At 43.9% G+C, this 288,358-nt stretch overlaps 1 protein-coding gene across 1 annotated transcript; it reads left to right on the forward strand.

The window, feature by feature from the left end:
- Positions 1-58,258: 58,258 nt before the first annotated feature.
- On the forward strand, positions 58,259-173,801 carry LOC121432472 (CYFIP-related Rac1 interactor A). Its single transcript, XM_041630463.1, has 12 exons — positions 58,259-58,389; positions 101,545-101,686; positions 135,470-135,549; positions 151,641-151,762; positions 152,917-153,022; positions 158,014-158,150; positions 158,604-158,681; positions 158,845-158,961; positions 159,057-159,136; positions 161,525-161,651; positions 166,536-166,606; positions 169,620-173,801. Exons 3-12 carry the CDS (start codon positions 135,480-135,482, stop codon positions 169,681-169,683), a joined length of 972 nt encoding a protein of 323 aa, XP_041486397.1. The 5' UTR covers positions 58,259-58,389; positions 101,545-101,686; positions 135,470-135,479; the 3' UTR covers positions 169,684-173,801.
- Positions 173,802-288,358: the final 114,557 nt, after the last annotated feature.

The raw sequence follows: 288,358 nt of genomic DNA on the forward strand, positions 1-288,358 counted from the left end.
GATTTCTTTGCTTAAGAGTAGCCTTATGTGAGACGTGTCTCTAAGTCTATTGTCACTTTCTTCACAATAGGCAAGTTACAGAATTAGCTTAGGCGTCTGCCAACTGGTGAGTTGGGGGAAGTGAGGTGTATATACATGGTGAGGTTTATTTGACCGGAAAGGAGGATGAAATGACATTATAGGCAGGGATAAAAGGATGCGATGTGAGGTCGTGATACTCTGACTCAGGAAAACAAATATTGGCTTTCTCTCGCTCGTGGACCTTCCATTTCATAGAGATACAGAAAATGATTTGTGCGTGTGTGGCAAGAAAGAAGGAGAAGGCTTGTCTGAGGGAAGGAAGGGGACTGGCTGGAGGGGAGGGTGAGAAACAGGATTGTAGAGGGGTAAATGTGATCAAAGTGCTTGATGTAGTTAAATAAAAATGGCTTTATGAATCCTGTCACTATGCAGAAATAATATACACCAATTGAAAAGAAAAGAATAGCCCGAATACCAGTCTCATGCTTTGTGCTGGTTCTGATCCTGGGGATAAGTTTTAATACAGTCTCTGTCCTCAAGGACCAGCCCTTGTAGACAGACCCAGCCATATTCATAGTAAGTGCCTAAAGAAGAAAGAACTGTGCCTTGCTAGAGCTGTGGCCCCAGAGTACCAAGGAGCATGATGCTCCTAGAAGGCATCTGAGTTTCTTCATATGAGGTGCGCATGTGCTCAGCACGCAAGCCCAGAGCAGGAAGGAAACAGTACGGACAGTGGGAACAGCATGCAGTGTGATTTTGTGGGGACACAGAGCAGCAGAGACAGTTCAGAGAAGCGTGTGGTTTGAAGTAGAATTTGAAAGGAGATCGCTCTATAAAATTGTTCCTTCTACTCTCTTTAGAATGGTAGCAAGCACATCTACATATGCTATCAGAGGGGAAAAAACCTTTAACTGTGTGCCTTTTGCATAGGAGTTTAAAGACAAACTGTTCAGCCTCTGCTCTTCAAACTGACTTAGTCAGAAACTGAGCCTTTCAGATCTGTGGAGCGTCTGGACCAAAGGCCACTAGCCAGCCTTCCAGGAGGCCTCAGTTAAACAGAACATCCCGGCTCTCTCCACCTGGCATGATGCTAAGCACCCACATTCCTACTTCCAACCTTATGCGTGGTTGAATTTACATATGTATTTCGGTTCAGATAGCATGCCATTCTCCCCTCTCCACACTTTTCCCTCAAGAAGGATGCTTGAGACCCCTGAGACTCTCAAGGGAGGATGAAAATGTTGCCATCACTTAACATCAGAAGGCAAACTAAACATAGCTGCTATGTATATGCAGTCATGAATCCAGCCCAGACTGACTCCATCTTGATACTAATGCAGTCAGTAGAATATAAGTTCCCATTTTACATATCTCTTATAACAAAAAAAAAGAAAGAAAGAAAGAAAGAAAGAAAAGCGCCCACACACTTCCCAGCCACATAGCAGCCTCCTGTGAAACATGAAACTGTGAACCATGAACCCCCTTCGGACTAGCCCTTGTGTTTCCCAAGCGGCTGCTCCAATGGCTCCTTCCATCACTGCCCAGTTCAGCACCTGCTATGCTCCTTGGAGAAATACTGGCGACACAGTGCTACTTGGGCAGAGAAGTAGCTGTCACTATCCCTGTAAGAAAGTGGTCCTCAACCTTCCTAATGTGACCCTTTAACACGGTTTCTCATGTTATAGTGACCTCCAGCCTAAAATTACTTTTGCTGCTGCTCCATAACTGTAATTTTGCCACTGTTATGAATCATCATGCAAATTCTGTTTTCTGATGATCTCAGGTGAGTCCCCTGAAAGAGTCGTTCAACCCCCAAAGGGTCATAACCCACAGGTTGACAACCAGAACACCGAGTCCTGGGAAATCCATCCATGACTCCAACACTAGTGATATGGTTGAGAAAGGGGAATTTTGAATAATTGGGAATATTGGGGAAAGTAGAAATACAACAGGGGTCCAGGACAACTGTGTTCTTGCATTTCAGAGATAATTAGAGGGATATATATTTGTGGCTATGTGAAAGGATTCGCTCTGGCAGAGTCTCTCAGAATCCTGTGAAAAATAAGAGTCCCATGGATCAAATGAGACAGGCCTGTCAAACCCAGGAAAATGAGCAGCAGGCGACATGTTTTCCCTTGATGTGATCTTCAATACACGGCTCCTGGAATCAAAACATCATTGTTGACCCAAGTTTTGACACCTGCTGATAAACTGCTTACTTACGTAGTTAAAAAGCATCCATGTTATTTTAATGACTGATTTGAGATTCTGACTATTTTTGCTGAAAACATTTTACACTTTCCTAAGTAAGAAGTAAATCAGGGCCAATAATAAAAACCAGGAAGTAAAGAACTCTCAGTCTCGGAATCTTAGGTTTGCTCAACCAGCAAATGATACAGAGAGTATACCAGGCCTCCTCCCACTGTACAGACACAAACACCGAGGTTATCAGTGGGGCCTAAGATACCCAATGTCATCTATTAAGGTTCCCAGTAATGACAGACTGAGTGTGACTTAAGTCCCTGAGCTCTGGCCTAGGGATCACCTAGCCAAGTTGCATATCCATGCAACAAGAATAAAGAAGACATTGTGCGAATATGCATTTCCCTTTTGAAGTTTCAAGGCATTTAGAATTCTTACGTTAAGAACCAGGAGAAGCTGTTGGAGTATTGAAAGCTGTTTCTGATCGCTACAATTGTTAAAGCAGATGTACCGTGCTTCTGGCTACACTGGGGTCATTTTCTGTCCACTGGCCCTTGCTTTGGTCCTGCCTGTCTGAAAAGTCTCTGCCAGAATCTTTCTACAGCTGTCAAGTCAGTGTTCCGGCTTCCTGTCACAGGGTTGTTAGACAAAGGGTAAGAGAGGATGCAGAAGACTAAGCTGCACCCCTCAGCTCAAGTCAGCACCCACAGTAGAGACAGGGTGCGCTCAGCGGTCCCCGCTGGGCTCCAGTGTAGTCTCACAGAGAGGCGCATCATAGCACGCTGAAAGGCACCTACTCAGGGGAGCTTCGCACTTCACTTTGCTGCCTGGGTCAGGGAGGATGGGGGGGAGATAGAGTCCGGGAGGTCATCATTCTTACTTTCTGCCCTGAGCCCTTGATAATTCATTCACAACCGTTTCTGTTCCGGTAAGTTCACTAGCAGACTTGGATTTTTTTTTTTTTTTAAGAAAAGAACTGTATTGCTTTGCTTATCTGAATCTCAGTGAATCAACCGGGAATATCAGAGCAGCGGAGCTTAATAAACTGGCTGCGGGAAGTGAAGGGGAAGTCCCTAGTTACTGCGCTCTTAGTTGGAAAATGTCTTGTTTTATTCCCGCACGCTTTGAGCCTGCACTCTGTGTCAGGCCTGCAATGGGAAGAAGGAGCAGGACCCTTTGTTTTTAAGAAGCTCCAGGAGTAGTCATACGACTGACTGTGACCCCTGTGGTCGGTGTTCAGGCTGAAGAATTGTCAGAGTGCAAATTCTTTTTTTTTTCTGGTAGCTTGTAATTTTTTAATTTCTTTTTTTATTACTTTATAAATAATACCAATCAACATTTCCACTTCCTCCCCTCCTCCCACTACCCTCCCACTCCCCCACATACCCTCCCTCTAGCCTCCTCCAGTCCTAAGAAAGGGCAAGGTATCCTGTCCAAGGCCCTCCTCCTTACATCCAGGCTTAGGAAGGTATGCATCCAAACAGAATAGGATCCCCAAAAACCAGTACATACAGTACAGACAAACCCCAGTGCCATTATCATTGGCTTCTCAGTCCGCCCCAATTGTCAGCCACATTCAGAGGGTCCAGTTTGATCCCATGCTCATTCAGTCCCAGTCCAGCTGGATTTGGTGAGCTTCCATGAGCTCAGGCACACTGTCTCAGTGGGTGGACCAACCCCTCATGGTCCTGAATTCCTTGTTCATATTCTCCCTCGTTCTGCTTTAGTCCCCAAGATTCCATTCCTGCACCCCACAACACAAACAAAAGAGTTAAAGAACTCGGAGGTTTGAGTGAAGGTGGATATGTTACAAAACTGATATTTTGAAGAAGTTCCATTTAACATATATCAACTGTTTGATTTGAACACGATCATGAAATTTAAGTAAAATATGTATAAAATGGGACTATGTGATAAATTTGTGTGGATGCATGTATAGCTCTTGCAATAGTTGAAGAAAGCTGACATACTTGAAAGTAGCCAGGGTAGAAAACACACATGACAGGAAACCTGGTTCTAGAGCCTAGATCTACATTTACCCCAAGGTCATCTGTACTGGAGCCTTGGTGCCTAGCTGTGGTGCCAACAGGAGATGGTGGCTCCTTTAAGAAGCAGTACCTAGTTGAAGTTAAGTCATTAGGGTGGCCTCGAAGGGGATTTTAGAACTCTAGGCCATTTCTCCCTCCCTTGGTTCACTGTTGCGAGAAGGTAAACAGGGCTCCTCTACTACACACACACACACACACACACACACACACACACACACACGAGAGTGGCCTTGAAGAGGGAAGAAGGAGTTGAATTAGCGAAAGGCTGGCAGAGATTCCAAAGAGCAGGAGAGTAAAGCAGAGAATGGGTATCTAGATGTTTATTTCATTATCATTTTCTTAAAGTATTCAGATACAATATATGTGCTTATTTGCAAGTTTTAAGGAGGTTTTCAAAATACTGAAGTACAGTAAAGATGAAAAAAATTAATGTTAAGACAGCCAGGAGATGGGGGGGGGGGGGACAACAATGGCCATTGCACGCTTAAAGCAGCCACATATTGTCTAGGTTCCTCAGAGGAGAGATGTCATTTCTGGAGAGTGAATAGAAGCAGGCCTCCCATGAGCTAGTGCCAGCACACACAGCCTCGGGGGGAGCTCAGAACACGAAGTGTGGAAAAGTACAAGTGATTACGCTAATCCACAGCATGTGCACCCAGGACCTGGGGGAAATGGGGCTGGAACTGGGGCAGGAGCTGGGCTTATTGGAGTCTTGTTTGTGCTCTGGCATCATGAGCAGGAAGGCCATTTGCAGGCTTGGAATTTCCTCTTGGTAATGGCCTGAGATGTAATATCTTCTGTGGGTGACAGGGATGAGATTCGTTTGAAGTGAAGCACGCATAAATCTTTATTCTGAACAGCCTCACCAAAGCCAGGCCGGAGGAGGAAGAACTGCAAACTTCATCCCAGAGGTGACAGGAAACATCTCTTCAGTAGAAAGGAGACAGCTATCTCTATAGACGCGGACTGCCAGCATTTCAGCAAAAGCTCGCCAGCAAAACTTTTCCCTGGGGTTGGAAAAGCATGGTAGCTATATTAAATCCTTTAGCTCCAAATGCATTTTGTACTTTCAAGTACAGGAGCCTGTTTGAAGTTTAACGTGAGATGTAGAATAGTTGGCCAGGAGACAAGGAAATGGCCTGGGATCAGTCAAAGACACCAGCGCCACAGCAGTGATTCCAACCCGCAGAAATGAGAAACCTGGAGCACATTCAGGCTGTTCCCCTCTGCCCTGGGGCTACAGGTAGGAAGGCAGCGTGCTCCTGCGATCTCTAGAGCCTGTGAGCCATGGAATCTGTGAGAGCGATAGAATGTAATTCTCAGTGGAATATGAACCCCACACACACTCTTTTGAGGGGGTCTGTGGCACCAACTACTTCACCAAGAGCTAGGAGATTACTGCCCAGAGAATATGGAGACTGGCCCCTCTGAAAATGCTGTGATTCCCAATTTCATCAACCCTTGTCCACATCTCACCTATTCATCACCGTAAAACTGAGGGGAGCAAAGATTCGGCTGCACGTATTTTTCTTTGAGCCATTCTTCCCTGGGATCACACTTCTCCTCCAACTGAGAATGAACCGACCTGCCCTCTCCTCTCATGTGTTGTCTCAGATCTATCAAGGCTTTGATGTTTACAGCCCAGTGAAGTAAGGAGAAAGGCGGAGCGGCGCATATGAGACACCCGCCCTCTGTGGTGAGATAAGACAAGTTGGTCGCTGCATCATTTGGCTGCCATGGGTCCTCATGTGGAACAGAGACAATGTAGGACTTTTCAGAAAGAGAAGCTGCTCCTAGTAAAAATTCTGATGAGTCATAGTCAGAGGGAGTGGAAGGAATCCCAGACAATGAACAGAACATTAAATGCAGAAGCCACAGAAGGAACAGTGCCTCCACTACTTCAGGCATCTCAAGATCGTGGCCAGGGAACACCTGCTTCTCCACTGTGATCAAAAGACAGACCAATCTGAGCCTAGATGGGAAGTTACCCTGATGCTTATGGGAAGCGCTGGCAGACTTCGCCGAGTGTGAAAATCACGGGCCTCGCCTGCTTTTTGTTTATGTTGTTCTTTCTTCCTGTTGTAGAAGGAGAAGTAATACAAGACACATTCTAAGGCTGGGGATATGGACAGGCTGGTAGTGTGCTTGCTGGGTGCTCATGTTTGGTCTCTAGAACTACACAGAACCAAAAACGGTGGCACATTCCTGTCTCCCGGCACAGAGAATGGAAAGCAGGCAGGCATGAAGTTCAAAGTTACCTCCAACTATATAGCAAGTTTGGGGACAGCCTTGGATATGTCTCATCATGTCTCACAGGTAGTAAAAAAAAAAAAGAAAGAAAGAAAGAAATACTTTGAAAAGATGAGAACAGGTCTGAGTTGTTGAAGTTCCCCTAAATCCTTGTCTGAAGATCGAAGTGGACATTTTATATCATAAGGCCATTGTAAGGGGAAAGCATGTGTAAGCTGGTGGACAAGCAGCTGCTTAGCCCCAAGAAAATTGTTGCTGGGAGAGTCCGAGAATATATTAAACTTCAGACGGGCCGGGCGGTGGTGGCGCATGCCTTTAATTTCAGCACTCGGGAGGCAGAGGCAGGCGGATCTCTGTGAGTTCGAGACCAGCCTGGTCTACAAGAGCTAGTTCCAGGACAGGCTCCAAAACCACAGAGAAACCCTGTCTCGAAAAACCAAAAAAAAAAAAAAAAAAAAAAAAAAACTTCAGACGGCTGAGAATCTGGGTCCTGAACACAGACCACGTTCTTATACAAATGCTATTGCTTGTATTATCTTGGAAATCAATTTAATGTTGCAATTTGTCCCTAAAAAGAGCATCATCTATGAAGTATCCTCAAAGAGTACACTCTAGTCTTCTCTTTTTCTGGGCAAGAACCTTTCCTGTCTGCCTCCTGCCCAGCCTTCTAAGTTGAGCCCTCTCCTAGGACTCATTAGTGATATTCTTGTGCTTTTCAACAACTGAGCACAATTGCCTTCTCCATAATGTCTTGGTCACACTTACATTAGTCATGAGAGGTTGCTCTTTTCTCTTCCCTACTTCCATAATTATTTCCCAGTCTTCCTCTAGATGACACTCCAAATTCTGGGTGTCCATTAATGTCCACCTGAACATGTCTCCATACTCACGTTTTGGTTTTCTGGTGGTTTATAGCCTATCCCATGGCCATGTTGATAAGAAGTCAACTCTGAGTCAAGCAGATCTTAGTGCACTTCTGTTTTCCAGAAGATGGATACTTTTTGAATCCTCCAAAGCCCAGCCTCCAACCTTCACTGTCCTCTGCCCTCCTGAATTTAGAAAGGACCTACATAGAGGCAACGTCCCTTATGCTACTCAATGAGGCAGAAAATCTCTTGATGCCCAGCAGTGCCATACAGTGGTGCTCAGGTCCTGATGTCTGACTGTGTGTTGAGAATTAGACCAGAGAATTGGCTGCATGTTATGTGGTTACATCCAGATCCTGGAAGTACACCACCTATGCTCCACGGTTTTATCACATCTTCCCTTTTTTGCTCCCCGCAACTCTCTGGCTTCCATTTTGAACCATGTGAGCACACAAACACACCATCCTGATTATCACCTACCTTCTGCCCCTCTACCCGGTGCTTTCATTCCCAAAGCACCAAGGGAAGCATCAGAGGAAGGCTTTTCAGCATCTCTTCTGTGGGGTCCGTCACTTCCCATCCTTTCTCTGGCATTCCGTATTTTCTGTATTCACTCAGCATCTGATGGAAACCTTACGGAGCCTTGAGAATCCTTTTCACTGGACATCAACCTGCTGGTGGTTCAGCTTGGTATATAAGGCGATTATGAAAACAAACAGCTGAAAATGCAGCAGGGCCAATGAGAGAACTGAAAAGGACCCTGAATTCTCTGAAGTCACAATGCTTGTGACTGGGAAAGGAGGATGAGAATCCAGGTTTTCAGCAGCAGGCTAGAAGTGGAGTTTTAGATATCAGTAGAAGACAACCCCGACTCTGGAGGTGCAAATGTACTTACTTAAGACACTAACAAAGTTATCCAGAAAAAGAAAATATAATAATTTCTCATTGTGAGAGATCATAAGAGGCTTAGTGAGTTAACTTGGTTACCCATATCTATGAAGCATTTTTAAATGATTCAATGAGAAAACAGTCAAGATGGAGATGGAGGAGAAGGAAGAGGGAAAGAAAAAGGATGAGGAAGGAAGGAGGAGAGGAAGAGGAGAGGAAAGAAAAAGGAAGAGAAAAAAAAAGGGCAAACTGAAGCATCAACAACAATTACACTAGCTAGCTAGCGCTCTACTTTAAGGAGATGAAGAAAAAGCACCACTGGCCAGTGGAACTTTCTCCAAACTTCAGAAAGAGGCTCCAAAGTCCTCTGGGGTCAGCATGACTTCCAGAAAAGGGTTGAGAAACCCTGTCACATTACAGATCAGTCTTTGGGTCTCTGCAAATAACGACTTTTTTTAGGTCTTTTTTTTCTCCTTCCAATTAAGGAAAGTGGATTGATTTCCTTTTGGGTTTTTCAGACAACATGGACAGATTCCAGAAGATATCAGGAAAAGCAGAGGTCGGGAATTCATTGTAGTGTTCTTGACCTGGCTCTCATGGAAGAAATATTGAACAAATCCCAAGAGGCAGCAGAAGAATATAAACAGAACGCAAAAGACAAAATGTAAGGAAATGGAAAAAACCAAATCTGGAGTCCACGTACTTGTGTTCTTGAGCTGCTTCCTCCATCCAGTGTGTACACAGCAGTTGCTGTGGCTTGTGTACACCAGGGGAATAATGTGATTGATTGCTGGGATGGCAGAATGGTTAGGGAAAGATCATGGAAGTGACAGCAATGTTGAGATATTCAAAACTTGGTAAAGTAATGGAAAAACTGGCAAGGTGTGTATACTAGCTGGTCTTGTATGTCACCTTGACACAAGCTAGAGTCATCAGAGAGGAAAAAGCCTCCATGAGATCCATCTGTAAGGCATTTTCTCAATTAGTTATCAATGGGGTAGGGCCCTGTTCATGGTGGATGGTGTCATTCCTGGGCTGGTGGTCCTGGGTTCTATAAGAAAGCAGGCTGAGCAAGTCATGGAGAGCAAGCCAGGAAGTAGCACTCCCCCAAGGCCTCTGCATCAGCTCCAGCATCCAGGATCCTGCCCTGTTTAGTTTCCTGCCCTGACTTCCTTCAGCGGTGAACAACAATGTGGAAGTGTAAACTGAATAAACCCTTTCTTCCCCAACTAGTGTTATGGTCCTGCTGTACTGTTAGAGCAATAGAAACCTTAACTAAGACAGTGTGTGATAACTCCAGTTCATAGAATCACATGCCATTGCATCCTTCCATCCTACTTATAAATACCAGCCAAGCCCTGTTCTAAAAGAGGAAGTTCAAATAGTAACACAACATGGCCTCTTCTTCAAAGGCACCGTCAAGATAGTGGGTGAAGACATTCTAATAGGTAGCCAAATATAGACAGCAAAAGGCAGGAGTATATAATGATGAGATTAAATGCTTCAATTCTTGGAGACAAGGGTTGTCTCTCAGATGAAAGAAACCACAATTGTCTCTTGAAGGTGTGTAAAAATTTGAAGCTGGGTTTAGGATTAGAAGGGCAGAAAATACAGTTCAGTCAGGGAAATGAGCCAACACTGCTTGAGCGAGAAGACGAGTCCCGTGAACTACCTGTCCTTAGTCCCAGCTAGATAACTCCTTCTTCCTTCCCTGGATTCTGACTCGGGTGCCCAGAGCATGTGGTATCCTCTTTACTCACTGACATCAGAATCATGGGATCAAGAGGTACCAAGCCTTTCAGTAGTCTTTGGATGGTGAATCTATTCTAAGAGACACTCTGTGTACATAATTATTATCAATGTATCCATGAATGTGTTTCTGCTTCATTATGTGGCTGAATTTTTGTGTTGGTGCAAAATTCAGGAATGGCACCTACAAAAACCAGTGTAGAAACTGTGTGGTCATGCATTGCAAATCAAAGCCGCCAGTTCCAGGCCCCAAGCATGAGCTCTGTTTGTAATTATAAGGATAATGGAAGGGCTACTTAGATGGATGCTTTGAAGCACAGTGCTATTCTTCAGGAACAGGCACAGGATTTCCATGATGCATTATAGATGCTCTGGGAAGGCCTGTGTGTGCTCCAAGCAATAAGTATGCCTAAATCCAAGCTGTGCTGAATCCTACCTCTGACTGCCTTTAAGTTCTTCCTGCTTCAATTTCCTCTGATCACAGAAAAGCTCTGTACCACTGACCATGCACCCCATTCACAGACTTGCAATGAGTCTTACCACTTTGACTCAATTTCCTCTTCTAGTCTTCATGCCACCATTTTTCCAGTTAAGAACCAAGCCTTGAAGTTCTCATGATAATGCATCGGTGCTCTTTTGGGAGGAAGGGTCTGGGTGACAGGGCCTTGTTATGTAATCCAGTCCCACCTAAAATTTTTGGCCTTCTGCCTTCGACAAACCAAAGGCTAAGATCACCAGGCTTGCATCAACACCCCCTGTTGGGGGAGGCTGCTCGTTCATTCCCAGCCCCCCAGATTTAAAATAACCACATAGAAACTGTATTAATTAAATCACTGCTTGGTCTATTAGCTCTAGCTTCTTATTGGCTAGCTCTTATATCTTAAACTAACCCATTTCTATTAATCTGTGTATCACCAAATGGCTGTGGCTTACCGGAGCATCTGTCTCCTGCGGATGGCTACCTGGCTTATCCCTGACTCTGCCTTCTTTCTCCCAGCATTCAGTTTAGTTTTCCCACCTAGCTCTATTCTGCTAAACCACTGGCTGAAACCGCTTTATTCATTGATCAATAAGAGCAACACATATACAGAAAGACTTCCCACACCACTGACCCAGTGTCCTCTGCCCTTCTTGCTATGGAGACTGACATTCCACAGATCAGATTGTGCATGCTGCTTGTCTTTTTATTTTGTCTTGCCTCTAGCACAGTTGTCCTGAAAGATCTCACTGGAGCATACTCCTGATTACTGTCGGCTGTGGCTTTAATGTGAGCAATTCTCCCAGCCATTCTTGTGTGAAGTGTTAGAGGTGTGGTCTCCAGTGTGGTGCTATTGGGAAACTGCACATTTTTAGATCGTTGAGATATTCCCTTTAAGAAGATGATGGGACCCAGACCCTTCCTGTCTCACTTTGTTTTCTGGTTCATGAGGTGAGTCATTAGCTCTGTACAAGCACTGCCACTATGCAGTGCCATCACCAGGGCCCCAAAGCAAGGGGTCACTCAATCTGAGCTAAAATCTATAGAACCATGAGCTAGAAAAGGCCTTTTCTTGGTGGCCTTGGGTGTTTCATTACAACAATGGGAAGCTGTCAGTCACCTCTGAGCCTCTTAGCCTTCTTGGACAACCTTTCGTCTACAGCCAGTCTCTCTTCTACACAGTTGGCACACTGATTTCCTCCAACACAAACTTCTAAATGACTCAAAAGTCCCTAGCTCTCTATTGAGTGGATCATAAATCATATTGGTAAACTCATAAGTTCTCCCGAGTCTGTACCCTTCCAACTATATTTCCAATTCTGCCCCAGCACAGTGGGCTGTTTCAGAGAGATTTGTCAACTTCGTCTCCCTCATCCGTGTGGCTTGCTCGCTCTGCACTGTGGTAATTCCATATGTTCTCCTGTTATCGTTCGATATATCACTCTCCTTTCTCCAAGACAGTGCCAGAGCCTTGTGCCCTTAAAACGTTGTCCTAAATCACGGTGAATTTTGCCAAGGCATAAATTGTTACTGGTTTTCCAAGTGACTGGATTTTTTTTTATTTTAGAGGGTTTTTTTTTCTGAGTGTGGCATGTCAACTTCTTAGCTGGATAATAAATATTTCTAGGGTAGGAATAATAAATTACAGGTGTGATCCACTGGGCTTGACACATAGAAGATATTTAGTAAGCTCTTTGAGTCAAAGATTGATTTTTTGGGGCAAATGGTCAGAAACAGACTGTGTGTCATATGATATATGCATACATGTAAGCTCACATTTGCAATTATGTTTTAAGTAAAAGAAAAAGTTTCCTAATATCCTTCTAATTGTATTATTATACTATAAATATAATTCCTAGCAATTATAAGAGTGTCACAGTTTTAAGCCTAGAAGAGAATTACCAAAATTTTGTTTTACTGATAATAGAGTGACATACAGAAAGGGGTTAATTTCTTTTAAGGATTATAATAAACTGCTTGCAAGGTAAGATGTTGGGATAATTTCTCCAGTTCTTTGTTTAGAGTTGAGGCCCCACGAGCTTTTCCTCTTCCATGTTATCATGTCTGTTGGTATCATCATTATGCAGGTCTTGTTTAGGCAGCCGTGTTGATGAGACTCTATGGATGTAGCCTCTCTGACATTGCTATGACAATGTCACAATCATACAGCAAACTTCCCGTTTCTCTGTCTCTTACAATCTTTCTTCCCCTTCTTCCACAATTATCCTCCAAACTCAGATGCAGGAATTGGGCTGTAGGTGTATCAATTCAGACTGGAAACCAGACAATCTCTTGTGCTCTCTGCATTTTGATCAGTTGTGGGGTTTTGTTGATCTGTTGTAAAAAGAAGCTGCTTCAATGAAAGGTGAGCACTGCACTTATCTGTTGGTATAAGGATAAATATCAAGGATGTAGTTAGGAATTGCACTGGTTTAGCAAAGTGGTTGCAGCAAGCTTACCTCCAAGGCCCTTAACTTCACTGTCCCTGCATAGTTGGCTAGGTTTCCACTACCAGATTTGGTTTTCCTCTTATTGACCAGGCCTTAGGCGTGATTAATGAGCTGTTCGTCACCACAAATGTAAGCATGGCACTGTTGCAATCTTAGGGATGTTGTGCCACGTTGGTCATTATCATCACTGCAGTTTGTAGGCATTCTAGCTGGGTAGGACTGTTGCTTCCTTTCCTTGGAAGCTTGCATGGAAGCTAGATGCCATTGGGGAAGCATTCAGGCCAGGTCTAGGCTCAAGTCCTCTTAGTCTTGTGTCTGAAACACACGCTGTCTTCAGCAATGGGGATTTATCTTCTACCTCTGAGTGGTAACCAAGGGAAACAGCAAAAACTTGTGATGTTTTAGGAGAATCTTGGAGAACCTTGACCAAGAACTCAGAAGGGGGCTTCTTGTGCTTGCTGCTGGGGTTTCTGTTCGATAGTCTGCGGACTGACTATATACAGAGTGGAGCATAGTCAGTGCAGATGGGGTATTTCTCTTTCAGTTCTATATGCATATTTATACACAGGTTTATACATAGTATACAAATTTTATATGGCTAGAAAATGATATGGTATGCTATAACCTTTTGAAAATCCTTACTGTTTTTCACCCTCCTCCCTCCATTATCTGTATCTTTCTTTCTCCCACTCCCCCCACCCCCATTGAAGTTTCTCCACTTCCATTTTCCCCCTCAGATCACCTGTTCCCTCCTAGTCCTCTTTCTTTGGCTCCTCCCCTGACCACGGTCCCCTTTTACTTCCCTGGTTTCTGAAGCTGTGCACCTACATCTGAAGCCATGAAGCTATGACCTTGATGAGAAGAGAACATACTGTATTTTTCTTTCTGGGTTTGGGTTGCCTCACTTGATATGGTCTCTCCTACTTCTGTCCACTTACCTGCAAATTTTTTGATGTCGCTTATCTTCGCCGATGAATAACAATCCATAGTGTCTATGGGCCACATTTTCATGATTCATCAATCAGTCGAAGGGCATTTAGGTTGTTGTCACTTTCTAGCTATTGTGGATAGAGCAGTCTTGCTGTCTGTGGAATAGGATGTCAATTCCTTTAGGCACATCCTGAGGAACGGTGTAGCTGGGTCCTATGGTAGATTTATTTTTAGCTTTGTAGGAGTTCTCTACACTAATTTCCAAAGTGGCTGAATCAGTTCGTAATGCCTCCACCAGTGGATGAATGTTCTCTTCTCCCACATCCTCTCCAGTATTTGTGACCAGTTGTTTTGTTGATCTTTGCCATTCTGATTGAAGTAAGATGAAATCCCAAAGTTGTTTTGATTTGCATCTTCCTAATTGCTAGGAATGATGAACATTTTTTTGAGATATTATTTCTTCATCATGTTTATTTTCTTGGTTGAGAACTCCCAGTTCAGATTCCAAGTCAATTTCTCAAGTGAGTCTTTTTTTTTCCCTTTTTATTTTGTTATTTACATATTCTTGATCTTAATCCTGTCAGATGTATAACTGAGATATTCTTTCCCATTCTTTGGGCTTCTGCTTAATTAGATTAATTGTTTCTTTAAGAGTCATTTACTATTCTTGTGGGGGACTCAAGATTAGTTCCCAGCACTCACGAGGCAGTTCAACCATCTGTAACTCCAGTCCAAGGGGATCCAAGGCTCTCTTCTAACCTCTGCAGGCTCCTCCTTGCAGATGGCAGGCATCAACTCACCCAAGAACACATATATCCATAAATAAATGTGAATACCTCTTAAGAAGAGGAAGAGAAGGGAAGAAATACCAATTAGGAATTTGTGAACCAAACTGGGGGCAAATTTGAAGATGGTCCTACAAGGGGCCTGACACACCTGAAATCTGACCCTTGGCCTGTGGAGCTAAAGATGTTTGCCTTTCCTATGGATGCTGATTTATATTTTCAAATGGTGGTCCACCCACTTCTACTGGAACCTCTAATTGCAGAATTACACATTTTTCCCAGGAGAAGATGCTGCCACCCTGCTGACTCACGGCCAGTTACTGAATAACATCCTCTCCCATGCAGAAGGAGAACCTTTTTAGCCTCTTTCTGGGTCTCCCATGCTGGTGTTTCTTGTGTCCCTCTCAGAGAGCTCAAGCATCTTGGTCTATTAGGAAAGCTTCTACCTGGGGCTGGGGGACTTGTTTCTGATCCCAACTCTGTCTGTTACTGGTCCTCTCTGAACGTCATTGTTCTCATGAGGAAAAGCAGTACAAAATCTTTAAAGAGGCTGCTGTGTATGAAAGACCTAGTTAATTGTTCTGGATGCTTGCTGCTGGCACAAACTGTATACAGTTGTGCCTTCCTTCCATTTCTAGCCTCATCAAGAAGTTAGCTGGGCTAGTTAAGCCTGGAAGGGAGTTGTTGAGAAATGCTGTTCTCTGGGCATGACATAACAGGCTTTTACCCTCTTGAACTTACAGCAGTTGTAATTACCTTTGAAAGAACTGTCCAAGATTTGACACCTAAACATTCGCCTAAGGGAGGGGGCCCTTATGAGGCCCTTCCCTCTTCTCAGCGGGTGTACAGACAGGTAACCTCACTGGAGGAGAGGGTGATCTTCTTCAGTGGTAGAGCCATTCATGAGTTGCCCAGGCTTTTGTGAGTAACTTGAATTCAACTCTACTTGGGTGGAATTACTTCTTTGGTGTGTTATTAGGCTTGGGTGGGATGGGCGGATGCTAATTTAGGTTCCCAGGAAAAGTTTGCAGAACATGGACTGATCTGCTGATTAAGGAGATTTCTTAGACAAACACAACCCAGCAGCAAACTAGCTCACTCCACACCCACTCTTGTCTGTCTCAGTGCCCGCTGTAAGTCTAGAGTGCTGCGACCAATCTTGTCGGTTAAAGAACAAGGTCTTGGGTGGATGAATGAAGAAAGCTAACTGTGAGCTGCAGCTCCAGCCTGATCGATGATTGAGGAAGACAAGGATGAAGGAAAGGATGTGTGTCGGCGGTGATGTCTCTGTGACACATTCCAGAATACTCAGGAGTGTCAGAGATATCCAGTGTCCCAGCCAGGGCCCTATGGGAACTGATTCTGAGAGGAGAGGAAACAGGCTTCTCTGGCCAGCCTCTGAGACCTGCCACTCATCTGAATACTGGAATTCAAGATAACAAAGCCCTTTAGCATGAAAGGCACCCAAGAGAACAAACTACAGATCGGAGATCGTAGTTCAGGATCTCCTTCGAGAAACACTTGCAGACAACTCTGAATTCTCTGAACCCTCATGTCCTCAATTCCTTACACCTCACCTTCTAGCCTTGTATCTGGTGCTTGTCATTTGGACACAGTCCCTTTCACTCAGTGTAGGGGTATGACAGAGTACCATGACAGACATAGCACTAACAGGCCCTGGGCACAGATTGCTATTAACAGTACAATGTCCAGTGTCATTTGAGACACTCAAAGAATCTGCTAGTCTTGTAATAAAAATGCTTTCACGATGCCCAGTTACTGATGACACAGATGTGTACCTAAGGTCACGCATTATTTGGGACAGATGATGAGTTGAACCTAATTCCTCCCTGAATCTGCCTCCTAACAAGAGTCTCAAGCTCTGGGAAACCCAAATCCGGGGTCCAAATAAGCCTCCTAGCACACACTAACAGCCTAGCAATGTCTCTTTTTGTGATCGAGTGTCTCGCCTGAAGCCCTAGAAGCCTCTCCAGTGGCCCCACCATAACATACAATAGCATATAAGCTAAATATACCAGACGCTGCCTCTAATTGATGCAGAGATGCTGTAACAAGCGACCAAGCGACCTAAACAGATACTGACAGCCTTCCAGGGCCCTTACTCGCTGCTTGAGAAATTGGCATCTTTGACAGAAACGTATCTAGAAAAATTATATATACATGTGCATGCATACAAACCTGCCCTCACAGATAAGTATGCACCGATACTCACATATCCATGCATATATGTATACATGCACTGACATACACACACATACACACTCTCACACACACGACATTCTCTCTCTGTCTCTCTCTCTCTTTCTCTCTCTCTCACACACACACACGACATTCTCTCTCTCTCTCTGTCTCTCTCTCTCTCTCTCTCTCTCTCTCTCTCTCTCTCTCTCACACACACACACACACACACACACACACCTCCTTCCCAGGAGTGTACTTGTCTTGTGACAGACGGAATCTATATCTGTTCCCAAGAACACGAGGCACAGTCAGCAAGAAAGCAGAGAGCGGCAGAGTCTGCTCAGCCTGGCCTGGCCCCACATCACTGAGCAGGTTTTGGGGATGGGCTTGGAAGCTCCTGGTTGCCAGTCATTTGTGATGAGCTGACACTTCACAAATGCTATTTCTTTCTGATTCTGGGAAGTCTGCATAGCTACACATGTCGTTATGGCAAGATGACAGTGAGGGAGTGTATGGGTTTATTTTTGTTGTTGTTAAAAATAGATCCATAGAGGGTCACAATTTAAAGTCACTGTTCAGTTTCTGATTTCACAAAGGGAGACACAGAGAAGGCAAGTGGCTAGCCAAAGGGCACACAGCAAGTTCTCCGAGCACCTGGAAAACAAGGAAGCCAATGACCCCACCCTGGTATGTTCCCTCTACTGAAGCTACCCCACAGTTTTCTTTATGAAAGACAAGTATGAGCATCTGTCAAAGAATCAAGTGTCCTGACTGCCTCTTCCCTCTATGCTGCACTATGAGGTTCTGATTCTGGGTAGGAAAAAAAACAAACAATGAATCCAACGAAGCAAAATCAACTTTTATTGTTAAAGAACACAACATCTTTGAGCTGTTCTTTATGCATATTCCTTGACTTGTTCATCCTCTTCTCCTCTGAAGCTTTCAAAGTGACTTTGGTTTTTTTCTATTATTGCTTTGAACTATCTTAGCTAATATTGATCTCCTCTGTGCCAAGGACTACAGATTACAACTTAATCCCCAGGAGACTGCAACATTAGAGGGAGCCCAACTCCAGTGGGGAAGTCCCCGGCGTGCCTGGGACAAAAGACGTGTTTGTAGAGCTCCTGTCCCTCACCCTAAGCCCAATCAGAGATGCCAACCGCTCAGGAAAGCATTTCTTCCTGCACAACGGGGGCATCCAAGCTCTATTTCTGAGTCACCCTCATCTTAAAGATCCCTGGACCAAGCACACTCAGAAGAAGCATTGCTGTAAGCTCAGAGGAAAGCACATTGTTATGGTTTGTGATCAATGCCAGGTCCACGATGAACTAAGACACATAGCATTGTTCTCTCCATTTGTCCTTCTAAAGGTCACATGCCAGCCAGACTGGCATGGTGTTGACAAACCAATCAGCTTCAAAATGCTACACTTGACCCTGCTTTTAGCCTCTGGTTTTGACCCACTCCATGGCGTTCTCCGTCTTCACACCTCATACCTTGTCACCCTATGGCAACTCATTGCCAAGAATGCAGCTCTCAAGGAGGAGGACCCCTTAAGTGTGGCACCCCTATTTACTTTAGGTGGCATTCTCAGCCTGGGCCATCCTTGAAAGACACTGTCATCTTATAAAATGGACTCTGATATCAACTTTCAGAAATCTCACAGCAAAATCTCGGAGCGGAGCTAGAGAGATGGCTCTGTTATTGAGACTACTAACTGCTCTTACAGAAGACCAGGGTTGGTCCCCAGGACCTACATAATGGCTCACAACCACCTGAAACTCCAGTTCTAGATTTGATGCTTCTTCTGGACTCCCTTGGCATTATTTGTAAGTGGGACACATACATGTACACATGCATGCATGCATACGAACACACACACACATACACACACAAAACAAATATTTTTAGATCTAGGAAGCAAGAATGTGGAAAGGTGTGGAAAATGGGGGTCATGCCAGTTTTCTGGAATCCCTGAGATCACACAACTCATGGTCACCTGCTTCCTGTGGAGCCGAGCGGCCTCATCATGTAAGGCTGCCTCAAAGAGGGGCCAAATTCCACAGAGTTGCAGTCTAACTCTGGCTTGGAGCCCCAGACTTCTGCTTGAAAACATACCATGCCAGCAAGATAAACTCTTAGTGAAAGATCTTCCACACCAGGCCCCGATGCATGACTTCTGCAAGATGGGAGAAGTCTGTCCAACGGATCTCCATCAGAATGGGTGTCCCACTCCCTGGGCTAGCTCATCAAGGCCCACAGATTCTGAGTTCAGAAGCTCAAGGAGCATCCTACTAACCTCACCATGGCTTGACCATTGACCCCTCAGTGGATAATAGAACCAGTGTTCCAGAACAGGCCGGGGTTTCAGCCTCTACCCTCGGAATCCCTGAATGCCAGAGCAGTCCTCCTCTGTGAGGCCCTCCCTCGGGTCTTGACCCTGCTAAGTCTGAAGTCATGCTCCCACTGGGTGGGGCCCTACTTCGTCTGTGTACTGGGCAGGCTCCCAAGGTCAAGTGTGGATCCCAGACAGGCTCGAGAGCATAGAAAGAGAGCAGAGCTGGGGCTCAGATGTTCTCAGCTTCACAGCTGTGCAGAGAGGAAGCCGGGTAGCTAGGGAAAATGGACTCGCTAACTGACAAACCAGCACAGCACTAAGAGGATGGACATGTTCACAAAGGACAGGTCTGAGTCCCCATATGCTGAAACACATGCCTATATATGTGTGCATGTGTGAATGTATAAGCAGATACACACAAAGGTCCTGCCCTTGTGTGAAGAACACAACCACAATAGGAAGCAGGATGTAGAGGGTAGCAGTGTCCAAAGATCTAAGGCTACTGGATGATGAGAACCCAAGGTGGCAGTTGATTGTCAAAACAGGGAAGCCTGCTGTAGAGGAAACTCAATTTCATAACCCGATCATATAGTTCTGCTGTGTGTCACCCAGATTTCCCATGCTGGGATGAGTCATTCAGAGCCAAGCTGCCAAAAGCATTGGCAGCAAAGGACTCCAAGTTCCTCTGAACCCAAATTAGGTCCTTTCACTGGGTTCTTGTTTTGTACTTTCTTAAAGATAGGCATAATTTGGAATATCAGTCTGTAACCCCAGCAGTTGGGAGAATCAGGAGTTCAAGGCCAGGCTGAGCTTCATAAAATCCTGTCACAGAAAGAAAGGAGAGAATGCCTTCCCTGAGGTCACATCCTTAGAGATATCTACCATCCAAAGGTTACTCAATGGCAAGTAAGAGGTTCTGAATCTCTGTGTTAGTCAACTTCTCATGATAATGAAATACCAGGGGTAATAACGGACAAAAAGCAAAGGTTCACTGTTTGGGAGGCTCCCATCCAAGAGAGAGTAACTCATTGCCTTAGGTCTCTGAGTTGTGCTGGAGAGCAATGACGGGTTAGTTCGGAAGAGCAAACTGAGGGACTCATGAGGGAGGATGCAAAAACGAGAGATGAAGGGGCCAGAGTTCCATGCTCGCTGCTAAATGAAGATCCTCATGGACCTCCAGACTTCTGCTAGTCCCCCCCCTCCTAAAGCTTCCAGTGCTTTCGAATAGTGTCAACCTGGGGATCAGTCCTTTAGAACATGGCCTTGTGGAAGGAAGACACTTATCCAAACCACAGAGTCAGCCTTTTGCGTCAGAAAATTCTCAAGACTGCCTACCTTCAGATCTGCCTTGCTTACTGTGTAAGTATGAAGACCCAAGCTTGGGAACCCCGGCAGCTTCGTAAAGCCAGGTGTGGCCATTTGGTCATGTAACTCTAACACATGAAGGAGGTGGACATGGGTACAACCCAGAGTACCTTGCTAGTCAGCCAGCCTAGTCAAATTAATGAGCTCTGGGGACAATGAGAGATCCTGTCGCAATGAATGAATGAATGAATGAAATGTGGAAAGTGATTTCTGGCCTCCACACAGATACTGCATATGTACATGCCCACTCTTACACACACACACACAAACCACCAAAGTTACATGTCATCATGATGGCAGAGGAAGAAGGAAGACCATAAGAGCATGTCCTTCCAAACCAATGCCCTTCCCAGCTCTCTAAAAGCGCTAGCCGTTCATTTGCAACGCCTTTGTGATCAATGACAAGCATCCAAAGTGATGCTCAGTTAGCTTGCTTTCATCCCCCTAATTAATATCTATCGAGGCATCGTAGGATAACCCATAGATCTGTAACAAACATGTAAGTAACAATGAGCCAAAGTCATAAAACACATGGAAAGGTTTTATTTAACACAATTTCACAAGCAAGACATTTAACGCAGTGAATGGCTGTCCCGAGTTTCTAGAGCACACCGGCCGGAGGTGGCAGGGAACCACCCTTGTCACACTATGAAAGTGTGATTCTTTACACAAGCAGCACACAGTTTCTCCCACACCTCAGGTCACTTATAACAGGAGTAACAGTCAACTAAGACTGGTGAGTAAGCAGGAGCAATGAATGTTTTAAAATTATTTCATCTGGAGCCACGCTGATGGGGACCAGTGACAGGAAGTCAGGCTGCTGGAGCTGGCTGCCGACATGGAGGCCCTCACACACGTGCACTGGTCACGTTGAATTCTGTCACCAGATTCCGGGTGCATCCATGGGCTTCATTTGCATTAAATGAAAGGGTGTCCAAAAATACACACTGTTGCTAAGGTTACATCTTGCTGTATGCAAATGAAGATGTGTTTGTTCAGACCAGTTAAAAATATCTTGGCACTGGATAATTTCCCCATTGGCGTAACGGCACTGATCAGAGGCCTGTTAAACAGAGGGCTCAGGTTTACCTGACTCAGCATGAGGGGTCTGGAGACAGCATTATTTATGAGTAATATTTTTAGAACGTATAGCAACGACTTTGCATGCATTCAAATGATGCCTGCTTTCCAGAAGGTTATAAATATCCTCTAATACCAGCACCCACCATCGCCAATGTAGAGATATCTCTTTCCTGTTTGCAAAAGGAACCATTTGCATGGCTGGTTTTGGAACGTGGTAGAAAATGGAATAGGCAGGGGTGGGGCCAGCAGTCCAGCAGGGCAGGTGAGCAAAGGTGACATCATTTTTCACCTTGCTGAGCCTCAAGAGAATGTTCTTTAGCTTTATTCTCATACTACTGATACAAGGCAGCTGTTCTGATGTCTCACTAAAATGAGAAATCGGGGACTAGGAGGCATTCCACTGCTCTATATAAGGACGGAAGACAGCATTTAGAATCCATTCTTAATTTTGATCCTTTCTCTGTATCATACTGTCTCTATAACCAACAGATGAATTATTGGATAAAAAATTTAAAATCCAAATAGGAAATGGGAGCCAGAAAAGCAGCTGAAGTTTTGACATTAAAACATTTAACAGACATTATTTAAAATTGAAATCATTTTGGTTTTTTAACCTAATTTTCTACCTCTTCCGAAACTTAGCCCAACCAGTCAAGGACAAATGCTCTTGTTCCCCCTTCATTCTGGAAGATGGCCCATCCTTAAAACAATTGGGTCTCCCTATTGATCAAATAACAAAGTGTCAGAACCAGAAGGGACCCAAAAAGTCATCCCACCCACCATTTTGAGACAGAAGTCCCTGGCACCACAACCCGGAAGGGAGGCCATGCAGCCATCTGCTTAGAATTCTGCGTACAAATAGCAGCTCAGTTGCTGAATGCTTACCCACTTGAACACATGGTACAAGCCTTTGTGCTTCTCCCATTTTAATTTTTAATTTATGTAACCCGTAGATCTGCCCACTGAGATAGGTACCGTTACCTCATTGTACCAACGAATAAACTGACACGGAAAATTGAAGCAAATTGCCCAAACCAATATTGCTTCTAAACTGTGGAGATGGAATTAAATTCCATATAATTTAATCTTCTGAGTTCTGAGCCTCTGCATTGTAAATTCTCAAAGAAGGATCCTACTACACAAAATAAACCACAAGGTTGCATTTAAAGGAAGACACTGTGTATGAAGTACTCTCCGTGGCTTTAGCATTCTTTGACTCTGGAAACTAGCCAGTTGTTAGAGGAGTGGAAGGGAAAGAAGAAGGAAATGATGAAAGAAAAATGCTTGCACAGAAACCCGGAACTCCCAGTGTGGTGTGGAAGTAACTGCCAGCTTCTTCAGGAGAACCAGCTGCTTCCCACCTCCACAAAACTTTACCCTCTCACCTTAGAGACAAGGGAAATGAAGGTCTCGGGCCTCACTTGTCCAGTCCCAGAAAGGTAATGGCCAGGCATTCGAACAAGGCCAATGTGTGCTTTCCACAGAAACCTTCTGCCAATATGCACACCCTTGGGCCTTTTGTCTATGTTTTCCATAATTAAGAACTGAGACCAAGTTCTTAGAGATGGCTCAGAGGTTAAGAGCACTGGCTCCTCTTCCAAAGGACCCGGGTTCAATTTCCAGCACTCACATGCAACACATCAGTGTAACTCCAGTTCCAGGGATCCTACACTGTCACAAAGATGTCCATGCAGCCAATACACCAAAGCTTTTAAAATTAAAGAAGGAAGGAAGGAAGAGGGAGGAAGGAAGGAAGGAAGGAAGGAAAGAAGGAAGGAAGGAAGGAAAGAAAGAAGGAAGGGAGAAAAGAAGGAGACCATATATAGAAATTATAATATGAAGACATATTTAATTTTATTTGTGAGAGTTTCCAAATACTGTAATTTACTCTCTCTCTATATATATATATATATATGTGTGTGTGTGTGTGTGTGTGTGCATACATATATATATGTATATGTATGTATATATGTATATGTATGTATACATATATATAACACATATCCTCTCATGACAACATGCTGTGTTGTCTTTCTCAGCCTCCATGTCTCGTGTCCTCATTCCTCGCTTACCTTCCTTTGTCCTCCATGCATTCACGTGTGCTGTGAACTTCCTAGAGATCACTGTCCTCACTCTTTCCATGACCTCTCTCTTCTAATCACATGACTTTCTGCACTTAGATATTAGCTCAGATTTTTATTTAATAGCCCCACCCTGATGATTCACTTACCCAACTCAACATCTTTACTTTAATTTCTAACAAACATTTAAAATAAAAGACATGAACAGACCCTGTGATTCTTACGTCCTTCCAGATAGCCAGTCATCCCAGAACCTCAGACCTCCTGAAATGGAGCTCAGAGTCAAATTCAACAGCAATGCCATTCATACCACAAGCTACTAAAAGTCAGAGATTTTAAAATTAGCTCCCACTTTTGTAACTGTCTTCTCCTTCCTCAAATCTGGCCTCTCAGTAGCTCTGATGATTTCACCTGTGAACTAGAATTTTCTATGTCTCTCTCCTTGTGGTATAGGCCATGACAATAAGTGATGCACTCACAGACACAGGCCATCCTTCTTCCTTTCTCTGCTCTTTCTCTGAAGAGCGAGCAGAGAGAGGTCTCTAAAACATAAATCGCATGGTATCATTGCTTTTTTTTCAAAAGTTCCAGTGGCTTCGAACTGAAATTAGAATGAATTTCTTACTCTACCTTTGGCTTCTCCATATAACTTCATTTAAAGTGCAATCTGTGCCATTCACCCATGTCCAACAATACAGACTTCTGTCCATTCTTGTAGCACTGCAAGGGAATTTTACCTTGCTATCTCTCTGGATTCTAAAACCATTCTCTCTTATCTCAACATAGATGGGTCTTGCTTATCTCTCAGGTCTCAACCTAGATGTCCTCTCAAAGAATATTCCCTGTAACACTCTATCATATCTCCCTATCTTCTTCCATAATATTTAGAGGAAACTCTGTATTTTGTTTATTATATGTGACAATTAGTGATACTTGTGAACTTGACGGGATCGAGGATTCCAGGAGCTATCAAGCTCTGGACATGTCTGTAGGAGGTTATCTTGATTAAATTAACAGATGTGATGAACATGGGAAGACCCACCTAGTATTATTGACACTGTTCCCTGAGCTGGGATGCTGGAGTTCATAATGAGAAAGTGAGCTGAGTCTCTATGTCTCTTGCTCTCTCACTCTTGACTGTGAATGCTACATATCAAACCCCTCAAAATACTTCCTCTGTGAGTTCCCCCCACTATAGAATGCCATCTGGAACCACTGGCCAAGAAAATTATTTCTCCCCACAGCTGTGTTTTACCACAACAGCAGAAAGGAATTAACATACGGCACTGTGTATTGCCACCCGTCATCTATACAGCCCCATGGTACCCACCAAGTGGTACAGTACTGACCTTCAAGGCACATAGAACTTACTCAGTATTAACCTCTTGGATGGATGGATGGATGGATGGATGGATGGATGGATGGATGGATGATGAGCTTGCCATCTCAATCAGACACTAAATGAAGATTAGTATTAAAGGGGGTCCTGGAGCCTATGAATTAAACTTATCTGTTCATGTATGAAATTCCAACTCATAAGCCATGGATACTGTAAGACATGATTAGAACAAAGGATGTAGGTCATGTGTTTTCAATATCTGCTCCAGAAAATGTCAAAAGAAGGAATTAGCTCCATGGCTAAAAGGCAGGGCCTTGAGCCTGGGGATTCTTTCCAGGCCTTGAAACCTAGTGGAATTTCCTCTAGTGGATTCTTAAATTATTTAGTGTCAGCGCTCCCTTTTTCTTTCCAGTTTCTCTTCTTTGCAATGTGGATATCTCTTACTGTTAGCCTAGTCCTGTGATCCCACCTGTAGCCCTTATAGGCCTGCAGAGAGAAACCAAATGGACTCCATGCTGGGTCACACTCAAGAGTCTTCTGTCTGTCTGATCTATTTGGTGGAGATAGGCTGAGCTGGAGGTTTTGAGCTGATTCTGTTGGGCTTTAGATTAATGCTGCATTGGGTTGAGACTTCTGGAGACACTGGAATGAGGCCCATGGGTTTTGCCTAAGGGAAGATGTGACTCACTGGGTACCAGTGTCAATTATAGCAGACTAGATGAGGACCAATTAAAAACATGAGCTTCTAACTCACAGAAACTGCAAATATTGCCTTACATGGCAAAAACACTGCAGGTGTGATTGAGAAACAAATCTTAATTTGTGTGTGTCTGAGTGTGTGTGTTCACATAATAAATAATCACAAGCAGAGGGAAATTTAGCACAAACAGAAATCAGAAAGCAACAGGTCCTGGAGAAAGGGACTTAATTGACATATACACCAGAGGCAGGAGGAAGTGAGGTATGGCCTCTCCTCTGGGTCCTCTGAAGCAAGCAAGACCCTGCCCAAAACTTCCTATTGGCCCAGGGATACGAATTTTAAATTTCTGGATCCCTGAGATAGGTCAAAATGCCTTTCTGCTATTTAAAGGCAGCAAATTTGTAATGGTTCACTAGAGTAGCCAATGGGAAATAGCAACACCCTGTCTGTTTGCCAAAGCGCCTGCTTTTCCATAGAGTTTTTGTTATCTGTTGCAAGCAACCCTTCTTTGTCCACACTCATTACCAAACAAACTGCACCCAGTCCCATCTCTGCCCATCAAATTCACTTAAATGTTGAAAGAATTTCCTCTTTCTACCTGAATATTGAAAGCAATGAGGTGATGTGGGAATGCATCCTGGCACACATTTGTAACTATTGCCCAATGAAAAATTGAATTAGCATCTGGTGCGAGGTGCATGATGGGATATGCACTTCTTTCTCACTTCCTGAATCCCTACCAAAATAGATGACAAATGGAGCTTCTTGAAAAGGATGACTGGTGCAATCTAAAAGACCATTCATTCAGATACGGAGGTGATGCTTGCTTCTGATGGAAGGCTCAGCTCTTCTCCCTCTTCTTGACTACTTTGTTGTAACATGAATTCTAATTTTTCTTAATAAAAATCCAGGGCCTGGTATTAGGGGATGAAGGCTGAGAGATCAGAGAAGCAGAGCAACCAGATGCTAGAGAGACCTTTTACCTCTACCAATGCTTGGACCAAAGGGGCGATCTTGTCCTCAGACTGCCTCCTCAGACTTTCTTCTCTAACTGACTGCATTAGACTGCACCTCAGACTACATCTGAGCTCCTGTCTCCTCCCACCTTATATTCTTCTCTGTCCAGCCATATCCCTTCCTGTCTCCACATGCCTAGTGCTTGGATTAAAGGTGTGGGACTCTTAAATACTGGGATTAAAGGTGTGAGCCACCCCCACTTGACTCTAGTGGTTTATCTCTGCACTCTAATCTTCAAGCAAGCTTTTTTGGTTGAAACACAAACCAAATATACCTACTAAAATGAGTAGGTTTTCAGGGAAAGTTGTTCCTGAGGAAGAACAGGAGGGAGAAAGGTCCAGCTCGTATTGCCTCTATTGGTTACTTTTCTCATACCGTGACAGACTTTCTGGCAGAGGCAACCAGAGGGCACAATACATGAAAGCCAGGAATATAGGACCTCTGGCTCCTTTAATGGCTGGGGCTGTTCGCAAGAGCAGTCACATTGTGACTTCAGAGAAGAAGGAGAGCTTGGGCAGGGAACTAGAGAAGTGCTTCACTTTATTAACCTAGGTCCGGTGTCCAAATGGTTCGTCAACATCTCAAAATAGGGCTACCAGCTGGGGGGCGGGGGAGTATTCCAACTGCTGAGCCTGTGAGGTTTGCTTCACATTTAAACTTCTGAGTTTTCTGAGATGGCCTCAAATGTTCCACAATGTCACTTTACAATGTCACTTTGGCCATACTCTCTTCTGTAGGGTGTTGTGAAAGTCCTGGAAAATTTCATGAGAGGAGAAAATAGATGCTGCATCTTGCCAAGGAGTGGGAAGATTCTAGAAGCTCATATGGAAAGTGTCTAGCACTGGAGTTATCAGATGATTCCAACCTCAGCCCCCAATCCTCAGGAAAAGTCCTGTAAATGGTCCCTCGAAGACACCAAGTCTGCGACAACTTATTCACATCCTTTAGTAACTGGAACATTGATGTGGGCTGAATTGTGCCCTCTGGAACTTCATGACTTTCACCCCAGTACCACAGAACCTGTGACCTGGAGGTTGGGTGGTCTATTAGCTTCTTTTCATATTACTAAGATAAAATACGCCAACAAAAGCGGGTGGAAGGAAAAAGCTTCCCGTAGGTCCAGTCTGCAAGGCAGAAACCTGAAGCAGCCAGTTGTATCATTTCTACAGTCAGAAAGCAGAAACTGATGGGTGTTGCACTGGTGCTCACTTCTTTGTCATTTTATGCAGTGGTTCCACCCACAAGTAAGATGAGTCTTCCCATATCCATGGGTAGAACCCTGCTAGTCCCCACAGGACCGTCAAGTCTAGACTCTGTCAGATTAGTAAGTAATACAAACCATCACAGGCAGTCCTCTCTAAGCCAAACTGAGAGGCCTTATTGGAAATCCAACTCAACTAGCACGTTTATGGACCTTTTAGCTTCAGAAAGTGTGAGAAAAATAACTGCTATATTAAGTCACGTGCACAACGTTATTTTGTTGTTGTAGAAGCTATAGGAAGCTAAAGCTAGCAGTATGCTAAAGGGAACAAAAACATCATTGCACAAAGAAGTATATATGCCCTTTAACAACTTTTTTATAATGTGGAAATTCCACTAATAGATATAATTTTAATTAAAGGAGAAAGTAACTAAACATTTAGTGATAGTTCTCTACGATGGACTAGAAAGTTAATATTTGAAAATATTTACTTTTGGAACCAGTGAGATAGCTCAAGTTGGTAAAGGCACTTGCTATGCTGACCTGAGCCCCAGAACCCATGTTAAGAAACTTGATGTAGTAACATACATCAGTAAATCAAAGCACTCAGACAGGGAGAAGGGAGGCAGAGAGAAGAGCCTCTCCCAGAAGCTTCCATGACAGCTAACCTTGAATATGCAGCGTAGCACAACAAGAAAGACCAGTCTCAAAGACTTGATAGTGAGAAACAATGCCCCCAGGTTGTTTCTTGAACCACGCCTCCACATGGATGTCATGATGTCCCTGGATGTTTTCTATTGCTGTGATAAAACATTCCAACCAAAAGCAACTTGGGAAGAAAAGGGTTTATTTTGCGTAAATTTCCAGATCACAGTCCATCATGGGCAGGAACTCAAGACAGGAATCAGAAGGCAGAAACTCATATAGAAGATGTAAAGGAACACTGCTTACTGGCTTATTCTCCGTGGTTTTCTGAACCTGTTTGGTGTGGGACTCCCCTCTGTACCATTGGCTTATAAAGAAACTGCTTCAGCCTATAATAGGGCAGAATATAGCCAGGCTGGAAAAGATATATAGAGTAGGCAGAATCAAAGAGACACCATGTAGCTGCTAAAGGAAAAGGAACCGGAATCTCTCCTGTAAGCCACAGCCTCGTGGCAATACACAGATTAATAGAAATGGGTTAATTTAAGATGTAAGGGTTATTTAATAAGAAGCCAAGCTACTAGCTGGGCGGTGGTGGAGCACGCCTTTAATCCCAGCACTCAGGAGGCGGAGGCAGGTGGATCTCTGTGAGTTCGAGGCCAGCCTGGTCTACAAGAGCCAGTTCCAGGACAGGAACCAAAAGCTACGGAGAAACCCTGTCTCGAAAAATCCAAAAAAAAAAAAAAAGAAGCCAAGCTACTAAGCCAAACAGTGTTGTAATTAATACAGTTTCTGTGTGATTATTTTGGTCTGAGAGGTCGAGAAATATCAGAGCAGTCTCTGCTTACACCTGCTCCCTTATACACATGGGATCATCCGACCAAGAATAACACTACCCACAGTGAGCAGGATCCTCCCACATCAATCGTTAACCAAGAAAATGTCCCCACAGAAATACCCACAGGCCAATCTGATGGAAATCATTTTCTCAGTTGAGGTTCCCTCTTCCAAGATGACCCTAGATTTTGACAAATTGACAAAAAAAACTAATATACACATGGCATTGTGTGTGTGCATGCTCACACACATACATAGCTGAAGTCCTAGAAATACACCCTGTCTTCCTTTCCTACTGTTGCAACAAAACACCATGACCAAGGCAACTTATGAAAGAATGCATTTAACTGGGCTTAACGGTTTCAGAAATTTAAGTCCATGCTGTCAGAACCAAGGCATGGTGACAAGGGCAGCTAAGAGCTCACATCTTGAGGCAGAGCATAAACTTAAAAGGTTAAGAGTCTTGTAAAACCTCAAACCATACCCAGTGACATACCTCTTCCAATATGGCCACATCTCCCAATCCTCCTCCAGCAGTTCTACCAGCTGGGGACCAAGTATTCCAATACATGTGTCTATGGGAACCATGCCTAGCGTGAGAAACTCTATTCTCCAGAGTAAACCTGCTTCAGTTCTGTACACATCTACTTTGTTGAGATTTGAACAGTAACTAAGCACTCCCGTACTAGTAACGACTTGATGATGGTAATATTCCTGTACAACTAAAGTTGTTTCCTCAATTAAATCCTTCTCCGTCAATTAACCTATTATAATGCCAATTTCCAGTGTATATAGATCAAGATTGCTGCATGGCCTTGCAATGACCTAATCCCATAACATCTAGCCCCCTCCATCATATGGGAAGAACAGCTTAGTTTCGGAAAGCTTTAGTATGACCCAAAGCATTCGTGCTGAAAGAGGAAGAAAAAGGAAATTTCATCAGTGAGTTGACTTAGCAGAGCAAGGGCTGCTAGAGTTGAAAGCTGTATGAGAACATCCATCCATACTTGTGGCTGGGAACATTGTATCAGGGGCTATAGCTGTCATACTTGCTTCTATTTTAGAACCCTCCCCAGACAAAGGAAGGTCATGGACTAACTTGAGAAACGAGTTATTTGAATAAATATTTTTTAGCTGAGTACCTGCTGTGTGTCAGACCAGTGCTAGAAAACATGTGTGCCTAGACCATTTAATGCTCCCACAAAGTCAAAACGATTGCCCCAGTTGTACAGAATGTGAGTGTGGCTGAGTGTTTACTTTTAATCGAATGCCTCTGAAATCCTGCCTAACGCACTGTGTTCTCTTAGGGGGAAATGGTGAAAAGAAAATGTACATTCCCCCATTCCCTGATTTCCCTGACACTTCATTAATGTCCTTCGTGTCCTGCCTTTGTCATTGACCCCTGGACCCATCCCTAAGCATAGCTGATGAAGTAACAAAGGAAGGACTTGGAGGTCTTGGTCAGTTTTATCCTATGTACGTTCTCCTGAGTTGTTCCTTCCTTTCTCCCCCACTCAGGAGCCCATTCTGTCAGCCCTAGGAATAGAGGGGATGCCCTAGAGGGGAGAAAGGCACTAGAGGCAGATGTGAGGTTTCGGGCCTCCTAGATAACAAGTCAGCGGGGTTCTCTTAGGCTTCCTATTGCTGTGGCAGCCATGACCGTGACCAAAAAACTAGTTGGGGGAGAAAAGGGTTTATTCAGCTTTCACTTCCATATTGTTGTTCAACCTCAAGGGAAATCAGGACAGGAATTCAAGCAGGGCAGGAACCTAGAGTCAGGAGCGGATGCAGAGGCCATGGAGGGGTTGCTGCTTACTGGCTTGTTCTGCATGGCTTGCTCAGCCCGCTTTCTTATAGGACCCAGGACCACCAGTCCAGAGATGGTACCACCCACCTCTCCAACTAATCACCAATTGAGAAAATGCCTTACAGCTAGATCTCAGAGGTATTTCCTCAACTGTGGCCCCTTCTTCCTTGATAACTCTAACTGTGTCAAGTTCATACAAAACCAGCCAGTATAGGGAGGGAATGGCAAAGTCGCAGTGGCTCTCTTCAGAATAAAAAGCAAGGAGCTAAGAGAGTAGGGACAAGGATGAGGAGAGCTAGTTACTTATCCTTATCCTCCTCCTGCCCCAAGGATGAGTAGAGCTATTTATTTATTCTCCCAACCCTTACCCTGGGGGTCCTTGATTTCTAGATTTTTTTTTTTTTGGTTTTTCAAGACAGGGTTTTTATGTGGCTTTGGAGCCTGTCCTGGAACTAGCTCTTGTAGACCAGGTTGGCCTCAAACTCACAGAGATCCACCTGCCTCTGCCTCCCAAGTCCTGGGAAGGTGTGCACCATGGCCCTGCGATTTCTAGAATCTTGTACCTAAATTACTACAGAGAGACTGTCCCTCACTGGCAAGCTAGTATTTAGATAGCCAATGAAACCCCAGGGAGAACAATTCACATTTGCAAACAGCCAGTGCAGAGCCCATGCTGTCAACTCTTCTACCTGACTCACACTCTGGGAGTGACAGGAAGTCATCTGTCCTGCTCATCCTAGGGCCAGTACCGGAAAAGAGCAGGACAGATGGCTTCTATGCCCCAGAACTTACTGGAATTATTCAGAGAAGCTTTTGTTCTCTCCCTCAACAGGGAGAACAGAATTAACTGGGTGAGACACAGAGATGCATTACCACACAGACAGAAGCCTGTAAATGCTCGTGTGCCCCTCCCACAACACCACACACAGACACACACACACACACACACACACACACACACACACACACACACCGCTAAAGAGAAAAGCTGGTTGATTTATTGATTCTGGTTTCTCTTCATTAAAAGGCAATCCTTCAGACTCCAGAGAGTCTTCAGACGGTGGCATCCAATGGTTCCCCAGACACTGATCAGATCCCTTAATTACCAGGAGAGCAAGCCCACACCCTCAGTAACGCAGGAAGGACATGCTTACTCCACAAAGAACAAAGACTTGCACTGAAGATCCTTAGAGCCCAGGAGCAGGCACATCCCAGAAGCACAAGGCCCAGCAAGAAGATGTCTTTCCCCTCCTTCAACGTCAGGCACCTCACTTGGAACAGGGATTTTCAACGCAGAGACCCAAACATGTACTGGAAATTGTCACTCCAAAGGCTTTCTCTATGACCTCAAAGCAAACAAACAGGGGAGACAGTGAGTGCAGAATTTAATGTGATATTTTAATATGTCGAAATCTTGTTGCTTGTAAATATTAAGACAAACTTAAATATAAAAATGCATATGAAATTGGGTACCACCAAATTGTGTTTAAATAATTCATGGGCTGAAGAGAAAATCACAATTGAATATTTATAAGTGAATAGATTTGCAATTAAAATTGGGAGAAGTTAGGGCAGTACATAGACTATGGGGGGCAACTGTATGAACTAGAAAACCAGGAAAAGTGAAACCAAATGAGCTCCCAATAAAGAAGAAAATAATAACAGGAGAAAATAATAGGACCAGGTAAATGTGATGCCAGTAGAGTTGCATAGAATGTATAGGTTGCTATGAATTGAAGTTATGTCCTAATATTGGGTCTTTTCCATTCAAGGTTGTTTTAATGTCTTAATAGTTTTCTAACTTATGCATAGGTTATATATATTTTGCTAGGATTTTCATTATATGCTTTTAATTCGCTTTTGCAGCAATGGAATTGCATGTTTTCCCATTAATTTCCAAAAAAAGAACTACATTATGCTAGACCTCATTAAGACTTTTTGTTGGTCTTGAGTCCAAACACATAGCGAAGTTATTTCTTTGTGAACAATATTACTGTCTAAATAATTAAGTGTTCAGTGAATACTATTTTTTAGTACTTATACATCTTATTCTTTAAGTCAATTATTTTATTGATTGAATTGTGTTGTCTACATAGATTCGCTATATGATGGAGGCGCATTTCCTTATATTTTTACAATGCAGGCGTGCATTTTCATGTGATTAGGATTTCTATGAAATCTAGTGAGATGAACTCATAACTTGCTATGTGTTGCATAGTGAGTTTGCTTAGAAGTTTACCTAAGAAACTACCATTTCATATGTCAAAGTTTAGAGTAGAAGAACCCTAAGAAATTTAAAATTTGTTATGCTTTTAGTTCACTGCAAAATTCAGTCTTATTAATATGGAATTTTCAAAGTCTTGTATATGAATATAAGCCACGTTTAGTAAGGTGTGTGTGTGTGTGTGTGTGTGTGTATTTGTACACTTCTTCAGACATCATTAAGGTAACTCTGGAGTACCAATCTTCTCTGTGCTCCTGATCAGTTCTTATAAAAATAGAAATTGTCTCATTTCAAAAGCAAAAGGTTGTGGCTGCCTTTCCCACTTATTCCCCTTTAATAGATAAAATATGCTACATTTTATTGATTCCATTTTGCTAAATCCTCCATGCTTTCTAGCACTTTGTGTATCATTCCTTTATGATTCTGAAACATTTTTATTATTTCTAGTCTTTCTTGTTTCTAATTCTTTATATCTGAAGAATTGGTGTGTCTTAGCCTTTTTTTGTTTATTCTCCCAAACCCTATCACTTTAATTATAATTGCATCCTTTGTTACATTCTACATTTGCTTGTTTCCTCTCTCTTGTCCATCATTAAATACTCTTTTCTTACAATATTGTTTAATAGTCTCCAAACCTTCTCTACCTACTAATTCTCTCATTCTCAAGCATTTTTCTTTTGAATGAACTTAGCCCTGGAGATACTACCCAGTATTCTATGGCTTTTAAAAGTGTATTTGACTCATTGTCATTTATTTCCAAATGAATTTAATTTAAATATTTAATTTAAAAAATAAATATTAATTTTTTCTATTTTTATAAGTCTAACAAACTTCATCAAAGAGAATCAAAAGACTTTATATTTATAAATCTTTACATTAAAAAATCAATAGTTTTTAGATAAGCTACTTTGGAAATATTTCTTTATTTTGTTACATTATTGTATAAAAATTCTTTATATATTACATTCTATTCTTTTGCATACCTTGGGTCTTACCTTCCTATTTATATTTTTTATTAGTTTTGGGCTATCATGCAAGATAATGTTTTATCATGGCCTCTTCATACACAACCACCACTGTACTTAGTTCTCATTCATTCCAGTCCCCAGCAAGATTTTCTTAAATATTGATATTTCAGAAAGAAATGTATTCTGCCTCTTTATCAGTACAGAATTCACAGAAATCTGTGTAAATACATATAGTGTAATTAAAAGTATATTATTTGATTATGTATAGCATGTATCTTGTAAGAAATCATTTGGAAAGTCTTTGTTATTCCAAATTTGTCCAGTTCAAAGCACATCCCCCATGAATATTTGTTTGGATATCCCCTCAGGAAGTGAACAACCCTGTCGGAAGCCAGAAGCAATTGGCCATTGGCTGAGGCAGCTACAGGCCCCCACAGACCACTACATGGCCACATGGATCTATAGCTCATCATTTCCGGGACCCATCTTGGCCTACTGCTGTGGGAAGGGATGACAAGCTCAGCGCAAGTCCTTCCTGATGGTTTGCCTAGCCTGCTGATTTTAGGGAAACAAATATTAAAACGTTCTGAGGGATGTGGACTCATCTTTCTTTTATCATCTGTCATTTTTTCTCTATGTAATTTGAAGCCAGATTGTTAGAAGTCTAAAAAAAACCAACCATGATATATTTGGACTCCTTATCTCTTAAAAGTTGTAATTTTTACTGATATTCTGTTTCTGAGGTTTTCACTTAGAATTCGCTGTTCTGTAAAGTAACTTTTCTAGTTTGGCTTCTGTGGTGCTATAACTTACCTGGTACAGATAAACCTTCAGTTAAATGTAACCCTTGTGCTGTGTGCTGTTTGGGTAAGTAGCACAGAATGTCTGCTCCATGTGAGGCTCCTTTCCCTTTTTACCCATCTCGTCTATGGGTCAGACTTGCTTTTTACAGTTATATTTTCTGTTTTATAAACCATCTCGGTCCTTAATTGTGTTTCCTCTTTTTATCTTAAGTAAATTTTCTATATTAATTTCTTTCCTCTGGTCTGCTAATGTTTGCATGCCCTATATAAATATTGCCAGTGATAGCTCTTCAGTCATTGTCCCATGTATCAATTCTCTAAAACCCATAAGCCTTTATTTTAATGAGATTAAAAATATTAGTTGCCAGGCTTGGTGGGACAGAGATGAAATCACAGTTACTAGAGAGACTGAACCAGGAGAATAACAAGAAAAGAGCAAGGAACAAGACAGGGTGGAGTCTTCATTATGGTTTCTGATGTTCAAACCAGATGAATGATACTGGGCGCTATGAATAATCTCAGTGGGTTCTAGGGCATAGAGGCCATCTGTTTTGCCCTCTGGTACTGGCCCTGGGATGAACAAGACAGAGGACTTCCTGTCGATCCCGAGTGTGAGAGCTGACAGCCTGGGCTCCGTAATGACTATTTCCAAGTGTTAAGTATTACTCTCCCTGGGTATTCTCTCACTGTCTAAATATTAGCTAGCTAGTGAGGGACAGTCTCTCTCCAATATGTTAGGTCCAAGATCCTAGACATCAATTATTCAGAAACTGACAAAATTTAAGAAATGAGCCAACACAACTTCTGGCCAAGTGAAACTATGTAGCAATAACTAGATAGATAGATAGATAGATAGATAGATAGATAGAGAACACATTTTATTTCTGAAACAGTAATATTTATTTTATTTTATTTTTGGTTTTTCGAGACAGGGTTTCAGTGTAACATCGCTAGCTGTCCTGGAACCTGTAGACCAGCCTGGCCTCAAACTCACAGAAATCCACCTGCCTCTCCCTCCCGAGTGCTGGGATTAAAGCCTTGCACCACCACTGCCCAGCCTGAAACATCAATATTTAAGACAGGGCAAAATCTTAATTCTACACAGAGTCTTCAAAGCCAGCTAGCTTGGGTAACAGAGAGATCCTGTAGTAAGTGTAGGAATATTTAGACTGTAGCTCAGCAGTGGACCAATTTACTTGTTTGTGTGAAGTCTCAGGCTCAGTACTTAGTACCAAAACTAGAAAAGGAAATGCCATAAAATTTTCTTTCTTTCTCTCTGTCACTGCAGCTTCCTTCTGTATTTACATTCAAACTGATACTAATAACCAAATAACTCTAACTGACCATCTCAGTGGGATTTCTCGGTGATGCTGAGGCTCACATGATGTGATTTTAATTGTTTTAGGGAGAAAAGTTTTGAAGCATGCTCACGTCTTTCTCTTCCTTGGCTTTGTTACCTATTTTGGCTGAATGTGTGCTCAAGCAAGTCTTTTGAAAGCTTCCCTGCATGGTAGATTTTATGAGCCTGTGTACTAGAAAGAACAGATTACTGCCTCCTCTCATTTGAGTGTTAGCTTGGGTCAGATCTAAGGTAGTTCTATAGATAGCAGAAAGAAACTCAGCCCATTGTCTTCAGCATCAGAATTACCCAAGGAGGTCCATGGAGTCATGGATTTCTAGACTGCAACAATGTAACTTTCAACTTTCTGTACTTACCTTGATTGCTTTCTGTCTCTGCAGACTTTGAAGTGTTTTCTCCTCTCTCATCCTGAGATTAAACCAGCGTGTATCTGCATGTATTCCTTCCTTCTTTACCCCTTTCCTGCCTTCATTTCTTCTCTTTCCCCTCTTTTATTAGCTTCTTCTCCCTGACCCCATTTGTCTATTTCCAGCTCTGTATTAGCTTCTACCTTCTTGAGTTTTTAGGTTTTGGACTTCTTTCTTCTGTGGCTTCTAGAAAGTAAAACATAATCTGTTTCTTCTGAAAAGAGGGGTATTCCTGTGACCATCATCTGAAGAAAAGTCAGGTGTGGTGGTTTGAGCAATAGCCCCCATAGACTCATGTGTTTGGCCCATATGTAAGAAGTGGCACTATTAGGAGGTATGGCTTTGTTGAAGGAAGTCTGTCATTGTGAGACCGGGCTTTGAGGTCTCCTGTGCTCAAGCTATACCCAGTGTGGCATACGCCTGTTGCCTGTGGATCCTGATGTGGCATCTCAGCTACCTCTCCAGCACCATGTCTTCCTGAATGCCAGTATGCTTTCCACCATGACAGTAATGGACTAAACCTCTGAAACTGTAAGTCAGCCCCAATCAAATGTTTTTCTTTATAAGAGTTGTCATGGCCATAGTGTCTCTTCACAGCAATAGAAATCTTAACTAAGACAGAAAAAAAAACCACCAAGACCTAATAAATGTATAGTAGGTATATCCGTGTTCTTAAGCTGCCCCATCCCAATCCCAGAATCTGTGACTCTTCTGTAATCTCACTGCCACAATCATGTTCTATAATACTTCACAATTTTAACATCAAGAATTATCTAGCTGGGTCTGGTGAAATCTAATGAGCGTTTCACAACAGAGTAGTTTCCTTGGCTGGAGGTTGAGGCAAACTCATTTATGGTGGTTTGAGCAAGACTGATCCTCATAAGACCATGTATTTAAATGCTTAGTGGTCAGGGAGTGGCACTACTTGAGAAGGATTAGGAGGTGCGGCCTGGTTGGGGTAGGTGTGGCCTTGTTGGAGGAAATATGTCATGAGGATGGGCCTTGAGGTTTCAATAGCCTAAGTCAAGCCCAGTATCTCTCTTCCTGCTGCCCGTAGATCTGGATGTAGAGCTCTCAGCTACTTCCTGCATCCTGCCTTGCTTCTCATCATGATGATAATGGACTAACTCTCTGAAACTGTAAGCAAGCCCCAATTAAATGATTTTTTCATAAGAGTTGTGGTTGTCTTAGTGTCTCTTCATAGTACTAGAACAGTGGCTAAGACATCTGTTGGGTTTGGAGCATGATGTCTAAGATGGGGAGCAAGTGTCCTCTGCAAAGCATTATCCAGGTCTCAGGAGCCTGAACACAATGCGAGTAACTTTCAGCAAGAAAATGCACTTCAGACCCACAAACACACGGACCCATATCCTGCTGACACCTGAATGAACTTGGAAGTGGATTCTTCTGAGACTCCAGATGAAAGGCCAGCCAGTGACTGCCTTGATTTTGACCTTTCCTTTTGAGACTGAGACAAAGAATCCAGACAAACATGCCCAGACTAATGAACTGAGAGATAATGAATGGGTTTGGTTGTAGGCTTGGTGTGTAGTGATTTGTCATGCAGCAATAGAAAGCCACAGAAGGCAGACATTCATCAACCAGAAAAAAATTGGCTGTTATAGGTGGTCAGTGGTTGCCTACTGGAAGGGACTGGTGGTGAGAGCCAGCTAATCCCCCTTCCTTAGGTACACCTTTGCTCACTCACAAAAAGAAAACAATTTAAACACCCCATTTTAAATGTCAGAACTACAGAGAACACAAATCATCTAGTAGATCATTTTATTAATTCTTTTAAAGCAATAAAAGTGGCATTATGGACCAGACCTCAGGAGGGCACAGGCACTGACCTATGCCTCTGGTTTCTCAACATTGAACGGAAATGTTCAAAGTCAACTTCTGGGACCTTAGAAATGAGCATTAAAACTTTATGGTAGGGATCTGGAAATTCATATGTGCCTGTGCTGTCTCATTTGCTTAGCCTAGGTGGAGCATTTCCCGCATATCCATAATGTAATAGGCAGGAGGGACTCTGAACAGGGTTAATTCTGTTATCTTCAAGGAGTTTGTGTCTGACTCCATGAAATTTGGGGAAAGAGTGGTCAAGGCAAGCCTGAGAGCTTACAACACTGACAGCCTTCTCTCAGTCAAGGGGAAGGGTGGACTTGATGGGGAAATTAGGGAAGAACTCAGGGAGATAAATAATACTGCATCCAGCTATAGGAGATAAGTAGGAAGATTGGAATGGTCCAGACCAAAAGAGAAAGAGCATTTTCAAGAACAACTCTGAGCTATAAAAAACATCATTATGATCAGTGCTGCTATCACAGTTCCTACCCCTGCTGATGGGCGCCAACACTTTCCACCCTGTTACAGGCCACTGGTGCCAGATTGCATCCTTACCGCTGAAGGCAGTTCTTTAGTGCTGGGCTTCGAAGTCGAATTTCTCACACATTGTCTCACAAACGCTTTTTTTTTTTCTTTCCTATGGACTCTATTAGGATCCAACCTCCCCCATTCTTTACCATTCCCTCTCCCTCAGGCCATTCTAGGGTGCTTTGCATCACTCACAGACCCATGGCCTCCCCTAAAGCCACTCCTTTCTTCTCTTCCCTTTCTTCCCCGTGATTTCAAAGGCACTAATCATTAAGGCACTTTAACCTTACCCTGTAAAGCGTACTTCCCCCCTAAATCCATCAATCTCACCTTCTCAGTGCCAGCCCCGGGCTGAGTCCTGAACCCCTCAGAGGGACTTCAGGCTCTGCCCTGGTTTCCTGGCCTCTCTCCTTGTCTTCAGTGTCCCCACACATTCCAGATCATTTCATTTCCCTGGCAGCTTACTTCTGGTGCTACTTCCACCCCAGCAGTCCAGTGGAGCACAGTCTGAAGCTCCTTTACGTGGTCCAAGAGTCTAATGAGACAGTGTCAGCCAGGAGTTGGGCTCTGGGAAGTGGAGAAAGTGATGTTTGGCTTGTTCCTTACCAGTTACTATAACTTTAATATCCTCAAGGGACTGTGGGATGTGGATGTGGTATGGTAAAAAGAGAGAAACCAATTGGGCAGGAGGTTCAGATTCCCAATGAGAACACAATTATGAAGCAAGACAGTGGTTCCCAATATCATCATCCTCAGAGAAACTTTCAGTACATGTTCTTCTTTCTTGTTTGCTTATGAAAAAGAAACTCGCATACCTACATTCATGGATTTTCTTCAACCTGCAGAGGTAACACTTGCTACCCGTACAGTCCTCTAACGTCAGAAAGATGGCGAGTATGACAAAGAGGGAGGGGAACACGAGCTCCACCCAGGTTAATGTTCCCAGGGCGATCCCTGTTCTGGGCAGCTGATGGCTTCAAACCCAACAACAACATTTTTGTGGAAGAAAAATTAAACTGCAGAATGATCTGGTAAAGTGAAAGGTCAGGGGCTGGAGAGAGGAAGGGAGAGCGCCACGGTCCACTGCTGTGAGAGCTAGTCCTGCAGAGAAGGATGACAGCACTGCTGAAGGTCAAATCTGCACAGCCCATCAGTGGCCGTGACACTGTGGAGGCCATCAGAGTCCCTGGAAGATGTGCAGAGAACAGGCATGGGTCTGATAATGAAGTGTAACCTGGTACAATTATAAGGACAAGAATAACATCAATGGCCTCTGTCCCCACTCCCCCCGGGTCTTGAAGGCTAGAGTGACATCTCTACACTCCAGCAGAGGATGTGGAATGATGAATGAGTCTACAATGCAGTAGCTTTTGCCCACTGAGAAACCAAATGAGGCCTCAGAGTCAAGTATGAAGATCAGGCTAAGTTTTATACTAGGTCAACAAGTAGGTTTGGATGTTGTTTTACATGGTGAGTCTTAATGTGTGCCTTTAAAGTGTCTAAGTAGGATTTGTGTGTCTATAAATGTTTGAGATCTATGTAGGTCAGAGTGGTAGAAGAGGTAGAAATGGTAGAGGTGGAAGTGGTAGTGGAGGTGGTGGTGGAGGTGGTGGTGGCGGAGGTAGTGGTGGTGGTGGTGGTGATGGTGGTGATGGTGGTGGAGGTGGTGGTGATGGTGGTGGAGGTGGTGATGGTGGAGGTGGTGGTGGAGGTGTTGGTGATGGCGGTGGTGGAGATGGTGGAGGAGGTGGTGGTGATGGTGGTGGCGGAGATAGTGGTGGTGGTGGCGGAGGTGGTGGTGATGGTGGTGGTGGTGGTTGTGATGGTGGTGGAGGTGGTGGTAATGGTGGTGGAGGTGGTGATGGTGGAGGTGGTGGTGGAGGTGTTGGTGATGGCGGTGGTAGAGATGGTGGAGGAGGTGGTGGTGATGGTGGTGGCGGAGATGCTGGTGGCAGAGGTGGTAGTGATGGTGGTAGTGGAGGTGATGGTGATGGTGGTGGTGGTGGTGGAGGTGATGGTGATGGTGGTGGTGGTGAAGGTGGTGGTGATGGTGGCGGAGATGCTGGTGGCAGAGGTGGTGTTGGTGATGGTGGTGGTGATGGTGGAGGTGATGGTATTATGTTACCACTTTCTAGCTGACTAGCACATATACATTTAGAAGCAAAGTCACTGAATTACATACAATTTTAAAAGTAGTCACCACTTTCTCTGTAAGTTTGGAGAGTTAATTCTGTCACGTCTTCTCTCAGTCACCTTTCAAGATATTTCAGGAGGAAGATGGGAAGGGAAAAAAAGAAGACAGGGTCATAGTCCTGAGGAATGGCATAACTTTCACTTGTCTGTCCCAGCATTCCTGCAGTCATTATCTCTTATATAGTCCTTCAATGTACTCAATCCTCCCAATGCCGGTTGCCTCTGACTTCCCCCCTGTGCAAATGTGATACAGCTTTATAATTAGAAAACTGCCCTACCCTGGAAGCATTAGCTTCCCCTTCCCCAGCCTGTCTTCATTCCTTCTGAAACCATTTTCCCTTTCATTGTTTACGCTCTCTGGGCATCAAAGGCTGAGTCTCGGCGGGCACAAAGAATGAGAATTGATAGAGAAGATGAAGAGAAACAGGAGAACCAGCCTGGCAGAAACATGGGATCAGATAAGGATGGGAGCAGAAACAACAGAAAGGGCTCCCTTTACGGAACACAAAAATGGCTTTTGTGCGGAGCAGTCACTACCGGGGGTTCAGGAAGTAGCCTGGCTGGCCTGTTTTCAGGAATTTCAGACCGTGCCATCGAGTGCTCTTCAGCCTAGTTTTCTACTCAGCTGTCTTTCTCCCTGGGCATCGGGCTGCACGGTGGCACAAGCTGGGGCCTCCGCAGCAGGTGTCTGTGAGAGAAGGAGGACATATGGCCATCAAACAAGTTTCACCATTAACTCAGGTAGCTTCCGCTGATTGTTGGCTGTCATGTGCCTGATGCTGCCTAGGAGTCAGGTTTCATCAGGGGCCCCTGTGCCAGTGTCACGTGTATAAAGAGACAGGGGAAGCATTCATTTGCTCAGGAGATAATCATCCGGCAGTGGTGTAGGTACCAAGAACCTTTAGTTTACAGATGAACTTCCACCAAACTTCGAGCAACTTTTCATTAAAATAATGTATCTAGGCTCATGTTAGCTGACAATGCTCAGATTCTACTTCCATCCCTTTCTTTGCACTGTATCTGTATGGAACTCTGTCTATTTCTCTACAAGGGCTGTTTTGTTTTGTCACGAGGATTAGGAGGCAATTCTTGAGATGTTTAGGAGTATTAATCTGGTTACTTTAACAGCTATTTTAAAAACCATATAAACTAAAGTTGTTTTTCTCCCAGAATAATGAGAGATGAAATACCTCCACACATACTTCACTCTGATGTCTCTTTTGTTGATCTCCTTTCATGAGTTTCCAAGGGACATTTAGTTGGCCCCAAAGTCAAGGTATGCATTTTTAGGCCTGTGGGTCCGTGGGACACACTGTAATTGGCTACATCAAGATATCCAGCTTTGATCTGTAGTGTTGTCCTGGTTTCTAGGGGCTAGTCTTCTAGCTCTGAGTATATGATTTGGTTCTGCAGCTGAGCTGAGCTCTGGGTGACAGGGTGGGGTAGGCTGTCTCTCTGCCTCCCATTTATTTGCATGGGAGATCATCATCACGGAACCGGAGGTTTTGTGGTCTCCACAGTGCGACCAATACCACTGTCAGCTGATTATCTCCTGTGCAAATAAATGCCTTGAACAATTTTCACAACTTCTCCAAAGAAATATGCAGTGGGATTCTAGACAAGAAGTTCCATCTCAGCACCCAGGGGATTTGGCAAAGACAACACCGCGCGCATCTTTCCTGTATCATATTCTCCCACTTGGAATCCTCCTATTCCCAGAACAGCCTGCAATCCTTTCTCATTCCTTCTGCATGTGAGTTCTCAGACAGCTGGCTATGCCCTTCCAACACAGTCTCACTATCGCCTGCTTTCCTCTGCCCTTCATCCTTAACCAGTCAGGATTCCAGAGGTCAAAGCTATGTGTAAGGATGCTGCAGTTGCCTGGTTATGTAAATGCATGTAACAAGCCAGAGGGCATGTAGGGTTAGGCCAGCCAGACTCTCCTCAGTCTCTGAATGTGCCATGACACACAGCACCTCCTTGGTATAGTCAATTTACTTGTAATGTTTATGTTTGTCTTGTTGCTGTCCTCTGCGGTTACAGGGAATTTTGTGTAGCTATTGTCCCTGAGTTTCTAGCACCTTCTCTGCCTCCATTTCAGTGCCTTGTAGTGGTCCATGATTTGACATCTCTTAGAAGTTTTATATGTACTCACATCCCCCTGGATTTCACGTTCTGCTTTTTGGTTTTCTTTTGTTTTCTAGCCAGCTCTTCTTTCCAGACATATCTTCCATTGCCACCCCTCGGAGTCACATGTGATAACCCACTTTTACCACTCTGCCTTGACCTGTAACAGTCACCAAAAGTCAGCTATCTTCTTCCTGCTGTTGCCCTTGTCCTGGTTGTGGTGCTTGAAGCTGTTCTGTAGTTTTGTTTTGCTTTACTTGAGTGCTTTGCCAGTTGTAAAAGGAGAGGCTCCATTTTATAGCCTCTATGCAAAGCAACCTTATTTGAATTTTTCCTCAATAACTGTGGCCTATCTTCCTAGTCATCTCTAACTTCTCTGAAGAAACCAAAACCCATAGGGAAATTAGGTGATTCCCAAGATCCCTTAGTGAGAGCACCCTAGTCCTCTGACTCCCATTCCATGGGTTTTTTTCCCTAACACTTCCTGTTGGCCTATTAAAAAGAAAAAAAAATTATACTGCAGTCATTTATGTTAATTATTCACTTGTTCAGGTGTCTGTCTATCCCCCGAGTAACATGATCACCTTCATCTGCCTTTAACAACATCAACAAATGCATACATTATCTCTAATGATGCCTTCGTGGGGTTTCCCATTTGTCAAAACCGTGCACAGGGATCCCTTGATGTCTTTTTGGAAGAAAGCAGTGAGTTTTAACCAAAGCTTTGACTTCGGGTCATGTTCAGCTCCTGTGAACAAGGCTCCAGTTCTCGCCTTCCCACACTTGCCACCCCAACTTCAAAGAAGTTCTGCAGATGGGCCAGTGCCACCACAGGGCCGGTCAGGCTTTCTGTCATCATTTCTCTGAAGCTCACAGTTTCAATTCCCCAAATAGAGAAATGAACTGAATAAGCATTAACAATCTAATCTCTCCACTTCTTTGAAAATTGTAAACTAGCTGGATTTTTCTCTCATGACTGGTAATAGCCACGAAGAAACCAATCAGGATTCTTTCTCTTCAACCTTGGCAGTGTGCATCATCTGGGAAAGCTTGCCTTATTGGAAAATAAAATGGAGAGAAAAGTCATATTAGAGACTAATGAAGTCACACAGCGTTACTTTCATTGCTTAGTAACCTCCTCCGGGAAAGGACAGTTTTCTTTAAACAAATCTTTAGGATGTACACTAAGGGAAATACATTTTTTTAAGGCCTCGAGTTATGAAATCCTAGTGATAACTTTACTTTTTAAAAAATCTTACAAATTTTAAAATGGAAAGACAGTCTCATGCCTCATTCTCCCGATTACCTGTAGCTTCACTCATAAGCCCATGGACTGACCAAGATTGAGAAAAAGAAAGAGGCCATCATCTGCAAACACATGTGCATAGACATGGGCATTTCTAAAAACATCAAGATAACAGTTATAGCCACAGTGCCCAATGGGCAACATGGTCTCCTGCAGAGATAATTTCACACAGTGACTATGCACCCAGTCCAGATTGCCACTCCAACTGGGCACTGTAGTAATAGGAGCGGCGGGGCTGCGTCCCCAGCACCCCGGCCGCCCGCACAGCTAGCTTTACCTGAAATAATTACAAGGACACTGTATTCTTTTAAACACTGCTTGGCCCTTTAGCTCTAGCCCTTACTGGCTAATTCTGATATCCCGATCAACCCATCTCTAATAATCTGTGAGCACCGGTCTTACCGGGAAGATTCTAGTCTACGTCCATCATGGGTCAGAGCTTCATCGCGTGTGTCTGCCCGGGAGCTGGGAGCATGGCGTCTCTCTGAGGCATCTGCTCCCGAGAGGAGAGCTGTCGAGTTTGAGCTCACTTCCTCTTCCTCCCAGCATTCTGTTCTGTTTACTCCTCCCACCTATGTTTTAACCTATGAGGGCCAGCCAAGCAGTTTCTTTATTTTTTTAACCAATGACCTTCCTCCATCAGGGCACCACACAAAGTAGGCATGAGTGAGCCAGGCTGGTCTCAGAAAAACAGGCACAGCTTGTGGTGACCTCAACAGTCCCCAAAGAGTTGTCATAGAAGGACTTGTGTGTGTGTGTGTGTGTGTGCGCGCGCGTGCGTGCGTGCGTGTGTGTGTGTAACCAGGCAAAAATGGCCATTACTAAACATGTAATATAATTTAAGAACTAAAAAAAGCCCACTTCAACCCAGTCATTTTTTTTTTTATGGACTTACCAGAGTGTGTGACCACACCAAAAGAGAACCTTCCTGTGTGCTGTTTACCACATGCACACATCCTTGGGTCTTCTGGCAAGTAAGTAAAATTAAACTGATGCAGAAAACAATTCCCTCAATCAAAGACCCAGAGAACTGGTGAATTTGAAAGGAAAGATAAATCAACTAGCAACTTTACATTCATAGCCTAATTCGAGATGGAGACTATCAAGGGGGAATCTCGGAAACAGGAAGTGATAATTATAACTAGAAAGTATTGAGGGGAAATTGGAAGATTGGACAAAGCTTAGCAGCTGGGACTAAGGATTATTGTCATGCGGGGTGCGGAGGGGGGAGGGCGTTCACCCAGCAACTACAAATGGGTGTGCAATGGGGACTGAGCTTCCTAAGCTGATTCTGCACTCAGAAGCAACCACAGTAAAGCGCAATAAAATTTCCATCCTTCCAAGAGGGAGATGGGGCAGAGTTGGGGGAGATACACATACCAGCAAGAAATCATAACACAGGACAAAGGTCCAAGTTTAAGCCACTCAAATAGTTCTGTATGCTAAAGAAAGAGATTAATGTAAATATTTGCACAGTGTGCTTAAATGTGAAAAATTCCAGCAGATGTACACAAAGCTGAGAAGTAAAGTAAGTCGCATGGGCTTCTCGTGGAAAAATATTCTTTTTTCATACTCAAAAGCAAAGTTACAGACCATATAAGAAAATGAATGACCAGGAAATACAATCGAAAGGCATAATGAACACCACTAAATCATAGCACAATCTTAAGTATGTAAAGTAAATGTTTAGAATGTTTTTGAGAGTACGGGAAGAAATGGAATTCTAGTGCAAGAAATTCCACTATGAACAAAGGAAAATGTATTCTAGAAATGCCAGAAGAAAACTCCTATCTCCTAAAATATGGAGACTGTGTGTTCCTTCGTCATATGTAAGAGCCATTTATGTTTCCAAAGCACTAGTATTAGGATATAAAGTAGAATGTGCTCTTTAATTGATAAAGACAAGCTTTAGTGTTGTAAATATTAGGTCCAGAGAATTTAAGTTTCCAGTGTAAAATTTGATCCTTCTTCAGTAGCATACATCCTTTCAACCAACAACAGAACAAAAAAAGCTGGGCAAACTGGGAATAGTAGCCCTTCCTAGATCTGTCAGAAAGTGAGGTCCATGTGCCATCAAGCCTGGAGGTGTAGGTGGCTTACCAAAAGCATAAACAATGCATGCAAACATGAACTTAGTCCATTTTAGAAGTACAGGCAACCCAAAGAAAGGCATGAAGATAAAGGGCTTTTAGTGTAGCAAATCAGGATCCCTTTTCCTACTGTTCTTCAAAGTTTACCTCCTATGCATCAGAGTGAAGTATAGACTATAACACTAATAAATGAAATCACTGGAAAATATGTTTCCCAAAATTACACTAGGAGATTCTTTCCTAACAATAAAATTTAGAAAGAAAAAATATAAAAAAATAATGACAATGATTTAAAAATTATTCTAAAAGGCAACAGATGTCACAAATAAGTTAAAAGGCAAACTGCTGGCTTTATACAGCAATATGTATAGAAGATGGATTGCTATTCCAAATTTAATTTCCTATGTCTTATAAATAATGAACGGACTCTTTAATTTTAAGTTATAGATGCAGGTCAGATAACAGATAGAATTGTAGGGTTTAGGTGATTTTTTTTTTTTTACAGAAGAGAAAGCTCGAAAGATCAATGAAACTATGAAAAGATAGGCAATCTTTGTTAAGCCTTGAACATGCCTCCCTCTATAGCTCATATGGTGGGAACCGAGCCCACAGTGCACCAGTTGGAAGGTGGGGCTTGAGTGAGAGGGTTCTGCATTCACGTATGGATTAGTGCCAAGGGTGCCCCTATGAGGGAGTTATTTTAGTATTGGCCTTCCCTCTCTTGACCTTTGGCATTCCACCATGAGAGGCTGCAGCAGGAAGGGCCATGCCTGATACTGCATCGTACTGGCAGACTTTCCAGCCTCCAGGACTGTAAACTACACAAAGCTCTCTTCTTTATAAGTTACCCAGTCTGTAGTATTCTGCTAAGCAATGGACAGCAGGCCAAGACACGATCACTCAAATTCAAGAAAATGCCAATGAGAACAAACTCACAACTTACAAATATATCAAAAAAGTTTGACAATAGAAATTTGGGAGAGATGTGTCAGCTCACTTGCTTGTGAAGTATTAAAATAATGGGGCCATCTGGGAGACACAATGTGTGAATATTTGATAAAATAGAGCATGTATATAGCCAGAGAACTGCACAGTTAGCATAATGGATAGTTCTAAAAAAAAATACATGCTACTCAGTGGGGCTGTGGAGATGGCTTAGTGGTTAAGAGCACTGGCTGCTCTTCTAGAAGATGCTGGGTTCAGTTCCCAGCATCGACATGGTGACTCACCACAGTCTGTAACTCCAGTCACAAGGGCTCTGACACCCTCTTCTAGGCTCCTGGGGCACTGCACACATGTGGTACACAGACATACATTCAGAAAAAACATCCACACATATAAAAATAAATAAAATCTCAAAACAGAAATACAGACATGCTAGTGTGGACACAGGGAGGCAGAAGAGGAATACGGTGATGGAGAGCGACAGAAATCAAATTCTATTTTAGAATGCATGACAAAACCGAATACATGGAATGCTAATTAGATTAAAAAATAAATAAATAAAATTAAAATCCGTACTTGTAAGTAAAGAATCATAAGGAGCAAGAATATAGAGCATTTACATAAATATTTGAACCATGCGAAGTTACTCTATGGTAAGCATCTATCCATGTTTATTTAGGAACACTTACAAAACGCAAATGGAAAGACTACCAGCAGCTTCATGATACCCACTGTCTCTCTGGGGTGAGAAGCAGGAAAGGAGGGGGTTGGGGGCTCAATTGCTTAGTAAGATCGGTTGTGATAACAGCTTTGAAGAAGTGGGGGGTACATTAGCGTTCCGACCTAAAGGCAAATTTCAACTGCCCACAGATCATTGATCAGAGATTGTCACATGACCCCGCAAAAGTGGCAGAGAGATAAAGTCCTCCCATGGCCATGTGGAAGAGAGCTGGAGATTAAGCACCAGAAGTCTCTAAGTCCCCATGTGGGAGCATCAGGGTTGTCGGTGGATCATTAATATCCCTTCATTTAATGGGAAACTGCAGCACAAGCTACACAATGTTAATATTCTTGGTGATAGGATCATGGATGTCTGTTAGATTCATCTCTGTCTAAATATTCCTTGGAAGGGGGAAAACACCTCTCATCCATTACTCCTTAGCACGAGTTGACGATCAATCTCTCAGACTGAGACAAAGAGAGAAAATGGGATGTATGTTGAAATCAAGCCACGGTAACTGAAAAATGTTGTGTCTTTTTCAAAAAAAATTACAATAAGCCTATTAAAATATGCCGAAAATGTTCTCTATGATGGCCACTATCTAAACCTACTCCCCCGCCCCCACCTCCATCGCTTCAATCAAATGAAAAGCATTTCTAAAGTACTCTGTAAACAGACATCCCGGTGTATTCGACACTTCCCCCAACTTTGTTCCTTCTATCAGTCTTGCTTACCTTACATGTGCAAAAACTGTAAAGCTTGTTCCAAACATCGGTGATAGTTTGGCAAGAAAAAAAAAGGCTAAAGAAAATCTAACCTCCTGCGGGACATTAGCACCAAGTGATTATGTGTACCGCGTTAACGGTAAATAAAGACACGGCATAAATAAAGACACGGCATTCTGTGTTTCTGCAGCCATAGGAAAAGATTTTTTCATCATTTTTCATGTGATCTTTCTCAGTCTTCCATGGCTGTCGTATCGTTTGATTCGCTGTGTGCTCCTGTACGGCGAGCAGGGCACCATGTAGCATCTGTGGTAAATAAATGAGAATTTCAAAATAGAGGAGGGTCTCTGACATGCCCCGACTCATACAAGATCAAAGCTGAGCTGCTCCCTGTCTAGATTTTAGGAGCTGGTCTCTTCTTGCTATGGCATCCTGCCTGGTTGGAACTGGTGAGATAGAGTTCATCATGCCTGTTTACCCCCTTTTGGGAGACAAGACTTAATTCAGGCCCATGCCATAGTTTAGGAGTTCTGGGAGAAGTGTGGAGGAAATTTGATACCTCGCCAATAGAAAACTGGCATGCTAGATATACCACAGGCTGTAGACCTGCGAATCAGAATCGGAGAGGATATTCCTTCAGCATCAGAAGGATAAAAATACCATAGTTTGTGCTCCAGCTCTGTAGTTCACTTGCCTAGAGGAGGCCTCGAAACAGTCTTCTCTCTCCGGGCCTCAGTTTTCCCAATGTGTCTAATGAAGAGATTAAATGAGACCACCTTCTATTCTGTTTCTAATCTCAAAGATGGCAAAATAACTAAATACATGTAATAAAAGATTGTGTCCCCTTTCTGTCTGGGACCTCCCCTCCCCCTCCACACACATTAAATAAATGCACTGAAACCTGGGTATGAACGAAATGCAAATCAGAAATCTGCATTTATGTATGAAAATACGAAAATCACCAGATTTTCTAAAAATCTTCCATCTCGTCTTGTATTAACAGATGGGACACAGTTTGATGGAGCCGATCAGATGAAGCAGCTGCCATCTTCGCCGCCACGCCACATGAGTGACAGTAATGAGACAGGTGAACATCCACGAGCCCAAGACGTGTGCCTCAAGAAACCACTGCTGCTCTGCCAGGGTCCTAGTGGGCCTGTTGGTGGGTTTGTCATCAGCTCTAAAAATAGACCATGTGGGTAATATTTCCCCTAATGATGATGATGATTATTTATAGTCTGCCCAGCCCAGCAGGCTAGTGTCCCGGGAAGAACAAAGGATGCTCGATATAATTAAAACAAAGAAAATCTCGAGGTGATGGCATATGAGAAAAGGGGGTGTTTCAACATCAGAAGTAGGGACGGCTCTGTTAGATTTGATGAATTATCAATAATTGGGAGTTTATTTTAGGGTCACACAACATTTGTAGGTGTATGTTTTGATGCACCCACAAAAAATGCATCTTAACACTTCTTTTCTGGTGGAAAAAAAAGTTTGCATCACTCTTCTAGATTTGCATGTTTCATATCCTCATAAATAATTTGAAAGGGAAAGTCTCCTAATCTGTGAGTCTTGAACATAGAGCAACTCAGATGAATTCTGAGGATGGTTATTAGGTATACATCATTTTTCTAGCGTTGGGGATGCAGATGGGGTGTGTGTGTGTGTGTGTGTGTGTGTGTGTGTGTGTGATATTTCTAAATTAAAATTCTGATGTGTGCTATGGATTAGAGTTCAGGAAAGACCTTATTACATTTCGTATGAAAGGGTGGGGGGATGCCTCACAAAGTTCAAAGGCAAAGAGGTGTGATGTAGCATTTTACTTTTAAGATGATAAAGACACTAGCAGGAAGAGCAACCAAGGACAGACAATAGATGAGCTCTGTCCTGGTGTGATTGGGAGCCATTGGAGGGTTTCAGTGAAGGAGCTTCCACATCCAAGTTTCCTTTAAGATCGCCCGGGCTGCAGCGGGACAGCGGATAGAATGGAATAAGAATATCATTGGGGAACCATTCCGAAGCCATTACAACTCAAGTGAGAGCTGATGGATGGTTTCTAGTAGGTAATAGAAAGAAAGCAGAAGGCAGTGATTGTGGAGACTGCTCAGTGCATAAGGCTCACTGCACACGGGTCAGGACTGAGAGTTGCAACACCCAGAAAAAGGTGGCTAGTTGGACTAGCCTAACATGTGAGGTCTGGATTTATGCGAGAGGCCCTGCCTCAAAATAAGGTGGAGAGTAATAGAGGAAGAAAACTAATAAGCATTTGGTGTAAACACACACGCATCCACACATGCATGCACACATACAGAAGATAACTGAAAAATTGTTAATATGTAGAGTTCCCTGTAAAATTCAATAACCGAAGGCATTTCTCAAAGAGTTAAAGACTTTTTGAAAAATGTTCAAATGGCCACTTACATGGCGATCGTTACATATATTCGTATACACGTAGCATGACATATTCACATGTTAGCATGGCCTGCCAAGAAGCTCCATGGAGTCAGCCTCATTGTCTGTGGTAAGACTCCAAATTCTGTTTTCAGACCTGGACTCTTGTTTTCCAGATGCTTAAATTTGACAAAATCTCTAGTAGGAAGAGAAAGCACCTTAAACTATGTCTGAAATAAGTCTGTTCACTTGCTCATTAATATGTTTCTTGGGAATAAAAAACACATGAATGAAGAAGGAGGAGGAGAAAAAAAGAAGAAAGAAGGAGAAGAAGATGAAGAAAAGAAGAGGAGGGGGAGGAGGAAGAAAAGGTGACCGATTCAAGACCTGGTCCTCAACTGTGAGTCATAACACCTTTGTTTGGCTTTCATGACTATGATTCAGCTTGAAGACTTGAATAATTTACACCAAGCCTTAATTTTCTGAACTATAAAATGGGTACAGTCATAAGTGACCCCTACTTACCTGTTTGTGATGCCACGGAGATGACTAGGATATGCCTTTAAAAATGCTTTAAGCCTTTGCTCAAAGCTCCCTTAAGGTGTCATTACTCCGTTGGTAGTGATTTTGGAGATCATGTAAGCTTTAAGGGTGGCAAGGTTGGGTCTCCTAAAGTAGGTGACTCATTGGTCAAAGGCACCAAAATTGATACCATCAGCAAATTTGGATTTAACTAGTCAGCCGAGGATTGAGGTCAACCAACCTATTGAAAGTACCAGAGGATTTGTATTTAGAAGAGAGAAGCTGTACTCTGAAGTCTTGAGAGTAGACACCAAAAGAATCAAAATAAATTTAGAATTGAAAATAAATACAATTACATTTCAAATCTGGTAGCTTGAGTGGCATCAGACTCCATGCTGGTCCTCATTACTTCTGTGGACTTTTCTTTTGTTCAAACTTCTGTTCAGCATATCATAAACACTCATTAAATGTCAGTTGCATATACAATGTTATGATGAACACTTTCCCAGGTTTGGTTCAAGACTATGGGAAAAGAGAAGCATGCTAATGTCTTAGTGCTGTCGGAGGAAGAAGAAAGCCTAGATCTACACACTAACCCAGTCTTTCAAGCTTCTGTAGTTTTCTTGACTTCCTGGCTTACAAGTGTTCCCTCTCTTTTTTTTTAAACAACTCTGCTGGCCTTGCCCCTTTCGGTCCCTGGGCTGTATAATTTTCCTTCTCCCTGACCACTATTTTACTCTGCTTATACAAAAACTTGTTTATTGTCCCATTTTTTGGATGAATGGATGAATGGATGGATGGATGGATGGATGGATGGATAGAAGGATGGATGGTGTAGGAGGTCATTCTGTTTATGTGTTGCTTTCATTGATTAATGAATAAAGAAACTGTCTTGACCTTTTGATGGGGCAGAACTTAGGTAGGCAGAGAAGACAGAACTGAATTCTGGAAGGAAGAAAACAGAGTGAGGGAGAGATACCATGGATCCTCTGCCTGAGACGGACGCTGGTTAGAATCTTGCCAGTAAGCCACAGCATTACACAGATTAATAGAAATGCGTTAAATTAAGATATAAGAATTAGCCAATAAGAAAATAGAGTCAATGGGCCAAGCAGTGTTTTAATGAATACAGTTTCTATATGATTATTTTGGGGCTTAGCTAGCTGGTCGGCCAAGACAAACCAGCAGTCTTACAAGCAGCTCAGAGGCACAAGCAGACCCCCCTTTCCTTGTGAGAGATGGATGGATGGATGGATGGATGGATGAGTGGGTAGATAGATGATGTCTATATCTGCATGACTGGCTGTGACAGATGAAGTGTTTACTCCAGAGCTCCTTATATTCAGAGTTCAGGGCTCTTGTCAAATAATTGATAAGAACCAAACTGAGTCTTCTATTCCTCTGAAACAGTCAGACATATTTTCCCAACTTCATTAATAGATGTCTTCAATTTTAACAAATATCTAAAAAAAAATAGACTGCTTTGAATGGTCCACTCTTTTAACTAGCTTCACTGAGCGTTAACTTTTATTGGATGTTTTCAGGGGTGCTTGGAAGTTATAAATACTGATAAAACATAAACCTTGGCCTCCTAAGGTCATGATCTAATTGAGAGTCATGTTTAGGATGCTCATTGTTTATGAACTTCATAACTGTGAATTTGTTTCCTTGTTAAAACTTATTTTTAGAGACTGGAGAGATGGCTCAACGGTTTAAAGCACTTGATATTGTTACAAAGGACCTGGATTTGATTCCAGCACCCACATGAGCAGCTTATAATTGTCTCTAATGCCACCTCCAGGTACTCATTGCCCTCTTCTGGCCCCTGTGGGCACTGCACACACATGATACACATAAGACGAATAATATATATTAAAGTATGATTTTTTTAACACCAAAACTAATATGCTCAATATTTTTGAGACATTTTTTTTTTACTGTCTTGCCTCAACCAAAAAAAAACCTTGTTATCCTAATATCAGTACACGTTCCCAGTGACTGAGATCATGGACATTGTCTTTTCAGCTCTCATATTGTGTCCATCTTGTGGGTTATTCCTTACTGCACTGAACTCATTCTATGCTTCTATTGACAGTTTCAGTGTCTAAAGTGGTCCTGAAACACAAAGCCTCATTCTGTACAATGGGTCCTCAACACAAGGGGGCAATGATGCTCAGTAAAGTGAAAACATGCACATTAGGTCTGCTCTGCACAGTTACAGGGGACAGTACTGTTGGCGATGGAGTCAATGTCAGTGAACCAACAATACAGATTAAATGGGATGTCTCTAAATAGAAACCACGACTGTTTGCTGATGTGTGAATGAAACAACTAGAGGCTTATAGGCACCTAATCCCATGTCTCCCCTAGACGCTATGGTACAGTTTGGGCCACAAGCTCAAATGTGGTGACTTGATAGAACACGGTTATTGTGAATAGGGAGAAATGACAGTTTGATCAACTGGTGCCCCAAGCACAGCTAAATGGGGGTGACTATGAGGGTATGAGGGCAACATTATGGAAAAAGTCATTACAGAGGGGTCGCTTTTGAACACAGTCTTTAAACATATGAGCAGAATGTCAATAGATGATCCTGGATGGCAGGTCATTCAAGGATGGGAGAGCTGTGTGTAAAGAAACAGGGATATGAAAGACCTGACCAATGGAGCGGCTGAAAGAGTGACATGTCAGTAAGCTAAGGTACAGGCAGGGGCTTTTAGCCACTACAGTTTCTTTGCATACTTTAAGCTATAGTTTTTGTATTAGGGAAATATGGAGGATGTCAGCTGTGAAAATTGGCTCAAGATGCATAATCAAATCTATTATGCTCCCGCTGAAGCCTGGCCCATGTTTCCGTAGAAACCCCTAGTTACACAAAGGGACCCTAGCCAGCCATTGGCAAGACAACTCAGCTGTCCTGGAGGTCACTAGAGTAATGTCAGAGGGGAAAGTACGACTGCCTAGTGACAGCAATGATCTGGGACAGCAAAAGTGCTGTTAGCTTGTAGCATATAGGACAGAGAAGAGAGAGCACCCTGGGGAAAGGACACGGAGTTCTTGAGTCTCCACCTATGGAAGACCCTGCCTACCAGTAAGTCCGAACCTAGAACTCACTTGACATCCAGTACAATTCAGAGCACACAAGAGGACGCCATTCTAAAAAAGTTTCTCTTAGCCTGGTAGTGGTGGTGCCTTGGATTCCAGCACTCAGGAAGCAGGAGCAGTCCAGAACTCTCTCTGTAGGTTCAAAGCCAGCCTGGCTACACAGTGAAACCCTGCCTCAAAAAAAAGTAATTATTAATTAATTAATGAAAATAAAATAAATAAAAATAAAAAAGCTTTTCTTTCATAGTTCCAAAGCAATTGATATATGCCCACATATCAGCCTCCTAAAAAGGGGGCTTCCTAAATCCCACCTTGTAGAAAACAATTCAAATGACAGATTAGCCTATTTTAAGTTTACACTGCTTGTCCCAAGGACCCTTAAGGAATCATTAGTTTCTCTACTAAGGCATGGAGGTGGGGAACTCTCCTCAGTTCGCCCTTCTGGGTCTCCACTTGGCTTCCGTTTGCATAGCGCACTGTCCTGTGGCATCTACCTTGTTCCTCTGTGTGAACTGTTCTTGGCCTATTCGCTGCCTGTTGAAAGCTAGGTCATCTCCTTTTAGCAAGACTCCCCAGAAGTTTCTTCTCCCACGATAAATCCCTTCTATTCTGGGTCTAGATGGGCAACATCTTCATTCTAACCTCTTTCCTGTTCTGACTCGTCCTGGCCTGGGCTGGCAGCTTTTCTATGTCATCCAAGGCCTGTGACAAGTTCTCATTCCATCTTTTGGTAAAGTTCCTAGCATTCGGTTGGTGTGGTCCAGCAAAACAAAACTTCACCACCCAAAGAGGATGTCCTTGAAGTTAATTGAATTGAGATAGTAAGGTTCACGTAAACAAGCATGCGCTGTAAATGAATACCATCGGGAATACAATCTGAACTTACCTGCCCCTAATTGACAGTTTAATTTCACTGTAATCTTTATTATGATAACTTCTGAACTTGTCATTAGTGTTACTGATAAAGTTGAAAGACTATTTCATCTGATTATTGTGTCTTAGGAAACACTTAATTATTAAATTCCATACCAATAATTAGAAAACCCTATTATTTCATAATGGGCTCAGCAATACTTACACAGGTACCCCTCAGTGACCGAGACAGAAACCACCACCAAACACGCTGAAGTGAAATCTCAAACATCCAGTCATCTCTGCTCACCAACATGAGATGCACTACTAGAGACAGAGGGTGTAAACTAAAAAGTCTACTCAGCTTAGAAAATTCTAGTGCTCCGGGTATGAGTGACAGCTGGGTCTGATTCATTCATGACCTTCCCTATGACAGCTGGCCAAAGTTGAAGGTAGAATAAGTAAAAGAAAAAAGAAGCTGGGATAGAGGGGTGTGTGTGTGTGTGTGTGTGTGTGTGTGTGTGTGTGTACGTGCGTGCGCGCGCGTGTGTGTGTGTGTGTACGTGCGTGTGTGTGTTTGTGTATGTGCATGTGTATATGCGTGCATGTACGTGTCTGGGAGAAACAAGCCAAGGCTAAGGTCATAGCTAGGAAAATATATCTAATAGAACCATACCAAAATAAATTGTTGGATTAACAATAGAGGTTAGTGTAGGACAGGGGACGTTGGGAGACTGGTAACCCAAGGACCATTTCCAACTGAGAGAGTCTATTATTCTAGCTAGACTGTGCCTGCCCAGACCCTGTCTGAATTCTTGCCAAAACTGACCCCTAAACTCTAAGAAGCAGTCCCTGGAGTCTGTCAGAGACACTTGCTGTCAGAGCCTCAGGGAGACTTAGGCAGAGCAAATTTCTTCTTGGGGACTCATACTGGCCTCAGGAAGATGACAGTGCCTGAGGACACTCTCCCTGAAGCTGCTTGGTGGGCCCCAGGCTTTTTCTCCTGTCCACAGCCCACAAACCCACTATCTGAAGAAGCTATGGCGGACAGCACAGAGCCTGACACACTGTGAAGGTTTAATATTTCATGAATTTTAGAACGGTCTTCCCTGGTTGACTGAAAAGAGCAGGGGGGGGGGATCTGCAAGGCACAGACACTACCAACAGGGGCTCTGACTCACAACCTGTTCAGCATGGCTCTGTCCTCTGGGCTTCCGGAAGTTCCCTCTCCTTACTGCACAGAGCCTCCGTTGGTTTTGAAACAATAATCCCATAATTATTAATATAGCATAATAGTTTAAGCTACTTTCTCCTTTCGCCCAGAGAATTTTAGACTGACTGTTTAGAAGACTGTTGCATCTCAAAGGCCAAGCATTTGGGAAGACATTTTAGGAGATCCCATCCAATAACAGCGGCCCTTGAGGCTGGGTCCGTGTCACTAGGATAGATGGGGAAGTGGAAGGTAACGCCAGGTTCATAATCCAAAGTGATTTGAGAGCGGGGACTAGAGCTTTGGGGTCTGGCGTGGGCACTAGTTTCAGTGTGAGTGTATGTCTGTAACTTGTGGGGATCGTGTCTTTGGGGAATCTTTTTGTTTGAAGTGGAAAGGTGGGTATGGAGGAATTCAAGCTTTCTAGTGAGTAACAAGGCAAGTGAAGTGGCCCAGGCCGAGGGGACGGCAGGGTTACTATGAGCCTAGGGACAATGCTAGCTCCTGAGTTCAACTCCTAGTTAGTGCTTAGCCTGCCTAGTAGGGAATCCGCCTGCCTGGTGACAGCGGGGTGGGATTCTCGGGCCAGGGATGGGCGGGGCGGGGGCGGAGCGGGGGCGGGGCAGGGCGGGGCGGGGCTGGAAGCAGACTCTCGGGCTGCGGCTGCCGCGGGAGAGGCTTCCACAGCTGCGGAGCGAGCGGAGCGGCCGAGGGCGAGCAACGCTGCGGCGGCCGTGGGGACAGCGGCGACAGCGGAGGCGGCAGCGGAGGCGGCGACTCCGGTGAGCGTGGGGCGGACGCGGCTGGGGCGCGGCAGGGAGCGCGAGTGGGGACCCGCCGGGAAAGGCACTGTGGGGGCGCAGGGGCCTCCCGGGCTTGGGGCATGGTGGAGCGGGGCGACCATGGCCCTCTTCGCCTAGCTCGGAATGCCCTACAGCCCTGGGCAAGGGAGGCAGGCAGCTCAGACTCGGTCTTGAACCCTTCATCTTGATTCCCGAGCCAAAGGTCTGTGGGTCCGTTGCTCGCGATCGCCGGGACTCTCTCCCGATTTTATTCCTTTTCCTGACGACTCCCTTCACCCCCCAACCACTCCCACCCCCAAGAACCTTCATCCCCCAGAGCTATTCTTCAGGAGATTCCAATCTTACCCCCTTGGGGTTCCCTTGCGAGGGCCCCTGCTCCCCATCTTTTTGCAGACCCAAGGCGTGGATGAAGCCCGCCCCGAGCCCATGTATACCTGGCCCCTTCTGCTGCCACCTGCCACACAAGTGCTTAGCCAGCACACAAACTGCTGTGCCCAGGACCTCGCCTCCGCTGCATTCACTCCTCCTCACACCAGAACTCCTACCTGGAGTCCAACAGGAGGAGACTTTTCCAAGCTGGAGCTTTGGGAACAATTTGACCCACTTCCCAAGGCGCTGGTCTCAGGCCAGCCGTGCTTTTTGGTAGACACACCTATCTTTTTTGCCAGCTGAGGGACTGACAGGAACACCTCCTGTCAAAATGTACCAGCCCATCCTGAGCCCTTCTCTAAGCTGCTAAACTTTCTGGCCTCTGGCCTCAGAGACAAGATCCAGGGCCTTTGCCATTGAAATCTGCTAAAGCTCCAACCCCCTTCCCTGTAAAGATCGCAGAATTCTGTCAGCCATCCTTGGAAAGGAAGGGTCCAGTGTTGTTAGGGCCACCATTCTGGGTTCTGGGCAGATTTCTTCTCCTCTGTGGGTGATTCCCTGCCTGCTCCGTAGAGAACCCCAGTTACAGGCACAGGCTCCCACAAGCCCAGTGGTTTCCCGATTAGAAACTTTCCCTATGGGCAGCAGTCACCACCTCCTCTGGATTGGCCCAGGCCATCTGCACAGTGTTGAGTCCCTGGGGCATGGAAAGCTGGGCTGGGACCATGCAGGGCTAGGACCCATGCTGGGCAGCAAGAGGAGGGTGTCGCCTGGCCAGGCCTCTACTTGAGAAGACCAGCCTGTTTGGGTTGTTCGCAGTTGGACTGAATTTCACGTAGCTCCTAGAGGGTTTGAGGGTTTCTTGTCAAGAGAGGAGGCAGAACAGGGGCTGTTTTCCCTGCCTGTTTCTGACTGTCTTGTGTTGCTATGGTGACACTTTTGCCTCTTCCTCCCCCTGACTCTTCTGGGAGCTGGTTTTTATTGGTCTGTTGTCCTGTCTTTTATGGCTCTAATTTCTTCTTTCTACTTGCTCTGAAATAAACAGTCATAAACATGGGCACTGGGCCCAGGCTGGGGGCTGGCAGAACTTTACCTCCTGCAGGCCCCAAGCTCCTGTAAGGAGAGAAGACTGAATGGGGAAGAATGGGATGGAACTACCATGCTCCTTCTGGCTCTCAGCTCTGGCGAGGAGACAGTAGCATCCCAGGTCGGATACATAGTTGGTAGCACACTCCTGGGGATGCCAAACACTTGTGGTAGCTCACTGGGGGTACCATTCATGTTAGGATAGTGTTCTAGGGGAGGGAGAGCCCCCACCCCCCCTTTGCAGATGTAGAAACAAAGCCCAGAGCAAGTTGTTTCCCATGGGCTCCTGGTGCTGGGAGCACACAGTCAGCCCTCAGGGCTGATGAATGAAGAGATGTTATGGAGCTGACATATGGGTCTCCTACCTCCCTTTCTGTCGTACCCCCTGCTCTGTCTCCTGGAGGACTTCTGTGCATCAGGAAGTTAATTAGAAAGGGTTCCAGTCCCTTAACCCTGCTTGAGCCACTACACCCCCTGGGGACTCAAGCTGCCTTCCATGCCCTTTGTGCATCCTGAACCCTAAGTGCTGGAGACGCAAGTTGACAGCAGAGTGAAGCCACTTGTGACTTCCTGTTTTTACTCAGCATTGAGAAGAATTCAATTTGCTTGTGTTCCCAGAGCCTAGATGCAACCGGATGAGCCAAGGACACAGAGCCAGCCCCGAGTGAGGAGTTCCCAGAGAGCTAACCCACCCGGGGCCAGAGTATCACCCACTGTCTCCTGTCAGTGACACTCCTGGTTCCTTTTCTCTTCCTTGCATTTTCTCTGTCTCCCCTTTTCTATGGCAATGCTCTGGGCTTGTTGTGTTAGGGCAGCATGGGAAGACAAGGGCATGAATGGCCTGCCTGGCTGCTGTTGGCCGTTGAGCCAGAGGAAGTCCGTTCACTCACACGGACCTCATTCAGTCTTTAAAGTGGACTTGACAGCATCTTTATCTTCCCTGCTTGATATTGCTTCTTCTTTCATGATGGCATGGATTAGCCTATCAGGTACGTTTTGATTGGTTGGAAGGCCTTTACTTCCCTAGTTTATGTCGGGAGATCTCAGATTATAGAGATGCCTTGAGCCACTATTGGCAGGTTGAAAAATTTAGGATTTTAAGTCATAATCTCTCAAGGCTAGTGGCATTTTCCCAAGTTATTTTGTGGCATGTTCATGGAATGCACGTCTTCATTTCTCCACCTTATGTTTATATGCCAAATACAGTGCAGGTGTCTTGGAGCCACTACTCCCATTTGTAAACAATGTGGTCAGTAGAAGAGGGAGACCTCAGGATAGAGTCTTGTCATGCAGTAGGAGGAACGATTTGACAAAGGGGACAGGTGATGTGGGATCTAGAGATTGCTCTTGGTCAGGTAATTCCTTAGGGTTGACTCAGGCAGTCTGGGCTTTGTGGCTGAAGAGCAGCTTCTGTTCTCCTGGGAAGCCCTCACTTAGCCTTCACAGAATGGGATTATTGTCGAAGAGAGCACCTCCTTTAGTTCTGGTGAGCACACATCTAAAAGCCTGCCCTGCATACCTCCGGGACTTTTGTCTTGTTCATAGTCGCCTGTGGTTCCTACTTCATCTTAGTTAAAAACAAATATCCTGGCTGTGGTGTCACAAGAATTCCAAGATTAGGTCTTAGGGTGGTCAGAAATAGGGAGGATGTTGGCAGTCAGACGTGAGTTGACGCTCCCTTCTGGTATGCTCTGGCTGTGGAATCCTACAAGCCTACCTGACCTCACCGAGCCGCCATTCCTGTGACAGTTAAACTCCAATACTAACACTTGCCTTCTTTGGGATCCAGTGGTCTTTTGTGTTTACAGGGCCTGGCGTGGTGCCAATCTAACAATAAACTAGCTGTTATGTAGTTGTATTGATTAGAAAGGAGTTCTCTCATTACTAGGCCTCTGGGACCTCTGAAAATCCCAGGAGGTGGCTGTCTGGATGGGTTCAGGCCCTTGGACATCTATCTATTCATTATCTAGAAAGTTAACGATTGCCCACCCTCAGACTCCTGGCATTGCCAGTTAATCGAGTTGTATGTCCCCAGATAAGCCATGTCCTCCACCACCAGGGCAAGTGCCAGTCTCTAACAGTTTTTGAAAGGCGAACAAACTTCCAGAGTTGCAGGAATGCGTTTTTATCTATGAGAATCCTTTAAAATAAATATTTGCAAAAAAAAAAAATCCTGGACCTCTCTAGCTTCCCCCTTATTTGTTTTTTAAAGGGAGAATATGTTTATGTATTTGATTGTCTTTATTCTGCAGTTAAAGAAATGGGGGCAGGGAGGCAGAATCGCTTGCATGGTGTTGTCAGCTAGTAAGAGGCAGGGCCAGAATTTAAAACTAAGTTCCGCTTACTCTTGGTGCCATGGCATACAATTTTGTCATTTTCTTGGCTGGCATGTCAGTGACCTAAAATAAGTGTGTTTGGAGACTGTGAGTGGATTTTAGTGCGGGTGGAACTTGTCTGTGCCCTAACTCAGACTCATAGTAAATATTTAGAGAGTTTATTAGGGTTTCGCTCTCAGTGCAGCATTAACGAGGCTTTCTGCTGCTGGCTGCGGGCTGCTTTCTACACATGGTGAACGGAAGAGGAGGTGGACATGTCTTAGTTAAAAAAGAAAGGTTGATGGAATTCAAAGTAGTTTTGTTCGCACAAGAATGGATCGTCAGTTTGTTATTAAAATAGCCCAAATCATTGGGCAGGCCAGGATTTTATCACCAGATATATGAATGGAAAACCTTACAAGTGTTTCCCTGGAATGTAGATCTAGGGACAGATTATCCAACAGAGTTCGAGTAGTTGATGGCAAGCATGGAGACAGGGAGCTTTTCAAAGGCGAAGGTGATGTGGATGTAGTCTGCTGGTACAGCTCATGTCTAGGAAGAGAAGAGTGAGAAGTAGTTTGGGAATTGCTATCTAGCCTTCCCTAGGTGAGATAGAAGCCAGCATTTCCTTAGGACCCCTGCTGCCCCCAGCTGCCCCAAGTGCTGAAGACAGGGACCACATTTCCAGTGCTTACCAGGTCCAGCTGAGCACTGTAGACAGATGCGTTTCTATTTGCAATTATCTCAGGGCCTGAGCCTGGTGTCTGCTTCTTTAATGACTTCACTTTCTAATAAAAATTCTGTATGGCATAGATAATTAGATTTTTAAAATGAAACTGGGAAATAGAGTGCCCCAAAGAGTTTAATTGCAGTTTTATGATGGATCAAGCATAAAAATGGGACCATTCATTCCTATAACAAATGCATACCATATGAGTCCTTGCCCTTTGCTTGCACAGGGTTGAGAGCATACAGATCAGTATGGTATCATCCCTGCCCTCATGTAGCCCTCTCTCCAAAGGCAAAAGCCCCTGCGTATGCATGGCCAGAGTCAAAAAAACAGTTATCTAGAGGAAGAGGGAAAATGACGCAACAGAGCCCATTCTCCTCTGCCAGTTAGGTGCCATCTGAGGGCATACCAGTTCTCTCTTGAATGCTGAAACTCAAAAGCATGTGCCTAGGAATAACAGCTGGGTTCAGCAGTCAGCATCTAGTCTAACATCCAGGATAAGGGAGGAGCAAGCCCCTGGGCTTCTATAAAACAGGAAGGATTTGATGGCTTGAAAGGACTTTTCCACATCTCGTCTGATGGTCTTCAAAACCCTTGTTTGTTTTGCCCGGTGACCAGTGAGGAAGGGAGACCTAGAAGCCTTAGTGAGCCCCCTTTGTTGAGAGAGATCTGGAACTGGGGAGAGTCAAGAGTACTCCCAGGGAGTACTCTGCCACCAAGGAAACCTGCTCCTTGCAAGGAAGGGAGCCATTTCTAATGGAGCATTGCCCCTACCAAGCGATTGAAAGTCAAAGCTGATGACAGCAGAATATCAAGGGTGGTCACTGGAGTAGAGCCGAGCTAATACCATATTCCATAGCTTCCATTACAGTGAGTGGAGAAGGGAGTGGGTCTCACAGATGCCTTACCTCCTAGAGTTGTTTTCTATTATAGTTAATGCCCTTAAAACCTTTGGCAAGGAAGCTCAATGAGTCTCACCTTTTTAACAAAATTAGAAGGCACATGAGGAGCAATGGTCAATATACTTACCCCAGGGCCTTCAACTTCTTTAAGGTCATTGGCAACTAGGTCTTGGTCCATGCAGGAGCAGTGATACCGCTGATTCCTAGCCAGCCAAATGGGAGAGGCAGGGGACAGGGGCATCAATAGAGAGTCAGAAAATAACAAGAATCTTATGTCTGCACCTCTATTCATTCAGGGCAACCTGGGCTTTGACAAGTTGTGCCCCTCCCACAGTCTTCTGTTGCCTTTGGTACTATGTGGGCAGCAGCATTTACGAAGCAGTAGAAGATCTTGTTAGCAAGATAATACCAAGCATTTGATAACCATCTGTGCAAAGTTCTGAAGAACATACACAGAAGATATTAGCTCTGTCTCGTGGCTGGGGAAGCTGACATCCAGTGGTATCTATGGGAGCTTCCATAATGTTGCCTCACTAGGAAGATGACTTATTTCAGAGCCATTTTCTTACCATCACCCACATGGTAAATAAGGAACACATATGTGTGAGGAATATGGTACTTGTAAGGAAGTGTCTTGATAAAATACTTACCTCACAAAAGTAGCAATTCCATGCTAGCCAGAAATGTAGCCATGCTTTAAAACTGCAGTACATCTAATCAAGCTTATGTTTTAAGTATTTCCCTGGGACTGACTGGTATCTTTCAGGGTATCCCTTGCTCAGCCTGCCTTGTCAAAGGATGTGATCTGATAGCAACGAGCTGAGCCCGAACTCAGCCTTGCTGAGTGGCGGGGGCGCCTCCCCTCTGGGGCAGGTGCGGTGCGATGGAGTTCTTCATCCTCTTCTGGGGACAGCTGGCGACCCTGGGAATACAAGAGAACCATGTTCTCAGCTTACAGAATGACAGGGTCAGATGTGCATGAATACCTCTGGTGTCTTTCTTTATTCTGGTTTGAGGTGGGTATGGATGGATGATGGATGAATGGATGGATGATGGGTGGATGGATAGATGGATGGGTAGGAGATATTAGAATAGGGGAGATACAGAGTAGAAAGAAAGTAGTGAGAGCTGAAAAAGGAGATGGGGGAGAGGGAGGGAGAGGCGGCAGGACACTCAACAGTTCTGAAATCCAGAGTCATGCCGTGTGCATGTACCTGGGAGTCCTTGAGCAGCTTCTTCTTCTTCTTCTTCTTCTTCTTCTTCTTCTTCTTCTTCTTCTTCTTCTTCTTCTTCTTCTTCTTCCTTTTAGCAAACAGATATGATTTGGAATCTCAGCATTTCCCTTGGTCAGATTCCTTAAGTCTGTAACGTTTTCCACCTTATGAATGGCAGCTGATGATGTTTGTGTCTCATGGATGGTATGAGGAATACGTGGATTAAATATTTATCAGGTTCTCTTTTTGCTCGGGCTTTGAATAGAATTTGTTTGAAAAGTTTTGGCAGCTCTTGTAGGTTCCTCTTCAGAGCTCTGATGCGACCAGCAGCCACAAAACTCCCCAGGCCACAACCCATCAGTGAATGTCCCTTGAAAAGTCCCTTCAGACCGGCTCATCATATCTGTAGCCTGTGAGCCTTCATTCCCTAGCACACACGCAATAATAATAATAACTTTGTGTACTGATGAATCCTAACAAGGAAAACTAAGATTTGGTCTATGCACATTTTATTACCACCCTCCTTGCTCATTTCTTTGTTTCTCAAACATGTCCCTCCCACTCCTGCCCCCCCCCCCGTGTATTGAGATTTCAAACCCATGTTCTTGAATACTTTTCACAAGTAATAAAAAGGGTCAAAAGCTTTTTTTTTCCGAAATATTCACATCCTCTTATTATTGAGTCCAAAAATCTAAAACTAGGGTTATTTTTCCATCATTCTTTTGGAAGTAAAAGCTAGTCCAATTTTACATGAGACTATTTATAACTCTTATTAGTCTTTCTTGGGATAAATGAGTTTTTTTAATGCAAAGATGAGTGCTATAGACTGTCCTGGGGGGTGCAGATCATAGGTAGTTATGTACTTTGTTCCTTTCTCAAGTATAGAGAACTCGGAAGTCAGAGGCACCTCTGGTCTAAGAAAAGCATGTTAATGAGGACTGGTGGGTCTCTATCACAAAATGCCAACAGGAGCTCACAGTATAGTCAAATGTCCACCTCGGGGAGAGTGTGGTGTGCATCTTGACACAAGCGAGTGTTGCGGCAAGATCATTGTCCAGGAATAGGGACCCTCGGTTGAGAAAATGCTTCTGTCAGATGGACAGGTAGGCAATTCTATAGGGCAATTTCTTGATTAACGATTGGTGTTGGAAGTACTATTCACTGTGGGCACTGCTACCCCAGGGTTGGTGGCCTGGGGTGGTATAAGGAAGCAGGTTGAACCATCTAGTACGCGGTGTTCTTCAATGGCTTTAGCATCAGTTCCTGACTCCAGGTTCAGGCCTGAGTTCCTGCTTCTGACTTTCCTCAATGATTGGCTGTGATCGGGACATGTAAGCCGAACAAACCCTCTCTTCCCCACATTGCTTTAGGTCATGGTGTTGGTCACAGCAATAGAAAGCAAATTAGAATAGATAGAATGATGGCCATGTAGTTCATTTCATTCTAATCCAAAACATCGATGGCCATTTTCATTTTTTTCCCACTTTAAATAATTAGAAATGCGTATATGAATTTACCATCAGGAATAAAGGAGTAATGACGATTTGTTCAAACATGGCTTCCAAAAGTTTCAAAAGGACTCAGTAGTTTTCAAGGAGAACTTTCTTAGAAGTATAAATAAGTTGGAATTTTGTTGTTGTTTTCTTACCAAGTGTGGCATTAGGGGAAGATAGAAGGGACTTTTTCCGTCTGACTCATCACTTTAGCCTTGTGAGGAGGAACAAGACTTGAGAAGGAGCATGAGGAAGTGAAAAGCCCCAAGCCGAGCGTGAGAAGGCCTTGGCTCTCACTTTAGGCTAGCTCTTAACTTACTGAGTGACCTTGGCCTTGTTACTTCCCTCCTCTGCCTCCTAGGAACCAAGTTGAAGTAAATCCCCATTATCTCCTTGAGCCTGGGTGTGGGTGTCAGGGTCCCAAAGGATAGGGATAGAAGATGTATGTCCTAACTGCCTGCCATTTGTCTCCTGTGGCCTCCATTCAGATAGAGGGACACAAGGCAGAATTCCAGAGTGTTGTCTCAGTATCTTCTGGAACTTTCCTTTTCTCTTAACAGTGATCATTCCATGTTTTTCTAATACAGTTTGTCCCCAGAGCCGCCATTGTCATTCACATAGGGACAGTACTATCAAGGTCTTGCTGGCTGGTGGACCAAGGAAACAGTGACCATAGCCCCAATGTGGCCATTGTCAGTCTTGCCTGGTTCTCTATAATAACAAGTTAAAACACACGGGGCACTGGGGTGCCAAAGAGGGTTGCAACAGTTCCCTGTTACAGAATGGAGCTAGGTCTGCTCAGGAAAGTGAAAAGCTGTAGAGTCTATGTTTGTAATTCACATCTGTGTGGGGGACAGTTAGGCAAAGAGATTGTGTAACTGATGCCCAGGGAATCTCTCAGCCTCTCTCTTTGTCTTTGGAGTTTATGCTTACTGTGTATCATAATTCTGACCTTTGCCCTGTTGGAAGTTGAACCTTATTCCAGGGTCCACAAGGTGTGACAAGCTGTAGTTTTCCATTCTTGGGGGGCCTCACCTGATCATCTGGAGGGGATTGTTCCCCAGCAGGAATTGTGACAGGATCTAGGGCTACAATATAGCAGAGTGTTTTCACGGGACAGAAATGACAGTAGGGTCAGGGGTCTTCGAAGTCTTTGACTGGTACAGACTATGGAGTCTCAGGGAGGGCTATAAACAAGGCCCATTTCGGAGCACAATTCTAGCGTTTTAGACTTTATGTGTCACAGAAGCCTGTGTGTATGAGTGTGTGCGTGTATGTGTGTGTTATTATATACAAGTGTGTTTACTTCTTTAGAGTGTGAGCTGTGTGTGTTACTCATATATAAGTGTATTTATTGTTTGCTTATTTTGTGTGTGTGTTACTTGTATATAAGTTGATGTCTACTTATTTACTTTATGAGTATGTGTGTCTTACTTATATACAATTAGTATAAATTTACTTATTTAGTGTGTGAGTGTATGTGTGTGGCGGGGGGAGAGACAGAGAGTGATATGTGTATGTGTCTGCCATGACAATTGGGTGGTGGAATTGACAGGAGACCCTGTGGGAATCGATTGTAAACCATGTGGTTTACAGGGATCAAGCTTAGGGCACTGGGCTCAGCAGCAAGAGCCTTCCTTAGCCTACTGAGTCCTCTCACCAATCCTGTTACGCTCAAGTAATGTGGTATATGTGGGAGGTGGGTAAGTGTTTAGTGAGTGTGTGTTTAAGGGTGGTTACTCGAGTGTGTCGATTACATAATTGTTTACAATGTGTGCTCACATTCAATTAATGGCTGTCCTGTAATGGGTGTGTGCAGGCTGGGAGCACACATGCCTTGTGATGGGTGTGTGAAGGTATGAGAGATGAGAGCATGGATGCACTGCACGGGTGTGCTTTATGTTTGCTGGGTGTGAACATAGGTGTGCACGGGCACGTGTGTGTTCATTCATATCTATGGCAGTCCTGCTTCAGGCAGGGTCCTCCTAGGTTTTATAGGCGTGACTTTGGCTCAAGCCAAACTCTTGCTTCTGTGTGGCTGATGAATGGAACTGACTTCTCAAGAGCTCCTGCAGCTGAAGCGGAGAGACCTTCTGGGACCTTTCAGGCCCCAGTGACCACAGCAAAAGGCAAATGAAGTGGCAGAGTGTAGTTAAATCAAACTTCCTGGGAGACATTTCTAAATCCTTCTGCGAAAGAGACAGAAAAATTCATTCTAAATGTATTTAAAAATTCAAAGCATTTTGAGTATTGCTTTAAAAAATCAAGAAACTCGAACACAGGTTTGCAAAGAATAGGGGACTAAGTTTCTATTCCATTTCGGGGAACATAGACTATTGGCAGACGTGGGAACGAAGGGGGTAAGGGGCACGCAGAGGAGAAACTGTTGAGTTGTCTCTGCCCTATGGAGTTCTGACTAACTCTGTCTTTGCCTGCTGCATGTTCTCACAGGTCAAACCAGCCAGGGCGGGGTGGGGGAGCTTAGCAGAGTCTGTGGACCAGCTGTGATCGAGAGGGAACAGACAATGATAAACCCTAGCTACACAGTTCTGCTCACTGAGCTGGTGGTGATAGGGAGGGGTTGTGGGCAAAGAAAGGCCTGTGTGGATATTGACCCAGAATGCTGAGCCTGGTTCTGCTGCTGGTCTGGCCCCGCCTCGTGTGGTCCACTTCCCTCTTTGAACCTCAGCTCTTCCTCCTCTAATGAGAGAGTTTGATACTCTGTCTCTTGAAGCTGGACAAGCCTAGCCCTGCCCACCAGTCCCAGAGGCTCCTGAGATAGGGGTGGAGGATGGGGTGCTGGAGGCAGATCTGTCTCTAGCCTGAAGCTATTCTTCTAGAGAGTCTCTTTGTGTGGGGGTAGAAATTGGGGTTCCCTTTGAATGTGAATGTGGGGATGAATGTCAACATTCCAGTATGGATACCACATTATATGTTATCTCCTTCTTGCTTCCCACTTTAACCGATTGTGTGCTAGAGCCTTCTCCTCTCTTCCCCTCCCCTCCCCTCCTCTTCCCTCCCCTTCCCTCCCTTTCCTTCTTTTTCCTTCCCTCACTGTACTTTCTGTAACTTTCCAGTAAGGTAGTAAGTTTTGTAACTTTATCTGTTAACCTCAAATTCAGCAGCTAGTTTGATTAACCCATATAAACTAAGATAGCTACCATGTGCTCACTGTTATGTGGTGTATACACGTGAGTTACTTATTTTTCTTCTGAGCTAGTAATTTTCAGGTTATCCATACCGAAGCTGGCCCCTAAGTTTTCAAAGAACTCTTAAATCTCCTATTGTATTAATTAAGTCATGTTCTTCAGCAACCATTAGTGACTGTTAATTGTCCTGTGGGCAGTCGTTTGTATGTTCCTCTCAAGCAGCAGATACTTGCAAGGCATGTCTCTATCTGTTTTTTAAAAACCAAGACCCTGAACCTTAGAATGCATTTTTTCCCCTGAAATCTCATAAGGACGTAAGACCCAAAGTGAGCAGCATGATTGAGGTACAATCTATCTGTCTCTGAAAATTGTCCGCATTGCCATGCCCCACAGTTCACAATGGTTCTAGGTCACAGAATTTTTTCCTTCTCAACAAAAGAAAATCCTGTTTGCCATCCATGACTAGTCCCTTAAGCTTCAGAAAAATCCATCCACAGCTTGATTTCCTTGCCTTTCTTCCAAATGGAGTTTCATGGTCCCCCCTACCTTAATGTATGTAAATTTCATGCAAATAGTATCTTCTGTTTGCCATGTGCTTCCCAAGTGCCAGACGCTGCTCTGAAAACTTTCACATGTGTCGAGTACTGGGAGGAGATGCTGGGCGCTCATTATATAGAGAGCAGAGCTTAGATGCAGAGTGTTGCCCTTGCTTTAGATGCAGAGGGTTGCGCCGACTTACTGGAAGGCGGATTGCATAGCAAAGACTTGGCTTGTTTTATGCAGGGGTCGTTCACAGAGCTCTGTTTAGAGAACAGTTGATATTTTGCTCTGACCTGGAGTCCAGGGACCCTTATTAAATCCTGGAATCAGGTCCTGATGACTCTTCAGTTCTCAATCTCACAATACTGGGCTTCTCCAGCTTCTTTCTGTGGTCAAAACTGAGGCCCCAGATGTGGAGAAAGGATGATTCCCTTTTGGCTTTCCCCATGTTTCTTCAGCCCACATGGTGGTTGGCACTTCTTTTTTGCTGGCCAGAACTCCTCTTTTTAGTTTTTGGCTCATCATAGACTTGCATATATTTTCTCTTAGGTTCATCTTACAGAAGAAAAAGATGGAATATGATTTGCCTCAAATTACACAGGAGTTGCATCCTCTTACCAAGGTTCTGTCTTTACCTCCACACATCCTTGGGGGTTCACTTCTTATAGACTTTTCTTCTGACAACCTTCCCGTTCTCCACCATAGTCATTTACCCATTTATCGATCCACTTGTTTAATAGATATTCATTGAGTATATATAACCAGGTGTATTCTGGGGATTAAACTGTGAGTCAGACAGATGCAGTACCCTGGCCTCCCAGATAACTATATTCTGATGGGGAAAGATAGACTGTGACACATAAGGAAGTAAAATAAGGGTACTAAGTTCCGGGAAGAAAAGTAAAGCTGAGATGGATGTAGACCAGTGGATCTCAACCTTCCTAATGCTGCGCCCCTTTAATACAGTTCCTCATGTTGTGGTGACCCCAACCATAAAATTATTTTCATGACTACTTCATAACTGTAACATTGCTACTTTTATGAATCTTAATGTAAATTTTGTGCTTTCTGGTGGTCTTAGGTGACCCCTCTGAAAGGGTCATTCAGCCCCAGAGGAGACACAACCTACAAGTTGAGATGCTGGTGTCAAGGGTGAGACTTGGCTGGGAGGAAGTGTAGTCACTATTTTGAGCAAGATGGTCAGGGAAGGTCTCACCAGAAGGTGGGAACTGTGTGAAGACCTGAAGGAAGTGAGAAAGTGAACTTCATGTGGAGAGTCATGGGAAACTATTCTCTATATCGAACCTCAGAGACCCTGGCCTGAAGGTAACCATAACTGAGTGAACAGGGCAGTTTCAAGGTTATGAGGTTGCCAGCCAGCCTGTGATTTCAGTACCTCCTGACTCCCTCTGACCGAGAACATAGACTTCACATTTACCGTCTTCACTGGCACGTCTGACACTAGACTATGCACCCAGAGGGCAAGCCTGGGCTGGCTTGTAATCACATCTCTAGCACACCACGGAGGCCTGGGGCTGGGGGAGAGTTCAGCTTTTGTGACTACCTCTGCTTCTTTCTTTTTTCAAAGCCCAACGTCTCAGTTAAAGATGATTTGAAGCCTGAGTGTTTTGGTGGTGTGCTGGCTGCATACCCCACTTGTCTAGAGTTTTGCTTAAAAAAAAGAAAAGAAAAGAAAGAAAAGAAAAAGAAAGAGAAGCCATCATTACGCAGTATTGCGGAGAGTCTGGGAGTGACAGTATGGCGGGGAGAGTGTTAACTGGAGTCCCGAGGATGGGGAGGAGCCCCCAGGGATGCACAGCACAGGAGGTCCCTGCTGGGGACTGCTGTTTATAAAGTGTGACCAGAGGGCTGGACAGAGAAAGTTCTCCAGAAATGCTCAAGTGTGTTTGGATTTCATCCAGGACTCCCATTCAACATTGGGGTGATCAGAGCGTAGCCGGGGAGACCTTTTTTGAAAGAAAGTAACCTTCGCTGATGGTGGGACCCTTCTTCTCCCAAGCGGAGCACTGGTATTGGAGAGGCCTGGCTTTATTGTTGGGTGGGAAGCAACTGGGAATGCAGGTGAGCTGGCGGGAGAGAAGAGGGCTATGCACAACATCATGGGGAGGGGCCGTGCTGCTTTGCTGTCTTTTCCACCTCCTTGTGCCTCCCATCTGACCCTGCATCCTTAGGGCAGAAAGCTGGGTTAGAAACTCTTGCCAGTGCGAGCCAGTTAGAAGGTAGTGATGAGGTGAAATCGAAGAGAAAGGACATCAGGAAGTGCCAGGGAGGCCATTATGGTGTTTGTACAAGGGGATGATGAGCTTGGGGTTTCAGCCAAAGTGTGTGTGTGTGTATGTGTGTGTGTCTGTGTGTGTGCACATGCACATATATGAACATGTATACATGTTTGTGTATCAGTTATTACATTGCTGGAACATAGACAAGCGAGGAAAGATTTCTTCTGGCTCATGTGCCAGAGAGTTCCAGTGTGTCATGGGGGAAGCTCGTGGTGGCAGTGAGAGCACCTGACTAAGGCATCACACAAGGTGTTCATACACTGAAGGACTCGTCCCCAGTGACCCATCTTCTCCAAACAGGCCATAGCTTCTACAGTTTCCCTCCCCGAGTAGTACCATCTGTTGGGGACCAAGCTTTGGGGAAACAAGCTTACGTGGGGCATACTTCAGATCCAATTAACAGCGGTGTGTATGCCGTGAGTGTAAAACGGTAGTGTATTCTCTCATGCATGTTAAGGAGAAAGTAGTTCTTTTTTAACTGGTGGAAGTCTGACTTAAATAAAACAGAAAGGGAAAAGGCAAAGCGTTCCTTTTTAGCTAAATAGCTGTCTTTGAGGGATGAACTGACTCTACAGGCACCTTAAGAAGCCTGGGGGCGTGGCGAGACTGGAGGCAAGGTTCCCTGGTTCAAAGCATACACTGTTCTCACAGAGGATCCAAGCTCGGTTCCTAGCGAACACATTGGCACCTCACAACTGCCTGGTGCTCCACATCCTGGGGGTCTGGAGTCATCTCCTGTCCTTTGTGGTCACATGCAGTCAGTTACACATACCTCCCCCAGACACAGACACACACGCACAGACTTGCACACATTTGCACGGACACACACAGACGCACACACCCACAACTCACACACACACCTCATACACACACCTGCCCACACACACTCACACACACACCTGCCCCCACACTGCATACATACATTGCACACACTCACACAGACACACAGACACACACATACTTGCATGACATACACAGACATGGATACATCTCCACATACTTACACAGACACACACACACACTCACACACACTTCTGCACACACCTGCACTCAAACACACACCTGCACACACACACTCACACACCTGCACACACTCACACACCTGCACACCCACACTCACACACACCTGCACACACCCACATTCACACACACACACCTGCACTCACACACACCTGCACACACCCACACTCACACACACCTGCACACACCCACACTCACACACACATCTGCACTCACACACACACCTGCACTCACACCCACACTCACACACACCTGCACTCACACCCACATTCACACACACCTGCACTCACACCCACACTCACACACACCTGCACTCACAGCCACACTCACACCCACACCTGCACACACACACTCACACGCACACCTGCACTCACACACACTCCTGCACACACCTGCACTCACACACACACCTGCACTCAAACACACACCTGCACACACACACACACTCACACACACACACCTGCACTCACACACACTCCTGCACACACCTGCACTCACACACACTCCTGCACTCAAACACACACCTGCACACACACACACTCACACACACACTCACACACACACCTGCACTCACGCACACTCCTGCACACACCTGCACTCACACACACACCTGCACACACACACACTCACACACACACCTGCACACACCCACACTCACACACACACACCTGCACACACACACACTCACACACACACACCTGTACACACACACACAGATGCAGACACACACACACACCCTGGCACATACACACACACATTAAAAATAAAATAGATCTCGAAGAAGCCTGGGTAGGTTGCATAAGCCCTGGCCTCAGGGAGACTGGATTCTTCTGGACTCCAACACTTATGATAAATAGTTTCAATTTTCTGATTCAAATGCACCTTTCAAGTCTTTGAAGTGAAGATGTTATAAAAAAAAAACAAGAAACTATTTCTGGTACCTGATATTAAAGAAGGCAGAGTTAATTCTGGGTCTGCTGGTGATGTTCCGTGGGCTTCCTCCCCTCATGCTCCAGTGGGGTTGATCTATCCTGCTTTCCTCCCTCTCTAGGGCACTTTACAGTTACAAACAAGCTTTGACGTAGGTCAATGTTACGCACAAATGGCGGTCTGTGAGTCGCATGCCTGTCAGGGACCTCTGTTCACCATGTGATGCCTGGCTTCAGATGAAGTCTCCACATTTGTTCTGAACTCAATTTGTGTCAACTTTGCTCCTCTCGGTATGTCTCCAGCTGCCTGCTTGGGCTTTCTTCCAGCCTTCAGAATGACTTCTTGTGATTTATATTAGTATTTGGTCTCTGTAGTTGAATGTAATGCTTTAATAACACACACATGGACACACTTAGCTGATTACCAGGAGGTGACTGTTTGATTGTTTTTTTTCTTCAGTTGCTATTACAGTAATGAGGGGGGTGGGGAAAGCTCAGAGGAGGTGGGCCTGGTACTGCATGGAAACATCATCTGTGGGCAGAAGGGGAGGGCGGTGTCAAAACTCAGCCCAGCCTGGGTTAGCATTGGAAACCAGTGATGTGAACTGTGGTAGGAAACCACATGCAAGGTGCCAGTGCCCCTAGAAATGTCTGCTGAGAACCAAGTTTGCACGCAGAGAGCTGAACTGCTGCAGAATGCCTTCCCTGGCTGCTAGCAGGCTCCATTGGGAAGCCGGGGGGGGGGGGGGGGGGGGGGGGGGTGAAGGGTGTCTAAACTGAACAAACTGACTCACCCCTGTTGAATAGGTTGTCTGTGTGTGTGTGTGTGTTTTTTTTTTAATCGAAAGTAAAAGGGAAAGGAGAATTAAGAAAGAAAAAAGGACAGTGAGTTTTGAATCAGCAGCAGGAACAAGAGAACCCAGTGTGAGTCACTGGAGTCAGGCAGGGTCTGCGAACTTCTGTCCTGACTGAATGTCAATGCTCTTCACATCCTGCTGAAATCACACGCTCTACTACCGTTCTCCATCCTCACTCCAGGCATGTGGTAGGCATTCTGGGAACTTTTGTCAAGGAGTCATAGAGCACTCCCGTCCTGAGCTCAGGGAGCTTTTCCAGGGCGTCAGAGGAGCAACACAAGTCTTCCCTCCTCTCAGTGTGGCCACATCAGCCTCAGAGTGAGAGCGGCGGAGCTGGCTCCGAGTGATAAGTGGGACGAGGAGCTCTGCACTTTGACTTTGGTCTCGTTAGTTGCAGGCTTCTTACTCTCTTGCTAGATCACCTGATGCTGGGAAATATCACAAAAGCCAACTAAAACTATGGGTTTGCTGGAGCTTTAGTTATCTGCAGTTTGTACAGGATTTACTTAAATACAGGCAGAACAGTCTTTTCCTTGCACTTGGCTCTTAAAATGAGCATGGGTTTGTTTATCCTGCTTTTAAATCCTTCCTGTTTGATTTATCTTCCAGTTGGGCTTTGCCTACTGACTCTCAGATCTTAGAGACCTTACCCCTAAAGTGGATATTGTTCTCTTACCTATTCCATTATAACGGCTGTAAACACAAAATGATCTGGGAAAATGGAGTGTATCAGTCAGTTTTGCTGAGGTAAGAAATAAGACCCTCGTCGCAATAGTTTATAGCAGCAAATATCCCCATTATGGCACATTTCAGAGGCTGTGATTGGGTTTCTATGGATCTTCCCACATGTTTTGTTATAGCTGGGTCCTGAGCACAGGGACCAGATGCTTTTTGGAATATGTCAGGCTCACTGCAGGGAGAAGAGGGTGAGGAAAGCATCACAAATTTGAGAGGCCCACACAGGCTTCTGCTGGGTTGCAACCTTCTCTGTGCTATTCAACTTCTATCTGTTAAACAAGGCATATGGCATAGTATCCTATCAACTGATCCCCTCCCATGGAAGAGTAGATGCTCCATGCAAGGCACATGGCAGCCAGTAAAGCTGTGTGCTCTTTTGGTGTCAGGAAAATAGTATGGACTAACCCCCACAGGGTAAACCTGTGATATAATATGTTCTTGGTAAGACAGTATTTAATGGCATCCAAAGAATGGAGTGCAGTCTGATGTCAGTATTTTTTGAGGGAAATACCTAGACTGTTGAAGTTCCATGATAGAGGAAACTGTGTTATTTACCCTTAAGTCTTAGGAGGTAAATCACATATACACATATACAAGTTGTTCTGAATAAATCCATGAGATCACAGCTGCTCCAGTATCCCGGAAGCTCAGGAAACTCAGACACAGTAGGTCGTCTATATCTACAGATTCACCGTCTGCAGATCCCGCTTGTCAAGTGTAAAACATTTGAAAAGAGGTTGCACTCTGGCTGGTGTATCCCTCATCAGCGTGCCCGGGAGGCCTAGAGGGTTGCCGTGCGGAAGGGGCGCTCGTGTTTTTCTTTGTCATTGTTTCCTAAGCAATGCATTACGCAGTGGCTAATATAGCATTTGCATCATGTTAGGTATTATCAGGGTGATTTAAAGTAACAGAAAGCATATGAGTAGGCTATATATAAATATTAAGCCATTTTGTAGAAGGATTTGAACATCTGTGAATTTGGGTGTCCGGGGAAAACACATCCCCAGTAGATGCTGAAATATGACTATATAATTATGCCTGCTGCAATCTACTTATGATTAGAAAATTTGACAGGGCATGTATGTCAGCTGCACGATAGAAAGATACACATGTTTATCAACTTATTCCTTAAATTAAAGGGTAATCCAATTTCTGAAGCATTTTGCCCTGTGCTAGAAATTCATCATCCTGTCCAAGAATATCAGTGCTGTAAACTTAACTCAGTGTCTCAGCGTCTTCATGGCCAATGTCCTTAGCAGGGGCAGCATCCGCATAGTGCTTTTGATCATCATCTCGTCTTTTGCTGACCAGGATTAATAGGTATGAGCAAGACCTAAGAATGCCTGTTTTAAATGGTGTGCCCCCTGCCTCTCTAAAAGGAGAAGCAGAAAAGAAAGCTGACATGTGCGCAGTAAGCAGTTAGCAGTAAGGAGCTAGAGGCCTTATTTGTACATCGGCTCTTTTTAACTTCTGCTAATGTTAATGAGGAAGCACTCAATGCCCTGCTCCGAAGATATGTGATGTGCTGAGAACCCTACATTGCTACCCTTGATCTTCTTGGAAATTCATCTCATTATCATTACTGTCCCCATTTAATGCAAGAGAGCAAAGGAACTCATGTATGTACATATGTGGCCCAGGTCACACAGCTGGTAACTGGAGGGTACAGGATTTGAACCCTTAGTGCTGAGTGTGTCCAGTCCATAGTATATGTTCTTGTCTTTGCTTAGGACAGTGGTCAGTGGCCTGATGTCCTCTGCATGGTACTGAGGAATTTCATCTCCCCAGCTGCATGGGCCAATGTGACTGAGCAATTATGCTGGCAAAAAACTTCATAATATAGCTTGAGGAGATTGTCAAGAGGGTCCTGGTTACCAGGAGAGGACCCCTCTAGATTCTTCTGCCCTATCCCAGTTACCTGTTGGTATAAGGAACAAGGAATGTTCTAACCTGGCCTCCCAGAGGATGACTTCTTCCCATGAACGCCTTGCTATCTTCTACCCACAGCTGAATACCTTCCGCGATGCTTCTGGGCATATGCAGTTGCATCAGGACCGTGGCACTGGGCCTAGTTCAATCATGCATGTATCTTCTCATTCAGTGAACAGATATTTATTGAGTGCATACTATGTTACTGGCAACTCGAGTAAAGTAAAAACCCTGACAGATCATCTATTTGTCTGTCTGTCTGTCCATCTATTCCAATATCTGCATGGCGTTAGGCAGTGATAGGCGCGATGGAAAGATAGAGAAACGTTGGAGGGAGGGAAAAACACTTATGGGTTATTCAGGGAAGACAACTGAATGACTGCATACATGAAAGAAGTTGGCTAGATTGAACGGTGTGAATATCTCAAGGGACAGTGTAGAGCATACGTGGTAGAAGGAAAAGAAATTAGGGAGACTCTCCCCCATCCAAGGAGAATGTGGTTTGTAAATTCAGAGCTGTAGTGAAGGGCAGAGTATCTGGGACAGAATTAATGCAACCATCCGAGGTCGTGGGCAAGGCAGAGGCTGGAGCCCATCTGGAGAACCTCATAGGATGTGTATTGAACAAGAGAAAGCAACCCAACACAGAGAACACATTGTTCACTCAGCTCTGGGCTGGGTCAAATCCTTTTTAATGATTTTTCAAGAGAATCTGCTATGGGTAGTATATCTGAGGAAGCAGGACTGAAGGGCTTGTCTGTTATCGGATAGCTCACCACTGGCAAAGCCAGGGTGTAGACAGCCTTGGCTTCAAAGACTAGTCTAGACCTACCTCAAAGTTACAAAACATATTTTCAGAACAGAGAGTGTGGCCAACGTACTTCATTGCTTAAAATACTACCAGCACATTCTGTGTTACCTGGTCTATGTATTTAACTAGATCCAGGTATAGTTGTAAATCTAGATACAGATTAAATAGATGGCAGATAGATAAATAGGTGATAGATGACGATGACAGGAGGGGGCGGCTCTTACGGAACTAACTCATACAGTTATAGGAGCTCAGAAGTTCCAAGATCTGCAGTTGGCACACTGGAAAGCCAGGAGAGCTGATGGTCTGGCTCTGGCCTGGATCTGCAAGGAGAGCTCACAGTGTAATTTCCAGTTCTATTCTAAGTCCAAATGCATTAGCCCCATGTCCTAATTTAAAGGCAGAGAGTACTTGCTACTCAGGCCTTCAATAGACTGGAGCAGACCCACCCATTTGTGGGAGGCCAGTCTGCTTTACTTCATCTATGGATTCAAAGATCTCTCTCTCTCTCTCTCTCTCTCTCTCTCTCTCTCTCTCTCTCTCTGTGTGTGTGTGTGTGTGTGTGTGTGTATGTGTCTCTCTCTTTCTCTCTCTCTGTGTGTCTGTCTCTTTCTATCTTTCTCTCTCTCTCTCTCTCTCTCTGTGTGTGTATGTGTCTCTCTCTCTCCCTCTCTCTCTGTGTGTGTCTCTTTCTCTCTCTCTCTTTCTCTCTCTCTCTCTCTCTCTCTCTCTCTCTCTCTCTCACACACACACACACACACACACACACACACACACACACACACACACACCATAACGATTTCTAATCAACATATGGGCATCCTTGTGGCCTAGGCAAGTGGATACGTACAGTTAACCATGATGGAAAGCATTTTAAGAAGTATAACAGGATTCAAGAAGGCAGAAATAAGATTCATCATTTTTTTTTCTCAGGCTACTTTGACCATGCAGGGATGCCTGAGCTTGTTTGCCCCACAGCCCCTTGAACTCTTAGTACTGACTGGCTCCTCTAGATTCCTAACATTCTTTGTTTCGCTTATGTGAGCATGCGCCATGTTCAAGGCACCCCTCAAGCTGGAGCCGAGACCTCTGCTACAGCACCTTTGCGCACACTGGGGACACTTCTCTGCTTACCTCAAAATATGTTTGTGGGATAGCTATGCAAACCAAGAAGAGGTGGCTGTGTCCATTTAGAGGCTACCAAATGCCAAACCTAAGTCATTTGTAGTTTTTGTTGGTGGTTATGAAATTGCTGGCCAAAAAATAAATAATAAAAAGCAGTGGAAGTGCCGGTTCTCATGGATCAGTTCTGCTCGCCTGCCAGCTCCCCTGGAACGTCTGCAAGCTCGATTGAAATACGACTTTCAGATGAACAAAGAATGTGATCATGCTCCAAGTATTCCTTCTCCCTCGATTTCTACCACACTGAAAAATAAGAATTAATCCTGTTTCACTTTAATGTCGATTGCTTTGCTGGATAAATCTTTAGGAGCTAGATTCCTAATGAGCTCCCGATCTCTCAGAAGCTGAGTCGTGTTGGTGCGCGTGCCTGCATGCGCCTGTATAATATGCACATCCTGCTTTGTGTTTCCGCTCTACTTTCTTCTTATTTCCCATAGCAATAATTGACCGCCTTCCATATTAAAGACCCCCCCCCCCAAAGGTAGAAAAAAGCACACGCAGTGATGCCGGAATCATCTTCCATGTGATTATCTATGTGTGGCCTCCAAGGACGTTCCTTCTGGAGCCCCGTTAATTCTTGACTTTAATCAGAGCCCAACAGCCCCTAATCATGCTTCTGCACTTGGTAATGGCAAGCCTTTTTACAAACATCTGGGAAGAAAGCATCGTTAGGAACACTTTTGATGGACAGTGGTAGTTAAGCACAGCAGCCGTTGGACAGCTGCCTCTGGAACATGGTGTGCTTCAACTCCCGGAAGACAGAACAGGGACAGTTCACAGAAGAAGTGGTCATCTGAGGCCAGGACATGGGCTCTGGTTCAGAAAGCCTTAAAAATCCTGTCAGTGAAGATAGATTCTTCCATGACCCATTCCACTGCAAGAACCGACTTAGAAGAGGGACTTTATGACTTGCCTTGTAACCTCCAAATGTTAGAAGTAGACACCGTAATTGCCACGAGGTTGACTTGACTTTGCATCAGCCACTAGGACCCAGTAAGCTGCAAGGATAAGAGAGTTAAGATGTTAAGATGTTCTCTTGACCACGTTCAGGTCATTCAGTCATCATATGTTGGTCAAGTAATTGCTGGTAGTCAGGCACTGTGCCGGGCACATGGGGTAGAGGAGGGGGATGCATTTCATGGCTTGTGTGTTTTAAAGGCGAGCCTTGTGATGAACTGTCTCTCAGAGCATGCGGGTCCATCATGGAACTGGTCCTGGCAGGAGATAGGTTGCAAGCGTCACACACCTCTTTATCCTTCCTTTATCCACAGAAGACTTTTAAGAACACTGTTTAGTTGAGCACTGGAGGCGTGATGATGAACGAGAGCTACATGGTTGGAAAATGCCTGGAAAGTGTGCTTACTGGAGTTCCAATTGTGGGAGAGTAGAGAGGAAGGAAGGATATTGTTATCTTTGTGATCTATGGAGAGATGTGTTGTGGTAGGAGGAGCGGTGGGCTACGTTCCGGCACCCGGCCGCCCACACGCACGGCTAGCTTTACCCGAAATAATTACACTTTTAAACACCGCTTGGCTCATTTCTATCTAGCCTCTTCTAGGCTAGCTCTCGCACCTGGACTAGCCCTTTCTAATAATCTGCTGTAGCCCATGAGCTGGCTTACCAGGAATGATCTTAACCTGCGTCTGTCTGGAGTGGGAGAATCATGGTGACTCTCTGACTCAGCTTCTTTCTCCCAGCATTCTGTTCTGTTTACTCCTCCCACCTATGTTTTAACCTATGAGGGCCAAGCAGTTTCTATATTGCTTAACCAATGAAATCAACAGACACTCCCACATCAATGTGTGACATGAGCATCGAGGGAGTGTTTATGCACAATTGTTTATCAGCTTTAGTGTGTTTCATTCACATTTTGATTGAGCATGTTTAGGAGACAAAACGTAAGTCTGCACAAGAGTCCCTTGAAACTGCACTCCGTTGGACTGCGTAAGTCTGAGGCCACTTAACAGTGCTTTTTTGTGGCATCCAGTAATCAAAATATTGTTGCATGTTAAGGTGATGGAGAAGTTTATGCCTTTACTACCTTATTTCCAAAGATCTGATGTCTACGAGGCCACTTAACTGCCTCTCACTGTACCTAAATGCTATGAATTGTCCAAGCTACAGTTCAGATGCAAAAAAATAATAAAAAACAATAACTTTAGCTACAGCAACAGCATCAATATAGTAATAAATAAAGATAATTTGTGTTGCTTATTATGTATAAAATAATAATGGAGTAATAATAACTTTAGCACAAAGTTAGAAAGTAATATTTAAAAATGGTGAGGGTGTAAGCATGTCCTTAGGTATAGGAAATGTGTTCCGGGTAGGAAGAAGATATATTTGAGAATCAGCAAGGAATCAATGATAGAGCACCCTCCCATCCTGCCTCACCCCAACCAAAAAAAAAGCGGGGGGGGGGGAAGGAAAGCAGGGGTGACGTCAGAGAATCTTGGAGGAGGCATGAACTTTTAAGTTTGAGCAAAGGGGGACCTACTAGAGATCCTGGACCAGAGGAGGACCCTGATGGCATCTTGATGTTACCATGGCTCAGGCTGCTGTATGAAAAGCACACCAGCAGGGAATGAAGGTAGGACTCCAAAGGTCTGGTGAGTGGATATTCTAGCTAGACCGAGAATCGCGGAATGGAATTTCCAGAATGGTTGGATGTGGGTCATGAAATAAGTAGGCTAGATGACTCAGTGTTTGTCCCGGGATCCTGAATGTCTGGAATTGCTGTTAGCTGAAATGAGTGCATCCACGGATGAGGAGGTAGGAGGAAGGATAAAGACTTCTAGCCATTGGAGCAAGAGCCGCACATTGGAGTACAGAGTTCACAGAGCCTGTTGATTATGACAAACAAGGGTCAGGTCAAAGCTGGAAGTATAAATTTGGAATTTATCAAACTATAGATAGTAGTTAAAGCCCTAAAACTACAAAAAAAAAATACCCCCAAGAGGGCATGTCCTGGTGAAGCTCATGAAGGCTGGAGGTTCCAGAGAATGCCGTCATTCAGAATTGGGAAGAAGAGAAGGAGTCGCTGACCCCAGTAAACTGATGAGGAGCAGCCATTAGCTACTGGATAATAAGAGACTTGGGTCACTTAGAAACCAAAGAGATGAAGCCCTTGTAGAAATGGTGATGACCCACATGTGTCTCACATTGGTGGTACTGTGGGGTTAGTGGAGATGAAGATCAAGAGCTGGTCTTGCCCTTTGGTTTCCTGGAGCTCACCGCATCCTCCTCCAGAACTCCTCCTTGCCTCCTCTACCGGCTAATGTGACTTCAGTTTATATAGCTGTGCCTCCCCCAGTCTCACAGACTGTCACTGGCTCACTCACGCATTCACAACTGATGTGCATGCTAAGTGTCTCCTGGGTATCAGAAAGAGTGCTTGCTAGAGTGGCCACAGAAAAATAAACCAACAATTTGGGTGTCTTACTGTCTAGGGCAATGGTTCTCAGCCTGCCTATTGTTTTAAATACAGTTCCTCAAGTTGTGGTGACCGCCAACCATAAAATTATTTCATTGCTACTTCGTAACTGTAATTTTGCTACTGTTATAAATAATAATGTAAATATCTAATATGTCTTGACCCACAGGTTGAATAGAACAGGTGAATAGAATCCATGGCAGCAGAAACGAAAGGGATTGAGATGCAGTAACATGATGAGAGCTCAAAGGGAAATATATTTTCTCTGGAGGTCACGATCTAGTTCATGGCTGAAGCGGCCTAAGTTTGGTCTTGAGGGATGAATAGCGCTGGGAACTTAGGAGGCAGAGAGGAACGAAGAATATTTGACACAGAGAGAAGTTGTGGCCGAAAGCATTGTACAGATGAGAGTTGCCAGAGGGCTCTTTTCCTTCAGGAGCAGATTCTGGGGAGGAGAACTAGGACTGGAGGTTGAGGATAGAATTTTGATCAGGGACCTAAGGAGACGATCCTTGGGAATGAGAGGCTGAGCCCTATTTCCAGTCAGTCAGGGCATCATTGAAAGGTTTGGACCATGGAGATATGCTTTGAAGGTAGCTGAGTACTCTTTGTTCCTTCTTAAAGCCTCAGAAGAACAATGGGAAAAAAAGATAGTTCTCACCCAAAAGGTGACATTTTAGATGAGGGTATGAAAATTCCTTATCTAGAGGAGATAATATGTTCCAGGAAGGTGGGAGGGAGGGTCCATGTGACTGATAGATTTGAGGAACCCAGAGAACAAAAGGTGAGCATAGGGTGGCTTCAGGGACTCGGGGAAGAAGAGAACTATTGCTCCTAATTTTGGACCAGAGGAGGGTCACAATGGCTTCTAAATATTAGTGATGCTACTCTAGCGCCGTAGGGGAAGTAGATTGGTCACTGGGTAACGAGGAGTGAATGATGTCCTGAATCCGGGCTGGAGAAAGATGACAGGGACACGCCACAGAGCCATGAGGTAGAGCCAGGGCTCTGAGACTCCCTGGGAAGCCACCCAAACATTCTGAATGTAGTATACTTGGCTTCTGCCACTAAAGGCTCTTGTCCCCTTACTGCCTCCCCATCTCCTACCCAGCCTGCTTTTCAGACTCTATCTCATTGATGGCAGGAAGGAAGCCTGTTTATGTGAGGGAACTCTGTGATTAACACCATTTCACTATTAAAGAAACAAAGGAGCCCTATGACTGACTCTCCACCTGTACTCCGCCCACTTTAACAAGGCAAGCCTGGAGCCTGAGAGGCTGGCCATGTGATCCCATCAGGCCCGACCTCTCTGGGCTTCTCTCACATCTGGCCTGATCAAGTGCTGGCAGGGAGGGGTCAAGAATTCTTGCGCAAAACACCTCCCGAACCCCAGGGAGGGCAACGTGCAGCACCCGCAACCAACAGACAGTGCCATTACAAAAATGATGGCCAACCAACCAGATGGGGCCCTCCACTCTGCCTCTGTTTATAACTCAGCCCAGGCAACCTGCCTGCTCATTCTGCCTAGAAAACCAGACCCAGGAGAACGGCCTGCATGCCAGAGAATGGAACCTACTCGGTCCTTGGCCAGCAGTGAATAGTGGGACATGGTGGGTAGTGGCCCACAGGGGCATCATCAAGGATTTCTGGAGGTTGGAACCCCAGCATCGCGGGGGAAGGGCCTGGCCTGCAGCCAGCCCCCAGCATCCCCATTCCTGTGGCAGCTCAGGGAAAGAGCCCTTTGTGGCAGGCAGGCAGGCAGGCTGGCTTCCTCCTGAATCTGCCCATAAAAGGATAAAAGTGCTGTTATCTGGTCGGCATTGGGTACGGTGGCTAATAATACATTTTTCCAAAGTGTGACTCTTTCCCCCTTTGTGTGAAGACGTGTGCTCATGTGTGTGCGGGTGAGCCTGCTCCCGCACAGTTTGCCGTCTCTATGTGCTAACAGATGGATCCAGCCTCATCTTTTATCCGGTGTTACAGAAGATAAAACTGAAACTGAGTGGCTGGCTCTCTCTTCAATTTAAAGGAGGAGGGGGAAAAAAAAACTAAAATAAAAAAGCTTTTCAAGGGAAGCCCTTATGCTACAAAAGAGTGATCCAAAATCTCGCCTGGCTTTGCTTGAACAGCAAAAACGCAGTAGAACCATTTCAAAGTGTCTTTCTTCCCTCCCCCTTCTCGACTGCTCCAAAATATATGATCTCTTGTCAGAAGTAGGCCAAGCTTGAAGGCGGTCATGAATTATATATCAAGGGACATCATTACCCTGGAGCCTTGAACAAATGCCCGACGGTTTAAATTTTACAGATTTTTTTTTTCCTACCTAGCAGCAGCAATTTTTGCCCGAGATGGACTCGGAAAGTGTTTTTACAAAATGCACAATGAGACGTTATGCTAATAAAGGTGATTGTGCAATGGCTGGGAACTATTTCTTCCTGAAAAAAGGCTTTTCTCCCACACGCACCGCCTGCACTCCAGGTACTTAGGCCAGCATCCTCCACTTGTCTTGCCTTTATTTCCCGCGGGAGTCAAAGACTTCCAGAATGAAGGCGATTGAGAGAGGGAAGCTGGAATCAGCTGGCTATTCTGGGCCCACCCTCTGTAGCAAAGACGTTGTCATTTCATTTGAATATCAAATACGCTTCATCCACCTATTTAGCCACGAAGATTCAAAGAGGCTTTCTGAGAATCCTCTTTCCATCCTAACCTGGAAACACTCATGTGGGTAAATAAGAAAGGAGGATTGGGGGATGTTGGCGCTGCTCCCTCCTTGCTGTGCAGGTGTTGGAGAATGAGCCCCCCCACACAGGCAGGTATAAGCAGTGGTTGGAGGACCCAGTGCTTCTCGACCGAAGCTGCGTCTACTGTCACCTCTACGGTTGTAGAACTGGATATGGGGGTCCTGAAAAACTTGGAGACACTGAATGATCTGTGAATTTGTAGCAACCAAAAGGTACACCTGAGTCAGATGAATCCTGCAGATGAGGTGTTTCAGTTGGCATGAGCCCATGGCACACTATGAGACCTGATGGTATGCTCGGTTTCCAGCATGTCCCTGAGATGCCAAGGCAAGCTGCTTAGATTGGAATTGCAGTGTTCATCCTGTCCATGCAAAGTTTTCTCATCTTACAGAAGCAAGGGTTCAATTAGGAAAAGCATAGACCTTTAATATTTTCCTACCATTGTCTTTTAGCATGTATCAAATTAGTATATCTTTGGATTGGATTATTTTAGAAAAACAGGTATATCCACCTTTCTAGTGTGTATATTTGCTTTCATCTTTAATAAATGATAAGATTGTATATGTAATAAGATTATGTGTCCATATAAATCAAGGACTTGCTTTTAAAGTTATTTTTATGATTTATTATTGGTAAATATTTGATTTGTATAATTATTGGATAACCCTATGTCCCTGGAGCCACATGGTAAAGGGACTGTGAGTAGAAGAAGCTCCAGAGCCCCTGATTTAGACAGAGCCATAACTGCAGAAGTGGCCTTCTCCTTCTGGGAATCAGGGTCTCTTTCCAGTTTGTTCTCTCTCTCTCTCTCTCTCTCTCTCTCTCTCTCTCTCTCTCTCTCTCTCTCTGTGTGTGTGTGTGTGTGTGTGTGTGTGTGTGTGTGTATGTGCATGTGTGCATGCATGCGTTATATGCTCATGAATACGGAGGCCAGAGAAGGAGGACATCAGTGGTCTACCACTCTCCACCTTACTGATTTGAGCCCAGGTCTCTCACTGACCCTAGAGCTCACCATTCAGCTAGACTGTGTGGATAACAAGTTTCCAGGACCTGGCTGCCTCAGCTCCCTAATCTCAGCTGACAGACACCACCCATGTCTGGCATTTTTTTTTTTTAACTTGGATGCTGGGAGGTTTGAACTATGGTGTCTTCTTGTTTTCCCAGCAAGCACTCTTACCTGTTCTCTGTCTCTCCCGCCCCTAGTTTCTCACGTTGTTTTATTCAAACACTGGGGATATGGAGGGTGTTTGATGTTTTCCCATTTTAGAGACAGAAGTATTGCTAGAGCAGGGATGTAAATAATAACAAGATAAAACACGTATATAAAGTGAAATATAAACCAGGAAGACTTGTCCCATCTAACCTAAAGAAAAGTAAAACCGTGTGTCAGAGTGTAGATTCCTCAAGCTTTCCTAGGGCCCTGTGGTCTCAGTGCCTGTGCCATGCTGCAACCCCGACCTCTCTCACATCTAAGTATTTTCTCTTACTCCTGTGAGTTCCATTGTTTGTATTCATTGCTAAAACTTAAAAAAAATAAATTACGTATATTACGTATATGGGGGCAACAGGAGGTATGTGTACACAGGAGGACAAAGGTGCTGGATCCCTCTGAACCTGGAATTAGAGCGGCATAACTTTTAACCACCGAGCCGCCTCTCCAGCCCACTTTTGCCTAGGCATCCTCCTCACATCCTTCATCAGCCTGGCAGAAGACTATGTGGCTCAGCTTAGGTTCCTCTAAGAAATCTTTCCCGCCGAGACTCACCACCATGCAGGTGGAGTTCCAAGCACATCATCTGCCTCTCACCTGCTCTGCGTCCCACCATGATGGCTGCCATGCCGCGCCATGTATTCTTTTCCAGTAGCCTATCAACTATTAGCAAAAGAAGGCGGTGTTGCCACATTTTGTTCTCAGAATCTTTCTGCGAGAGATAGAAGAAGCATAGGAAGTTACAGTCTGAAGGTATCTCTCAATGAGATTCATCCTCCTAAACCCCAATGCCTCTGTCTAGACATATCCCAGAGAAAGGCTTCATGTACTAATGGGACTCCATGATTATCCTATGTGGCAATACCCAGAACCAGAGATAAGGTCATTGTCACCTTGTGTATCCCCCATGACTCTGGTTCTCGTTACCATGTTCAGCTGACATCCTAAAGGGGGCAACCTTCCAGAGTCCATGGCTTGCAGTCTACCACCAAGTTAATACAATCCCTGGTGAGGAAGGAGGTCCCACTATGAGAATGAACCCAGGATGCTGATTCAGACCCCTTCTGCCACTTGCTGGCTGTTCACGCACTGAAATTTGCCTATTGGCTCTGGGTCTTCATCTCTGCCTCAATAAAAGAAAACCGAAAGATGCTATAAGAGGCTACTTTGATAAGGAGGGAACATTATTTTGTAAAGTGCTCAGTTGCACATAGATATTGGCCAACATGAAGATGAAGAAATCACAGCTTCCAATTGAGTAAATCGTGGTATTAACATACAGCCAGCCAAGTGATTCTCACTGGGACCCATTGTCTTAGTTCGGGATGCTGGAACAGAAGGCACAGCCTGTGGCTTAGACAACAGAAATGTAGTCTTCATAGTTCTGGGAGCTAGAGTCCAAGCAAGATTTGGTGTCTGGTGAGGACCCAATTCCTAATGTTCAGATGGTGATTTCATATGAGGAATGGGGAGTCCAACCCTTCCGAGTCACCCAGTCACAGAGTTCCGGCCTTGTGGCCCAGTTCCTCCTAAGGCCTTATCTCCACAAACAAGGCATTGGGAATTTAGTGTTCAACACGTGGATTTTAGGAGATGTGATCATTAGTTCCTAGTGCTTCTTCTTTTGTTGCTTTAGTTATTACAACTTTAAATTAGAGAGAGAGAGAGAGAGAGAGAGAGAGAAAGAGAGAGAGAGAGGGAGAGGGAGAGAGAGAGAGAGAGAGAGAGAGAGAGAGAGAGAGAGAGAGAGAGAGAGAGGCCTGAGCAGTCAAATCAAAGACATCCATTTGCTGTTTGGCCAGGATATGCTTGTATTTCTCTTAGCCTGGCTATAATAACACCCACCTTGCTGGAATGTAAGCTTGGAAGACGAGTGAGAGACTTGTGATGTTTGGAAACTGCTCTCTCTGAAGCTTTTACATCTCCATTCTGCGGTCCCAAGTCCTGCCTGGGTTACAGCCTGCTCATTCTGAGCTGTAGGGAAACCTTAGGGAGGGAAGGAGGGAGGGAGGGAGGGAGGGAGGGTAGAGAATTTAAAAGCCACTCTCTCTGGCAAAGTGTGGTAATCAGGGTTGAATGCACTGAAGCCTGTGTTTAAGAGCCAGCAGGGAAGGCAGCCAAGTCTGCCAGGCCTGGGGCATCTGCACCCTCTCCCACCCCCACCTTGATCAAGCCACAGGCCTCATCCACAAGGGAAAGGGAGGGAAAGGTCCTTGCTCAGGTGACTTCCAGCTCTCGCATTCAGGAAGTGTGTTTTATAGCTGAGACCAGGAAGGGCAAAATCCTCTTCATTACCTCGCTCGCAGTGCTAGTGCCTGCTAAGCCACTGGATCCTACCCGGTCTAGAATTAGCTCTGAGCCCTTGGACTTTTAATGAAAGGGCTGCGAGAGTCGGGTGGTTTATGGTTGTCCTTAACATCTTCAGGGAGACACGGAGGGAGGTCCTTGTTCTGTCGTCTTCCCCTTTAGAAATCTACTGCCTCTCAGAGTGAGGATGTGGATGAGGAGTGTCCCAGAGACTTCCAGGAAGGACCTGTGGCTAGGCTTCTCCCCTAGCTCTGCAGACGCCAAGCCCTGGAGGCTCGGTGACAGTAGGTTTGTAGCCTGCTATTGGTCTTTTCCTTGGGAGGGCCAGAGTTGAGCCAGCCCCAGGGGATTCTCTTGTGGTTCCTTGGGCTCGCTCAGCTTGTTAGTGTTTCTTAACCTAACACTGTGCTCCACTTTGGGTGGTTTGTGCTAAATTCGTTTTTTTTTTTTTCAATCCTCAGCGGTGCCGAGAATAAAAGGATTGTCTTTTAAAACGTGGTTTTGAATGTGTTGAAAAGAAGCCTGCCTGCTGAGTGTCTCTGACAATTGCCTCCCTGGAGGAGGGCTGGGAAACCTTATCTTCCCAGATATCTCAGCTCCTGTTTGAAAGGGGCTTAAATAAAATTGCCTTTCTGGCCAACCCTGACAGGGTCAGCTGGGTGGTGATTTTTTATCTAAGCTGGGTCTCAGGCTGCAACTTTATATCATGCTTCCCACTTCCCGACGCCTTCCAGAGGAAGAGACAATCTGATCGTACTGGATGGAGAGTTGTTCAGTGCGAGGGTGTGTGCCCTGACTCGATTGGACCCATTCACCCTTTCCATAAGCATCTGTGGTGGGCCCGGCACTGTGGACACAGTGAGAGCTCTGCCTTCCATGGGCATTCTCTATCCCTGGCCCACATCCCCACTCTGCCCTTTTGGCTTACCTTCCAGGACTCCTGCCAAGAGACCTGGATCCTTTATTTTCATTCTAGAGGCCAATGCATGCGCAGACTTGCTTTAGCTCCTGAGTGTGAATATCCTCACACCGAGATGAGAGAAATACCCCCCAGAGGTTACATATTTGAACACACGGTCCTTGGTTGATATTTGGGAAGTTTGCAGAACTTCAAGCCTTGCTAGAGGAAGTGTGTCGCTGGGGCCGGGCTCTGAGAGTTTACAGCGCTCACTGTTGGTTCTCTGCTTTCTAAGTGTGGTTGGGGGATGGGGTTTCTCAGTTTCCTGCTCCGGCTGCCTGTGGCTATGCTTTCCCACCCTTATAGACTCAATCCCTCTGGAACTGTAAGGCAAAATAAATTCTTCCATAAGTCACTTTTGGCCTTGGTGTGCTATCGCAGCAACAAAATATGTTATTAATATACTCAGCCTTTGCATTGCTGGCATTCGGTGCAAAATATGCCCTTCATTGTAGGGCACTTAGCAGTTTTATAGCCAGTAGCACCACACACACACACACTTCAATTTTGATGACCAAATATGTTTGTAAACATTGATTAATGTCTGGTCTGTATTTATTGTTACCAAAGTACCTTTCTATTCTTTTCTTATAAAAAAAAAGGAAACTTATGGCCAGAAGGGTTAATTTCAAATGGTTAATTGGGGAATAGATGTAGCTGTAATTAAAATGGCTTATGTTTGGGCTGGAGTGATGGATGGTTCAGTGGTTAAGTGCACTTGTTGATCTTCCAGAGGATGCAGGTTATGTTCCCAGCATCCCACATGGTGGCTAACAACTGTCTGTAACTCTAGGTACATTTGTTATGCAGACGTACATGTAGGCAAAGCAGCCCGCATGTGCATATAAAATAAAAATAAATAAGTTTAAAAGCAAAGAGAGAGAGAGAGAATAAGAAACAGCCCATCATCTCATGAACCTATTCTGCACCATGATGAGTCAATGTTTCATTAATTTTGTGGGATAATGAAAATAAAATTGATGAGGGCGTATGTCCATTTCTATGGTGGGAACACTCGTATCATGGCTGATTTCTGGGTGCTTGTATGACCTCACTGAACATAAAGTTGGGAAGAGATACAATTGACTTTGGTGACCTAGTCCTAGAGCTTCAGAGTGCCATAGTCATATATGCTGCCATATGGTGACCAGCACTGTGCTCTTGATTCTCTCTTGTACCTTCTTCTTCTCTCCCAAAGGCAGGCTCTTCACTATTGTGATGCTCTGTGATGAACACGCCTGTCATTTGGCTTTGGTCACCTCTCTGCTAAGTATGAAACATCTAGGCTGGGCTGTTCTCCTTTGCCTATAAAGTGACTGTCTCATTCTAATCCTTGTAGCAGTATGATGGCCCTGGTCATGGACAGCAGCCTTGGAATGTTCCCCCCAGGGCAAGAGCTCCTAAAAAGAATGCACTCTGGTCAGGGACATGGGTGGTGTTTCTCGGTAGTCACTGTGCTGGGTGTAAGGTACTTGGGAGGGACCGTGTGGAATCTGTGACAGACAAGAAAGACAGCAACCGCTTTCACTATTATAAAGTACACTCTTATACCTAAACTGCAGATGCCTCTTGCCCCCTTGTTCCTTGGTGGACGTGGTTGGTTGTCACATAAAGGTAAGCTAACTGATCCCGAAGGCATAGCTGGTTTTAGCTTTTTCACCGGGACCATGGCCCAGTGCCAAGTGCTCCCTGGGAACCTCTGTGCTTTGTTAACTAGGAGAATGAGAAGAGTCATAGTTGGCCATCCAGAAATGGCTGGTGTCCCCCTGTCTTTGATGTCATGCCAAGTTGTAACCTTTGGGAGTAGCCTGTGACTGGAATGAGGATAGTGTTGGAGGAGATAGGTGCCCTGCGCATTGGGATTTTATCCCGAAGGTGGCGAGAGATCCTTGAAAAGGGCCTAAGTCAGGAAGACACATCACCAGATCCGTGCTTTGCCAGTTCCCTTTACGGGATCACAGCCCAGGAGGGACAAAACAGGTCATGAGCTTGGAGGGAAGGGCTCGTGGAAAATTGATGAGGCACTCATGAACACTAAATGCCAAGGGTTCAAAAGGGTAGAGACCAGTGTGAGCTGCAGTGTCAGTGGGAATCAGAGAAGACTTCCTGGAGGAAGTGACCACTGCCTGCTGCCTTTCAAAGGTGACCACCTAGCCTGAGAGAAGGCAAAGTCTTGCTGATCTTTCGGGCTGACTGTTCATGAGCCACACTCTGTATGGGCTCCTTTATGGAGGGATGCGAACGATTGGCTGAGGAAGATGGATTCTGCTAGAAGATGATGAGTCTGGAGAAACGGTAAGAATGGAAGGTGTGTTTGGCTCTTGTCACGAGACTTTATACCTGTCTCTTCTCTTATCTCTCTGCTTCCTCTTTCTTTCTCTCTACGACAAGGTGTGAGCTGCCAAGGGTCCTGATATAAAGGGATCTTGTTCCCTGTTCTTCAGGAACAGAATACTCCCTTGGCTTCTTGGGGTGAGTGAAAGCCTGGATGCTGATCACTTGACTCAGGATTTTCCTCACAGCTGGAAGCCCAGGGCCCAGAGCAGCTGTGCTTTTGTCTCCAGCAAGAGCCAGTTTTGTCTGGGAGGCCAGGGCTGGTTTTGTCAGAACCACAGGAAAACTGGCTCCCAGCTGTTCTAGATAGGTGAGGCCTCTCTCTGTCTGCCCTTACCAGGAGTGATGCGATGGCCCTGTGTCCTGGTGCCTCCTTTGGGGCAAGCCCATACTGCCACACCTGCATGGACCCTAAACTGGACCCATGCTACAGAAGAGATTGACACAAAGTACCGAGCACAGCTTCCAGATGCCATTTTTTTGTAGTGACACTGAGGCCAGGGCCTTGGCAGTTCCAGCATGGCTTATAGGATTCAAGTGGTGGTGTTTGCCGTGTGGGACCCATGTGGTTTGGGGTTCCTGAGTGCTGGAACCTCTGCAAGAGATGCTGGAACTTCGAGTCGCTGGTCTAGCTGGACCTTCACTAGCAGATGCCTCTTACCACACAGCTATCAGCTGTATAACACAATCATGTGCTCTCTCTGACTTCTGCGCTTGACAGTGGCACTGCCTTGAAATGCCCAAAACCTTTGTTTATACCAAATGGCCCAAGGTAGCTTTGCCTCAATAATCTAGGCCAATCCTGAAGTTTGCTGAAGTTCAATTGGTCACTTGTTAAATGCCCTAATAACCCTGGAATGGAGCTAGTAGTTCTATTGTGGAAAAAAGGCCAACAAGGCTCAAAGGATATATATTTGCATGGAGCTAGGGTTGATGTCTACAACTGTTTGCCCTGCCTGTATTGCATATAGTAGCTTCCCACTCTGTTACCTTTAAGTTTTCTCCAGGAGTCATTGAATGCTCCTTTCCCTCAGTGAAACTGTGTTTCATGAATGAAGACATCCACACTCCTCTTTTGTATAGACCTGTTGATCAGTCACAGTAAAGAGGTGTAGGAAGCCGAATCTTTAAGTAAGAACTGTTTATCTATCCCACGATGGGTGTAAAGAATGAACATAGATGGCTGTGAATTTTGGAAAAGAAAACTCACTGGATTTTCAAAGTTACCCAAAGAGGCTTGCTGGTATGCCATTGCTCTGTGAACTGCATTCAGCTGGGGTTTTATTTTACTATCAGAAAATAATAACTAAGTACTCTCCGGTCAAGGCCATGTTCAGGCATAGACCCAAGTCTCCAGTAATATAATCATATCATCATCTGGGCTCGTATGTCTAGGAAGTAGTCAAGTATAGATGATTCTAGACTGTTCTTCTCTGTCTAACTGTTTACCTTCCCTGTGGAGACAGGATAGGATATCATCTGTTGACATCTCTGACTTACTGAAGTGGTACCTCTTACTGTTTCCGAAAGTTGACACTCCTGGAGTTGCTTCCCTAGGGAAAAAAGGGGCAGGCAAAAAATGTCTGATACCTGGCATTTAATTGTCTTATTACTCAGAGCTGCCAGAGAAGGAAACCAGCTGCTTTGTCATGTGCCTCCCTTCCCCCTAAAACACCTGGAATAAAGAACACTCTAGAAACTGGCCTTTTGTTCGGGGAATGAGTTGTGGCCTTTTGACTCACTGAAAGGTCGAGTGGAGATTTCTGAAGGTTCCAGCCTCTACAATAGGGACATTCACTTTAATGGCAGCATAGAGGTGACACAGATCACGGGCCACTTCAGAGCCTAAAATCAAACATGTGGTTCTTGTTCTGTTACCACAGGCCAGTAGCCTCTTCTTCCCTGAGACTTGGATGACGAACCATGAGCAACTCTTGGCTTGGCCTCCTCTTTCTGGAGCCCAGGGACAGGTACTCCAAATGCACACTTCTCTACTCCAATATTAACACAGAATATCAGTCTCAGTCTTTCTCAGCTGCTCCCATCTGTATGGTGTGGTGGTATAGATAATAAATGCGCCACTATTGCCAGGAAGGTCGATCTGAGTCTTGGGGAAGGACCCAGAGAAATAGTCATGAGGTTCCCACCATAGAGCAGTAATGACAGCTGATGAGTTTTGGTAAATAGGACAGACTTCTCCGCTGAATTAGGGAGTGTGCACCTAGTATGTCCCTTTGCAAGTAGGGAAGAGTCACACTGTGTGGTATCTTGATATCTCAGGTGGAACCTGGAGCCCTATATAGAGATGGGGGCTGATCAGAGCTACAGACTTTCCTTGGGTCTCAGCCAATCCCTGTCTGTAATATCCCCTGAATGTGTACTAGAAACTCGAGTCCCTTCAGAGCATGCACGGATGGCTGTTGTTCCTTAGTTTCACCTGTATTGATATGTGGGTTGAATTCATGACTGACTTCCTGGTATCAGAAGAAAAACAGATGTCTTTCTCCTCTTGGCCTAAGATCTTTAGAAAGGAGGGTTCTTGGGGAAGATGTGAAAACAGAATTGCTCCTTAAGTGATGGCTCCTTCCTCCACTGGCCCAGAGTGGGCAGGAAAACTACAGTTTCTCGCCCTCCAGGCATGGTTGGACACTGTTTGTGGAGGGGAAAGGCTAGGATTTGTGGAGTTATATCCTGATCTCAAACGAAGCTCGGATCCACATCCCTATGTAGGCTCCACTCTATCTAGTGGTCTTAGGCAGCATAGCCACGTCTACTATCCCTGCAACTCATCCAGTGGCCAAGTCTGTTTGATGTCGTAGAGCCACTACCAGGCCCCACTTCTAGAGGAATAGTTTATCAAGGAACACAAAACAAAACAAGCAGTGGTTCAATTTGTGGATAGCTGGGATACAAGGAACCAACCAGCCCTCCTTGGGTAGCTTGCCAAATCTAGTCCCATCTTCTCCAATCACACGGCTACCTTGAGCTCATGCTACATACATGGCCTTATCAACTCAAGAAACAAAGAGAGGAACAATTGTTACAGAGGAAGGTTTGTGTGGATTGGGGAGTGGAGTTGTCCAGCAGAATTCATGTAACTGGACATGAGAATGACCAGCCCATTGCAAGTATGAATTGCATGTGGGGGTCCATGTGTCCTCATGTGTCTGGGTCAGTTCTGGCTTCTGTCATTTGTCCCAGCTGTGTTACTAGCAAGACTACCTTTTGTTCTCAGAAACCTCAAAGTTTTGATGACAGATCGTAAGCACACCTTAATTCCATGTGACCTATCTATGCAGAAGTGGTTAATAGGACCATAGCACAAAGCGTAGTTGTGCAGGGTGGGCCACAGACTTCAGTGAAGTCCTGGGCAGCGTCTCTTAACAGCTAAGAAGTGGGTTATAGTTTATCACATGGGCAGTTATCACATCACAGTTACTAATGTGGCTTCAAAGTGAGCCAGTACGCTGAAATGTCACACGAACAGTGGCTCCCCACCTTTCTCACAGCCTGCTACCTTTGACCTTTATTATTTAGTTACCTCAACTGCGAAGTAGGGCTATGCATACAGACCTTCAAGAGTTTAAATCGTGATCTCCTTAAAAGCATCTGGCTTGCCTCCTGATGTAGGACAGACCGCCAACTAACGGCAGCTGCTGTTACTGTCATTATGACTGTTAGTTGTCCCAGGGTTGGCAGTGTTTGGGCTTTATTCTCAGCATCTGTGAAACGGTAAGAGATGACTTCTGTCCTGCCTTGTCCCTTCTTTCTTGTGAGATTGAAACCAGGCAGCCAGGAATCCTTGGGAGAATATGTGCCATTAGCCTGGGGACTGCGAGCAGAGAGTTGCTCACCTGCCAGCCCCAGCTGCTCCATTCTCTGGGCCTTGGGAACTGATTTCCTAAGACATCGTCATCACCTCTTCCACCCACCCAGATGATCTCTCTCAGGCCTCCAAGGTCCAGCCACTTCCTTCTCCTATGAGTGGGGCCATGTAAACATCGAGACCAGGATGCCATTTCCTGGTGGTGGCTGACCCCAGCGGGCTGCTGGCCAAAAGGGATCAGGGACTAAATCCTCCAGTCAGCTGTGAGCACTTCATGCCATTCCCTGCCCGGAGAGCTTTACTGCCTCCTTCTCTGCTGAATGAAGAGTCCTCTGTTCCTAGGGGATTTGTTTTTATTCAGCTCTTTCCAGTGTCTTGCCCTTTAATATAGCTGCTTTGAGAGAGAGTTTTAGGAAGTGCTTAACAGCAAGAATTCCAGTCAGAGTGGCCGAGTTCATAAACTGACTCTTCTCTCTCAAACGCCGAATCTCTTAGACCAGAGGCTAAGCCCTGATGTATCTCGGTTTTCTTAACTGTGAAAGGGACAGCAGCTGTGCCAAGCCGACAGGATTTCTGTAAGACTTTAGGGGGTGACAAGATGTACAACTGACGCTTGATTCACAGTTAGTCCCTGCTCTGATGCTGTTTTGTCCCCACTCCTGCTGCTGTGGGGAAAATGTCACATGAAGCGCTTTGCTCTCAAGGCCTCACTCTGCTGCGGAGAATGGGGAATTTTGAAGGAGCCCACTCCTGGATTGGCCTTTGGCTTCCCTATCTGTCCGGTGTGGAGTCACAAACGTGTTTTCTCGGGCCTTTGATCTTACCCTCTTTCTCCCTTTTGCTTCTGTTGGTCCCTACTCTGCCCCTCTGCCACAGACTCTGGGAGTGGAAGACCCATAGCTTTCAGCAGCTCCTTCTCTGGCTAGGAGGGGGAGGGATGTTGTGAGAAGGTCACTGCACTGGATGTCACCAGTTAGATGCTGCCTGTCACGCCTTAATTCTGTCCCATGGCCCTGGCCGAAATTTTCCCCCTGGCTGAAATTTTCCCCATTTCTGGATTTTGGCTTCTCCAGTTTGTTCAACAGTCTTTGTAGCTCTTTGCAAGCTGAGCAAAGGCTATGGTACTGAAAACCACATTCCCGGTCACCATGTGTTATGGAGGGCTAGCCCTCCTGCTGATCACAGCACCATAGGCTGTGGTGGCATCCTAGAAGAACGGGCCTCAGAAGCAGATCAGGACAGTGGGATGCTAGGTTGTGTCGTTGTGGAGACAGAGACGGGCTGATGTTGCTTTCCTCGTTTCATCCCTGCTCTCCCTTAGATATGTGGTTCTCACAGTCAGCTATGAGCTACTACCTGAAAGAGCTTGGATTCTCCACAAAGATAAGCTTACGCAGGCTTATCCCATGTTTGGATATTAAGAAAATGATTTACAGAATCTGGGATGGATCCCCAGAAGGACATTTAATGTCAGACCTTGAGAAAATCCTCTCTGGGGGCTTTGTGATCCTGTCTAGGAAACAAGAGGAGGTGGGACCACCATGAGAGCCAAACCAATTCCCCTTGTGACCCAAATACTAGCCCAGGGAGCCAAGCCAGGTTGATGCCAACAAAAGCCGCCTGGACGCCAGCTTACCACTTCCTTCTCTGGGTTTGAACTATACTTTCTATTAGCTTCTTTGATATGCAGTTTTGGGGAACCACTGGAGTGGTGGACTTGTGGACTAGTTAAGGATTCTACATTCTCTGCTCCTTCTTCGTGCCTGTGGGAGCATGAAGAGTAGTGCTAAGTACTATTGGGTCTCCCCTCCCCCCCTCCCCCTCTCTCTGGTCAAACAGTGATAGTGTTAATAATCTTCCCACAAATGTCTCATCATTAAACCTTCACATTCAATTCTTCTGTTTTTCTTTTCTGACAGTTTCATATATGTGTATGGTGAACCCTGGTAACTTTCTACCCCACCCCCTGTTACTTTCTCTCCTCTTCCTTGGTCTTCCATGGAAATCCTCTTCCCAATAAGCCCCTCCCACACTTTCATGTATTTCTGTGTGTGAGAGAGAGGCAGAGACATTCTGGGACAGGGAGATCCGCTGATTGGAATTCAGGTTCCTTATAAAGAGCATGGGTGAGTGTTTATTGACTAAGTCCTGGACCACTTGACCAATGACTAGACTCCACAAGAAAATGATGCTCGCTCAGCAATAACCATTAACTGCCAACAGTGGCTGAGGGAGCAGAGGGTCCCACTGACCCTCTCCTTGGAGTAAGACTATTTCTGTGAGGTTGTTGAGCTCACCAGGAGATGTCGTGCTAAATGATGTGTATTTGAAGATGGGGAACTTCTGGAAGCATCTCTGGGCGAACAAAATAGACGGAAAGCATCAGGGCAGGATCTTAGCCATGCCATGAAGGCTTAGTGTTCTGAACCTCTGTGTTATACGGTTGAAGGTAGCTGGGCCAGTTTCTGTAAATGAGATTCATGTATGCCTCCCAAACCACGAACAATCTGAAAGTGGCTGAGAGAGAAAGCAGATGGCGGGGGCCTGGGAAAGCTCTCCAGATGTCTAGTCACCTCAAGAGTTCCATCACCTCAAGAGTTCCTCTCTTATTTCTAGAACCTTCGTGGCTCACCTGCTCTCTCAGGCTTTGCCAAGAGGTGTGGGGGAAGGGCCTTCCCCCACCGGTCCTTTGGAAATTTATTTTCTTTAGTGCTTACACCCAGCCTTGTATTGGACAGACCAGGCTCTAGGGCTGGAAATAGAATTTATGGGTACCCACCCACAGGACCCTCTTCCTCATCTGCGCCACACCCTATTTTCCAAAAACACAGCTCCACAGTTTGCTCAGAGAACACTCTCTGGTGGAGGACGGTCCAAAGCGGCTGTTTTCTCTAGTGTTTCCTCCCCCACTTCACTTCCTGTTTTTTTTTTCTTCCTCTTTCTCCGCCCCCGCCCCATCTCTCCTGGCATGTCCAGGCTGTCTGAGAACAGGAACAAAGCCCGGAGCATTGATAATCATGATTTCCTGTGGTGCCCTCTGTCTGCAGCTGCAAAGAGCCCAGGCCAGTCCAACCTCCCAGAGGCAAGCAGAGAGCTGGGCAGTAAGCTCTGGCTTTCAAAGGCCTTCTCCACCCTGCCCTAGGACCTAGGAAGAATACCCCTTCCTGTCTCTCCAACACTGACAGCTTCCAAAGCACTTTGTCCTGCATTTGAGGAGGACAATGGATGCATAGACAACTTCTGATTTTTGACCCCAATAAATGTAACCCAACTGATACGCACAGAAAGTTCTGAGAGTCAGATGTGGCCCTGTTTCTTTTTCTGTTTTATATTTTCACTTTTGACAGTTTTATCTGGTTACTTTCTCTTAGCCCCTCCCTCTGCTGGTGAACTCCCTTTTCTCTTTCCAATTAGTCTACCGCCTCTTTCTTTGAGTGCATGCACACGTGTGTGTGTGTGTGTGTGTGTGTGTGTGTGTGTGTGCAAGGAAGCTCTGTGCAGGTTGGGCTCGTCAGTGCACTTTCTTCACGCCTCTGCAAACAGTCTAGCTGTATGAAGTTCGGGGTTCTAGTTGTGGGGAAAATTGAAATTAGCGGTGCCTGATAAGACAAAGCTTAGGCCAAGTTGGGGAAATATGGGCACAGAGGTCACATGATGAGCCTGGGAGCTATGATTTGGTTAAGCAATGTTAGATACGTGTGTTTCTTCTCTCAGTTTGTTTTCTGTGTTGAAGTGTGGTTGTTCAAATACACAGGGGAGCCAGAAAATCCCTGTAAGAGTTAGTACTCACCAGAAGAGTCTATATCTTTTCCTATTTTTCTGCAACAGGGAGAAAGAGAAGGAGGGAGAGAGAGAGGGGACAGAGGGGTTGAGGGGGTTGGAGAAAGAGAGAAAGACTTGTTGCCACTAAAAAGCAAAGCCCACCTATGCTGTGTCCGTGGTTCACAGTCTTCCATAACAATGTTTTTATAATGAGGGACACCATCCGAGTCACATGTCTGAGATGGACTGTTTTACCAATTTAGTTCCCTCGTGGCAAACCCATAAAAACTACAAAAACAGAAGCGTGGGGAAAATTTCACCTCTCTGTGAAATGTTTTTAAAAGGGAGGGAAGCTGGGACATGCCTCGGTGTGTGAAGTGCCTGCTGGGCAATTTCGTAAGGACCTACATTCCGATCTCCAGTACCCATATCCATGCTGCACACACGTGGTGACCTGCTGAATCCCAGTGCTCAGGAGGCAAAGATGGACAGATCCCTGGGGCAAGCTGACTAGTGAGCTCTGGGCTCGGTGACAAATCCTGCCTTACTGTATCAAGGGGAGACTGATGGAAAGATTCCCCTTGTCAACCTCTGGCCTCCACGCACATATACACACACACCCGTGCGCACAGGGCCCATACGTATATGAACACATGTACATGTATATATGCACACATACAGAAGAAGCCTTTCCATTCAGGGTCAGCAGCCACACTTCGGTCAGCCTGACCACGAGGCTGCATTCTAAAGTTCAGAGAGTCCAAAGCCAATCTGGACCACCTCCCAAAAGGATGGTCTCAAGGATGCTGTTTTCTTTTTCAAGCCTTAGTTTCCCCAACTACGGGATGAATGAATTAGACAAGTTTATCTCCTGGAAGTCTTTCTCTATTGGTGGTCCCTGATCCTGTACTTGTCTGCACATGGCTTAGAAACTGCCATGTGGTAGAAGGCCTAGAGATTGCCTGTCATAGTAACATGACTTTCGTTTCCTTTCCACAGGGTACCACTCCCGTAAGGACAGGGACTCTCGAGGACCACAGACCTGATTTGGGGAGCTCCTTCCTGTGGCCTCATTGCTGCGCCCACTGGTTTGTCCCTTCAGCCTGGATTGGTGACACACAACCAGTGGAGATATTTCCAGGTAACGACCTGCTGAGTTTGAGGACGGCGGAAGTCGGTAACTAGCATTTTGGTAGGAAGGGTGTAATGTGCACGTTCGGAGACCACACGGAAGCACAGGGCTCACTCATCTCCCTAGGTCTGTCGTCTTTCATTAGAAGCTCTGCTTCCCAATGCTATGTCTAAGGAAAGACTCAATGAAAGAGGACACAAATGAGAACTGTCGCACGTATTCCAGGAAAACTATGGTTAGGAGGTAGGCCAAGGCCCCTGGGCATGTTTAGCTGTATTCTCAAAGGTGTCTGGGTCGCTCTGAGTGTCTGGAATATTTAGGCCTGAAGCAGTAGATTAGCATGACACATGGGGGAGGAATAGGTTAGAGCTGGTGTTTGGTCACAGTTGAAGTCCCTCCTGCCTTTTCTAGCTAAGCATATTTAGACCAGCAGAAGTCCTCTGGTAGGCAGCCCCCCCGAGGTGGGGTTTAGGCGTCCTGGAAGAGGCCTGGTTTGCATCCCGTTTGCAGTATCTTCAGGGAGAAACACAGTTTACTGTCATCCAAGGGCTCGTGTGTACCTTTCTCATCGCCCCTTTCCAGACTGCACATCTGTTTCTCTCACACCTCCTCCCTTCCTGGGTCCCATTGACATTGGACAGCGGTTCTTTTCCTATGGGCAGTGCATGGCCACATCTATTTGAATTTCTTCCTTGAATTTGCATATGATGCAGGCTGACAAACCTCCCCATTTGACTAAAGGTCAACAGGGCTTCAGCTTCCTGGGCTCGCACTTATGAGTACATTTCCCTTAGGCTGACCTGGGACACAGCAGGACAAGGTTAGGGAGGACGGAAGTAGCATTCCTTACCCTGAAATGATCACCCATGTCACTCTCAATGGTCAGTGGAGTTACCCGTCTCTACCTCCTACGCTCAGGGTCTTCTTCATAGAGCTTATCTTCATTCCCTTAAGAGCTAACGCCAGAAGTGCTTCATGAGCATACGGCAGCTGATAGAGCCCAGCTGGGGGACCGCTAAGGTATTTACCTACCTCGGTTCCCAGAATCTTCAGCCCCACACTTTCTCATTTGTTCTTTTGGTGGATAGCCTAGCCTGGGATGTCCTTCCTTTCTTCTTCCTGTCTTTTTCTTCTAGCGTGCTCCCTGAGCTGTGTGACCATCCAGAGAAGGGAGAAAAATACCGTGAATTATAATGACCCCAGGGTGTATTTGGCTTTTTGTACTGACTCTGCTAAGGTCATTGCTAAATTGCTGAGCCTGTGTCTCTACCTGTCACATGGGGACAGTGATTATTTCCAAAGCTGCCTGTGAGACCTGAAAGACTTAATCCATTGACATAGTTTCTTACTCCCAGTGAGCCATAGCAAATTTAGCTCCTTTCCCCACCCAACGTTTGTAGAGCTACTTAATCACAGCTCTAGCCCCATAATGGATTCCATGAACTGTGTGACTATAATCTGTGGGCAGACACTGTCCCCGACACCAGCAAGTCCCCAGCAGTTAAAGAAGGAGAGGCTGTCATCAGGCTTTATAGCCCAACGCTTTGGCTTCGGCCAGGGCGCCCTCCCCAGTCTAGCCTTTGGAAGGTTTGCTCTCTCCACTGCCATAAGCAACTTCAGGACCCGTCCCTCTCCCAACCCCTTGACCAGATCGCCGGGTCCCTGAACTATCAATGATAAATTCTCTTCCTTCCAGAAGCTTCTTCCCTTCAGATCAGCACATGCTTGGGGTCTAGAAGTAGGTTCGTGTGATTTGGGGCAGGCATTCAGATCTGAGACTCAGAGAAAAAGTTCAGTTCCAACTACAGTCTCCTCCAGACAGTCTCCCTTGATTTAGCTGGTAGGGGCATTTGCCAATCCTCTCCCCTCCTCCCCCTGCCTTGGCTGTCCATTCCTTCAGCAAATATTTGTAGTGCTTGTGTTATGTGGCATGCAGCAGGTGTTTCTCAGTGCTACACTAGCAGTGCAGAAGGAAACAAAGTCTCCATTTTCAGGGAGTTGCCATCTGGGTAAGGCCAGGGGTCAGGAACTGTTAGCGCATGTGCAAGTATTAGAGGGCGCATTCAGCACAATGGGGAAAATACAGCAAACAAAAATCACTAAATAAATCTGAGTAAGAGGGCCTGACTGTCCGGGAACTGGTATTGCTACAACAAGGGCTGGACTGGAGACTCCTGATGGTTATCTCAGGCGGAAAATGAGGGACAGCGAAGTGAGAAGGAATTGCTGAGACAAAGCTCCAGGGGACTGGGCTGGGCCTTCAGGGAGCTAAAAGTAGCCAGTGGGCTCTGAGCAGAGGAATGCAGGGAGAGCAGGAGGAGGTCAAAGCAGGAAAGTGTGGGAAGGGAATAGGATCCTTGAAGGCCACTGTCAGGAGGCCACTGGTGTTTCTGTCCTGGCTAACTTTCCCTGGTTCGTTACTATCCCTCTCTCCTCTCCAGTACTTCCCAAAAACCTCATCTCGAAAACATCCCCACATAGGCAGAAAGGTAAGTGCACTTACCCAATAGAGTGTCAATCATTCATTCAAAGAACCTTTTCTGGGCTCTGGCTCCTAAGACTGAAGTCTCCCTGGTGCTTGTTCAAGGCTCTGTGGGAAACCTCAGTGAGCCAGTGAGCGGTTAGGTGGAAATGAAAAGTTGCCCTACTATGATCAGAGTAGAACCAACTTGCTAGAGTAAGGATTTTTTTTTTTTTTCTCCCAGAACCACCCAAAGGTCAATTCCACTCACACATCTGGAGTTCATTTGCATAATAGGCTTTTGCCAGGACTTGCCTTCAGGCTAAGCGGAGGAGGGGGGGGGATCAATTTCATTCCTTAAATGTTTGGATCTTCTCATCAGCACTGACACTTTGTCCTGGCAGAAGTGCTGATTAGAGTCCCCGCCCACGCTGAGGTTGTTTATGGTTTTATCAGACCCTGTAGCCTGCAACAGGTAGTTACCAGCAGTAAGGCCCAACCTAAGGGGAGGTCACTGACTCAGACCCAGTGCAGCCAAAGGCCAGAGTAAAGGAACTCCCTGGGGGTGTTTTTCCTCTCAGACCCAGCCAGGAAGTCTCCAGGTAAAATTGAGGGTAGGCCGAGAAACTTCAGGGCAGGGTGTGAGGAATCTCCGTGAAGCCGCTGAGGCAGAGGCCTTGGCTGCTGGTGTGGACTCAACCTTCCTGGTGGCTGTGACTGGAATCTGAGAGATGCTAAGCTGAGGTGTCGGCATAGAGTCTCAGATACGGAGCTAGGTGGTTGGAGCTTACAGGACTGTGAAGCACTCTTGACAGATGTTAACTAAATATGGCTTCCCAGGGCTGAGGAGGTGTGTCTCAGCTGCGAAAGTGCTGGTCATGCAAATACAAGGGCTTGAGTTTGACCCTCAGAACCTGGGTGAAGCAGATTCAGGTGTGGTGACCCACATTTAATAACCCCAGTGCTATGGCGTCAGAGACAGATAGCCCATAGACCCAGGTGTGGTGGCCCACATTTAATAACCCCAGTGCTATGGCGTCAGAGACAGATAGCCCATAGACCCAGGTGTGGTGGCCCACATTTAATAACCCCAGCACTATGGGGTCAGAGACAGATAGCCCATAGACCCAGGTGTGGTGGCCCACACTTAATCTGAACACTGCAGGGTCAGAGACACATAGTCTGTAGGGCTTGCTGACCGGGAAGCTTCATCTACTTGGTGAGTTCCAGGCCAGGGGTAAATCCTGCCTCAGGAAAGTAAAAACAGAAAAATAGGGTGGTCATTTATTGAGGAGTAGAACCCTCTGTCCTACACAGACCACCCCCCAGACACACACATCACACACACTCATACACACACAGAGGCTCATGTGTACACATCCATAAATATGTGTACTCAAATGTGTGTGAACGTGAATATACACACAGACATACACACACAAACACAAATATATGTGCACCCAAATATACATGACCATCCACATATTCATTCTCTCTCTCTCACACACACATACACACATACACTCACACACACACACTTAGAGACACACATGCACACACCCATAAATATGTGCACCCAAATATACATGACCATCCACATATTCATTCTCTCTCTATCTCCCTATCTCCCTTTCTCTCTCACACACATACACACAGACACAAACACACTCATACACACTTAGAAGCACACATACACACACAAATTTGTATACCCAGGTATGCATGAATGCAAATATACACATACTCACACACACAGGCATATACATACAAACACAAATATATGTGCATCCAAACACCCAAATATACATGAACATCCACACACGTTTTCTGTCTGTCTCTCTCTCTCTCTCTCTCTCTCTCTCTCTCTCTCTCTCTGTCTCTCTCTCTCTCACACAAAGAGTCACACACTGGATGTCCTGATAGGATTGGAGTTTCAGAAAAGAAAGGCCTGCTTTCCTCTGTGTCCCTCTCCCCACCACCACCACCCAGTTCCTTTGACTGCCGACTGCTCCTCTTTCTGTTACTGGGAGACACAGTCTTCTCAGCTCTAAAGATGATTCTCTTGTGAGCCCCACACAGGCATCACAGTGGTCAATGGTCACAAGGGCCCCTCCACCCCCTGTGTGTAGGTAGTGCTGCAATAAGGTTTTATACACTGTCTTGGTGTGCCACTTATAGGCAGGCTGCCTGGCTAAGCAGAGACTAGAACTCCGGTCCTTTACATTTCCTTCAGTTAGAAAGCAAATGGATTGTTTCCACCTCTTAACCCTTTATGCACTCACGCTAAAATAGAAGTTTCCTTTTTATCAGATGGGCGTTCGTGAAAAATGTACTGTGTTTTTAACTTTGGCAATGTCCTGAGCTCAGCCTGTGAGTGCCAATAACTGGACCCATTCTAGGAGTTTGCAGGTGATTAACAGAGACAACACAGCCAATAGTGTGAAGAGCAACTCATAGACAGGAGCCCGGCCGTGGACCAAGTGATGCGGGCAGGATGAGAAGTCTGCTGTCTTCCTCCCTAGATATCAGGGAAGGGATTAGAGGGTCTGTATGAGTCGGGCATTGAAGAAGGAGCTGGAAGAGATGTTCTCTCGGTACAGAAGCACCTATAAACCGGGACTGACTCTCAGAGCTCTATGCTAGGAGTCGGGAAAGCAGCAAGAGAGCTTGTCATATACAGATCATGCCTCGACTTGCTTTTTAAAAATCCATTAGGAGCTGCCTCCTCGTCCTCCCACCTGTTCCCAACAGTGACTAACAAGCAGCAAACTGAATAATTTGCCTTGATGTCCTCTCTGACCCTATGGAGGCATCGGTGAGCATAATGAGATAAGAGGCACCAAGAAGTAGAAAGTGGATGAGGAAAAGGAGGAGGGGAAGAGAAGAACGAGGAGGAGAAGGAAGAAGAGGGAGTGGCAGCAGCTGCATTGGCCATCTCTGTCTTTCAGGTTGCACTGTAGTTCCCTGGTGGTAAAACGCAGCTTCCCAGAGGGAGGAATCTGCTGTTGCCTTGTGAGTGCACAAAGCAATCCTTCTCCCTTTCTCTAGGAGAGAGACAGGCAGGCAGAGACAGAGAGAAACAGAGAGAGACAGAAACAGACTGAACCAGACAGACAGAGGCAGAGACTGAGAGAGACATACATATGTCTATATGTGCGTGTACATGAGAGGTGTGTGCATGTCCATTCTATATACATGTGTATATATGAGTATATATGGGTGTTTATACACATTGTATTAAATAAATTCTAGAACCTAGCTCAGAGCCTGGTTTAATCAACCTTCCACTGCCTTTGCTGGCTGGAAGATGAATAGGTGGGTGAGAATTAACCTTGCCACGCACATCCTTGTTTAACTGCACCAAGGTCAGTGCACTTTGTGCTATTTTTACACCTAGAGAGAGCATTAGGGTGGGACCTGAAAAAGCTGAAGTTCAGAATGTTGACATGGCTCGCCGAAGGTCTACAGCTCTTAGGACGTCAGCATCCGAACCCTGGAATCATCTCCTCTTGTGCTGTGTGTCCTCCTTTCTATAACAGTAAGAGTTTCTCAGCAAATGAGGGCTTTTTGTGTCCTTGGGCCTGCCCCACCTCATGCTCGCAAATGCAGAACTGAATAGAGTAATGGCAGGTGGAAAGCAACACCTTGCTCTGCAGGTGTCCGCTGAGGTACTTCCGGCCCAGGGAATTCCCTGCCTTACAAGGAGACTGGATCTAGTTCCAGAAGCCCCGCAGCCTCCTATTGTAGAGTCATGCTAAACCCAGCCGGGCCTCAGTCCTCAGGACCATAAACAGCTCACCAGTGAGGCTCTGAAGGCTGCCTATGTTGCTGCCCTCATCGAGTTTCTTGGAAGACCCGTTTCCCTCCCTGTAACCGGGACATGTCTGGCTCTTGCTTCTTGGTGTCCAAGTTGTCCTGGTGGGCTGAGGTTGGAGACAGAATACATGGCGTTGTGAATTTTCTTCTCTCAAGGGAAGACTTCAGACCAAACTTTCTCTCACCCGCTGCTCCAGGGGGAGGGAGGACTTCCCTTGACAAAAGGATTTTGACAAAGAGAAAGAGAAGATGCCAGTAGGAAGGAGTGACCAGGAGAAAGGAGGGGCCAGTGCTCTCATTGGGATTTCCTATGGAGACCTAGGGGAGACACCCCGCCTCCACCTCCAACCTCCCCACCCCCATCACCTCCACACACCATGATTCCACACAGGCTCCTACTGATCTGCCCTGTCTTGGTCCTTTAATTCCCTAAATCCACCCCAGATAGCATACCCCAAGTAACCCTTTCTTGATGACCCAGCTGCAAAGGGCTTCTTTTTTTAATTTTTTTTCTAACGGTGCTGTCTCCTCGTGGTGCTTCTCAGTATTACAGGACACAGGTAGAAAAGAAATTGGAGGTCCCTGTCTTTTAGGGCTCCCAGACATATTGAGGCTCCAGGTTTGTTCCGTCTCTGGGGTGGGAACTGGGAGAGGCAGATGGGGGCATTTGGCTAAGATCTGAAGCTGAGTCAGTGTCTCTATTGGGTTACCTAAGATGCTAACACTCTGGCCCTAGGATGGAGATGTTACCTGACTTGGAATATAAAAAAAATATACTCGGGGGTTAAGAAAGGGGGCAAGCTGGCAGAGATGCCACCTAGAATGGCTGCAGCATCTCAACTAAGGACTCTTGCTTGGCCATCATGGCCTCTCACAGGAGCGCCCTGTGAGCACCCCAGCTCTTTCTTCCAGGTGTGGAGCCTGAGTATGATGTTCGTCTAGGAAGCAAGGGCGTGGCTGTCTAGCACCCATCTGTGGTTGCAGTCACACACGATACAGACAGCATGGAAACGGGATCGTGTTAACCCGGTCATTTGCGCCTACTTTCCTGGAGTCCCATATTCCAAATAGTGTGCTTCCTAGAGGCTAGGTAGAATTGGTTCAAATGTCAACCATTAAATAATTCATATGTAACGTGGCCTTCTGAGGAGCCCTCTTGAGTACGTTCTCCAACCTCTTGAATCCTGAGCTTCTTAAGAGGTCCAATGAGAAAACGGTACTAGCCACACATGTGCGTGCACACAGGCTCTCGTCCTTGAATGAGTTAATACCTGCAGATACTCCCAGTGATTACGGTAAGTACTCCTCTAGCACTTGTTTGGGTTTTGACCTGGAGCCGCTGAGATTTCCTTCCAGAAGTAGGCTTCTGGGCCGCAGAGCCATTCAGCTTTTGAACGCCTGCTCATTTGGCAGCTCTTGGGTCTAGGAAACAGAAGTCCTAGGTAGTGAACTCACAGAGATGAAGTCGGCAACAGTGATGAGCCGGCCCCGGCAGTTCTCAGTAGCCCGTGACATCCAACCAAGGGAGGACATTAGGCCACCACAGGCAGAAGTGTTCTTGAATGTAGTGATATTTCATTTGTATTTTAATAAATAAAGCTTGCCTGGAGATCAGAGAGTAAAACAGATGCCCTGGTCATTGTTACAGACCAGGCAGTGGTGACACACCTTTAGTCCCGGTAGCCACACTAGTTTGACATAGAAACTGGGCAGTAGTGGGTCATACCTCACATCCCAGCACTAGAGAGGAATATAAGCCAGGAGGAGACAGCTCTTGCTCACAGTCTCATTCTGAGGATTCCTGGAGGCAGAATCACCATTTCGCACTAAGGTGGGGTAAGAGCCAGTGGCTGGCTGCTTTGCTTTCCTGACCTTCAGGTTGAATCCCAATATCTGTCTCTGGGTTTTTATTAGTCATGCTACACTTGAACAAGGAAGTTCTCAGAGAGCAGGGCTAGAGGTTGAGGGTCAGGACAGAATCAGAAGGCCGAGGGAAGGGTGGATGAAGGGGGGTGGGCTAAGGGTGACTCAGGCATAGGGTGCTGTTGTGAACGGGAAATATCAGCTAGGAGGAGAAACTATTCAGTGGAAAATTTTTGTTTCTCTGTGGTTGGTAGGGCAGTTGCCCTGGCTGTGAATCCCCCTTTACCAGGGGAGGAGAACATAGCATGTAAAAGTGTAAGGAGAGGGAGTCTCCAGCAGGAGGGACTGCCCCAGAACGGGCCCTGCACAGGCGCCTCTTCTGTGTACAGCCTGAGCCTGGCTGGCCTGGTCCCCTTGCAGGGCTCAACAAAGACTTGCCTGTCCCTTCCTGACATCAGATCTTACCCTCAGGATTTCTCTGTCCTACCAGGGCAGATCTCACACAGTGATTATAGAAGGAACGGGAAGCGATGAATCAAGCAAAGACTGTCACAGACATCACCATGCCAACATGCTGGGCCTGCAGGGGGGAGGAAGATGGTGCCTGCTGGGGGCAGTGGACCAGCTCATGCCCGGGCCAGGTTCCAGGGGCTAGGCCACTGGTCTCAGTTCAGATTTTTTCTAGCTGCATGGTCAGGGAGTAGAAGATGCTCGGGTAGGATGAAATGATTCTTCGTACAATGGGCTGAGTCTTCTCTGCTTTCTTAATTTGTTTTTAAAGTATTGCACTGAACAAATGTACTTGTTTCTTTTGGCTCCCCACCCCCACCTCTGGGGGCACATGATCAAAGCTGGTAGCCCTGACTAGCCTAAAACTTGATTTCTTTCGAGGCGTGTGCCTCCTAAGCGATGTGGTGACGGGCATGTGTCCCCCAGGACAGGCTGAATTTTCTCATATAGGAAAGATTTCACTAGGGAGCTTTGTCTTGAAAAAATCTCATAAAAGTATACTGTGTAGAGGACTGTGGGAGATCACCTAGTGCCACTTCTATCTGATGCATGCGTGAGTGTGTGTGCATGCGTGTGTGTGCATGTGTGTGTGCATGCGTGTGTGTGCATGTGTGTGTGCACACGTGTGTGCATGCGTGTGTGTGCATGCGCATGTGTGTGCATGTGTGTGTGCATGTGTGTGCACGCGTGTGTGTGCATGTGTGTGTGTGTGCGTGTGTGTGTGTGTGTGTGTAGACACGAGAGTCATCAGCAGTGTTGGTAATGGAACGGGTGCCGACTGTAGCCGTACAAGGCGCAGCCCGGAGTGCCCACTCACGGATCTTATCCCCGTGCACATTTTAATCCATGCAAAGCGAGATTAATCAATGAGCTTACTTATAAGGCCAGATGCAAACACAGCCAGCATGGGAGCCGCTCCTCTGCAGTCCAGGGAGACAAGGATAACAAGGCAATTTGATGCTGGATTTCAAGTCCTTAATGGGGTGTAGTGGTCCCTGACCGTGAAGCACCTGCGGACAAACAGAGGCAGGGCTTGTTGTTCCGCTGTGTGGTAAGTCTGACAGTGGCTGTTGAGGCTGCTACCAGAGGCTCTACAGCAGCAAGAATCCAGAAAATTCTTAGGAAAAGAGTTTTGTGTGCATGGTTGGAAACACGTTATAGTGAATTTCTGTTCTAGAATTCTTTGTGGACAACAAAAACTGGTTGTGAGCTTGAGGAACTGAGTTTGGAACCCAGAACCCACATGGACATTCTGGGTGTGGTGCTGTGAGCATGGAATCCAGTGGCAAGGGAGGTCCTTGGGGTTCATCAGTCAGCCATTCTAGCCCAGTTGGTGGACTAAAGACGTACTCTGGGGGATGACGCATGACAAGAGTCCTCTAGCCTATACTCTCTCTCTTACATACATGAACACCCACACTCATGTACACATACACGTACATACATGTGCACAAAACTTTTTAAAAATCGACTTTTCAGATGGACTTGAGGACTCAGAGTCAGAAGAGAGGTCTGTATCCAGCCAGCTGTCAGGTAAAGATGGCCAGAAAGAAAAATGAGAGATGCCATGTGGTTCCTGGCCATGGCTCTGTGGTGGTAACTGGTAGACATCCCGGACCTTTATTGTCACCTCAGGCTACATGTAAGTCCCTGTCTGAAAATAATGAGAGAGAGAGGGAGAGAGACAGCTTTAACAGGAAAGCATCGACGCCGCTCTTGGGTCCATAGGAAGCAGCAAGGTGCCCCAGGTAGGACAGACACCCCCAAGATGAGAGCATCTGCATATGACAGAGCGGTACACTGTGGCGATGGCAGTGGTCGGGGTGATGGTCCCTGGCCTCCTTACAGGACAGCAGCGGAAGGAGTGGCGGCCGTGATGCCACCTCTGCCAGGACTGCTCGGCTGTGCGTATTTCTTGTCACTGCTTCCCCCACACCCCTTCTTCCTCTGTTTAGGCCTAGGGCTCCTCTCTGTACCCGAAGAGGAATGGCAGTCATCGGCCTGGTGTAGCTTGGGTCTGCTGCAGCCAGAGCTTTGCTCCAGAACTCTGGTTACCAGGACGTTCCACCGAGCTGCACTCTCAGATAGGAAGGGCCCAGGGCCAGCTCCACGTTTGGGGCTAGGATAAAGAATAGGCCAGACAGCGACCCATCTGTCTGTGCAGCCCAGAGGCCCTGTGGAGAGTGGAAGGCAATATATTCCATTCGGACTGACTGAGGGCCCAGTGTGACCCACAGACACCACCCAGAGAAGCCGCGCGCGCGGCTGGGGGTGTTTGTGAAGATGGAGTGTGGCCAGCAAGTCCTCAATAGCTGGGCGGGGCCTGAACAGAAATCCGGACATAAACTTTAAGGGTTTGTTTGTGGGTTTCCGTCATGGTCTTGGTTCAGTCATCTAAACAGGGAAGTTCCATGTGGACTATGTTGTTTCTCTTGCGTGTATGGTAAGCTTTCCTGCCGAGCCGGCTTGTGGGGAAGCCCCTGGACTTCTGACCACCCTTCAATGCAGACTTGGGATAGACCACAAATGCAAAAGTCTCCTCTTCTTCCTCATGGTGTTTCCCAGCAGATATTTTAAGTATCAATATTGTGTCTGTGTGTTGTATGCATCTGTGATTACATGTGTGTGCTCGGGGGAGGGGTTCACATACCCTATGTTGAAGAGGACAGAGATGGATAGCCTGTGTCCTCCTCCATCACTATCCGTCCACCTTACTCTCAGGTAGCCAGGGCATCTAGCAAGCCTGCAGTCGGCTCCAGCCAGCCACCTGTGGCTACAGGCTTCTGTGACCATGCTGGCCTTTCTGTGGTGCTAGGGATTCGATCTCAGGCCCTCATGATTGCACAGCAAGGGTTCTCATCACTAAGCCAATCTCCCCAGCACCGGATCCCAGTATTTCTCTCGTGGGTTGTGGAAACAGACTTTGGGGCCGTAAGACAGATGTTTTCCTACTTGGAAACACGATTTCAAAAATGTATCAAGAAGGCTGAAGAAAGTAGTCACTAGCCCTAATGGCTATTTCCCCTCTCAAAAGTCCTGACTCCATTTCTCAAACTAGTCTTCAAGACTCCTAATTCTGAAATCACCTAGGAGCAGGAATCGAGTCTCCACACCAAGTATTGGGTATTATAGCTCTGAGTTCAAACACTTCACTTTAGAAGGAAATGCTTTTTAGGAGAATATTGCAGGTGTTGACGGGAATCCTGCTTTGTTCTCTTGGAAAAGGGCTTTTGTGAGCAAAAACCGGAACTGTCATTTCTCATGTGAGGCAATGCCTCCCTCTAGTGGACACCGTCTATAATTGCAAGCTCCATCATCTAAGGTCCTCATTGTAGCAGAACTATCGGGTATAGCCACGCCCACTTGCCTTGGAGGTGATGAGAAAATTAAGTGAGAAGCTTTGTGTGATGAACCTCACGAAATATTGAGCACAGTGCTGGCAATCTGTGACTGGCCGTCTGATCGGGGGCACCTGGATTTGGTGCAGGCCTGGGCGAAAGTAGGAAAATGAAAGAAGGCCCTTTGGGCCTCTGGGATTTCAATGGCAAGACTCCCGCTGTCATCTCGGATATGATTTGGGAAGGGACTGGAGAGTATGTGTCCTTACCTGGAACGGAGCTATGAGCACTGCCCACTCACCCGAGGGGAGAGGCGGTCAGGACCATTCCTGAAGTGCCCTGGAGTCTCAGCCCGATGCTACCTCCCAGCACAGCTGGAGTGTGGCACCTGTTGTCATGGTGGCATGGGGCTGTCATCTACGGAACGTTCAGTTGATCTAGTCTGCGTGCAGGGCTGGTGTTGCAGGGACCTCGTCTTTCGCCTTTCCTTCCGCTCTTTTGAAATGGTAGTCAGAGCTGAGTGAGCCCTACCCACGTCAAGCAACTCACCAGACACATGAGGATTATCTTTGTTTAAAGGCGAGCATTAAAGTCTGGGTCTCAATGCTGAATTTGTGTAAAGGAGGAGGTTAGCCCTGTCATGGAGACAACCGATAAGGATGAGGAGGGGATTGAAGTTACTGAGTGGAGGTGAGGGGTGGGTGGAGTTAAATGTGAGCTGAAAGGTGTGTAGATCAATTTCAATTATGCTTACAATTTCTACACATTTGGGGAGAGATTGTGACTTCTTCCCAGCTAGATGCTGCCACCCCTTGGCAATGTAAGAAGCTTCAAAGTCTCTGAGTCACCATTAAGAATGCTGTGGATGTCGTGGCTTTGATACTGAGAAAGCCCACCCAAGTTAGTGCCTTGATGTTACAGTTTACTCTTCATGTAAAACGGGAAGGCATGATTTGAGGTCCGGGGGCTGGGACTGTGGTATGTCCTCAATTTCCAGAATCCCAAAGGGAGTGTGAGTTAGCCCTTCTCTCAGCATCGCTTAACCTGGGGGTCGAACAACCCTTCCACAGGGGTCACCCATCAGATACCCTGCAAAACATATATTCACATTACAATTCCTAACAGTAGCCAAATTGCAGTTACGGAGTAGCAATGAAATAATTTTATGGTTGGGGGTCACCATAACGCAAGGCCTTAAAGGGTTGCAGCCTTAGATGAAGCTGCCGGGTAGTGGAGCCTGCTTTATAGAGTCCATGCAGATGACTTGTGGTTAGCATATCGGTACCTTTTGTGTTGTGTGAGTTCTTCTTCTTCTTCTTCTTCTTCTTCTTCTTCTTCTTCTTCTTCTTCTTCCTCCTCCTCCTCCTCCTCCTCTCCCTCCTCTTCCTCCTTCTTCTTCTCCTCCTCCTTCTCTTTTTTATTCTTTCTCCTCATCCTCATTGGGTAAAGAATGTTGGCACAGGGAAGTGTTTCTGTGGCCACTTGGCCACAAGGTTATAAATGATAAAGATTGAGACTCCATGCAAGAAAATGACCTCCCCCAGCATCCACTTGGCTAACAAATAACTGCAGTGAGATTTTTGGCACAGCTGAACTTTCTGACTTGGCAGCTGCTTAATTGCTGATGTCTTCCCAGTCCCCAAGAGCTGAGCCACATTTCTGCCCTGCTCACTGGCTGAGATTTTCTATGCAACCAATCCCTGGTCATCTCTCCCTGACTCTCCTTAGCCACCCAAGAATGGAATTTCTGTTTTTATGGTGATGTATTTATTACCCTCATGAATACCAGGCTCACAAATGACTTCTCTCTCAAATGAGCCTCATGTTACTCTTATGAAATCCATATCCTAGTCTGGCATCCTGGGAGTTTGGCCACCACCCTTACATAGGTTTTAATAAGGAACTGTGCTCACTGTCATACAGTTCAGCACACAATTGTTTTGGGCATGGCTTCTGCAACCTGACCCTCACCAGAAGCAACAAGCCAGGTGTGAAAGCTGGTTTCTGTTTCTCTAAACACTGAGTTGTAGTTCTGGGGTGTCAGATGAGTGGGCTAACACAGGGGCTTAAAATGTGAGTTTTCTGGAATGCCCTGTACATAAAGCCTGGCTTTGCTGGTTGCTGGCTATAACTATACGAGCTACTACTCAACACGTGTCAGCCTTCCTGCTTGTAAGTCAGACAAGAGCAGTGCCTAGCCCTGTGGATGCCATTTGACAATATCTGTGAAGTATCACAGAATATATGCAGCGTGTGGGGCTGGGATCACTAACAAGATCCCCATGTAAGAATAAGTATTCAGTTTCATGTTTTCTTGGCTATAACTCAAGACGCATGAGCCATGCACTCTGACTGCCAAAACTTCCCAGTACCATCCTGGCCTCATCAGTGGAAATGGAGCACCCATATGGAGGAAAGATGAGGCCTGCAGCTTGGACCACACCTGAGGGCCTGCACACTGTTCTGGATACTATAGTGGCACAATTTTGCTTTGATATAAGAAAGTGTGTGTGTGTGTGTGTGTGTGTGTGTGTGTGTGTGTGTGTGTACGGGGGCAGTGAACCTCAGGAAGACTTGAGAATTTCTCCTTCCCTGTGATATGAAGGAAAGACCTGTTTTTTTAAAGGAGGCATTACAGCAGAATAATGGGTGGTATTTTATTTATTTCATGCTATGTGTGTATATAGCATATAGATAGAGATAGATGATAGATTATAATAGATAGATAGATAGATAGATAGATAGATAGACAGACAGGTAGGTAGATAGGTTAGGTAGATAGATGTGTATACATGCATATAGACGGACAGAGGTATCTACAGACAGATACAGACACACATGCTGACAGAAGATAGGTAGGTAGATAGATATAGATAGATTTCCTACTATGTCAAGGCTCTATCTGAGAAATTTAAGGGCATATAAATTAGTAGAGATAGGTATAAAAATTAAAAAAAAAGAACCCAGGTAGTGGTATATGGCAAGGGACTATTGTAGACATGACAGTTAGGCTGGGCTTCACAGAAAAGCAAACTGAACAGAGACCTGGAGTAAAGCATTTCAAACAGAAAGACCAGCAAGGGCAAAGGAGAGTTGGGACTGGAGGCATGAACTTGAACAAACAGAAGGAATAACATTGAAGACATTAAATTACCTAAAGCAGAATAGAGAAGCTTTAGAAGGCGAGCAAGCTACGTAGATCTCCTGACTGGGACAAAATCACAGTCCCTTAAGTGGAGGTCACTGAAGGGACATAAGCTGAGGAGTGACTGGGTGTAATTTTTAATGCAAGGCTGTAGTAGCTAGATGGACAGCTAGCTGAGCGGTTGGGACTGGGCAAGAAGAGGTCTTGGGGACCTGTCAAGGAAGACACTGGGGATGTCCTAGCAAGGGATGGTCCATTCAGCTTGGTCTAGAACACTGTTGATGGATACAAAGGATTAAACTCAAGACCTGTCTCAAAGCTGAGCTATAGGATGTGTTGGCTTGAACATGGGGTGTGAGAAAGGGCCAAGTCAGCTCAGCAGCAGCCTTCATACAGAGCGGATGGAAGCTCATTCAGTTGCTACCTTCTGAGCTAGGGAGCACCTTGCAGGAGCTGATTTCCAAAGGAGAAATGAGTCTTTGAATTCTGGATTTGTTGAGGTTGAGATCCCCCTGAGAAGCTGAGCATCACCGCTCTGTATGGGCTCTAGGAGATGGGTGCACAGTGAATTATAAACTGGGGTGGCCGCAGCTCTTGTCCTTTGAGATCTCAGAGTCCTAGTAGCTACCAGCCGTGAGGAGACGAGAAGCTCCCCCCTTAACCAGGACAGAACTCAGACTCGCCATTCCTAAGGGAGTGGCAATTGTGGCAAGGGTCACTCATGTGTTTGGCAGCAGTTAAAAGTCTGGAATCCTGAGAATCAGTCTTCCAAGAGCTACAGGGTCTCAATGTTCCTGGCCTGCAGTTCCAGGCATGGCCAGCAGAGGGTCGCATGCACCGGCTTTCTAGGTCTCACTGCCTGAAGCCATGTTGAATGAGCCAATGTCTGCTCCTTGGACCCTGAGATCTAAACGTCTCCTTGGCAGGAAATCCTCTCGGAGCAGGACGGGGTTGTGCAAACACCCTTACAATGTCCGTTTGTGTGTGAGCACATGGCTTCTCCTGTGTCTCCCACAATGCTCTGTTTTGGGGGAGGATAATGGGCCTCTGTGGACCCCTCCGCCTTGTCATGCAAAGGGAGTGACCTGTGTTTGTCATAAATGGGCTCTTGAATGATTAATAGCCCTGTGAATGAGCCCAGTGCAGCCGTTCAGCGCCCGCCGTCCTCTGGCGGTGGTCTGCATCGTCTTTCTTCCCTTGGCTGAAGCAGCTGCTGCGGATTTTCTTAAATAAAAAAGAAAATGAGTTGCTTTCTCCGCGGCTGCAGTTCCACAGATGCAAGGCAGGGGGCGCACATAACTAGTGTTTGCTCTGGGGATGAGCAGGGGTCCAAAGGTAATCCTTTACCAACATTCTGTGTGTCAGTACCGAAAGGGGGGTATAATGGTTTGCTTTTTATGGACAAGGAAAACCCAAAACTCTAGAGTAGGATGACACGGTCTCCGAAGCTCACAGTGTTTCCAAGAAGTGATTTTCCTTTTTTTAAAGGCAGCTGAGATCACAGGTTCTCTTTCACGCAACCTGTCCATCCCTCTATAAGTTCCGTTTCCCCGTTTTAACATAAATGAGGGATTCCATTCCTGGGCTTCAGTGTAGTTACTGCACATCTTGGAAATGTGTCTTTTTATACATGTATACATATTTAGTAGAAGGCTGGTTTTCATCAGATTTTCAAAATAGCCTCCTGAGCTCCCAAAAGGTTCAAGCACTCCCCCAAATGTTGAGATCTGGGGGAATGCTGATTTTTTTCACCCATTCATAACAATGACTGTTGGATCTGTTTGTAGTCAATGCTATTGCCTTTATTATCCAGTGACTACTTAGCCAGTACTTGCGGTCCCTCTCAGAAAACACCAGGAAAGAGAAATTGTCTGTCTGGACCTGAGCGTGATGCAAGGGCGGAGGTGTAGACAGGGTGCTATTGGAATGAGAAGTGCACCTACAAATGAATAAGAAACGGCCCCTTAAAAATGCATGACAACCAAGATAGCTAGTTCTGCCCCGGGGATCTTTGAAGGTGCTTTGAGATCTGGTCCTCAGGTCAGACCTTCCCAGGCATGAGGGTGTCCTTGGCAAAGGAAGCACAGAGGGAAAAGAAGCAAAAACAGGGCAGAATTCTGTGCCAAGTCCATATTCCCATGAGGTTCTCTGGGTCTGGAATTTGGAAGAAAACTCTGAGCTAATTTTATGGGCTTTCGGGACACCAGAAAAGTCTTGGGGCATTTGTGCTGAAGTAGCCATCTATGGGTTCTGCTGATTTCTGATCCCTCTGGCCTCATGGGGGTCTCACTCAGGAAGTAGGCTCAGGTGCCAGACTCACATCTGCCAACTCTGCTCCCACTCCCTCTTCCTCCCCCAGGGTTGGGTTGCTGTCCCCACAGCATGCTTGGGGCTCAGCCAGGGTTTTTACTCTAAGGAGTTAGTTTTGTTTGTGGGAAGGAGCGGTTTCAAAATCAATGAGATTACTCCTTTCAAGAATAAAGACATTAATCTTTCTTGGCTCTGAAATCTCAAGTGAAATTTCAATACTTTGGGCATTCTTTTTTTTTTCTTTTTTAAATTATTTTTTAAAATAATAAAAAAATAAAATCTGTCTTTTTTATTTTACATACCAATCCCAGTTCCCACTCCCTCCTCTCCTTCCATTCTCTGCACCCCTCCACCCCACATCCATTCCTCAGAAAGGGTAAAGTACATTGTTTTGGGGGAAGGTCCAAGGCCCTCCCTACTGTATGTAGGCTGAACAAGATATCCATGCAACGAGACTAGGTTCCAAAAAGCCAGTACATGCAGTAGAGATAAATCCTGCTGCTACTGCCAGTGGCCCCAGCCATGCAACTGTCAACCACACTCAGTGGGATTAGTTTGAACCTATGCTGTTTTCTGCCCTGCCTTCCTGGAGTTGGTGAGCTCCCATTAGCTCAGGTAGACTGTTTCAGTGGGTGTACCTATCATGGTCTTGACCTCTTTGCACATATTCTCACTTCTCCCATTCAGCATCTGGACTTTGGGAGCTCAGTCCAGTGCTCTGGTGCAGGTCTCTGCCTCTGTTTCCAACAGTTGCTGGATGAAGGTTCTATGGTGATATTCGTCAGTCTGATTATAGGGCAAGGCCAGTTCGGGCCCCCTCTCCTCTATTGCTTAGGGTCTTAGCTGGAGTCATCCTTGTGGTTTCCTGGGAATTTCTCTACTGCCAGGTTTCTTGCTAACCCCATACTGGCTCCCTCAATAAAAATATCTCTTTCCTTGCTCTCATCTCTCCCTTCTTCATCTCAACTATCTCATTTCCTCAAGTTCTCCTCATCCTGTTTCCTTCTCCCCTCGTCTTTTCCTTCCACCCCCCAACTCCTCCCACCCCCATGCTCCCATTTTGTCAAGTGATCTTGTCTATTTCCCCTTTCCAGGTGGATCTATGTATGTTTTTCTTAGGGTTCACCTTGTTACTTAGCTTCTCTAGGATCATGAACTATAGGCTCAATATCTTTTATTTATAGCTACAATCCTCTTATGAATGAGTACATACCATATTCATCTTTTTTGGTCTGGGTTACCTCACTCAGGATAGGGTTTTCTCGTCCCATCCATTTGCATGCAAAATTCAAGATGTCATTTTTTTTTTTCTGCTGAGTAGTACTCTCATGTGTAAATGTGCTACATTTTCTTTTTTCATTTTTCGGTTGAGGGGCATCTAGGTTGTTTCCAGGTTCTGGCTGTTACAAATAATGTTGCTATAAACATAGCTGAACAAATGTCTTTGTAGTATGATTGAGCATCTTTTACGTATATGCCCAAGAGTGGCATTACTGGATCCTGAGGTAAGTTGATTGACTGAGAAACCGCCATACTGATTTCCAAAGTAGTTGTACAAGTTTGCATTCACACCAGCAATGGATGAGTGTTCCCCTTACTCCACATCCTTTCCAGCATAAGCTATCATTGGTGTTTTTAATATTAGCCATTCTGACAGGTGTAAGATAGTATCTCAAAGTTGTTTTGATTTGCATTTCCCTGATGGCTAAAGATGTTGAGCATTTCCTTAAGTTTCTTTAAGCCATTTGAGATTCTTCTGTTGAGAATTCTCTCTTTAGTTCTGTGCCCCATTTTTAATTGGGTTATTTAGAATTTTGATGTCTATTTTCTTGAGTTCTTTATATATTTTGTAGATCACTCTTTTGTCTGATGTGGGGTTAGTGAAAATCTTTTCCGATTCAGTAGGCTGCCTTTTTGTCTTATTGACTGTGTTTTTTGCTTTATGGAAGCTTCTCAGTTTCAGGAGGTCCCATTTATTTATTGTTGCTCTCAGTGTCTGTGCTACTGGGGTTATATTTAGGAAATGGTCTCCTATGTCCATCATTAAAAGCTACTTCCCACTTTCTCTTCTGTCTGGTTCAGTGTGGTCGGATTTATATTGAGGTCTTTAATCCATTTGGACTTGAGTTTTGTGCATGGCAATAGATATGGATATATTTTCACTTTTCTACATGTTGATATCCAGTTATTCCAGCACCATTTATTGAAGATGCTTTCTTTTTCCATTATATAATTTTAGATTCTTTGTCAAAAATCAGGTGTTCATAGATGTGTGGATTAATATCTGGGTCTTCGATTTGATTCCACTGGTCAACCTCTCTGTTTTTATGCCAATTCCAATCTGTCTTCATTACTGTAGCTCTGTAATAGATTTTGATGTCAGGGATGGTGATGCCTCCAGAAGTTCTTTTATTGTACAGGATTGTTTTCACTATTCTGGGTTTTTTTTTTCCATATGAAGTTTTATGCATCTATGTTCTTGAGTGAGATTGGTTTGTAATTCTTTTTCTTGGTTGAGTCTTTGTGTGGTTTTGGTTTTAGGGTTACTGTAGCCTTATAAAGAGTTTGGCAGTGCCTCTTCTGTTTCTATTATGTGGAACACTTTGAGCAGAATAGCTCTTCTTTGGTGTTCTGGTAGAATTCTGCACTGAAACCATCTGGTCCTAGGCATTTTTTTGGTTGGGAGGCTTTTGATGACAACTTCTATTTCTTTGCAGGTGATAAGTCTGTTTAAATTATCCACCTGGTGTTTATTAATTTTGGTATGTGATCCCTATCCAGAAAATTGTCCATTTCTTTTACATTACATTTTCCAATTTTGTGAAGTACAGGTTTTTGTAGTATGACCTAATGATTCTCTGGATTTCCTTAGTGTCTGTTGTTATGTCCCCCATTTCATTTCTGGTTTTGTTCATTTGGATGTTCTCTCTCTGCCTTTTGATTAGCATGGATAAGGGTTTGTCTGTCTTGTTGAAAACCAGCTCTTTGTTTCATTGGTTGGTGCGGGAGAATTGTCTGTATTTCTGTCAATCATGTTTTAAATAAATGCTGATTGGCCAGGTAGGAAGTATAGTTGGGAAAACCAGACAGGAAGTAGAAATGATGTAATGAGAATAGGAGAATTCTGGGAAGTAGGATGTTTATTCCTCCCACTCTTGCCCAGATCACCGAAGCAGCAGAATGTGATCTGCCCCACTGAAAAAAAAGGTACTAAGCCACAGGGCTAACATAGATCAGAAAAATGGGTTAACCAAGATGTGAGAGATAGCCAGTGAGAGGCTAGAGCTAATTGGCCAATCAGCTTTAATTTATGGAGACTTATGTGTGATTTTTTTTGGGGGGGCTAAACGTTGTGGGGTACCAGGCGAAACAAAAACCCAACAAACAAGCCAGCCCTCCATGTTACAGTTGTTTCTTTATATTGTGTGTGTGTGTGTGTATGTGTGTGTGTGTGTGTGTTTCCATTTTGTTGATTTCAGTCCTCACTTTGATCATTTCCTGTCTTCTACTCCTGGGTGGGTCTGCTTCTTTTTGTTCTAGAGCTTTCAGGTGTGCTGTTAAGTCACTAGTGTGAACTTTCTTCACTTCCTTTATGTAGGCACTTCGTGCTATGAACTTGCCTCTTAGCACTGCTTTCATAGTATCCCATAGGTTTGGGTATGTTGTGCCTTCATTTTCATTGAATTTTAGGAAGTTTTTAATTTCTTTCTTTATTTCTTCCTTGACCCAGGGGTGTTTCAATAGAGCACTGTTTAATTCCATGTGTTTGTAGGCTTTTTGAAATTAATGTTGCTGTTGAATTCTAATTGTAAACCATGGTGATCCGATAAGATACAAGGGGGTTACTTCAGTTATTTTGTATCTGTTGAGATTTGCCTTGTCACCGAGTATGTGATCAGTTTTAGAGACGGTTCCATGAGGTGCTAAGAATAAGGTATATTCTTTTGTGTTTGGGTGGAATGTTCTGTAGATGTCTGTTAAGTTCATTTGATTCATAACATCTGTTAGTTACCTAATTTCTCTGTTAATTTTCTGTCGGACAGACCTGTCCACTGGTGATAGAGGAGCATAGGGTTTTGCCCCAGTATGGAGGGTCTAGAGAGTGGGGTGTCCCACCAGTGGCTGGTCACTTTCCTCTTGGTCCTCTCCTGTAGTAGCAGGCTGTGTTTCCTACTTTGGACATTCTTAAAACTAAATAAAGCTCTAGTGCTTCTGTGATTTTAGTATATGCAATGACTTTTGATTAAGTTTTTGATGCTTATGTGATGTTTGGGATCTTGGGGACTCTTTCCTGTAGCGCTTTCCTTCCTGGTCCTTGACTTACTATTTCATGTTTACTTCCTGACGGAAAACTAGAAACTTCAAGAAGAGGTGTGTGTGTGTGTGTGTGTGTGTGTGTGTGTCTGTGTGTGTGTTCTCTGTGTGTGTGTGTGTGTCTGTGCAGGGAGTGGTGAAGATAAATAGATCAATTAGTAAAGTGCTTGCTTTGCAAGCATGAGAACCTGAGTTTGCTTCTTACACCCCATTTGGAAAAGCTAGACATGGTAAATGCTTGTAATCCCCATGTGAGGGAGGCAGCCACAGTTGGATTCTGGGATGAGTTGGCCAGCCAACCTAACCTGCAGGTCATTCAGAAACCCTGTCTCATAAAACAAGGTGGGTAGAGCCCGAGGAATGGCATATAGAGCTCATCTGTACACACGTGCATAGGTTTATGCACTAATACATATACACACACATGCTGTTCACATACATAGACACAGTGTACATACACACTTGTACACTCGTACACAGATATATCCCATACATGAACACACACATGCTGCTCATTCATACATAGACACACCACACACACACACACACACACACACACACACACACACACACACGATACAGCTAACCTTGGATTGAAACCAGAAATGATAGGGATTTAACTCATTAACTTTCATTTTGCTCATACCATGACATCTCCCGTGATGTGCTCAGAAACCGGTGACTGCTCTGAGGAGCCTTCGCTATCTCATGGGTGAAGCTAGGGAAATGGCGCTGCTACTGGGGCTGATAAAACAAACAAACAAGCAAACAAACAAAAAACCACTGTACAGAGGGAGAGGAAGAGAGAGCAGGGAGCAGTATGGAGGGTAGCCGAGGGAAAATGCAGAGAGAATGGTCCAAGGGATGCGGTGGATTAGAGATAGTTTATGGCTGATGTAATCAGGTAGATGCCGGAGCTTTAAATACACCAAACACGGGGGTAGGAAACACAGGAAGTGAGTGTATTATTGCCACACCAAGTTGCTATGCCTGCGGGAAGTCCACCCAGATGTTTGGGCCTATGACTGAGGACCAGAATTGAGATGACATTGGTGTATGGATGGAAACTGGAATCAGAGATATCTTGGCAGAAAGGGTGGGGGAATGTGAAGAAAGATTGCTTGGCGGTGTGGATCCTGCCAGAGAACCCTTCCTAGAGATGAATAAGGATAGACAGGACAGATACTGCTGAATCTTTTGAGGAATAGTGTAAGCGAAACCCTCCCCATGCCAGAGCAGAGCTGTTACAGAAGGATGGCCAGCAGGACATGTGGTACTCAGCCCCTCGTACAGCCCCTCTCTCCCAGTAGGGACCCTCTGTTCTTTGAGGGAAAGAACTTTGGACAACAGTGTGCTAACCTAGAGGACTAGGGGGGGTCTGTGCTGTCTCGTTAACTGACTATTGGAGCAGCCTAGGTGGCAGGTAACTTCTAGGTGGTCATTTCATTTTCTAGACTGAAGCTGAAGCCAACCAAGGACAGTGGAAACAGCATCCCCAGCACAGCAGTGATAGTCAAAGGCTTTGTGAGACTCGGGCCTCTGGGGCTCCTTGCACCACCCACGGTGTCTCTTTCCACATGAGATTCAGCATGTCCAACCTGGGTGGGCCGACTCTCTCAGCTTTCTTCGGAAAGGAACGAACCCTTCAAAACGTTTCCCCCTATCCCTGTTCTGGAATCTATGAGAAGACTGAGCAAATGCACTAATACTTTCACAGCGCTGGGTCAGTCCAAAGCCAGGCCCCTCTTTGATTGCTTCCGTCCTCACGAGAATTTGAAATGCAGGGAGAGGCACGTTGATTCTCATTCCCTAAACAGTGTCTAATTTTGCCCTCATTTCTTGGCCATTTTTTCCCTGCTGTAATATTGGTGTTTATGGGAGAATTAGCCGTGATGAGGTAAAAGTCTATTTTAGAAAGCTGAACTCAGATACTGAAGGAGATATTTTAGCCTGCACTTAATTGCTCAGCTCCATTATGGGCTCTTGGTGTGGAGAGTGTGTGTGTGTGTGTGTGTGTGTGTGTGTGTGTGTGTGTTGTGTTGTGAATTCCTGTGGGTTGGCTTTGAACTGGACTTCAGGAGCTCAGATTCCCCAGAGGATGTCAAAACCTTCAGAGGGACAACTCGGTATTAACGATCATGAGAATATTCAACACATTTTCCCATTTGAGTGACATTACTTGTAGTGTTAAAACGTTTTCAAAACACATTTAAGCCATTAACTCATTTTTATGGTCAGATGAAAGTGCCTAATAGAGTCAGTTCTGCTTTGTTCCTCCTTCGTCTTGGAATGAAATTGTCTGTTGGATTCTTGGCAACTCATTCCGCGGCGGAACTAAAAACGTTATGACTTCATCCCCAAGATGGCAAATTGGTGAAGACTCACCACCCAGCCCAACTAATTTACACTACTAAACGGCCTGGCAGATTCAGTTTCCTAGAGTTAATAAGCTAAAATACTTCATTCTGTTGATGCAATCCCCCCCAGAAGTATTTGTGGTGTGTGTGTGTGTGTGTGTGTGTGTGTGTGTGTGTGTGAGAGAGAGAGAGAGAGAGAGAGAGAGAGAGAGAGAGAGAGAGAGAGACAACCTCTGGTGCCACCGTGCTTTTATGAGACAGTCTCTTTCATTGGCCTGTAGCTCACCAAGTATGCTAGGCTGATTGGCCAGCATTGGCACTACAAATGCATGCCACCCTGCCCAGATTTTTCTATGTGCATTCTGGGGCATCATTCTCGAGTCTCCATGCTTGCAAGGTGTCTTAGCCAGTATTCTATTGCTATGAAGAGATAACATGACCATGGCAACTCTTACGCATTTGATTGGGGCTTGCCTATAGTTTCAGAGATTTAGTCCATTATCATCATGGCAGGAAGCATGGTGGCAGGCAGACAGACATGATGCTGGAGAAAAAGAGCTAAGAGTTCTACATCTGGATCCACAGACGGCAGGAAAAGAGAACCTCCAGGCCTGGCTTGTGCTTTTGTAACGTCAAAGCTTACCCTTAGTGGCACACTTCCTCCATCAAGGCCACACCTCTCTCCCTCTCAAGTAGTGCCACTCACTGATGACTAAGCATTCAAATCCATGGGCTTTGGGGGTCATTTATTACTCACACCAACACACAAGGCAAGCACTTTATCTGGTGAGCTATTGCCTCAACCTAAGAAGCATGATTTTGTGGGCTCTTTTTTTTTTTTTTTTAACCACCCAGTTTGTAGCCTATATGGTATAAAATTGAAAAAATGAAATTTATGCCCTGGTAATGGTGGAGCCCATATATGGCGGTTCTGTTGAACTTGTCCATGTTGGATTTCATGGTCCAAGTAGATGAGGACGACTGACCAGGTCTCTTCCTCAGAGGGCACCAGATCTCATTACACATGGTTGTGAGCCACCATGTGGTTGCTGGGAATTGAACTCAGGGCTTTTGGGAGAGCAGACAGTGTGCTCTTAACTGCTGAGCCATCTGTCATTTGCTTCACTTGCACCTTGAAATAGCCAGAACTAGAGTTTACCGCAAGAGTTCTGGTCTACAGAAAATATTTCTGTGGTGAAAGGAACTTTCTTTTATCTAACAGCTAAAGGTCCCACAATGGAATTGACTTAAACAAGCAGACAACGGGCAGATTCTCAGGAGATGACACACACATTAATGGAAAGGTGAACCGGTTAGGCCAAGTACTATCTGCCAAGGAGGGTCACGTGGTTGAAGCTTAAGTCCCTTCTTTGTAGGGAGAGAATAAAGTGAAAGCTATCATACACTTTAGTAGGAAAAAAAAAAGTGATTTTTCGGGGGAAGAGAAATAGTCCAAAGAATTTACAATAGGTGGAGAGGATACCTAACTTAGGAGGGTGCTGTCAGGTCTAGCCTTCCTTCCTGCAAGTTCATCTTGTGGAGAACATGGCCTGTGGCAGAGAAGAGAACCTCAGCAAAATCCCTTTCTGTGCTGCAGGAGAGAGAGAGAGAGAGAGAGAGAGAGAGAGAGAGAGAGAGAGAGAAGCAGGTGGCAGAGCCATAGAGATCTTGCTTCTCTTCTGGGTCAGAGATACAGCGGGCCAGATGCTGGCATTCAGAGGCTGGCTCGTAAACCCCAGCAAAATCCGACTCCAGTAATATCATCAAGTCAGACTCAAGGCAGATCAAGGTGGTCAGGTAGCAGTGTACCCAAAGGCCTGAGGGATGGGAGGCCCACTTGGAGCTTTGCCTCAGTCCTAAGCAAAGTCACTGTCTGTGTGAATAGTTCCCAGTTGTCCATATTTTATAAGCCAGTAAAACTTCAAGATACACGCTGGGCTGGGAAAAGACAGCAGTCGCCTTCAGGTTGTAAAATAAATCAAAACAGAAATACAGACGTGTGTGGTTAGAGCTAGCCCTCTGAAGAGCTGCTGGTGTAGCGTTTGCTTTTCTCATTTGCGTTCAGGGAACTGATGCTTGGGAACCCCTGCACAAAGCGTTGACTGTCTGCCAGGCCCCGCTCTAAGTGCTAGGAATGCAGTGAGGTGTGATAACAGCAGCTCAGCCCCAGAACACCTCAGGTTCAGAGACCCATGAGAAAATGTGTAGTTGTGGTCCTGAGTCGAGCCACAGGATGCCTACAGGGAGCAAGGTGAAGCACCTTGCTCAACGTCATAGGGCTTTTTCTTGTGGTTGCAATGAGGTGAATAATCATGATGATATAATATAATTAGGATGATATAATAATGGGGTTCCTTTCCAAGAACCCAGACTCTCACACCCATTCCTTTTCTTTCATAACTCAGAGTGCAAATAAATAAAAGCTATGTACAAGCTGGGCAGTGATGGCACATGCCTTTAATTCCAGCACTCAGGAGATGGAGGTAGGCAAATCTCTGTGCTGCCCATATACACACAGATGTAGGACCAGCCACAGGAACATGGTCAATCTACCAGAAGCCACAGTTCTCAAGAAATGGCCTCTCCTTTTCCACAGCTGTCCACAGCTCCTACACTGAGGGGAGGGGGGAATGAGTGGGAATTGAGATCTCAATGGTTTCTACCTCATGTATTGGTTGTGAAAGTTAAACCCCACAAGGTGTGAGGTGCTGTCACCACCTGCAGGTGCTGGTGAGTGTGAGGGAGGAAGAGTCACGCATGTAAGGGCCCTGTGGCAATGAGAGAGCCATAACAATGTGGCTAGAGTCGGGGGAGCAGGCAGAAGAAAAGAGGGTACAGAGGAAGTGAGCAGAGACTGGGATTTCTCTGGTCGGGGCATGCATTTGGATACCCACTGCCCCACAGGCAGTGGGTATCCGTGTGAACTTCTGAAGGCTTATCAGAAATGTGGACATAAATGGGGGGGGGGGGACTAGCCTGAGCTTGGGAATATTGAGATGGATGCTATTTGTAGGATGTAGGTAAGCCCCTGAGGGGCCACAAAGATGACTCCCTGTGGGAAGGCAGAACAGTGTGCAAAGATTTTAATCCCCACTGAGGATGTCCTTGTTGGGGGAGAACCGATTCTGCTCCATCAGCATGCATGGGAGAGACACTTCTAACAGAGAGTGCAAACCCTTGAGTGATGGAAGCACACTGTACTTTACAAAGTAATGTCTTATGCCAGGCGGTGGTGACACACGCCTTTAATCCCAGCACTCGGGAGGGAGAGGAAGGCAGATTTGTGAGTTCAAGACCACTCCAGTCTACAAGAACTAGTTCCAGGACAGGTTTCAAAGCTACAGAGAAACCCTGCAAAAAACCAAAAACTACAACAACAACAAAAAATCAAAAAAGCAAAGTAATGTCTATAAAAGTGGCATCCTGTTACTTTTGTGTTGGTCAACAAAGTGTGAGATTGGGACACATGGCCTCTGGCTCCTCGCTTTAATCCACGGCATCCATCAGCAAAGCCCATTTCTTTTGTTTTGTAAATTAAGATATAAAAAAAAGGACCTCAATGCCCAGTACTTCCTGGAGGAATTTGTGGATGCATTGAGACTGCAGGTCAGGAGGTCCAGGCTCCATCTGGAATGCCTAAGAATGGGACATTCACTATTCCTCCCGTCATGGTATTCTAGTATGTAAAGTGAGTCTCAGAATGCGGGGATCCATGGCTTTACAAACTTATGCTGATGAGGTGACTGGATAAATTTCTTGATAAAGATGTGATGTCGTATGAATACACCCCATTGTACTCTTGATTTATTTATGGTTTATGAACTATGTCACAGAAGAAACAAAAGTTTCATCAACTGTAACTTCTTAATTGCCAAAATAAGGAGCTGCAGTTAATGTGAGTCTTTGATTCTTAAAATCTTTGTACCAAAAGACAAAATACCCTAGACTGGAGAAGTTAGTGGCTCGTTCAAAGTGCTAGCAAACTCCACCCTTTCTGATGGATCACTGACTTAGTTTCTAACTTAAACCTTCAAAAAAAATGTTGCAAAACAAACACTGTTAAGACCACCATTTTGTTTTCTCCCTCTGCCCTTGATTGTCCTGAATTCCTAGAGATTGAAAGAAATTGCTTTGTGGACAGCAATGAGGGTTTCCTTGCATTTGTTTCTTCTCTGCACTTGGGATAAAAATGCTAGGACCCAAAGCAACTTCTAGATCTAAGGTTCCAGAGGAGTAAGAGTCAGTTGTGATCGCATGGCATTCAGAAAGGAAACCAGGAGATTGGCTCAGCTGCAAACACGAAGGCAGAGGGAGCCAACCAGAACTAGGGTGAAACTATGAACTCTCAAAGCCCACCCCCAGTGACATACGTCCTCCAGCAAACCAGTGCTGTCTCCCTAAACAGGGTCATCAACAGGGCACCGAGCTTTCAACTATGTGAGCCAATGAGGCACTGACTACATCCCTTAAATTATGGGGCAAAGCTCTCTCTCTCTCTCTCTCTCTCTCTCTCTCTCTCTCTTTTCTTCTTCTTCTTCTTCTTCTTTTTTTTTTTTTTTTGTGGGATGGGAGGTTTCAAGACAAGGTTTGTCTTTGTAGCTCTGCCTCTTAGAACATGCTCTGTATACCAGGCTGGCCTCAAACTCACAGAGATTTGCCTACCTCCATCTCCTGAGTGCTGGAATTAAAGGCGTGTGCCATCACTGCCCAGTTTGTACATAGCTTTTATTTAAAAATAATAATAATAATAATAATAATAATAATAATAAGACTTGATTGTTTGCATTTGGCTTTATATTCTGGGAAGACAGCTAATGCTGACATTTAAACTTTTTCTTCCAAACCAAAGTAGAATTCTGAGGAGAGAGGGAGAAAAAAAGAGAGATAGTTAATTTATTTTCTACTTTTTTGAAACTGGAAATGTTAGCAGTGAATAATTTCATTTGGAATGTTATGGATTTTACACCAAGTAATAGTAGAGCCAGTTCTATAAATGTCAGTTGAACTGAGAGCCTGGAGAGTGATAATATATGTATAAAAATATCATCATTTGTATATCCAAATTTGCCACCCCTTAAAGATGGACACTTCCCATGTCAAGACCATGCAGGTTGTCTACACAGACACCAGCATGGCCAGAGAAACTCCCTTTGTCTTTACTATTTGGAGGGATCTTGGTCAGTCACCCCCTCTTTCATACCTTTTATTTCCTAACTCCTAATATCTCCCAGATGGAAAAACTCTCGCCTCCACCCATCTTCCTCAGACTCTGTGAGTGGCAGCTTCCTTCTTGAGTGAAGCAGACTTGCCCAGGAGATGTTGCCCTCGTGTGGTTTTTCTCTTCTCTGAATTGTTGAAGGACAGAAACTTCCTCTAATATGCCACAGAGCTGATTCAGAGAAAACCCTTTTTCGCATGTAATAGAAGCTGTAGAGTCTTTTCACAGAAAAGGGACTGTGTGCCTGCAGTAACACCACCAGATCCTTCACACACTTTCAGAAGACTGTAGGTTTTCTGATGTCCGCCGACAGGAGCCCCTGGAATGTCTATTGTGGTACTTTGTCTCCAGTGGAGAAAAGAGCTTGAAGTTTGCATTCTAAAGCTTTCAAAGCCGAGGGTGAGTTCATTGGCCAGTTACCCATTTTGAATGCCCTCTTTTGCTGTCAACCAATGTGAACATAAACATAACTTCTTGAAAGTTGTAAGATTTGAAAAAAATAAAGTGTGGGAAAGCTTATAAACACACAGTAAGTACTCCATATAAAATGTGGATGTTCTTCATATGTCCTTTTATTTTCATATATTAATAGATAATCAATGAGCATCTTTGAACGCTTACTATATGCCAGGATGTGTTTATGTCCTTTCGGCTAGAGTCAACTCCTAGGTGGATGCTAGACTACAAGTAGTCTGTATATCACCTGCCATGAGATCGTGGCTTCCCTCACTGCATTCCCCACCTGCACCTGTGCTATGTATGAAAATGCTCAACACAGGCGCAGTCAGTTCTTGAGGGGCAGCTGTGAACAGGGGCATGTTTTCTATAAGATCAAAGAGCAGGAATAAGTTGCGGCCACATTGTTCTCAGATGCCATTATTTTAGAGAAAAAGGTTCCTCGGGGGCTCTGAGTACCTTCTGCATGGCTGTATTCGCTGTGACGTAAACTTCTGCAGCTGGGGAGGAATGACAAGCAGCTGACAACTCTTGAAACAGAAGCAGGAGTCATAGAAGGGGGTGGCCATGAAGTCACTGGATAGAACGTGCAAGCCAGATTTTCCAGCTCTGCAGAGTACACCCCTGGACTGCCAGAGCAGGCAGCTCTGCCACCCATATGTCTGCTCTGCCATGGGAACTGTGACTCAGTACATCCTCAGATATCCTCTTTGAAGCAGCCACTCTGAGCCAGAGGGGAATTTTTCTTTTCTTCACTTGCTCTTAACCATGATGTCTATATTTACCCACTGTGATCTTCAATTTTTTTTTGAATACTGAATCCTGAAAAAGACTATTTTTACTTCCTGCTCTTTGAGTCTGCAAATGTTCAGACACAAAATGCCTTCTCTAGCTCCTGGCCCAGTGGCCTCCGCTTTGTGTCCAGGTTGTGACCAGCCCTTTTTATTCTCTTGGCTTCAACTTAATTATGTCAGTATCTGCATCCTTCAGCAGACTGAAATGTTATTCTTTTATTTAATGCCATAAAATATGTCTAATCTCAAGTATAAATCTATCTTAATTAAGTTTTCTCCTTAGTACCGCGGTGCATAGCAGTGTGCTCATGTAGGAGCTATGCAAACAGATTGGAGAGGGGCCTTTCTAAGTGGAGTCCAGGGTTCAGTTTAAAAAGTACCATGGTGGGCTAGGGATGTAGCTCAGAGAGAGCATATTCATGGCCCTGGGTTTATTTCTGAATATGTTCATAATAGACAGATAGATAGATAGATAGATAGATAGATAGATAGATGATATATAGAGATGTAGAGAAGATGATCGATATATAGAAGATAGATAGATGATAGAGATGACATATTTATAATTATATATAGATATAGATGATAGATAGATAGATAGATAGATAGATAGATAGATAGATGATAGCTCTATTTGACCATTTTTGTGATGTTCCCATTCACTTGGTAGATTTACCTAATGAGAATAAAATCTCCTGCATTATTGATCTTGGGAAAAAGTAGCAAGTATCACATCTTTTTCCTGTGAAAACACTGAGATGAAATATTTCTATTTTTCATGTAGGGATCTTGCATTGGGTTTGAAAGACATGCTTCCAAGGTTAACAGAATTAACCCGTAATAGTGCATCATGCCTGTAGGTCACTGTTCCAGATATACCTGGGTTGAAAGCCCACACATCTAGGATCCCAAATGTTCCAAGTAACTGAGCCTGGCTGATGTTAGAATCATGTTCCAAAATATTTACTGCAGTTGGCCAACCATCTCAAATAACTTTAGGAAGAGGAAAAGTTCTATGGGTCACATTTGGAGATATCTCTACATTTATTGGCTTGTGGCTTTTACAAACTTCAAAGGCTTGGTGTATTTCCCACATAGGGATGGATTCTGGCAGGAAAATCATTTATAAAACAGGAGTTTAGAAGGATGTGAATCTGGGACACACTCATAGCAGCAAAACAGGGAAGTTAAGAATATTTAACTTCCATTAAGTTGTTAAGTACGAAGTCCAGCCTACTATTAAATGAATCATCTTCCTCTAAGAAGTGCTTCCAGCTCAGAACTGGAATTGCTCATTAAAATGAGGTCTAGGAGGGCTTGAGAATACCGCCTAGTACAGGATGGACCAGACCCATGCTGACCTCTACTTCTGGCAGAGTCTGGGGCACGTGGAACTTGCTCGGATATGTTTTCACAGAAAATGGTGTGAAGGCAGGGGACGAAAAGCAGAGCGACAGAAAGGATAGGGAAGATGTTTCTTCAGAAGAGAGAAATGGAGTGCATTGCTCCATTGATCTTCTTCTCTGGAGAGCTACATGCAGTCTAGCAAACCCATCTTCCAGCAGAAAACCCTAAGCTTATCCAAAAGCCGTGGGGATCTAATGTCCTCTGCAAAAGATATAAGAACTCTTAATCTCCAAGCCTACTATCCACTCCCTGAGGCTGCTGTTTTGTTGAGAACGATTTGATATTATGCCTTTTATTTCTTTGAAAATTACATTTATGTGTGTGTGTGTGTGTGTGTCTACATGTCTGTCTGTGTGCTCATGCGCACACACACACACACGCACGCACACACGCACTTTCACTCATTCATATGTAGACATCAGATGACACAGTAGATGGGATTAGAATACGTTCCTGCTTTCAGTGTAGGATCCAGGAATTAAACTTGGGTTGACAGGCTTAGCAGCAAGTACCCTTACCTGCCTGAGCTATTTTACCAGCCCCAAACTTTACATTTTTGTATTTTATGTAGGAGTGTTTCATCATCAGAACACCAACTGATGAAAGCTGGTAACTGGACTAGGAGTTACAGTTTGAAAAATCTTGCCTCTTACATGCATCAAGAGAGTCCCTGGGACCTGAACTCTTTCTCACAAGCTTTAGGAAATTTATGCTGGACAGGCTGGTGTGCACCTGGACCCTTGGCACTTTGGAGGCAAAGGTGGGAGAAGTGTGAGTTCAAGGCCAGGATGGACGACAGCGTAAAACTCTAGAGATCTAGGCTACCTAGCCGGTCTGAGAGAGATGGGAAGAGTAAGCAAGAAGAGGAAGGAAGAGAGGGAAGAAAAAAATAATACAAGAGAGAAGATAAAAGAGAAACCCTTACTATTCCTGGCAGATGTTTTAATGACACCCTGTCTGTTATACCTACCCAGTGATATGGTTTGTTCTACACCGGCAGGAAAGAAAAGCGAGGTAGAGATGTCAGCTGTATGGTTACAGGGGCTTGTAATAGGCAAAGGGAAACATTTCATAGAAATAGTCAAAATTCCATTTCAAAGAAGTTTAAGTTTTAAGAGGGAACTCATTTGTTGTTGTTTGTTGACAGAGATTTTCTGTCCTGCCTGGTCTTTCAGCTGTTAAGTCCCAAAGAATCATACAGAGGTCTACATTAGTTACAAACTGATTGGCCCATTAGCTCAGGCTTCTTATTTACTAGTTCTTATAACTTACATTAGCCCATAATTCTTGTCTGAGTTATCCACGTGGCTCAGTACATTTCTCCTTGAGGCAGTCACATCATGCTTTCTCTGCAGCTGGGTCACGACTGCAGACTGCAGAATCCTCTTCCCAGAATTCTCCTGTTCTCATTGCCCCGCCTCTACTTCTTGCATGGTAGTCTCGCCTATACTTCTTGCCTGGCTACCAGCCAACCAGCATTTTATTAAACAAGTACAAGAAACAAATGTTTTCAGGGTAAAACCATTGTTCCACAGCAGTTGTTGTTATTACTATTATGTGAATGAGATACAGGGTGCAGTTCTTCTTCAGAGGCCTGTGACACACACATCTGTCACTACTCTGCTTCAGAGAACTCCACCTCAGGCTTACTTAGCTCCCAGCAGCTCAAGGTTAGGCTGTGGGGTTCCAGACCTGATGGAGCTGCTCTTCTCTTGGGCTTAAGGACGTGATGGTAGAACTGTATGCTTCTGAGTCAGCTTTTCACATCCCTGATGGTATTTGCTTCTGTGTTATCTTTTCTAGGTTTGCTGGCATGGGAAACCTGCTCAAAGTCCTGACCCGGGAAATTGAGAATTATCCACACTTTTTCCTGGATTTTGAAAGTAAGTCCTGAGCACTGTAATACAGGAATGGAAACTTGGTACTTGCTCCATAGCTTGTTCGTAGGGAAGTTATAGAGATTTCCAATGAAACTCAAGTCAAATCCAAGTGGTATTATGTATTTCTTTCTGACATTATTTCTAAGCCGTTTTCCTCCATCGATTTTGACTTCTAGAAACCTAAACAAAGGTTTGGTTTAACTGGTCCATGTTTTTTTTATATATATATAAAGATTAGCTTTGGTAATATATACATTAAACTTTATCATGAAACTTCCTTAAGATTACACTTCCAAAGAAAAATTGCAAGCTCATTAGCTGACATGGATTAGCACTAAGTACCCTTATACGTACAAGGGGAGCAGTGACGGCCACCAGAAATCAGGCTGACTATTTGTCATCAGTGCCCTCTATTTTATGTATTATTTAATTGCATAAAATTATTTGGGATCTTTCAAATCCTGGCCTTGTTCATAAGATTATTGCCCCAGTTTTTTTTTTGGGTTTTTTTTTTTTTGGTTTTTCGAGACAGGGTTTCTCTGTAGCTTTGGAGCCTGTCCTGGAACTAGCTCTGTAGACCAGGCTGGTCTCGAACTCAAAGAGATCCACCTGCCTCTGCCTCCCGAGTGCTGGGATTAAAGGCGTGCGCCACCATCGCCCGGCTTGCCCCAGTTTTTATTGTCAGTTTGATACAGCCCAGAGTTACCTAGGAAGAGGGAACCATAATTAAACAATTAATCAAATTAACCTGTGACTGTGTCTGGGGTGTTGTCTTGGTTGTTTACTGTAGGCAGCAGCATCCCTAGTTGGCCCCAAACTGGATAAGAAAGCTAGCTGAGTTCTGTGAGCCAGGGAGATAGCCAGAGAGCAAACAAGTAGGGAGGGTTTCCCCAGAATTTCTGCTTCATTTCCTACCTGGCTTCCTTCAATGATAGATGGTGACCCAGGAGTGTATTCCAAATAAACCCTTTCTTCCGCGTGTTGCTTTTGGTCAAAGTGTTTGGCCATAGCAGCAGAAACACTAAATAGAACAGTTACATCTCCATCACCAAACCAGTATAATCAATTTTTTTTCTGGTGTAAAATGGCCTAAAAGTCATTGTTAAATAAACAGAGATTCTGTGTTGTTCATTTGATTGACTGACTGTGCTGACTCAAACTAGGTTGATATTCCCACTCTTTTCCCCTTGTGCATGTGTGCCTGCGTGTGCCTACGTGTGAATGTGTATGCACTCATGCCTCAGTGAGACTGTAGAAGGCAACTCTCGGGAGCTGATTCTCAGTTCACACTTTGAGGAATTCTTTCTTATGATTTCTGCCTCCACCCAGCATACTGCCAACTCTACCCTGCGTACTCCAGGCTCTGCCCTGCATACTGCAGCCTCTACCCTGCATATTGCAGTTTCTACCCTGAATACCCCAGGTTCTGCCCTGCATACTGCAGACTCTTAACATGCACACTCCAGGGCCCACCCAGCATCCCCCAGGCTCTACCCTGCATGCACCAGGCTCACCAGCCAGCAAATATACTTCAGGTTCTGCCCTGCATACTGCAGACTCTTAACATGCATACTCCAGGGCCCACCCAGCATACCCCAGGCTCTACCCTGCATGCACCAGGCTCATCAGCCAGCAAATTCCTTTGTCTCTGCCTCCTATCTCACTATAGGAGTGCTGGGATTACAGATGCTGGCTATCCTACCCAGTTTTTTAAACATGGGTTCCAGGTCATCAGGCTTGCATGGCTGTTGCTTACCCACTGAGCCATCTCCCTGCTCCCCCACACCCCACAGGAGCTGGAACACAGCTGGACATCTCTTTTGTATTCATGCCCACTGCCCTCTTTAACTTGCTAGACACTTTAATTTGTCAAGTATTTATATTAAAGAAAATGGCCAGAACGCCTTCACGTATAGATGGAATTTTCTAGCACTTTTGTTAATTAAATGTTAGACGACCTTTCCAAGTTGTAGAGCGAAAGCCCTCTAAGGTGTTGCATGGCATCTTTGACATATTTAAAACAGCTGCTCAAAAAGGAGAGCGACTCCGGAACTCATGAATTCTGATAACAAAACTCTTAATTACATTCACTGAAGGGTACTTGGCTTCTGATCTAACCCCATTCCTCCCTGTTGTTATTGGTTGGCTTGACTTGGTTTTATTTACATTTGGTTTGATAAGGATTTCAGCTCAGAACTCAAGATGAATTTGCCTGTGATTCTTCTGCAATCTGTCTGTCTGCCTATATGTACACATGTGCATATATTATTATTATTAAAGTAAGATCCATCAATAGCCTTAAATAAGTTGCCTGTAATCTTAACCACTTTGTTACTTTAACTTTAATCGTCCCTGCCATTTTTTTAAGATTCATTCATTTACTATGTGCACAGAGCTCTGCCTGCATGCATGCCCTCAGGCCAAAAGAGAGCACCAGATCTCACCACAGATGGCCTTGAGTCAACATGTGGTCACCTGGAACTGAACTCAGGACCCCTGGGAGAGCAGGCAGTGCTTTAAACCTCTGAGCCATCTCTCCAGTCCCCCCCTACCATTGTTATAGCACACATTTTGCATGATTGCATTCAATGCATGAAGTGGTTAAGAATAATGTTACAGTCTGCATTCATTCACAGTTCCCCAACACCTAGGAGCCCAGAGTAATCCCATGTCCACTCACGCTGGGAAGCCCTAAACACATGAGTCTGCCCTGACTCCCACCTACCTGACAGAATTTGGCGGCCCCCCTTGCTGGTCTAATTGTCTTGATTTCTTGGCTTTCTACACTGCTCTGAATGTTGAGTCACTTGTCAGGACTAATCTTCAGGACCTTGAAAGAGTACAGATAAAACCTGTGAGGATTTAAAGCCATGTTTTCCAACTGGTCCACCCTAGGGCTCTGAGGTTTGCCTTGGAAAGCCTCTCCCCACTGCATGGAAGGCAAGGTGGCCTGAGAGAGGACTCAGTTCCTTTTCCCTGTTGTCACTGTGCTCTGATCTGCTCGGTCATGTGCTGCGGGCATTGTTTTCCTCTTTAAGGATAGGTCCTGGTGGCTAAGGGATACATTTATAGAAATTTGATATCCATGATACAAAAACTCCCTTTGCAGATATAATTCTTCTTGCAGATATAATGAAGAGATTATAATTTCTTCAAGATAAGAAAGCAAGCTCTTGATTTCCATGCCTGGTGCCTTTCTGTTAGGACTATAAATAACTGTAATCTATAAAGAAAATATGAATTTTGAAAAAAATGTACAAAATTCTGCTTCTTTTTCCAAAGAGAGAATAAAAAGAAACTCCTTTCATATCCTCCAGAAGTGTAGTTTTATTTTTCCTAAATTCTAGGAGGGACTGGCTGAGCTGAGGTCACACAGGGAGTGGTTAGGGAGGGGAGATGGGGACCTGAGTCCCTCCAGCTCTCTTCTGCTGCTTTACTGTCCCCAAGTGCCTGTCACAGCAGCCATCAGCTTCTCTGAACACCCCGCATCGCTCTGTTACTGACTAGGAAGAACATGCTTTATTCCTAAACTAAACACGTCTCATGAAAAAGCCAGGGAAAAAAACAACACAGCAAAAACATTCTTTTTATCCTAAATACCATCCCCTTCACCTCTCGCAGGCAGGTTTTCTGTGTGTAGTATTGATTGTCCTAGAACTCACTCTGTAGACCAGGCTGGCCTCAAACTCCCAGAGTCCCACCTGCCTCTGCCTCCCAGAGTGCTGGGATTAAAGGTGTGCACCACCACTGCCCATGGCTTAAATATCGTATTCCTTAAGGAGGTTTCTAAGAAAGACCAATGGTAAGAGAGGTGGAAAATGTGGATGTCAGGAATATTTTCCCTTGAATCTGTGGCTTGCAGATTAATCAAGAAAATGTATGTTGAGCCTGATATGATTTTTTCCATGTCAGCCACACACAAGCATGATTGGGGACTAAATGAGAATAAGCCTAGTGGAAAAGTGACAGATTAAAAAAAACAGACAGACGTTTACGTGAAGACAAGCTAGGAGACTTGAGAAAGGCATAACTTGCCGCTAGAGAACGGAAGGGAACAGAACTTGCATCTAGGTTCTGGAAATGGAGGGCCACAGGAGGGATAGGACAACACATGGTGAACAGGTGGCCCTTTAGTGAGTCTTAAAGAATGGTGAGGTTTCTACGGGCCCAGATGGGATGAGGAGTTCTCCACCAGATGGAAATAGTCAATGGGAGGTGCAGAAATTAGAATAGAAGGGGCATGTTTGAAGAACAACAAGAAGTCCAATTTAGACAGAGCACCCAAGGCCTGTTGAGAAAACGGGGTGGGGGTGTGTGGAATGGAAGGGCTGGCTTGGTAAAGCTGGCACCAAATACACTTGCCAAGCCAAGACTGGAGGCTCATAATCAGAGCTCACAGCCAGACAGAAGAGCTAAGATCCTCTGGAGAATGGGGAAAAAATAAGAGCTGGACAGATGAGCCGCACTTCAGGTACCACACTGAAGAGGGCGCCAGTGGGCAAGGGGTCCTAGAGAGATGCCACAGTAGAGATGCAAGGATACCCTACTAAGTTGAGGTTCTGGGGCTAAAGCCTGGGTGTTGTGGCCTAGCACCTCACCCTTTGTTGAGCAGGGATTTGAGTACTATATGAGCATCAAGTGTAGAGAATGAGGTTGTGAAGGAAGAACCATGTAGGTCAAATCTAGGCAGTTAGGAGAACATAGGTAGTCCTCATATCTAGTGGGCAATAAAGAGAACAATTGAACTGGGAGATGATCGCTGAGCATTCTGGTGTCACCAGTCACCCTGAGAAAGAATATTTGGGGTTTGTTGCTTTCTATCCAGAGGCTGGGTGGTAAAGAGTTAAGGAGCAAGGGGTAGAGAGAGAGGAAGGAAGGCTGAGCAGCATGTAGTAACAGCTTAAATGAATTTTAAGCTTCTTTCAATGTTGAATATTCTTTTTGAAGTCAGTGATGGGATATAATTGAACTGGGTCAAATAGATATAATTAAGCTGGGTCAAAACATAATACAAAATTAGACACATCTGTCCTTGGGTTCCTCAGTGGCAAAGATCTGATTTAAATTCCTGTTGACCTTTTCAGTGAGTTCTACAATTTATGCTCATATTTTCCCACAGATCCTTAGCATCTTTTTTTTTTTGTGTGTGTGTGATTGCATCTTTTATCCGTTTACTTTTTTTTCTTTTTTGTCTCTCTCTGTCTCTTCACTAGGCCTCACTCTTCTTTTTGAAAGTCAGGAGGCAGGGGTATGGTGAGGAAGGTTGATGAATGTCATTCCAGCCAGGGATGGTTTGAAGGGCATTGCGCAAGAAGTATGGCTGGAACCCTAAGGCAGATTGCTCAATCAGAGCCTCCACAGTGGCCCCTAAGGTGGGCAGCAGGCATCAGCCTTCCATACAAAGGGATGCAGTGAGTCCCAGACAGGAGTGGTTAGAAACATCTGATGAACTCTTTCTCATAAAAGTAGCTAAGCTTCACCCAAAAATTCTGACTCAATGGTCTGGTCCATAAGGATCTGCTTACCTTCTGATGCTCAACCAAATGTTCTGACTCCTTCCAATGCTCAGCCAGAAGATTGGTAACAATCTCTAGCTAATGCATCCAGTACCTGCCATCGTGTTCAGTAACAGGGGAGCTACAGCAAGCAACCGTATGAGTTCTGAGTAATATTCTTCAAGACAGTAAACATTCAAGTACCTTAATGGGGATTGGTGGTCACATGAGCGTGATCTCAGAGCTCAGGAACTGGAAGGAGTATTGCAAGTTTGGGGCAAGGAGGTGAGTCAGACTTTATGGTAAGTTTAGGGACAGCTTAAGTTACATATAATACACACACACACACACACATACGCGCTCTTTCATACACATACACATTCTTGCATGCACAACAACAAATAATAATAAATATCTTTAAAGTACTCAAAAGCACGTTACTTGGAAGGAAGTTTTTGTCTACCAGCAAACAATTTGATCTATCAAAGATTCCTCTGAGATCTGAACAGACATCTCTCCAACAAAAATAAATAATTATCCACGGAAAAGGAATATTCAGTATTATCAACTAGGAGGTAGAGCTACCATGAACCAATGCCCACAAGGGTGACTGTCATCAAAACGAAGAGGATAAAAGTGCTGTTGAGATTATGAAGACATTGGAATCCACAGGCAAGTAGGGAATTAAAACGGTCCGTCTGCTTCGAGAGACAGTTTGAAATGCTCAAAGGTTAAGGCTCAAGTTACCACATGATAGGGCTGATCCTGCATATGCCCAATAAAATGAAAACATATACATAAGACTTGTATTTGAGTACTAACATGTGACATCATTCAGAAGGACTGAAAAGTAAAATCCAAATGCTCGTGAGCTGGTGAATAGGCAAATAAAATGTGGCATATCCATTCAACGGAATATCACTGATCAATAAAAGATGTGAATTACTGAAACACGCTACAGCGGAGACAGACCTTGAAACCTTGTTAAGCTAAGTGAAAGAAGCCAATGACCAATACTACACATGGACTCCATTTGTATGGAGTGTTAGAGAAGGCAGATCTGTGGATAGAGACAGTCCAGCTGGTCTAGGATATCTTGTAGATGGCTGTTTCCTGATTCGCTTGACTCAGCTCCATTTCCCCCATTCTGGCTCCTGTAGAAACTCTGGTTTACTGTGCCTCAGAGGCCACGTCCCTTGGCTCCCGCGCCTCCATGAAATGCTCCCAGCGATGGTCCCTGCTTCCGACTCTCATAGGACCCAGAGTATGGGAATATTTGAAACCCGAGCTCCCTGCTGTCCTTTCAGGCAGACCCAAAGCCCGACGGCCAGAGTATCTTCTTACATTTTTCCTCCTGTTCTAAATTTTTCCTTGTCAGCATCAGGTTCATGGTACCTGATACCCTTTCTGCCATGAACTCCTAGGGCTTCTCGGCCTCCAGGCCAGGTCCTGCAAATGGAGCGATTGTGAGCATGTTAACATGTGAACATTTCCACTATTTTCTTCTTGGGTACATTTGTGGAACCCTCCTTTTCTTGCCTCCCCTCTGCCAAGCTTGAAAGCCCCTGCTGCCCCCATTGTCCAGGACAGTGGTCTTTCTTTTCAGATTTTATTGCACTCTATACACAGCCTCTGTTCTTACAGTAAAAGTAATGAGGCTTGGTTTGTGTGCTGTGTGACTTGTTCTCTTTGTTAGGAAGAAAGCAATATTCCTTGCAACTTTTATTTGTTTCCACAATAGTATGAAAATTTGCTACAGAGCTATGGATTTATGCACAACAAATTAACATTAATTCTTTTGTGTCCTTGAATATATAGTTAGCACATCGAGGCTTTCTTGATCCCCTCAAAATGAAAATGAACGGGTTTTTGACTAATCAGGATTGATACTGATTCACACACAGAGTTAATTACCTTTAATTTTTGATGTTTTCTGTTTTATCCTGAGTTCTATCATCTTAGCAGATTTTTAGTTGTACAGTACACTGTCGTTAACTAGCCAAATCATCGCTCCCTGCATCTAGAACTTAATGATTTTGCACAACAGAAGCGTCATCTCTGCTAATTATCAACCATGTTGCCCACCCCAGTGCCCCTGACACTACTCTTCACATTGCCTCTATTAATTGACATTTTTATGTGCATCGCATAAGTGAGATCACGCAGTGTGCATCTTGCTGTAACTAGTTTATTTCAGCTGTTGTATTATATTGTATTGTCTCCGAGGCTCATCTGTAGTTTTGTGTATTGCACGCTATCTTTATTAAATCTGAACACCATTGTAATTGTACTTATGTTGCCTTTTCATTCTCTGTTCCTTTTCAATCAGTGGTTCTCAACCTTCCAAATGCTATGACCCTTTAATACAGTTCCACAATCATAGTTATTTTCCTTACTACTTCATAGCCATAAATTAGTTATTGGTATGATTCATAATGTGATATTCATAATGTGATGAGCTGATATTTCCAATGGTCTTAAGCCACCCCTGGGAAAGGGTTTATGTTTATCAACCCCTATCAGAGTTGTGACCCCCAGATTGAGAACCATGGGAGCAGAAGGACTGCTTTATGGTTGTTATAATCCAGTTTTTCATGCGATCATGAAGGGTATTCTGGGCACCAGGCATTCTGTTTGTCATGGTGTAAACGACTGAAGATCTTGTAGCCTGGTTGGGAAGCAGACACAGAAGCTGGCATCTAAGATGTATTGTTGGTTTGGGCATTGTTTGAGGCACTGTCAGCAACTGAACAATGCAGTTTTCTTCGGCTACTGTAGCTCATCACTGGTGGACACTTCCTTGAGATGAAGACTTAGAGAAAATCACGAGCTTAGATTATTGTCTCCTCCTGTGTCTGTCATCTTGCTGAGCATGGAGTGCAATTTCATTGGCTTTCGTGGACACTGATTGAGTGGCTATATGCAAAGACTCCTCCCATTTTTAAGGATGAAACAGATATAATGGTGACTTCTTGCCAGGGGCAAAGAGACCTGGAAAGATAAGATGTTGGCACATTAAAATGAGAGTGTTAGAAGGACTTGGTCTCTTCTTGAAAGCATATTTTTTTTTATTTCATTGAGAAAGTAAGATATGAGCAGAGCAGAGGCAATGGTACGGGACTTAAGTATATCCCAAGCAGAGATCAAATACTACACTAACCAGAAGAACAGATCCCAAACTAGTCTAAAGAATTATTCCTGAGTGAGTAGCGGCTAGAATAATGGAGGAGCTGGAGACGTGGTTCTGCAACGAAGAGCACATACTGTTCTCTAGAAGCCCGCCGTACTCTTCTCACGCAAGATCCATACTCAGTTACGCACCCATGCTGGGTAGCTCACAGTTGCCTGTAATTCCTTTCTAGAGAATACCAGTGCCTCTGGCCTCCAAGGGATCCTGCACACATGTGCACACACACACAATTAAAAATTAAAGATGAATCTTTAAAATGGTAGTGTTCTTATGAGACAAACCTGTGTCTCATAAATTAATCCAGGGATAACAGCGATGGGGGTGATAATTAGGGAAATTCTAAAAAAAAAAAAAAATTACCCTATCAGTGTACTTACAAAAGGTTTCAGTTTCCTGTTCTTGGGAACAGAGGTCTGTATCAGGTTAGGCCATCATCTGGGATGTCTTTGTGGACTTCCCACCTCAGCTGCTCTCCTCTTGCCCCTGTCACCTGTCAGCCTTGCATCTGCAAAAGTGGTTCAGAGGCTGCTAGAAGACGGATGGGAAACATTTTTCTCACTTCGTGACCAAATGTCTTTTTCTAGTATGCTCACTTGACAAAGGAGAGTGATAAAAATCAAAACAGAACAAACCTGCAAAGTGGTTTCTGGATCCAACACAAAAGTGACAAAATGTGCTCTCCCGGAGCCTAGGCAAGCAGCTCCCGAGTAAAGTGGTTGTCGGGCAATTGGGAGGACCTGAATTCTGATCCTCCAGACTGGTGTGAAGCCATGTGCGTTGATACATCTCTGTATCCAGTGCTCTTGTTCTTGGAGACACAGGGATCCTTTGGCCCCGAGAGGTGTGTACCCGCCTGTGGGCACAGTGGTGAACAACAAGAGACTCTCTCTCCAGGTGGAAAGTGAGCACTGACCCCTGAGGTTGTCCTCTGGCCTCTCTACGTATGCGCCTATACTTATGCATGTGCATTTGCGTGTGCGTACACACATGTATACATGCATATACACAAATTCAGAGAGATTTTTTTATATTCCATGATATTCTAGCACTACAGCTTTCTGAGACCTTTAACCTTGTCTAAACTCTCCGTACATCCCTTCAGGTAGGAAGCAGACAGGGCTGTTATTAACTTCCCTTTCTTCACCGAGATTTAATCTGGAGTTTAGAGGGGGGGGGTGGGGTTAGCTGGTGTGCCCCGAGGGCAGTATTCAGTGAGTGCCAAGGTGACAGAGGATTTGCTTAGAGCACTAGGTCCAACCAGGAATCCCAGTGAAGCAGATGAAATAGACAGCCCTTCACTCGCCCAACCCTGCTCAGTCCCTGGGGTTTGCTCTGTGGAAAGATCGTTGGGCTCTGGTGTGTGATAACCGATGTCCTGTCCAAACAAATGTGTCAGCCGGGTCCCACTTCCACGGTCCAATGGACCCTTGGATTTCACGCTTCTTCTGTAAACAGTATCTCACTAGAGGCTATTACCATTGTACATTGCCCCAAACTAACACCAGGTAATTATTTACGTCTCTTAGTTTATTCGGAACGCAGGAGAGGGTGGGAGAGTATGGAAGTGGGTGGGAAGATGGGTTGGGGATTAAATTTATGACTTGGGCAAATCCTTTCTGCCGTTTCTCGCTCCAGTGTTTACGCAGCAGTCATGGGGCACAGAGATAGCTATATATCCTGATGATGAAATGCCACGGCTGCCTTCAAGACCAAAGGCATCTCGTAAATTGTGTCTTCTCGGATTATTTTAGGTTAATTTGCTTCTCTTTCAGGTTCCCCTCACAGGCCTAAGTAGGCTGTGGGGGGAAAGGTGTGCTCGTCGCTGCTGCCTTTGAAGACAGGTTGAGGCCCTGGCTGATTCACAGAGATAAAGCCCTTCTGAATTGACAGCCTGTTTCCAGTTGGAGGCCGGCTGTTGTTCCCTGTGAAATCTTTCTGACAAAGGCAACAGCTTTCTTCCCTGTTAGCACAGAGGAATGCCAAGCATTTGGCTTTGAAAAGAAAATATCAAGGGTCCTCCAGAGGGATACCTTCCACCTCGCCTCCAGCAGCACCCAAAATGTTGGCAGTTGACATGCACCAACCCTCACTAGCAATTGCAGTCCAAGGAGAAGTCCATATATCCTCTGCCTGGGAACAAAGTGAACGTCCTTTGTCTTAACTGATAAAAGGGTTGTTTACCTACTTAACATTGTAGACGCGTGAAATCTGCTGAGTTCTCCACAGCCAAACTGGGGATGTAAGGTCATAATACATATGATGCATTTTCATACTTTCCACAGCAGCGAGTCCAAAAAGGACCCTTAAATCAGCGCCTGGATAATGGCTAGGATACAGATGGTCCAGGCCTTCTCGGAGTATTGGCTTCTGAAATTGCCTGTGTAAATCACAAGGACTTTAACAGCTCTGTCGTCAGACAGGATGAGCACTCACTGCATGTAGCCATTCCTCTCAATTCACTCAAGTAATTGAAGATGATTAGACAGTCAGGATGAGAGGCGTAGAAGAAAGATCCCTGAAGAAGTCATTGACTACGTATGACTAGAACCAAGGACTCCCATCAGGAGTGGTAGTGTGAATGCGTGTAATTGTGTATATGTGTTTATGTGTGTGCATGCATGTGTGTATGTATTTGTGTATATATAAATGTGTGCATTGTGTAAGTGTATGTGTATAGATGTGTGTGTGTATCTGGAATGTGTGTATGTGTACACCAATGTGACAAATGTGTGTGCATGTGTGTGTGTGTGTGTGTGTGTGTGATATACCACTTCATAAAAAGTCAAGCTTCCTATTAAAAATAGAAAAGCAAAGACCATAGTTCAGAGTTGCTGGTCACTTAGCCAATGCTCTCAAGGTTACTGGGGAATTAAACACAGTAACCTTTTCCAGCACTAATTCTTCAGGGTCCCTTTTAAGATGTCATTTCTCGACATCTGAAAACTCAATAAACTTTTTAAATCTGGTTAGCAGGTGGGTCTGAATATCGGGAATGCTGGAAAAGAATCCAAATCCTTTCACAGAGTTTGTCCCAGAAAGCAAGGCAAGGTCAGTGACAGGGATGGAAAAGGCGTTGGCAGCGTTTTAGTCTCCCAGACAGAGCAAATGTCCCAGTAGCTTGCTAGCCATAATAAGACCCTGGGCAGTGGAAGATTTAAGCACACATGTTGATGAAGCGAGAGTCAGTTTGGTCACCATTGAATATGGATGCCGTAGTGGCAGACACACAACAGGACAGGGATGGAAGCGTTGTTGATTTCACTGCCTCCTAGCACCCACATCCCATCTCCTGGCTGAGTCCCAACTGAATCCAGTTTCCCATGTCCTTATTGAGTATCTCTATTAAATGTGATAGCATAAGAGTACCGAATATGTGTGTAAACCCTGTATCCAAAGAACTCAGAACTCAGACAAGCATCCCCAAATGAGGCTGGCAATGTAGCTCGGTACATAGAGTGCTTGCCTCGCATTCCTGAAGCCCTGGATTCCATCCCTAGCACAGTCAGGTCTGTGGCACACACCTGACTTCCTAGCCCTTGAAAAGTGGAAATAGGATGATCAAGACAATCAATAGATTATATAGTGAGGGCTGGAGAGATGGCTCAAAGGTTAAGAGCACTGACTGCTCTTCCAGAGGTCCTGAGTTCAATTCTCAGCAACCACATGGTGGCTCACAGCCATCTAGAATGAGATCTGGCATGCAAGCATACATGGAAGGAATGTTGTATACATAATAAATAAATAAATAAATCTTTTAAAAAATAGATTATATAGTGAGTTCAAGCCTGAAACACGTGAGACCCTGTCTCAAAAGAAAAAAATCTAAAATGTGAAAATTATATATAAATCATTACTTCAACTATATGTCTGACACATTTTCCTTGAGCACATACTATATACTAACCAGGCACTGAAAATATGTAATCAGATGAAACAAATATGGTCAGAGCCCTATGTCTAGTGGATAAAATTATTATTAATTAGTTCTGAATTTTTAGTACTGTGGGATGTAAGTGGAATGAATCTTTGGATTCCATATGGATTTGGGACAATGGTAAATGTCACTTGGGGTTACACAGCCCTTTTACCACTTGCATAATGAGACAGACACTAGGAAAGACACATCCAGTATGCAGCCTGATCCATATACATTCTGGGATAACTACAAGTGTGACTCAATACCTTTGTAGGTGACAACAGCATGCCACAGTGTCAAAAGTTTGAACAGTCCTGAGATTAGAGTCTCTCAGCTGTCCCTGCACTGAGAAAGCTGGGCAACCCGACAGTGGTTTGAGTCCCTTGTGAAATATTCCACCTTCCGGATCAGAAGTCATGGTGGCCTGTGGGCTGGCATGAGGGACCTAACCGTTGACTGGAAGAGAAATTGACTTCAATTCCGTGACAGGAAAGGTGAGAGAAAATCGACTGTCCCGTGGAGTAGCAAATTCTGGCAGAAAATGAGCCAACACACCTCTAAGCCTTGATGGGAGAGGAAGTGTCGGATTAGGTTTCTGCACCCCTAACAGGACTGTGCTACAAGCATCCCTAATGGGGAGAACATCTGCCAAAGGAAACAGTCTCCCAGAGAAGGAGGCTGGACCCTGAGGGTCATGTTTATATCCTCTAGCTGCTAGGAGAACAGCTCTGTCAAGTAGAAAATGCTCACCCTGCACCCCAAGTCCACGTCCTGTAGCTTGGAAAAAATGCCACCCCCTAAGCTGTTTCATGCAAACTCTTTGTGGCCAAAAGAATGTCCCTGCCAGTTTATTGAGGAAAGTGTCACTTCACCTGCCATGGAGACAGGAGCTGGTTGTTCGAGCTGGAGGACCGCTTTGAGGCCGCTCTGTAGGATGTTTATTTTTGAAAGCACTTAGGAAATTCCTCTCTTTCCTATGAAGTGGCGTGAAAGCTTTCTCCTTTTGTGGTTTGTGGCCAACAGGATGCTTTTTAGACTTTGTCTGTGCTTGGTGCCACTCAGTTTTAATTCTGTTTCATACGACACTGTTCCTTAGTGACTTGTTGAGATGAGACCATGTGGCAGAGGAGATGCGACACATCTCTTCGCCTCCCGGGACAACCCTCTTCCACAAACAGTTGTAGAACTCTGAACCTCAGATGGGGCACACTCTCCATTTTGCTTGTGTCTTCTCGAAATGCTTCATCTGAAAATTTTCTACCTTAGAAACAGTGTGTTCCTGGATTTGAGTGAGTGCTTTTTTTTTTTTCTTTAGTTTCTTGTTGTGTTGTTTTAATGTCTTGTGTATGGGTGTTTTAACTATTTGTTTGTCTGTATGCTGTGTATGTACCTTGTGCCTAAGGAACCAGAGGAGGGCATCAGATCCCTTGGAACTAGAGTTACTAGATGATAATTAGCCATTCTGTGGGTGCTGGGAACTGAACCCAGGTCTTCTGGAAGAGCAGCCAGTGCTCTTAACCCCTGAGCCTTCTTTCCAGCTCCTGGGTGCCTCGTTTTTATTTGCTTTGTAGGCTTTTTGCTTTGCTTTGTTTTGTTCTTCTTGTGTTTTCCTCCCTTGCCACTATTGCAGTTTAGAAACTCCTGGCTCCTCCCTTGGATTTTCACCAAAGTGCTTTCCGCAGCGACAGACTTCCTAGCTCATGGATGTGCAGGCTTCCTTTTATGACATCCATATTGCTTTGAGGAAACGGAAAGGGATAACATATGAAGTGATTCATATTGTGAAAAACCTCAGACCTGATACTATTTCCGCAATGTTTGTGGGAAGCAAAAAATTCGGGGATAGAGGAGGAATCAGCTGTTCTTTCCCCTTCATTTCCGGGTTAGCATCTCTGATCTCCCGACATCTCGGTCCCCTGTAGGCCCAGCTGTGTGCCATCTAGTCATCTGGCCCTAGGCCACTCTGTTCCCTCTCTCTGTAGATATACCTTCTTCTCTCTCCCACCTCGGCTACCATGCTCGAGTCCTGACAACTCCAACACCTTCCAAACCACATTCCTTGCCTAACCCTGACCTGCAGGCACCTCGGACCCACTTAATACCCAGTTAACATTGTATCATTTCTAGGAAACATGTTTTCCCAGTATCTGGGAAGCCCATTGAGGGTCTATAATTTTCTGTCTTATTTTTAGGTGTTGCTTCTCTTCTTAATTTGTCGGCATCACACATATACACAGTATATTATGAGCATATTCACCTCCATTACCCTTTCTTATTCCTCTCCCACCCCCGTTAACCCCCTTGTTCTTCCAAACAATTATGGGCTTTGTTTCTTTTCTTTCTTTCACTATTTAAAATTTCCTTGGAAGCTACCAATTCCTTTGTTTTTGACAGGACCTGGTGAATAAAGTAGTCCCAAACTTGCCACGGGCATCATTCCTGAGTTTGACAGGAACTTCTCTGGCCTCCTCTGGCCATCAACTCTCCCTGGTTGCCCAGGCTGCTAATGCACCCAGCCAACACTCCCGTTACCTGTCTTGTGAATCCATCTCTGACACCCCAGACTCCCACTAGTGATGAAAACACATCATACGTTTGCAGCATCTGCCCTTTGTCCTGTGAAAAGATTAAATAAAATTGGGGTTGGGTCAGGGGAGTGTCAGACTTCATACAACTCTGTCATTGTCGCTCTGTTAGTTAAGTCACTGACAGCATCCCTCATCTCGGGATTTAAATACCTGGAAACAAAGTCACGTGGCATGTTGTTTGTCCCTCTCTCCCTGAGCAGTGGCATCATTTTACAGGAAGAAACTAGACTGAGTTTTAACACTTATGAGAGCAGTGATAGCCCATGTTTCTCAACTATCGGTCTCCATGAAATGCTTCTGGGGGTAAGAACCTGTAAGGTCTCCAGGGATGTCAGAGAGGAAGAGCTGCCTGGAGAGCTTAGATGGCACCTGTGGCTATCAGAATGTTGCCTTCATGTATGTGGCCTAAACACATCACCTGCTTCTGTGGGTACCACAGTCAAGACTGAAGGTAAACAGAACAGGCCTTTAGACAATGATCTCCCAGCATGTCTCTGCTGAGAAACTGTTGTGTGCACATTTATTAAGGGAGAATAAACACAATGAAAGGGACATTAAAAAGAAGTTTGGCTTCCCTAAAACCATGTTTACCCCTCCTATTACCCAATGTGAACATAAGGTATATAAAAATGCATTTTATATAAATTAGCAAATGAACACTCAGGACAATTTGCTCATACTAGGTTTAATATGTACAAAAAAAGTGGTTGGTGGATGCTTTGAATTGCGTCATGGGCAGAAGCCGTGTTCATTTTCCTTACCTAACAGCTTCTAAAGTTACATAGTGACTTCCAAAGCTGGAGGAAGAGAAGGGACTGCTTAGCTGGTAGATCTGACTGTTTATGGACTTTGAGAGTTGTTCAGAAACTCTAGTCTCAGTTTCTCGTGGTTTCTCTGTCACTTAGATGCCCAGCCTACAGAAGGAGAACGAGAGATATGGAACCAGATCAGTGCTGTCCTCCAGGACTCCGAGAGCATCCTCACGGACCTGCAGGCTTACAAAGGAGCGGGACCAGAGATCCGAGATGTAAGTCAAAAACAGTATGAACTGACTAAACCCTGTGGGGTGGGGGGAACCTTATACACATGAGCAGGCCTACATATGTGTGCACGTACACACACACACACAATACACACACAAGTGCTTGCACATTCGATGATTAAGGCATAGCCTTGGTCCTAACCAGAGTGCACAGTAGAAGAATGTGGGACTCCTGTCTAACCAGTAAGGCCAGTAGATGACCTCATTTAAGGGCAATATTGTCATAAAGCCCAGGAATAGAAGTTGAATGTCTGAGTCATGAGATCTAGGGTGACGTGCAATCGAACTTTTGGGATTACCTTGGTAGGTTAAAACAGCATCACACACAACAGCTAGAGAACACCCGCTCTAAGGAGAGTGTAGATCTAGTTTGTTTATATTTTCCAAGGTTTAAAAGAAAAAAGTAATACAAATCAGTAGCCAAAAACCTAAGGAATGCTGAATAGGAGAAATAGTCTTCTTCAAGGAAGAGCACACCAACTGGTCAGGAATAACACTATATGGACTGAGCAGGCTGTGTTTTTATATTTAGAAACACACGAACACACACACACACACACACACACACACACACACACACATATTTGCATACCCTGTCTCTGCCACTGTCCTCATAAGAACATACCGAATGCTACAAAGGAAAAGTCTATTACGATGCAGCATTTCTACTTCAAGGTCACCTTAAGTATAGAGCTTATTACAGACCAGCAAGAACACAATGTGTATCACAGAGAAGGCGCAATAGCTACAGCCTCCTTTCTTCATAATAAACAGTCTTTAGATGAATCAAGTGCTACTTGAGAGTGCTATGTCTTCCAATTCCGATGTTTGTTTTCTTTACTTGTTTGTTTTATTTTTGTTTTCGTTTTTTTTTAACCAAAGAACATAGCAGCAAGTCAGATGAGACAAGATCTACCTGAGACCCATAAGCTTCATGCTTAAGTATAGAAACTGCCTTCAGAAATGAGTTCTTTGGGGAATCATCCAGATGCTCATTGTCCACCAAGGTGGTTCCAATTCTCAAAGCACACTAGAGATTGCATTTTTTTAAAAATAACCTACAATCATTCATTTACTTTGGTATGAGCTTACTACTTCTTAAACTTGAAACTCACCATCACCCCATTTTTCTCCCATAGGCAATTCAAAATCCCAATGATATTCAACTTCAAGAAAAGGCTTGGAATGCAGTCTGCCCCTTGGTCGTGAGACTGAAACGGTTTTATGAATTTTCCATTCGCCTTGGTGAGTAACTGTTACAGCTATCATGTCCCACATGGCACTTCTTTTATCATTATTATTATTATTACTATTATTATTGTTATTTTTTTGCCTTTTGAGAGGGTAGAGGGAGCAGCTCTACATGTTGGAAAAGGTCCCCCACTTGCACACTATGAAGCCATTCATAAGCAACTTCCATCACTCTTGTTTCTTGTGATCTGCCACATGCATCCTTCTCTGAAAGTCATTGATTGGTACACGGAGAGTCTCTATTGGCTCGTGGTCCCTTGACACTTTGTCATCGTGTTTATCTGGGTCCAGCTCTTCAAAGCCTACTGATCTCTTTGAGATTTATTTTTTATTGTTATGTATGTGCATGTGTGCCCATGTGAATTTAGAAGAACTTTTGGAGACCAGAAGAGGGTGTCAGAGCCTTTGGAACTGGAGCTGCAGATGGTTGTGAGCTACCATGAGGGTGCTAGGACCAAACGCTGGTCCTCTGTAAGAACAGCCAATGCTCTTAATTGCTGAGCTATCATTCCAGCCCTGATCTTGGGCTTGGTTTTTTTTTTCTCTCTCTCTCCATCCTTCTCCCATACATTACATCCCAACTCTAGTATTTACTCCTCTTTCTCATACATTGATCCCAACCACAGTTTCCCCTCCCTCCCTCCTTGTTGGGGGAGGCTGCTCATTAATTTCCCAGCTGCCCAGACTGAAACTAATCACACAGAAATTATATTATTTACAATACTGTTTGGCCAATAGCTTAACTGTATTTTCTAGCTAGCTCTTATATCTTAAATTAACCCATTTCTATTCATCTGTGTATTACCACGTGGTGTGGCTTACCAGCAAGGTTCTGTTGCATCTGTCTTCTGCAGGTGGCTACATGGCATCTCTCTGACTCGGCCTACTTTCTTAATATATTTCTTTCAGCCTGGCTTTACTCTGTTAAGCCATTGGCCAAAAGGAGCTTCTTTATTAACCAATGGCAATAATACATATTCATGGCATACATCACCTCCCGCATAACCTCCCCTTTTCTGTCTAAGTAAAAGGAAACTTTTAACTTTAACATTGCAAGATTAAATATACCAAAACAATTATCAAGCAAGAATTATAGTTACAATATTTATATCTACTCTATCTTTTATCATAACTTGGCCCATAGTGTCTGGCAGACCTTTTCATGAAGTAGGAAATTTCAAAGACAGTTCTACCTGTATTGGCTTTCTTCTGTGTTGTAACTTTCTTCTGTGTCCTGCAGAATGTCTGGCAGACTCTTTCATGAAGCAGGAACCCTGAAGGGCTATCTCACCTTCTTTAGGCAGCTTCAGCAGTCATTTTTCTGTGGGTCCTGCAAGTCCAGTCAAACAGTTCAGGCAAGAGCAGTTTCTTGCCCAAATGGCTAACAAGCTCCATGAGGAACTTCTTCGATACCCATCTTCCTCTTGAAATAATTGGTGCTGTCAAGAGCAGATGTGTCTCATTGTCATGAAAAATCTAAGTTCTTAAAATTTTAAATGCCATATTCTGTTGTTAGTCTTTGAGAGTTTTGAAGAATAACTATCCATCTGAAATATAACTTTGTACATCTAGAAAACCCAACTAACATGATTATAAGCTTGATTATTATAGATGACTATCTCTTAACCTATGTTTCTTAATTATATATTACATTTTTAAATGAGCTACATAAACCAATACCTTAATCAAGAGCAGAAATATACATATAACAAAATTGACCTTAAATTTGTATCAATAAACCAAGATCCATACCAATACAAAGTATCCATCTCTATATCATATCTCCCTTTAAATGTAAACAAACATTTATAAACAATTATTTAGAGACTTTGGGTATAGTTCTCTTCAAACTGCTTACTGCTTTTTCTTGGAAGAAGTAATTTTTGGGGATGTTCACAGTGACTTTTAGGGGGTTCTTAATCAATCAAACCACCTTAGTCTGGAAAGACTCCACAGGTTCTCATCCTCTATGGAAACGAAAGTAGAAACTCTTTTTCCAAAGCAACAAATCCTTAGACCCAAATTTTGAAGTCTAGATACCTTTAAAATTTATATGTTGGTTTAGCTTAGCAGCCTATACAATGAAATGTCTCTCTGTACTTATCTCCTTCACAGTCAAAAAATTAAAAGAAAACACAATAATATACATAATCCAGGCTTTCTGTGTATATTTCATCTTTACATAGCTTATTTTTCTTTCCTCTATAAATCTATTACTGTCTATACTCTGTCTCTTTAAAGACTTTGTTTTATTTTTTTAAAACCATTTACTTCCTTCTATAACTCTCTATACTTCTTTTCTTCTCTCTCCCAAGCTGTGATCCATTTAGAGGTCTTTTTCATCTGAATCTGTTCTTTATTGCATATCTGTAATCCTTTTCTGACCAGAACTGCTTCTTAAAATGCTCAGCAGAGTGTCTAGAACTAAGGCTGCTTTGTGTTTTGGCTCTACCCAGTCCAACATGGCCAAGATCCATTTACTGCCTCTGAGACTGCCAGGTGGGAGCCATGCTCACCACCTCAACTCTGGTAACCAATTGGCCCATGCTGCCACCAAGTAATGCAACATGCTGCCCACAAACCCCATTCAAGTGCTAGGCCTTCTGAAAGAGCCAGAGTCATTCCTGCCAGTGAACCAGGAAGCTGCCATTTTAAAAGAAGCTGTGTAGTGTTTACTGCTAAAGCTGAGTCAGGAAACCTTAATGGAACTATGTCTCTGCTTTCCACCAGCAAATAGAGCAAGAAGTTGCATTAAACTATTTTTTTTTGTGTGTGTGTCTAAAATTTATTTTCAAACTCTCTCAAGTTTTTAAGTGGATTTAGTTGACCACATTGGTGCCAATTTGTTGGTTCCACCAGAACTTTACTCAGTAAGCCACAGCCATGTGGCAATATACAGATTAATAGAGATGGGTTAGTTTAGGATATAAAAGCTAGCTAAAAATATGCTTAAGCTATTGGCCAAACAGTATTGCAAATAATATAGTTTCTGTATGGTTATTTCAAATCAGGGCAGTCAGGAAATGAACTAACAGCCTCTGACAACACCTCCCTTCCTTTCTCCCTCCTCAGATCCACTCCTCTGTCTCCCTTCAGAAAAGAGCAGGCCTCCCAAGGATATCAACTGAACACTGCATGACAAGTTACAATAAGACTAGGCAAAAATCCTCTTATTAAGGCTGGACAAGGCAACCCAATAGGAGGAAAGGAGTCCCAAAAGAAGGCTAGAGACACCCCCACTCCCACTGTCAGGAGTCCCACAAGAACACCAAGCTATATAACCACATCTATGCAGAAGATCTAGGTCAGACCCATACAAGTTCTGTGATTGTTGCTTCAGTCTCTATGAGCTCCAATGAGCCCTGCTTAATTGATTTTTGTGAGCTGTGTTCTTATGGTGTTCTCAGCCCCTCTGTCTCCCACAATCTTTCCACCCCTTCTTCCATGGGGTTTCATGATCTCTGCCTAATGCTTGACTGAGGATCTCTGCATCTGCTCCCATCAGTTGCTGGATGAAGCCTCTCTGATGACAATTGATCTAGGCTCTGGTCTATTGGTCTCAGTTCTTAATAAAAACAAAACTGGAGGATAGAGTTCATTTGAATCCACAGTCTCCTTGCATGCCCATACCATAATTAACTGAATGCAAAATGTAAGAAAATAAAGCTAGAATTCTTACTTTAGCTTTACAACAAAAATAAACTGCACAGAAATAAGATGACTCTGCAGAGCTGGCGTGGAGGCAAGCGAGGTTGACAAACTGGCTGCATGCCACCAGCAGTGTGGTGTAATCACTGTCAGTGCTTGGGGTTTCATCTGTTAATACAGTATATTTAGAATGGAAATAGTAGTCAGCAACTTTTGCTTTAATTTGCCACTAAAATGAGGGCTATATTTTAAGAGGAAAACCAAAACTATACCCATAACTTAGTATTGAAAAGGACTTGATGTTCGACCATCTAAGAGAGGGATTCAAACTGATTTCACAAAGAAGGTTGTCCCAGGTTCTCAGGTAGAAGATAAATTGAAGATTCTGTTTCCTCAGAGGGCATTTGGATGTAGTGAGCTGAAATTCCAAGAACCTGAGTTTTACCTAAACAGAAAGGATTTGCATCTTGTGTGTCTTGTCTTTTCAGTAACGAGATTTTACCATCATAGTAGCAACAACAATGGTAACCCTAGTCAGTGTAGAAAGTGATGAACATATCTACCTTTTAAATAAAACTTTACTCATAAAAAAGCAGTGGGTCCAATTTGGCTTATAGGTCATAGTTTATCAACTTCTGCCATTGAGGACTGGTTAAATGACTTAGCTGTCAAGATGTATGGGAGCAAAAAGAGTGGAGAATGATCAGAAATAGGCAAATGGGAGGGAGGGATGAGGTTATTGTAAGAACATAACAAGGGTAAATATGGTAGATTTGTAGAGAAATGTCATGGGGATGTAGAAAGAGAGAAACATGCTAGAAGAAGACCAAAATTTCCATGTTAAACAGGTGACTTAACCCATGTGTTCAGGGCTCTTGGATATGTGTGTGGAGACCAGAGACTGACACTGGTGTCTTCTGTTGCTCATGGACTGGCTAAGCTACCCAGCCCCAGGGAGCTTTGACTCTTCTGTCTCCGTCCCCATGCCTATTTTCAAAGCTAGTGTTACATACCTGTACCCCTACACCTGGGGGATTTTTGTGGATGCGATAGGTATGAATTGGGTTTGCACAGCATCTTACTGATTGGAGCCCTCTCCTCAGCTCTCACCTCACCTTAAATCGTTAGTGCCTCTCATGCACACAAGCTCTGTTCATATATTGTGGTTTTCTATAAGGCTCAGAAAGGAGATTGCTAAGTGAACTGGGCTCGGGAAACCCTCGAAAGGGACCGTCCACACAGGTTGCCTCTGAGAGTGTCAACTTGAACTGTGCACTGTGCTTTTAAGGATGTGTCTGGCCTCTCTGAATAGACCTCTGTCTCCCCTTGACTTTCAGAAAAAGCCCTGCAGAGTTTACTGGAATCTCTGACGTGCCCTCCTTACACACCAACCCAGCACCTGGAGCGGGAGCAGGCCCTGGCAAAGGAATTTGCAGAAATCTTACATTTTACCCTTCGATTTGATGAGCTGAAGGTCAGGCCACATGCACTGTGGGAGTTGAATGGGGTAGTGCTGCTTTATGGTTCTTTTGCGAAGGCTGTAGGGTTGGGGTGGGAGAGTAAGATAGAATACCTCCCCCAGGAGGTTTATAACGTGGTACATTCTGTGTGGCATTCTGTGTGGCCAGAGTAATCTACAAGGGTGACTTACCTGTGAAAATTTGGAATCTGTCAAATGAGCACAGACAACCCATACAAGTATCTTCTTCTCACTAGGCAAACATGCTTTTCCAGAAATACAGCCCACAGTAAGAACAGGAGATGTTTCAGAATGCCGGAGTGATAGCTCCTTATATTTTGGTTGCCCTGGTCCTTGAATGACAAAGAGAAGTTGTGCCATATCTGCAAACCCTCATGTCTGGGCTCCTGATGCTACCCCTCCCCTGTTTCTGGAAGATGACCTTCTTTCTTCTCTTCCACATTTCAGATGAGGAACCCAGCGATTCAGAATGACTTTAGTTACTACAGGAGAACAATAAGTCGCAACCGCATCAACAACATGCATGTGAGTCCCTGCATGTCTCTGGCTGGGGCCACCATCTCCCCATGGCTGCTTTGACTTGTGTGTCTGGCCAGGCCCAGAAAGAAGGCCAAGTCCTGTCTATAACTTGGTTGTGGAGATAAGGATGCTCTCTCTTTATAACTGTTGCTGCTCTTGCTTCCATCAGCTAGACATTGAGAATGAAGTGAATAATGAGATGGCCAACCGAATGTCCCTCTTCTATGCCGAAGCCACACCGATGCTGAAGACTCTCAGCAATGCCACAATGCACTTTGTCTCAGAAGTAAGTGCATCCAGGGAGCCGCCCAGAGTGATCTTTCTTTACCATGCACGCACACTGTTAGGATGACTAATGTCTGTTTGTGTCTCTCCACTCAGAATAAAACCCTGCCAATAGAGAATACCACAGACTGCCTCAGTACCATGACAAGCGTCTGCAAGGTTATGCTGGAGACACCGTAAGTGAAACCAGAGGTGTGGGCATGGCTACGTCTCCACCAGGCTGGGGCCTGGTCAGATGTGTTGAGAGCGGCGTGTCCTCTTCCAGATGCCAGATTAAAGTTTCCCTTGTGGAGTGTTTGCTTCGGCTTCAATGGGAGCTTAGGATGGTCTGTGTCAATTGCAGATCCATCAGATCCGTTTCCCAATTGAAGTAGCTGACTCACCCGTGGGTTGATTGGCCTTGCAAAGTTTTAGCAGCTTGTCACGTGCTCTAAGAAAGTGGTTCTCAACTTTCTAGTGTGGGTGATCCTTTTTGATACATTTCCTCACGTTGTGATGACACCCCCAACCAGAAAAGGATTCTCATTGCTACTCTATAACTGTAGTTTTGTTATAGTTATGAATTGTGATGTAAATATCTGATATGCAAGCTGTCTGTGAGGGGGTTGTAGGACCCTGAGAGGGATGGCAACCCACAGGTTGAGCATCACTGCTATAAGCCATGCAGTGAAATGGTGAGATGGGCTAGATGTGTGAGTGTTATTATCGATACACTGTAGAGATGTAGAACCAAGAGTAGCAATGGTGAGACCGCTGCGAAAGTAATTCCCCCACCCCCCTCTTCACCCTCTGTTTCATGTTCCTAAACTGTTTGCCAGACACTCAATGTGAAGGATGGTTAGGGTCATGAAGGATGAAGGGCGCAGTTACAGGGGGAGGTTGGGGATGCACTTAGTCTGCACTGCTCACTGTGGTTACAAATGAACTCCGGCCTCTCTGAACCTTCCTTGTATTCTGTGTCTAATCAAGTTCCCATAATACCATCTGCTCCATAGGGTGCCGGAGCCCAGAAGTATCACAGGCACCTTATTATAGCAGCTGACTGTCTTCAAATATATGTTTGCATGTGTGTATGTGCGTGGTGTTTGTGTGTGTTTGTATTCACTTGCATGGCATGTGAGGATGCACATGTGCTTGCTGATGCATATACGTGTGTGTGTGTGTGTGCATACGCACATGTGTGCCTCTGTGTGTGTGTGTGTGTGTGTGTGTGTGTGTAAGGCAGAGATTGACTTTGGGTGTCTTCCTTAACTGCTCTCTGACATGTATATTGAGGCAGGGTCTGTCATGTGAACCCAAATTTGGCTGATATTACTAAGTTGGGTAGTCAGCTTGCTGCAGGCATGCCCTGTCTCTGCCTCCCTAGAGCCGGGATTGCAGGTGGGAAACTGTGTTAGGGTTACTATTGGTGTAGAAACACCATGACCAAAACTAAGTTGGAGAGGAAAGGGTTTACTGGGCTTATACTTCCACACTGTAGTCCTTCACTGAAGGAAATCAGGACAGGAAGTTAACGAGGGCAGGATCCTGGAGGCAGGACCTGATGCAGAGGCCATGGAGGGATGCTGCTTACTGGCTTGCTCCTCATGACTTGCTCAGTCTGCTTTCTTATAAAACCCAGGATGGCATCACCCACAATAGGCTGGGTCCCTCCACCATCAATATCTAATGAAAACGCCCTTCGGGCTTGCTTGTAGCCAGATCTTATGAAGGCATCTTTTCAATTGAGGTTTTAACTTCTCCAGCAATTCTAACTTCTGTCAAGTTGACCTGAGACTAGCCAGCACAACCACCTGGCATACAAATGGGCACTGGGGAGCCAACTCAGTTCCATTCCCTTATGCAGCAAGTGCTTTACCCAGGGAGCCATCTCTCCTGCCCCATAAAAGGATATTAATTTTAAATCTTTCCTTCATACCAAAGTTAAGATTTATTTCAAGACAGAAATAGTAATTTGTCTGCATTGTGGGGCCAACTCATAATGAAATTGATGCTAAAAATGTCTCTAGCTTTGGCCTAAATTATTGCAATCATCAGGGCCCCTGTCAAAGTAAGTGAGCAAAATTTAACCTCCACAAATAACTCCTAGGTACATAATTTCTTTGAGATATCTGCCAATCCACACTCTTCCACAGCCTGTGTCTTAACAAAGGAACTGACTCCAGCTGGAGACATGAGCACTGCTGTGTAGAAATGAGCCTGATTCCTTTTCCCTGTAATGAAGCCATTATTCTCTATAATCTTGGACAGCCAGAGGGGCCGGCTATAAAATATTCAAGATTGATGGGCAGGGGTTGATGTACGTGGTGAGCTAGCTGCTAAAGGGAAGCAGAAAGGGGAATTTACCGCCCTCTAATTTACCAGAGTTTGCTCGGAATTGCTAGTTGGATAGAGTCAAGGAAAATTGTCGTCTTGGGTCTTTTAAAGAGCATATTAACCTGGTCGCTGCAGGTCCTGGGTGAGTTCTGTTGGGGGTGGACGGGTAGAGGAATGGCCAGTTGTGGGTCTCAGAATGCACGTGTTTGAACCAGGGAGTGATGCCACATCCATGTCTTCTCTTTCAGGGAGTACAGGAGCAGGTTTACAAGCGAGGAGACACTCATGTTCTGCATGAGGGTGATGGTGGGGGTCATCATCCTCTATGACCACGTGCACCCCGTGGGAGCTTTCTGCAAGACATCCAAAATTGATGTAAGAATTCTCATGTATTGTGCTTTTCTCACAAAAGCCCGTGAATGCCATCTGGAGAATCTTACTTCTCTTTCTGTGGCCTCCACCCCTCACTGAACAAGACCTCTCTGAGATTTTTATCTTGGAGATGCATGGCAAATTTCTCCCTAACAAGTAGTCCACTCTTTCTGATGTCCACTCCTCTGTTAGGAGGAGACATCCTGCCTCCCACATGTAGCTGGAGTGCTGGGATGCTCATCTCCTAGGCCTTAATGAAACTGAGCAGAGATGCTCCACCTCCACCTTCACTCCACCCTCTGTACCATCTGTGTGTTATGATATAAATAGAGTTGGGAACTTCTGCATGGCAAGGTACAATGGTCAAAGACCAAATGACCTTCCAAACTCTTCTCTTATCAACCTTGCCTGCTGCCCCACCAACCATCCTGTCTGTTGTTATTTTAGAATCCAAGAGTCTCTCCATCACCTCCTCCTCTGATGGTGGATCTCTTCCAGGCATTCTTTAGATGTAGCTCATCCAGGGTCACATTTCCTTTATCCCACATAAGTGAAGCCTTGCTTCTCCATTGGTCTTCAGATGGTTTACCAAACTGCTTTTGCTAACATTCCCACAGACTCCAGCTTTTCAAATGTATAGGGACAATGATCAAGGCACCTAATGTCCTGGGATATTATGCCTGACACCCACTAGATGCCCTGCACAAAGTGTCTATTCAGTGTCTAAGTGAGGGTAAGAAAAAAGGAAAACATGGGTGCATACGCAGAGACCTTTGGAAGCACATGCTCTCCACAGTTGCTTCCCTGCGGTTTGCAGAATAAACCACACTCCCTTTAGCCAGTGTTTACCGGTAACTCTGTACTAATTACTTTTTCTATGTCCGTGATTCAAAACCCTGAAAGAAACAACTTAAGGAAGAGTTTACTTTGGCTCACAGTCTCAGGGCATAGCCCATCATGGTGGGAAGTCATGGCAACAGGAACATGAGACAGCCTGGTACAATGCATTCAGATTTAGGAAGCAGAGTGAAATGAAAATGGCTCCTTGTGTTTTAATAGATGGCTGAACCTAACAAATTAGAATCCTGCTGTTTTCACTATTTTAAAATATGTTTTAAAATATAATAAGAATATATTATGAAAATCTTGCAATAAACATATGTATTGTGCTCATTGTGGGGGCTTAAGGATTTGCCACTATAGACTGAACACAAATAACTGTGAAAAACTCTATTGCTATGAATTGAGTTTAGTGCCTGGTATTCCTATGGCATTTTGGTTGACTGTAGCCATTTGTTAACTTACCACAGAGTCAACAACTAAAATTATGCTGGGTGAAATGAGCCCTTTGTACCCTTAACCTTTTCTTTGTGGTTTTGTGCATGTGTGTGTTTACATGTGTTTGTGGGTTGGTATACCCACGCACACACCTACAGAGGCCAGAAAAGGATATGGGGATTCCTGGGCTATTATCCGGCACATTATTCCTTGGAGACAGGGCCTCTCGCTGAACCCACAGCTAGCGGATTTGGCTAGGATGGCCAGCCTGTCAGTTCCCGGATCCATGCATCTCCACCCAAATGTTCTGGGATTATGGGTACATGTAACCAGAAATGACATTTGTACATGGATGTTGGGGATTTGAATTCAAGTCTTCATGTTTGTACAAGTTTTCTTATGCACTGAGCCATCTACCTAGCCCTTACCACCCTATTTTATAAAAAGCTTGGCTTTCTAAGCCATTTACGGAATCTGCTAAGTTCCTAAACAGGGAATGTGTTGATTTTCTCGGGCATTTTTCAAGTCTGTTTATAAATGGAGATTAAGAAAGGCCAGTTTGTGGCGAACTGTGCACGTGCCTCTAAGAAGGCTTTCGGCCTGATGAGCACTAGACCTCTCTGAAGAGGGTCCATTCCACCACTCTGTAGCTAAATCAGCAGCTCTAGGCACTGGGTTGACAAGTCCTTAGGATGTTAGGATCAACTGTGGGGAAACGTGTTTATTTGTGAGACCCTGGAAGAGGTACCAGGTACACACACAAAGGGTGGGGGGTCTGGTTTGCAGAGGACCTGTAAGGAGCACTAGGGAACAGTTGAGGGAGAGACTGTTCTGTTTAGAGGCAAAGGAGGTGGGATTTGAGGTAGTCAGTCAAGGATATTTTTCAGATGGATAGAGGCAAGGAAGGGCCAGAGCAAAATCACCAAGACGCAGGGAAGGGGAGTTGTTTAGGGACCAGAGGACAGTCTTGGTGGCAGGGGGATGTGAGGGGATGAACTGGTGTTCTCAAGTGATTTCCACACCCTCTTAGGAGGTGGCCCCATAAAGAATCACACCTTAACATCTGTCCCCAGCCAAGACTTTGCCCATAACTTCAGACAACTCTTGATATGGATACACGAAGCATGGCCAGTCACCAACCAAAGGGTCTCCTTCCCTCATGGACCCTAGTTTGGATATTGACCCATCCTCTCATCCAGTATCTAAGCTAGAAGAAATCAGAGCTGTCATCCTTCAGATATTAAGCATTGTCTGTGAGCCCCTCTTTCTTACCCTCTTAAGTTGCCAGTGATTGAGCATCCATCCCCCTCTGTGTTTCAGCTCACTGCTGCCCCACCCCTCATATCCCAGGGGATTTTCACATCCTCCTCTTTCTGTCTTTGCCTCCTTCTGCTTCTTTTCCACGCTCACTATATTTATACAATGCTTAACGCCATCCAAGGGTTATTTTCTTCAAGGAAAGCCTCCAAGTTCTGACTGGGTTGTTAAATCCACCCTAGCTCTGGCCCTGAATGCATTTCTGACAGTTTCTTGTTATTCACACCCACGGTTTTCATCGTGCTGAAATAGAACTGGAGACTTCTTGAGAGTACCCACTGCACATCCACCTCGTTCAGCATCTATGCTCTCACTGCCCCTTGTGATGTTATCACATGAACACTTATCGCACCGTGATATTGAGCGACCTGTCTCTCTCTTCTCACTAGACTCCCACCTCTGATGGGAGAGAGACAAAATTCTCCACATTTAAGGGCCTGATACCATCACAAACCCAGAGTGGCACATAACTTGCATCAATGGAGCCCCTCTCCAAACCTGTATCTTTTTTTTTTCTTTTTTCTTTTTTTGGATTTTCGAGACAGGGTTTCTTCATAGCTTTTGGTTCCTGTCCTGGAACTAGCTCTTGTAGACTAGGCTGGCCTCGAACTCACAGAGATCCGCCTACCTTTGCCTCCCGAGTGCTGGGATTAAAGGCGTGCACCACCACCGCCCGGCCCAAACCTGTATCTTTTATAGATGTGTATTTGACTGTGACTTCATTCTTGTGTGATCTCCAAATGCTTCTCAGTCTACCTACAGCAATTGACAGAGTCTATAAAGCTATTATCATAAAACTTTTGCATAGCCGGGCGGTGGTGACGCATGCCTTTAATCCCAGCACTTGGGAGGCAGAGGCAGGTGGATCTCTGTGAATTCGAGACCAGCCTGGTCTACAAGAGCTAGTTCCAGGACAGGCTCCAAAACCACAGAGAAACCCTGTCTCGAAAAACCAAAAAAAAAAAAAAAAAACTTTTGCATATTTGAAATATGACCACAAGCATTGTTGAGAAGTTGCCACTCTGCAGATAGCCGCTGGTATAATCAAACTCCTCAGATGCCCACACACTGCATGAATGTCTAAGATTAAAAGAAGTGATTGACTTTTTATAGAAAAATTTTTGCTTTTTCCAAAGGATAAGTAAAACATTATGCATAAAATAACATGATGTAAATTTTAATTTTAATTTTCATAACAGAATTAGATTACTTTAATTCCAAGGCCTCAGAAAACCTAGGAACTTGTGTACGTTCACACGACTACAAAGCAGCATGGATAAAAACTAGAAATTTGACCTCTACAAGGTTCACATTCTTTGCAATTGCCCTTTGCCAGTCTTCTCAGAGGTGGCTATGACCCAGACCTGTACTTCTAGGAGTTACTGGTCTAATGAGGGAGACAAATTATTGACTTAATGAGGGGCTAGTCTATCCAGAGTTACCTAATAAATACAAAGTCATATTGGGGTCACAAAGAAGTGGTAGTGACTATCTATGGTACAGATAATGGGATGAAAAGAGCCTTTCTGGGCCACAGCGATATCTCTGTCTGCATAGTGTTTACTTTGAAAGCACTAAGAATAAATTCATGTCCAGGAGTCTTTTTTTTTTTAAAGAAAGCCATATATGGTTGATGTGCTTACATTCCCAGTCATGGGGGAGTGGAGATGGGCACATCTCTGGGGCTTTCTTGTCAGTTAGCCTAGCCTACTTAGCAAGCTCCAGGCAAAAGAGACCCTGTCTAAACATTAGGTGGATAGTACCTTAGGAATGACAGCTGAATTTGTCCTCTGGCCTCCATATGCATGCAACACACATATACCAACATGTGTACACACACACACACACACACACACATTTCCTGGAGGCCAGTGAACTTGAGACTTTACAAATTATTATGGGTGTGTCAATCAGTAGCTGACAGAGAAGAAGCATTCTTAGCAGACAAAACATTCAATTATTGAGTGTGTAAAACACTTAATGAATCTCAACCAAGAGCCAAGGAGAGTGATTTCTGTTCCTGCTCTGGGCTCCAGAGTACAAAGCAAGACGTTTATTCCCAAAGTCAAACAGACAGATGTGGACTAGAACGAAAACCAGTAGAGACTGCAATCATTTCGTCGTACGGAACTCTGGAGAAACCCAGAGGCACAATGCACCATCTTGAGAGGATAGGGAAGCTTACTTGTGATTTCCATGTTCTGTGGCTACATAGAGTTGTTAGTATGGACAGATAGCACTCTGTACAGGCTTACTAGAGTACTAACGGAATGCTGTGCATTCTTCTTCCAGATGAAAGGCTGCATAAAAGTGCTGAAGGAGCAGGCCCCGGACAGTGTGGAAGGGCTGCTGAATGCTCTCAGGTGAGCCAGTCTCTGGGCAGGCGGTACAGCTTCCCTTTCAGACCGATGCAAATGCAGATGCTGTTGGGGGCCAGAAGCCTGGACACCAGACTTACCCTTGACTGGTTGTCACGTGATTCACCTTCCTAACAGTGCTGGGAGGGCAGCACAGGTTTTATCATTCACTTCTTAAGATGGGGGAATTTGAGGTGAGTTAAGTTTTGGGGTTTTGAGACAAGGTTTATCTGTACCGTCCTAGCTGTGCTGGAACTTACTTTGTAGTCCTGGCTGGCTTGAACTCAGGGATCCACCTGTCTCTGCCTACTGAATGCCAGGATTAAAGGCATGCAGCATACCTGTACCTGGCTTCATGTGCTCAAATGATGTTTCCATTCCACACAGTAAAGGGCCAAGTTAGGACCTATATCTGGGTCTTGGTGGTCCCGCGAGTCTTACACCTGACTCTTGACCATGATGCTCTATGTATAGTGGGGAATCCTTCTCGCTTCTTATGTCCATCTTAACCAAGGGCTCCTGACCCTGACTGCATCGGAGGAAGATGAAGGGAGTTTCCAGGAACTGAGTTTGCAAGCCAAGTAAATTAGTCGTTGGCCTTGAAACTCAAACATCCCTCTTGTGTTAGCTTGTTGTTTGTTTCTGTTTGCTTGGTTTGAACTCCCCAAGTGGCTTCTACCTTCAGCTGCCAGAACTGAGGATCTGTTATTCACTGCTGGGTGCCTGAATATTTAGCCAGCTATATTCCCACTCCTTAGGCACCTCTCTTTTTCCCAAGGATGCATTTGTTTAGTCCACTTTAAGAAAGAGGTTGTTATTTTTAGCCGTGCTGCATCCAAAGAAACTTGCTGAACTGCACAAACCATCCCCATGCAGAATTTTAATCTGGAAGACTCATGGACCTTGCTGTCTTAGCCTTTCATTTCCTTCTGTCCCATGCAATGCAATCCATGCAGTCAGCATGGGTAAGTCTAAGAGAAATGGGGCAGCACTCAGTTCTACATGCAATGCTCTACCTCCAGTCATATGTCCAATGCAGCTATTGCAATCCATTGACCCCAACCTGAACTATTATCCTCCTTCACTGGATAAAGCCAGCAATCTCAGGACACTAAAGTTACTGGTTTTCTGGCTTGCCAACTCATCATCTTTAGAGGATATATGAATCAGATGTTTGCTCAAAAGTGACACCCTATATCCAAGGACTCCAGGATGTTTGATTGAAAGTGAGACCCCAGCCTTCTAACACCCCTATATCCAAAGAGTCTGGAATGTAATATTAAGTTGGAAGTGTCACCCCAGTCCCTGTCTTGGGGCGCTAATGGAGTGCCAATGGGGCAAAAAGCTCCATCTCAAGCCCCCTCCCCTGGGATATTTGGTTTAAAGCATTACCCCAGCCCCTCCCCCCGGGAGTTGCCTTGGGCTGGACTCCAGCTCCCAGAAAGTCCACCAAATGCTGACCCCTCCCCAGGGAGGGCAGGACCACTCCCAAAGGCTATTTAGGCTCCTGCATGAGAAAAAGGAACACATGTTGTCTCCAGGGTTTGTGTGGGCTCCTCTCCCCTCCTCTTTCCCGCCATGCTGCCAGGGCCACCCAGGAAAGCACTGCCTTTATTAAACGTGGGCATTTTTGATTTGGTCTAATTGGAGTTATTTTGAGTCAGCAGAGAGGCTCTCCTTAAGATTTTTCCTAACATCATTCTCATAAGAGCCTCCCAAATCCGAGGTTTACTCCAAGCAAGACTGTAAGCACACCATGCTGGCTTTCTGTATTCATTAAGAAGACTTTAACTTCTGAGTCTCTGGAATTTGGCAGTTTCATTCTAGCTACCGAAACAGGTTGGAGATCAGGACATGGTATGAATTTGTGTTTCCTGGAGACACATGCTGAAGTGGGAAGATTATAGGCTTTCAAGGCAGCCAGACTTAGGCTCAAGTCAAATGTCACAGACTGTTCACGAGTCAAAACATCTGCTGTGGGATATGGAGGGAGCCACTGAAGCTCTTTGACCCTCAGCTCTCTTACCTGTGAAATCACGTCACTGACCACATTTGAAAAGTTCTTTGTGACCCAGAGCGCCTAACATGTCAAAGTTGTGTAATAGGTCATTTTTTTTACAATCCTTTGCACACAAGATCCAGTTTTACAATCCTTTGCACACTAGATCGAGTCCGATGCCACTTAAAATTACAGCTTCAGTAGTGTACCTGCATTTGTGCCCCCTGGTGGCAGCAATGGGGATAAGCACAGCCCCTCTATCAGATAGTCATCAATTTTTAAATTTTAGGAGTCCTTAATTTGAAGTTCATCAGGGTTAGCTTCAATGGACAAGATGTTGAAGTAAGTGCTGTGAAATTTGTCTCCTTGAAGATGAGATCAGTTATGTCTACTCTTTGTGATTATTTGATGAGGTTAAAAAAAGACTGTAGATGTAATTAAGGAAGCTTATCAGGCCACGTGTGCTGGTACCCAAAAGGCATTGGCTGAATGAATTCCCACAACAAAAGACTTAGTTTGATACTTGCCACACAAGAAAAAGCAAATACCATAGCTACCTGCCTGACAAGTGTGGCGTTGTGGGATGAGTCTATAATCTCAGCAGTAGGAAGGTTGAGACAGGAGGATTGCCATGAGTTTGAGGCCAACCTGGATTACAGAGTGAGTGCAATGTCAACCTGGAATACTGAGCAAAACCCAGTCAATGTCAAATCAAAAATAAACTTCCAGGGCTGGAGAGATGGCTCAGCAGTTAAGAGCACTGGTTGTTCTTTCAGATGGACTTGAGTTCAATTCCCAGCATTCACATGGCAGTTCACAACTATCTGTAACTCCAGCTCCAGAGGATCTGATGCTGATGCACATAAAAGAAAAGCTAAATAAATTATTTTTTAAAAAAAACTTGCAGAGAATATATGGAACGAACATCAAAATGTGGCTTTTTGTCTAAAGAAGTGAGCCACGGTTCTTATTTGCAAATTTCGGTTGGGTGAGTCCTGACATCCAACTCTCTCTCCCCAGGTTCACTACAAAGCACTTGAATGACGAATCGACTTCCAAACAGATTCGGGCGATGCTTCAGTAGAGCCCTGCTTACAGAGGAGGATCTGTGTGCTGACCTCAGAAGATGTATATGTTTACATAATTTAATACAGATTGATGTTAATACTTGTGTATTTACATAACCACTTCCTTCTTGTCTCTGAAATATATGGACCTTAATTTGTATCCTGACTGACTCAACCCAGCAGAGCATAAATTGACTCGAGAGCCTTACCTTTGATGTTCGCCATGAAAATCCTGTCTCCAAGGGCCGAATTTGGAAACTTCAGTCTTGGCTGCTGGAGTCTTGCAGTGACACCTGTAACGAGCAGAAATTCTTAATAGTTTGTGGTATTGTTTTAATTCTAGTTGTGTTATCTCTCTGGGAGTATAGTTTATAGAAACACAAAGTACTTGATTTCCTGTGTCGGCTCAGATACAAGAAGCACACACAACTGTTGCCCTGACGGAGAGAGAGCAAGAGAGAAGAATGAAAGATAAGAAAAATGCATGTGGCGGGTGGGGTACAACTGTTGTGAGTTCAGCACGCCCCCTCTTCCTTCAGCCTGCAAACCTCCCGTGCAGCGTTTCTGTATGCACGTGTGTGAGTAATCCAAACATTCTCCTGTCTCAATCCACGTTCCTTCCATTCCTTTTCAGTTGTTGTCAGAGGAAAATCGCCTGTGTTTTAATCCACTAATGAGGAGGCAATGGGTCGAGAGAGGGGTTCTTCCAGGAGGACTGAGGGAAGTGGCTATCTGAAGGGCATTTGAGAGAGGGAGCTGGCGTAAGGATAATCATATTTCTGTCAACCTTCTGCCTGCGGGGACAGAGAGATAGAACTCTGATTGTAAATAAGGCCACTCATTCCCCAGGAGCCTGCTGAGTTCTATGTACACCACCCCTCATGATAAGGAGATCCCATTTCTCTGTGAAAATGGACTGTTCATGTCAGAACTGAGAACTAAGGCACTTTGTTATTTCCCAGAGAAGGAGGGATTTAGAGAGAAGATATCTATGTTTCCTGATTGCCTGGTGTCAGCCTCCGCCACTCTGTGTACTTTGACAGATTCACTTTTAGTGTGCTCACCTTCCTCATGTATAAAATAGTCAGTCTTGGGGGCCAGAGAGACGGCTCAGTGGTTAAGAGTACTTGTTGCTGTTGCAGAGGATCTGAATTTGATTCCCAGCATCCACATGGTGACTCATAGCTATCCATTATTCCAGTTCCAGGGCATCCAGTACCCTCTTCCGATCTCCATGGGTACCATGCATACACATAGTGTGCTCCTATACATGCAGGAAAAAAAACATTTATACATATAAAATAAATGAACTTTTAAAAAATCTAAACGAGTTTCTAAGAGTCCTGGAAGGCTAGTGGGAGCCACACTACCAACCTTCCTTCATGCACAAATTCCAAGGAATACCCTTATAATTATCAATCTCACCAGTGCTGCAGGCATTCTGCTATAGGTCACAGCCGAGTTAGGGGCGAATATGGGAAACATACTGTGACATCTAATGGAAGGATGTGGGCACACAAGATGACTCTTGCTTTGGACTCGATCCCCAGATGTTTCCTACCTGACTCTCTACTCTTCCCTCTTTCCCATGTGGCCTATGGAGATGTACTGTGGAGTGTATGGAGCCTTCTAGAGAAATCTTGAGGCTAACCTGTGATATTGCTTGCATGTCTCTCCTGGAAGGAGAGGGTTTTCCAGACAGCTGATGAGTAATAACCCTGGAATTCAGGTCTAGGACGATCAGGGTATAGTACAGTTTGGTTCCCAACATTCCACGAGAAGAGCTGTGAAATACCTACATATCCAGACTAGGGAAGTGGCCATCTAGCATTCCATCAAGCCCTCCAAGAAAGGGAATACTTGGTTTGTCCCAACACAGAAATGCAAACACATGGGGAGAACTGCTTCCCTGGTCTGTATATCAATGTAGTCAATGGAGAGGGAAGAACCTTGTCCTTTGGTGCTTTACCAGAAGAGTAAATACAGCCACTTGACTGATGTGCGTGTTCTCAGCAGAGCAGAATCACGCTAGATGGCTTCCATGAGCTTCTCAAACCTAGGAATTCCAAGATCCAGAGGAGGCCAGGAAATGTGATCATGTGGGGTGAGACATCCCTCCAACACTCAACTTTAGGGTGTTCCATTTGGCAGTCATGAGTATTGCTCAGTTGGGCAACCGTCGAGCCTACAAGGGCAGTGAGGCACACTGTGAGTGAGCTTGTGTCCATTTGCCCTTTCCTCAAAAGAGGAGACTGAGATGTCAGAGAAGAAAGGACTTCCCATTTTCTCTATGGCTCTTAGACACAGACCTGAACCATGAACCTAAGCCACGTTATTTATACCATAGCTGCCTCTCAGCTGGCTACATAAGAAAACATTAGAGATTATCTGTCAGATCACACACACACGCACAGTTGAGGATATTTGTAACTTTTAGTTAGACTTTCCATCCAATGGGACCAAATGTGTGTATAGGTGCTGCCAGTCTGCTTCACTTTAGCCAGTCCATTGTCTCCAAGATGAGACTCAGCGGGACTTGAATTTTGAGAAGCCCAGGGTCTGAGTAGTTGCCTCAGGTCACCAAGAGGACAGGCTGAGTGTGTGTCTGTGATCACTAACAGGGAGTGGATCTTGAGTCCACTCCAGAACTGTTGTGGGAGACCAATTCTCTTAACAGACTGTCCATTAGGCATCGGGAATCCTTGAACAATTTGGTTTTTCTTTCTTTCTTTTTTTTTTTTTTGTGCTGCATGCATATGTATCCAGCACTCATGGGTGGTTTGGGGGAAAGTACTAGGGACAATATCAATGTTAATAATACTTCATAATTGATGTCTCATAAAGCCTTTTATATTTAATTTGAGGCAAGAAAGAAGGTCAAAATGGTGTTTCCCAGACATGTTGCTACTTTTGGCATGATAGCACCTCTCATGTTTACCTAGACATTCATAGTAAAAGCTGGGTGGAAATGGGTATTTTTATTGGTAATAAATAGAGCCAGAATATTAGAGCCGCAATATAGCCAGAATATTAGCTGAAGACCACGAAGAAGGTCTTAAGTGTATCTTAATATTTAGTTAATGTATTTCTCACCAACATAAACATACATTCTTGGTTATCACAGTTATATCAAACATGAATGGCAAGCCTTAGTTTTTCGAGACATCATCACAATTAAGTCAAAATTATTTCATGCTTCTTCAAGAGCAAGAAGAAACCTACCCAATCCAGGGATCCAGTTGTATAGTCAAGTCCAGACTTCTCATTCAATCTTACATAGTAGACATCTCACCAATGCTCTAGATATTAATAACTAACATTGGGATTTTCTCTCCGCCAGCCCCTGCCTTCAGAACTCCATTGCCACAGTGCCCTGTATAGATGACTGCAGATTAGAAGGGGCTTTGAAGTTGTCATATGTTGTTTGCCGAAGTCATTGTAATTTTTTTTTTGCCTGCATTGCCTCTTTTTGTACAGAACTTTCGAGTGTGAAATGAAAATTAAAGTTTGGTACATACATAATTTAAAGTCATGCTTTTATATGACGCACAGGGTAAAATGGGTGGTACAACATAGAAGCCTGCTTAGCCTGCCGTGAGGAAATCGCACCATGCCAGCTTCCCTTCCCCCACTCCTACCGTAGTTTCTTCAAGCATGGCATGCAGTGTCCCAAAGGCCTGCTTTTGGAATCCATGGTCTAATATTCATTTCGATCGACAAGGACCGTCATTATATTAAAGGAGAAGAAGAGAAGAAGCCTGGCACCTTGAGATGCAGCAGTGCTGCTGGCCGAAGGATGCTAAGAAAGCAATAAATGTTCTTCCATTCTTTCAAATGCAGTAGCATTTCCTGAATTTGGCAAAATTGGTGGGGGGAAAATCCCTCCTCTGTGTATATTCATTTTTTTTCAGACCACAGAAGCAATAAAATGGTTCTTTTAATGCATCAGCGCGGACACTTGCCCAGAGCGTTACTTCTCATTTGCACTCCTGCAGCCAGAGACCTTATTGTAGGGGTGCGCAGTTCATCTGAGTCTCTGAGAGGGACCTCACTGCAGCCTGTGAAAAGACAGGCATGACGCTTAGGTTGACTTGGAGCATGAAAGGAATGACGATGAGAACTTTTCTGTAAACTGATGAACGGCTAAATTATAAATGAGCAAAGGCTGGAAAGAACTAAATGGGAAACGGGGTGTATGAGTATGTATGCATGGATGTGTCTGTTTGTCTGTCTGTACTTCAGTATGTTCTGAGAGCCAAGGGGGTGGGAAAAGTATATGGGTGCCTGTTAAGACCAACACAGCTAAATAATGTTGGTGAGGTTGCTTGAATTGTATTCATTAGACACATTGATCCATGCCCGAGGCCAGGTGAAAACCAGTAAAGAGCCCTGCTCTTCTGTCCCATGTGGTGACTCGTACCCAGTAAATAGAAGGCACTGTGAAGCTAATCTCCAAGGTAGAGCTCTATTCCTTGGTCACATCCAGTCCAGAGAGACTGTTTTCCCTGCTGTGCCTCTTCGGTTGTCTCCTTGTCATTGCCAAAGATCTGGAGATGCAGCAGTTCCTGAACATGGGTTCTGTAAAATGCCACCAAAGTCTATCCTTTGAAATTATGCTGTGTAGGATTCTAGGTTCAAAAAAAAAATCTCAGAATTTCTTAAGTGAATGGTTCTTAGAAACCCCTTTAAGTGTTTTCTCTGGGCAAATGTTCAGTTTCCTCATCAAACCTCATGTTTTCTGGAAGCTTCTTCCTCTCCTCCTATGTTTTCTGGTCACTTTTCAATTATCTTTGTTTGCCTCACAGCTGGTTTTGTTTCAACGTGTGACACATTGTCCACCCTGCAGCTGCTATTGGTGGCAGTGGTCTTATTTGAGAAATAAAAAGGCTCAGTAGTGTCCTTCTGCCTTGAAGTACTCTTTAAAGTAAATATCAAAGTATCTGAGGGAGCCTATTGAAGTACACTCTTCCAAATAACAGTATATTTGAAAAAGGCATGTCTTCCTTTGCTTGAGAAAAGTGCTCTGACCACCATGGGGAAGGGTACATGGTTGGCGCTGTTGTTTGTAAATATAGGTGCAGAGAACGACATACACCATGGCGAGGGCTCTCATCTCTCAGCAGGATTAGGTATTTCCCATCTCTCAAATGTGCAAGGACGCTGTGCTCCCACAGTGATGACATCAAGCACGCCATCTTTCTGTATGTTTGAAATCTGCCTGATGATCAAGACCAAATCTTTCTTCCATCTTCGTGAAGCTTCCCATGACTACATCCCCCCCCACACACACCTCTACAGAATGCTAATTTCTCTTCTGAACTGTTACTGCATTTAACTTATTTTCTGCTAGATATAGGCCTCTGCACAGTACTCGGAAATGCATATTCACTGTGTCTTGAGTTCCTGGGAACAAAGAATGGGCCTCTCAGAAAGCCAAATTCAATATACGCCATTGGCCAATAGAAGCTTTCTGCTGAGGTGAAACTTGGGTCTGAAAATCCAGGTGTGCTGAAATGAACCTGTGGAAATTAATTTATCCAGCTTAGAAGGTATTCACGGACAGAAATTTTTTTGTCCCTTGGGCGGTCAATTTTATTTTTGAAAGAAATATTTACTTACTGTCAGGATATTTTAACCTCTCAGGACACAGAGAGGTTGTATCTTATGACTAATCATCCAAGGACCCAAGTGAGGAAACAGACTTCTCTTGATAGACCTGGCACTGCAAGCATTCAGAACACTAAGCATGTGGTATCTCGCTCCATTTCAGACAAGGCGGCTCTTTAGTGAAAATGCTGAGTTTGACACATCTAGAAGACCAAAGGGCAAGAGATCAACTCAGCACAGGATAGATCTCCTGACTTGACACAGTCTAGAGTCCTCCGGTAAGAGTCCAATCAATGATAGAGTGTTCACATTGAGTTGGCCTATGACTGTATCTATGAGGGATTATCTTGATTAATAAAGAAGACACAAAAAAACACAGTCCACTGTGAGTGGCACCATTCTCTAGACGGGGGGTCCTGAATGGTGTGAGAGTGGAGAAATGGAGCCAAGCCCAAGCAAAATAAACATACACATACCCGGTTTCCCTGTTTGACCATGGATGTGGTACAGCTAACTCCTTCTTGCTTCCAGTCCCCACCACCTTGAATTCCCATGCAAAAGGACTGTGGTCTGGAATTATGAACTAAAATAAACCTGTTCCCCCTAAGCTGCTTTTTATTAGAACCTATTTATTTATTTATTTCATCACAGCAACAAAAATGAAGCTAGGACATTCAGTAACTACAGAACTTAGTTCAGAACCTTGGATAGCAGACCAGGCGACTGTTCCAAAAATGCCTGGCATCTGAATCTGAATCCCCAAGCCTTGTTGGCTGTTTCAAGTTTGTCTCTGGAACTCCAAACATTACCGGATCTGTAACTTTGAAAGCTAAGCCCAAGGCTCTCTTCCTCTTGGGATTTGTGAGCATTACCTAAGCAGGATGGGAAGCAGTTAGGACTCACCCAGGAACACACTGGCTTTTCATATTTATGGTGTTTTGAAATAAGATCAGCTTAGCCGGGCTGTAGTGGTGCATGCCTTTCTTTATTCCCAGCACACTGAGAGGCAGAGGCAGGCAGATCTCTGTGAGCTCTGGGCCAGCCAACCTGGTCTACAGAGTGAGTCCCAGGAGAGCCAAGGCTACACAAAGAAATCCTGTCTCGAAAAACCAAGAGAACAAACAATCAAACAAACAAACAAAAAAGGAAGAAGGTAAACTTATGAAGGCATTGTTTTCTCCTTCCTCCTCTTCCCTCTTCCTTTCTTTCTTTCCGTTTTGAGACAAAGTTTCTCTGTGTAGTCCAGGATTTCTGGGTATCTTAGGCTGACCCCAGGCTTGATCACCTTGACATATTCTTAGTTAGGGTTATTATAGATGTAATGAAACACCATGACCAAAGCAATTTGGGAAGAAAAGAGGTTATTTGTCTTACATTTCCAGATCATAATCCTTCATTGGGAGAAGTCAGGCCATTAACTCAAGCAGGCTGGAACCTGGTACAGAGGCCATGGAGGGTGCTGCTTACTGGCTTGCTCCTCATGGCTTACTCTGTCTGCTTTCTTATAGAACCTAAGACTACCAACCTAAGTATAGCATCACCACAGTGGTCTGGGCCTCCCTGTTAATCATAAATTAAGAAAATGTCCTCCAACTAGAACTTATGGAATCATTTTTTCAGTTAAGTTTCCTTTTTTCAGATGACTCTAGCTTGTGTCAAGTTGACATAATAGTATCCAGGATATATATACACGTATGTATGTATGTATGTATGTATGCATGTATGTATACACAAATATATGCATGTATGTGTGTATATAAATATATGTATGTATTTATGTGTGTGTATATATATATATGTATTTATATTTCAAGCCATTACAGTTTTCTTGGTCCTAGAAAAATGAAGCTCTACCTGTCTATCATCTATCTATGTGTACGTAGCCATGTATCTGTGCATTGGTATACAATATTTAAAAGATACATTGTTTTATATACCAACATTATTCTGAAGTTTTATACTTATTTCTTCTTCACCAAACAAAATTGATTCCTCAAAAGAAATGCCTGCCCATAATTTTATCTTGCCAGATGCAAATCTCTAGATTTGTATCACCCAATCTGTTCTGGGTTATATAAGTATGAACGTATTCATCTCACCTACAACTGAAACCCAGGTCATGCCACTAACAACAAAGTAACTTCCTGTACTTATGCACGCTGTCTTGCTCCCTCTGATTGTGGGTTCACTAGCAAGCACTTTGGACCCAGACCTCTATGTACAGTTTGAAAGAGCTGTCAAGGCATTGAGGAGTGTGAACTTCTTGCTGTGTTGACCAAGTCATGAATGTCATATGGTCTATGTCAGCCTGGGACCAGATTCTCATTGGGTTCTCAAAGGAGAGAGTGTGAATCACAATAGTCATGCTTCAGGCCACTCAGAACCTCCTAGTATTGGATCTTCTTATCTTTAGTTTCTTAGATAAGTTTCCCAGAATCCATACATGTCAAAAGAACATTCTAATAGAAATATCTACTCAAGGCATTCAAGCTAAAGCCTCAAATATGGATTATTATTGAATGGCAAATTTAGACAAAAGGAGAATGAGGATTCCAGTCACAGATGTGTACAACTGAATTCTTTCGTGTGACCAAATTCTAAGTATAGGAATGAGGAAGCAATCTTTAAATGCTGATGGCTCTCTGGACTACACTGAAGCTCTCAAGATGCCAGAACGGCTAACCTCTACAACCATAATGTGTCACGGCATCCCAGTTCAGTTAATCATGCTCACATGACATGGAAACACATTTGGCAGGGGATATAGCATTTTGATCCCCTAAGAAGGTAGAGATTGTCCACAGTAAGGAAGAGAAATATAAACACATTGGAATATAAGGCTATATGCTTTCACTATAGAATGGGCACTGGTTTAGAGAGATGGCTCACAAAGTTCATCCTTGGCTCACAGAACTCAAACTTTCTGGGTCAACTGGGGCTAGCAACCTAGTTCAGTGGGTAGAGCGCATGCTGTGTGTGAGCGTGAGGACTTGAGCTTGATCCTCAGCACCCACAGAAATGCTGGATGTAGTATTACATACACGTTTTCCCAACATCTGGTGCAAAGCCAGGTGGATTCTTATGGTTCATTGACTCTTTGGTCTAATCTAGATAATAGCCCCAGGTCCCAGTGAGAGACCATGACTTAGAAAGCATAGTGACAGCTTCTGAGGGACAATAATCAAGGTTGATCTTTAGATTCCAAATAAGCATGCATACAGTTGATACACATGTTTTTTTTCCTACATAGGTTCACCAACATAAATACAGATGTACACATGCACACTTACACAAAAGAATTTCTAGGTCATCCTTTGCTGCTAACCTGAGCTATAAACCCTGCCCTCTCAACTCCCCCAAGGGGAAACAGTTCCTAAATCAGTAAATATAAGTAGGTGTTGGTTGAATGAATGAAGTCAAGATAGGACTAGCCTCAGAACCAGGGCAGCCATTGCTGAAGACTCTCTTGAGGCTCCCCAGTCTAGAACATGTAGCTTTAGGTCTTATTGAAGTGATGCATGGAGAATAGGTGTTTAAAAAAATAAAAACTATTTCCATACTACTAGCCTTTAAACTTTTTACTTTCAATATTTTGGCATGTTTTTAAGTGTTATTTTTGTTGGCTCCATAGAATAGGAAGTTTTTATCTTGTGAAAATAAGGCCATGCTATAAATAATTTATATGTTGTTTTTCTCATGTGAAATACAAAGTAAGCACCCTTGGAAGAAAGTATAGGTATACATACAGATACAAAAGTATAAAGCTAAGTGCACACACATACAAACAAAATACATAAAGTTGGGGGAGGTTCACATTATTAATTTAACCATTTTAGTTCACTCCTCAAACAGATTTCTTTGAGATTTAGTTGGTACACACAATAGACTAAACATATTTCAAATGTCTGTGTTCATGTTGACACATACAAACATGCCCATACTGTGAAACACTGTACATAATAGTGTTATGTGCACTGCTGTGCAGACTACACATAATAGCCATATGCATTATCCATGGATCTCCTCAGTTCCTCTGTGGTTCCTTTCCCTTCACTCTCACCCTGCCATCCTCAGCAGCATGGATGCGTGCTGGTGCAGTATGCTCCTTTGCTGTGCCCACAAGTGTTAGAAACAGAACTCTACACTGGAGGTGCCTTTTTGTTTGCCTATGTTTAGTTCATCTGCTCACTCAGGTACCAGAAAATTTCTGTATGGCAATATGCCTCTCTTATCTGTGAGTAGTGTGGCTGGATTATTTATTTTGATTTTCTAAGAAACTATCAGACTATTTTTCCAAAGGCATCATCCCATTTGAAACTTATACCAGCAGTGTACATACCTATAGTTTCTTTTTAACGAGAAACAAATAACTATATTTATTTGATTGGTAATTTCTTTTTATTCTGTTTATTCATTTATTTATTTATTATGTGTGCATTTTTGAGGTCAGAGGACAACTTATGAAACTCCATTATCTCCTCCTTCATCTCATTGGCTCTTGGCTAATAATTCCTTTATATTTGACTTGAACTTGAAGAGTAAGTGACTCTTTCTTATATGAAGTTAGATATTAAGAATTGATTGAATAAGACCACATAGGGCAGAGAAATTTGGAAATAAGCAGCATTAGTGACTGCGGAAATGTAGCATATCTTTTGCTATTCGTACAAATAATAACACCCACCTCCTACATAAGCTTCGGGTCTTGGCAAACCTTCAGGCCACCCCATAAGAGAATTCTATCTGCGGTCTACGATGAGGCAAATTGATGTCCTCTCTTTAATTAACAAACTCCTCACTGTTTTGGGATTTTTTCTTTTTTTGCTTCACTATAAATTGCCATCACACACTATTCTGGTTCTGAAAAAAAAATTCCCAGAAGATTTTGGGTAGTCCCATAACTTGATAAAGCCAGCATAAAATTAATTGTGGCAAGCAGAGAGCATATACTCATAAAAACAGAAAAGGGAGCTGAGCTAAATATATAAAGAACATCCAGAAATATCTAAGACAGATGATGGATTAACACGGCTACTGGTAATTGGGGATCTTGTGTAATATAAGATGTTACAGATGGTAAGAATTACGAATATGAAAGGTCTCACTTTGACAGACTTTGCTAGTGTTTTTAATAAGTATCCCATTCTAGCCTTGGATGGAGTTAAAGGACTTGCGAAGCAGCTTTGTGTGGCATGTTGATTTAAACTACCTACAATTAACTCCCTCCTAGTCTCAAGGTAGCGATGTACTTCCGACCTCTGTGGAAGTTTGCACACTTTCTCAGAGGGTGTCAAATATTATCTTTGAACTCTTGGGCTTGCAAATAAAGATCCTAGACCCTGGACACAGGAAGGAAGCACTCAGAAAAGCATCCCTTTTTGTTCCTCCTCAACTCTGTCCCCTGTGCATGTGTAGTAAAGTAAATGAGTCATATTGCTCACTAGAAAATCATTAACAATATGCTTCTGAAAATCAGAGACTTACCATATTCTGGGGGGTCTATAAAATATGATTTTATGTGCTAATTGTTATGATAGAGATGAATACAACATCATGTGATCACAAGCATGGAAAACCTGGTCTAGTTAGGGTCAGGCTGTGATAGAGTCAAGGGATTTATTTCTTGCGTTGGCTGCTGAGCTCTGCAGTGAAGACAAGAGATACCCATTAGTGAAGGCCGAAGGGCTACTGTTATTGATAGAGGCATCAGCATGGATAAAGGCAGGGAGGCATGACTCCTGAAGGGACAGCTATGGATGGCACTCTTAGCTCTAGTTCCTTTGGGAATAAGGGAGAAGATAAATGATGACGGGGACTCAGCCAGACTCAAGGCTAGACAAGAATGTAGAGCAATGATTCTCAACCATTCCTCATGCTGAGACCCTTTAATACAGCTCCTCATGTTGTGGTGACCCCCCAGCCATAAAACTATCTTCATTGCTGCCTTATAACTATAATTTTGCTACTGTTATAAATCGTATGTAAATATTTTATATGTGACCCCGTGAAAGACTCATTCAAGGCTCATTCAACACCCTACAGGTTGAGAACCGCTGATGTAGAAAAAGCTCAGAGTGCGGGGCGGGGGGGGGGGGGATTTGGAAAAATTTTTATTGATTAAGTTCTTTTTTTTTTTACATTTTCCCATGTGTGTATAATACATTTGGTTACACCAATTTTTTTTTATCATCTCTTATCCTCTTGCCTCATTCTACCAAGTCCCTATCCTCCTTCCTTCCATCCTTCCTTCCTCCCTCCCTTCCTTCCTTGCTTACTTTGTGACCTTCTGGGTTTACCCAGGGCCACTCACATAGACATGGGTGTGAGACTACACGGGAGCACTGGTAACACTAGTGTTTACATCACTAAAGTCAATGACTTCCTGCCAACCAACACCCTTTGACTATGAAGAGCTCCCCTGGATAGGGTGGGTCCCCATGAGTCCCTCTCCCATCTGTGACAATATTTCGTGCCTTGTTCTTGTGTAAGCCCCCATGCAAACAGCAGTGATTGTCCTGAGTTCATGAGTGTCACCATCGTGCCATGCCCCTAAGACAGGATTTCATGCTTCACCTCCCTATTGCCTGGCTTTTACATTCATTTTCTGATATCTTCCCTGAGCCTTGGAGTAGTTAACAAATGAGTATCCTGCTTAATACTAGGGACCATAACCAGTGATGAATGTTAGGTAGAAAAGGCTGAGGGTCAAACTTAGGTTTTCCCTTAGTTTGGCTGGCTGCTGGATTAGTGGGTGGCTCAAAAAGAGGAATCCAGCAGTGAATGACAGGAGATTGATACAACACCTTCTGGAAGGTACACCCAGCCAATAAATTATGGGTGTAAGCTTTGCTTTGTGTTCTCTTCCAACACAAGATCTTCACTGTTTGTACAGAGGAGAAAACCGAGGTACCTACTTAGTATCTTCTTGATCAAATGTTGCTTACACTCTTTGCCCCTCAGCCTACTGAGGCCTGGTCTTTGGACTCATCTATGCCTCACCCAATTTCAGTGAGATCCATGCAAACTTGCTTTAATTAAAACTCATGTTTGTTGCCTAAGCATGATTGACAAATAAGCTTGATCTCGGTTCTCCAGCCCCTCAGTGATGCCAGATCACGCTGGCCCGTGTTCAGCAAGAATTTGGTAGGTTAGTTTAGCCTGACCTTCTACCCACATTTCCTTTTGGTCATTTCATGGAGCCAAGCCCATCTTGCTCCTTCACTGTGAGTCTTGCTTGCCCATGCTGTGTTATAACTATTTCTTCGTCAGCCCCAATTTCTCTCCCCTATTGCAACATCTCATTGCAGTGGTCCTTGGATGTCCTGCAACAACCCTCCCCCATTCCTGGAATAAAGTCTTACCCTCTTCAGAAAGGACCACTGAGGTCTTATTATCTAGATGCTTAGAGTCATGAATGACAGTTCTGGCATGCTAAAGGAAGCCGGTCTCCAGAGTGTTGACTCTCAATCACTGTGCCGGGGAAATGAATTGCTATGGCCAATTGCCACATCTAGACTCTTATACATGTCATGTATTTTATCCCAGTTACTGTTCAGATCATGACTGCCAGTGAGCAATAGGACTCTAGTCATTTGCTGATGAAGAATGAAGAAACTAGAACTCAGACAGTCTGGATTTCCCAACAACATGTACTTGAGGATTTAGACCTTTACTCCCCCAATCTAGAGCCCATGGTTTTAAGAGTTCAGCAGTGTCTCTGGCTAGGAAATAAATGCTGTAACTCTACAGTGGTCTTAAATATTCTAGCATGAAAGTTACATGATTTTATTGAAAGCTCTTGTGGATTCTAGAAACTGAAGGATACAGAGTGAAAGAAAAGTGGTTTGGTATTATCAGAATTTCTATCCTGCCTCTTGGGGGACTAGATGTGGCCCATTTCCTTGACTAGACCATTCTGATAAGATCCTGAGTCTCTTGAAAATTGACTGCAGAGGCCAGGGAGATGACTCAGTGAGGTGCCGGCTATGAAAGCTTGAGGACCTGAGTTCAGGTCCTCAACAGTCACATAGAAAGCCATGCACAGCATCCCTGGGGGAGGAGAACATGGGTGAATCCTAGGAGCTCCCAGACCAGCCAGCTTCACCAAATCAGTGACCTCCATATTCAGTAGAGACCCTATCTCAAATGAATGAATACATAGATAAATAGATAGATAGATAGATGATAGATAATAGATAGATAGATAGATAGATAGATAGATAGATAGATAGATAGATATGGATACAAAAGATGGCTCTTTTCTGATAGTGCCATCAGAAAAGACACCTGACATCAATTGCTAGTATCCACTCCCATATCACATAAATGTACCCATACCCACATGCACATGTGTGCATATCCACACAAAGATGCATGCACATACACACACACACACACACACACACACAAACACAGGAAACAGGGACCCAGTATTTCTTTAGTGTGTATCTACATATTCCCAGATACATGTGAAATAAGAGCATTAACTAGTATCTCCCTTCCCGGGAATGGCCTGGCTCATATGGAGAAGTCTGTTACTGGGAGGAGATGGGTCTGTCTATCACAAATGCTGCACACAGACTCTTTCACGGGGCAAATGTTGTCTTGTACCATCCAGGATAGTAGCCAGTAAAGACACATAACTAAATTTACATTTGATAAAATTAAGTAGTATTTTACATTTAGCTTCACAGGCATGCCACCCATGAGTAAATATCCAGGAGTTGCATGGAGCAGCTGCTTGAGTGGCCAACACTGGATAACATTTTCTCCACAGCTCAGCCTTCTCCTAGAGAAGCCGATATTGCACTGATGGAAATGTCCTTCCAAGAATTCAAGGAACATACACTTCCAATATTTGTTCATTTATTGTTTTAAAAAAAGGTGGTCTAAAACTTTGATGGTCAACACCTTTTTATTTGTCTGAAAACTACTTTGAGCAAAATTGTATCTGAGACCTGAGACCCCAGAGGACAAAATGAAGGAAAGCAGCAGTAGTGAAGTAGAGGTGGCTGACTGGATATATCTCACCAGGAGCCCAGTCTCCACAGAACACTCAAAAACCAACTTCTGGATGCTTTGCAAACCCCCAAACCAAAGGCTGCTGGAGCATCACAGACACTCTGCAGTCCTGAACCACTGTGAGAACTACTGAGAAGAAGAGAGAGCTATCAGAGAGCCCTCCCCACAAACCCCAGAATCTATAAACTGAACCCAGAAATGAGGCTTATGTTATGACAATGACAATAGCTGGATGCAAAGGTTTACAGCATATGCCTTGTGCCGAGCTCCCGTGAAAAACACCGTGGACATGGTATGAAGTGACCAAGTTCAATTGTTTCTCACTAGGCCTCCAGTTTGCTCTGTTCCCTTTAGTCATACCCTGGTCTTCTCAACTTGCTAGTTTGGGGCAGCTGCTATAGACTTCGATCACTAGTGTTAGATAATTGGATGCTGTGGTAATTCATCCGGATCATGCAGGCAACTATCAGATCTGCTGAAATTCAGACATGCTCCAGTTAATAGCAGGGATGCATTCTGAGAATACATCGTTAGTTGATCTTGGGGCAAGAACATCACAGCGTGTTCTTAGACAAACCTACACGGTCCAGCATCCCACTCACCTAGATTCTATGGATCACTACCATCCAATTTATAGCTACTGGAACAGCCCTGTGCAAAATATGACTGCAGACTTCCATGATAATGGAAGAGAAAGTGAACTCATGGTCAAAACACTCTGGATAAACTAATTACCACGGCACATCACTGCTATTGCTTGTCTGCTGTGCTCTCCTCTCTCCCCTCCCTCCCTCCCTCCCTCCCTCCCTCCCTCTTTATTTTTCTGGATTCCTGCTTCTGGCCCCCTTTTCCTACAAGAGCCAGTGTTGCCTTCACCTGCTTCAAGAGCTAAGCTGCACTTTCCTCATTAATGAAGTAATGTGTCTAAAGTTACCTTAAATCCGTGAGATATGACTGCAAGGCAGTGATCGTGGGAGACAGGCATCAAGCCACCTCGCTCTCACACCCCAGGCCCAGCCCAACATAGAATCATCATCAGCTGCACAGGACAATCAATCCAAATATGTCAGATCGTATCTATAATGCCACCACATCCTTAGGATGATGTGACTTGCTGCCAATGGGGGAGCCATGGCTGAGCAGCACAGTGGGTTATTAATGTAGGCAATGATGTTGATTGAGTTCCATTATCTCGACGCCTTGGAGCTTTGATGATGCATGTGTGCTATGTTCAACTATGAGAGCACTGGACAAAGGGATAAACGAATGGGTGACTGAACGAGTGAATGAGCGAGGAGCGAATGGACAAGAATGTTACTCTTTTATGTATCACTCTTATTTGGAGGCTTTTATTTGTAACGTCTAAGACATATGGTATTTAGTGAATCTATCACAGTAACACATCATTAAACTGAGAAGTTTTAATTAAGTAATGAAGACATCGTGGGCCATCTTAATCTTTTTATGTTCGTACTATGATAGGTCATTTTGATGACAACTTTTATAGCGGTGATTAAATATTCTGATGATTTAGAAAGCTCACAAATAATAAGGAATATTTCATCTTTATTTTATCATCAATGACATATCCAATTTAGCCTTGTGGCAGTCACCCAGGCTTTGTGTGTCTTCTCTTATTTCTTTTCACCTATCTGTACTCCCTAAAAAAGAAGCTTAAAATGCTGGTGGATTATCCCTGAAAGACAGAGGTGGGGCTGTAAGAAAAAAGACCTTGGTTCCCACTTAGATATGTGGAGGAATCCTATCCAAAGAAGCCACCGCCCATCTACACCACAGCTTTATCAACATAAATCCAGATGATGACAGCTTGACATGTACTTCAAGGGAAGAAATCATTTTTATGACATTTGTCGGGGAAGGTCACCCTGTTGATTTCTGTAACTCTACTGGTATGGAGCCTATTTCTAAAGGAACAACTGTTAATTAAATAACATTGATTTTTAAATTTTTTTTTATTTTTAGTGAGTTTATATTCAGACAAAAAAGTCTTGCTTTTATCTTATATTTGTTTGAGTCTAGATTTGCCTTTCTGGTCCTATTCATCCACCCACTGAAGTGCTAATTCACTTTGATTTCTCATTCCATGTTGATGTACATATGGTCCCCACTCTGGAAGAGCAGGGCGGTCTGTAGTCACTTCTACCCCCAGGGGACATTTTCGCATGGCCTGAGATCTGAAGGATATGGAAGACAGATTCCTGCATCCTCAGAACTAGATGGTACTTCATAGTGCACAACGCCAGTTCATCTCCTTCCACGAAGGAAAGCTAGCTTCCCCAAGGGAAGTGATAACCAAGGCTAAGCCAACTTCCTTGATAAAATTCCTGGCCAAGAAGTGGTGTAAACATGTCAAAATCCTATCATGGTGAGTTTATTTGGCAGGTGTGCTGGCCCTGTCTTAAGGAACTAAAGCCCCTTAAATGGGGTTGACATTTCCACCTTAGCTGCCTCAGACAAGATGGGAGGGTTGATAGAGGGGTTGTGTTAATGAGTAGCTGAGGTGATTCCACATCTTCTGAGCCTTAGAATTTGTAAACTCTAAGTTACAATGCAAGGAAGCACATAGTTGCATTGAGGAAGCAGAGAACAAGGAGCATGCTTGGTCCTATCAGGAGCAGAGAGAAGGTCCCACAGTCCTGGGATGATGCGGTTGTGATGAATACACTGGAAGCTCATGTTGGGCACTATGTAAAACTCCCCAGACACATAACCTATATATATGCTTGATTCACTGTGATTCCGAAGTCAACTACTCTTTATCATTGGCCCATGCCCCATTGACATCCTCCCTAAAACTATCCATCCTTCCAGCTCCAACCAACACCCTTTCTTTCCATCTAATGAGCATCTTCTCATTAATCTTGCTCCTAGGAAATCTCCTCTTGGCACCCCAGCTCTGGTTGTTGCTGCAGATGATTTTTCCCCCAGCTCCAAGCCAGCTGGTTTTCTAGACTGTTTCGCACAGATATCCACGTATCTTTCTCCTCAGTAGAACCACAAATGTCTAAGGTGGAAAGAGAAGACATTCTTACAATGCTCTTACTGTGCAGAACCAATTCCTCCTCGTAGCTCACAGTTCATAGGCCGAGACAGCACAGGTGTCTGACCACACAGAATATATCAACTGGGATGGTAATGATCATGCTATCTGACTATAGTAAAAGGGGAAAGTTCATAAAATTCCTGTACTAGTACATGCCTCCTCTGGCTTCTCATGGTCCTCTCAATCTTCCTGGGCAGGCAGGGAGCTCCTTGAAACTAGAAACCAGAGGGTTTTTTGTTTGTTTTTCTGCATTTGTCCCTTTATACTCTGTTATTTAAAAAAAAAAAAAAAAGAAAGAAACCACTTCTCCAGAATACATACTCTTTCCTTGGGAATCCATGTGAGAGACATAACTTCATGATCTTTAGACATAACTAAAAGACGAACACACACAGACCTTGTCAGCTGTCTTTCCTGTCACCAATTCTTCAGTCCTGTCTCAGTCAAATCATTAGTAGCTGTCCATGAACCCATGCCACTCTCCCTCCCAGCATAGCGGACCACCAGAGAAACCGCTCTTACCAGGGATGTTTCTGTCTCCATCATCCGTCAGAATCCCTCCTGGGTGAGAGGTGTGCCGTCCCAGCCATCCACGCAAGAGTGGTTTGAATAGAATGCACAGGCACACCTGTAAGCTGGACCTGGATTTTCTCTTCCTTAGTCAGCTGCTCATCAGAAATACCTCAGCTGACCAAGGTCACGGGTTGAGAGAAAGGAGCCAACAAGGCATTAGGAGTCTGTTTCAGAGTGTGAGCCTTCCTGTCATGTCATGCACTCATAGCGCAAACCTCTTGTATTATATGATTTCCTTTCATTGTTGCTGTTGTTAGCTTTCCAGATGCCTAGTCATCTCCCAGGTGCCTAGTAATACATAGCTGATCATGACAGGTTCCAATCTCATGGTCATCTAACATTCTGTGGCTAAATAAACCTGGTTTCTACCAGAATTCAGTAGCGAGCCAAAAGCTAGTTTTCAAAAGGAAAATGACACAAAACTGAGACCAAAGCCTTGCTCCCAAATTCTGCAGGACTGCTGTGATCTTGGGGTGGATGCATTTCAGAAGCTCCATAGAGCTTCCTTCCCATCCACTCACACAGGTGTAGAGGTAAAAGTCTTTAATCCGGGTGCTGGGAAAGCAGAGACAGGTGGATCTCTGGGTGTCTAAAGCCAGCCTGGTCTACATAGAGAGTTCTAGGACAGCCAGAACTACATGGAGAGACCCTGGCTCAACAAAACAAACAAAATAAATAAATTAATTAAATATTCTTAGATTTGTTGGATCATAAGAAAAAAGTGCTGGAAAAATTGTTTGCTATGGTGTTAATTTGGTGAGGAATCTCCAGTAGTTTTCTATCCTCAATCCTATAGAGTTACAGGTGACTAAAGAAAGGTCCTCAGAAGAAATGCTGTGTCGGCCCATATTTCTTTATGGTGTGGCAGCCCCGCTCTGAAGCCATAGGCCTGCCTGAGGTGGTCATGTAGACCTGCAGACAGCCTCAACAATAGCCAGGATGTGCTACTCCTTCTTTTGTTATATATGTAGATCGCCTGGGGAGAGGTGTTTGCTGAAGCTGATGACTGAATTGCAGGTGCTGACCCTAGCTGAACGTTCCCGGAAAGAGAATATTAATGAGGTATCCACCTAGGTTGAGTGGGGCACTGTGAGGTGTTTGATAGTAAACGTGGGTAGGTCTTCAGGAGAAAGAAGCCTGAGATGCCCTTCCATGATGACCGTGTAAGCTGTGTCTGGTTATTCCTTGTGCCTCCATACCAGTCCAGTTAGAAAAAATAGTTTTCTATGTTGAGGCTCATGGGCCCTAACAATGCTGCCTCTGAAATCCATGCTGGCTCACTGAATTTTGCACCTGATTTGTCAGAGACAGCACGAAGTCCAGCAACTTCTCTTTACCTTCAGTGGGTACTTTCACGTGGCCCCCAGCAGTTAAAGGAAAAAAAGAAAAATTACTTTGTAAAGCCCAAGGTGGTGACCCATGGCTTTTATAGGGTGTTTTGCTACCTGCTAGTTTTCACACGTCTGAATAACGTGTCCAAAAGACATCTTTCTTACCTCAAGACTGAATCAATAGAGTCATCAATATGATGGACTGGCTAAATGTCAAGTGACATCGCAGACGGCAGAGCAGACAGAGCCTTGGCCCAACACTGTGACAGCATACTTTCAGCCATGCTCAACAAAGGCCAATGGGTGGTAATGTGCTTCTGAGTTGGTTTGGAGATAAAGGAATTGTCTTGATCAATCATTTTATGTCATGTCCTCGGACCTGTGTTGAGTGACTGCGATCACAAAGTCACAGGAGAGATGGTGACTGAAATGGCAATCTGCTTCTGCCTGAATTTACATAATGAAGCCATTCCCCCAGACCCAGCTGACTTCTGTGGCAGAAAAACTGCTGAGCTAGAGGGTTGTGGGAGCTGAGAGCCTGGCTGAGGCAAGCGAACATATGGTGGGCAACACCTCTTCTCCTGCTGCAGGTCTTTAGTGGTGACATCAATCTCTGCAATTAGGCAGCACTATTTCTGCTTTCCTATCTTGACAGGTAGAGAAAGTTCCAGAGGTGCTGCCTAGCTTTCCCTAGGAGATTTGTCCTTATGCCTTGGGTTAGAGAGCCAAGGTCAAGATTTTGCCAGCTGTCATTTTTTTAAAGTACTATATTTATTTATTTTTCATGTGAGTGCTCTGTCTGAATATATATGCACCATCTCTGTGCTTGGTGCCTGTGGAGGTCATAATAGGGCATTAGTCCCCTGAGACTGAAGTTATGGGTAATTACCAACCACCATGTGGGTACCAGAAATTGAACCTGGTCCTCTACAAGAGCAACAAGTGCTCTTAAAAATGGAACCAACTCTCCAGCCCCTAGTTGGCAAATTTTAAATTTAACAAAGGAAGAAGAAGGAGAAGAAGAAGAGGAAGAAGAAAAAGAAGAAGAAGAAGAAGAAGAAGAAGAAGAAGAAGAAGAAGAAGAAGAAGGGAATCACCACAAGGCAGTTCCTGAACAAACTGAGTCCGGTGAAGGTCAAACTTAAGCTAAGATTTGACCTAGCACCTGCCCACTAGAAGCTCCATTACAAATGTGAGGATACAGCAGCTACTGGGGAGCTCAAAAATCAGCCTCAGTTGAGAGCTAGTGTTTAACACAGTGTCAACCTGTGGGTCACAACCCCTTAAGGGGGTCAAATGATCCTTTCACAGGGGTCCCCTAAGATCATTGGCAAACATGGTTATTTACATTATGATTCACAACAGCAGCAACATTACAGTTATGAAACAGTTATGAAGTAGCAATGGAAACAATTTTATAGTCGAGGGTCACCACAACATGAGGAACTGCATTAAAAGGTTCGCAGCACTAGGAAGGTTGAAAACTACTAGTCTAACAATTACCAAGGTGCCTGAACACAGGCCACAGCCCCTTGGAGATAACCAGCTTGTATCAAGTTGACAAAAAAAAAAAAAAAGAAGAAGAAATGAACCAGCACAGCATCTTATTGCCCTTAAATCTGTGACCCAGAGGTCAGAAAAATTTTACTTACCAGATAGCAGAGCAGGTGTGTGTCTGCTTCCACTACCCACTCAGCTTGTTATCGCATTAAAAACAGCCACAGGCAACGCTGCAGTGATGAAGTGTGTCTGTCTTCCAAAAGCAATTAGATGTCCCACTGATTGGAGGTTGTCTACTTCTAGTGCCAATAGAGAAGCCATTCTAGCCAACCGATCAAGCCAGCTATTAGAGCCACCCAGAAGAGCATGGGCCAATACACTCTGGACTATAGAGCTATAGCAATAAATTTAGCTCAGGATAGTATTATATTCTACCCTTCTTGTTCAAATACTCATAAAGCCCATGGTCACTCATGCCTCCCAAGTTTCTAAACAAGTATTTTGATTTTTTTTTATTTTGGTGCAAACTTTCTTCCTGACATTTCACATGTACCTGCATTTCCAGAACACATGGAGATATGACTGTGACCACGGGTCGGGTGGCAGCAGAAGTGGCTGTTGTGAGTTTGAAGAGACTGATTATCCACTATTAAGGCATATAGTAAGGTTAGAATGAATATTCTATGCAGAGGAATACTATTCTCTTGGATACTGTGGAGCAAGCTGATTTCAGTGAGGAGGACCCTCTGGATTATATGGAAATTCAAGCTTGTCTAGTCACATGTTCTCATTCACATCTTAGCTAGTAACACTTCCCACGGAATGTCTTAACTGTCATTGTAATTCAACAATGTGCCCAATAAATTTGTGTTGACTTTTAGTAGTATCAGCCTCATAGCTTCAGGAAACAAATACATATTCCAGAGTTGTCTTAGAATCTCTCTGGTCTACAACCTGTGGCTCTAGATAATGGTGAATGTCAAAACTTATTATTTCCCTTTAGTAATTGTTCAAGGACCAATGCTGTGGTCCCCATTGTCATCATGGCTGGCGTAGTGGTCAAGCACACTGGCCAAGTGAGCTCCAAGGCACCTTATCACATTTAACCACAGGTGGCAGCTTCTTTCATCTTGATGACGTTGTGTACCAAGAGTTGCTGGAGACTTACTTTCTCTGGCCAAACAACACCATAGCACCACACTCAAGACGAAAACATCCACCAAACTAACTTTCAAATTCCGTCTTGATCCAACTATCTCCTGAGACCTTGTGAGAATCTGCACAAGCCAGGGACCTCTCGGGAGAGTGGAGCCATAAAGGTATTTGAAGAAATTAAAAGTGAGGGATTAGCTATTCGTCTACAAGGGAATAAAGGGCTTATTTATAAAGGCTACCATAAGGTCAGTGAAACGAAGCTAAAAAAATAATCACTTTCAGAGGCAGAGGAACCTGTCCAGAGATGGGTGATCTCATTTCAGAATGCGTGTTCTGCACTCTGCTGGATGGCAGAGATGGTCTGTGGCTTTCCTGGAGTCACAGCTGGGCCACAATCACCCACCACTTTGACCCTTGAGACCTGAAACTATAGTAGAAAATTAAAAAAAAAAAAAAAAAAAAAAAAGGAAAGGAAAGTGTCTTATCAGATACAGATAGCCATGCAAGGCAGCAGCAATTTCCCCTCTGAGGTGTTTGTGGTCCAAAGCCCTCAAGAAGAGAAGACGCTACCCAGAAGTCGGAAACGACTGTGATTTAGGAAAGGTCTGTGGTGCTCCCTGGCAGTCTACCCCAGGGTCACTGCTGGAGAGAAGTAGAAAATTGTCTACATGGGGCCCACCACAACCTAACTGTCGTGAGAACAAGTGGGTGTCCTGCTGAATGCAATGTCTGCAAAATGGAAGCCCGAGGCAACACACCAGAACATGGAGGAGGACCAAGCCTCTTGGTGTATTCCACCTGCGCCCTCTACTGGGAGAGCTAAGCGTTGCAGAAGCTGGCAAAGGGAACCACGCTGAACATTTCTGCTCCATTACCGCAGAGTAAGTAACAGAAGACAGACTTGGAGTTCAGGAGCAGTACGTTGATATATGGCACAGTAATATCAAATGTTCAACAATTTATATCATCTATTTCTTAGCCAATTGCCTTATTTGTTCATCCAACTACTAACTTCATTTAGAAAAATACTAAGTTCAAGTAAGTTCACTTGTTCGGCATCCCACAATCTTTAAGTAGAGCTGGAATTCACATGATATTTTTATGTGCAACATGAGTTTCCACTACCGAACTTACTGTTGTAAGATCAGGTACAGGGATGCTAGAAGAAATGGAGAACTCATTGCTAGCTTCAGTCACCTAATATTTGTAATTACCACCATACAGTGGGTTTGGCATCCCTAGTCTTCTGGTGGTGGGGGGAGAGTTACCCCAGGACTCTTTTAAGAAGCCAAAATCCTTATAGGAGCTCAATTTCCTTCTGTAAAATGGTCTGACATTTGCACATAATTTATGCACATCTTCTCGTGCATTTAAATAATCTCTGGATTGCTTAAAATATCTTGTAAAATATAAGCATTGTGTAAATACACTGGGAAGAATAAGAAGAAAACTATCTGGGAATGCTTAGTACAGACGCATTTTTTTTATCAAATATTTTCTCTATTAGGTTGGTTGAACCTATAGACGTGAGTGAAGCATGTTGAATGAGCCATATTGAATAGCTTAATTCAGAAACAGTGTGACTGATAACTGATACCCTCCATATATGTGTGTATATATATATGTATATATGCAAAGCATGAAAAGGGAACAAGCCAAACGTTGTGGGAGAGTTTAATTTAGACCAAGAATCTGAGAAGCTCTTAGAGAAAGGGCATTTTCACCAAACCCTGAAGGGTGGGGTGGTCAGAGTACCTTATGGAGTGTTCTGGGAAGGGGCAATAGTCCTGGGAGGACATTATAGGTTCACTGAGAAGCCAAAACACATTAGCAACAACACACACACACACACACACACACACACACACACACACCAGACAGGCTGCAGCTTGGAGGGTAGCAGGGAGAACCAGAGTTTAAGATAAAGGGGGAAGGGACAAGGTTTTCTAAGACCTTGGGGGAAAGACCAGGGTAAAGGTAGCAATGCCTGGGAATAATCAGAAGTCAGAGGGGAAACAGGAGGCAGATACAAGGACTGAAGCCTAACCAGTAGTGGGGGCCTCCCCACCTCCAGCCAAGCATGCGTGAAATGCTGTTAAGTGTGTCAACCTGCAGGCGAGGCACTGCCTCTCATGCCCATGGACCCTTGCTAACACATACTCTTTCAGGTCTGTTCTTTGATGCATTCAAAGAGAATTCAAACCATCTTTCCATTTCATAATATAATGGGTGCCGCAGGCCTGACAGAAAGGCCAGGAAAGCAGCCTGATAGCCCCCAATCTCCCCTCTACACCCCAGCTCCTCCAGAAGTGGGGACTGACTGGCCCCAGAAAAGGACACAGAAGCTGATGGGAGCACGGTTTCTGTTCTAGCCTGGTCCTGGACCTCACCTTTCACCTGCACCTATGGGCGCTGTTTTAATTGGTGACAGAAAGTACATAATACACAGGCTCTGGAATGGGACACTCCAGGTTTAAATCGTCTGCCCCTTGGCTGGCAGGGTTGCTCTGAGTGACAGGTGTGTGAAGGTAATGCTTAAGGTAGTGGGTGGCGCATAGGAAGTGCGGGGCAAGTGTTTGCACCACTGTCTGCTTCTTCATTGAATCTTTCTAAAACTGTGTGACTTGGGCAGGGCAGAGAGTATAATCCCGTTTGTAGACTGTAGGCTCAAGGCATCATAAGATAAAATCTCCTAAAATCATGTGGCCTGCTTGCTCCTCACACCGGCATCTTCCACGTGCCAAGGTGTACCCTAGCTTGCATGAAGCTTTTGTAGTTACCTTGAAAGATGAGTCACTGTGCCTTAGTTTACCCAATAGTTCGATAAAAGAGGCGAGGGTAGACATTATCTTTGCGTTCTCTACCCCACGTTACCTCTGCACCTTCTGGTTCTTCCGGCGCAGTGTTTCCACTCTGCTATAGGGGGCGCTCGAGACCCAGACCCTGCTTCCTAGGCAGCAATACTTTCTCAGGATAACGCAGTCAGCTGCCAGCCGGTACACAAGTTCCCTTGTCACATAAAATTCTCCTTCTGACACTGTTTCCCTTTAGAAAGCAAGTAAATCATAACTTTTCACTTAAGCATTTCTGCTTCTAGTCAGACCTGCTTTAGCCCGAAGTTGAAAAAGAGTACATTTGCTTGGATCATATTTCAACTCAGTCTAATAGATATTTGCTTAGGGGGGGAAAGGGGTTGAAGAAAAAAGGGAAATGTCAGAACGGAATAATAAAATGGTCTATAAACAGAAGCAGGTTTTCTGCGATACGTTACCCCGATAAACCCGATAATGGCTCCCAAATGCACCGCCCTGGGTTGATGCCAGGCTGGGCGGGGGCGAAGGAGGGGGGGCGCTCTGGGTTATTTTTAATTTTACTGTAGCCAAATCATGACCTCATTCTGATGGAATTCTCTCCCACCAAAGAGCTGTATCGAGTATTTGTCGGCTGAAATTCATTTGAATGTAGATTCATCGGAAACATGTGTGGCCACAAAAGCAGCCCAGAGGAACACCGAGGGGAGGAGGGGAAGAGTAGGGTTTTCAAGGAAATCCTTCCTTTTGTTTTAACCGAACAGGCAGGTCCTTGGGAGGGCGCTTTGACCCTTTGATGAGGCTGATCTCCGCGCCTCTGTTCCCTGAGACCATTCTGCACCCTCTTCAGCTTCCCCCAGAGTAGGGTTCCCCTAAATAAGCGGGACATTCGATCCAACTTATTACCCCCAGGAGCAGGTCCTGTGGCTATGGGAACTCTGTGCCTCAGAAGATGGAACTATTGGCTAGTACCCAACCAACTAGAAGAGAATCACCATAGTAGGTATGGTTAATAACAGCCAGCCTGGGCTTTATGGGCGACCTACTGTGTGTATTGTAAAATTGTGTCATAGCTTTCCACAGCCTATCTCTGATCCTCACAATAAAAATAGGAGATGTGATCATCTTCCATTTCACAGATGAAGATACTAGGATTAGTTAGGGGTGTGAACGCCACAGGATCACATGACCATTTTGTAGCGCAATCGGGCTTCAAGCCTAAGCCTGTTTTATATTTTTATATCTATTTCTTCTGCTCTGCCTAGAAGATGTCCGTGAACAGAAGTCTTGTGTGATAAAGAGAAAAGGACCCAGACTGTTGGATCAGGAAGGCTTCATAGAAGAGGCGACATTTGGGCCGTAGGTAAAGGACAGACAGTATTTGGACAAAGGGGATACATTACAGAGAGACGCTGTCGGAAAAAGTCTCCCATCTGAATGCTGGCAGAAGAGTCTGGTTTGTTTTTCAAGGGACTGTGAGTGATAACTTGGGAGATCTCTTATGGGCTTATGACACAAAGAGAACCCGACTTCCAAAAATTACTGAACAGGCTTAACCTGAAGGGGCGTGGAGAGTGATTGACAAGCTCAGAAAAGGAAAGGCTGCCACAATCACATGAGGCAACGGAGTGGAGAAAGGAAAGCATGAGGAGACCAGGACAGGAGGTTAAGAGAGGCGAGCTAGTTGCAGGGAGAGCTCACATGGTAGGCAAAATATAATGTAGAGTATGTGATGGTTGATTAGCAGGACAGGGAGCTGGGAGTGGGAAAGAGAATCTAGGATGAATCCAGGTCTCTGAACAGGGCTGGCCCAAGATAGTATTCTAAAAGAGTGTTTGTGGGCAACATGAGCAAATCTAGTGACTGGACACATTAAGCTTGAGTTATATTGTCTCTGTCTCCCCAGCTCCCACAAGGCTGGCTGAAATCATGTTCTCTCCCTGGGCTCCCAGCACAAGCTTTAAGGGAAGGCACAGATAGAAAGGCACAATGTTCCATTGTCTAACCAAGTTAGTCACCAAGAGAACTGGACTTGATAGGACTCCGCCTTTCAGTTGCGTGGATAGCTGAAGCACCATGTCAGCAGCTAACATCACATCCTAAATTTAGATGGGGAACAGGTAGGCCAGCTTTCTGAGACTGTCACATATCATGCTGGGTGGGAGAAGAGCTGGTGTCAATGCAAGATCCCCTAACTTTTGACATCTACCAGAATGATGACGAGCTCATGTTACCAGGGTACCATGGCCAGGCAGAAAACTCTCCTCGGAGCAGATGGGAGGTGGAACTGTATGTGCCCATTTTCAGCTGAGTTCCTTTTTCTATACAAAACAGCATTGTAAAGGATGGGCTATTCTACCTTCTCAAAAATGGGCACTTCGGGATTACTGAGAATAGCTTCCCAGAATGTCAAAGAAAAGTGGTTCATGTATTTGGGGATACCATAATTTTGTTCTGGCATATTCTAAAATAGCCATCACGAATAGTGACTGAATCACAGAGATTTGAAAAACAGAGGAGCAAGAACCTTGTGATATCCACACTGAGCAAAGCTCTCATTTCATATGCCTTTGTTGTCTCTGATGCTAGGACATGAAGCTCATGACATAACATCCTCTTTTGTCTAGGGTCAAGTCCACTCTAGTGACCTATACATCCCAGAGAGTAGGAACAGGACTCAGAGAGACATTCTTATTTTGGATCTCTGTTTCTTGACCTCTTGATTTCTGGGAAGGGATGCTCCATTTTGAACTTGACACCCTATTTCTTTTTTCCTTTTTTTTTGGTTTTTTGAAATGGCGTTTCTCTGTGTAACAGCACCGACCATCCTGGAACTCACTCTGTAGACCAGGTTGGGCTGGAACTCACAAAGATCCACTTGCCTCTGCCTCCCACGTGCTGGGATTAAAATGTATACCACCACATCTGCTGACCCCCCCCCTTTTTCTATGGAGACACATTGTCGGGGCCTGAACCCCAGCATAAACTAACTCTATATGACACAGGGATGTTCAAACAGTAACTAAGAAAGTGTTTCACAAGCATCCCAGCACTTATTATCACTCAAGCTCGGTGCTCACCAATGCATTCTTGTGCTTGCTTCCTCTATAGGCTCTCAGGCATTTCTTACTTGCATTATTTCTCTTCAAGCTGTGACACAGTAGTAAGCAGCAATGTGCTTACACCTATCAGGTCTGGGGGCTCTTATTCTGCTCAGTCAGGAAACGGACAGCAAAGGCCATTTGTGTCCTTAATGTCACTGGACTTCACACATGATCTTGTATACAATTTGCGCTTGAGGAGTGACACGGCCACCTTTACCTAGATCTCTGACTTTGGAAACATCCTTTGGACTTTTCAGTCTGCTCTACAAAGTAGGAGCAAGGAAATGTGCCAGACAGCATCAGGATGAGCATGCCTGGTACAATGCATGGAAAATACTTAGCAGGATGCTCTGTCCACAGCAAGCTCAAGGATGCTGGTCCTCCCCCGCCCCACCCTTTACATCATCCTTGATTAAAGGATACCAGTGTCGCATAAACAGGAATTAAAATAGGCAAACAGAAAGGAATCACTTTAAAGGGGGAGTAAAAAGAAAAGGAGAAATAAAGACAGAGGAGGCAGGAGAAAGAAAAAAAAAACAGAAGGCAGTAGCGTTAGAAAGGTGGCAACACAAGAAATCCCTTCTAAATCCTGAATATTTGATTGAAGCTGTCTCCTGTGGGCCTGACAAGATCCGCAGCCATTGTAGAGCAGAGAGGAATTGGGCTGCAGTCATGACAATGAAATAGACAGAATAATGTAGTGGTAACTAGGGCTATGGTACAGATAATGAGGCTAATTCTCCCCAGAATAGGGAGAAGGTTACATAATCCTCACCCAGGATTCCAGGAAAGCTTCCCTATTGGGATGCAAGGTGCAGGACTCCAGGTATCTCAAGACAGAGGAGGAACAAGATGGGGACATAGGGAGGCCAAAGTGGCTCACGAGCCTATAAGTGGAAGAGATCCATCTATGCGAACAAAGAGATCCAGCCATATCATCAATGGTAAGTGAATATTTACCCAAGAACAGGCACAATTTCTGTTTGATTAGTCCATGGTTAAACCATATTTTTAAACAGAAAGATTTTTTAAAACTATATGCAACATTCTCTCAGCTGTCAAGAATAACATTTTCCCGTAGGGCTGGCCTCCAAGTCTTTCACTTCGGTATCAATCTTAACCTTGAACAAGCTAAAAACCTATCCTTCTCATCCTAGAGATTTGATAACTGAGCCTTAGGCTGCCTCGTCGCCTTGACAAGCTTTCCCAGGCCCCGTCCACAGATCCCCACAACTGGCTGGCTCTGAGGAACCACTCTAAGACAGAAAGTGAAAGTCACACTGTCACCAGATGGTCTGAGTTCTCTGGCAAACACCACCACTGTGGAAAGAACACCCAGATATGTGGTCTGGTGTTTGCACATTCTATCCAGATGTTTGACTTCAGGTAAAGCAGAGCAGGGGATACTTCATGGACAGATGGGTGTTTCCTAACATGCCTAAGCCCTCAATGTCTCCTCTCCCAAGCCAGCAGAAACACCTTCTCAAATGTCCTACAAAATCCAGTGCTCTGGTTAGATCAGCAACATACAAATACAAGGGAGGCAGAAGGAGAATGGCGGAAACTCCAAATCCCAAAGGCCAGAGCGTGCCTGTGAGCCTGCAGAATAAGCCTGGGGTCAGAAGCCAAAGACTGGTAGCCAGAAAGCCCTGAGGTTCTAGGTGGGGGAGATCTGGTGGTACTTTTCGGTCCTCGTGAAGACCGGAGCATCTAATCAGAGGTAAATAGTGAATCATTATAAGTTTAGGGTCAAAGAGCAATGTAGTATAAATAACACATCCAACAAACTTTGACTTCATTTGAGACTAGCCAGTGGTAGGTCAGGGAAAGAGAATATAGGAGGTTGCCATGGTATTGGCGAGCTTTTCTATACCATGATGGGATCCTTAGGTTGGACTGCTTTATAAAGAAACATAGCTTGCATTTTTGGAAGCTAGAAATCCGAGTAAGCATGATGCAGAGCCTGACCATGGTCCCCCTTGACTAGCCTCCTACACTGGGTGAGAGACCATAGCCAGCGTGCTTGTCCTGTTAAGAGATGAATGAAGCTTGGACCATTGTAGTTATGAAGGAAGCACTGAGAAACGTCTGCCTTCTGGTTGTGTTCTGTTCCCACTTCTTAATTGTCAATCTTCTGACTCCAGAGCACAGCCCATGCGAGAGGAGAGACATGTGCCAGACGCTACCGCATCAGGCAGTGATGACTTTTATTCTCAATGAAAAGTAAAACAAAACAACGATGTACCACATCTGGAAGACTCTCATGACTGAAGCTCTGAGACGGGCTCCCAATATCTTACTGCGGTCATCATCCGCTGCCTGGAGGGAGATAGAACCAGATTGTGCCCTCAGCAATGGTGCCAAACAAGAACTACGCTGGGAAGAAAAAAAAAATACCTGGCCCAATTCATTTGGTACCTTTCCAATTTGTGCAAGAGACTTGTCTGGAGAGGATAAAAGTAGGAATTTTGATTCCTGGAATGTAATTTCAGAGAGAAGCCAATACTTGCAAGGAATGCAGGTGGCAGCAGGGCAGAGAAAGTCACACTGGAAAACACAGGGAGGCTCTGATGGGAGCAGACTCCCGGGAGACGAAATGGCAGACATGGAGTTCCACAGGGAGACAATAAAGAAGATGAAGGAACTGATCTCACGGGTACTCTGCCTCCTCCTGGGGCAGCCCTCTCCACTTCACACACTGTGATAACGGGAAGCATGCTTTCTCCTCACCAGCTCACCTCCAAAAAACACAGGCAGTTCTTTCAGTTCAGAGCATGGTGTATGGACTCCAGCCACACTTCTTCCTGACTCTCTCAGCATCCCACTGGAGTGGGAGCTCTTATGTTCATCTTACAAAAGAAATGGAGGTCCTGCCAGGCAGTGGTGGCACATACCTTTAATCCCAGCACTAGGGAGGCAGAGGCAGGTGGATCTCTGTGAGTTCGAGGCTATCCTGGTTTACAAGAGCTAGTTCCAAGACAGGCTCCAAAGCTACAGAGAAACCCTGTCTCGAAAAATCAGAAAAAAAAGAAGAAAGAAAAGAAAAAAGAAAGAAATGGAGGTCCTGAACTTGTGATTGGCAGTTTAAGTGTCATGGAGGCCATTGGAGAGCCAGTCCATCCCCCTCTCATACCCGAGCATCCTCTTGTCACAACGAATGAGTCCTGCAGCAAACTTGGGAGACTCATCTCTACAAGGTGTAACGAGTGGCCATGGTATGTGTGTGTGCCTGTTGTCACATGATGGCCCAGAGGCAAAGCCCCTTGGCGGTAGGATGGCGGTGCTGAACCTGGACACCGCCGCATTATAGAAAGCCGCTGGCACAACCCTTCCTTTCCTTCTGAGTAATAAAAGCTAGGTCTACTTTAACAAGGTATTTTGGTGATGATAAATCTCTTTCTACAACAGTAGTTGCTAGCTAGCCTTGGCCATTTATGAGGGTTACCCAAACAGCTTGAAAAAAAATGCCCCTGCCCAGGTTCTTCCCAGAGTTTCCCATTCAATGGGTCTGAAACATGTTCGTGGAGAGACAGTGAAGAAACTCTTCTCTCCATGTAGCTTTGATGTTTACACACGCGTTGCCTGAGCAACAGTTAAGACAACAGAAATCCTTGATGATGCATATTTTCATTTAAATGTAAGATATAAATATCCTTGCAATTCTAAAAATAGACTATCCCCCACATACACTTGTTGTTTTAGATTCTTCGGTAGTATACATTTCCAAGCAGGGAATAAGCTGATCAAAACCAAAGAGCTGTTTGGAAGCTTTTGCTATATATTGATACACTGACCTTCAGAAAGTAGACACCAATTTATGTTTCAAGTCAGCAGAGCTTTGCAGTCATAAAATGGACTTCCTTGGGGGGTGACGAGCCTCCTATGACTGGAGGAGTTCAAGTGCTTCTAAGGGGGACTTGACTGGATGTGAACCAACAGACGGCCCTTTCCACGGGTTGTACAGAACCCACAGTGAACAATGTTCAGCTCGGATCCCATCCATCTCCTGCTGCTGGCAGACCTTGTATCACAAGTTCCTTTCCTGACGATTGGCGAGTATTATGAGCACTTGGCTCAGCAGCGACTGGCACTAGGCTGGGTTGCTCCAGAAGTACTGCAGATCAAGCTGAGTGAAAACACAGCATGGGGACAATGAGGGGACAATGAGGTGACAAAACGGGAAAGGAACTTCCTTAAGACTTCTTAAGGCTGAAGTATGGCCTCCTCGGCAAGAAGACTCATCCGAAGTTTCAAATGGCTTTGCTGGTGGGTGTAAACCAACTGCATTTGTCAGGTACAGGGGAAATAACTCAAAATAATTCTAAAATATGTCAATCTCTCCAAAGCAGACAGCACAGGCTAATGGGAAGAGCAATGTGTGTGGAGTTAGACAGACTTGGCACTGAACCAAGACTTCCCCATATGTCTCCATGGACTGTGTACAGGCTGCCTACTTTCTCTGCACTGTAGTAAGTCAGTGTTAATAGCATCCTCTGAGAAGGTGGGACAGCTACCATGCAACTTTGAACCCAAAGCAAGGTAACTACCATGTTTGCATGCAAAGTACTTGGCAGATATTTTGGCCCATAGCTTAACAATCAGTAAGACATAATTGCATCCTCTACCGCTGTAGTAATTAAATGATGAAAATGTCAGCAATTATAGCATTATAGCAATCATGAAAACAGCTACCTATTGGGGACCTACTGTGTGTTAGACTCTGGAGAAATGTATCCTTATATGTTTAGCTGTTATTTTATAATTTTCTAGACAGTTTGGCTTCATAGAGAGGAGAAGAGCTGGGAAATTTTATAAAGTGGATAGTTAATGTGTTTTATGAATATCTTGTGCACGCATGTGTGTGTTTGTATGTATGTGTATGTGTGTGTTTTACTGGTATAAAGAGAGAGAAAAGCTTGACTTTTTTTTTTAAGGAAATAGAATTCTTCTCTTGTCCATTTCAAGAGCCTATGATTAAGTGTTGCTGTGGTCATTGGTTTTATAATGTGACACAAAACTTTGAGTGTATTTCAAATAAGACTCACCTAGTCCTATTTAAATCCACCCCCCCACACACACACACTTTTTTTAATAATATGATCTGATGTTGAAGATACCATTGGTGATCTCAGTGCCTCTGATCTTAGGGTCTTCCTCTATGTTCTGAGAAGTATATTATTGACTCCAGATCTTAGCAAATCTCTAGGGCCCAGGCCGTTCTTATATCTGTGGTAGGGAGACAAAGAGCCTGTTTCCCAGGCCAGCTTCTATTTACACTTCCTTGATCATGGATAATGATTTGTTTATAGGAGACATTCTGTCTTCATTAAACTCACTTCTGAACAATCAATAAAGGGACTAAGATGGCAGGGCATATGTGTTTGAAGTGTATGTATCCTCCCTTGGTAAGACAGACCAAGACTCAACGAGATATTCCTGCACTGGCACCTAGGACCTAGATGTCAAAGGTGCCACTTGGATTAAGAAGGGGGATCTTCACCTAGAGGGATGTAAACAAAGTTTCAACAAATGACAACTAACGGTTTTGCCCAGTGTATTTTATGTCCTTGCCATTTCCATTCAAAAGTCATGGGTTTTTTTTCATTATTTAAGTCAACATATGAAATAATGATTTTTATTATGACATTTTATACATATGTAACATTCTGCTTTGTTTGTTTTGTTTCTTCATTCCTCTCTCCCACCACCCTCCTCTGTCACCTCTACTCACTCTTGTTGTACCCCTTTAGGAAGTCCCCCTTTCGGCCTTCATATCACATAAATATTCTCTTTTCCTCATCCCTCCTTATTCTTAAGGCCTCTTCTTTCTCATGATCCTCTTTCAACACACACACACACACACACACACACACACGAGTGAACATGTGCATGCAAAGAGAGGGAGCAGGGAAGAGAGATCTGGGGTCCACATAAAAGAGAAAGCATGGGTCTTTTTCTTGCTATGTCTGACCTATTTCTTTTACCATTGTACTCTACAGTTCTGTCCACTTTTCTACAAATGTTTTCGTTGTTTTCCTGTAGGGCTGAATAAAATTCTAGTGTGCTTATTATTATGTCTTACATTTTCTTATATAGCTCCCTGTTGATGGACATTATGCTTGTTAATTTTATGTCAACTTGGCATAAGCCAGAGTTATCCAAAAGGAGGGAACCTCAATTGAGAAAATGCTCACACGAGACACAACTGTGGGGCATTTTCTTAATTAGTGATTGATGGGGGAGGGCCCAGCCCATTGTGGGTGGTGCAATCCCTGGACTGGTGGTACTGGGTTCTGTAAGAAAACAGACTGAGCAAACAATGCGAGCAAGCCAATAAGCAGGAACCTTCTGTGACTTCTGCACCAGCTTCTGCCTCCAGGTTCCTACCTGTTTAAGTTCCTGTCCTGACTTCCTTCAGTGTGAACAGTGATATGGACATGTAAGCAAAGTAAACCCTTTCCTCTCCAACTTGTTTTTGGCCATAGTGTTTCAACCCGACAGTAGAAACCCTAACTAAGACAGAAGTTGGAACCAGCATAGTGGGGTATTGCTGTGACAGACATGACCGTGTTTTGGGGAGAAATGGGGAAGAACTTTGGAACTTTGGGTCAGAAAAGCCATTGTTTGTTGAGGACTCAGTGGATGTTCTGTGGGAACTTGGAAGAATGTGAGAGCAGTACAGGTGATGGAGGCCTGGCTTGTGAAGTTTCAGAGGGAAGGCCAGACTCTACCAGGCCTTTTATGAGAAAAATCTGTGGTATCTGGGCAGATGGAGCTGAATATCAGCTGTGATCAACAAGAGACCAGAAACGATAAAGTAAAACCTTTGCTTTGCTGGGGCAATGGATGCTGGGCTGCGGGGGCTGAAGAATCAGTTGTGATTAAGAAGAGACCAACATCACAGAGTTCAAATCTTCTGAGAAGGGTTCCCTCGAGTCATTTTCCTCAGGATAGCCCAGAAACTGTGATACAGAGGTGGCTAAGGCTGTATATTCTGCTGCCAGCCAAACTTGGTAGTGGTATGAGTCACCCAGGTGGTACTGGTTTTGAAGGCATGAAGAGATAATGAGAAACAGCCGAGGCTTGGCACTGTGTGGCAGGGATGAAGTCCCTGAAGAGAGCCCAGGAGAGGCTGTTGGTGAAGGTGCAGCCCAGTTGTAGCTAGGGACTCCAGCAGTTTTGGAGACACCAGTACCATGGGATGATCACCAAGAACAGCAGCAGAAGAGGCGGGGAGAAAGCTGGAGAAGACAAGCTGCGTGTGCTGCAGAGGGTGGAGCCGGAGAATGGTGAGTAAATTCCAGGCATTGGAGAGTGAGTTATTTACACCATTGGGTTTGGTTTTGCTTTGTTCAGTTTGTTACTACGCCCTGGTTCTTCATTCTTGAAGTAAGAAGGTATTTAATTTTCAAGAGCCCACAGTTGAGAGAGTTTCGATTTTAAAATTTGGATTTTAAAAGGGACTGGCTATTTTAAAGGGTCTGAATTTTAAAGACTGGGATTTTTAAAATTTGGAATGTTTATATTGTAATGTTGCTATTTGTATGTGATCTTGAGGAAGAACAAGAAAGGAAAGTTTATGAATTAACAGGGATGTGTTTGGGTGACAGTTTGACAAGGGGTCACTCATGCTGCCTAGTTTTGTGTCAACTTGGCACAACCTAGAGTTATCTGAAAGGAGGGAGCCTAACGAGAAAATTCCTCCACAGGAATTACCAGGTTGTAAGCAAGCCTGTATGGCATTTTTTTAAATTAGTAAATGGTACAGATATGTTTGTATTTCTGTAGTATGTTTATGTAGTGTTCTTCTGGTTTACACGAAGGAACACTACTCCAGCTGAGTCACCTGCTCCTTCCGCTTTGAGAATTTCAAGGACTCCCCACACTGACTTCCATACTGACCCCAATTTACATTCCCTTTGGCAGTTTCTGGAGGTTCATTCTTCCCCTGACACAAACCTCTGCCAACATTTGTTGCAATTTATTCTCTTGATGATGGTCATTTTGCTTGGGGTGAGATAGAATCCCAAAGGAGTTTTAATTTGTCTTTTATAATGGCTGAGGATGTTGAACAGTTTTCAAGTTTTTCTTGGCTATTTATATTTCTCCCTTTAATAAGTTCCTCCTCATTAGCATAGTCACTGATTAAAAGATTAGGGTGCATTAATTTTTTTCATAAATTTTGAAATTTTATTTTATGTATGTGAGTGTTTTGCTTGCACCTATGTATGTGAGTCATGTTAGTGCCCATGGAGTTCAGAAGAGTGTGTCAGATCCCCTGGAACTGGAATTACAGATGGTTTTGAGCCACCATGTGGGTGCTGGGAACCAGACCTGGGTCCTTGGCAAGAGCAACAAGTGCTCTTAGCCACTGAGCCATCTCTCCAGTCCAGAATTTTCTAACATTTTTATATTTTTTATATATTAGTTTCCTGTCTGGTATCAGTTGGGAAACAGTCTTTCTTGTGCTGAAGCTCTTTAATTTCATTGAATATCAATTGTGGGTTCTTATTATTCTCTGAGTTTATTGGTGTCTTTATCTCTCTCCACACTTGAACTGTCTTGTTTATGTTTCCTCTAGCAGTCAAAGCCCCACATTAAGGTGGTTTTCAGTCTTCTTTGTTTGTGCAAGGTAATAGGAATCTGGTTTTATTCTTGTTTATTTATTCACCTTTGTACATGAATTTCTAGTTTTCCTAGCATCATTTGTTGAAGAGTTATGTGGGATTCCCTTCGGTATGCTATGAATATGTTTTATTACCACTGGTTAATAAAGAAGCTGGTTTAACTTACAGCAAGGCAGAATATAGGTAGATGGCAAAACTAAACGGAATGCCGGGAGAAAGAAGGCAGAGTCAGAAAGACACCATGTAGCTGCCAAAGGAGAAAAATGCTGCTGGAACCTTTCCGGTAAGCCACAGCCTCGTGGCTATACCATGGATTAATAGGAATGAGTTATTTTAAGGTGTAAGAGCTAGCTAGGAATATGCCTGAACCATTGGCCAAACAGTGCCATAATTAATATAGTTTTGTGTGATGATTCAGGTCTGGGAGGCCAGAAAACAAAAGCACAGTCTCCAATTACAGAAGAGGCTGGCTATATTTTACCTAATAAATGCTTTTGATGACTTGGCTTGAAAATTGGATAACTGTCACTGTGTGTAACTGTGTTTTATTTCTGAGTCCCATTGGTCCACACATCTGGTTTTGTATTAGCACCATGTTGCTTTTGTTAGGATGGCTCTATAGTGTAGTTTGAGATCAGGCATCAGGATGCTTTCAGCACTGCCCTTGTCTCTTTAGGGTTTCTGGGTCTAGTCTGCTTTTTGTTTGTCTGTTTGTTCGGTGCTTACATAAGATTTCAAATATTTTTTCCAATTTCTATGAGTAATTTTGATGAGGATTATGTTGACCCTAAATGCAGCTTTCAAATATGAGTTTTCCCCCAATAGTTGTTTTGCTAATCGCCTTTCTGTGTCTCTCATATCCTTGTTATTTTTATCCCTGGAAGTTTTTTGGAAAATATTGAAATTGCGATATATTCCCCCATGTCATCAACTTATGCCTTGAATTTTACTATTAATTGCTACTTACTACTTTTAATTTACTCATTCTTGTTTTTCTAGACCTTGATTTGCATCATTAGACTATTTACTATCTCTCTGGATTTTTATTATAAAAATTCATAAGCACATACTTTATTCTTAAAATTGTCTTAGCTATACCCCAAATATTCTAATGAGTTGCATTTTTAGTTCATTTGATTCTAAGAATTTTTTCACTTTCCCTCTGATTTCTTCGGTATATTTGTCGTTCAGGAGTATACTGCGCAGTCTCCAAGGATCTGTGTAGTTTCTTGATATTCATTACTAATTCCACTACCTTGTGATCTGATGAGACAGGAGGCATTCTTTTGTGTCTTTTGTGTTTGTTCTGACTTGAGTTGTGAACTAGAATGGCATCCTTCTCTTTTAAAGAAGTTTCCACAAACTGCTAAAAAGGCATGCACTTCTCTGTAGAGACCTCTCTGTTTAGGCCTATTTGGTTCATGGTGTAGTTGAACTGTGAACTTTCTTCATTGTTTTTCCTGTTTGGAGGGTCTATCTAAGGATGAACATTGAGGTCACCCACTATTATTGTTTCAGGACCTATCAAACAACATTATGTGACTGTATGAAGGGCAAATAAAGAAAAGCATAATTTTGAAATACCAAGAAGTAAAAATATTAAGTGAAATTGTAATAAAAAGGAAATGGGATTGGTGAGACCAGAGCTGGGAATGGAGTATGGGGCAGTTTTTTTTCTGGATCATCAAAATCTGGAGACTAATAGTTACATACACGTTTGGCAGGTCAGTTGGACTTGTGGGCTCTTGCCTTCCTATTGTTTATGTTAGTTTGATCCCATTTTGGACATCTGGCCAATGTGGGTCCCAGCTGTGTTCACTTTAGACATTGCTCTTGGCATGCTTGCGCCCTCTGCTGGACACACTTAGTTTTGCTGTTTATGGGCTAAGCAGATTCTTCCTCCTGGAATTCCCCAGCTCCTACACCTTGACAAGCTTACTGTTCTGAGGGGTATCTTCCAAGGGCCTCAGAAGTGTGGGAAACAGTCACAGCACTGAGACATGTGCAGGTGGAAATTTTTTTCATTCTTTCAAGACGGAAGTATTAATCACCCTCCTGGAGGAATAGTTTTGAGTATGGGGTAAACCACGGGCACTTCAGAGTGTGGGGCTATATTGCAGTGAAAATGAGACAAGCTGTTCCAGAGGTGGAGCCACCAGCTGTCCCCAGGCTCAAGACAATCATATTCCAGTGTTATTTCCAGTTGATGAGGTCTCTGGGCCACTGAGGGCAGAGTTACTTTGCCCTGGTGAACTTCACAGCTTCGGAGGACTCTCTTGTTACCTGCACTTTACAGTTTGGTAGCATCTGACCCTCTAACAATCCGTAGCTGCCTCCCATGGCTGCCCTGGAGCTGGGAAAACTAAATACAAGTCACTAACTGGTGGTTATTTCCCATTCTTAGGCTCCTAAGGTAGCTCAGTTTGAAACCATACATTCTCTCTTAAGATGATGGGTCCTGCCTTTTGAATCATACAGAATGATCAGAAGGGATCCTGTCCACCATGACCAGTTTTCTAAAGAAATTATTGTCTCACCAAAATCAGCAAGAAAATTCTGAATTCCAGGTACAAAATATTTCCCAAGTCCCAGAGGCCAAACCATTCAGATATTGTCACTGCTCTTGGTTGCACATCAGAAACAGAGGGTAAAACCTGATTGTAGAAGACATTAAACACTCTGGATACAGGACATAGAAAAATCTAGCTGGGTCTGAGCTGGAATCTGCCTCCCCCCACATGACTAGACTCAAGAGTTCCAGGAGTTGGCTCTGTAGGTAACTAGAGAAGAACTGTAGGGTATGCACTCTCTACTTCCAAATCCTATAAAGCTCCTGGAGTCAAGGTGATCTGGGGTTAGCTTGAAGGCACATACGTAGATCAGTGGAGTAGAATATTGGGCTCAAAATGGAAGGCATTACATTTTTAGGTGTTTTTTTTTTAAAAAAATTATATTATTCTTGAACCATTTCATGCACATGTGCACACACACCCAGAGTAAAATGTTATCTGTTCTGGTCACATTCGTCTCCTACCCTCTCCGATCTGCCCCAAATACTTTCTCCTCCCAACACATCCTACTCTCAAATCGTTTTGCTTTATTGTAAAATTCAACAAGTTCGGCTGGGGCTGCTCATCTTGAGTATGGGCTTGGCGCTATCTATTGGAGCGTGAGTAAGTCACCAATGACTGTGCAATAGCTTCTTTCTCCTCCAGCGCCATCTACTGTCAGCAGCACCACGCGGGGGGCTATCTGGCCTCATGAGGCACGCCTCCATCCGTGATGGAATACGTAATAGTTGCTATGTTGTGCAGACTCTGGGCACTCCTGTAAGTAGCTGTGGTGAGTTCATGACTTCATTGGCTGTATCACGCCTGTCATCTGAACCGAGATGGGAGACTGAGGCATGGTGATTCTAAGTTCAAGAGAAGCCTGGCCTACACCGTGAGTCCAAAGGCAAATGGTGGAAAGCAATGAGCAGAAGAAAGTGAGGGAGATGACCTCTGTTCCCATCTGTTAGATTCTCCCACCCCCAGGCAGAAGCAGAGGGAGCCAAGCAAAGTTTCGATGCGCACAACCCCTTGAGTCCATTGGAAACACGACTCCACATCTTTTCCCTTTCCCTCTAACTTATGAGGTCCTCACTAAGAGGGCACTAGTAATTCTGCGACAAAAAGCAATAGTTCCACCCTAAACCCCTGCTTTGACCTCACCTCCAACTCTCCACAACAAAACGGTGACTGTCCCGACCCCCTAACTAATTGGCTGAGACACCTCTCCTTTATTCTGATCAGTATGTCATTGCTCTATTAAGGCTTGGGATGATCTGGGGAATCATCCTCCTAGTGTGTTTAGCAGAAGAAAGAGTAGTCAAGAACTGGGGTACTTGCTAGAAGCCCTGACTAAGCACTCAGGGGTAAGGCATTGCCCCCTTGTGGCTTTCATTTCTGCAGAATAAGGTTTTATCAGTTTAGTTTGAAAGGGATTCTTAGGTCTGAGACCCTTAGACTCAACCACACAGTAAATGAACAGAGAGATTCATGAAGAATGGGATGGATCTCCTTAGTAGCCCTGGAAGCAGGAGGAACCTTTTAAAGTAGTTGCTAGGGCCATATTAACCTGAAGACAAAAAGACAAGAGCGTCCCTTGGCCCTGAGGGAAGACTGGAAGCAGTCCAGGGTCAGCTCTCTGGCTTCATTCTTCATCATTGCCGAGTCAACTCTTCTATCAATGCAAGTTCAGGGGAAAAATGCACTTTAAGAAAGAAAAGAATGAATGACTGATACCTTAGAACTGAAATAGGACTTGGTAGGTATCTTCAACCACACCAAGGAGGAGGGACGGAAGTAGCACACAGTCTAGAAATCCTCAGAGACTAATCATGGGCGATGCGGTAGCCTTTGCAATTGAGCGATGATCTGGTTTTTGCCAATAAGACTTGTTAGGAACAATCAATGCACTAATTTAGATCTAGTAAACCAATGAAATCCTAATTCACTTGTTAGAAGCCATTACTCAGGGGCCTCTCAATGCCTGCCTAGCTTTGTGTCACACCTAAAAGAAAGCGTGCTGGGTTTTACGTCAAAACAAGGGCTTAGACACAGACACTAAAATCCTGGGGCAGTGCGATGGACACAAAAAAGCAATGGCCAAGGAACAAAGATGTTTATCACTGTTAGGAACTGGACACACCACCTGGGTTCAAAGATCTCTGGCCAAGATCATGCAAGCAGCTATAAATGGGAGTCAGGACTTTAACTCAAGTATCCACGATAGCAAACCAGCATCATTTCCCTTTTCCTCAATGCGGGGTCAAAGAAGAACAGATATGGGGCAAGGGGCAAACTAGGTCTTGCTAGGTTCCCATAAATCTTAGGCTCCTTTGAGGGAGATACCAAATTATCCCACTTTCCTCCCCAGAAATAGAGAGTCTGGAAACAGTCACATGTACATGGTTGAAAAGCTTGCATTTCGTTTCTGTTCAGGGGGGAGAGACCTAGATTCTGGTTCTGACTCCACTAATAGCCCAACGGTCCTAAATAAGACATTTCCACTCCCTAGGCTGTAGTCTCCTTAATAAATTTGGGATAATAACTTGCGCCCTACATATTTCTCAGTGATAACATATTTAAAGGCTACTACCTAGAGAGGACGCTGATGAACCAGAGTGCCTGTGACACATAACACCTCTACATCTCTGTTGCTACCCCACCGGCAGCCCTGAGTGGACAAAAGAAATCATCCCTCACCTTGGCTCTTTTCCCTTACCTGGTATCTTGCCAAGATACCCAGTGCGATTTGTCCATTCACCCCCATGAGATGCCCACACACTCTAAAGAGGGAAGCAAATAAATTTAATCTTCTAGTGTACAGAGGGAGAGAACCGGAGCTACCGTTGCTTCTTTGGATAGCCAGTGCTACTGTCTTGGGCAGTATTTTGAAATAGCTAATCAACTACCATGATGTAATGCTCCCTGGAGACCATAGACTTTGCTTGAGGATTAGACATCAAAATGAGGGTCATTGACTCTAACACACTTTTAGAGTGTGATGGGGCAGAGAGTTGAGCTTTAAATAGTATTGAAAGTAAAAATAGAAGGTCTCCAGCAGGCTGCAAATTTAGGTCATGCTTGAGACAGTGAAATCCCCTCACAGAAAGAAGACCCGTGGAAAAGACAGTCTGGGGAGGGGGGACTAGACCTCTATGTTGGAGGGCTAGACCCAGCTGTCCAAAGCAGCTTGGTGACCTTGTGCAAGGTGAGTAGTCTATCAGGCTGCTGCTTTTCCATCTACTGTGACACCTTGTCTAGGAAGGCCAAGTACCGTGTGTACCATTTTAGAGAGAGGAATGCTGGGTTCTCTCTTTCTGTGTGGCCTACCAGCTTATCGCTACAAAGTCAACCAACGAGCTACATTTTTAGGGTAAGACAATGGTGAGGGACTGCAAAGATGGCCTGATGGGCAACATGCTTGCTGATGGATCAGGCATGAGAACCTGAGCTTGCATCCGCAGCACCCAGATAAAAGCTGGGTGCCATTGTAGGTGATTGTAATCCTAGCACTGGGGGATGTAGAGACCAAAACAGTAACCCCAAATTTGGTGAGAAACCCTTCTCAAAAACGAATGAAAGGATAAGGTCAAGAGTAAGAGAGGAAGACACCAGATGTCAACCTCTGATCTCTGTTCGTGCAGGGTAAGTCTATGCATTGCACATACATATAGACATCCCCACCCTCAGATCCTAGGAGGCAAATTGTCAATTTCTATGGAGAAAGGGAGTCAGGGGACTTTGTCTGGTCTAGTGAAGGTAGCAATTCTTGACAGTGTTGGGGGATATTATGTTAAGATGTGATGCTTTTGTTTATATTGCATTTGTTTAACTCTGTGAAACTTGGCCTATCTAAAACTCCTGGTGGTCTAATAAAGAGTTGAACAGTCAATAGCGAGGCAGGAAAAAGGATAGGCGGGGCTGGCAGGTGGAGAGAATGCATAGAAGGAGAAAACTGGAGGAAGGGATTCAGAGAAATAACCAAGAAGGGGAAACATATCAGGGGACAGTCACCCAGCTACACAGCAGTCCACCATGTAAGAGTAAGACTCACAGAAGAGAGAAGGAAAAGACCAAAGCCAAAGGTAGATGGGATAATGTAAGTTAAGAAAAGTTGTAGTATGGAGCTGCGGGTGGTGTGCCTGCTGCCCAGCTCCTGGCTGCCAGCTAGCTTATGCCCCGAAATAATTACATGGAAACTGTATTCTTTTAAACACTGCTTGGCCCATTAGTTTTAACCTCTTATTGGCTAGCTCTTACATATTGATCTAACCCATTTTTAATATTCTGTGTAGCACCACGAGCTGGCTTACCAGGAAAGATCTTAACCTGTGTCTTTCTGGAGTGGGAGAATCATGGTGACTGCCTGACTCAGCTTCTTCCTCCCAGCATTCTGTTCTGTCTACTCTGCCTACCTAATTTTCTGTCCTATTAAAGGGCCAAGGCAGTCTCTTTATTTAACCAATGAAATTAACACAAAACAGAGACTCTCCCCCATCAAAAAGTGAGTAAGAAACAATCCAAGCTAAGGCTAGGCAGTTATTACTAAGAATATGGTTCCATGTTTGATTCCTTTGGGAGCTGGGTGGCAGGGCCCCCGACAAAAGTCCAAAGAGCATGATGACATTATCTTACTATGACAGTCTTCAGTAGAGTTGGTTAATTAAAAAGAAGTGAGCATATTTCTTCAAGGGCCGGGTAAGGAACATTCTAGGAAGAAAAAGACTGAATTTTAACCCCTTTTGGAGGTTTACTGCTACCGGATCCTCTCTAGAGGAGGAGATAATCCATGCTACGGAGCACTATCAGGAGGGTGGGATCTTAGCTGCCTAGACTCTAGGGCAAGAGCATTGTGAGGAAAGGTGGGATCAAGTACCACGTGTACCTGAAGAGAGAAGGAACTCTATCCTCAGCCAGGATAATGGCCAAGGGATTCTAGGATGTCAGGGTGTGTGCTCAAAGAAGAAAAGTGATGTTGGAAGCCCCAGGACTGGGCAGATCCCAGATCAGCAAGAGCTGCAGAGTATCAATTAACTTCCCAGCTTTGGGACAATTTCCTGTGACATCACTGCTATGCAGATCAGACTCCCTCCCCCCTCCCCCCCCCCCCCCCGCATCTGGAGATTGAGTGCCTGATCTCTTGAGTCCAAGGAAAACCTAAGAGTTCTTCAAAGGCTGTGACCAGGTAGAGTAGGAGATAGATGAAGAACTCTCTGATACATTATGAAAACAGGGCGCAGATGATTAACCACAGAAATTAAATGAATTTCTATGCATTCCCAAGCTGGTGGCATAGTTTCATCAGGCACACATGTAACAAGACTTGTGTGCTCTGCCTGCATAGGTATTTGAGGGATAATTTGTGTCATCTGGGTTGAGTCAGGTCCCAGTACACTGACGAGCTGAGACAATTGTGACTTCAACAGTCTTCCTGGGAAACGATCTCAAGGCAACACTGTCCTGGAGAGGTGGTGGGCTGTGTAGGGCACGGACGGAACACAGCCCAGGGCCTCAAGTGTATTCTGTGAAAGGACAAATTGATGTGTGCTCCGTCACTGAGACTCCCGTGGGTAAGAAATAAGCCCCCTTTGTGTACCCACATGGAGAGATGCGTTTCCAGTTTAGGGACATCATAGAAGCCGCTTGTGCAACTAACTGGCCTAGCGTATCCCAAGGTGGCCTGGCTACAGGGTACAATAGCACCAGCCAGGAAGAAGGCAAGGTGACAAGTGTCACCTCAGTTCTCGGCAGCCACGGAAATATTGTCAGTATACCACTGTGAAAAGGGCATCAGGGAAGCCCATGATGCAGAGAAGCAAGGGGGCACTGCCTGTAGGGAGAGGGGATGGACAGAGTTGCCTTGGGAAGGAGGCCACCACCCACGCCACTTGACTGCAGGGTTTCTGTTGCTCTTTGTGATAAAACCACCAGAATACTTTGCATTGCCTCTCCCCCACCCCCATGGTGCCTATCACTTAAAAAAATGATTTTAATTTATTTAGTATTACTCTGTGTGTGCTCAGGGGCATGGGCGAACATTCTGTGGAGGCAGGAGTGGGCATTACCACCCACCTGTGGTGGTTGGAGGACAACTCTGTGGATTTGGGTCTCTCTACCTACCGGGTTCTGGGAATAGAACACAGCCGTCTGGCTTGCAGGGCAAGCACTTTTACCTGCTGAGCCATCTCTTCCCTCCTACACAGATGGGGCTTAGTCATCCCTCTGTCTATAGGGATGGGCTCTCAGGAAGTTCTCACCGTATTCTGGGTCTTTTCTGAGGGTAGAGGTCCCTTGGGGCAGCACTCTCCTTGCCTACTGGTTTATAATGGATACATTTCAGAGATCACCAAGGCATTCGGACAGAAACACCTGTTTTATGAAACTCGTGCTGTTGATCCAGCAACCGATGAGTCTATTTTCACACTGGGGATTTTCGTAAATATCAGTTAGAATTGCAATGTCAAGAGAACCCCGGACACACCCATTACTGAATGGTAAGACTGGAGCTGCTGCAGGTTCTTTCATTCCTCCTCCCCCATCATGCTTCCAGACCATTCCAGAATCTCTTTTAGGGCTTTCCCATCAAGCCTCTGAGGGGTTCAATCCAAGCAAGGGATGAGGTCACTCTTGGCTACCCTGGGACTCAACTCTGAGAAAATACCCATGGCTCTTTCTGCCTTGATTTTCTCAGCTGTAAAATGGAGATAATGACCCTGGCCGTGAGCCTCAAAGCCAGAGTCTAAAAGGAGCTAGCTGCCTCTGCCTGGAGGGCGATGGAGCCCTGCCTTTGTGGGCAGGGTAATTGGGCAGGTTTATGGAGAAGGTTCTTTTCACAGATGTCTTTTCTTCTTGATCCTGACCAGTGACTCATTTCTTCTGATTTACATGCTTGGGCAGTGTTTTACTGTACAGTTCCTTCCTGTGGTTGGTTCAACCCTTCCCTGCATGCTGGACCAAGGAAGACCTTGTGGACCATTCCTACCATTGCTAAGAGTGTGTTAGCTGTCTTGGGGGGTCACTTAAGCTGGCCAAGGTCACATAGAAAGTAGCTAGCGGAGACCAAAGAAGCACATGCTCCAGATTATTTAACACTTGGTTCTGCCCTCTGGCCTCTGTGTAACATGTTGAAGACAACCCTCCAGAGCCTCGCTTTCTCTCCTTGTCTCTCAGCGACCATCAGAAGGTGGAATTTGATTAAAGAAAGAAGGCCACCTTGAGAGAAAGAAAGCCAAGAAGGTGGGCAAGAGGTAGTCTTGTTACCACATCCATGCTAACCAGAAAAGCCAGGGCTGGAGAGGCAGCTTGCCCTCTTGGGTTCCCAAAGGAGCTTTCCCTGTTTTCTGGGCTACACCCGGCCACCCCTAGATGGTGCTGGTGCACTGAGCAGCGCCCCAGCACGCCCCGCCTGGCTGCTCAGGCTTCCAGGCTGTGGCAGACGCCTTGGTGGCGGGGCAGGGACAAAGGAAGCAGCAGGGCGCGGCGACCCCTCGGCCCACAGGGACCCCTGCAATACAGGGCTGTGGATCCCTGTAGATGGGATCCCGGAGCCATCGGGATGGGAGGAAATGGGGAGGGGTTTGGGGCTGTGCAGTGCCCTGTCACCTTGCCAACGCCCTTTAGGGCAGCACGAACCAAACAGTACCTCCGGGAGCTGCAGTAGGACCCACCCCTTTCATACATGACTCTGAAGGGGACCATGCTCTAGAAAACCCAAATTCCACTCGAGGTTTGATACTGCTAGATTGTGGCTCCATAGACTGTAGTGGACAAGGGCTGTAGTGAGAATCTGTGGGCAGCAGCAGAGTCCCTGCATTGCTATCAGTCTTCCTGTCTGTGAAATGGGCAAGGAGCAGCCTGTCCCGCCTTCTTCCTCACTGTCTCTCTCTGAGAGCCCTGCACCCCTTTCTGAAGGCTGGATCCTGTCCATCCACAATCGAAGAAAGGAAATTCAGGTTTTCCCTGGAGGAGGCTCAGAGCAGAGGAAACTCACCTGGGAAGCTGTTTTTCATGGCGCCCCGGTAAACGCATGGCCAGACTACATGTGGCGATGATCTCCAAGAGAGCATGAGTGGAGTCATTCTCTTGGAGAGTCTGAGGGCACCTTCAGCTCCTCTTCCTCGTGCGCGGCAGTGTGCTAAGCTGGTTGTAAAAAACAGTTGAGAGTTTGGTGGATTCAAACCCTGTTCTACCCACTTGCCAGCAGGTTGGTTTCGGCAGGCTACCCTCCAGCCTCTATTCTTCCATCTGTAAAGATGAAGATGAAAGTTTGCCTTTACATTCCGGAGCATGACTAAAGACTGGAGCCAGGCAGAGATTAGCAATTCGGCTAAAGGATCCTAGTCAGACTGTTGGATCATCTTGTTGCAGAGTGATAGAGTTAACTCTGCAACTATAGAGTTAGGCTCTGGGATCGAGCCTAGCATCCCGAGGAGCACCAGGCCACCTGGTGACTAGCGTCACCTCTACCTCCCCCACAGAGTCCGTGTTCGTACTGGTAACTTTCTGCTAGTCCATAAGGGTGCATATAGTATATGGCACTGGAGGTCAAGATGATAGAGTGCTTATTATAATCTGATAACATTATAGAATCTTGATCAAATCTCTGTCTTATTTATCCAATGCTCAGACTCATAACAGCAATAGAGTATATATGTTATGTATCTATTAAATATCCCTTATATCTACTATGTGTAGTATTTTCATTATATATTATGCATAAGTTATATATATATATATACACATATAGTATATATCAATTTTCTAAGAACCAGTAGTATGTCATTAAATAGTTACCAACCAGCTCCTTAGGAAAAAATACATATATGCATATGTGTGTTACATAGATTGGTATATTAGTTGAATATGAATTTACTAGTACAAAGTATACACAGTACACAGTGTATACATGATAAATATGACATTCTTTGTGATAAATTTCCTATAACCACTTGATGCTTATGGAATATGATGCTTCCATTGATTTTTGCCACACTCTTGTATCTGCTGCCAATTGATGATAGCTATTGATAAACAACGCACACAGCTTCGACACGAATGTTAGCTGATATTCTCACTTTGGTTAACGCATGAGATGGAAGTGAAACATTGAAGACGTGTTTCAGGATCCCATTCATTCCCCAGTCACACATACAACCCCTTAACTGATTCAGAGTATTGTTTTGGAACACTGAAGTAACATTTCCTCAAGCTGTGTGTGTGTTACTCACAACATAATTTGCATTTAACACCTTATCCATCACTCCCTTCTGTCTAGATAATTCACAAATCAATAAATCAGGCTTTGGTTTGTGAGGACTGAATGTGTGCATAGTGCAAATTCTTCCACCTTTGACCAATTTAAATCTAAGTTGAAAAGATATGCCTACATCATTGCATAGTGCAAATAAACTTGAGACGATAGAAAATAAATTAGAAATTCTAGAAAAATAATTAGCAACTGATGGCTTCACATAGTTATTGCTGCTTCACTATCATTTAATTGTAAGATATATAATTAAAAGTTTTAACAATGGCTTTAACAACTAGATCGCAAAATTTCTGAGAATTTCACCATCAGCTCCTGTTACTCCTTGGTATTACTCAGTAAAGTATAGGGGGAAAGAGACAAAAGGCAGGGAGGAAGAAAGGCGGTGTATGGAGAGATTTGGTTTCAGCGGAACAGGGTTCATTTGTGCCAACAGAAACTATCAGCGTGGGCACCAAACCCTTTGAAAATCTTGCCTCAACAGAAGTCCGTTCTATGCCCCAATTTTGCTTTCGCCCAGACGTGTATAATAGCTCAGCCTCTGGCTATGGCTGGCATTCAGCTTCCCCATTCACCAACGTGGAGTGTGCCTTGAAAGACACTGTCAGCTGGGAGAAGAGGGAACTTCTCCACAACCGATTCTTCCCACCCATCTCCTGGCTCATTCTGTCCTTCTTTGAGAGCAGAACAACAGGCTGCCACTCTTTGTTCATGATGCTATGACTCCAAGGTTTGCTCCTGTCCTAATTTTATACTGAAACTTCACTCCCAATAAAACAATATTAAAAGTTGGGTCCTTTGGAAGCTGGAGGGCTCTGGTTTCATAAACAAGATTAATGTTAGGCAAAAGGACTGGACATTGTGTGTCCTTTTGCTCTTCTTGTCCTATGAGGACAAGAAATGGCACATCTCTGTATAACAAGTCACTTCAAAGATGGGAGCATTGATCTTGAACTTTCCAGCCTGTAGCATGGACAGAAATACCTTCCCATAGTCTGTTATTTGTCTTGTGTATTAATCCGATATTTTGTTATACTACAGGGATGAACTAACACATTCTGTCATCCTCAATTGTATCTCTCTGTGTCCAGATAATGAGACATTGTGGTTCTAAACGTCAAGGAAGCATGAAGGATGTCCTGTGAGCTAGAGAAGAAAGCTAGACCAAGTTTTCCTCCTTCTTGTTTAGTCTCCCCATAGGCACCCTTCCAGGCAGGACCCAGACATTTTGCTTCAGCGTCTCACAGGTTAGACAGTAGGAAACGTGTCTGGTGAGAAAATGTTTAAAGGAAATCAGAAGGCCAGCTGCTCTTGCCTTTAAACATTTCCCATCCTTACTTAGCCCCTTGGAATTCAAAGTCCCCAGGTGTTGCTACCAGATAAAAGATGGAAAAGGCTTTGGAAAAAGTACTTAGTGCTATATTCCTGCCAGAGAAGAAAACCTGGACTCAATGAGGGAAAAATCAGTTGCCCGAGACCATGCACAATGTCAATCCCAAAGCCATCAGTAGAGCCCTACCCAGTCCTTAGGGGCACAGCCAGAGACCTGTCCTGGTACCTGTCTTCTCTTCTCACAGAGTAGGCAATAAGAACAATCTTGACTCTAAAGCTCAACGACCCCTGGATTTCCCTTTTCATCTTTTCTCAAGTCTCTGTTGTAACTGTCCATCATGTCTGCCCTCCACTTTCAGCTCATGAGATTTTGAGTTTTTCAGTGATAGAAACTATAGCCCAATCATCTCTGATGAACTGGGAAGAACACAGGCTCGGAACCCAGAGGCTTGAATGTTTAACTCATCCTAGCCTGGCCATGTGGCTGGAGTAAGCTGTTAACACCCTCCCTGCCTCTGAACTCCATCTTCTGTAACTGCAGAGTCAGCATGACAATGGCTCATTACAGGCGTCTTCCAACTATTAGCTATAGTAACAAATACAGACTTCTTAAGACTATTTCTGGCTCCTGGGGGTCACAAAAACACTGCAGCTGATCATAACTGTCATATTTCTAGTGGACATTGGCAAAGCCCAGCAGAAAGAGCACAGAAAAAGAAATTAAATATATGAAATTAAAAATTATTGAACACATGCCACCAACCCTATCCCATTTTCCTCCCAAGTTTTTCACCACCCCTCCTTGAATTATATTCTTAGCTCATCCAATTATTTTTTTCAGTCAACAGGTATTTGGTTTGCACCATCAACCTCATCCTCATTTAATATTTCTTAGATGTGTATCTCAGTTATGCTTCTTCAAGCATAATTCAAGGTCAAGACTTGGGGCTTACACATCCAAAGGCGTTCAGTAAATGCCTGATTGTTCAAATACATAAAACACACATGCCTTAGTAGGTGGGACAAAAATCGTATTTTAAAATTCTCTTCTTATGTCTTCTAACCTTTCAACTAGTTTCTATATCCACTATATGCACAACTTTGGTAATTTTTTTAGCAAGTTTGCATCATTAATAATTTATTCCTGGTATTATTAAATCCTGTGAAAGCATTATTTGATTTAACCACTTGAATACCTCTAGTTAAAAAAATGACTTTGAAAGGTATGGTTGGAATATTGGATGTTGTATGTGTTGTAGGCGTGTGCATTCTCTGATAAGAATGTCCACAGTAGGCCCTATTAACACCTCATATTTGAAGTAACTTACTGCTCTGCCCCTCTACGATGAGTCATTGCACTTTGTGTTTTGTTGAGACAGGGGAATGGACATTTCAGTTACATTCTGAGTACAGCAATATGCACAGGGGAGGCCACAACAGCTTTTCTACATGCGATGGAAATAAAACAAGTATTGCATGCCCACTTTGTAAGTGAAGGAAACAGAGTCACAACTCAGTGATAGTCTTCATTCAAGCACAGGTCTTAGGATTCTTGGGGTGACTCATGTCCCATGGTGCTCCCCCTAATGACTGGTCATAGACTCTCAATCACATCTGATGGTGATTTTAGAAAACTGGGACACAAATTTGAATATGGTTGGTGCACTTGTGAAAGCTTCCTATAAAAACTCACCATCCGTTCATTCATTTGTTCATTCAATAACTATTAAATATGTGACCTTCTGCATGCTGAGTGTATGCTCTACCATTGAGCTACATTCTCTCCTCCACTAAACATTTTTGATGTGTGCACTGTGTTTGGTGTATGGCAGAATCTCTGCAATTTAGGAACTAATACTGATGACTTGGATATAGGGGATGAACATTAAGGGACAACAAGTACATAGGCTAACTATTTACTGTCCAAGAGAGAGAACCAAATCATTTCATGAGGGATCTAGGGGCCTATGGTGGTACTATTTGTATAAGATGGTGAGAAGAGCTCTCTCTACATATTTCTGTCTCTGTCTATCTCTGTCTCTCTCTGTGCAGAAGCAACACTTAAACAAGTTCATATGGAAACAAATGAGGTGGGCATTCTGGAAAAAAGAATTTCAGGAAGAAGAAAAAGCAGAATAAAAGGCTTGAGATGATAGGATGCCACATAGAGCTATATACTAGCACATATACATACCAGTCTAGACAAAAAGGTATATGCTAAAATAGGATCCACGTCAGCAGAGTTCCAAGCCTTTACAGATAAGTTGTATCTTATTCTGGGCAAGGCAGGTGGCTTCTGGAAGGATGGAACTTCTCTGTAGTTAGGATAAAGGTAAGAGTATAGAGGCCAATCTGTATCTCTAGGGCCCAATCGATTTGTTCCTCTAAGCCTTTCTCTACTGTCCAGTGATGTAGACATTGCTAATACAGAGCATTCAAACAAAACAAGAAAGCCAGAGCTGGTTAACTCACATGAAGCATTGTATACACTTTGCTGTTTGTTCGGAGGGATGTGGGTAGAGGAAGACACAAATAAGTAATGTGAGTCTCGACACTAGTACCCCCGCTGCAATCTGGCTACTTCTGATCCGATGATATAGCTAGAATTATACAAGATAATTTTGTTACCCACTTGTCAGCTTATTTGTGCCTTTGCCTTGCCCACTACCTCTGCATCACAGCTTTTCGGCCTTATTGCCAGCAGTTCCTCCTAGCTGATATTTTATGTTTTTTCTTCTGGACTGAGCTATGCTACTTTTATTTGTTCTTGCTAGTTCTGCTACAGGGCCTCTGCTTGTGTGGTCATATTGAGCCAGAAAACCTCCTTCCCTTTCCTAGTCCTGGCCCTCTCTAGTGTGTAAGAGTTGACACAAGTCTCATGGGAAGCCTCCCTTTCTGTCTCTTCAAGTCCAGTCGGGCTCTTTCATCCACCAAGGCTGTCACTTCCATGATCTGTGCCTATTGATGCTAATTTGATCTGGCTTTGTTAGCTTTCCTCCTTCACTTCCTAGACAGTCCAGCCTTTGACTTCTCACGGCACACTTTGGACAACGCTGGCCAAACGGTTTACCCTTCGTGTATGTCTCACTCAGCGGTTAGTGAGACTTTTTCCAGATAACTGAAGTTGAGTCTGTCCAATGCCAAATGAATATAGTAAGCTCTTTTTAATAGGCATTTTTCTGAAATGTATTTGACATTTCCAGAAATTCTCAATTCCCATCTGCCATGCCAAACTACATAATTTCAGAATCACTCAGCGATGTCATCGTGCACACCCATTAGCATCCTCGGAAGCATTGCCATTCTGTAGCAGGTTTCAGGTCTCTCTCTCTGTTCTCTCTGTATCTTATGATGTCACCTGTGCTGTTGTTCAAAACTTATGCGTTTGTCTCTCCCAAATGCCTTTACCAACCATTGTCTTTCAAGACAGTGTGTTTCTTTTCCAGGGCAAGTCTCCAGAAAATACTTTATGCATACCTGGGGGGTAGCTAGGTTCTACCTTAGGCAGTAGACTACATGGTGGTGACCTCAACTAGCCTTGCATCTTTCCTGGCATGCTTCTAATACAGAGTGGCTGCCATAAAGGCAGGCGAATGCTAAAGTTACAATAAACCAATAGGGGCCGTGGCTCTGTAGGGAGGAGGGATGTGTAGGAAATTCCAGAAAAATGTCAAGACCATAGAAGAATTCACCAGGAAGAAGAGGCAGGAAGGCAATTTCCAGCCTACAGAGTGGCCAATTGATGGAAACCCAGAAGCTGAGCTCTAAGCTTTGAAAGAAATCAAGAGGAATAGTGCATTTGATGGTTAAGGCTGGGACTTGCTGCCAGCTACTGTGGATGCTGCAGGGAGCTCTTCCAATGAGTTCAAGTCCAAAAGACCCTGAATGTGTCGGGTTGCTGGGAAATGGGTCTGTGGATAAATAGGTTCTGACTGTGCTTGGCCTATTGTCTGTTTGAGAGGACCTGGTCCATCACCTTTCCTAAGGGATGCAAATACAATATGCTTCTAAAATCAATGATGCTAGCCAATGGTGAGGGGAACTGTTGGAGAGAGTGTTTTATGATGCTCTGAGATTCCGGTACTGGAAGGTCTCTTGGACATACTCTGTTTTACCTTCCTTATTTGAGACTGGATGATGATTTAAAGATGTGCACTAGGTTCAGGCTTTGCCTAAACTGATAGCAGGTGTGAGATGCGGGCCAGCATTCTAGCTATCCTAGATCCTTATCTCTTGTGCTTATTCTGCTACTAAAATGTGTCCTTGAAAACAAAAGCTATGCAGAAGACACATAGGCTGGCCCGAGCAGAGCTAGTCCCTATTGCTCTTTGCAAGTGGCTGACAACAGAGTGTGAATCAAACATGTTTAGCCACAGCACTAGGAGAACATTGTGTCTCCTGGGGATAGAAGCATCAGAAACTCTCTGCAGTGACGATCTATCCTTCCTCCTTATCCTCCTGCATCTGAGCTCCTTCTACCTCTGCATTCACTTTCTCAAATGCTTCCAGCAATGACATGTGTTATTACACCCTTCCAGGGACGATCTCTCACAGCTAACTTTCCCTCCACGCTGACGGGGAAGACCCAGATGGCTCCTTTCCACCATGTTTCACCATCTGGAAACAGCTGTTTAATTCTTCACCTCTGAGTTTACAACACAATCTGTAGTTATCTTCTCTTCTGTGCGAGGGGCACTTAGAAACTGATTTCTCAGTGACTCAAGCAGTGTCTAACACAAGACAGCAGGCGCTAGGTGACCATTTGGGTTTTGTTAGGGACTGCAAGAATAACCAGAGACGAGAAAGCCATCACGTGTGTAGAAGGAGAGGCCCCGAACAGTACTCTCAGAGGGGCACTCTACCCTCTGAAGGCTTTCATTTTTAATAAACAACACAGGCATAATTTCAGCATGTTTTCAGAAATATTTGTACCCACTAGTTACTGAGGCTAGAATAACATACAGACCCACAGAAGTCCCTTAATCTTACGAAACTACTGTGTTCTGGGGATATGGGTTCATGCATATATTCATGACATACATAAGCATCTTTGTCTTGGATAGAATGTGAGGGCTTTGGTAAGCTCCCTGAAATGTAGAAATGTAGAAGTAAAATCAGCACAAGGAGAGAAGAAGACAGGAAATTGTCATTTTTACAAAGCAGTCAAGAAAAGTATGCTAGAGGAGATCGCACCTGGAGAGACTAACGAGTTGTGGTGGGGAGGAAAGAGTAGAGTAGCTAGAGGCAGATTTAAAAACCTGTAGGTGGGAGGTTACTGGGATCTTTCAAGAACAGTATGGATGCCCAAGTTGTTGGTGCTGGAGGGAGGGAGGGAGGGATGAAGAGAGGGAGGGAGGGAAGAATGGAGGCAGGGATGGGTGGATGAATGGATGGAGGGAGGGATGGAGGGATAGAGGGAGGGATGCATGGATGGAGGGAGGGATGTATGGATGGAGGGATTGAGGGAGGGATGCATGGATGAGGGATGCATGGATAGAGGATGCATGGATGGAGGGAGGGATAGAGGGATGCGTAGATAGATAGAGGGATGGAGGGATAGAGGGAGGGATGCATGGATGGAGGGAGGGATGGAGGGATGCATGGATGGATAGAGGGATGGTGGGATGGAGGGAGGGATGCATAGATGGATGGATGGAGGGATGGAGGGATAGATAGAGGGATGGTGGGAGGGAGGGATAGAAGGATGGAGGGATGGGTAGAAAGATGGTGGGAGGGAGAGAGGGAGGGATGGGGGAGGGTGGAATGGTGATAGGGGTCATGTTAGGAAGAAACATGGGCTATAATGTGAGAATGGAAAAGAAAGGTCTCTGTGTGTCAAGGAACTTAACTTCAGTGTACAGAATAGTACAGTATAGCACAGTTTAATATTTTCTCTACCACTGACTTGACTAGACAATGACTACAGACATATAAGGCACAGAAATGACAAAGGGAAGGGCTAATGGTAATGGCCATATAGATCTTCTGGTGCTGTGCCCTGCAGACCTGGCTGGTGTTGTTTAGATACATCCCAAAGACAGAGAAGGTGTGCACTTGGATGGACCCACATCCCTAGGTAAACACCTACAGCAAGGGCTTAGCCATCTTCCTGGATTCACCATGTCTTGGTGCACAGACTACACAAGCAGCTGCTGTTGAGGCATTCTAAAACACCCCAGCTTGTCGAGTCTGTGGATGTCCTTTACCACCAGCCTGGGTGCCTCTCATCTGTGGCCCAGAGATGCTCTTGACTTGTGCTCCACTGTGCTGAGTTCTTTGTCTTCTCGGTGTCATAAGGCAAAACGATAGAGATGACATGGACCAGCCACAAACAGCCCCCACTGTGTGATGCTGCCGTGTATCTTGCTTTAGGATGGGTGAAATCTCACCTTTTTCCAAGTTCTGCAGACATTCTTCTCCTCCTAATGATCAGCTGTCACTCCGTCTTTGTGAGGTAGGTAATGGAATTATTTTTAAAGCTTTCACTTAACAGTTTTGCTTTTTGCAAAAAGGCCCGCTTGAGGAATGTAAGTGTCTTTAGATAGGGAAATGACAACCGTCAATGACATTAAGAATCTTTCTTACCTGTCCTGTTAAACATATAAAATATAAATCCCTCTTACATGTGACAGCCATTTCGATTCTTCCTGTACGTCACAGAGAACACAGCTAGTAGTCACAGGGAGTTATGTAGAGCTAGGTCGGGGGCTATGTTTAAAGGCCTTTTAACTGTGCTGTTTAAGAAAAACTGCTGCCTCTGGGGGTTAGAGGATCCTTGTTACTGGGGATGATCAAGAGGAGACCATTAGGCAGGATGTAATAGACAGAGAGCACGTCAGTCAGGGAACTGAACAAGCTGTCTTCAAAAAGAGCTTCCTGCTCGGAGATCGTCTCCCATTAGAATAATCTTCCCTTAATCTGAATTTTCTGTTACAGAAGACAGATCAGAAGATTGTCAATGCCATTTTAATTGCCATGTGCCTTTGCCAATAAGATAAGGCCCATCAGGGTCTGACTACAGCCGAACAAATGGACTTGCCGTGGCACAGAGGGATGCATAAGGTCTTCCCACCCATGAGGGGTGGGAAGGGGAGGAGAGGAAAGAGTTCCCTCCATAGATGCTTTGTGTGTATACCTGTGTGTGTGTATGTGTGTGTGTGTGTGTGTGTGTGTGTGTGTGAGAGAGAGAGAGAGAGAGAGAGAGAGAGAGAGGGAAGGAGAGGGAGAGGGAGGGAGAGAGAGAGAGAGACCTTCGACTTCACCTATACTCACCTACACTGAGTTCTTCATCTTCTAAAACACATTTTTTATGGGAAAAAATCATGGGTTTATTTTATCTTAGTAGTTTATATTTAAAAATGGGTTTGGTACCACAATTTAGCTTTTATCCAAGTATGCAATTTCTTTGTGATTAAATGATATAATCCATTATTTTACAAATAATTTTCTTCCAGATAAACTGATTGAGACTAGGATAGAATGAATTGGGTCTCCCCAAAATTCTTTTGTTGAAGGTATAACCTCCACACCACTGTATTTTGAGATAGGGTCTTTAAAAGGAAATTAGGATTAAATAAGGTTATAAGAGCCCTGCTATAGTCTCTACCTAACTTAGGTAGATTGTTGCCTTATGAGAAAAAAAAAATCTCCCCCACCCTTTTTTCTTTCTCCCTTCCCCTATTCCCATCAGTCAGTGAAGTCACACTGACTAGGTATATCTCTAATCTAGGAAATGGACCTTCTCCAGGAACCAAATTTGTTGGTCCTTTGATCTTGAACTGTTCAGCTTTCAGACTAAGAAAGATACCCAGTTCGTCTTAGTTTTGCTATGGCAGCCAGATCACATAGACAGAAAGCCATGAGAAAACACCAAAGACTCTAGATAACCCTTTCAAAAGTGGACAGCTATGATGTAGACGTGAACAGACATTGGTCCCCGTTCTTCTTCCCGAGTCCTATCAACACAATGGAAATACAAACATGATAAAAAAAAAAAAGTTAGGTAGAGAACCAAAGTAGGTACAGCAGAGTTCTGGGAATTTCTGCAGAGAGGTATACGAATTCTAGTCGATGGGTAACTAGAATGGAGTCAATGAGGTACCGAAACAGAGAAGCAGGCAAGATGAGAGCAGGTGCTATTGTAATTTTAAGAGGCTTTACATGGACTCCAAACTTGAGACGTAGGTTAAAAAACCAAGGATGGAGGAATGATCGATACCAGCTACTTAAGGAGAAACCTCTTTATGAACCACCTGGCTGAGCCAATCATCCCTCCCTAGATACAGCATTTGGGGTTCCTTGCCTCCATCCAGAGAATATTCCATAACTTCACTCTAAGAAATCCAAAAGTGGCTAGGATAAGTTTTTGGTACCAAGTGCAAGAGTGGACTGGCAACCTGCTCTTATTTTACAGACTGGGAAAGAATGAAGGGAGGGTGAAATCCGCTCTCCAAGTTCAGTCACAAGAGTCAGTACAAAGTATGTGAGATAGAATTAGGAACTCTATCCAGACAGTAAAACGAAATCAGAAAAGGTAAATGAAGAGAAATGGTTAAAGATAAGAAAGGAAATTTAGTTTTATTTATGCAAGAACTCAAAACACACACACACACACACACACAAACCGACTGTTTGGATAGACCAAATGCCTGAGAATACCATGTAGCAAATACATACATTTATGGTTTATACACGAACTGTTCTCTGATAGACCTCATATGTGGAAGGCGCAGTCTCTATCTGATGAAGTTATAGAGGGATGTCTGGAACAAGTGGTCCCTAGTTGATGAATGGATTAGTGGCTTACTAGGAAGTGTGGCCCAATTGGAGACACTGGGTGACTTTGAAGGGTTTATCTCTTCCTTGAGCCCTTCTTCTACCATGGCTCTGTCTTCTGTATGAGATGAGCCACTTAACCTCACACTTTCCACCATGGTATCTTGCCTCACTATGAAGGGGCCACAAACCAACACAGTCACATGACCATTGACTGGCGTCTTTGTAACCATGAAGCAAAATCAATCCACTTTTTTAGTTGATTTGTTTATGGATTTATTTATTTAGTTTGGGTTTTTAAGACAGGGCTTCTCTTTGGAACCTGTCCTGGAACTAGCTCTTGTAGACCAGGCTGGCCTTGAACTCAGAGATCCACCTGCCTCTGCCTCCCAAGTGCTGGGATTAAAGGCATGCTCCACCACTGCCCTTATGCATTTTAAAAATGATTAAAAAAAAGCCGTTCTAATATGCACAGACTATGACAAAAGGCATAGTTTCAAGAGACAGTGCCAAAACTCTGGAAACAAATGTAAATATAAACAGAATAAAAGCTATATATCCCTACCAAGCTGCAATGTAGTTTGGTGGGAAAACTTCCACCCAAAAAGAACCATTGGATGATTAATTAGATGTATTTAAATACAGATGTTGTTACACATATTGCATGTATGGGCGGTTTTTTCATATTCAAAAAAAGAAGAAACTAAAAATAGCAAGGGGTACATGAAATGATATCACATATTTAAGTATTATATATAAATCAAATTAAAATATGGGATGATTGTTGGTATTTAATCGATCACAAGAAAAAGGACTCTTTCAAAATATATTGTTTAGATCTCTACCTTACAACCATATAATGTCAGTGACAAAAATATATCAATTTTTTTCTTTTTCTGTCCAAATATAATAGCTGGGGTTATAGAGAATAATATTGGTAGAGGCAAATATTTAAATTTTTTTATTGGCTCTCCTATCTGGAACCAACTTGGGGATAACAATAAAAGATTAAATTATAGTAACAGAATGTAATTGTATTTTATGTCTTTGGGTTGTTCTGGTTACTGAGACGGGGTCTCTCTCTGTAGCTCAGGCTGTCCTGGAAGTCACTATGTAGTAGAGAGTGACTCACAGCGATCCTCCTGTCTCCATTTCCTGCAGGCTGAGATTATAGGTGTTGTCACCATAGACCATGGTATGGCAAATCTTGATGATATGAAAGTCATTTTACAGTTGCCAATTTTGACTTTAAAAAGCTATTCATGGATGAGAAACAGGGAGTGGTAAGTTTTCTCTCCCTATTGTGTAATGGAACAGATTGCCATACATTTATGGGATAAAAAAATATGAGCTAAACTATAATAGCTAGGCTAACTAAATAGATGAATAAATGAAGACAACTATACTTGAAATATTGAGACTTCAGCCTAAGAATAATCAGAAAAGATTTTAAATAATTGCCAGTGGATAACAAGCTTAGGGAGAAAATTATAATATCCTTCCACTAATTCCCTGCATGGTTTAAAATTTTTATCAAGTACACGAATACATTTTATAATTATGATAATAATATTAAAATTTAAATAGCCCTATCTAAATAGGGCCATGACATTTATTGAGTCCCTGATACTCGGCATTATAGACACACCATCTTGATGTGGCTATTGTCTTCTCTGAGCCTGAGCCTGTCCCTCACTGGTCACACACATGTACTAGATTGATCAGTTGATAAGTGCGCATGTCAGTGTCTAGTTCCAGCCATGCCATTGACTCTGTACCCCAGTTGTTCCAGGCTTCCTTACCAAAGCAAAGAACTCTACAGAGTCTGATGTGTTGAGGCTAAGGGAGTTTAGAGCCTAACCTGTGCATGTGATCTGTGACTCTGTGTACTTATTTCATCTCAGTTATCCCTTTACTTGAAATGAATGGACTTGGAACACACACACCTGCATTTTAGAATGCAGATACCTCATTACATGTTGACCAGCATATCCTTTTGAGTTGAATTATAGTTACTTGACTTTAAGTTGCCTTCTTAACTTCTGTGGGCTACTTCTTCCCCAAGAATAAGAAGGTAATAAAGAAACCCTAATTTTGCCATATTTTCATCTTGCTTCTTTGGTGTGGCCAGTTGGGGGCATTGCTTCCCTTGGCATTGGTCATGCAACAGCTGGCAATTGCACGATGCCTGGCATGGGGAAGACGGATGAGAGGGGTTGTTCCACAGGTTCTAACTCAACAGGAAAGCATCCCTTCTTGGATAATAGGATTGTAATATGAGTTATACATTTAATTTCCTTCTTGATCGAGCACAAAGGCCATGCTTCCCAGAAATGGATGATTTCACAGTTCCGTGAAGCTAAGATCAAATAATGCAATAACTGGTCTCCATAATGGCAATCTTCTCTGATAAATGGAAAGTCCCCAGTGATAATACTCTAATGGTGCCCAAGGTCCCAGGACTTAAGGATCCTGGGCTGCCTGCCCTAGGTATGAGAGCATGAAGTCCCTGTGAGTTCAATCTCCCATCCAATTGCATTTCCACATAAATTTCAAGTTTGGCCTTGTGTGCTAATGCCTCAACCTACATCTCTTAGGAATACTTTTCTTCTCTGGTCTCTTAAGCTCAGGATAAAAGTGTGTGTGTGTGTGTGTGTGTGTGTGTGTGTGTGTGTGTGTGTATGCACACACATGTGCGTGTGTGCTGTGGGGGGGTTAATTGGATTTTATAGGTGAATGGTCAAACATTAAGGCAGGAAGATAGCGTCTGGTCCCTTGATAAAGTAATCAATGAGAATTGAAAAGACATGTGTGTTGGGTATTCCTCATACTTTCATATGAGCCAGCTTAATGGTCACCTCAGATTTGGAGGTTGGTGTCAAAACTTCCAAAGTTGTGGCAGATGAGACTGGTGGGCTAAAAGGTCTCTTGGCTAATGTGACTGTGCTCTTACAGTAAGTACAGTGGACTCTTTCCCATTGTCAGAGTGTGCCAGTAGCATTTGGAGCCAGGAGTCTCTGGAAGTGAGATAAACAGGAGTTTCCTGAGATCTTTGGTGTCAAAGCCATAGATAACATTTAGTGCTGTAATGAAAGTTTTCTATATATGAAAGTTTTATTGGCAAACTCAGAGTCAACATACAGACAATGTTTATAGAATCATATATGCACAATTTCCAAGAAAATGAAGGTCTCTTGGACATCATTTAACCATACTGGCCCATTCTAAAAGATGAGTCAGTAAGTTAGAAGAGGTGATATGATTTATCCTAGTCTATAGATAGGGTAGGAACTAGGAAAGACCATGATATATTCATTGTTCGATTATTCACTTACATAATATTGAGAACCTACTCATCCCTAGTCTTCACATCAGATGGTGACAAAATGGATATGAATATGATAAAACTTCTGCCTTCTAAGAATGTTCACTCTGGAGGGGACTCCAATATATGTCAGTCCCAGGGAAGCCTGGTTAGGTCTAACAGGAATCTTGGCCACGGAGGGGAGAGCAGAGAACTATTGTTCTGCTAAGAACTGGAGATACCGCAGAGAGAACACTGAGTACAGTATTTCTTCTTGAAGAAAAATAATGGAGCAATGAAGCATTACAAATAGAAGAAAGAATCATTCAGCACCTTACGGCTCAAATAAATTTAAAGCCCCTGTCGCAGTTTATGGGTCTCTGTAATCAGACATGGGAAATCAGGTGCTAGGTTCCAACAACAACAACAAACACACATCAGCATAGAAAACTTAGAAGTGGGCCAGACGGACTTTTCAATGGCATCCCATTGACCAAAGTATCCAAAGAGATCTTGACTAGAATGAGAAGAAGTTATTTTGAGGTCTCTAGCAAGAATCTTGTTCCCAAAACTCTCCTTAAAGACATTCACAATCCCAGCCACTTGAGGAAATAAAAGAGACAAGCACCCAGAAGGGGCGGGACCCCACAGATGGAACAACCTATCAGATGCTTCAGTAAGGACCCAGAACGCTTGAGTCCTCATCAAGTCAATCAGGAGCATTCTGAAACCTGTCCTCTCGACTCCTAATGGAAGGCATTTTGATTCATAAAGAAAACTGCCCCTGTATTAACACACAAAGCCCACTATCTACTGCTTTTCTAGAACTTTGGAAGATGTTTTTACTGTGACTGGCATGGTTGTGAGGTCATTTGGAGTTGCGGTCGAGGGTGGTGATAGTGGAGACAGACTTGCTCGGCCACTCATAAGTTGTGTGAACGTACCCAAGTTGTAGAATCCTTCCAAGTTCCACATAGTAATATCGACTTGATGCAGGCTTTGAAATTCCTTAGCTATGAGCTCTTCATGTAACGCTCATTAATACCAGTCTTTAATGACTTTTTCCCTAGTATTATTTTTATGTTAATATATCATTATTTCCAAAGTCCTGCAAAGAAATCTGGTCTTTCTCCTCAGCTCTCAGCTAATATTAAATAGATCAGCTGACCAATATCCAAAAGCATTTCTTCTTTCATTGCCTGCCCATTACGATGTTAGAAGCCATGAGGAAGAATCAGACACAGTTTTTTGCACTGAGGAATCTCTAATCTGATCATTGCTAGGTTTTTTTACCCTTGAAAAATAATATAAATGTGTGTGTTTTCTATTGTTCTAACAAAATACCCGAGATAAACTGTTTCTAGAGAGGGGGAATTTGTTTTGGCTCTTGGATTGCCAAGGTGTGCTTGCTTCTGCTGCCCTTGGGTCTGGACTTGGAGTGATGGAAGACTCTGCTCACCTAGTGGTGTCTGAGAAGCAAAACCAAAAAGAGCAAGGGGCCCGGGTCCTAACATTTTCCTAAGGACCTAGTTTTCTCACTAGCCTCCACCTCCTAGATATTCTACAGCTTCCCAACAGTGCCACGATCTGGGGACCAAACCTTTAACACATGGCCTTTTGAGGGGGCATTTAAGACCCAAGCATAACAAATATTGAAAATATGACTCTGAATGCATAAATTCTGTCTTAATACCTATTTCCCCTTCTTCATCTTGATTAAGTGCCGCTGTCCACCCAGTATGGCTGTAGAAGTTCTGAGTCTGGATCCATTCAGTAGAGTGAAAAACACATAGCAATTTTGAAAAGGAAAACAATTGAGTAGAAGGAATAAGTGACCAGTAGAGTTTTGGGGGATTGCCTGAGAAGAAAGAAAAGCAAGTAGGAACAAGAAAAGAGTGTTTGCTGAGGGATGGAGAGGTGGTTCAATGCGTAAGAGCACTGTCTGCTCTTTCCGAGGACCCAAGTTTGATTCCCAGCACCTTCGTGGCAGCTCAAAGCTATCTGTAACTTCAGTTCCAAGGGATGTGACGCTCTCTTCTGGCCATCTCAGTCTCTGCATGCATGTGCACAGACAAACATGCAGGCAAAACACCCATAAACATACAAAAATAAATACATCTTTATATACAATCACTGAGTGATATATCCATTAAGATACCAGTATTCAAAAAAGGTTTTGATGTAATCATATCATGTTGGCATAGGAAATAGAAGGAGCTCTCACACCTAAGACAATGAGAGCATATCCAAGCCAGAGGTTTCCTGGGGTTGGGCTGGGGTGCAGCTTTATTGAAGAGATCCAGAATCATCAAATGTAAAAGAGTCCCTGTGGTACTCAGCCAGCAAACAGTACTGAAAATCCATCCTGTATGGGGCCAGGGACAGTTGAGCATGGTGAGGACTTCGACTAGAAAACCTTGCTATGAAACCATCTGTGGCAGATGGATCAATGGGTGTCAAGCCTTGATTTGTCTGGCCCCCTTGCCTTACAATAGCTATGCTTGTTTATAGGACTACAGACAGCTCCTCTTGATGTATACAACCCTTCTCTAGCAGTAATATGGGCTTAGGCGGCTATCTGAAATTGATAGTTTTTATTAACCTTCTGTTCAGTTAAATTGCTTTGAGTGGTGCTGTTATTCACCTATGTCGCAATGTTCTGATATTTAGTCTGAATTTTTCACTTGTTCAATCAGCTAGCATCCATTGGCTGCCCATTCTGAGCCAAGTATACAAAGTGTTTCTTCCCAACATGCGGAGCTACGGTGCTGCTGTGAGTTCTTCTGTCTTCGTCAACCCCTCTGGGCCTTTTCTGAACCACAGCAACTTCTAACCTCTTTTTGTTTGTTTGTTTGTTTTTACTAAATCTACGAGATGTGAAGATTTTCCCTTTATCTCCTATTTGAGTAATGAAATCTTATCTAATTACAAGATACTGCCATTTTCAATTTGATTATGCTTAAACCGAACTAGATTTATCCTCATATGGGAAAGGTTTGAGTAGATTGCATGTGCCTCTACCAGTGTGCACTTTTCCGTTGTTCCCACAAGCTGTAGAGACTTATGCATATGAGTCAAAGATTTCTCACCCCAAATTAAAAATCTGCCAAAAATTCTGAATGGGAGCCCCAAGTGCTGGAGCAACAGCACAACTGCTCTCAGCTGTTCTCACGTCAATGCAGGGGTCAGGAGCGACATGGTCCGGAGTTAGAGGAGAGGAGAGTGGTTCTAAGAACTAGGATTGGAGAGCGGGGTGCAAAGAAGATAGGTAGCCATTGCTGAACAGGACAGATGTTGGTCACTGGAAAGAATAAGCCTTCCTACCCAGGAGAAAGAATCAGAAAGTCTAGAGTTCAGAAAACACTGTAAAGTAACCTTATCCCCGAGCGTTTTCTAACACTGCCTGGATTGTGAACTGTGAATGTGTGCATTGTGACCTGTGCATGTGTGTAGGTGTTTGCTGAACAGCAAAATTCCAACACTCTGTTCTTTTCATTTTCTTTTTCAAATTCTAACTGTTTATCTTGGGGAGACAGGTGTCTCTCCTTTTACTCATGGCGGCGGCAGCACAGTTTCCTAAGTCACATCTGGACGACATTCACGAGTAGCACATTTGCCGCCTGCTCTTGGAGCGCCAGAGCAGGTTGCAGAGCCCTGGCTATGCTGGGGTGAAGCTGCATCCCAGGCCGGCTGGCATAGCAGCGTGGATAAATGTTTGCGTGTTTCAGGTTCCCTGCCCGTCTCGGAGATAGGCATGAGCGTTTGTGGTAATTAAAACGGTGTGAAATGTGCAGTGTCAGGAAGCACAGCTATTTTCCCCTTCTGCCAACCATAGTGCTATTTATAGCACCGCGCCTCACCACTTATTTGCTGGGCAATGACATCAAGAAACTGATATTAAGTAAGGAAGCCAATTTACCCCCACCAAAACATCTATTATCTTTATCGCCAAGAGAGACTGAAAAATAATCAATTGGAATGCTGCGCCTGGGAGTGACTAATTGAATTGCTAAATATACGTTATTGAGGAAGTCGCTCCGGGGACCTAAATATCAATCTGTGTAACAGGCAAGACCTAGTCCGTGAAAGCTGAACATTGGTATCACTGAGCACATCGGAAGCCCATTCATCAATACGCTTAGCCTGCAGATGGAGAGTCATCATGGAGAAGCTGCTGCATCCCATCCTGGTCTTACTGCATGGGAACGGTTGCCCATTCAGAGGGTGTGCACTTCTCATGGCACACTCGTTCCAAACTCTGCTGATATTTGATTATTATACAGGTAAAGCCCATATGGACCTCAACCTGGAACACACAAACATACTCACAGACACATCTACCTATACTGCAGTCGTCTTTTTAATACCTATAAATCTAACAAGATAGGTCCTTCCTAGAGAAAGGACTTGAGACCTACGCAATATAGTTCATTGAGAGAACCAGCAGAGAGCACAGGATTCTCTGTCTTTTTCTCCCTGCATCTCACCCTTCTCTGTGTGGTATATGTGCACACATGTATGTGGGTGGGCATGGTCACTTGTACATGTGCAGAGGTCAGAAGCGGACATTAGATGTCCTTTTGTTCCCTGCCCTATCCCTTTGAGACAGAACTTTTTGCCAGACCTGGAGCTAGGCTGATGTCCAGCAAGTCCCCAGTCACCTTCCTGTATCTGCCCTCCACATCAATTTCAAAGATATACTCAGTTTTATTTTAAATTTCACAGGCAAATAAGGGGGGAAAATCTATCCTGGGACTCCTTGAACCTCTTGAGACCTTATTCCACAGGGGTGGAATAGATCATTCCTGTCCCTAAGGATCCCACACTGCACTGAAAAAGATGAGCTTGGAGATGGGTCATTTCGGCACATACAAACGGCTCTGCTGAGGAATAGACGTGAAGGCTACTGCAGGACAAATGCCCCACTGGCATCTGAGGGCAGTCTGGTTTAAAGGTAATTAAGTGGAAAACCATGGAACAAGAGCACTGTAAATAAGGAAGAAGGGTTGCAACAGTCTTGAACATCAGGGGATATATGATATGATGTGTGATGAACCAGAGGAAAAATGCAGACAACTTGAGAAACAGGCAGAGTTTTGTTTGCTGTGTTACACGGCTTGACCTTCCTCCTGGGGAACATTAGGAAGTCCCTGAAATATTTCATCAGAGGAGCAATCGGGTAAAGTTTCCACAGGAAGGTCATTCTGGCCCAGGTATGAAGAGTGGTGGGCATGATGAGGAAGGGCAGAAAACAGAGAGGGGAGGGGAGGAGAGATGACAATGACACCAAACACGGAACTGAAGCAGCTCTGAGCAGAGTGGCCGGAAGTAGAATAGAAGAGACAAATGAGGGTAGCAGACCAAGAGCAGTGTGGTGGGGTAAACAGTACCATGAACACTTCTAGGTTGAGTCAAGAGGTCCACCAATTGGGGTGGATGGAGCTGGTGATTCTTTATCCATCATTCCACTTTGAGAGTAAAGACACTTTTGGGGTTAGAGATCTATCTCAGTGGTAGAATGTTGGTCTTGTGTGCACAAGGCCCTGAGTTCAATTCCTGCCATTGCCACAACATAAATCCCAGTATTGGTCAATGGAATCCATCCTTGAAGAAACACACCCTTGCCATGAGAAATATGTGGGCAGAACGAACTGTGCCACCTCAAGGGTCTAGATACTTTTCTATAATTAAAAGTTTTGATTACAAGGGCTCTAAGCTTAGAATTTAGAGGGCTCAGAGAACTGCCTTCTGTCTTTTGGGCTAATCCAGCTATTTTCCATCATCCCTTCAGTATCCAGGGCTCGACCTGCTCTGGGGACATGTGGGAAGTCTCTCAAGTCACTCATAGCAAATGCCCTTGGTAGAGATACCTCAGCCTCAATCGCCTCCTCACCAGTCTTTGTAATTAGTTGAGCAAAATGACCTTCAACAGACATCACTGTTTCAGAGCTCACAGAGAGTACACTGTGCCCTGTATCTTCCTATATTCACCCCTGGAACCCAAAAGGCAGCCCTGTCTGCCTCAAAAGCATGAATTACATGAAGTTCATCTTGATTTTTATTTTATTAGGATTTTCTTTCCATTCTCCAAAGAACTAGAAAAACACATCCATTCAAAGATGACTCTGGGTCTGGGGTCCCACCCTCTCCAATTTCATTGTGTGTTTTTCCTGGGAAAGATTTAAAGTTCTCACCCTCTCACATCAAGAAAGCACACTTTGTAAATGAGGGGGGGAGTGGAGGCAGGGGAGAAGCAGGCTCTGAATCCACTTTCAGTGTTTCGTGTTTCTTTTTGTGAAATTGAGAAGAAGAAAAAGGCAAGTTTTAGCATTAAGTCATGAAATAAATTAGGCCGAGCTGTGGAAATTGAAGGCTCCCAATAGATCTGGCAAAGCGGTCACCTTTGTTCACAATACTCCCTTTAGACCTGCGCTTGAAAGGAGAGCCAAGGTGTGTGTTGAGAGCCTTAGAGAGGCTTTGTATACAGAGATGTTCCCTTGTACTTCTACCTATGGAAACAAAACGGGAAATGAAGCAGGGAAGGAAGAAAATGCTGGAATATTGTCAGGAAAGAAAGCCAAAGAGATGTAGCTATTCAAGGTGGTGGTAGAACCCGTGCCTAAAATGTACAAGACCCTATGTCAAATCCCCAGCATGCCCTCAAAAGATTAAAAATTTATTCTCTATGAAATTTCTGACCTACATACTGTTCAAGATAAAAAGACTTGAGGGACACTCAGTAAAATATTAACAGCTGATGTCTGAGTTTGATAGCAATGATGACTTCCAAGTCTACAACAAGAAAAAGGGGACTGTAAAAGTAAAAAGCCTTCTAGTCCTCAAAACTTCAGTTATTAAGAACATTTGGCTTAAAGGTGATTTACTAAAATTAAAATACATGTAATTGTGTTGTGAGGACAATTGCTTCCCTTGATCTCACGGGGCAGGAGACTTTGCGATCATCTCGGCACTGTGAGGGAGGCGGGGGAAGGGGGGAGTCTTATGACCAGTCAGCAGAGGAAGGTGAGAACTCAGCTTCCACTGGCTCTCGTTCCTAAAAGCCACAACACTCATCAGGAACACAATGTAAGAGTCATGAGACCTTACAGCCAAGTGCTCCACACAAAGCCCCCACTGCACAGGCTGTAAGGGGTAGAGAGGTCTGGTTTAAATACAAGTGGTAAGAAGAGCTGGGGGCGGGGGGGGGGGGGGAGGAATCACACCCTGGTTCCCACTGTCAGTGCCCAGGCTAGGGCACAAGCACAGGGAATACTTTTCAAACTGCATTTAAAGGTTTTCCTGGGTTCATTCACACTGTAGGCACAGGTGATGAGACTTAGTATTAATGATGAACTGACTGTGTGTGTGTGTCTGTCTGTAAATTTGTATGTATGTCTTTCTATGTACATGTGGAGGCCAGAGGACAATCTTGAATGTCATTCTTCAGAAACCGTCACCACTGCTTTTTCAGGCAGGGTCTCTCACTGGCCTGGAGCTGACTGGCTAAGCTAGGTTTGATGGTTAGTGAGCCTCAGGGGGCCACATTATTTATTTGTATTTTCTCAGCATTGGGATTCCAAGCATAAGCCACCATACTGAGCTTTCTATACGGGGTTCTGGGGACTGGATCAGGTCTTTGTGCTTACACAGCAAGCATTTTACCAGCTGAGCTTTCTTTGAGGAGAAACTGGTTATAATGACAGGCAAGATTATAGGCGAAAAGCTGAAGGCTGATGTTGGGGCATTCGATGATCGGGCATTACCAGAAATGAACGAGAGAAGAGTTGTGAGGGGCCGTATGGTTAGAAGGGATGGAACTAGAGATGGCCTGACAGCAGGGCAAAGCGGGGACACGGGTTCCAAGCAGAACTGCCTTCTCTCGTCTTTGGAATCTGAGCTTGTGTATATCATGCACTGATTTCCAGTTTCACAAGCCTCATACTTCACTGTATGTCTGGAGTCGATGGGGGCATGTGGATGCAAGAGGAAAACTTGCTGGGCGAAGTCATTGCCAAACAGGTGAGTTTCCTCAGGAAATCAAGGGGTCTCTTTCAATTTCCACTCCCACCCATCTTTCACTTGAGTTCCTGTCACACGCTGCAAGAGCTTTGGCAGAAGGATCCCACAGCCTTTGATCCGTTTATGAGATGGTCCGTCTGGACTTGCGGCAGCCGCCTCCTCCTTTCCCGGGCTCCGACCTCTTCTTTCTTCGGCTTGGGAAACCATCCCGTGGCCACCTGTAGATGACCTCTGACCCAGGTGGTCTTTAAAGGCACAAACTTGATGTCTCACTACACAAAATAATAAAATATATAGATGATATATATAGATGATATTTGAGGGTGTGTCCAGAATCCACGCTTCACTTCCTCTCTGCTTTTATTCTGAGATTTACTGCTTCCCCAGTGACATCCATGCTTCAAAGAAAGCCAAGTGCAAGTATCAGTTCCACACTGGGTCTGATTGATCAGAATTCTGCAGACACTTCATGTATGTGTAGGTTCCAGCTTTGCCATATTAGAACATGATGTGGTTTCCTCCTGCTTCACCGGAAGGCATTTCTTCCCTCTGGAGACTGCAGACAAGATGGCATGTTTCTTCCTGTACAGCCATCTTGCTTAGCTGGAGTTGATGCTGCCATTTCCAGAAGACTAGAGAGAAAAGTACAGGAAAATCCTTTCACAATTTATGTCAGTCAGGACCGGCCTGAAGTTGTTTCTCAGTGGGTGCCAGTTTGGAAATTGGAAAGGATATTTTCATTGTCAAAATAATTGGATTAGAGGGTTATTACCATCGTTTAGTGTATAGAGATCAAGAAAGCAATATGAAATTCACAGGATCATTTCCAGGACAAAGAACTACCCCCTTTTTTTTTTTTAACAACCTCCGGGCCATTTAGGGAAGGGACAAATCTATTTATTATCTGAGTTTTCAGTCCAACTCCAGTTTGCACATACATTTTTCCCCTACTTTGTTTATGGTTTTAATATGTAGGGAATTCTCCTGTGTTTAAATAAAGGGAAGTGTCTTTTTCTTTGAAATTCTTCCAAGATCTACTCCCATCTTCAGATAGTCCTGTCACCGGCGGTAATACTTCTAATGGGGCTGAAGCTGCCAACAAAACACGGTTTTATTAGTCTGCGTTTATAATTGTCGCATGATGAATGTGTCTCGGGCTCAGGCTTTGATGGCTTTATTGTGTGCTCTAGTGCAATTGTGAGGCCGGATTTACATATTAATGTGTACATACCTTTCTGTTATACATTTCTTTACTTTCCCTTTCCCACCGTACTACTTGTGGTCATGATGTATTTGTATAATTATAGGAGTGGCGGGATAGATTATCTAATGCATTGAGAACAGTACAGGGGATACTGCAAATTAAGATAAAAATGGAAAAAGAAGAAACAAAAGGTGTTATGTTCGCTGATAAACAAGGGGTTAAAAATCATTCCAATGTAGAACTTGGCATCAAGAAATGGGAATTTTAAAAATAAACACGTTTGTAGGGAAGGTTGACTCAATTTTGAAGATGAGTCAAACGTTCTAATTGTCAGACTGAGAAAGTTCTAGATTCCTGAATGAAAACCCTTCAGCGAAGCTACCTTCTATTTCCTGCAGAAAAATAACTGTGTACCAGGAAAGCTGTGGGTTTAGAGGCGGTGACATAGGCTTCAGAGAAATGTCGCCTTTCTGTTACTCTTCAGAGCCAAGAAGCCTTCAGTTATTTAGTCTGCAAGCGGAGACTGTCTTTACCAAGTAGCGGGGTGGGGGTGGGGTTGCTGTCGCTGTGGTAGTCAGGTTGGTAGCACAGAGGTAGGTTACAGGAACTGGAAGAAACAAGTACTAGTGGGGTGGGCGTGTGCTGGTGGAGATCCACAAACGAGTACCTACCCTGAGAAAACTGACATCCAAGATACTCCCATCCAAGATACTCCTTGCTCTCTAAACTGTTCCCTGAACTGCCCTTGTTGCGCAGGCTCAGTCCCACAAGGGCTATGGGCGTGCATCTCTGGAAAGGGAAGCTTGAGTGAACGAGCCGGTATCAGAGCCTCCAAGCCCTGATCTGAAGCTACTGTCTAAAATCATCCATAGACATGAACCTTGAAAGAGGTAGATGTTGCTTTTTAAAATTCTACAACCAGGCTCAGTTTCGGGTCTTAAGAAAAACTCTTGGGAAAACGTAGAGGGGCGTAGCCTTCCATATGGCTACAGCGGACACCTGGTTAGATTGTAGTCTTCTCTTATTAGTCATCGGAAAGAATTCGTATCGCTGTTGGGATACCTGTTATGCTCTATGATCCCTAAAAGCATATATACCTGCCAGTTATTTAATCACTTTTATATAAATTGAAGAAATGCAAGAGTATATATATTGGAACCTGCACACAAATTGCTCCTAAATGTGTTGTTTATATAAGCCAGAAGGTTTTTATTTCCCTCTTGGTTTAAAATGAAGAGGACCCTTGGAAGAATCACTTATGGGGGTACCAGTATCATCCCAGCTGTTCTAGGGATACCCTGCATTCACAGGATTGAATGTGGTCCTGATGGTGACTGTGACCATGATTTTTAGAATTTATAAGATGCATTGTTAGCCTATCTCATTTGAGCCTAATTATTGTCTTCCAAGAGAAGGATTGGAATGTTCCCCCACGTTCATCTTATGGACAAAGAAACAGTGACCCTACGGGTAGAGGTCATGAATTTTGGTCAACAATTGGGAGAGCTGGATGCCAACTATTTCTTCTGAATTTAAGGTTTTGGTTGTTCACGCTATATCCTGCTACCTCTTGCCCAAAGTGTACATGATTACAGGTATATGACTTTTGTGTCTGTCACTGTCTCTGAACATATCTGTCTGGTTAAAAAAAAAAAAAAGCTTCCATCAGAGAAGAACATAGAATTTCTTAACCTTTTTCATGAAATTGACTCGGCCCAAGCTCGTCTTTTCCTAGTGCTTAGTGTTTACCAAGCAAACATAAATTAGGGCGCTTTAATCCGTACACTGTACCCAGTCTTTGGGTTTTTGGTTTCACACTCAGGCCACTTAGTCTCCTGGAAGAATGGAGTCATTCCCGCTTGCTCTTGCAGTGAGATAGGTTTCCAGAGAGTTACCTTGCTACACTAAATGCAAATCATGAAGGCCTTCACCCTCAGCTTTCATATTCTCCCACTCCTGGGGTGACCACAGACATGTTCTAGCAGCAGAAGTGAGTTTGCTCACATTTTGCCTTCATTCTTCAGCAGGTGAAAAGGATGTTTGGACCATTTTCCTCAGTACGAAAGTTCTCTCGTTGAAAAGATGCTGATGATTCTCATCCCTCCAGTTCCCACACTGATGGTCCTTTGGACCACTCCATAGAGCTAGACTTTCAATAACAGTCTCAGGAGGCTCTAACAGAAGTCTCCAACCTATGACCTAGGAACCACCTGCACCCCAACACAAAGCTATAAAGTTACTTAAAACATTAGGAGGGGTTTTCAGTGATTTTTTTAAAATCTAAATTGTGCAGTACTCAAGCATGAACTTTGTACATGACAACACCATGTCACACTGTCAGAAACTGGATATACGTTCTAGAGTACTAGGGGTGACCTTGCGGGTCCCCTGGATTTCTGGCTTTGGTTTACTTTCAAGTTTCCCTTTTTTCTTTATTCTATTGTAATCGTGTCACACACCTATGAATACTGTGAGGGGGGCTTGTGATTTAGGGGCAAAGTACCTAGCTCCACATATAGCAGAGACCTGGTGGTGGTTTTCACTGTCCCTTCCCTTCCTCCTCTTCCATGCCTGCCCTCACACACGTCACCCGCTGTCACCACGCTGGATGCATACACCGTTCCCATGGTGTTCATCCTTCATTAATATTTTCTTTAACTGTGGTATCATAGAGCTGGTACTTTGATCATATCTTCAAACACAACTCAACCTTCATTTGTCACAGAAAGCTGGAAGAGATCAGATGTGGTCCCCAAGGCTGGCTTAGGCAGCGATGTTCCTGCTTCTGTGGCAAGGTTCTCTCTCTGGACATGACCAATCTCACAGAGTTAAATTGAAACAGCCAACCTCTGAGTGTGTGGGGTTTATGTTCCAGTCAGAGAAGTGCTTTCTTTTATCAAAACAAATGGAATGAATGCATATGTCACTCTGTAATTAAATTGAGATTCTTAAATAAACATGTCAATAGCCATGATGAAAGATTTTGCAGGGAAATTGAAATAATAACTATTTCTGCCTATTTTATTTGACCACATGACTTAAGAGTTTATTTTGAGCCCAGTAAAACAGTTAGAAATGAGAATCCCAAAGGAATTCCAGGGTCTTCTGTCTCTAGTTTATTTTCTGGCTAAGAAACCCATTTGTGGGATACTTGTGGCCTTGTCTTTTTATAAATGAACCGAGGAAGCAATGGTTGCATTACTGGAAAGCAGGGACAGTGGCTCTACTGAAGGGCTAGCTTACATTCACTTCATCAGTTTAAGAGTGTGGATAAGGAGCCTATAGAAATGTTCTGAAGGTAAAGAGTCCACACACACACACACACACACACACACACACACACACACCTTATTTCTGTTATCAATTGGCTTCCATGAGCTGAGAAGTCCCATACTTTACCAACTGCTTGAGAACTAGGAAAGCTATTGTCATGATTTAGTCTGAGTCTGAAGATCTGAGAAGAGGTTGCTGCTGGTGTGTGCCCCAGCTGAATCCATTAGCCCAGGATCCGGGGGCCCAGGATAAGATAGAACCATCAGTTCAAGCAGGAAATGAACATCCTGTCTTTTGTTCTTGCCAGGCCCCTGGTGCCTTGAAAGATGCCTGCCACACTGGTGAAGGTCATTTCCTCAGTCTGCTGTCTTGAGTGTTAATCTCTTCCAAAGCTAACTCTTGCCAACCTGTCTCGAGATAAACTGTGATTAGCACTCTGATTCCTAAACCAATCAAGAAGACACCTAACATTGAACCCTTAAGGGTTTCATTGCTGGTATGAAAGACCAGATACCATAAGAAAGAGGATATCAAGTTGATGTCATATAATGGGAAGTCTGGGGACATGTCCGTGGCTTTGTTACTAGCAGTGTGACATTGATCACAACCATAATCTGAGCCATAGTGTCATGTTATAAAACTTTAGTTTATGAAATTAAAGACTTCTACTCTGTGGATTTATATTGAGTAAAAATAGAAGATAATAGGAAATAGAGTATCCAGGACTATCTGCCTACATAGAGCAGGCACTCAAAGTGCTGGTCTCTCATTATAACTACTCCTGAATCTTGGTCTTCATTGCTTTCAGTGCTGAGGTCTGGAGCCTGGCTCAAAGATGATCTTCTCTGGTTCTCTTGGTACGTTCTGGTTGTCACCAGAGCCCACAGTGACTAAATTTTGGTCACAACAACAGCTTTCTATCCGTTAAGTATTGTAATCCTACGATGTTGGCTGTTAGTACGTTCTCTGCCACATCATGATACTCAACTTAAGGGAAGGGACCCTGCCTCAGCCCTAGCAGAAGAGGAAGCATGGCTTCCCACGGACCCTGCCAAGGCTTGTGGAGCTTGCTTGCTCCCAAAGCTGGAAGACCAGGGCTCAAAGTCCAGGGCTCCATCTCTCCTACGGCACTTTCTCCAGAAGAACATTGCAAGCTGGGGCATTTAAGAAGCTCAAGGACTTTCTATGGGGAACCTGCAAAAAGGGCTCCTTCAAAACAAGCTTGAGCCTTAGATGCTTTCCCTCTGCTTGCTGCTGTCACCCAAACCCATCCACAGCTGTGGGGTGTAGCACAAGAATTCTACCAGGCATATTTTGCATGAACGTCTGAAACAGGTCAAGAGTCATGGAGGGGGTTGTAGCACAAGAAGGGAAGGTTCGGGAAGAATAAAGCCCTAGAGTAACCAAGGAGAGAAGATGGGTCAACCTCATCCCAAGTCCGTGAAGTGGCGCCCATCCTGGGACATGGAAAGACTCAACCATGTACTGTCTCTGACCCTCTTTCAGAGAGACTCCCACACATCTTCCTGGGATTTCTTTTTGTTTGTCCCAGTGCCACTCCCACACCTCAACTATGTTTTCTAATTCCCCACAGGAGCCTCAGGTCCTTCTTGTTTCGATAACCCATTTGGACCCCTTTTCCACTTTAATTATCCATGGATCTCAACTTGCACAGTCCAAACACACCAGTCAACAACTTTGGTGGGAGCCACAGCCATCTATAATTCAAACCTCAGGACTGGGGTGTTTCTGTTGCCCCCTAAAGTGTTGGGGGTTGTCAGGGCAGGTGGAAAAGGCAGTGGGCTGCTTAATTCAGGCGTCATCTGAAGTCAGAACACCTATGACCCTCTAGACATCTCATGATTAGAGCTAGCGCTGACTTAAAATTGAACGTTAAAATGCTCAGACTCACAACTTTTATCATCAAAGACTTAATTTTGCAGTAGCCTTAGCTTCATAGTAAAATCGAAAGGAAGGTAGTAAGAGCTCCCATTTAATCCCCCAACACAGGTTCAATGATTAGCATATTCCACTAGAATGTCTCCACCTTGCAATCAGTGAACCTTGCATTGTCATGTGCATCCCCCCAAGTGTATGGTGTAGCCTAGAACTCATACTTGGTGGCCTATATTTTTTGCATTTTAACAAATGTAAGATGGTATACACCCACCATGTAGATTATTTTCACGGCCTTAAAAATTCTTTAAGACTTACCTGATTCCCACCCATCCGCTGGCAACCCCTGATTTGTTTAACATCTCCAGTGTTTCATCTTTTCTAGACCATCACATGGCTGGTGTTCTTTAACTAACCCTTTCAGATAAGCATCTTTTACAGAGAAACATGCATCTAAACTTCATGCATGCCCTTTCATATTGTGGTCGCCCTTTCTGTGTGTTGTGTGTGCTGAGTAATATTTTATTTTCTAGATGTATCACTTGTGCACCAAAGGACATAGTGATTATTTCTAAATATTAGCAATTGTCAATAAATTTTCTATAAATATCCAACTACAGGTTTTTATCTCTCCTGAGTCTTTTCTAAATAGACATTTGTTCTCTTCCAAGAAAACTATTCCACTGTTGATTTCAAATCTGACACACTCCAATTCAACTTTTTGTGGTTGTTTCATTGTTATTATTTCCTTCAGACTTGTCTGCTTTTGTTTGATTTTTTACTCAATAGTAAGGTTTACTAAGGAGAGAAGAAATGTAAAAAAATAAGAACTAGAACTCTGAACCCAGGAACTGAAAATAAAGATTCACAGAAAAGCTTTCTGATCTGGCTCGGGCCTGCTCCCGTGGAGGTCACTGACTCCCTGATCTCAGCTGGCATTCATGTCTGCAGAGATTGGTATATGAACAACTGCACAGTAGTCAAATCTAAGTACAGACAGAGAGGATTCCCTCACACCAAGCCTCTCAGTTCCCAGAGACATGAGGAAAATTTTGATCCTTATGGATGTGATTTGGTAAAAATTTTTCAATGTGATAGTAATAATATTAATACTAATAATCCAATAAACCTTCCTGAACTTTCTTCATGGCTCATCAGGAATTCTATCAGATACATATCAGTTTGTTTAGATGCCTGATCTTTATACCAGGCGAAAACAGCTTGCCCTGGTACCCATTGTTCCTCATGGGTCTACTGTCCCAAGTGCAAATGAGGACACTTTGGGAGGCGAAAGGGGCACCAGTGATAATCACTCCTAGATGATAGACATAAAACCAAACTTTCCAGATAAACTCGAATGTGATGTCATGTAAGCCATCAGGGAAGAACTTTCGATTTGGAGACCGCCAGACGTGACATGAACGCTGCACTCTGTCTTTGCAAGCCTGAGCTGGCCTGGGCCTGCGTCTAAACTCACTGTCAGGCTGTGTCCTCTTCAAGGTGCTATTTAAGATTAGATGGGTGTGTGGTGGCCCTTGAACCTGCTAAGATAGCAACAGGCAGCTAACCATTGCTAACAAAGAAAACTTTTACAAAATTGTATCACTAGTGTCTGGTTAAAAGGACTAGGGGACCGTTGATGTGGGAGTGTCATATATCAATCTGTTGATTTCATTGGTTAAGCAATAAAGAAACTGCTTGGCCCTGATAGGTTAAAACATAGGTGGGAGGAGTAAACAGAACAGAATGCTGGGAGAAAGAAGCTGAGTCAGGGAGTCGCCATGATTCTCCCACTCCAGGCAGACGCAGGTTAAGATCATTCCTGGTAAGCCAGCTCATGGGCTACATAAATTAATAGAAATGGGTTAGATTAATATGTAAGAGCTAGCCAATAAGAAACTGAAACTAATTGGCCAGGCAGTCTTTAAAAGAATACAGTTTCCGTGTAATTATTTCGGATAAAGCTAGTCGTGTGGGTGGCCAGGTGCCAGGGACACAGCCCGCCGCTCCTATTACAACAGAGTGGCACCCAACGTGCTAATGAACTCCACTTAAAACCTGAGAGGGCTTAAAAAGGAGAGAGAGAGAATTTAAGACAGCTTTTTGCTGTTTGTGGGTTGCATGCCGCAGAGAGAAATTGTCCTGACTCAGCAGCAGGAAAAAAAACTGGCTGTTTTAAAATGCTGGCTTTCTGGGCTGTGCCGCCATTGCCATCTCTGTCTGGCTCCTGCAGGAGACAGAGCTTTTGAATGGAGCATTTGGAGTAATGTGCTAACGGCTTGCTTGATGGCAATGTGGACTGCTGTGTGCCTGGAACTGTGTGTGGCTCAGGGGCACCAAATGGCTCTGAGGCAAGAGCAGCTTGGCTCAGCTCCGCCATGCTGAACTGTGCTGGTCTCAGGCAGGAACTACCATAATTACCATAAAAACAGAGCAGTTAAGGTTTCAATTGGGCAGGACACAGGCGGGTACCGTATTACCTGTACATGGTGCAACTTAAGTTTTTAAGAACTACTTAACATTTTAAGAAATGCTCCTGGATAGTAAAAAAAAATTACAGATTCACAATAAAACAGATTCAGACACTGTTGGATGAATGTATGTAGGCTTGGGAGAGAGAAGAAAAAGAATATAAAAAATAAAGTTAATGTCTTAAAAAAAGTGTAAAGTCTTTAAAGAGACAGAGTACAGATAGTTAAGAGATTAAAAGAAATGAAGAAAAATAAGCCACGTTAAAATGGAAAATTCACAGAGAGTCTGGATTATGTACATTGTGTTTTCTTTAAAATTTTTGACTGTGAAGGAGCTAAGTACAGAGACACATTTCATTACATGGGCTGCCAAGCTAAACCAGAATGGATATAAGGGTATTACGATTTCAAAATTTGGGTCTACGGATATGATGCTTTGGAGAGGGTCTTCTTTTGTTTTCACAGAAGACCAGACCCTATGGATTGCATCTATCCCGATATGGTATGATAGACCACGACCTCCCGAAAATTTCCTGTGAACACCCTCAAAAAATTACTTCCCTCAACTGCCAATTGAGATAAACCTGGCACACAGGTTACACCCTAAATGATCTGATTAACAGCGCCCCCATTCAGCAGGAAGCAGTTTGGAGAGAAAAAACTGCGCCCATGTTCCCAAAATATTGTTTATAAAAGTTCTTTTACATTTAAAGGGGGAAATGATATAGGTATGAATAATTTGCATTGGTGTGGATTTTAAGGTCAATTTTGTTATATGTATATGTATTTCTGATCTTGAATAAAGTGTTGTGATTGTGTAGTTCATTTTTAAAATGTAATGTATAATTAAGAAATATAGGTTGTTAATGGATAATCATCAATAATAGTAAAGCTTGTAGTCATGTTAGTTAGATTTTCTAGATATATATTTCAGATAGGCATTCTTCATGTCTCTCAAAGGCTGCAGAATATGGCATTTAAAATATTTTAATAACTTAGGACTTTTCATGACAATGAGACATGTCTGCTCCTGGCGGCACCAATCTACTTCGAGAGGAAGACGGGCATCGAAGAGGATTGTTATGGAGTTTGATAGCCATTTGGGCAAGAAACTGCTCTTGCCTGGACTGATGCATAAACTGGACACAAAGAACCCGCAGAGAGAAGACTGCTGAACTTGCCTAAAGGTGAGATGGTCTTTCGGGGTTCCTGACTCATGAAAGAGTCTGCAAGACATTCTGCAGGATACAGCAGAAAGTGACTGAACTGTCTTTGGAATTTCCTGCTTGATGAAAATGTCTGCTGGATACTATGGGCCTGAAGGCTGAAGATGGATGCCCCAATGGTACAAAAGAACTTTGGGTGACTGTCCAGGCAGTGAGATGTCTCTGTCATTTCTAGAGTTTTCTTATTTCTTGTTTACTTAGGTAGTATTATATCCTTCTGGAGTCTTTGATGGAGGTGAAGAATGAATAAATAGTTATAGTTTTCCTTAGTTATGATAAAAGATAAAATAGATATAAATATTGTAACTGTAATTCTTGCTCGATAACTGTTTTGCTATATGTAATTTTGCTATGTTAAAGTTAAAGCCTTCCTTTTTTTGTTTAAACAGAAAAAGGGGAAGTGATGTGGGAGTGTCATATATCAATCTGTTGATTTCATTGGTTAAGCAATAAAGAAACTGCTTGGCCCTGATAGGTTAAAACATAGGTGGGAGGAGTAAACAGAACAGAATGCTGGGAGAAAGAAGCTGAGTCAGGGAGTCGCCATGATTCTCCCACTCCAGGCAGATGCAGGTTAAGATCATTCCTGGTAAGCCAGCTCGTGGGCTACACAGATTAATAGAAATGGGTTAGATTAATATGTAAGAGCTAGCCAATAAGAAACTGAAGCTAATTGGCCAGGCAGTGTTTAAAAGAATACAGTTTCCATGTAATTATTTCGGATAAAGCTAGTCGCGTGGGCGGCCGGGTGCCAGGGACGCAGCCCGCCGCTCCTATTACAACAGACCGTGGCACAGTATACATGAAAAAGTATGCCCGTGACCACAGACTAGTCAGTGGTAGGGCTGTATGCACCCTGCTGGGTGACTAACTTCCCCACCAGCAGACTGACCTTTTGCACCCTCTTGTGTCTTGAGGAACATGAGCAGCGCAGTGTGAATTCACCTTTAAGGAAGTGAGATGTCTGGCCATTGAGTTTCTCTGTGTATCCTTATGGAACCGAGAGGCCCAGTGTGAAGGGCAGTAGAACATGGGACGGTGACATCCTCAAGATCAGGTGTGGAAGAGTTTTGTTCTAAGTTCACATGCTGAGCTGGGTTAGCTTCATCCCTTCTTACCACAGTGCGCAGGAAACCATTCGAAAGCTGAGAGGTCATGGGAGGTCTCTGCACCCCGAGGTCAGCATCTTCACAGGTGAAGTGAGGATGTGGCGAATTCCTTTTCTTGTGCTGCAGTCTGAACTTCATGGTCAACCCCTTCCACCTCACTGCAGTTCCCCAGTTGACTTTTAGCTGTGCCTCTGAGATCTCAGAAGCCTAGAAAGCCCAAATCGCAGACCACACTATCCTACAAGAGGAGTGGGCTGCCGTCTCCTTGAAGTGCCCAGAGCAAAGCTGGGCATCTTGGGCTGTGTGGGTACACAGCGGAATCTCACACGCCCACACCTCAACCAGCCAGAGAGACTGGCCGCCCCTGCTTGGGTCTGTTCTGGCCACATCAATAGGCAGCCTGGGTGGCCTCATTGTCACTGCAGGCAGAGCTGTCCACCGGGGTTAGCGGGACTAGCCACCATGGCTCTGGCCCAGTTCCTTGTTCCTGTGGGTTCTGGTGAAGGCATTCATTGCTACTGATGGACTGGGGCTCACAGTGCAAAGCAATAAAGGCTCCATATCCCCTGACTTAGAGAAGGACACAAGTAACACACTCAGAGAGATACTGTCATCCATTTTGATACAGCTGTGTAGGCAAATACTTGGTATAATATCAGATGTTAGACATGATCTTAAAAGGAAGACCAAATGAAATATTATAGATCAGGAGTAACCATTCAAAAAGTTCTTTCCTTTCATAGTCTCTCTCCCTGTTCATCCCACTCTCCATCCCTTGACAAGGCCTTTTGAGGGTGAAGTGAGTCTCCAACTAGTAATATAACTGAGGATAATTTTGAACTCCTTACCTACTGTATCCAGCTATTTTCATATATTTATTGTGCTTGTGTACGTGTGTGTGTATGTGTTTGTGTGTGCATGCATGTGTAGTGTGTGCATGTGTGTGTGTGTGTTGAACATGGATCTCACATAGCCAATGCTGGCTTGGAACTTGCTATGGAGCCAAGAATGACCTTGAATTCCTTCTTGATCTTCCTGAGTGCTGGGGTTACTGGTGTGACTGCCATCCATAATTGTACACAGTATTGGGGATCAAATGCTACAGTGATAAATATTGAAGATTATAGAGAATTCTAGGACCCAGAGGGAAAACACTGACAGCTTCTTATGCCCCAGAAGGACAGCGAATGAAAAAGTCATAGATGCTTTAGGGAAAGTGAACACAACGCGAGGTTTTAGAGCAGGAAAGGGAGGGTGAGAAGGGGGATATAGGGCATGAGCCACATTCCTAATTTTTTAATGTAGCCCATGAAGGAAGCAAAGACAAGCCACGTAGTCAGAGGCACGGGCAAGGAACACTCACAGAGGACTGTCATCTGAGCTAGTCAGTGTGGCCTTGACCTTGAGGAGACTTGGGACGCCTCAGACATGTTCTAGGTGAGTAGGTATAGCACAGAGGTCTGTGTGACAGGAGCCTAGAAGCAGAGGGATAGTGGAAGTTATGGCCTCAAGCCATTGAGAGGCACTGAGTCCCCAAACAAATGCAGAGACCCAGAAGAGGATGTGACATTCTTGGTGCTGCTATGGGATTGTGACAGAACAGGCGTGTGGCTTAGTCCTCCTTCTCCCAGGTAGTTGAGATGAAGGGGTGATGAAGATCATAGAGGACATGGAAAGCCCTGCAAGGCAGAGTACTGGTTGAGTCTAGCATGCTAACTCCAGGGTATGAGCCTGGGAAGGCTCCGCCTCCTAAATGAGACCATCTATTCTTCTTACCCTTGGCCCGCGCATTGCCCTGCTATGTAATAAGGGTTGATTATGAAAAGAACTGAGAAAAGTACTCTAGAAGAATACAGATGACAAAGATGGGTTGCATATCTGTTCATAAACCATGACTATGTAATACAGATAATTGGGGAAAATGCATAGGAAGCATGAACTCCAGGTCAGTGCTTTTGCTCACAGAACACAACCAGCCATTCAGGAGCTGCATCCAAACCCTGCCTTTCAAGCATTCATACACACTTAGACCATATAGGCATTAACAAGCATCCACAGTAGACACTGCTGATCTCTCTGAATTGCATGTTTCTTAATGTGTTGAAAATGTCACATAGTTTTTCAAAGTGTAATTAAAACAAATTCAGCAACAGATCCAATTAAGAAATTCTGAATTTCCTCCTCAAATATTCATGGCTACTTGGCCAGGTCTTAGAGCTTGGCAAGTTCCTTTACGTGCTCCCAGCATGCCTGGCTTGCCTTTTCTTTTGTGGTCCATGTTTCTATCTCCTTCTATGTCACTGAGCTTGATGTAGCTATCTCTAGCTATGGACTTGAATTTCTCCAATTTGTTTATGTTCTTGTTTCCTGGTATGCTGTCTCTACGGTGAGGGCATGACTTGTGGGCTACTGGCAGCTGCATGTCAGCGCAGATGACAGCACAGGCTTTTGTTTACCTGCGTGTAGATTAGACCAAATGAGCCAGCTGGGTAGGTGCTTTCTGTTACATCAGTGTTACCCTTGGCAGTATTCCATTCAGCTGGAGCTTTGTATAGCGAAGACCTTGTCCACACCCATAACTGAGTGACAAGTGCAGACCCAGATTTGCACAACAGGCCCTCCGGCTTATGAACACAGACTGACTTCACTAGGCAAGATCTGTGTGCTCAACACGTGTCTACGCATCAATTTTGGTGAGCCAATCTCTTTGCAAACCAACTGCAAACAGTGACTTGAGGTGATTGCTTACCACCGTCTGATCACTAAGGTTTGAACCACTCCTATCCTAAAGAATTTGGTTGGTCTATTAGATAATTACTATGCTCTACAATGTATTAATCATTCTTGTGGCAACACTGAGTTTTTATGTAAACAAATAATCCAAGAAAAAGAGTGAACCTACAGTGGTAAAGGCTGTTGTTTTCACAACTCCAGGCAGTCTAGGGATTTGGACATTAATGATATAGACTCTTGGTCTGGAGAGGTGGCTCAGTGGGCAAAACACTTGATACACAAGCATGAGGACATGGATTTGACTCTCCAGAACCTGGGCAATGCTCTGGAAGTGTCTGTGACAATCTTCCCAGATATTCTGTAATGATAGGGAAGGTGTAGACATGAGAATCCCCAGAAACTGCCATGCTAGCCAGTCTGGAGCAGGCAGCTGTGGGCAACAAAAGGATTAGATCTCAAACAATGTCAAAAGTCAGAACCAACACATACCTGAGGTTGTTTTCTGACCTCCACAAGTGTGCCAGAGAACATGCACACCTGTGCATACCAGTGTGTGCATGCATGCATGTGCACACACAAAGAAATTAAAAGGAAGTGTGAGAGTCATAGAGATAGTGCGAGACAATACAGAAACAGAGAACACAGATACCAGTGGTCCCTGAATCCCCTGAGATAGGCACTGTTCCCCAAATTTCTTCACGAACCTATCTGTACATCCTCCATCCATACACTGACTTCTGTTTCTCAGAACACCATTGAAATCCTTCATTCCAATTGAATTGCTAAGGATGAGACCTACAATAGGAAGCAAGAGGATAAAAGACATCTGGTCTACCCTGGACCAGTACCTCTATATTCCTTATATGTCTCAGTCAGATCTTTGGAATGCTAAAAGAAAGGTCATACTGCTGTATGGTGGCAGATCCAGATCTAGGGCCAGCTCCCTGTCTTCTGAGTCCAGACACCTGAATCCTGTTCCCGCCACTAGCCCATTCTTCTATGTGCCCCCTAGCAATTGTACTAAGTGTTGTGAGGCAAACAAGCATGGAGAATAGCTCAGCAACCTGAGACTTCACTTGGCTTGGGCTATATGCACATCCCTCTTTTAGCAATGCACTTGGCAGTCTAGGACCTTCACTTTCATGTGCTGTGAACACATACTCCTCTTTTAACAATGTCCCGGCAATCTTTTCATTTGAGCTGCATGCATACTCAGAACAATGGAATATGTTTCTCCACCCCTAACAACCATCAAGAGCTCATGAGCATCCTTTATCTAAACATATTCCAGTATATTCACATTTGGAAGGTAGACGGTAGTCTGGTCTAGACTGGTTTGGAATGGATATGCTATAAGGCAACATGGTTTACTGCATGAATTTTAAGGGGGAAGAATCTGCTGTCTTATGCCTATCATAATTGGGTGTACATATAGCGGAAATTCAAGACATTGTGGGAAGGAATGTGCACAGCAGATAAAAGGTTATATAATGCAAACATGTCAATCAAAATAGAACCACCCAAATTATGCTCCTTAGTAACCAGCTCCTCTTTCCCCAAGGCCCCACAAAGGAAGTTCCAAACAGTAAGCAGGTCTTGGAGAATTCTTTCATTCTGGTGGCCCTCTGTGTCTCATCTGTATTGCTGTCTCTTTCCTGAATGAAAGCTCCCTTGCGACTTTGTAATCTGTCTGCAGCTTTATTTCAATTCTGTGACTTTAGTCAAGAGCCTGGAAACACTGATCCAAACAGCAGCCCTCACAACTAAGACCCAACTGTGTCGACAGGAGACAGAGGAAGATAGGGGCAAGAAAATGAGTCAAATAAAAGACTTTCAGGTATTTCTATTTCTCCTTGGATGGAGGCCCTGAACAACAGAACAGAAACAAGAAAAACAAAAATCATATGCAGGGGTTCTAGAAAGGAGTTGGGCACACAGTTCTTGGCCCCATGCCACCAAAGCATGGGCTTTTGGCATCTCTTCTTCTGCCACTGAAATTGTGCTATGAAATGGAGTTGTGTAATTTACTCTTTGAGCCTAGTTGGAGGATGCTGATGTAGGGTTGAGCTGGTGTGTTCAGGAGTTGGGATTAAACAAAGATGGGAGTGGCAGGAGAGCCCATCTCTGAAAGCTACAGAAAGAAACTGAGAAGAACCTACTCCATATGTTGCCTGGCTGTCCCTCAATGTCAACTCACTTGAAAAAGAACCCCTACACAGTTGCAATGACAATTCAAGAGAGTGGCTAGCTACTTGTGCATCTGTTTGAAGTCCTTCTGCACAGCTGTGGGAAGTATACATGAACCTTGGAATTGTCTAAAATGTACTGCTTGGGACCTGAGACTGGGCAGACAGAGCCTACTTTAGAGACTGTTTGGAATATGTTCATCTGTGCTTCTACCAACCCTTCTCTTGGTCATCTTTTACTGTCAATTGTGGATGCTGAGAGCTGCACCCATAGGCTCAGAAACTCAGTACTCTGGAGGATGATGCAGGGGTTTTGAGGCCAGCCAAGGCTGCATAGTGATAGCCCTTATGAAAAAACAAAAACAAAAACAAAACCCCAAACCAAAAAAAAGAAAACCACAAAAATAAACCCAGAAACAAACCATTAAAAAAAGCAAAACAAAAATACTATTAGTGTGATAATAAAAAACAATTTTAATCAACACTTTTTCTCATGGAAATTCCAAATTCCTAGACAGTTTTAAGAAGAATCTTCATAAGCCTCTATTAATAGGATAGTCAAAAAGGACTCTAAAAAACTCCTTGCTCAGGAGCCAGCATGAAGCATGTGTTGTACTCTCTGAAGATAAGACACTGTTTCGTCCACAGCACACTCCACATCCCTTGGTTGGCTGGGCACCAGGGAAATTAAAATGTTCCTCGGTGGGGTTGTAAATATTTTCATACTTTCTGAATCCTTATCACCCTGACATAGATATTATTATTCATCTCTCAGTGTCTGTTCAGAGAGGCCAAATAGAAAAGTAAAGTCTTATAAACTGGCATTGATAGTCTTGCGTTGGCTTGCATTGTTGGTATTACCATAACAGAAACCAGTCTTCCTCTTCGCCAGCCTGGGACAAGTGGCTGGCAAAGAGGGAGAAGCTATGTTACTTTTCTGCCTTGAAGGCTTCCGTCCATAACCGAGTGAGTCCATTGGGCTTTACCTTATGGTGTGAGAGGCAGTACACTGTGGTAGGAGCAGCACAGCTCTTCACCTCACTGTGATCCAGTGATAGAGGGGAGGGCCCACTGTCCTTTACGGTGCACCCCCTGTGACCTCAGACCCATCCAATAATTCACAGCTCCTCTCATCCCTTTGGTTATCAAACCTTTCCCACATGGGCCTGTGGTGGTTTAAATATAAAATGGCCTCTCTGTGCCCGTGTCTTTGAACACTTTGTTCCTGGTTGGTGGTGTTGTTTGGGGTAGTTGGAGAACATTTTCCAGGTAGAGACTTGCTGCAGGAAGTGGTCCCTGGCAGTGGACTTTGGGGCTTTGGAGTGTTTTCCCACTTCTAGCTCACCCTCTCCTTTGAGAATAGGCTTGAAGATATGATCTCTCAGCTTCTTGCTCTTGCCTCCTGCTTGCTTCTCCCTATGCCACTATGGACTCCCTACCTGGAACTATAAGCCCAGATAAACTCTTCCTTCCATATGTCATTTTGGGTCATGGTATTTTTTCCCAGCCACAGAAAAGTAACTAATTCTTGGCTGAGTAAGCTGTTTCAGATCGGAACTCCAGGACATTTTTTAATGTTTTAGTTGTAAGAATTTCATGTGTCATCATGGATATTCTTGTTTCAAGAGGCTTGAGACTGCCTTGGTGAAGTAATGACCATCAATTACTGAGCAGTGGTCCTTCTCAAAAGCAGAAAACTGGTCCAGAAAGTAGGCCATAATTGGTTTTTTCTTTTTTTTTTAAATTGTTGTTATTGAGCTATACATTTTTCTCCACTCTCCTCCCTTATTCCCCTCTCCCATGACCCCCACGCTCCCATGTTTAGTCAAGAGAATTTGTCTTTTTCTCCTTCTTATACAGATCCATGTGTGTCTCTTTTGGGGTTCTCTTTGTTGTTTAGTTTCTGTAGGTTTGTGATCTGTAAGCTGGTTTTTCTTTGCTTTATGTCTAGAAGCCACTTATGAGTAAACACATATTATTTGTCTTCTTGCGTCTGGGTTACCTCACTCAATATGGGTTTTTTTAGATCCATCCATTTGGAGAGCAGGCCACAATTCTTCATGCCCAGGAGACCCTACTATGAAGATGTGCAGTCTGTGCACCCAGATGTGTTAATGTTACTCGAGCTTGTGATGGATAAACTCATTTCACTCGCCTGAGTCCATTGCCTTTCGCGGGGAGCCTGCCCAAATGGAGAGTGATTGTGTAAGCTGTTGCTAGTTATCTTAATTGGCGCATTAGGTTAGCCATGTAAATCAGGTTCTTTTTATATTTTGTCAGTCTTTCATAGTACAACAGGCTGTTCCCGTGGCAACAATGTCAAATAAATGCTTTATGGTCTGATGAGAATCTGATGAGACTGCCCCGCTGTTTATTACATGGGAATACATTGACTCTTGTGTCTACTGGTGGATAAAAATCAGGTACCTCTTTGTCCCCCCACCCCCGCACCCTTCATCACCTTATTGGAGGAGGACTTTGGTTATGCTGGGGCTGAGGGTCCCTTTGGTGGTTCTGAGAGGAGGTATGGGCTCTCTGTGTCTTCTGCATCCAACCACTTGGCCCAGGGCTAAATCTCCAGTCCACCCCTTCCCTGTCCTTCATCCAGATGGAGGGAACCATTTACCAATCTTTCCCCTTGAACTCCACCTCCTCAGAGTTCTGGTTCACTTCTGGAAATGCACACTTGGAGAGTTTCACTCACAGCTTCTTCTTGGCCATGGTTAGGTATTCCCTGGGTGGACATGTGTGAAGGTTCAAATTCCCTTTCATGGACTGACCTCACCAATTTCTCAAATTGCTCTTCTGTGCTGCGCTCCACTGTTGTAGACCTGCGAGAAAAGCAAACTGTGTTGGAACTGAGAAGCTACAGACCAAATCTCTTTGGTAAGAAGGTCTTTCCACTAGCTTCTCTAGAAAAGTAGCATTGTGGGAAATCTCCACAAACCTCGCAGAACTTCAAAGAAAAGATACAAAGAAATGTTTGCCTAGATGTGGTCAAGCTGGGAGAAGGCAGATAGTTGGGAGTAGCCTAAAACACTCTTCATGAAAAAGTCCTGCTTTCTAGAACTAATCCCCCCACATTCTGCTTCCACCTAGGGTAAAGACATTTCTCCCACTCGTGTCCTGACTCCCTGGGGTCACCTATGGGAGAAATTAACTAAGAAAATTAGCCAATGAGTATTCTCCAATGGACCATGAGATGCATGGGAGTTTGAAGAATTCAGGAAGGACCTGTCTGGAACTAGGTTTCTCTAAAAGGACCAAATCCTTTCTTTCTGTTTCCCTTTCATCAAAGAATGAGTCAGGAATATCCACAGTAGAATGGATCTTATGTGTAGGAATGCCCTGGAGAAAAGAATTGCTCCCCATGTGACTCCACAGTAGCTCCCCCATGAGTATCTCATCTTTCACACCCACAGACTTCTGTACTAAATTTGCCTCTTATAGTTACTCTATTGCAGGTCTGATAGGTAATTTTATGTCATCTTGACTATGGCCCAGGGTGCCACATTAGTTTGGAGTATATGTGTGAGGATGTTTCTGGGTAAGATTTGCATCTCAGGTGGAGGACTGAATCAAGGAGACTACCTTCATGGATATGCATTAGGTGCTGCCAAGTTATCTAATGTATTGAGGATCTTCTCTATGGTCTGAATATGTCTCCAAAGGTCAAACAATGGAAATGTGGTACTCAATGCAACGCTGTTGAGAGGGACATTAAAAATTATTAGGACATGAAGGGTTTGTCTTGTGAATGTGTTAATAGAGTTGTCTAGAGAGTGGGTTGGTCTTGTAAGATCATTAAGTTTGTCTCTCTCAACATGTTTTCTGCTCTCTGATGTCTTCGGTTAAGTGACTTCATCCCTCCACGTGCAGCCTCTTGATTTTATACTCTCCTGCCTCCAGAATCATAAACCAAGTCAGTTTCTGCTATGAATTGCCCAGACCTTACTATTCTGTTACAGTAGCACAACATGCACTAAGACAGACTTAAAGAGACCAGAATGTCACATGATGCTGAAGTCATTCCATCTTGCTTTCTGCCCTGCTGCTTGAGCTGGTGCATCAGTTCCTTCATCTCTGCATATACTGGAATTATACAAATGGCCTTTCCTGCATCTCTAGGCTGCAGGCAATGGAAAGTGAACTTCTCAGCCTTTATAATGTCATGCACCAAATTCTATCTATTTACCAACCTACCTGTCATTTGTCATAGATTGATAAATCCATCCATCCATCCATTCATCCATCTCTCTATCTATCTCCTATTAGTTCCGTTTCTCCAAGAAAACACAACTAACACAATAGGAGTCACTTCCCAAGGGTCAGAGGCTGAGATTTTATGCAAATCTTGAACATTTGTTTTCTGATGCAATGGGGTTCATTAGGTCTTCTAAGATCCCAGAGAATATATTAACAGAGAAAAGCTGAAGTACTATGACAACGTCCTTTCCTTGGAATGTGACGGGGAGGGATGTACTTACCTAAAGTTGTTGAATATATCTCCCCTCTCACATCACAAAACAGCATCTTCACAAGATGTGTAACTAGCCAGAAACCATAGCAGAAATAGCTAATGTGTATTTGTCTACAATAAAAACAGAAGCATCTCTGTAGCACCAACTGTGGCTTTCCCTTCTCCGCTCTTCACATTGCAATCACTCTATAAACAAAGTTTAAATACACATAATAAACTGGGAGAGAAAGTCGTGTGCAACATAAACGGCAAATGGAGAATAATATCACAACATATAAAAAGCTCTTGCAGACCTGTAACAAAACAACAAATCTTTTGATGAAAAGGGAGTAAAAAAAAAAAAGAATCATAAACAGGCTTGAGTATAAAGAAAATATATGAATGGGCAGTAAGTATAAATATTCTACTTTATATATAACTTAAGAACAAAACTAAGTATGTAATTTTATTTATTAAAAAGATAAACAAAATGGTATCAGTGTGTATCCAAAGCTAGTCTTGGCTCCTATTGCACAATAAAGTAATCCCAGGAAGGGCATGAAATATTGACTCAACATCTGTTTCTGACCATGAAGCCTTAACTGTTGTCGGAATTGCCCTTCTGCCTTAAGCATCGAGACAAATACATGAAGCAGTTGTTTTCAGAAGCAGGGCAGCAGGCAAAGTGAGATGTTTGCCCCGTGAGAAGAAATACAAAGGAGTTGAGTCTTAGAGGTGCCAGGTTTCTGGCCTGAGGTTCTTTCCAGGACATGTATCAGAATGAAGAACCCAAACAAAACTCAGCAGTCCCTAGGAAGAGAGTTCAACACAGAGATCTTGATCCAAAAAGTCAGTTTACCAGACTAGGATTTCCAGGATTGAAAACTAAAGCAAGACATAGACTAGGGAGAGCTCTAGAGAATAATGGGGTGTGGGAAGCCTCAAACCCCACTAGTGACTCTCTTCACAAGGAGCAAACTTGATGAGATGGAGAGATAAGGACCCCTAAAAGCAGCAGGTTGAACAGTTCCCAGAGCTCAAAGGGGAGTTTAAAAGGGGATATGTCATCCCAAAGGTATTCTCTCAGTCAAGAATGATGATTAGACATTATTCCGGCACTCAGGAAGTACATTCAAGGAGAGACTACATATGATCATCCTTGACTACATAGCGACTTTGGAGGCAGCCTAAGCTACATGAAAGTCTGTGACAAGAAAAAACAAACAAACAAACATAAAACCTATAACTAAACAGCATACAATACACAATGTTGGGGACCAAAGTAAAATGAACAGGGTTACTAAGCATGCAAAAAAGAGGAAAGTATGGCCCATAACTGATAGAAAAATAAGTCAGAAAGAGACACAGTAGTAACAGAATAACTATAGGTGCAGCTATTACATTGAAGAAAATTAAAAAAGGTTTATGAATAGATACTATGACCTGGCTAGACAAGGTTACTAAGTTCTGGTGTACCATTGAAGAGGGCAGAGTTGTACAGGTGACCACTACGTCTATACAGTTCAGAAAGCTAGCCAAAAGGATTGTGAGCACTTATATATTAACAAAAATAAAATTGGAAGAGATATATTTAAAACATTAAACATGTCTGTGGTATGCATGAGTTAAAGTTTGTAGTTTGTATAATGTCTATGTTTATGTACCAGTAAAAATAATTTTAAAGGACTAGTGTGTGTGTGTGTGTGTGTGTGTGTGTGTGTGTACACTTATAGCTCAATAATATAAAGAAAACATACTTTGGTGTGTAATTATGTGACAGAAATAACAAAATTCAAAAAGAACTTTAAGAGAGTGAAAATATAATGCCAAATTAAAAACACACACACATAAATAACTCATTAAAAAATGATAGGGGCACTTTGCATGGAGTGATTACGTTTCATCAGCACACAAGAAGCAGGAAGTGGGACCAGGCTATGAAACCTCAAGGCCTGCCCCCAGGGATGCACTTCCTCCAGCAAGATTCCACCTCCTAAAAATTCTGTCATCATCTTAAACAGTACCATCAGCTGCACAGCATACGTTCAAACATATGAGCCCATGGGGGACATTTTAAATTCAAACAACAACAGATCTGCGTAGTGGAATGTGGAGGATAAGAAGCAATAGCTCTAACAGAATGCATGATACATATTTCCTCACTTCTTTCCTTCCTTGAGTTGTAGGACATCTGGTCAAGGTGTAGAAAATAAGAGAATGCCGGATGCTCAGATGAACAGTAGACAATTATATCACGCTCTCTCTTCTTAAAGCTCAGGATTATTGAGAAGGGAGCCGAATACAAGAGCCAGAGGCGGTGGATGACAACAAGGAAGCAGTGTTTTGTAGACACATCAAGGCAGTTGCATCTATGAGTTCACAGTGGGCACAATATCTGCAGAAGCTCAAACCATACAGAATCACAGCATGGAGTTGGGGGTGGTCATCATGAAGTCCCACTTCTATCTGTGGAGCTATTGGCAATTAACGCTGGAAGAAGAAGAGCCAGTTTTCTTTAAGAGTGTGACCTCTGGTAGGTTAGCCATGACCCAATAGAAAAGCCAGCCATCTAAGAGGATATAGGCAACAGAAATTACACTTCATAATTTAAAAATAACCAAAAAAATAAAGAAGAAACAATATTGGGTAGGCAGGGAGGAGAGGTGGATCTGAAAGGCAGTAAATATGATTAAAATATGAAATTCTCAAAGAATTCATAATAAAAATGAGATGTATGTGATAATAACAGTATGAAGGACCAGAATAGGAAATGGAAATAATTGAAGACAAAACAAATATAGATAAAATATAACCACAAAATTATAAAACTAATCATGCATACAAAAATAGTTTAAATGAGAACAAGGATAAAGAACAGATAAAAACAAGTTGAGAACTGTCAGCAAGCTAGAAGATTTAAACCTAATTATATTGGTAACTGTATTTAGAGAAAATTACTTAACACTCAAATGAAAACCCAGACTATTCAACTAGTTTGAAATAATTATACTGGCTGGAGGATTACTTTTTGACAAGAAGTCTAGTATGAATATGAAGAAAAGCATAAAGGTTTGCCAACAGTAAAGAATGAAAAGCCAAACTGTATACACCACAGAAATGGTGCATCTGGACAGATGGCAGTCAAAGGTCTCAGAACAATGAATGTTCCAAGAGAGAAAGAGACTTTTCATAAAGATATTAAGCTAGCTCAATACCAATGCTCGATTGGTATAAACAGAATTGTACAGCTTCAGAAAGCATTAAGCTATAACTGCGAGAACTCTACAATATACAAACTCACAATTACAATTGGATATTTCAACACTTGTCTCTATAAAACAAGTAGAAAGCTTACAAAGTGAAGAATAGACCTGATCTATCCCACAAACCAGTTTTGTCAAATATACATTTACAGACACACAATTCAGAAGCATCAGAATGTAATCAGTCTTCAATATACATGAAATATTTACTAAGGTAAAACATATGTCCAAGAAAATATACTTGAACATACATGAGTAGCATTATTCATAACTGCAAACTGGAAGCATTCCAATGGCTATCAACTGATGACTGGATAAGATTATTGTGGTATGCCCACACAATGGCACATTATGTTTCAAATGAAGTACTGATACATTCAGTAACTTGGATAAATTTGAAAAGTATGAGATTCAAGAACAAGAAAGATTGTGATGGTGGTAAAGTAAATGTTTTATATTTGTATCACAATGATAGTTAACATTGGATTACCCTTTAAGCTGGTTGATATTACTATGTATAAAATTCATTTTAGTAATGACATACATAGCCCCATAATTGTGATGTCTAGGGGTAAGGTTTCCTCTTCGTTTCCTTTTGTTTTAGTGTTGTTGTATTAGGTGTAGAACTTGACAACCTCGTCAGCATCTCTATAAACTAGTCCATTTACTCTGTGTATTATTAGCAGGAAAGTAACTGGTAATCTTTTCTAGCAGTTTGGTTATAAAGAATTCTAGTCAAAGTTTCCCTTATTTAAAACAATCTCCTACAAATTAATCTTGGGGCTAGAATCAAAGGAGCATTGTAACATAGGCATATTGGCGTGGGCACAGCATCAGTTCGCAACAGTCAAACAAACTGGCGATGGCTTACATTCCCATGGGGAAAGTGGTTCATCAAACAGTCTGCATTCACAATAGTCTGAATTTGTCAGCTGTTCCAACTCAGACACCACTATTTTCCCAATACACAGCAAGTGAACTCAACGATGATAAGAACACACATAATTTCCTTCTGACATGTTTTTAAGACAGAAAGTACGTATCTACCACAAGTGTGTGAAACTCATTATCACACTGCTGACAAGATCATTTCTGAGTCCAAGGATAGATCAGGTGAGGGTTTCTTTTTCTCTTTACGTTTTAACACGCGTGACTTTAGCGTAAGATGCAGCATTTTCTCAGGAAAATGTCTACGTCTTTTTCTCCTTAAAGAGTATTTTAAAACAGGGGCTGAAGAGATGGCTCGCAGTTAAGAGCACTGGCCGCTCTTCCAAAGGACCCAGGTTCAGTTTCCCAGCACCCACATAGCAGTTCACAGCTGTCTGTAACTCCAATTCCAGGGGATGTGACCCCCTCATACAGACATGCATGCAGGTGAAACCCTAATGTACATTAAATAAATAACCCTTTTCAAAAGAGAGTATTTAAAAATGAAGGGAGCTCAGAGTTTAGAACCGCTTGTTGATCTTGCAGAGAACCTGGGTTCTGCCCCCCCACCCCCGCCCAGCATCCACATATTAATTTACAATCATTCATGACTCCATTTCCAGGGGATCTGACACCCTTTTCTGGCCTCTGCAGGTCCCAAGAAGGTCCATGGGATACACATGTACACACAAGTCAAATTCATATGCACAGCAAATAAAAGAGTTAACAGTGAACATTAAGTCATTTACTCAGTTTATTGGTCAAATCCCCAGGGAGTTTGATAGTCTAAGCCAAAGATTTGGGGTTTGGAGTGATTCTTTATCTCTGAGATATCTTGGGGATTTAAAAAAAAATGCTTGCTTATCTTGCAGAGGAACTGCGTTTGGTTCCTAGAACTCAAGTCTGGTGGATCACAACTGTGTGCCACTTCAGGAGTATCCAACCGCTGGCCTGTGTGAGCACTGCATGACATTTGCATGTACAGTACCCTTCCCGCTCCACACACACACACACAAATAATTAAAAAATCTCCAGAAGGCCTTAAAGACTGGCAGGGTTTTTTTTTTTTTAAAGACTTGTTTTATGGTTTGAATATGAGCTGTCCCTTCCAAGTTTGTTAAAACATTGGTCCCTACCTGGTGATGTTTTGTCCCAGTTTGTTTTCTTTGACTGTAATAAATGCCGTGACTAAAAGCAGCTCGGGTAGGAAGGGATTTACTTGGCTCACACATCCTAGATCACAGTCCATCATTGACGGAAGTCATGGCAGGAACTTAAGGCAGGAACCTAGAGATGAGTACCAAAGCAACCGTGGAAGAACACTGCTTACTGGCTTACTCAGTCAGCTTGCTTTCTCCCTTCCTCCCTCCTTCCCTCCTTCCCTCCTTCCCTCCCTCCCTCCCTCCCTCCCTCCCTCCCTCCCTCCCTCCTTTCCTCTTCCCCCCCTTCTCCTTTCCTCTCTCCCTCCCTTCCTTTCTTTCCTTTTTGAGACAGGGTTTCTCTGTGTAGCTTTGGAGCCTTACCTGGAACTAGCTGTTGTAGACCAGGCTGGCCTTGAACTCATGGAGATCCACCTGCCTCTGCTTCCCAAGTGCTGGGATTAAAGGTGTACGCCACCACTGCCCAGCCATTCTGCTCTCTTATAGCACCCAGAAGCACCTGCTCAAGGATGGCACCACCCCTAGTGATCTGGGCCCTCCGCTATTGGTCATTAATCAAAAAAAATGCTTAACAGTCTTGCCTACAGGCAATCTGATGAAGACATTTTCTCAGTTGTGGTTCTTCTTTCCAGAGAATTCTAGCTCGTGTAAAGTGGACAAAAATGTAACCAGGACACATTCGTTGTGGATGTTCTGGAAACTTTGGTTGATAGGACCTTGCTGGAAAAAGTAGGTCTTTGTGGGAGGGCCCTGGTGATTGTATCTTTTTCTATCCCCTTCCTGTCTGTCTCTTGGGCTTCCTGACTGATGTGAGAACAGCTCTGTCCCACTATGCCCTTCCAGCACGGTGCACCACCTCACTACAGGCTTTCCAACAACAGAGCCAGCAAATGTGAGCTCAAACCCCTAAAACTGTGAGCCACAGCAAATATTTCCTCCTTCAAACTCTGAAATGGTTATTTTGATTCTTCTCCTTTCTAGGTGAGATAAATTATGTACTTTCATTTTAAATCAACAAAAACTGTACTATGCCAAGTGGTAGAAGTCTATATTTGCCAGTGGCATTGTATTTACCTTAGTCTGGTGCTATACAAAAGTGTCTTTATCTGATGTTTTCTTCAGGATGTCTCTTTAGGCCTTTACAAGGTGTCTTAAGAATCCCTGGCACATGGTCTTTAAGATTCATCCTTCAACTTTCTTTCTATTGGGTAGGCATCAAGAACTTAATATTTATAGTTGTCTTTTGTTTTCAGTATTCTCATGTAGCACAAATTGACATGAAACTGGCTATGTAGTCTGGAAAGCCCTTGAACGTTTGATCACCCATCTCCACTTTGTAAGTACTGGGATTATAGGCATGCATCACCATGCCTGCTTCCAATGCGTGGCTTTATGTGTGGTAGGCAAGCATTCTACACACTGAGTTACATCCTAGCCCATACATTCTAAAGTTAGTACTCTCTGGTCTGGGTGTGCATTGCACTTGATCAATGGGTTGAAAATATTAATGTCTTATTATAGTTAGTATTTTAATAAGACTGTGATAATATATTTCTAAGAATACAATTTCTAATTTTACCCTCCTCTTAACAGAATAAATTGTGATTAGCAAGTGTCTTCAGGCATGACCATGCTCTCTCTATACAAATAAGGTTTGGTTTTAGGTCCTGAGAAGTCAAGTAGTCTAGACAATGTGGTTCAAGCTAACTTTCACACGTGTGGCTCTGTTGCTAAGCTGTAAATGAAGTGCACAAACCACTTACTCTGTTGCTGCCTCGTAAATGTGGAAGCAAAAGTCCTGGAATTTTTACTAGTTATGAAAGCATTTCTGGAAAGTATTGAGAAGAAATGAATTATCACCTTCTATTACCATTAACAAAGGACAAGTGTGGAAGGTTATTAAAGCAGACGTGATTGTTGTGTGTTTTAAAAGGACTCCCTCGGTAATAATTAGTTTGATGGAGCTTGACAATGATTGAGAAATTTAAAATGCCTCCACGTGTTTCCTTTATTACATAGAATGGACATGTACACTTTTGGAACAGTAGATTTTACTGCATGGATTGAATTCCCTTTCATCAAGTGTTTGTAGAGTATTTACCAAGCAATAAATGTTGGTATGTAGAGAGAGATCAGAGAAAAATATAATAAAGTTTTCTCTTGAAGGAGCTTACTCTGTAGCGATAGGCTAAGCGTCCCCTGCTATCTATGCTTGTAAAAAAGGACTCGATGTGGGATAGGTTTAATAATAATTGGAGAGCATGGGTTTCCCGAAGCGCTCTATCTGTTTTATTTAGAACACTTTCCAAAAGCCCTTCCCAGAAAGGAAACATTGTCGCTGACAATGGATATTAATAGACTCCAGACTGCAAGTTCTGCGAAAACAGCGGTCAAGTTTCATGCAGACCTGAAGTCCCAGTATCTAGAGCAGGCCAGGCACATACTGTTTACTTGCTGAGTCTCTGCGCAGTCAGCCAACTCTGAATAAGTAGTTGAACGCCCTGCTAGAATGCAGGGTGTCTCAAGTCAACATCAAGGATCCAGAGCACTGAGAATTAGGAATGAGATGGCATCTGAGGTAGGCTTTGAGGAACAAATGCCACTTCAGTATTTGCATATTCAGAAGGGAACTCTAACAATGATTCTATCTATCGATAAATACATCCAAATGAAACATCTTTTTAAATTGGTTAAATGTAATTCCCCAAAATCATTTCCTATCCTTAACTGAGTGTTGACTCCATAATCAAATGAAACCCTTCACAAGTAACCTCATCTCAAGCTTCCAAATTTGCCTCCTTTTATTCAGGATTCTCTGCTTACTGTTCTAACTTAGGGCAGTCGCTGCCTCAGATCAAGGCAGGTTTAACTTTGCCTCAAGTCTTTCCCATAATACCCCACACATAATTCCTTGATGACCAATGGAAAACAACCAAACCGAATGAGGTTGAGAGGACCTACATTACCAATTTTGTTGATGTTCTAGAAAGTAATAAGGATAGTTTTCAACAACAGACTATCACAGTGATTCTCAACATGTGGTTCGTGACCCCCTTGGCAATCCTCTATCACCAAAAATGTTTACCGTTATGATTCATAAAAGCAACAAAACCACTGTTTATGAAGTATAAACAAAACTAATTTTATGGTGGGGGGTCACCCCAACCTGAGGAACTGTATTAAATGGTCCCACCATTAGGAAGGTTGAGAACCACTGGAATGTAGTTTGGGGTGCCTGAACAGTGGGCAAAGTAAAACTATCAGAGACAAAGTAGCTCTTAAAAATTTTTTCTTGGAAACTCTGATGTGATAGATGTCCCAAAAAAACAGTCCCAGGGACATGAGTCTCTGTTCCATGATGTTTTGTTGAGATCTGCGGTATTTATATTTCCATTGCTGTGGTGACTTCATCTTGCCTGTGTGTGTGTGTGTGTGTGTGTGTGTGTGTGTGTGTGTGTGAGAGAGAGAGAGAGAGAGAGAGAGAGAGAGAAATGGCATGATGTAGACATTGTATATATATCATTCCATTCCCATATCTGTGACAGAGTTCAGTCACATGGCATGTCTCATTCTGCAGCACATGGGAAGCAGCACCAGCATAACTTGGGTCTCTGTTAGAAAACAAAAGAGGAGCCTTTGAGAACCTAATGTTGACCTAACATAATTCCCTACCCCTCTTCTCCAAAGTCCTATAAGATGCTCTGTTCTGACAGGGACAATGACCTATTCTAATAAAGCTGTGCACTGAGTGTCTGTGTGTTGAACGAGCAAGGGGCGAGGGACCATTGTTCTCCTGCACCTAGAGTATAGCTCTACCATAAAAGTGCTTTGTAGTCTCTGACAACCAACTGCCAACAGTAAAAACTAGATGCTACTATCTACAGCATCATTTATTATTTAAAGTTTTTAAATATGGCCACAAAACTATGAAGTTATAGGAACTAGGTGATTTTTCTTCCATCCTAACTTGAATTTTGCTTTGCTATGGCTTGGCTTGGCCATCTCATATTCGGTGGTAGTCAATATTCTCCTGGACCCCTTCCTCTGTTCTGTGCCAGATAAAAAACTAGATTGTTTTTCTGATATTTAACAATGATCTGTTAGTTCAGAAAAGTTTAATTCATATATTGTCCAGTTTCTTGTCCTTGGATAACCCAAAACTGAATATAATGCAGTGTTTCATGACTAACCAATATCTGAAATGCTGTGGTCATTTTAGTAAATACTAGACCTCCATTCCAGGGACCACACAAGGAAAACCAAGTGTGTGTGTGTGTGTGTGTGTGTGTGTGTGTGTGTGTGATCAATTGAGAAAACATTTTGTTTGGTTTTAAAGATCAAATTAATTGTTTTAGGTCACAAAATTCTACAAATGAAGTCTGGCTCGTAGTCTGAGAATTCCTATTTGGTTTCATGAACAACCAGCACCTACCTGCTCGTTGATGGACAGCAAGCATCCTAATCTATTAAACAGGTCTCCCGATCACTCCCTCCATGGGGCCAGGATGCAATTTGCTAGCAAATTGGAATCAGAATTGGGTTTTTAAAGAAAGCCTTCCCACAGTTGTAAACATCCTTAATTTTTACAGTAACACACCGACTTCAAACCGGACTCCTAATTATTGCAATATTTCTTTTAAAAGCCTGTATTGTAGATTCTGCAAAGTTCAGACATCTGCTTCAAATCCTGAAGTTTCTTTCCTCTCTCAGAAAAGGTTGCCCTCCTCCAATTAGCCTCAGCAGAGCAGCGGGAGCAAGTGGAGTTCTGTGGACGGGTTTCATGTTTACTGGGCACATTCCAGCCTCACCCGCCTTTTCCCACATGGGACCATAATAACCACTTTGCCTGTTGGGCCCAAGACCAAATGGCCTTCGAAGTACAAAGGGATACATTCTGAGTCTTTTTTAAAATATACTCTTGCAAATCTTCTGCTTTATCATAAATGAAGGCAGTTTACCTAAGACAACGCATTCCTTGGCATTTCCGTTTTAAGTATGAACACCGGAAATAAGCTTCCAGTACTGGTGGAAGAAAGTTCCTGTTGGTGTTGCTATGGAAGCTGATTTCTACACGTCAGAAGCATGAAAATCTGAAGGCTGCTGAACTGGAGCTGGTGGTTAGAACAGCAACTGTTATTATCCCAAACCAAAAGGAGGGTGGTAATGATGATGACCATGGATCCTTAAATATGTCTTCCACCCTCAATGATTTCAAAGTTCCCAGGAAAAGGCCTCACATGAAGTGCCAGCATGGCCAAGCGAATTCATCCAGCTGAAGTCCATCCCTGTACTTAAGATATCATAGGTTGGGATTGCAGAAAAAAAATTGTGTTGCTTAGATCTCAACTTTATTGCTTAAGGTAAATGACTTTAGGTGAGACGGTTACCCTCTAGGTTTGGTGAGTGTCTGTGGCAGGACTCAGTTTCCCCATCTGAGAAGTGGGGATGTTGGGGTTTTGAAGGCCAGGGTCAAATCATATCTCTCATCGCTCTACCTCTGAGTTTAGAACCAGTTTACAGATGAGCAGAGACTGAGGCCACAATGAACCATTGGTAAAACGGGTTTGGGGTTCAAGATCTACCTAGTCCACCAGGTCATTTTTATATGTGGGCCTGGAGACAGAGAAAAAACTGGACTGGATCTCAATATGCTGTTAAACATCATCAGTTTAAATCTTACAGTTGGAGTTCTTCACGGAAGTATGATACTGGCTCTCCTAGGACTGAGTTTAGAAACAAGAGAAACAGATCAGGATATCACCTAGAAATTTCCAGTGTTCTTCCCTTCCCTCCTTGTACATTCCATTTCTCCTCCTCTTCCTCTGCCTCCTCTTCTTCTCTTCCTCCTCCTCCTGCTTCCCTCCCCACTTTCTCCTTCTGTCCCCTCCATTTTTCCTTTCCAGCCATTCAGTATAAATATCACTTAGGAGCTACTCAGCACTATTCTATTATCAGAGGATACAACTGAAGATATAGAAGGGCTCTGTGCTCTAGGAGCAAGTTATAGGAGGTGCATACGGAGACCTGGTTAATAACCCAAGACCATCACACTGCCATGGCAGGTGCAGGGGATTGGCTGTGAGAGACCTGGCAATGCTCCTGGGAGCATCCAGGACCAGAGTGATTTGGATTCATCCTTCACATCTGTGGAAAGTCAGGGCTTCAGGTAAGGTTTTGTAGACTGAGCAACTTCATCAGTGAGGATTCTAGGACCATGGAGATAGAGGAAAATGAGTCCATGTCCCAGGGTCTTTATAAACAGATACGTCTTCTAGACACTCCAGAAGAGAAAGGCTGTAGAAGAAATCTTGGGGAACATTTGGTTTGCTTTTCCCAACCCAAACATTACCTTTCCTGTAATGTTTTTAATACAAATTCAACTAGAAATGGTGGTTGACATGCCTATTTCAGTATACCATGTCTCAATACCTGGGGAAAGGTATCATTGATGTCATATGTGGAGAACAAGGTATCGCCGTATGACCCTATAAATCCAACTCTGAAGTGACCATTGAATCTTAATATATTGTCACTTTAGCAAAAAGTTAACCCAACCGCTCGTTTCTCACTTTGTGTCAAAGCAATTCTTCCAAAGGAAGAACAGATACGTAAAAGACTTCTTCACACACGTCTTTTCTTGAATGTTCACAGTGTCCCTAAGTTGTCATTGCCGCTGTCCCCTTTGGCACAGATAAGGACAGGAGATGCGGAAGTGCCCGGCCTATGGTGGTACTGCCAGCTAGAGGCTGGGCAAGGCTCCCAGCTTAAGAGGCTGCTACCCTCGCCTTAGAAAACCAATCACTAGGCTGCAGCTGTGAGAAGCTTTGGCACTCTAAGAGATATCTTTCCTTTTGCATAGGAATTCTGGGGGCACTTGCTTCTGGTGATAAACAGGCAGAATAATGGCTTAACTGTGTGTCACGGTTTATCAGTTTCACAGCAGGGTACGAGTCCAACTGTGCAGGCTTTAATGGAGTCCAGCAGCTTCTGACTACACTGGGCCTTCATGCTGCTCAACTAGAGGATTTCTGCGCATCTTTGCGGTATCTGCCTCTGCAGGTCATTTCCATCATGCGTGTTTTAACACACGAGACAACTAATGCCTTGTCTGAGGTGCTACCATTTTCAGTGACATCACACAGAGTGGTGGGTCTTCTTAAACCAGCTCTCCTTAGGAAGTGGCTGGTTTCATTTATTTTGCTTTCTTCCTAATATAGTTTTTGCTTTAAAAGAAAAAGGACATGTATAATGTATAACTACTGCATAAATGTTACTCTAGGACTTCCAAGGTAAAATAGAGATTACAAGTTGCCTCTGTGCGATATGATGCGTAAGAAGATTCAGGTTGGTATAGAGGGTTTTTTTTTTTTTAAGAGAGATTAGAAACTAATCAGGCATCATAAACGGGGCTATGGGACAGAGGGAACGTGCAGAGAAAGAGGGAGTCAGCAGGGAGTAAAGGGTCAGGGACAGCATGGCTCTTCCTATGGCTCTCTGGTGGGGAAGAGGAAATACAGAACTGTATAAACACATGTGATGAAAAGTCCCAGGAAACTAGGGAAGAAGGGTCATCCCTTAACCAACAAAAGCTCACAGCCAGTATTTTAACCGTAGAGAAAAACTGGCTGCATTTTCTCTCAACTAGGAGGCAGAGAAGGTTATTTTCTCTCTCTAATTTTATTGACTATAATAGGAAAGTTTCAATTTGAGAATGAGATAAGAGAAAGGAAAAGAGGACATAAACAAGAAAGGAAGGGCTCAAATTAATCCTGTTGTCAGATAACATGATTCTATACTTAAAAACCCTAAAGACTCCACCAAAATAACTCTTCATTCTGATCATTAGCATTGGCAAAACAGAAGCGCACAAAGTCAACATACATAAGTCCATAGCTTTTCTATATGCCAGCAATGAAGTCACCAAAAAAGCAAATTAGAGGAGCAATCCCATTCATAATTCTATTTTTAAAAAGTGAATAGAATAGATCCACCCCAGTAGGTGACAGGTCTCTATGACAATTCTTTTAAAGTTCCGAGGAAAGAAATTGAAAAGGATTCTAGAAGATGGAAAGATTTGCCCTACTTACAGATCAGCAGAATTTATCACGAGAAGCTGATTATACTGCCAAAAGGAATCTACAAATTAAATGCAATCCTCATTAGAATGCCACTAAAAATACACAAAGAACTAGAAAAAAAATCCTGAAATTCATGTGGAACCCTAAACGACCTTAAGTAGTGAACATAATTCTGAGCAGAAAGAGCAATGCTGGAGGAAGCATGGCAACGCCTGATCTCAAATTATGTTGCAGAGCCATAGTGTCAAATGGTACCGGCACAAAGACTCTCACTCACACATACACACCCAGCCGACCAGTGGAAACCAATAGTGTACCCAGAAATAAACCCTGGCAGCTAATGTCTTCCCAACTTTTAAGAAAATTGCCAAAACCAGAGTTTTAGGGGAAAAACCAGCCTCTTCAACAAATGGTGCTATAAAGCCTGGGTATCCATCTGTGGAAGAATAAAATTAGACTCCTATCTTTCAACACTGTTAGAAAAATCAATTCTAAATGGATTAAATACTTTAATCTAAGACCTGAAACATTGAAACTGTTAGAGAAAAACAGGAAGGATGCTTCAAGCATAAGCAGAGGCAGAAGCTTTCTGAAGCTGACTTTCAAAGCTCAGCCAATAATAGCAAGTTGAATATGACGTCATGAAAATAGAAAGCTTCTGTGTAGCCAAGGGAACAGTCAAATGAGTACATAGAGCTTACAGAATGGGAGAGAGTACTTGCCAACTATGCATCTGACAGATGATTTCTATCTAAAATTTATAAAGAACTAAAAAATTTAACTACCAGCCACCACAAGCCCCAAAATCACCCAAAAGAAGGTATACAAATGACCCATAAATATAGAAGACATGCTGATTATCCTCAGCCCTCGGGGAAATACAAATTCAAACCATCCTGAGAGTCCACCTCTCTCCAGTAGGAATGGCTAAAACCAAGGAACACACAAATGATGCTAAGGATACAGGGGAAGTGTGCCCTCCTTTCTACATTGCTATTGCATGGGGTCCCTCAGGAAACTAAAACTAAAACTACGATGTGATCCAGCTATTCCGACTCTGAAGCCAGCAACCGACAGGGACACTCGTATATGCATGTTTATTGCTGCACTATTCCAAGCTGCCATGATGTGTTACCAATCTAGATGTACAGCAACAGATGAATCCATAAGAAAAATGTGGTACCTATCCACACAACAGACTCACTCAGCTGTGGAGGAACTCCTGCCATTTGCCAGAAAACAGGTGGAACTGGAGATCATGTTAAGCAAAATAAGCGAGGCTCAGAACGATAAATAGTACATGCTTTTTCTCATATGCAGAACCTGAATTTCAATGTATCTACGTAAATATGTATGAGTGTGTGAGATGAAAGTAGGCAGGGAGATGTGTGGAAGGAAGAAAGGGATTAAAGGAAAAGAAAAAAGAGAAGGTGAGTGGGGTAGACAAAATGTAAATATCACATTTTATTTCATGTGCGGAATCTAGATCTGATAATACTTTCATATATACAGGAAGAGAGAGAACATTGTAGGTCCCTGTGCCCAGTAAGAGCGAAGTGGAACAAAAGGAGTGGCCAATTCAGAGCAATTCTGAAATGCAACGGGCTGTTACTATAAGTTCCTCAAGGGCTAAGGAGATGGCTCAGATGGCTTGCCACATAGCATGAGAACTTGAGTTTCAATCCCCAGAAACCTTCATAGATGTCAGGTAGGCATGGCTGCCCGCCTGTGATTCAAACCCCAGAGAATGGAGACACCAAAATCAACCATATCAAGAAGCTCTGAATTTGCTTGAGGTCCTTTGTCTCAATGAATAAGGTTGAAGAGAAATGGAAGCTGATTTCCAAGAACACCCACAAATGTGCATGCATATGTGTACACACACAAAAAAAACATGCATACAGACATGCATATCACACACAAGCACACACATGCAAAAACATGCATATAGGCATGCATATCACACACAAACATATACAAACATACACACATGCAAAACATGCATATAGGATGCATATCACACACACACACACACACACACACACACACACTGGAAAAACAAACAAGTTTTCCAGGTAGGATTTGGTTCTTCCCTTACCCTACGCTCTGAGTTCTTGATTCTACCCCCTCAGCTTTTTCTTTGCATGAAATGCAATACCCTCTGGAGTTGAGCACTGTTCATAGTATGTTTCTGCCTTTAGAAGCTAGATGACCAAAGACCTCTCCACATTTGGTACCACCTCCCTTTTTATCCAAGATTTACTGTGTTTCTACCAGGTTTCCCATGAATCCCTTTCTTGCCATGAGTACCTCTCTGGAAGGCAACTGGTGGGAGTCGCCCTGACAGCAGCTAACTTTCCTCAAAGCAGCTAATTTAAAAGTGGTAGCACAAGTTTATGATCAGGTTTCCAAAATCGCTCACCATAATTCTTGCAACATTCTGTTATTTTTAGAGCCTAGCCCTATTCAGTGTTAGAAGACTGTATGAAGACATGATTACTGATAGGTAGTAAATGAGCGGAACCCTTTTAGAACCTGGCTCTCATATTGGGCTAGGTCCTATGGGCAGATGACTTGCATTTGCTGTGTGCAATGGGCTGAATAGTTTTATTTCCTCACTAAATACACTAAAGCTTTCACCCCCACAGTGACTCAAAGGTTAATCCATGATGAAGTGATTAAAAAAAAAACAAATTTAACTTAAAACTTTGTCTGCCTCCTCACTTATTCATATGCTTGCTTTTATAAATATTACATTTATCAGTCTCAGTTTGGTGTGGCTTTCTTGACTGTATGCAATAAAGAGCTTGGGAGAGAGAAATAGATGTGCTAATATTTTGCCACGCTACAAAAGATCACATAACCTTGGTGACCATCTTTCTTATATCAGCGCGAAGAAATATATCCACTAAATTCATTAATTTTACAGAGTTGAGTCCACCAAGTTAAGCATATATGGGTGAAACTCACTCATGCCATGAAGGGGTTAAGGCTATGCTGGGGAGGTGAACAAGAGTCTCCTAGCTTGCTGTTTGGGGGGGGGGAGGATTACAGAAAGCTGACAGATGGGGAGGGGACATGGTACCTTGGTGACAACAGGCCTCCCTAGCACTCACCTTGCTTAGCAGGCTAGGGCAGGGGTTGCAAGGCCAATGGCGGGTCCCTTTTCCCTTTCATGTGGAAACAAAGGAAGCATTTCTAGCTTCCACCATTCCATCCTCATCCTTAAAGGGGCTCCCCGTGAGGAAGACTGTCAGCCAGAGTGGCCCAGGCTACTTACATCCGCACCAAATATGTTAATAGCATCTCTATTTTTGTGTCAGAAAGTCATTTTGGAATTTAGAAGAAACGGGGGACTTGCCTGACGTCCATACCAAGCCACATCTGGATTCGTTTTTGTTTTTTTTAAGCACAGTTTGTCTGCTAACATAGAGGAGGAGGCCAAGCAGAGACAACGCGCATGCACTCTTTGATGTATGACTGTCCCATTTGTGACTACATTTCCTTAGGAACTGTAGTTCACTTCTTGGAACCTGTTTTTGAACATGCACAAATACTTGTGAACTGGCGGAGTTTGATGGGTGCTCATTGACAGCATAAATACAAGTTTGAGTGCGCAGTCCCCGAGGTCTTGTGGGTATTCAGTAGTCCATGTTAGTACCTACTGGAAACAACACTGCCAGCCAACAGAGCGGGCCCCAGAAAGAGGACCTCCATGCCCTTTAGAAACTGGACATTTTCTAGCTTTGCAAAGACAATACAATTAAGACAGAGATGGCTAGAAAGTATGTTAAAAAAACAAAAACAAAAACAAATTGTGTAGCACTGGCGTTATCAGTCTTGTTGGGAGGGCATACACCCATTCTTAGGAGCAGTTGAGAAACACACACAGAGGTATCCCTAAAGCCAGCCGCAAGTCAAGGGTGCCTCAGCTCTCATGCCTGACTGTCCCTTGATAACACTGATGTTTATCAGTGTGGGTTCAGTTTTTCCTTTGGTTAAACTTCCCCCTCACCACATTGGGTAAAGCCATTGTCCTCAGAAGGAAGAGTGATGTCGTGGTGTGGGGGGTTGGGGGGGGGGGAACCACTTCTTTGGGAGGGTTGATTGTGGCCAATTATTCCTGGGCCCAAAGCGAAGCCAGAGAGTGGCTGTAGAGAAAGCAACCATTCTCACGAGTCATGAATCATGTTTTTGGCTTGTCAAGGGCAGTTGACAGAGGGAAGATGCCTGCTCCTTTTGCGGCAGGATGCCAGAACTCATAACTCTTTGGCGCTGGAGCCCTGCGGTTCCTGTGGGGCCATTCAGAAGCAGGGAGACTGGTTGTCCTCGGCCTCCTGTTTTGTGGCCTCTGTTGGGAGTGCCAGTTTGGGCTGGCTCAATGCCTGGTGGCTCCTAACCCTTCAATTTCTTTAGCCAGTTCAGAATTTTGGCCAGTAAGTCAAAAGCCCTCATTTCTTGGCGGCCTTTTCATGCTCTGTGGCTTGAGAAAGGGCTCGGTGTGAAGTCCTTGCTCATTTGGGTGGCGATTTCTGGAGACCCAGGACCTAGAGTTTGCCTGGTATGAGCTCTGACACTTTTACAGCTGACTTAAGAGCAAAGCCCACGCTGAGTTTAAGCTCTGTTTAAGTGGCGTGTGTCTGTGCCTTCGAATCTGCCATTGCTTTCAGTATGTAGTGTACTTGACTCCTTTTAGAGAGGGAAAAGAAAGCCCAGTACATGGGACAGAATATACCAACATCTTTATGGTCAAGGTGAAATCTCTAGGCTCAAAGTGACCAAGGCTTTGTTTCCAAATAAGACAAGTATTTAGAGAGAATTTTATTTCTTTAATCTTTGGTTTCTTCCATGTAAATGGGAACAGCGTTTAGATCTTGTTGACTCAAAATCCTAATGAGAATTTCATGAGATAAAGTCACAAGAAACAGTACAATCCTTGGCCCACTGTATGACTCAGAGAGTACAGTTTCTATGTTTTCCTTTGTGCCCCACCCCTGAGGAATAGGGCTCGGTCATCTATGCTCTAATAAACCAAATTGTGATGAAAAGTATGTGTCCTCAGGCTGGAGAATAACCCCAAGCCAGTTTCCATGGTAATGCAAAACAGACTTTTCCAGTCTATATAAGATTCCAGATAACCCAAAGACAATCCTATCCAACCCAGAAGTTGATCTAGATATCTCTAGTCTCCTAAAATAAATATTTCTCATCATAAATTTGGAGGAATTAGTACCTCCAAACTTACCCCCTCTCAAGGATCTTTTTATGGACAGGAGAGATGGCCCAGAGGTTAAGAGCACTGACTGCTCTTGCAGAGGTCCTGAGTTCAATTCCTAGCAATCACATGGTGACTCACATCCATCTATAATCTGGAGAGCAGAGGAGCATGCAGACAGGGCGCTCATATACATAAATAAATGAATCTAACAAGAGGAATCTTCTCTTGTGTTATACTCATGCTTATTTCACTATCTGAGGTGACTGGATTGCCAGGGCTGAGCGCTTCCGGGAGGAGGAGTGGAGGGGGAGGGACATTCTCACACAGACTCCTCACCGGCTCAGGGTCTGGACCATCACCCCCCCATTTCTGAACAGATGTTGGGAGGTCATCATTGCTAAAGGTGGTCTGCTGTTTGTGATTTTCTATCCACTCTCTGCTTTCCCTGGAAAATGAGCCACCATTCATTCCCTTTCCCTGCTCAAAAACCTTCACTTTCGCTATGGTTTTCCCTGCTTTATCTTTTCCTCAAGTAAATATCTAAGTCTCCAGATAAATGAAACCAAGTGTCCAGATAAACGAGACCATGGTGCTGTACTCTGAATTCCACATCCCTTCCTACCCCTGGGGCCTTTGATCTTGCTCTTTCCATGACCTGCAGTTTAATATTTGTGTCCATTTAGTCCAAACACCTCAGGTGGCCCCTTCCCAAACATACCTGGCATCTAGGCTATTCAGAGTTACTTGGATTTAAAGTAAGCATGTCCATGTTATAATTAAAGATGCCCAAAACACACAAGGACAAAGAGACTATGGTAAGAAATTTTGACAAGCTTTTTGAGGATAAAAATAGAAAAAAACATCCAGAGGAGAGAGCATCTCTTCAAGGGCCTGTGAGGTAAACCTCAGAGCCCCTCAGAGACCCACAGAGACCAATAGAGCCCCTCAACAGGGCCCCTCAGAAACCAACAGAGTCCCACAGAGGCTCTCAGAGCCCATAGAGCCCCATAGAGACCAAAAGAACCCTACAGAGCCCCTCAGAGACCCACAGAGCTCCACAGAGGCCCTCAGAGCCTCACAGAGATCAACCGAGCCCCCCACAGATCCCCAAAGAGGCCCCCAGAGCCCCACTGAGCCCCCACAGAGATTACCAGGTCCCCTTAGAGACCGACAGAGCCCACAGAGACCCACAGAGCCACTGGTAGGCTTAGGTGTCACACAGAGAGACTGGAAGAAGGGAGTGGGGTGTCAGAGAAGCGGAGATATGGATTGACTGCTTTGGTTAGAAAGTCCGAATGTGGGGTTGGAGAGATGGCTCAGCAGTTAAGAACACTTGCAATTGCTGGGCTGTGGTGGCGCACGCCTTTAATCCCAGCACTCGGGAGGCAGAGGCAGGTGGATCTCTGTGAGTTCGAGGCCAGCCTGGTCTACAAGAGCTAGTTTCAAGACAGGAACCAAAAGCTGCGGAGAAACCCTGTCTCGAAAAATCCAAAAAAAAAAAACAAAAAACAAAAAACACTTGTACTCTGTCATGAGGTCTAGAGTTCACATGCATCCACTCATACTATACAGTTCACAAATGACAACAACTCTACTTTCCAGGGATCCAGTGCCTTCTTCTGGTCCTCATGGACACACACACATAGCCATGCGTGCACACACAGCCAGACAGGTACACACATATACACACATACGAACAATCATAAATAATAAAAATAAATCTTAGGACCTGCAAAGACAGCTCAGCAGGTAAGGCCTGATGCTACTCTTCCAGAGGATGGACGTTCTGTCCCCAGCACTTAGGTCAGGTAGCAGCTGACCACTACCTGTAACTCCAGTGCTCTCTTCTGGACTCTGTGGGTAACTGCACGCATGCATGTGTGCATGCACACACATAATTTAAAAGTCATAAAAATATTTGAAAAATAAATCTCTTTTTAAAGCAAAGCACTTGAGCATCTGTGTCTATTCATATTATTTTAATAAGTGCACCAGGAGAGCACAGTGTATTATTATAACATGATATAGTCAATATTGTATATTAGGGCATTGCCATCTCAGAAACACACAGGGATAGGGAGTGAAATACACTAAGGACCACAGCAGGTTTAACAGAAAATGAACTCTGGGTAGGCATAAGCCTGTTTCTTCCCAACTACCTGGCAAGCCAGACAGGGACTCCTCAGGATGGAGAGAGCAGGTACATTGTCTATGGAAACAGAACCGCTCAGATGAAAAACTCCAGATGTGGACATCTGGGAACTCTAGCAGGAAAGTTGTTTATCTGGCCTGCCCTCTCCAATCAGCAAGTTGGGCAACCAGGAAGCATGGACACATGTACACAGTTTTCAAAGTAACAATGAAAAGACAGAGGCAGAAAAGATAACAGACTTCCACCTCCAATGTTCTGAGATAAAACACACAATTCAATTCATAGAATTCTTTATTGAGCCAAGTGTCAATTGTGAGGAGGATAAAAAAAAGATACCATCAACTATCAAGGGCTAGAACAATTACTTCTACATTCCCTTTCTTTGGAATTTCTGATGAATGTGTAGTATATTCTCTGGAGAAAAGGAGATGTTCCCAGGAATGATGATCCAATGGAGTGCCTGGGTAACAACTGTGCCTGGAGATAGTCCAAACTGGAACAGAAAGCCTGAGAGGAATCCGAAGCCCCGTTGATGGGACTCTTAGAGGGGGAGCATTGCTCTATTATATAGCATTCTTCATATTTTAAAGGCAATGGCAACAGGCTTTTGATAAATTGGATAAAGCCTAGTAAAGGTTAAAGCTGGAGGAACAACTAGAATAATAAGTATAGTTAATTTAAGACAAAAACAATTTAAAATCTCATTATCACAATGTATTACTTAGACCTGAAGTAGGGAGAACTTACTTGATCATCTCAATCAATATAGATGATTTATTTATTCACTTATTATGCTGAAAGACTAGAGCAGGGTTTTGTAAAAGGAAATTTCAGTACAGGACAAAAGAGCAAACAAAGTATGTTAGGTTGTGTGGAACACACGGTGTTTGTGTAATATATGTTTGCTTTTATTCTTATCCATAACTTTTTAAAATTATAAAACCGTTCCTAGCCCAGGGATACAGATACCCAGGCTGGTGGGTAGATCTGACCATAGGTGGTCGTTTGAAGATTTCAAAGTCAGGACAAGGAAAGGAACCTTGTGGGTAGTTGAGGTTGGGATGTGGGATAAAATGCTGAGGCTTCACTTGCCAGTGGAGAACTTAACAGACTATATGTTCATCAGTACAGGTCAGTGCACTATTTAAACACAATGAGATTGATCCAGAGAAAGCTACCAAAAGATTTTTAGGAGTTACTTCTGACTCTTGAGACTAGGGGCCAGGGAGATTGACAGTTACTATTCATCTTGTCATCATAAGAGGCATGATTACTTTAGTCAGCTCCATGAATACTGATTTCAAGTAAAATGCTATAACAACATAGAGAGTTAACCTTAGTCTGATCTGTGCTCCTGCTGTCTCAGAGCGCCGGTCCCATGTTCCCACTGCTAACCAGTAGTGTGGCTTCCTGCTGCCCCTCTGTGAGTTCTGGTTAGCCTGTGCCCTAAGCTTTAAACTGTGAGCCACAAACCCACATTGGGCTGTGAACAGAAGGTGTGGGCCATGGATAGGATAAGATCAAAGACCAAAGGTTAGTTCAAAACTGCTCACATGATGAGTCTAAGGAGTTTCTGACTGTCCTCACCTGTTGGGTATTACGAGGTTCACTACAGCTTTGGTTGTGTGTACACTGCACACACAATGCACACATTGCACACATACCCTATGTGCTCAGCTTACATCATACCACACAATTCCAGATTCCAACTGCTATGTGATATAAACCATACTGTTTATATGAAAAGTTTTCTGGGTTTATAAAAATGTAATGGTTTAATGAAGGCAAACAAAGGCTTTTAATATTTTTCTACCATCATTCCTTACCTTAGTATATCTCTGGTTTGTATTGTTAGAACACTCAATTTTTAAAATTGATATTTGAGTTGCTCGCTTGAGTATTATTTTTTAAATGTTAAATGAATTTTGATTTTAGATTAGGACAGAATTTCCATCAATTTCTGAAATGGCTATACACATCTTTCTGCCATATTTACAGGAAGTGTAATTCTCAGCATTAGTGGGTATAAGAAAAATACCGGTCTATTTTGGAAAAATTGAAGATGATCAAAGTCTTGTACTATCAAATAGTCAGCCAAGATTTAATTCTTTACGTAAAAATAAACAACAAGTACATCCATTTCCCCAGCAGGAAGTTTTTTTTCATCGTCAATATAAATAGTAACATTATATGTATACCAAAAATAATTTTAAACCTATTTTTGTGACTTATACCCAGTAAATGCTTGCTTTGTTATATATGTTTTATATACTTCTATTAGAACTATGTAAAATTTTCTCAGGTAAGAAGGGTTCAAGGACAACAAACATGTTTAAGAAGCCCTGGTTTCAGCCCACCCCTGTATCTCTGCTCTTAGAGATTGGCTAAGGAGCTCAGACTGACACCAATACCAGGCTAGCACAGCTATGACAACAGCCGTGGACCAGTGCTGTGCATCTAAGTGGCTCCGCAGAGAAGGATGCCGAGCTGAGAAGAGAGGCACAGTGGAGTGAGCGTATCTCCATTTACTGCGGGAAACCAATTTAACTCAGCAAAGGCCTCGCGGTGGCGTGAAATCTGGTTGGTAGAGCAGAACGAGGAGTCCTCAGTGACATATTTAAGCAGCTGAATAAACCGAACATGATACCCACCCAGCTGTTCTGTGTCCTCTCTAGATTTAGTACTCCCTGGAGACTCCCACTGATCTCTGTTTCCCAGTACCCGGGACTGGCTGCTCCTGGGATTGTTTTTAAGCAAAGAAATGCATCTAAGCCCAGAAACAAAAAGGAGACAGCAATAAGAGTACAAAGGGATATTGGGCTGTCTGCTGACAGGTTGGGTCTCTTCTCTGTCCGAGTTGTTCTGTATGAGAATACTTAACGTCTCTTCAGCTCCCAAGCTCTCCTTGTCTTGGGAAGTGTACTGAGCAGTACCAAGACGATATGAGAGAGATCCATTGCTTGTTTTCTGATTGGTAGCTTTTTATTCTTTCATCAGAAATTGTATAGAACCAGTGAAATTTTTGAAAGCACAAGAAGCCTAGTTCAATCAATAGCTATCCTAGAAAATGGGCGTTTGTATCCCATTCCCCGCTGCTGTTTGATTCTGAGTCACTTCGTATTCACTGCCAGTCTAAGAAAGAACAATGAACTAAAATCCATGTCCTTGGCAGGCTTGTCCCTTCCTTGGGGGTCTGCCACGTTAGTCTCTTTTCTATAGCTTGTGACTGTGTGACTACCTGCATGAAAGGCTCCCAGAAGAAATTGCTCCAGATGGCTTTTGTATTCCAAACAGGGATTTTAAATTTGTTCCTTTTAATGCTGGGAAAGTATATAGGTAAGCAGAGAAGATTGTCCTTACCCCTCGGTTATGCTGACCTGAATATATAATTTGTCAGGTTCCTGGCACCAGAGGCAGAACTCCAAGTGAGGGGCTGATGGACGGAAACACCCGAAGTCTAGAGCCCACCCACACCTGTGTCCAGGAAAGCTCGGAGCTGAGGGAGGAGCCAGCTTGTGCCCTTTGGGAACCATTTGGCATTTGTCGTGGCAGAGATGTCCTCTGAATAATTCTCATGGAGAAATCTACTCCGATTTAGTTTCTAGGTTAAGAATGGGTGCAATTGCAGCTGTGGATAAAGACAAGGTAAAAGAGCATACCCTGTCAAAGTTTGTCTTCCATCACTGTGCTAAAGACTGTGATCAGAAGCAACTTGGGGAAGAAAAATGTTTACTCCTCTTCACAGATTGCAGTGCCTCATCAGCAGAAGCCAAGGGGAGGGACTTAAGCAGGGCAGGAGCCTGGAGGCAGGGACTGAAGCTGAGGCTATTGAGGGACACTGGTTACTGGCTTGCTCCTTATGACTCATTCAGCCTGCTGTCTTATACTTCCTGATACCACCTGTCTAGGCTTGCACAGCCCGTGGACCAGTCCATATCAATAATTAAGAAAATGCCCTATAGACTTGCCTAAAGACAATAATATGGAGACAGTATCTCAACTGAGGTCCATTTTCTAAGCTCTCTCTAGATTTAGGTCAGGTTGACAAAAGCCCAACCAAGACACACTCTAACTTTGGAAATATCTGCTTACTTATGATTCATTTCCTAAGGGTTTTGGTTTAGAAAATGTTCACGTGTAATGTATGTCTATTCCCAAGGTGAGCAGCAAGCATTACAATCACTGTATAAACACTGGGTGCCCTGAGTAACCATCCCATGTAAAGCAGTAGTTTTCCACCTTCTTATTGTTGTGGTGACCCCCAACTATAAAATTGTTGTCATTGCTACTTCATAACTGTAATTTTACTACTATTTAAAATCGTAGTGTAAACATCTGTGTTTTCCGATAGTTTTAGGTGACCCCTATGAAAGGGTTGTTCAATCCCCAAAGGGTCATGACCCACAGGTTAAGAACCACTGCCCTAAAGGACTTAACACATGAAGACCAGTATCTTGGCCCTTCTTTCATGACTTGTGGTATTTTCTTTGTTCTGTTCTTTTGATATTTGGATTGTAATAGAACACAGAAGAATTATTTTTCTGTGTGTTCATGTCTGTTTGGGCTCTGTTTAGATACTGTGCTTGTATATCCATTTTCCTCCTGGATTTAGAAAGTTATCTGCTGTAATTTTATTGAGTAGATGCTTTATGCCTTCTGTTTATATTTTGGCTACCTCTTCTATAGGACAGATTCATTAAGTTTGCTCTCTTAACCATGTCCTTGAGGTCTTTAATGCCATGGTCATGGTTTCTTACTTATTTTCTTTATTGTTATCTGAATGAACTAATTCTTCAATTCTTTCTTTTGCCTATTCTGGTCTAGTGGTGATGCTTTCCCAGTGATGGTGTGTGTGTGTGGGGGGGGGGTGTTTAGAAGGAATTCCAGACTAAAAACTTATGCTATGCATCCAGCTTTTACACAAACTTTGGAGATTTGGACTCAGATCTTCAAACTTGCTTGAGAAGCACTTTTACCCTCACTGAACCATCACCCCAGATCAAGGTTTGCTGGTGGTGGTGTTTTCCCCTAATATAATTTATTGAACTTTTCACTCCCATGATTCTCATGTGTTCTCTACCCACACTTTCTCCTAGTCAAATTTTTCTGGGCTTAAATTCTTTCCAAATTGGTTAATTCCTCATTCAAGTATTGAAGTAACATCTACATCTCTTTGAGGTCATATACAACCTTTAACATTAGACTTTTGAATTATTTGTTCAACGTTAAAACTTTCTATATCCTTTAATTTAATAATTGCAGAGTTAGAAGCTTTATAATGACAAGGGTAGCTGCCTAAGCTTATAAATCTGTTGTCTTTATCTTCTATAAGGTGAGATAGCTTAGTGGATAAAGGTGATTGCTATACACATCTAGCTGCCTAAGTTTGATTCCCCAGAACTCATACAAAGGTGGAAGGAGAGAAGTCACTCTACCAAAGTGTCATCTAGTCTCCTCACATGTAACTGTGGCAGGCATGTACATCAAACAGGCACACACACATACAAGCAATAGGTACATTTTTTTTTAATGAAGCCTGGTTCCTACTGAATGACTAGCCCTTTCGTACCACTGGGAAGTTGAAAGAGCTTAGGTCAAACCATTGTGAAATGGAGATCTTCTGTAGTTATGAATGCTACAATGTTGAGTGTAGGGGCAAAATTTCTTTCTTTCCAAAGGTTCCAGGGATAGTATCGTATTTCCTTTTCCTCTGCCCACATCTGGAGTGTGCCCACTTAATTGAGTGTATGTTCTTGTATCATCCTAACTCCCATTTCTGTTTTTTACTGTCTGCCTACCTCTTCTGTGGTCTCTTGCGATCACACTGAACCCAAGTGACAGCCCAGAACTATCCTCCCACCTAAAGATCTTTAGTCTGAGGATGAGATAGTTAAGGTTTGTTGTAACTAGACCAAATGTAGTGGTGCATGCCTGTAATCCCAGCCCTTAGAAGGTGGAGACATTCAAGTTCATCCTTGACTGCACAGTGAGCTCAAGGCCAGCCTGGGCTCCAGAAGAAATATATCTCATTCAAAGCAGGCATGAACATTTCAAGGGAAGAGCACTGTTTGGCCTATAAGAAAGGGTTGGAGACAGTTTGATCTATCACCTGGTGCTTAGATAAGAATGTGTGTTAGAAGTATAATTTGGGTTGGGCAGTGACATGCCTTTAATATTAGCACTTGGGAGGCAGAGGCAGGCAGATCTCTGTGATTCAAGGCCAGCCTGATCTACAGCACTAGTTTCACGACAGCTAGGGCTGTTACACAAGGAAACCCGGTCTCAGAAAAACAGAAAATATAATTTGGAAGTCTTAGGTTTCAAGGCAGTAGTTGGGGGAATTTTGGTTGATCTAGGGTAATACTGCACAGTAGGAGAAGACGGATGGGATGAAAATTAGCGTTAGATTCCTCTAAATCAGTAAAGTTCCTAAGTGAAAGAAGAAAAGATCAGGAGATACCCAGGAGTTGAGGTGACTTCCGGGCCCTCATCATCAGAGTTCTCAGGGACCTGTGTCCAGTCCATGACTCCAACTTCACAGTGGCCATCCAAGTTCCTTGCTGCGAATGTGGCGCAAGTATCAGCCCAGACATTTCTGACCACCATCCTGCTTGATTCGGAATCTTAGTTCTTACAATAATGTTTGATGTGATTATCATACATGACCAGGAGACATTTGGAGTTCTCTTCACAGACTTGGAAACACCAAGGCTTGAGGCTGATTTCTCTCAAGAGTTTCAGAAACATAGTTCCATTGAAGGAATACTCTTGCTTATGACTGTGAATGACTGCAAGGTAACTTCTAACCCGAGGTGGCACCCAGGCAGGAAACGTGAATGATTTCAAGAGCTGTCAATAGATACCTGCATGACAGGCTGCTTACAGGTCAATGGGACAGTTTGAAGATGGGGAGAAAACTCTGGCTTTCAAGGGGAGTTGGTGTAAGCTTCTTGCTATCCATCCAAAATGAGAGAAATGTTGCATCTGAGAGGATGCATGGGGACTTTTACAGCAGTTGATATCAAAGTATGTCTTGTTTTTTCTTGTATTTTTATTATGTTTTATAAAAGCATGAGTTTGAAACAGACAGCTTAAAAATCTGGTGATTCTTCATAAATAGTAGGCCAAATACAGATTAGGGACAAAGGCACCACTAGGCTCATAGGAATGGGCAGTAGAGTCCTGAACAGAAGTAGTTAGAAGGGAGACTCCTGTTTTGTTTTGTTTTGTTTTAATCCAAATCTTAAGGGTTTACTTGTCCTGAGTTCAGATACAGTTTTGTGTAAAAGTGACTCGTGATA

Source organism: Microtus oregoni, unplaced genomic scaffold, assembly GCF_018167655.1.
Source record: "Microtus oregoni isolate MIOR12 unplaced genomic scaffold, Mior012 000034F_ref0000314, whole genome shotgun sequence".
Taxonomy (NCBI): Eukaryota; Metazoa; Chordata; class Mammalia; order Rodentia; family Cricetidae; genus Microtus; species Microtus oregoni.

Excerpts from the sequence above, each read along its gene's own strand:
- LOC121432472 (XM_041630463.1), top strand. The coding sequence starts at position 135,480 with ATGGGAAACCTGCTCAAAGTCCTGACCCGGGAAATTGAGAATTATCCA. Across the intron at positions 158,682-158,844 it reads ACCGCATCAACAACATGCAT|CTAGACATTGAGAATGAAGT; the intron begins GTGAGTCCCTGC and ends TGCTTCCATCAG. Across the intron at positions 159,137-161,524 it reads AAGGTTATGCTGGAGACACC|GGAGTACAGGAGCAGGTTTA; the intron begins GTAAGTGAAACC and ends CTTCTCTTTCAG.